The sequence below is a fragment of the Pan paniscus genome, chromosome 17 (assembly GCF_029289425.2).
Source record: "Pan paniscus chromosome 17, NHGRI_mPanPan1-v2.0_pri, whole genome shotgun sequence".
Lineage (NCBI taxonomy): Eukaryota > Metazoa > Chordata > Mammalia > Primates > Hominidae > Pan > Pan paniscus.
In genome coordinates this window covers 52,959,114-53,247,471 of record NC_073266.2, presented here as the reverse complement: position 1 = coordinate 53,247,471, position 288,358 = coordinate 52,959,114, and the positions used below count along the sequence as shown (strand labels likewise).

The 288,358-nt window shown below is 40.5% G+C and overlaps 1 protein-coding gene, 1 long non-coding RNA gene and 1 pseudogene across 7 annotated transcripts; 1 reads left to right on the top strand and 2 right to left on the bottom strand.

Annotated features, from left to right (window-relative positions):
- Positions 1-16,611: 16,611 nt before the first annotated feature.
- LOC100984875 (nuclear receptor-binding factor 2-like) lies at positions 16,612-17,618 on the bottom strand (annotated as a pseudogene).
- A 109,992-nt stretch (positions 17,619-127,610) lies between these two features.
- On the top strand, positions 127,611-169,826 carry LOC103783602 (uncharacterized). Of its 3 annotated transcripts, XR_008621981.2 has the most exons (5): positions 127,611-128,501; positions 139,433-139,586; positions 162,080-162,214; positions 162,864-162,987; positions 167,942-169,826. It is a non-coding gene; the product is annotated as an uncharacterized LOC103783602 (long non-coding RNA). The 3 variants fall into 3 exon arrangements; XR_609167.4 differs by lacking the exon at positions 139,433-139,586; XR_010110111.1 differs by lacking the exons at positions 127,611-128,501; positions 139,433-139,586 and having other exon boundaries at positions 156,312-162,214.
- On the bottom strand, positions 147,559-278,448 carry GALNT1 (polypeptide N-acetylgalactosaminyltransferase 1). 4 transcript variants are annotated; one of them, XM_063597243.1, is made up of 12 exons: positions 278,065-278,448; positions 204,345-204,586; positions 195,338-195,512; positions 181,376-181,542; positions 175,545-175,752; positions 171,951-172,121; positions 169,878-169,995; positions 167,996-168,176; positions 166,866-167,005; positions 156,203-156,301; positions 155,556-155,690; positions 147,559-149,558 (listed from the first exon to the last, which is right to left on the bottom strand). In XM_063597243.1, exons 2-12 carry the CDS (start codon positions 204,481-204,483, stop codon positions 149,412-149,414), a joined length of 1,680 nt encoding a protein of 559 aa, XP_063453313.1. In that variant the 5' UTR covers positions 204,484-204,586; positions 278,065-278,448; the 3' UTR covers positions 147,559-149,411. The 4 variants fall into 4 exon arrangements, with proteins under 4 accessions (XP_063453313.1, XP_054958772.1, XP_057156366.1 ...); XM_055102797.2 differs by lacking the exon at positions 278,065-278,448 and adding an exon at positions 277,509-277,640; XM_057300383.2 differs by lacking the exon at positions 278,065-278,448 and adding an exon at positions 237,656-237,671.
- Positions 278,449-288,358: the final 9,910 nt, after the last annotated feature.

Here is a 288,358-nt window from a genome sequence, read left to right as displayed (position 1 = left end):
TCTGAGCTGCCCCGGTTTGGCGGGCAGCAGCCGTATCTGAGCTGCCCGGTTGGGCGGGCAGCAGCTGTCTCTGATCTGAGCTGCCCCGGTTTGGCGGGCAGCATCTGTCTCTGATCTGAGCTGCCCCGGTTTGGCGGGCAGCAGCTGTCTCTGATCTGAGCTGCCCCGGTTTGGCGGGCAGCAGCCGTATCTGAGCTGCCCGGTTGGGCGGGCAGCAGCTGTCTCTGATCTGAGCTGCCCCGGTTTGGTGGGCAGCAGCTGTCTCTGATCTGAGCTGCCCCGGTTTGGCGGGCAGCAGCCGTATCTGAGCTGCCCGGTTGGGCGGGCAGCAGCTGTCTCTGATCTGAGCTGCCCCGGTTTGGCGGGCAGCATCTGTCTCTGATCTGAGCTGCCCTGGTTTGGCCTGATCTGAGCTGCCCCGGTTTGGTGGGCAGCAGCTGCCTCTGACCAGGGCTGCCAAAGTGCGCCTGCGATTAGATATCATTAATAAGTCAGATCAGATTTCCTTTACAGGGATTCAAACCCACATTCCTTTACAGGAAGAGACTACAAATTATTACAGGATGGGTAATACCCAGAGCACTCCTCTATCTCTCCTTACGAGTAATTTCAAAGAAGTTAGAGCAAGGGGCCATGATCTTGGTATAGAAATCAGGAAAGGAAAGCTAATTACTCTGTGTCGCTCTGAATGGCCTGCCTTTGATGTGGGGTGGCCGCCCGAAGGGACCTTCCAACTTGCTGTCATCACTAGGGTAAAGTCCAAGATTTTCCTACCTGGGCGTGCGGGCCACTTAGATCATATCCCATATATCCTCATATGGCAGGACCTTGTTAAGAACCCGCCTCCTTGGCTGTCCCCTTTCCAATTGGCCTCTGAACCCTGTAAGGCACTAGTTGCTCGACCACTAAAATCCAAGCAACCAACTGCCCCCACCCATCCTGTTTTACCTGACAGTGGGGACCCACTGTTCACAGAACCCCCTCCGTACCCCTCCGGGCCCCAGGCCCCAGCCCCCCTGGCTGAGCTGCGGGAGGGAGCAGGCGGACGGGAGGCGGCCGGCACACACGGGCCTGCTGAAAGGGAAAGTAACTTTGAAGGGCCGGCGGGGAGGACGCGAGGGCGCACTTCACGGACTAGCCCCCCTCAGCCGCCTGACTCCATGGTGGCTTTACCCCTTCGGGAAATAGGACCCCCAGATGACACAGGAATCCCCAGGCTCCAGTACTGACCATTCTCCACCAGTGATCTGTATAACTGGAAAACTCAGAGTGCTCGGTTTTCAGACAACCCCAAAGATTTACTGGCTTTACTAGATAGTGTCATGTTCACCCACCAGCCCACTTGGGATGATTGTCAGCAGCTCCTCCGAATTTTGTTCACCACGGAAGAGCGAGAGAGAATACAGATAGAAGCTAGAAAGCTGGTCCCGGGGGACGGCGGTCAACCGACTGCCAACCCCGACCTCATAAACGCAACCTTTCCTCTGACCAGGCCGGCGTGGGACTACAACACGGCAGAAGGTAGGGGACGGCTACACCTTTATCGCCAGACTCTAATGGCAGGTCTCCGGGCAGCTGCTCGCAAGCCCACTAATTTGGCTAAAGTATATTCTATTCTGCAGGGAAAGACAGAGAGCCCAGCTACCTACTTAGAAAGATTAATGGAAGCTTTTAGACAGTACACCCCCATAGATCCAGAGGCTCCAGGAAGTCAGGCAGCTATTGTAATGTCTTTCGTAAATCAGGCAGCCCCAGATATTAAGAGAAAACTCCAGAAATTAGAAGACTTGGAGGGAAAGTGGATTCAGGACCTCCTTCAGATAGCCCAGAGGGTTTACAATAACAGAGATACTCCAGAGGAAAAGCAATTTAAGGCCACTAAAAAAAAATGACCAAGGTCCTGGCAGCAGTGGTACAGAAAGAGCATCTACAGCCAGAGGTAACATATCTAGGGTACCTGCTTAAGGGAGGGCAGTGCTGGCTAACAGACGCCCGGAAACAAACTGTTCTGCAGATCCCCAGGCCACAATCCACCCGACACCTTGTATCAGGCAACACGGGGGCAACAGCCATTTAATTGGACAGACGAAGCCGAGTTGGCCTTCCAACAGATTAAAACCACCCTACTCTCCGCGCCTGCACCAGGACTACCTGATGTTACCAAGCCCTTCCACTTATACGTGGATGAGAATAAGGGTGTCGCCAAGGCGGTAATAACTCAGAACTTAGGCCCCTGGCGGAGGCCAGTTGCCTACCTGTCAAAGAAGTTAGACCCAGTGGCTGCCGGGTGTCCCCCTTGTCTCCGAATGATTGCGGCCACGGCTCTGATGGTGCAAGATGCTCATAAACTTGTCATGGGGCAAGAATTGCGGGTTGTTACTCCACATGCCATCAAAGGTGTACTCAAACAGCCACCTAATCGATGGATGAGTAACGCCCGGCTCACCCACTACAAAGGACTACTACTAAATCCTCTCAGGATAATTTTCCTGCCCCCAATGACCTTAAACCCTGCCTCGCTGCTGCCCAACCCGGACCTGGACGCCCCACTCCATGACTGCACCAAGATACTAGCTCAGGTGCACGGAGTTCGAGAAGACCTGCAGGACCGCCCACTTCCTGACGCCGACCTCGTCTGGTTCACTGATGGGAGCAGCTTCATGCATCAAGGCCAGAGGTACGCTGGAGCGGCAGTAACTTCAGAGACTGAGGTAATCTGGGCGGAACCCCTGCCCCCGGGGACATCGGCCCAGAAGGCCGAACTGATAGCGCTCACCCAAGCTCTTACCTTAGGGGCAGGGAAAAAGCTGACAGTATATACAGACAGCCGATATGCTTTTGCAACGGCGCATATACATGGGGCCATTTACAGGGAACGAGGGTTACTGACGGCTGAAGGAAAAGAGATAAAAAACAAGCAAGAGATCCTAGCCCTGCTAACAGCCCTATGGAGGCCAGAAAAATTAGCCATTGTACATTGCCCAGGGCATCAGAAACTAACTACTCCAACTGCTCAAGGCAACTTTCTGGCAGACCAAACTGCAAGGAATGTGGCAAAGGCTCCCAGCCAACTCCTTGCACTCCAGCTCCCTGACCCGGGCCCCCGGGACTTGCCATATTTCCCTGAATATTCAGAACAAGATCTCCAGTGGATTGACAAACTTCCCCTGAAACAAATCCAGAATGGGTGGTGGACTGATACTAATGACCAAACCATCCTACCAGAAAAATTAGGACAACAGGTGTTAGAACACATCCACCGAACCACCCACCTGGGGGCCCGGCGGATGATAGACCTGATCAGACGCTCCAAGCTCAAAATCAGACATATAGCTGAGACGGCCAGCAGTATCGTGACAAGTTGCAAAGTCTGCCAGCTTAACAACGCATACCCCCAATCTCAAGCTGCAACAGGAACAAGGCTCAGGGGAACCAGGCCCGGTATCTACTGGGAAGTAGATTTTACTGAAATAAAGCCAGGAAAGTACGGGTACCGGTACTTACTTGTCTTTGTAGATACTTTTTCAGGGTGGACTGAAGCATTCCCAACCAAAAGAGAAACTGCTCAGGTCGTAGCAAAGAAAATTCTGGAAGATATCCTTCCCAGGTATGGCTTCCCCATCCAGATAGGGTCAGATAATGGGCCCGCTTTCGTCGCTAAGGTAAGTCAGGACTTGGCTTCCATCCTTGGGGCAAATTGGAAACTACATTGCGCTTATAGGCCCCAGAGTTCAGGACAGGTAGAAAGGATGAATCGGACCTTAAAAGAGACCTTAACTAAATTGACTATAGAGACTGGTGCTAATTGGGTAGTCCTTCTCCCCTATGCTCTGTTCCGGGCCCGTAATACCCCTTACAAACTGGGCCTTACCCCTTATGAAATCATGTATGGCAGACCTCCACCCCTGGTTCCTAGCTTAAAAGATGACCTGCTTAAGTCTGAAACAGAAAATGTCTCTGAATTCTTATTTTCCTTACAAGCCTTACAGAAAATTCACCAAGAAATCTGGCCCAAGCTGAAACAGCTATATGAGACCAGTCCCCCACCGACACCCCATCCGTACCAGCCGGGAGACTGGGTCCTGGTTAAGCAACACCGACAAGAGACCCTAGAGCCCAGGTGGAAAGGACCACTCCAAGTACTCCTGACCACACCCACCGCCCTGAAGGTAGAAGGCATTGCGTCGTGGATCCACTACACCCACGTCAAGCCAGTGGACCCAACCTCCGACCTTCTGGGGCCAATCATGGCGGCGGCTGAAGCACCGGACACGTGGACTGTGGACAGAGCTAAGAACAACCCCTTAAAACTCACCCTGCGCTGACAGCATAGCTCACTGCAAACATGCAGTTAGGTAGTCTAACTCTAACATTGGTCGCCCTAGTGGCCGCTGGGGAAAACATAAAGCCAGCTCCTAATCCCTTTGTCTGGAGATTCTGGCTTTATGAAAACCAAACCCACCCTGGGCAACCTCATAAGCCCGGGAAACTAGTGGCCAGTGCAGATTGCCCCTCCTCAGGGTGCAATAGCCCAATTTTACTAAATTTTACCAATTTCCCAGTAGCCAAACCAGTGGCACCAATAATATGCTTCGAGTATGATCAGACTGAATACAATTGTAAGCACTATTGGTGGCACCAAAGTGCCGGCTGCCCTTATAACTATTGTAACATCCATAAATACCAATGGTGGGGTGGAAAAGAACAGATAGATTCCAGATGGCCCTTCCATCGCAGACGAGATAGAGACCTTTCATATACATGGATAGTTAGAGACCCCTGGAACTCCCGCTGGACCACGCCTCAACACGGGGCTGTATACTACTCCTCCGCCTCCACATGGCCTAGCAGTCACCTCTATCTGTGGCGGGGTCTAGTGCAGGTACGGCCCCTGGTCCATGGAAATATCCAGCGACAAGAAAACCGCCTGACACAAGATTTACATCCTTTTTCCTGGTTAAAATTATTGCAAGAAGGATTAGAACTTGCCAACCTTACAGGACTTCACAGCCTGTCTGGCCGCTTTCTGTGTGCCACTCTAGGGTGTCCACCGCTAACCGCTGTCCCCCTGCCATGGGGATCCTCCACCTCTGCCCAAGCTAACAACCACCAAAACCTCTCATATGCCCCTATCCCTAACGTGCCACTATACCTAAACCCCAGTCAAGAGAAGTTTCCCTACTGTTTCTCAGGAACTAATTCCAGCCTCTGCAACATCACTGCAACGCCCCCTAACATCACCTTAAGGGCTCCGTCAGGCATATTCTTCTGGTGTAATGGAACATTATCTAAAAACCTATCAAGCCCCTCTGTTACCAACCTACTGTGTCTTCCTGTCACATTAGTTCCCCGGTTAACTCTACTTACTGCCGGCGAGTTCCTAGGGTATACCGGTAACTGGACTAGTGCTGTTATTCGCCCAGACCCTAGACCGAGACCTGCACGAGCCATATTTCTCCCCCTCATTGCAGGAATCTCCCTCACCGCATCCTTCATGGCGGCCGGACTGGCTGGGGGAGCCCTAGGTCACACCCTTATAGAAAGTAACAAGCTGTACCAACAATTTGCCGTTGCTATGGAGGAGTCAGCTGAGTCCCTTGCCTCCCTCCAGCGGCAGCTCACGTCCCTAGCACAGGTAACCTTGCAGAACCGGAGGGCCTTAGACCTACTCACTGCTGAAAAAGGGGGAATGTGTATGTTTCTAAAGGAAGACTGTTGTTTCTACATAAATGAATCAGGACTCGTCGAAGACCGAGTCCAACAGTTACGCAAGTTAAGCACAGAAGTAAGAACACGGCAGTTTGCTTCAGCTGCAGACCAATGGTGGAACTCATCTATGTTTTCTCTGTTAGCCCCCTTCCTTGGACCCCTGCTGAGTCTACTATTTCTGCTTACCGTAGGACCTTGTGTTGTTAACAGAATTTTGCGGTTCGTTAAAGAAAGGTTTAACACTGTACAACTCATGGTCCTCAGAGCCCAATACCAACCTGTAAACGCTGAAACAGAATCAGACTTATAAGACCCAAGATTGGCTCTAAAAAATACCTGAAAAAGAAAGGGGGGGAATGAAAAGAGCCGGACACATTCCTCAGCCCTGGGCTCAAAACAAACAAGCCCAGTACAAACACATCCCATCCTCCCATCCCACCACATATCACCATTTATCTCTTAAACTTCCCCCGGGCTCAAAACAAACAAGCCCAGTACAAACACCATCAGGAAAGTCTCCGATAAGGGGACAGATGAGGGGACAGCCGTTCAAAGTTTTACTGAAAGAGCGGGAACCAAAAAAATTCCTTTGTTCCCCTGTAACTTTCAGGCTATAAAAAAGCAAACACTCGCATTGTTCGGGGCCCTCTTGTATGCGGTGAAATGGAGGGGCCAGGTTCGAACTTGTAGTAAAGATCCTTGTCGCTTGGCTTTGACTCTGGACTCTGGTGGTCTTCTTTGGGGAACAAACGGTCTGGGCATAACAGTACCAAGCAGAGACAGCCAAATATGCACACCAAAGCAGTCACATTGTGGCAGGCCGGGTCTCCATTAGCAACCAGGGCAATCAGCCTTCACCAGCACCTTACTGTAGCTCTGGTAAATGTACAAATTAAACATAAGTTAACTTAATTAATTAAGTTTAACGTAAGTTAAACTTAGTACAATGGCTAGAATGTAAAAACAAGTTCATTAAGAAACCACCTGGGCTTTCTCAGATCTTAGAGTTTAATTAAAATAATGGAGATGTTCTTGCATACCTTGTACCCGGATACACTTTAGATTAAGTCATCTTTCTAAGGCTCTGAAGTAATTGTCTAGATCCTGGACCCTAGTTAAAGATTAGACAGAGTGGAACACCTTGGCTTTCGGCTTGTAGATGCACTGAATGTATATAAGCACTAGAAAAACCTTGTAACTTTGAGTTGGTCTGATGAGTTACTCTCACCTTCTCCCTGTAACTGGTTGCAGAAATAACACAGCTCAATAAGAAACTCCCTTCTTTCCCAGTCTGTCTGCATCTCATTATTGGACCACAAGAACAAGCAGCTGGACCTCGTTCTTCCTGGCAACAATATGGAAGTCCTCACTTCTAGTCAGCCCACCTCCACTTTCCTACACCAACAGCCTTCAGTCAGAGCCCACCTGAAGCCTCCCATTTTCCACTATGAAGCGTCCCCACTCCCTGCCTGCCTTGGAGTCTCTGCCCAAGACCATGATGGTGGCTGTGGCTGACTCCCTCTGACTGCTCTCATCCAGGTGATTTTTGTTTATTTCCACACTGGGTAAGTCACATTAGCTTTTCAACTTCCTGCCATCTCCTACCCTCAACTGCTCAAACGGAAAATATCCTCAGTAATGAGAAGGGAGTGATTTTGTGCTGATGGGCTCTATTTTCTTTAGAAGAGTACAATCAAATGACAGCAGGCAACAGAAAGCCATCTTTTTTTTCTTAGTGTTTGGAGCAGTCTCTGCATTACCCACAGGGATGTTAAAGGCAAGTGGCCAACCCTGGCGCTGAGGATCCACTGTGAATAAAAAATTCAAGAGGTTCTGTAGAAAACCAGGCTTTAAGGATTCCAAAATCTGATGATGAAGTGTCTTCTCATATTTATTGCTGAAGCCCCACCCCACCCCTCATCTCACCTCCCACATTCCCTTTTTGGATACCTTTCTCTTGCACGAGATTTGCACCCAGATAGCTCCTTTGCTGCCTTTAGAACCCCCCATTAGCAGCAATTAAAAAAAGGTCTTCCAGCAACTTGACACTTTTTGAAATGCTAATTGATGCTAAGCAGAGCCATCAGGCTGTCATTCACACTTACTCAGTCCCTGCCCCAGGTTTTTTGCATATTTAAATCAATAAGTTTCTAAACCTGGGAAGTGTGAGTTATGCAAATAGCTGTTCCTACCGCCCTTGCTGAGATTAGTACCTGTGGGGCTTTAGAAAATCCTCAGGTGTCTGACAGTGTTTTAAGTCTTCTGCAGGTGGAATGCTCAGATCATCTTGGGAGTGACCAGTATTAGAGCTTAGTTTGAGTATTTGCATAAACTGGTTGAAAAACACTGCCTAAGTCTGTTGCCTCAGCAATAAAATGATTTTCAATGAAATCCACATATACTGCCACAAGTGAAAGAAATAATTCAGTGATGAGATTGCTAAATTTGGTACAGAACTAGTTAATGCCCACAGGGTAAGAATTCATAACCAATAGACAGAAATCATTTACAACTTATCAATCATCTGTAAGTCAATATCTAGCATCACAGTCTGATCAGTCAATAGTATGTCCATAGGAGCCAATTGTGAAAGGTGTCAGAATTAAAATAGAGTCACTTGTGTTAAAAATAAAAATAAAAATAACAAAACCCTGATGAATAGAGTCAGGGAAAGCCATGAAGAGAGGGTTCTCATACTTGAAGGCCTATTACCAACTATCACAAAGGACTATGCGAAAACCACAACCTTGCACAAAGGCCATCACAACTTTACACAAAATATATTTTCTGCAAGGACGTCCGTCTAGCAACTGCTTGCCCAATCTCAGACTGGTGCCCCCACCCCTTGTTATTGATCCTTGTAGCCAAGGATAATTATCTCAAAACAATTGTGTTATTCTGTAACTGAGCTCAGGTTCAGCTGCTCACCACTCAAAAAGCCAGATATGTGAGAAGTGAGGATTGGCAAAAGGAAAGCAGGTTTATTCAAGTGCTCGTGGCTTGGGAGATGGCCAGACTCAAGTCTCTAAAACCATCTCAAAAAAAAAAAAAAAAAAAAAAATCTCAAGCTGGGGCCAGGTGTGGTGGCTCATGCCTGTAATCCCAGCACTTTGGGAGGACGAGGCAGGCAGATCACCTGAGGTCAGTTTCACTCACGTCCGTGTGAAGAGATCACCAAACAGGCTTCGTGTGAGCAATAAGGCTGTTTATTTCACCTGGGTGCAGGTGGGCTGAGTCCGAAAAGAGAGTCAGCGAAGGGAGATGGGGTGGGGCCATTTTATAAGATTTCGGTCGGTAAAGGAAGAAGGGGGGTTATTCTCCGGTGGGCAGCGGTGGGGGTCACAAGGTGCTCAGTGGGGGAGCTTTTTGAGCCAGGATGAGCCAGGAGAAGGAATTTCACAAGGTAATGTCATCAGTTAAGGCAAGGACCAGCCATTTTCACTTCTTTTGTGGTGGAATATCATCAGTTAAGGCAGGAACAGGTCATTTAAATTTCACTTCTTTTGTGATTCTACAGTTACTTCAGGCTATCTGGATGTATGTGTGCAGGCCACAGGGGATATGATGGCTTAGCTTGGGCTCAGAGGCCTGACATTCCTATCTTCTTGTATTAATAAGAAAAATAAAACAAAGTAGTGTTAAAGTGTTGGGGCGGCAAAAATTTTTGAGGGTGGTATGGAGAGATAATGGGTGATGTTTCTCAGGGTTGCTTTGAGTGGGATTAGGGGCAGTGTGGGAACACAGAGTGGGAGAGATTAAGCTGAAGGAAGATTTTTTGGTAAGGGGTGATATTGTGGGGTTGTTAGAAGGAGCATTTGTCGTATAGAATTATTGGTGATGGCCTGGATATGGTTTTGTATGAATTGAAAAAATAATGGAATAAGACAAGGAGAAAAATAGGTATTAAAGGACTAAAAATTGGCAGGACCCAAGACATCCAATTAGAGAATGCCTAAGGAGGTTCAGCATAGCCCTGCCAGCAAACGTTATTTACTTTAAGAGGGAGTTAAGGGTGATGGTTTGGGGATAGCACTAGGAGATATCAGCTGTGACGGCTTGTAGAAACAGTGTAAATCGGCAGTGTAAACAACTGCAGGGCATTTATGAATAGTTGAGAATGGTGAATAGGAGTATGACTAGACAGAAGATAGTAGGGATAACAAGTTTTTTGGGGTGCAGTCCAAGTTGGTCTGGTGTCTGGAAAGACTGGGGCTTAATAAAAAGGAGCGTCTATACAGGAGCTTAAATGGGCTGTACCCTGTAGCATTCTGAGGACAGGCCTGAATTCTGAGAAGGCAAGTGGTGAAAGTATTGTCCAGTCCTTTTTAAGTTGGTGGCTGAGCTTGGTGAGGTGTGTTTTTAAAAGACCATTAGTCCATTTTACCTTTCCTGAAGATTGAGGACTGTAAGGGGTATGAAGGTTTCACTGAATACTAAGAGCCTGAGAAACTGTTTGGGTGATTTGACTAATAAAGGCCTGTCTGCTATTGGACTGTATAGAGGTGGGAAGGCTGAAAACTGAGGAATTACGTCTGACAAAAGGGAAGAAATTACTGTGGTGGCCTTCTCAGACCCTGTAGGAAAGGCCTCTACCTATCCAGTGAAATTGTCTACCCAGACTAAGAGGTATTTTAGTTTCCTGACTCGAGGCATGTGGGTAAAGTCAATTCGCCAGTCCTGGGCGGGGGCAAGTCCTCGAGCTTGATGTATAGGAAAGGGAGGGGGCCTGAGCAATCCCTGAGGGGTAGTAGAATAGCAGATGGAACACTGAGAAGTGATTTCCTTGAGGTTAGATTTCCACGATGGAAAGGAAATGAGAGGTTCTAAGAGACGGGTTAGCAGCTTGTAACCTACATGGAAGAGGTTATGAAATGATGACAGTGTAGAATGGACCTGTGAGGCTGGAAGGAGATATTTTCCTTGGTCTAAGAACCATTTTGCCTTGTGTGGGAAGAGATTGATAGGTGGAAGTTTCAGTGGGGGACTAGGTGGGAGTGACCGATGTGAAGGAGAAAAACTGGCCGTGAGGGACAGAAGTTGGAATGCTAGCTGCTTCTCTAGCCACCTTATCAGCATAAGCATTGCCTAGAGCAATGGGATCTGATGCCTTTTGATGGCCTTTGCAGTGAATGACTCCAGCTTCCTTTGGAAGTAACGCGGCCTTGAGCAGAGTTTTTATTAAAGAGGCATTAATGATGGAGGACGCTTGCAGAGTGAGGAAACCTCTTTCAGCCCATGTAACAGCATGGTGGTGCAGAATATAGAAGGCATGTTTAGAGTCAGTATAAATATTGACACATAGTCCTTTTGCAAGAGTGAGGGCCTGAGTTAAGGCAACTAGTTCGGCTTGCTGAAAGGTAGTGGAGGGGGGCAGAGTGGTAGCCTCAATGATAGGTGTGGAAGATACTATAGCATAGCCTGCCTTTGCTGGTGAGTGGTGATTAAGCCTGGTGGAACTGCCATCAATAAACCAGGTGTGTTCAGGGTGAGGAACAGGAAAGAATATTGGGAAATGGAGTGAATGTCAGCTGGGTCAGAGAGATATAGTCAAGGGGGTCAGGTGTGGTATCAGGAATAATGTGGGAGGCCGGATTGAAGTCCGGGCCAGGAAAAATGGTAATTGTGGGAGACTCAACAAAGAGTGAGTATAGTTGAAAGAGCCAGGGAGCAGAAAGTATATGTGTCAGGTGTGAGGAAGAAAATAGATTTTGGAAGTTATGAGAACCGTAGAGATTGAGTTGAGCATAGTTTGTGATTTTAAGGGCCTCTAAAAGTTTTAGGGTAGCAGTGGCCGCCACACGCAGACTTGAGGGCTAGGCTAAAACAGTAAGGTCAAGTTGTTTGGATAAAATGGCTACAAGGGGCAGTCCCAGTTCTTGTGTAGGAATTCTGACTGCACAGCCCTGCACTTCAGCTCTATGTAATGAAAAGGGTTGGGATGAGTCAGGGAGAGCTAGGATGGGGGCAGTCTCTAAAGCTGTCTTCAAGGAATGGAAAGAGGAGTGGGGAAAGGATTTAGGATCTATGGGGTCAGCTAGGTTTCTTTTATGTGAGTTTATATAATGGTTTTGTTAGGATAGCAAAACCAGGTATCTAAAGTCAAAAGTACGCAACCATGCCTAGGAAGGAAAGGAGTTGTTTTGTAGAAGGTGTTGGGGTTTGAGAGATCAGTCAGACATGATCAGCAGGGAGCACGCATGTGTTTTTATGAGAATTATGGCGAGATAGGTAACAGATGAGGAAGAAATTTGGGCTTGACTGAAGTAATGGGGGCTGTCTGTGAAGACTTGTGGCAGTACAGACTTGTGGTTATTTGCTGAGCCTGATGGGTGTCAGGGTCAGTCCAAGTGAAAGCGAAGAGAGGCTGGGATGAAGGGTGCAAAGGAATAGTAAAGAAAGCATGTTTGAGATCCAGAACAGAATAATGGGTTGTGGAGGGAGGTATTGAGGATAGGAGAGTATGGGTTTGGCACCACAGGGTGGATAGGTAAAACAATTTGGTTGATAAAGTGCAGATCCTGAACTAACCTGTAAGCCTTGTCTGGTTTTAGGACAGGTAAATGGGGGAATTATAAGGGGAGTTTATAGGCTTTAAAAGGCCATGCTGTAGCAGGCAATGATAACAGACTTTAATCCTTTTAAAGCCTGCTGTGGGATGGGATATTGGCATTGAGTGGGGTAAGGGTGGTTAGGTTTTAATGGGATGGTAAAGGGTGCATGATCAATCACCAAGGAGGGAGTAGAGGTGTCTTATACTTGTGGGTTAAGGTGGGGAGATACAAGGGGAGGATGTGAAGGAGGCTTTGAACTGGGGGAAAAGGTGGCAATGAGATGTGGCTGTAGCCCAGGAATAGTCAGGGAAGCAGATAATTTAGTTAAAGTGTCTCGGCCTAATAAGTGAACTGGGCAGGTGGGGATAACTAAAAAGGAGTGCTTAAAAGAGTATTGTCTAAGTTGGCACCAGAGTTGGGGAGTTTTAAGAGGTTTAGAAGCCTGGCCGTCAATACCCACAACAGTTATGGAGGCAAAGGAAATAGGCCTTTGGAAAGAAGGTAATGTGGATTGGGTAGCCTCTGTATTAATTAAGGGGATGGACTTATCCTCCACTGTAAGAGTTACTGAAATCATCTGTGATGGTCCTGTAGGCTTCCGAAGCGATTGAGCAGCATCAGTCTTCATCTGCTAAGCCGAGAAGATCTGGGAAGGAGTCAGTCAGGGAGCCTTGGGGCTCTGGAAGTGGCTGCCAGGTGAGTTGAACAGTCCAATTTTCAGTGGGGTCCCACACAGATGGGACATGGCTTAGGAGGAATCCTGGGCTGTGGGCATTCCTTGGCCTAGCAGCCAGATTTCCAGCACTTGTAGCAAGCTCCTGGGGGAGGCGGTTCTGGAGGAACCCCTGGCAGCTATGGTTCAGGCGTTTGGAGTTCTTGTGTGCTGGAGATGTGGCTGGGGTTTGTCTCACGGTGGAGGCAAGGAATTGCAACTCAGGAATACATTGCTACTTGGCTGCCTCTGATGTATTATTGTATACCTTGAAGGCAAGTTTAAGTCCTGTTATGGGGTTTGAGGGCTGGAATTTAATTTTTGGAGTATTATTAAATGTCAGGAGCAGATTGGGTAATAAAATGTATATTGAGAATAAGATGGCCTTTTGACCTTTTAGGGTCTAGGGCTGTAAGGTGTCTCAGGGTTGCTGCTGAATGAGCCATGAACTGGGCTGGGTTTTTCATATTTGATGAAAAAGAGTCTAAACACTAACTGATTTTGAGAGAGGTCAGATAAAAAAAAAAAAAAAAAAGAGCATTAACCTTGACTGTGACTTTAGCTCCAGCCACCTTTTTAAGAGGAAATTGCTGGGCAGGTAGGGGAGGGCTAGTCACGGAACCAAACTGTAAGCCAGACTGGGTGTGAGGAGGGGAGGTGATAAAAGGATTATAGGGTGAGGAAGAATTGGGACCTGGCTCCTCCTGGTGAGGAGCAGCCTGGGGAGGAGGGGAGAGGTCAGATGGGTCTGTAGAAAAGGAAGATTAGAAAGACTCAGTGACGCTTGGTGTTGGGACTGAGAGGACAGGTGGGAGGGAAAGAAGGAGGATTTGGGATGAGTCGCATTGGGAACAGACTAGGGAGGGAACAATGTGTAAAAGAATGCCTGGACGTCAGGCATCTCAGACCGTTTGCCCATTTTACGATAAGAATTATCTAGATCTTGTAGGATGGGAAAATTGAAAGTGCCATTTTCTGGCTATTTGGAACCACTCTCGAGTTTGTACTGGGGTCAAGCAGCATTGCAGAAGAAAATAAGGTGTTTAGGTTTTAGGTCAGGTGTGAGTTGAAGAGGTATTAAGTCTTCAGAACTTAAGAGAACACAGGCTAAGGGAGAAGGAGGAATGGAGGGTGGAAGGTTGCCTATAGTGAAGGAGGCAAGTCCAGAGAAAAAAGAGGGTAGAGACAGGGGTAGGGTAAAGACAGGAGAGTAGGGGTAGGGGATGCTTGCCCCCCAGGAAAGCAGAGAAGGGGTAGAGACATGGAGAGAAGGGGTCAGGGGGTTCTTGCCCCCCAGAAAAATGGTAGTTGCTGCTAAGGGCGAAGGACCAAGGCAGGCATCCCCACGTGGTCAGACGCCTCTGAAACGTGGATGAATAATCAGGCAGGCATCCCCGCATGATTAAACACCAAGGGAAGACTGCCTTCCTGAGTCTGTGACCAGTGCCAGAGTTTTGGGTCCACGGATAAAATGCATCTGCTTTGTCTCTACCAGAAAAGGAAAGGAACTGAAATTAAGAGAAGGGAGAGATTGAAGTGTGGTGCCAAGATTGAAAGGAGAAAGAGGTTGAGGGATAGAGAGGTTGGAGAAGAGAGTAAAAAGAGGCCACTTACCTCATTTAAAATTGATGAGATGTTCCTTGGGCTGGTTGGTCTGAGGACCCGAGGTCATAGGTGAATCTTTCTCATGGAGCAAAGAGCAGGAGGACAGGGGATTGATCTCCCAAGGGAGGTCCCCTGATGTGAGTCATGGCACCAAAATTTCCCTTGCCTCCGTGTGAAGAGATCACCAAACAGGCTTTGTGTGAGCAACAAGGCTGTTTATTTCACCTGGGTGCAGGCGGGCTGAGTCCAAAAAGAGTCAGCTAAGGGAGAAAATAGTGGGGCCATTTTATAAGATTTGGGTAGGTAAAAGAAAAAGGGGGGTTGTTCTCTGGTGAGCAGGGGTGGGGGTCACAAGGTGCTCAGTGGGGGAGCTTTTTGAGCCAGGATGAGCCAGGAGAAGGAATTTCACAAGGTAATGTCATCAGTTAAGGCAAGGGCCAGCCATTTTTACTTCTTTTGTGGTGGAATGTCATCAGTTAAAGCAGGAACAGGCCATTTAAATTTCACTTCTTTTGTGATTCTTCAGTTATTTCAGGCCATCTGGATGTATATGTGCAGGTCACAGGGGATATGATAGCTTAGCTTGGGCTCAGAGGCCTGACAGTCAGGAGTTCAAGACTAGCCTGACCAACATGGTGAAACCCCATTTCTATTGAAAATGCAAAAAAAAAAAAAAAAAAAAAAAAAAAAATCAGCCGGGCATGATGGCACATGCCTGTAGTCCCAGCTACTTGGGAGGCTGAGGCAGGAGAATTGCTTGAACCGTGGAGGCAGAGGTTGCAGTAAGCTGAGATTGCACCAATGCCCTCCAGCCTGGGCAACAGAGCAAGACTCTGTCTCCAAAAAAAAAAAAAAAAAAAAAAAAAAACCACAAAAAACAAACAAACCTCAAGCTGGCTAAAGGGTTTTTTTGTTTTTGTTTTTTGGAGATGGAGTTTCACTCTTGTTGCCCAGGCTGGAGTGCAATGGCGTGATTCCAGCTAACTGCAACCTCCACCTCCCAGATTCAACCAATTCTCCTGCCTCAGCCTCCTGAGTAGCTGAGATTACAAGCATGCACCCCCATGCCCAGCTAATTTTGTATTTTTAGTAGAGATGGGGTTTTTCCATGTTGGTCAGGCTGGTCTCGAACTCCTGACCTCAGGTGATCTGCCTGCCTTGGCCTCCCAAACTACTGGGATTTACAGGCATGAGCCACTGCACCCAACCTTTTTTTTTTTTTTTTTAAACACAATTTCTTTATTGATTTCTTACAATCAAATACTGCCAACTAGCATTACTTCCACTCTCGCATCATTAAAACCAAAAGGTATTTCCTCCTTGGTATTTGCAAATGATGCATTATACATTAAACAAAGTTAGAACTTAAAATGCACCCTGATTAATTATGTAAACTGGTAATTTGTTTAAAAAAGCATAATAATTTGGTTCCTTTCTTCATAAAGTAGAAATTTAAATATTTCTCCTGATAGTCTTAAAGTTATAATTATGCGTAGTTCAAAGTGTGGCACATATAGTTTCATCTAGAAGGGAGTGTCTCTTAACACACCTTATTTAAACAATATATGCATTAACAAGATGCATACAGTCAATGAATGATAGAAAGGCTGTTTCAAATATAAGGTAGTCCCTCAGGCCACCATATTATTTAGGTTTTGCATTATCATTTATGGCATTATAGATTAATTATGCATAACATACTTTTATACATTTTAACCCTGAAGATAAGAAAAAATGTTGCTTGAAAAAAAAATTGTTCCAGGAAGCCATTTGGTTTGTATCAGGAAAACCTGAACCTCCATGAGTTCAGTGTCGCCAAGTTGGAATCATTAGCTCAAGTCAGTGAATCAGATATGCGACATATTTCACAGTGACACTGTTTCCCAAGTCCTGGCAATGCATCTTCTCCCACAGTCCGCCAGATGAAGCATTTCCGGGATGACCCTTCTATGTGGTTTTCCCTTTTCATTTCTTTTTCTGCATTAACTATTACTATATTATTTCCTCTTCTTCCCTCTTCTGTGGCCTTCCATTTTAATTATTCATAAATCCTCTCAGAATATCCTCAGAGAGCTCCATAAAGGGAAGTTCTGGAGATGAAAAATCCAAGGGAGGAAGATTGGGAATTGAATGTCCTTGGCTTTCCCGGTATTTTCTGCAAACTTCTGCCAGGTTGAGGAGGCTGTAGCAGTTTCTGAATGTGGTGGCAAGTTCCATAACTCTGACATTTCTACAAAATCAGCATCTACATCCAGCTCATTTTCTACTGGACCTTTTAGAAGTCTGGCCTTTTCAACCTTTAGCTGTTTCTTTCCTTAATCTTTCATTCTCAGCCAGAAGGAATTCCACATGCCTCTTCAAATCTGCAGTTTTGGATGCCTGCTCCTCTATAATTGTTTTGTCATCTTTTGGGGCTTTGCTTCCAATACATGGCTCTGCTGGCTCACTCTTTTTCTGAAGTAAATATAGTAGTGTGTTTGGGTACCTGTCAAAGATCCCCTGAATCTAAGGCAGGCGTTTCTCTCTGGAAGGGCTGTACTTCTGAGAAAAGGGGCTCTGGCACTCTGCATCCTCTGCAGAGGGTTTGTGAGATGCCTGAAGATGGGCGGTTACATCCTTTGTGTTCTGCTGGGCTTTCAATCTTTCTTCATGCTGGGGCCTTTTCCATCTCTCTTGGATGAGGAGGAGCTGTTTCATGTGGCTATCCCTTTGCAATTCCAGTAAAAGCTCAGCTTTTACTGTTCAGATTGTGTCAGCTTCATGGCTTCATAAAGATAGGCTGCAGCCTTTTTGTGACAAGAAATAGCCTCTTCGTATTTGTCTGCTGCTAATAAACGGTCTGCTCATCTGCTCTGTTGATGAGCCAGGTTGAGGGGTCTTTCCATTACTTCCATAGACCTTGGGGTAAGCGGCGGCCTTAGGAACAGGAGTGGTGGTGCCAGGGAACATGGAGAGGACTGCAGGAGAGCATGAGGCAGCCGTGGAGACTGCAGCCCCTCTCTGTGCCCCAAGAGCCAGCGGTGGGCACAGAGCAGGCAACAACCTCACCACTTCCTCCTCTGGCACCATGCCACTAAAGGGGTCTTAAGGGGAAAGGTTGCATGGAAACCATGCACAGAAGTGGTCTGGGATGCAGCACTGCTTGTCATTTTCTGATGGCTAGTTTGAGTAATGGACCATCCAGAGGCCTGGTTTGACTCATCTTGGCAGGGATTGGGTTATGGGTTAACCAAGCACTGGTTTCTTCTCAAAAAGGGGAAAATTGCAACTGCCATCTCAGCTTCTTGCCTGGATTGTTTAAACGTTAGCATTTGGAATTTTCAAGCAAATAGGTAGCTATAAATGTAGCAAGAAACAAAGTGAGGGAGGGGTTACTTTTGTAAGTATTCAATGGGTTCACCTTGCCCACTGCCTAGACAGAGCTGATTTATCAAGACAGAGGAATTGCAATGGAGGAAGAGTAATTCATGCAGAGCCAGCTGTGTGGAGACAGTAGTTTTATTATTACTCAAATCAGTCTTCCCGAGCATTGGGGGGATCAGAGTTTTTAAAGATAATTTGGTGGGTAGGGGCTTGGGGAGCAGGGAGGGCTGACTGGTCAGGTTGGAGATGGAATCATAGGGGAGTCAAAATGAGTTTTTCTTGCTGTCTTCTTCTCTTGGGTGGGATGGCAGAACTGGTTGAGCCAGATTACCAATCTGGGTGGTGTCAGCTGATCCATGGAGTGCAGGGTCTGCAAAATATCTCAAACGTTGATCTTAGGTTTTACAATAGTGATGTTATCCCCAGGAGCAATTTGGAGAGGTTTGAACTCTTGCAGCCTGAGGCTGCATGACTTCTAAACTGTAATTTCTAATCTTGTAGCTAATTTGTTAGTCCTACAGAGGCTGACTGGTCCCCAGGCAAGAAGGGGATCATTTCGGAAAAGGACTATTATCAATTTTGTTTCAGAGTCAAACCGTGAACTGATTTCCTTCCCAAAGTTAGTTCAGCCTACACCCAGGAATGAACAAGGACAGCTTAAAGGTTAGAAGCAAGGTGGAGTTGGTGGCCCCCATAAAATCTCATCAGATGGGTTTTATTTAATCCTATATAATGTGGCTTACTTTCCAACCTGATGCTGGCATAACATTATGTTAGAAACAAATTTTCAGTGCTGCAAGGTGAAACCAGCACTCAGGCAAAAGTTTTCTCAGTAAGGCAATTTACTTTTATAGAAGGGTGCTTTTTGCATGCAAGGCAGAGGCAAGGGAGAGTATGCAAAACAAAGGAGAGCAGGAGTTTTTTTTTATCCCTAACATAGATCCTGTTCCTGTGTCCTCCCCCTGAGGGCTGGGGTTGGACCTCACAATCTAGGCTAATTCCAATTGGCTACTGTTGACATCATCAAAGGAGGCAAGGGTGGGCCTTTGATGGGAAGGACAGGTATGGTACATCTTGGGATGTTTGGGCACAACAGAGTTAGGGAGGGCTGATAGACGAATGGGTACAATTACCTTTTAGAATAGAACAAAGAATCAGGAACAAAAACCCTTTTGAAGAGGAACTATTTGTTTTTAACAACAATTTCCCCCTCTTGAATTTATACTTTTTTTTCAAACTTATCTAACCTGACTTGGCTTTATTGTTCTTCCAGGAGAAATAATTTATTTGTATAGGATTGGGAAGAACTAGGAAATGTTCTGGTAACAGTTGTTTTTATAAGTCTTTGGACTAGTCTACAAATGTAGGGTATGATGTAGCATCCAACGGGAATAAACACGCTATTGCAATTGTAAGAGAAGTAACAATAGAGGTCATGAGTCTTTTCCATTTACCAAACCATTTCCCTAACCATCTTGTGAAAGGGTCGTTTATCCCAGAATTTGTGGCTAATTGATTGGATAGGGAGGTAAGACCTTGTAAAGCTTTTGTAATTGTTCCATCAGGGGCTGTATTATTGGGAATGAAGGTGCAGCATTGGGTTTCTATCATAACACAAACTTCACCTTTTCCTGTTAATGTCATATCTGGGCCATTCTCTTTTTTCAAGCCATCTGGCTAGTAGGCCCTAATTGTTCAGCTATTCCTTTGACAGTATCCCTAATGGAATTAATCAATCATTGTTGGTTATAATAGATGTAATTTATCCAATCTACATTTTTATTAATAGTTACTCATGGAAATAATGATTCAAGTTCTGCAGCTATTTGGTCTCAGGCTTTGAATCTATCAGGTACCCTCTGTGGGACTCCAATTGCATCTATATAGACATGACAGTCGAAAGATCCATGAGGGGCCTCTCTCATTTTATGGTGCTGTGGTTTCCCTTTTTCTGGTTGATGAAATGCCAGGGTGAAAGGGATGGCCAATTGAGTTAGAGTGCAAGTGCCACTCCAGTTACTTGGCAGAGTGTCCAGTACGGGTTCGCCACAATACTACCATACATCAGCTCAGGGATGAACAAGAATAGACTGATTGGTAAGCTCTTGGAAAGCTTTAAGCTTACTGTATCCCTTTAGGTCTCTAAAAAATGCCAAATTTTCTCCCTGTCATGAGAGACATGAAGTAAAATTGGCATCTGGAGATGGAGGCTGGATGGCCCTTTGGGGCTGACCCACAGGGTGTTGAACTTCAGGGAATAGCAGAGAGAGAATTCGACAGAATTCATTACCCCAGGCTGTGGGGTCTTGGAAAAGAGCCACCATACAGCTCATGTCCAGTTGGTCAGAAGACCATCTAAGTGGAAAGGGGAAAACTTGGGCCTCTGGCTTCAGTGTGCACAAGCATAACAGTTGTTTTTGTTTAGAGTGTGAACAGAATATTCAATCCATTCCATCCAGGCATTTGTATCTTGGTATCTTGTTTCAATTGCCAGTGTTTTTTTTAAATTTTTAACCTCTACAATAGCTACTTTGGTCTTGTCATTAGGTGAAGAGAGAGTGGTCTGGTCAGCAGGTTTAGAAGAGGATAGAGGTAGAGATGTGAGGGATGAGGATGTAATGATGTGTAACTCGAAAAATCCTATGGGGTCTTTTTTTTGTTACATCTGTTCTCATACCATAAAAATGGTCTAGGGTTGGGGAGGAATCTTGAAGAGTTGGGATGGTGATGGAAATTTGTACTGGGTTACATTGGTTATGTTGAGAATTAGGAGTGGCACTTTCTTTAGTAAAATGGATATAGGGCTTTAGAACTGATAGTGGGAAATCATCTGAGGGGACCCAGTCTTGACATTGAGTGGTTCAAACGACATATTCTCAAGTATGACAAAATAAGTACCTAAACAATTTTAGAAGCATCTGCTATGGAGGAGCAGAGAGATTTTTTTGCTGCTGCAAGCTGTGTCTGGCTTTGGAGATCCCCACAAGATACAACTAAACAAGCATCAAAGGTTATGGTCTGGGGTGAGTCTGATCTAGTTACATTAATAACGAGATGGCTAGCAACAGAACAAGGAAAGAAGGAGTAGTAGAATAGATGAAATAGAGTTAAACTTTCCTTAGCTTTAGTTTGGTAGGATTTTCCCCTCGAACTATGGCCCATGACCCTGAAGGGGGCAGCACTTTTTTGACTTGGGTGTGATGGGTCCATTCTTTCTCGGCGGTTTGGACTGCAGTTTTAGTTGAGGAACACTAGATATGATACCTCCCAGGACAGTTTAAGTTTTTCTTCTTCCTAGCTCTTAATGAGGATGTAGTTTCTGGGCTGGTGCTGATGGACTGGAAACTCAAGAGGTGAGGTTTGCGCTAAGAGACTTTTAGTCCTAAGGGAAGATAAGGTAGAAGATAGACCAAGCATATAATTCCTAAGGAATTGATCTTTGGTCTCAAAAGTTGGAATATCACTAGTGGAACTTAAACATTGTAACCCGTAGAGCATTTCATAAGGGGATAGACCAACATCTTTTCGAGGGGCAGTTTGGATCCTGAGTAGAGTGATGGGGAGACACTTAGTCCAGGGTAATCGAGTTTCTAAAATTAACTTAGATGATTCTTGAAAGCCTGATTCATCTTTTTTATATTTTCTGACGAGGATGGATGTCGGGGGTATGATACTTCCATTTAATTTCTAAAGCTTAAGTAAGCCCTTTAATGATATTTGCAGTAAAATGAGTTCTATTGCCAGAGTCAATGTTTTCTACTAGCCCGAACCAAGGTATTATGTTTTCTAGTAATATTTCAACCACATTGTTAGCTGTTGCGCTGGAGAGGGGAATGGCTTCAATCCAATGAGTGAAGTGGTCTACTATTACTATTAGGTATTTAAAGCGACCTAGTGGGGGCATTTCAGTATAGTCAGCTTGAATACTTTGAAATGGCCTTAGTCCTGGGCTTCTTCCCCAAAAGGTTGTTTCCTTAGGGCCTGTTTATTAGTTTTTTTTTGTTTTTGTTTTGCATGTTAGGCCATTGTCCACAACTTGTTTTGCTAAGGTATAGATTCCTATACTTCCATAGACTCTGAGAACTGCATCACACCCAGCTTGAGGTCCCCCGTGAGTCCCTTGATGTGGTTGGGACATGATTTTTCTCATAAATGGTTTGGAAAGCATTTTCCTTTGATCTGGTAACACCTACTTCCCCTTCTGAGTTTTCTTTAGCTCCTAGTTTCTCTAACTTTTCCTTTTCATGGGAGAGAAGATAGGGATTGTAACTGGGGGTGAGATACAGGGAGTCAGGTGGAAGATAGGTGCTTTTTGAGAGATGGTAGCTTGTTTTCTAATTTGATTAGCAAGGTTATTCCCTCAGCTTTCAAAGTTAGAACTTTTCTGGTGCCCTGGGACATGTATAACAGCTATTTCTTTTGGTAATTGTAAGCTCTTTAAAACTTGAGTGATTAATTCTTTGTGGACAAGGTCCTGATCTTTGCTATTAGGCTCCACTCAGTCTAAATTTTTCTGAAGGTGTGCACTACCCCAAAGGCATACTTAGAGTCAGTATAGGTGGCACCTTCTTGCTTTTGTAAATATTTTAGAGCCTGATTTAACATGAACAATTCACAAGTTTGAGCAGACCAATTCTTCGGCAATCTTCCAGATTCTATTTCAGCAAGAACTTTTCCATCTATAACAGAGTATCCTCTGTGTCTTTTTCCTTCAACCACCTGGGAGGAGCCATCTGTAAAAAGATGACGTCCTGTTTTAAAAGCGGGTTTTCTTAAATCAGGTCTAACCTTAGTATGGTAGTCAATGAGATCTAACCAGTCATGTTCAGGATCTTTGGGGTTTGGATTCCCAGTTAGGAAAGCAGCTGGGTTAAGGGCACTGTCACTGGGGAGAGTGAAGTCATCTTGTTCTAATAAAATGGCTTCATATTTTAGAATTCTTGAGCTTGTAAGCCATCTGCCTGCCTTTTGGTTTAATATTGTTCTAACTTGGTGAGGTGTGTCAACAATTAATTTTCCCCCAAGGGTAGCTTTTTACTTTCCTCAATCAACAAAGCAGTGGCTGCTATAGATTGAATGTATTTGGGCCATCCACAGGTTACTGGGTCTAGAATTTTTGATAAAAAGGCCACAGGCTGCCAGTGGCCCTCATGTTCTTGGGTAAGCACCTCTAAACTTTATCCCTTATTTACATTGACAAAGAGGTGAAATGGTTGTTTGAGGGAAGGCAGAGCTAAAACAGGGGCAGTTATGAGTAAGTGTTTCAATTCCTTAAAATCATTGACTTCCTCTGGGGCCCAAAGGAGGGGGTAAGGTTTTTCTTGGGTAAGCTTGGGGGGTACAGAGACTTGACTTGACTTTTAGAGCACATGAATCAATCCACAAGCAGCAATATCCAACTAGCCCTAAAATTTTCTAAGCTCTTGTTTTGTACTAGGCAGGGGTAAGGACACAATTTCTTTGACTCTTTCAGGTCCTATTCTTCACTTGCCTGCACTTATCACATGCCCTAAATACTTGCCTTCAGGTTCTAAAAATTGGAGCTTCCCCTTTGATACGCATAATCTGTCCCCTTGCAGGTGATTGAGAAGACTGATGGAGAAATCAGATACTTGTTCTATGACTTTCCCAGATACAAGTATGTCATCTACATATTGGAGCATGCATATAGACTCTGGGACAGATATCTTCCCTAAAACTTGTTCAAGAATTTGGCCAAACAGGTTGGAAGAGTCTGTAGATCCTTGGGGCAGGACCGTCTAGTGGTATTGTTGCTTCGGCTCTGAATGAGGATCTTCCTATTCAAAAGCAAATATGTCTCAGCTGTCTTCAGCTAAGGGACATGCCCAAAAGGCATCATTTAAGTCTATTACTGTAAACCACTGATAGTCATATGGAATCTTGCTGAGGATAATATATAGAATGGGGACAACAGGGTGAGTGGTTTGGACTATTTGGTTAATGTCCTGGAGCTCTTGTATTAGTTGATATGACCCATCTGATTTCTTTACAGGTATTATAGGGGTATTATATGGAGACATACAGGGTTCAAGTAACTTATCCTGAATAACACCTTGAATCACAGTTTTCAAGCCTATTCTGCCTTCTAGAGGAATTAGATATTGCCTTCTCCTTACTATTTTTCCAGGGATTTTCAACTTTATATGAATGGGGGGATTCATATTTTCCCTCGGTTCCCTTCTTTTGATGACTCATTGGGATGAATGTAACTTTTTTCTGTGGTGGTGAGAAGGTTAAATGAAGTGAAAAATTCTTCAGGGCAGGCATGCAGGCCTATGTGCAGTTTTAACATCAGGCCCCTTCCTAACAGGTTTGTTCTTGCTTCAGAGATTAGTAGGAGTTTAATACTAGTTGATCGATTTTTGTATTTAACTTTTGTTTCTTCTAAAACTTTGGCTTTAAATCCTTCTCCTTTCACCCTGAGACAAAAAGTTCCTCTAATGAGTAGTTTATATTAGACGACCAACAGTAAACAGAGGAGCGAGCATCCCCTGGATCTATTAAAAAGGTTATAAGCTCATGTTTGGGTCCCACCTCTAAATTTATCAAGGGTTTTTGGTGGGACTGGAGATAGAAAAGACAGAGCCCCTGATCTCCCTATTCCTCCTTGAATGCCATGAACAGGACAATTTCTTTTTTCTTCCCCTACTTGGGGCATTCTCTTTTGAAGTGGCCTGTTCTTCCACACTTGAGACACCTATCCTGTCCTTCCTCTCTCTCAGTTCTGGGATTATTTGACCTTGTTCCCCCATACTCTGTAGAGGGCCTGGTAGCTGAGGGTCCGGGTCCCCTAGTTGGAGGCTTGGGTCCTCCAAACAGGGGTTTAGACCCTTTATAATTCCTGGCCCCCTGGAGTCTCTGTTTAGAAGTGTGTGGGCTTGAAGCCATCTGTTGGAATGTGGATAGCATAAGTTTCATTTTTTGTTTTTGCTTTTCTTCATCTTTCCTCACATATACTTTTTGGGCTTCTCCTAGGAGTTCCTCTATGGACTGGTTTTTTCAATTTTTTAGTTTCTGCAACTTCTTTGTTATGTCTGACCAGCTATTTGTGACAAAATGTAGCTTTAACATTTCTTGCCTGAAAGGGTCTTCTGGATCTAAATCTGTATATTTCCTTATTTGTTCCCTTAGTCTTTCTAGAAATTTCATGGGGTCTTCATCTTTTTCCTATTGTATGTCAAAAGCTGGAAAAGATTCTGAGCATGGGGCACTGACTCCCAAATTCCTTTGATTATCATTTTCCTAAGATCTTTAATGTTTTCCCAGTGGACTGTGTTGTTGTTATCCCATTGAGGATCTTGGGCCGGGAATTTTTGGTCTGCTGCAGGAATGTTTTGGCCAGGAGGGTGTTCACATTCCCAAATTGTCACAACAGCCCTGTGAATCATCCCCCTTTCTTCCCTTAAGAAAAGGATACCCAGGATGGACATCAATTCAGCCCAGGTATATAACTGGGGACCTAGGAATTGATCAGTTTGCTCTGTTACACCATATGGGTTATGTAGCAGTGGCTTCAGTTCTTTCTTTAAACCTCAAACCTCTGAGCTAGTCAAAGGAGCATTTACAAAGTCAATAGCTCCTCCTCCCTAGGGTAAGGGAAGGAAGAGTGTTGGAGTTGATTCTTTAGAGGTAGAGGGGAAAGGAAGATTTTGAATATCTTTTTTACATTGCTCTATTTCATGTTGTAGTTCCTTCAGGGAAGGATACTTAGGCTGACAAGGAGCCAGACTCATGGGGTGGCAGTAATTCCCAAGAGTCAGGGTTATAAGGGGGAGGAATAATAGGCATAGGAGAAGGATCTGGGACTGGGTCCAGGGTGGCAGCAGCTGTCTGGGGAGGGGGCAGGTCAAGTGGTGTGGAATTAAACAGGGGAAAGTGGTTTAGAGGGTCCCAGGCATGGGCATCTCTCTGCCTAGGGGTTGTGAAATTTGGGGAGTGTGAAATCTGACCCTTCCCTTGCATTCTTTAGGGGAAAGAGGAGAACATGTCCTTTTCTCCAGCAGACAGCATAGTATATTTCTTCCTGCGAGATCGGACTTTTGTCATTTACATACTAAATTAAAAGTTGACAGACCCAATCCTCATTTGATCCATATTTTGGCCAGAAGGTGGCAGGTTTGAGGATGGCTTCCTTGGCCCAAGTGAAACAAAAATATTTTATCATCTGTTGCTTCTTCTTGTGTCTAGTCCTCTCATTCTCTTTTCAATATTTTAGCCTGAGACCTAAAGGGCTATTGGAGGGGATCTGAGTATCCCTGTCTTTACCTTTCCCTGTTGTACTAGAAGCGTTTCCCATCTTGGAGGTTTTGGAATGTCCCTTGAGTGTGTATGTGGCCCAACCTCTCTTACTGGAGATTTCTTGTCTTCCCTTTTCTCTAGAGACTCAACCCCCCTTATTGGAGATTTCTTGCACTCCTTTCCATTAGCTTCATCCTATCTGGCCACTTCTCTTGTGGGAAATTAGGTCCCTCTTAGCATTGGCATGCTGGTATAAGCCCCATGGCAGGATCCACCCTAAGCCATATGAGGTGACCACGGAATCGCAGATAGGACCCACTTACTCTGCACAGCAGTAGTGCTTATCATTCACACACACTTTCAACCTCCAAGATATCCAACCACCAAGGAAGTACTTCATTGCCCCCCCCACCCCAACAGCTTTTCTTACCTTGGTCTGTGTACAAAGTTACCTGCTTGCTGCAGTGTTTGTAGGCAAGCCTTTTCTACCCATGTTGCTGAGAGTCCGGGTTTATTCATCACAGCAGGTGGGGTCTCAATCTCTAGCCCCTGAGGCCACTGCAATGAGGCAGTGTGACATGTCTCCCCCTGGGAGATGATCAGAGACCCCTTCCCTGGAGGAGAGTGGGAATCCCGGATGAGCCCCCAAATTGTTAGAAGCAAATTTTCAGTGCCACAAGGTAAAACCAGCACTCAGGCAAAAGTTTTCTCAGTAAGAGAATTTAGTTTTATAGAAGGGTGCTGTCTTCATGCAAGACAGAGGCAAGGGAGAGCATGCAAAACGAAGGAGAGCAGGAGTTTTTTTTATCCCTAACACAGACCCTGCTCCTGTGTCCTCTTCCTGTGGGCTGGGATCAGACCACACAATCTATACTAATTCTGATTGGCTACTGTTGACATCATCAAAGGAGGCAAGGATGGGTGTTCGATGGGAAGGATGGGTACGGTACATCTTGGGGTGTTTGGGCACAACAGAGTTAGAGAGGGCTGATAGATGAATGGGTATGAATACCTTTTAGAATAGAACAATTAACCAGGAACTGAAACCCTTTGAAGAGGAACTATTTGTTCTTAACAACAATTACATGACAGATAAAAAAGGAAATAAAAATATTTTATCCCAAAATATGTTTATCTGTCATATTTTGAAATGGCCCTGAAAAGCTATCTTTTGTAGGGGGAAACTTGCATCTGTAAAGAATCTATATTAACATAACTAGATCTTTCCTCTTCTAGGCTCTCCCAGTCCTGAAGAGATTAACTGAGCATCTAGCACCTTTTAAAGGTCTGAATAGGAAATACTTGCCATCTATTATCTCTAAGGCACTCCCTTAGAGACATCTATGAGACACCCATGAAACTTTATCTACATAATAAGAACCTTGGTCTCTGCAACTCCTTATCTTAACCCAGACACCCCTTTCCATTGATTCTAAGTCTTTAGATAATAACTTAATTCTCTTCAGCAATTGCTAATGAGAAAATCCTTGAATCCACCTATGACCTGAAAGCCCCCTGCTTCAAGTTGTCCCACCTTTCTGCACAAAATCAATATATACTTCACATGTACTGACTGATGTCTTATGTCTTCCTAAAATGTATAAAGCCAAACTAAAACCCAGCCACCTTAGGCACATGTTCTTCTAACCACACAATGGATTCACCTTGCCTGCTGCCTGGACAGAGCCAACTTATCAAGATGGGAATTTCAATGGAGAAAGAGTAATTCATGCAGAGCTGGCTGTGCAGGAGACCAAAGTTATATTACTACTCAAATCAGTCTCCCCAAGCATTTGAGCATTGCAGTTTTTAAAGATAATTTGGTGGGAAGCAGCTTGGGAAGTAGGGAGTGCTGATTGGGTAGGTTGGAGATGGAATCATAGGGGGGTCTAAGTGACATTTTCTTTCTGTCTTCTGTTCCTGGGTGGGATCACAGAACTGACTGATTCAGATTACTGGTCTGGGTGGTGTCAGCTAATCCATCAAATTCAGGGTCTGCAGATCAAACACTGATCTTAGGTTTTGCAATAGTAATATTATCCCCAGGAGCAATTTGGGGAGCTTCAGACTCTTGCAGCAAGAGGCTGCATAACCCCTAAACTGTAATTTCCTTCCTTCCTTCCTTCCTTCTTTTGTTCTCTTTCTCTTTCTCTCTTTCTCTTTTTTTCTCTCTCTCTCTCTCTCTCCCTTTCTCCCTTTCTCTCTCTCCTTCTTTCTCTCTTTCTCTCTCTCTGTCTCCCTTTCTCCCTTTCTCTTTCTCTCTTTCTTTCCTTTCTTTTTCTTTTTTGAGACTGAGTCTTGCTCTGTCACCCAGGCTGGAATGCAGTGGTGCAATCTTGGCTCTCTGTACCCTCTGCCTCCCAGGTTCAAGCAATTCTCCTGCCTCAGCCTCCCGATAGCTGGGGACTACAGGTGCATACCACCATGTCCAGCTAACTTTTTTTTTTTTGGTAGAGTCAGGGTTTCACCATGTTGGCCAGGCTGATCTCAAACTCCTGACCTGAAGTGATCCTCCCACCTCAGCCTCACAAAGTGCTGGGATTACAGGCATGAGCCACTGCGCCTGGCAGTACTTTCTAATCTTGTAGCTAATTTGCTAGTCCTGCAAAGGCAGACTGGTCCCCAGGCAAGAAGGGGGTCTTTTCAGGAAAGGGCTATTAACAATTTTCTTTTTTTTTCAGAGTCAAACCATAAACTAAATTCTTTCCCAAGCTTAGTTTGGCCTATGCCCAGGAATAAACAAGGACAGCTTAAAAGTTAGAAGCAAGATGGAGTTGGTTAGGTCTGATGTCTTTCATTGTCATGATTTCCTCAGTTACAGTTTTTGCAAGGGTGGTTTCAATCTCAGGACCTCTTGAGACTGTGTCTTGGGCCTTAGGCACTCATACTTGGCTCAGAATAAACCTCTTTAAACATTTTACAAAGTTTGACTCTTTCTGTCAACACCAGTTACACTTCTCATTTTCCATTAAAAAACCTTTGTCTTCCTTTACTTACCTGAATACACAGTTTACTATGGCACATATAGTTGCATTGCAATGCTATATTCCTGAATAAGTATCATTTGCTTTTAGAGAGTCTCTCTCTGTTATTTAGGTTAACACAATAATATGTCAAACCAGGTTTCTCTAGACAACAACTGCCCCCTAGCCATGTTAAGCAATGCTCCCCTGTGAGTTTAAAGGGGCACACAGTAATCTTTCGCTTTAGTTTTGGGACCTCACACTTTTGGAATGAAACTGTCATTGCAAAATTATAACTGAGAAAATTATTACAGTGAAAAAGATCTGACCTAATCAACTCCATCTTGCTTCTAAACTCTAAGCTGTCCTTGTTCATTCCTGGGCACAGGCTGAACTAACTTTGGGAGAATCAGTTTATAGTTTAACTTTGAAACAAAGATGATAATAGCCCTTTGACAAAACAGACCCCTTCCTGCCTGGGGACTAGACTGCCTTTGTAGGACTAACAAATTAGCCACAAGATTAGAAATTACGATTTAGGAGTCATGCAGCTGGAGGCTATGATATTCTGACCCACCCCAAATTGCTTCTGAGGATAATATCACTCTTATAAAACCTAAGATCAGTCCTTGAGATATTTTGCAGCCCCTGCACTGGATGAATCAGCTGGCACCATCCAGACCAATAAACTGGTTCATCTGGTCTTGTGGCCCCCACCCAGGAACTGACTCGGTGCAAGAGGACAGCTTCTACTCCCTATGATTTCATCTCTGACCCAACCAATCAGCACTCCCAACTCAACGGCCTCCCACCTACCAAATTATGCTTAAAAACTCTGATCCCTGAATGCTTAGGGAGACTGATTTGGGTAATAATAAAACTCCAGTCTCTCATACAGCCCACTCTGTGTGAATTACTCTTTCTTCACTGCAATTTCCATCTTGATAAATTGGCTCTGGGTAAGAAGTGGGCAAGACAAACCCATTGGGTGATTACAGGAAGTTGTTCCCATAGCCCAAGAGCAGCTTCATGACTTCCCTATGGGTGTCCCCATTCTGCATTAGCACTCAGGAGCATATGCTTGCATTTGATTTTGCCCTCCAACAGTAGAGACCAAAGCCCCTCTATCCTGGATCTTCCTGCCTTCAAGCCCCAGGTTAGGTAATTTTTCTGACAAATTTTCCTTCATCAAACTTTAGTCAGGTTCCTTGGAGCTCTCTTCTTGACTTGGCCTCAGCCTTAGCCTTCTGTGCCTGTCTTGTCCTTCCCAGGCCTGCAGAGCCCAGTCTTAGCAAGAATCCTGCTAAGTCAATTTAGAGAGAATCCTCCGCTCTTCATATCTGATCAAGTTCCTTACCCTCCATCTTTGATGTCTAAGTCCTTGGTTTGCCTTTGGCAAGAATCCTATTCAGTCAGTGTAGCAAGAATCTCCCTGTCTTTAATGTCTCCTCTTAGTAATTTTCCATCCACTGACCCTCCTTGCTTTGCTCCTTGGCTATACTGGTGGGGAGGAAAAATAATTTTCTCTCTACCCTTTCTGAGTTCTTAGCTAGGGCTTCCTGTAACAAATGACAGATTTACAAGAGAAAAACATACAGGGTTTAATAGCATGTATACCTAATGTATGCACAGGAGATACCTGTTACCGAACCAGGCCTGTTTTGTCTGCCATGCAATATGCCAATCACTGAGACAATGAGTTTTGCAGCAGAGAAAGGGTTTATTCACATGGCAGCCAAGCAAGAAGACAAGAGAATAGATTTCAAATCGCCTCCCCAAAGATGGGGTTTAGGGTTATTTATGGGTTAGAGGAGCAGAGTGGTCTGAGGCATGGGGAAAAGTGACTGGGGATAAGGAAAAGTGAGATAATCGGTGTTCTGTATAAGCGTAGTCAAGCTTCATGGCTCTTCATAGGATGCATGTTTGAAAAATGGTAGTGTTAGCATGATCTGAGTTTGGAGCTCTCAGGTCTCTGATGTCAAAAGGTCACCCACTGGACATTTACACAGGCCCAGTTGATGGGTTGGTGGTTTCAACCAGTTTGAACTGGACAAGAGCTGACTTTAAGTTCCTGAAAAACAACTTAGGCAATCATTACCTTTGTGACCCATAGTCAGATAAGTTATCTATAGTGAGGCTGAAAGAGTCTTTAAACAAAACAAAACAAACCCAAAACAAACAAAAAAACAGCTAAAAGCAAGAAAAGCAGGTAAAAGTCTGAAGAGCCTAGTCAGGTTTGCCCTTGGCTTCATGCCCAGTGAAATGAATAAATCTCTGAGAGCTGCCTGTAAATTCAGGCTTCAATACCATTATCTGCTGAAACAAAGCAAGAAGAGTGTGGGGGAGGTGGATTATGGGAAGGTGACTAGAAAAAGCTCGGTCAACAAGGATAAGGTTTTTTATGCAAATTTAAGTCAGTGCTTTCTCCATCAGTAAGAGTCTCTAGTGGCTTAGTCATCCTTCTTTCCTGGTACAGAGAGGGAGGCACCATTACAAATGGAGATTTCTTTTACAGATGTAAATTTCCCTTACAAAAGGGTAACTCCCACTCTGTTTTCAGTGCTTCTCCTGTGACTGCAGTTTGTTAAAATTATTCTTATGACAAAAAGGCCTATCTTGGGGTGACATATTCTGGTTCTCTGCAGTCATATTTGGAGATGTCATATTCTGGTCTCCTACAGCTATCAATACCTGCTGGTCCTTGCTGTATTCAAAGTTGAGCCCAATCTCTCATCTCTTGAAATAATCTTATTGTAATAGTCTTGAATAAATTCTTCCTTATTTTAATAAATGTAGAACAATTTTTTCTTTAATACTTCCACAGGGTATCACTCTGCCTGCCAGTATTTGGTATTGCTGAGGGACTGGGGTTTATGGAAACATGTCCAGCAGGCACACTAGGGTGGTGAATGATGGGGCTATTGCCTTGGTCAGCATAGTTTCCCCTTCATCCCCTTTTTGTAGTACCAGCCCCTTCTCATTGGCCATGGGACAGGCACAGGATTCAGATCTGGGCTATTTCCTGGATTTAAGCTGGTCTACATGCTCTTGGCCAGATGATATGCAGACCATGGAAGAAATAAGGTTACTTCTGTTGTGGGTGCCAAGATGGGAAGATGTTAAATTGAAGCTTTGCCCCCACTCCCCAGTGGAGGAATCCCTCCTGATGTTGGCCAAAATGGAACTAAATGCAGAGGGCATCAGGGCAAAAGAAGGAAGGGTCCTGAAGTTATCCTGGAGATTCCAGCTGGATTGGGGCCCTCCCAAAGCAGGGATATTCCCTATGGGCCTGAGCCAGTCTCAGTTGAGATGTCTGCCACTAGCAGCTGAGAGTCCTGAGTGCTGCACAGTATGGTGCAGTTACCCGCTTGTACATTCCTGGAGCAACCCTCCCACACCTACCCCACAGCCCCCTGGAGTGAATGTCACCAGTGCTGGTTCCCAGTTCCTCTCTCTGGGGCAGCAGTACACAGCATGTCTGAGTTGGGGCCTGGCTTTCCTTTTCTCATTACTGCTGCTCTCCAAAGTCTGTACAGTACAATACATTAAGGCAGTGTTTTTCAACTTTGAGCAAGGGTACAGACCCCCTTCAGACTCCCTGTGTGAATTTAAATTATTTTTTATAGCAAGTGCCAACATAAAACACATGCTCATGGCTATAGAGAACCAAAATAAAATTTCAGCCATAAAATCAACAAAACTCAAAGACAATAATTTAATGACAGATTATGTTTTGCTAACACCACTGGTGACAGTGAGTTTATTATTAGAAAATATTCTCTAATTGGTTCTGAATTTTCATAGGGAATAAATGATGGGAGGAAACCTTGAGCTGATTTCTGTTTTCCTGCCTCCTAACATTTCCATTTCATTAAGACTGTTCAAAGGGAGGCAAGTACTTCTGGTTCTGAGAGGGGAGGTGACTCTTCAGCTTTCCCCTTGAGGTTCTGAGAGATTTGTTTGGAAACCCTAGACTGTGGGATATTTGGGTGCTCTTAGGTCCCTGTTTAGGTCTCTTGTCTTCAGCTGTCTGGAAGAGACGTCACATGACCCTAGACTCTTTTTTTTTTTCTTTTTGAGACTGAGTCTTGCTCTGTCACCCAGGCTGGAGTGCAGTGGCGTGATCTCGGCTCACTGAAACCTCTGCTTCCTGGACTCAAGCAATTCTCATGGCTCAGCCTCCCAAGTAGCTGGGACCACAGGCACGTACCACTGAGCCGGGCTAATTTTTGTATTTTTAGTAGAGACAGGGTTTTGCCATGTTGGCCAGGCTGGTCTAGAACTCCTGGCCTCAAGTGATTCACCCACCTCAGCCTCCCAAAGTGCTGGGATTACAGGCGTAAGCCACCGCACCTGGCCACTCTAGACTCTTAAAATATAATGCCTGTGTCTCTGGGTTTTGGTCCTAGGCAGGTGTAAATATCCTAGGCAGCAGAGGCGGAGCTGTTTTAAATCACAGTTGGGCAGCTTGGGCAACATAGCAAGACCCTGTCACTACCAAAATAAATAAATAAATAAAAAGAATAGCCAGGCATGGTGTCTCACACCTATAATCCCAGCCACTTGGGAGGCTGAGGTGGGAGGATTGCTTGAACCCAGGAGGTCGATGCTGCAGTGAGCCGTGATCGTGCCACTGCACTTCAGCCTGGGTGACAGAGTGAGACCTTATCTCAAAAAATAAATAAATAAAAATAAATAAAAATGTCACATTTGGGGAGGAACAGGGCTCTTGTAAGAGTCAAAAGCCCTCAGCATTTGAAAAGGATAATGGAGGAATATGAACACATTGAAAAAATAATGTGAAAAATGGCAAAAAAGAACAATGTCTTCTTTCAGGACCATTTGAGAAATGGTATGTTGAAAAGAAATGGAGGCTGGGGGTAAGAAAGCTGGGTGTAGAGAAGGGATATGTCAGGATCCCAAATCCCCAGCTTGGGTTCCTCTGTCCCCAGCCACCGATCCCTAGACTCCTCAGCTCCCAGACCCTGGTCTCTAGCTCCTAGCATCAGTCTCCAGCACCCCTATTCCATTCTATTTTCCTGAGTATTTTATCCTATTATAAAATGCTTAAGCTTTATTCATCGCCCAATGTACTTCTTTGTCATACAGAATATGTATAATAATTGAAGTGAACACTTTAACCATTTTCCTGTGACATAATGCCTGCATCAATTCTTTGAAAGCTAATTATTGAAAGTAACATTTTGGAAGTGCCTTTCTTAACTTTTCTATGTTTAATAACCGCTGTAAAAAGTCATAATACATAAAATGACATATCATTTTAATAAAATACATAATATGAATAATTATAATTTTAATTCAATTGAGAAGAAATATTTTAATACTTGGCATATTACAGACAAGGGAAATTTTTTAAAGTTCTACATTTCAATTATTTGATGATATATTTCTTTGTGATTTTTGGCATAAAATTGGAAGGAGTTCAAAGAATTGAATGAATAGCTATAACAAATCTCCTCCCATTCCCATCTACTTATTTATGTGACTAAGGATACTCCATACTTACATTGATGAAAATGAAAAAGAGGAACAGAATTTTCACTGAACTCTATCTCATTTTAGTAATAAGTATTATCCATGCATGACTACATGAATGGATTTTTAAAACACCAGCAAAGATGGAGGGCTGGATGGGGCTGACTCAGGTGAGCCCTCTTGGCAGGGTAAGATCAGACTTGCCCTGGAGCCTGAGGCACATTTCCCAGATGCAGCTACAAGGGGGGTCCCCTAAGTGGTCCCTGAGAGATGGTGCAGAACTGATTACCACAGGGCAGGCTGACCTATGTCTCTGTGGGCCACGGGAGCCAAACGGGGAAGGTGTAGTGTTCTTACCTTCTGAAGAAAAGGGGTAAAGTTGATTCATGTATCAAGCAAACTTACATTAACTGTCTCTGTGTGCTGGGAACAATGGTGGCAGGCAAGGAGTTCTCTTCATCAAGAATACTCCAAGAATAGCAGTGACAACAGCAATTACAGTGCTGCATGGTGAGGATTTCCCCTCTCTCCACTGTGGCTCTACTAAGTCTCAATATTCTGTCCTCTTCAAGAGTGTTTCAGCTATTCTTGATCCTTTGCTCTTCCATAGGAATTTTCAGATTGGCTTGTTGGGTTCCACAATAAACCCCATGGGAATTTTGATTACCATCATATTAAAATTATTTACTTATTTGTTGAGTCTTCCTTCCCTGAGCATGGTGTATCTCATTGTTTCTTTAAGTTTTCTATTAAATCCTTTGGTTAAGCTTTATACTTTTCTCTATGGAGATTTTGGACATATTTTGTTAGATTTGTTCCTAGGTACTTTAGGGCTTTTGTTGTCATTTTAATTGTAGGTGTGTATGTATATATGCATGTATGTAGGTAGGTATTTGGAGACAGGGTCTCCCTCGGTCGCCCAGGTTGGAGTGCAATGGTGTAATCATGGCTAACTACAGTCTCAACCTCCTGGGCTCAAGCAGTCCTCCTGCCTCAGCCTCCCGTAGGACCACAGGGGTGTGCTACCACACCCAGCTAATTTTTTTATTTTTGTAGAGATGGAGTTTCACTGTTTTTGTCTAGGCTGGTCTCAAACTTTTGGACTCAAGCAATCCTCCTGTCATGGCCTCCCAAAGCACTAAGATAACAAGTGTGAGCCACTGCACCTAGCCTGTTGTCATTTTAAATATTATATGTGTATTTAAATTTTTAAATATAAAGAATATAACCATATACATGCATAATTTGTTGTTAATATGTAGACATTTTTTATGTTGGTCTTGTGTTTAACAAAATTGCTCAATTCTTTTATTATTTCTAAGAGTTTGTTTGTCAATTCTCTTGGAGATTCTCCACAAATATAATCATATTACTTGGGAATAATGATAACCTTGTTTTTTTTTGCCTTTTATGATTTTTACTTATTAATATTTTCATGGTCTTTTTGTTGACTAGAATAGCTAGGACAATGTTGGTTGGAACTATTAATTTTGGGTATCCTCTGGTTTAAAGGGTTGGCTTAAACACTGTACCATGAAGAATGATGTTTGGTTTAGGTTTTTGGCTAAAGAAGATCTTCTAATTCTGATTTAATAAGAGTATTTCTTTTGAATGGGTGTTGAATATTATCAAATGCTTTTCCTAAATTTATTAAAATGATCTTACAGTCATTTTTTCATTTATTTATAAATGTGAACTACATTAGTAGATTTTCTAATATTAAACCATCATAAAATATCCTTGTTAGCACTGCTGAGATTAATCTTGTTTGATCATGTTGTAAATTTATTAACACACCATGGTAGGCAGGATAATGGCTCCCCAAAGAGGATTACACCCTAGTTCCTGGAACCCCTGAATATGTTGCCTTACATGTCAAAAGGAACTTTCTGAATGAAATTAAAGTTGCAGACCTTAATACAGGGAGCTTAATATGGAGTGGGTTCCCTATAACCATGAGTCCTTGAAAGTGGAAGAGGAAGCCAGAAGAGTGAGTTAGAGAGAGGCTTTGGGAGGAGGCCTCTTTGCTGGCTTTAAAGATATAGGCAGAAGGCTAGGAGCCAGGGAATTCCCGTGGCCTCTAGAAGCAGAGAACGGCCCTCAAACTGACAGCCTCAAGGAACTGAACTCTGCCAACAACTTGAATAAGCAGGAAATGGATGTTGCCGTAGATCCTCCAGAAAGGAATGCATGGCTGTGGGCACCTTGATTTCCACCAGGAGAGACCATACTGGATCTCTGACCTATAGAAATGTGAGATAATAAATTTGGGCTGTTGTAAGTCACTAAGTTGTGATAATTTGTTACGACATCAATAGAAAATGAGTCCACACACTTATGCATGTTGCTCGACTCAGTTGGCTAATACTTTATTTAGCTATTTTGCATATTTGTTCATCAGTGAGTTTGACCGATCATTTCTTCTTCTACTGTTTTTGTCTAGATAGATTGATGTTACAGTTATACCAGCCTCATAGACTGAACGGTGGGGATTCCTTCTTTTTCTACTCTCTGGAACCATGTGTGTAAGAATATTCCTTGAGTATTTGTCAGAACTTACTTGGAAAACTCTGCCTATATTCAGTCTGGTATACTTTTTTAAGTTACATTTTCATTTTCCTCAGTGTATGTAATATATGTGCATATTTAAAAGTCAGATGGTATCACCAAGCTTATAATAAAAATCATATCAAATCCCATCCAACCCTGGAGTCATCCTTATTCAATATTTTAGCTGCTGCTTCTGATTTTTACCTTCAAATTTTTAAATAATATGCTGTATTGGTTTTCTGTGGCCGCTGTAACAAATTGCTACAAATGTAGTGGCTTCCAACAACACATTTATTCTGTTACTGTTCTGGAGATGGAAAATCCAAAATGAGTCTTTTATTTATTTATTTATTTATTTATTTATTTTGAGACAGAGTTTTGCTCTGTGACCCAGGCTGGAGTGCAGTGGCATGATCTCTGCTCACTGCAACATCTGCCTCCCAGGTTCAAGTAATCCTCCTGCCTCAGCCTCCTGAGTAGCTGGAACTACAGCCACGCCCCACTACACCTGGCTAATTTTTTTTTTTTTTTCTTTTTGTAGAGATGGGGTTTTGCCACTTTGCCCAGGCTGGTCTCGAACCCCTGGGCTCAAGTGATCCATCTGCCTCAGCCTCCCAAAGTGCTGGGATTACAGGTGTGAGCCACTGCACCCATCTCAAAATGAGTCTTAAGGAGCTAAAATTGAGGTATCAACAGGGCTGGTTCTTTCTGGAGGCTCTAGGGGAGAATCTGTTCCTTGCCTCTTCCATATCCAGAGGCTGCCAGCATCCTTTGGCTCCTGGTTCCATCACTCCAATCTCTGCTTTTGTGGTCACATCATCTTCCCCTCTACTGCAGTAAAATTTCCGTCTGCCTCCCTCTTATAAAAACACCTGTGATATATTTAGGGTTCAACTAGATAATCTGGGAAAATCCTGTTTTAAGATTTTAAACTTAAGCATATCTGCAAAGTCCCTTTTGCCATATTACATAAAATTCACAGGTTTCAGGGCTGAGCACCTGGATATCTGTTGGGAGCATTACTCAGCTCACCACATATGCCTTTTCTAATGCTTTTTTTTTTTCCTCCAGACAAGAGTTTCTCTCTTGTTGCCCAGGCTGGAGTGCAATGGGGCGATATTGGCTCACTGCAACCTCCGCCTCCTGGGTTCAAGTGATTCTCCTGCCTCAGCCTCCCAAGTAGCTGGGATTACAGGCATGTGCCACTACGCCCAGCTAATTTTGTATCTTTAGTAGAGACGGGGTTTTACCATGTTGGTCAGGCTGGTCTTGAACTCCTGACCTCAGATAATCCACCTGCCTCGGCCTCCCAAAGTGCTGAGATTACAGGCATGAGACACCATGCCCGACCTCTAATACTTCTTGATTTTTTAGGTGTAGGTGTTACTGATTGATGTCCTATTCCAGAAGATGTTTTGGCTAACAAGATATTTGGCTTGTTAGCTGTATCGCTTCCAACATGCTCATGCACACACACATGCATACACAGACAAACCTACACAATTATCTCCTCCCATCCTTGTGATAAATTTGTATTGCCCTTTTAGGTTAAATCAGTATTCACTGTTTATATTATGATTAGGTAAATATAATTCATGGCTGAACCAGCAGTGGACTATGCTTATATTTACTTTCTTATACAATGATTTTTGTTTTAACATTTCTTTGTTTTCTATATGGCTATCACCAAGTCAGTCCAAAATTCTGCCCTAGAATTGAAAATCTGCTCTCAAAATAATCAAACACATCAGGTATAAGATCAATTTCAGTTTTTTTCTTGGAGACATTCTCCTTAGGTCTCTTCCCACTCTCCTGCTCCCATCCGGACTTTGCTCCCAGCATCTGCTCCACAGCTGTCATCTGGAAACACCCCCACATTATCCTGGAAGCCTCCCTGACTCTCTTAAGCTGGATTGCAGGTCTTTGATCTACTCTTTCATTTTAGTGGAACACATCCCCATTAGCTTCCTGAGAAAGGGTGCCAGGGAAATCCTTGTTCTCATCTAGGTCCAAATACCAATTCACAAGAAATAGACAAGACAAAGGAGAACATTGATACCATGGAAACACAGTCAGCAAAATAATCCAAAACCTGGAGAATGTGACAAGTCGCATAATGCAGTTTCTTCAACACATAAATGTCAATGGGGAGAAAAAGCTTTTGCAAGAAAATAATTTTCAAGGAAAATAGAGGAGGAAACTATAGCTTAAAAGATTTCAAAAGCAAACTACAGACCTTATATGGGTCCTGATTCAAACAAACAATATTTTTAAAGTGTGACATGTATGAGATGATTAGAAATTTGAACACTAAATATCTGAAGCTATTGTTTATTTTAGGTGTAATAATATTATTCCTATATTTGTAAGCCCTTATCTTTTAGAGAGACACACTGATAGGATATGTGGGGGACATAATTAGGATGTAGATACAGCAAGATTAGCCATAATCTGATTATTGCTGAACCTGTGTGTTAGGTACATGGAAATTAATTATATGATTGTCTCTACTTTTAAATGTTTGAACTTTTCAACAAAATAATTTCCTCTTTTTGAGACAGGGTCTCACTTTGTTGCCCAGGCTGGAGTGCAGTGGCGTGATCTTGGCTCACTGCAACCTCCACTTCCCAGATTCAAGCAATTCTCCTGCCTCAGCCTCCCAAGTAGCTGGGACTACAGGTGTCCACCATCACGCCTGGCTAATTTTTGTATTTTTAGTAGAGACTAGGTTTCACCATGTTGGCCAGGCTTTTTTTTGTTTTTGTTTTGTTTTTTATGAGTAAAAACAACAACAAAAAGTCACTCTTCTACCCCCATACTTCAGTGATACCTCAGCTGGATATAAACTGTAAGAAATGATTTTTCCTTGGAATTTTAAAGGGGTTTCTCCATTGATGTCCTCTAACTCAGAGGGTTTGTTTCTGAGAGGTCCAGTGCTTTTCTGAGCTCTTATCCTCAGCTTTATGTAATGTTTTTCTCCCTTCCTGTAAGTTTTTAAGAGCTTCCTTTTTATTACTTTTGTTTTACAATTTCTTAGGCATATCCTTTGGCATGGGTCTTTTTTCCTCTTCTTTTATAGTACTGAGAATCTAAAAGTCACTTTCAATCTTGAATATTTTTGCTCAAGAAGTTGTATTTTTCTTTGATTTTTTTTTTTCACTACCATTTTCTTTGGTCTTTCCTCCTGAAATTCCTATTATTTGGATGTTGAACTGATGGTATTTTTATTGGGGTAACATTAAATTTGTAGATAAAATTAGAGGGTATTGTTACCTTTTTATGGTAGATATTCCTATCTCAAATAGGGTATGTTTCCATTTATACGTTTGTCTCTTCAGTTTTATCAAGAATTTAACATTTTTCTTCATACTGTACATTTAAATTATCTTAGCCATTTTTACTTTGTTTTTGTGTCATCTTGAAGTAGAATCTTGCATTCTGTTATGTTGGCTAGCTAGTTATTACTGCATGTAGGAAAGCTATTGATTTTGATGGCAGTGGCTGCTCCAGACGGCCTGCCGCGGCCATTACGCCGGCTGCAGCAGCGAAGCCAGCTGGGGCTGCACGCTCCGTGGAGCTGGTGGGAGCCCTGCCCCTCCAAGTTGAGGCGGGAGCTCCCCGGGTGCCGCTGCAGCCATCCAAACCCCAGCTGTAGACCCGGGCCTCCTATTCCATTGAAGCAGGATAGAAGCAGGCAGGATCCCTGCCCTCCTGGGTGCAACTGCAGCCATTCAGTATATGGCTGCAGACCTGGGCCTCCTGCAACACGGAGTAGGCAGGAGCCAGGGTAAGTGGGAGCCCCGCCCGTTCCGAGTTGGCCCTGGGGGAGCTCCCTGGGTGCAGCTGCAGCCTCCCTTCCAGGCACAGGACCAGGGCATTTTTGCAGCATGTACCTTCTGGCCAGGAAGGTGCCCCCGCCACCACCCTACCCCCGTCCCCTTGGGGGTGTCTGCTTCCACTGCCTGGCACCCACTCCAATCTTGGAGCAGAATGGGGGTAGGAGCCTGGCCTGTGATGAGGGACTGTCACAGCCCAGTGGGGTGTGCACACGCTCAGGGCAGCACTGACACGCCAGTGCCCTGCCACCTCCAGAATCTGGGGGGGAAGCTGAGGGTGGCCGGGCTAAGGGTGGCTGGGCACGGGGCTGAGGGTGGCTGGGTGCTGGCCTGCAGATGCCCCTCGGTGCCAGCAGCCTAGGTGCCATGGACAGTCACGGGAGGCAGACAGGCTCCTGTGTGGAAGGGGCAGGTCCTGGGTAAGGCCCCACCTTCAGGGAGGTAGGGTCTGAAGACTGGGGGCTGGGCTTCCAGACCTGCGGACTTGAGTGGGGACTTGTGGTGACTTTTCTGTGCCCATGGACTGATCTGTAGGCAATTCCTCCCCTCTGAGGTCCATAAAAGCCAGGGACTCAGCCTGAGCAGGGCAGAGGATGGAGAGAGGGGACAACCAGCTGCAGAGAGGAGCGACCCTCTCTGCTGAGAGCTGCAGAGATGACAGGATGACCTGTGGGCAGAGAGGAGCCACCCTTTCCAGGGCCTCCTCTCTGCTGAGAGCTGAACACTCCATGGGGAAGACTGCCTACAGAGAGGAGCTACCCACTGCGGGTCTCCTCTGAGCTGGTAACACTCAACAAAGCTCCTCTTCATTTTGTTCACCTTCCACTTGTCTGCATTCCTGGAGGCAGGACAAGAAATCGGGCAAAGGTGCCACTGGCCACAGAGGTTTCTGGTCAGAAAAGTGACATCCCAAAGATCCCGCAACAATCGTGGTTATTAATTTTTAAAACTACTTTGCTAAATTATCTGATTTCTAATAACTTTCAGTTGATTATCTTGGTTTTTCCAGGTATATGTCTATACAATTCCAAATAAAAGTAAATCTTGCCTTTTTCTTTATAATTTTTAACCTCTTCTATTTTAAACATATATGATGATGGATTATTATTAGTAGCATTATTTGAGATGGAATCTTGCTCTATCAGCCAGGGTGGAGTGCAGTGGTGTGTTCATATCTCACTGCAGCCTCAACCTCTAGGGCTCAAGCAATCCTCCTACCTCAGCCTCCGAGTAGCTGAGACTACTGCCATGTGCCACCATGCCTGGCTAATTTTATTTTTTGTAGAGACAAGGTCTCACTGTGTTTCCCAGGCTGGTCTCAAACTCCTGAGCTCAAGCAATCCTCCCAGCTTGGCCTGCCAAAAGTGCTGGGAATTTTTAAGTGTATTGCTCCATTCTCTTTGCTAGTTTTTTATTTTTTAGTTTTCTTTCACTACTGATAGGTGGTATTGGCTTCTGTTGCTTAAACATTTATGGTGCAGATGAACATGCTCCTGTCTTATTTCCTGCAAATTGACAGCTGGAGCCAGAGACTGGACCAGACTCAAGTTTAATTCTGTTGACGAGACTATAGGAGGTACATCTTAACTGATTGTCTCTTTTTTTGCAGTCATAAAAGTTGTCGATACTTCATGGCTATCTGAATTCATTTGGTGGTTGCAAAATAGTGACATTCTGTCATTTCTCTTAATATTTAAATAAACTTTTGTTTTAGAACAGTTTTATATTTATAAAAAATTTGAAAAGATACTACAGAGAATTCAGTAGACTCCACATCCAGTTTTCCCTATTTGTTAATATCTTACACTGCTATGATCCAATCGTTACAACTAATGGATCTACATTGATTCCTTATTATTGACTAAAGTCCATACTTTATGCAGATTTCCTTAGTTTTTACTGGCTGTATCTGTCTGCTCCAGGATCCCACATTATATTTAGTTATCATGCCTCATTCATTGCTGTTGGAAATACAAAATGATACAGCCACTTCGGACGACAGTCCAGCAGTTCCTTACATAGCTAAATTTAGACATATCATATGATTCAGCAATTGCACTCTTAGGTATTTATCCAAATGAGTTGAAAACTTACGCCCAGATAAAAACCTGTATACAAGTGTTTATACAAGCTTTATTTGTAATTGCCAAAAATTGGAAGTAACCAAAATGTCCCTCAATAAGTGAGTGGATAAACAAACTTGTATATCCAGACAATGGAACGTTATTCAGTAGTAAAAAGAAATGAATTAGCAAGGCTCAAGAAGACATTAAGGAGCCTTAAATGAATATTACAAAGTGAATGAAGCCAATCTGAAAAGGCCATATAGTATATGATTCCTGCTATGCAACATTCTTGAAAAGGCAAAACTGCAGAGAAAGTTAGAAACTTAGTGGTGGCCAGGGATGGTGGCTCACTCCTGTAACCCCAGCACATTAGGAAGCCAAGGAGGAGGATTGCTTGAGGCCATGAGTTAGAGACCAGCGTGAGCAACATGGTAAGACTCCATCTCTAGAAAAAGAAACTTAAAATAATTTTTAAAAAATAGCCTGGTGTGGTCACATGCTTATAGTCTTAGCTACTCAGGAGGCTGAAGTGGAAGTATCCCTTGAACCCAGGAGAGCACAGGAGTTTTTTTTTTGTTTTTGTTTTTTTTAATACTTTAAGTTCTAGGGTAAATGTGTACAACGTGCAGGTTTGATACATAGGTATACATGTGCCATGTTGGTTTGCTGCACCCATCAACTCATCATTTACATTAGGTATTTCTCCTAATGCTACCCCTCCCCCAACCCCCCCACCCCCTGACAGGCCCCAGTGTGTGATGTTCCCCACCCTGTGTCCAAATGATCACATTGTTCAATTCCCACCTAAGAGTGAGAACCTGCAGTTTGGTTTTCTGTCCTTGTGATAGTTTGCTGAGAATGATGGTTTCCACCTTCATCCATGTCCCCGCAAAGGACATGAACTCATCCTTTTTTATGGCTGCATAGTATTCCAATCTGTATATGTGCCACATTTTCTTAATCCAGTCTATCATTGATGGACATTTGGGTTGGTTCCAAGTCTTTGCTATTGTGAATAGTGCCGCAATAAACATACGTGTGCATGTGTCTTTATAGCAGCATGATTTATAATCCTTTGGGTATATACCCAGTAATGGGATGGCTGGGTCAAATGGTAATTCTAGTTCTAGATCCTTGAGGAATCACCACACTGTCTTCCACAATGGTTGAACCAATTTACACTCCCCCCAACAGTGTAAAAGTGTTCCTATTTCTCCACATCTTCTCCAGCATCTGTTGTTTCCTGGCTTTTTAATGATCGCCGTTCTAACTGGTGTGAAATGGTATCTCATTGTGCTTTTGATTTGCATTTCTCTGATGACCAGTGATGATGAGCATTTTTTCATGTGTCTGTTGGCTGCATAGATGTCTTCTTTTGAGAAGTGTCTGTTCATATCCTTTGCTCAATTTTTGATGGGGTTTTTTTTTTCCTTGTAAATTTGTTTGAGTTCTTTGTAGATTTTGGATATTAGCCCTTTGTCAGATGGGTAGATTGCAAAAATATTCTCCCATTCTGTAGATTGCCTGTTCACTCTGATAGTAGTTTGTTTTGCTGTGCAGAAGCTCTTTAGTTTAACTAGATCCCATTTGTCAATTTTGGCTTTTGTTGCCATTGCTTTTGGTGTTTTAGACATGAAATCCTTGCCCATGCCTATGTCCTGAATGGTATTGCCTAGGTTTTCTTCTAGAGTTTTTATGGTTTTAGGTCTAACATGTAAGTCTTTAATCCATCATTTTTGAATAAGGTGTAAGAAAGGGATCCAGTTTCAGCTTTCTACATATGGCTAGCCAGTTTTCCCAGCACCATTTATTAAATCGAGAATCCTTTCCCCATTTCTTCTTTTTGTTAGGTTTGTCGAAGATCAGATGGTTGTTGATGTGTGGCATTATTTCTGAGGCCTCTGTTCTGTCCCATTGGTCTATATATCTGTTTTGTTACCAGTACCATGCTGTTTTGGTTACTGTAGGCTTCTAGTATGGTTTGAAGTCAGGTAACGTGATGCCTCCAGCTTTGTTCTTTTTGCTTAGGATTGTCTTGGCAATGTGGGCTCTTTTTTGGTTCCATATGAACTTTAAAGTAGTTTTTTCCAATTCTGTGAAGAAAGTCATTGGTAGCTTGATGGGGATGGCATTGAATCTATAAATTACTTTGGGCAGTATGGCTATTTTCACCATATTGATTCTTCCTATCCATGAGCATGGAATATTCTTCCATTTGTTTGTGTCCTCTTTTATTTCGTTGAGCAGTGGTTTGTAGTTCTCTGTGAAGAGGTCCTTCACATCCCTTGTAAATTGGATTCCTAGGTATTTTATTCTCTTTGAAGCAATTGTGAATGGGAGTTCATGCATGATTTGGCTCTCTGTTTGTCTGTTATTGGTGTATAAGAATGCTTGTGATTTTTGCACATTGATTTTGTATGCTGAGACTGCTGAAGTTGCTTATCAGCTTAAGGAGATTTTGGGCTGAGACAATGGGGTTTTCTAGATATACAATCATGTCATCTGCAAACAGGGACAATTTGACTTCCTCTTTTCCTAATTAAATACCCTTTATTTCTTCCTCTTGCCTGATTGCCCTGGCCAGAACTTCCAACACTATGTTGAATAGGAGTGGTGAGAGAGGGCATCCTTGTCTTGTGCCGGTTTTCAAAGGAAATGCTTCCAGTTTTTGCCCATTCAGTATGATATTGGCTGTGGGTTTGTCATAAATAGCTCTTATCATTTTGAGATACGTTCCATCAATACCTAGTTTGTTGAGAGTTTTTAACATGAACGGCTGTTGAATTTTGTCAGAGGCCTTTTCTGCGTCTATTGAGATAATCATGTGGTTTCTGTCATTGGTTCTGTTTATGTGATGGATTACGTTTATTGATTTGCGTATGTTGAACCAGCCTTGCATCTCAGGGATGAAACCCACTTGATCATGGTGGATAAGCTTTTTGATGTGCTGCTTGATTCGGTTTGCCAGTATTTTACTGAGGATTTTTGCATGGATGCTCATCAGGGATATTGGTCTAAAATTCTCTTTTTTTGTTGTGTCTCTGCCAGGCTTTGGTATCAGGATGATGCTGGCCTCGTAAAATGAGTTAGGGAGGAGTCCCTCTTTTTCTATTGATTGATATAATTTCAGAAGGAATGGTACCAGCTCCTCTTTGTACCTCTGTTAGAATTCGGCTGTGAATCCATCTGGTCCTGGACTTTTTTTGGTTGGTAGGCTATTAATTGTTGCCTCAATTTCAGATCCTGTTATTGGTCTATTCAGAGATTCAACTTCTTCCTGGTTTAGTCTTGGGAGGGTGTATGTGTCAAGGAATTTATCCATTTCTTCTAGATTTTCTAGTTTATTTGCACAGAGATGTTTATAGCATTCTCTGGCGTTAGTTTGAATTTCTGTGGGATCAGTGGTGATATCCCCTTTATCATTTTTTATTGCAGCTATTTGATTCTTCTCTCTTTTCTTCTTTTGGTCTTACTAGCGGTCTATCAATTTTGTTGATCATTTCAAACAACCAGCTCCTGGATTCATTGATTTTTTGAAGGGATTTTGTGTCTCTGTCTCCTTCAGTTGTGCTCTGATCTTAGTTAATCTTGCCTTCTGCTAGCTTTTGAATGTGTTTGCTCTTGCTTCTCTAGTTCTTTTAATTGTGGTGTTAGGGTATCGATTTTAGATCTTTCCTGTTTTCTCTTGTGGGCATTTAGTGCTATAAACTTCCCTCTACACACTGCTTTAAATGTGTCCCAGAGATTCTGGAACGTTGTATCTTTTTTCTCATTGGTTTCAAAGAACATCTTTATGTCTGTCTTCATTTTGTTATTTACCCAGTGGTCATTTAGGAGCAAGTTTTTCAGTTCCCACGTAGTGTGCGGTTTTGAGTGAGTTTCTTAATCCTGAGTTCTAGTTTGATTGCACTGTGGTCTGATAGACAGTTTGTTGTGATTTCTGTTCTTCTACATTTGCTGAGGAGGTGCACAGGAAATTTTTAGGGCACTGAAACTATTCTGTATTATAATGGTGGATGTGTCATTATACATTTGTGAAAACCTGTGAAATGTTTGACTCAGAGTCCTAATGTAAACTCTGAACTTTTGTTAAAAATAATGTGTCAATATTGCCTCATCAACTGTAACAAATGTGCAAGATAGGAAATAGGGGAAACAGTCGGGGGTGAGGAAGGCAATACAGGAATGTGTACTTCCCCCTCAATTTTCCTGTAAACCTCAAATTGCTCTAACAATAAAGTCTATTTTTTAAAAATCCCATTTCTCACCATTCCTCCATTTTAGTTAATTAAATAATTACTTTATATCTGTTTGGAATCCTAGATCTTTATTTCACTCCATGGGTAAAATAAATAAATCCATTAGTACTGAGAAAGAAAAAGGTAGTCCCTGAAACCTGGGAACCGGTCTGACACTTGCAACAGGACTCAGTGTTTTTAGAAGCTGGCCTGGTGCTTCTAGATGTCTGTTGGACATAAACCGTCTCACACAACATCAATGTCAGAGAAGGTCACTCTGAGACCGTGGTAAATTAAGACAAAACAGGGCCACTTCATAAATTTGTCTAGGTATGGACAAAACTAAGATGCAATCCACACAATCCCATCCCTGTCTCCTGGCTAATAAGAGACCACTGCTTCTTGACCATTCCAGCATTATCTGCTCTAGCTTGTTTTTCCTGTATAGAAGGTTTATTGAGGTGTCCAGTCATAGCATCGTCCCTACTTTCTGACAGTGTGCAATCCACAGTGAAGCCAACTTCCTGGACTCTCCCAAAACCCTCCCAAACCAATGCCTAATCCTATAATAGGTTTTTTTTCTGAAATCTTCTTACTGAGATCCCTTCCACCATGGTCCCCATGGTGTGCATTCTTCCTCGCTGTAAGGGGTAATGAACCCAAATGGTTCAACTACAGGCATTGACATTTATTTTGATGCTCAAATTGTCCTAGATTTGGCCTGTAGGCTGCAGTCCTTTTGACAGATCCTTATTATTGTTGTTTGAGCATTTTCCTGCTTTCTAGCACAACAAGATGCTCCAGGTTCACCTTGTATATTCTCTGTTCCAACCCTGGAACCAGTAACTTCTCCAAGAAGCCCTGGGTTCTTTTAGCAGGAAATGGTACTTAAAAGTGAATGTCTGGATCTAAGTGTGCTCATTGCTTTTGGGGTGTCACTGCTCCCTGGGGTGGGAAGAGCTACGAAATATATATATGTATTCTTATACACACACACACACACATAAACATTTGTATCTATATTTCTCTCTCTTTACACACACACACACACACACACACACACACTGATACTCCCAAATTCAGCACCATAGGTTCATTCTAGTTGTCTCCTTCCTTATTTGTAGCTCTCTTTTTCTGGCAGTGAGGAACCTGGCATCATCCTTAATACATCCACTTGTTTGGGTAATCCACCAGTAGTTAGCCAATCTCCCTTCTCAGGCCCACCCCTCCCCCTGCTGATGCCTGGACTCAGAGACCCTGTGCTGGGCTGTCCCCTCATCGGGATGCCCTCTGTATCCTGCTTGGAGTTTAAATGTTTAAAAACACTTAAATTTTACTTACATGTTTGTTAAAGCATTTGTTTATATTTTACTTTAATGTAATCTGTGACCAGCAGCATCCTCGACGGTGGGAACAGCACAGCAGAGCTGTCTCTGTGAGGCTCTTTCTTTCTTTTTTCCCACATAATAATACACATCATACCACGAGGCTTTCATGGGCATCTGAATGCTGTAAATTTTGCCAGCAAAGGTACATTCTTCTCATCTCCTTTTGCTTCTGGGACTGTCTTGACAGGCTGTGATTTGTGGGTCTGTGTTTGTGGTGTGTGTGTGTGTGTGTGTGTGTGTGTGTGTGACTAAGGAGCCACAGGCTGGGAAGGTATTTGCCAACCTCAGTCTGCTCTGGGCTCCTACATTCACCCTGCTGTGGGCAAGAAAACTGTTCCTCACTGCATGTTCTCATTGGCTCAGCTGGAGGCCCCCAGGGGTCCTTGGTGATGGGTGGTCTGCTGGAGGCTGTGAGAGAATTCTCTCTCCTGCAGACCAGACCTGTGTTAGGTGAGCACTTTCTGGGAGCCAGGCTCTGGGCTGAGTGCTTCATGGCTAAATCCATTTGTCTCATGTAATCCTTACAACAGCTCTGTGAGGAAGGTGTTAGCAACCCCATCTTCTGAAAGAGGAAATGGAAAGGTTAGATCATGTTTATGGGGCTGTCACAGCAGCTGCGGCCAGCCTGGACTCATAACCATGAAGCTGTCTCAACCCACAACAGCACACCCTTCCCCCTGTCCCCACCAACTTTATGAAAGGCAAGGGCAATTTCATTATAGTGTAAAGCCTTAGCAGTTCAAGGAACATATAAGATTGTCCAATGCAAGCATATGTTATGGTTACAAAATCACCTTTATATAGCTGGAAGCCCCAGTCTGACTTCTCTCTCTCTGCTTTATCATGGACCACCTCTACCCCAGGTCTCCTAATGGAATTTGAGGATTTTGATTTCTGTTGCTGTTCAAGACAACCTCATCCCTTAGACTCCAGACCCCAAACATACTTAGGAGCCCAGCAAACTCATTGTGGTTCTCTCAGCCCTTGAGACTCCCCAGTTCTTTCTGGGACCTTCTTTCATCCCTGTATCTCACCACACTCTTTCTTCTTCTCCAAGGGTGTGATGGTGCCAGCAGGGCTAAGCTGGAGTTTTTCATGGCATGATCATCTAATCTCCTGGTCTTAGCCTTCTGGATCTACAAACTGGGGCATAAAAAAAGACTGGGCACCCGGTGTGCCTCAGATCCATGCCAGCCTTTCCTCTGTGCTTCTTTTTGATCACAGGGAACTGCATTTCCCAGGCTCCTTTACTCCATGGCTTCTAGTAGGCATGGCCCATGGGAAGCCTGGTGGAAAACTAGAGGGAGGAAGGAAAGGAACTGCCTGGTGCTTTTTGCCCTTTTGCTTGGCTTCCTGCATCTCAGCAGTGGTGGCTGTGTTTCCTTCATGGCTCCAGTTTCTTCCAGACAGCCCTTCCCTTAGGGTCCCAGCTCCCATAAAGCGATCCCACCAGTTTCAGCATCTGCTGGTTTTGGCCTCTAGTAACGACTTCTGCTTCCCTTTTTCATGGCCTTGATGTATTATTGGCTTCCTTCTGTGGCTAATCCCTGCCTTTCCCCTCTCCCCTATTTAAATAATAAATTCTTCTGTCAGCTGATGAACCAATTCCCTGTATTAAATTCCTCCATCCAGGCCAGGGACGGTGGCTGACACCTGTAATACCAGTGCTTTGGGAGGCTGAGGCAGGAGAATTGCTTGAGCCCAGGAGTTCAAGACCAGCCTGGGCAATACAGCAAGACCCCACCTCTGTAAAAAATAAAAATAATTAGCCAGGCAAAATGGCAGTGCACACCTTTAGTCCTAGCTTCTTGGGAGGCTAAGGTGGGAGGATCCCCTGGGCCTAGGAACTCAAGGCTGCAGTGAGCTATGATTTTGCCGCTACACTCCAGCCCAGGCCACAGAGCAAGACCCCGTGTCTGTCTGTCTGTGTCTGTCTGTCTGTCTGTCTGTCTGTCTGTCTGTCTCTCTCTCTCTCTCTCTCTCTCTCTCTCACACACACACACACACACACACACACACTTTGTAAAAAATAAAGTTCTTCATCCAAAGACCAATTCTTACCAAGTAGTTTGAGAACCATTGAAGGGAGAGGCTTTTATTCTTTTACTTCTCCCTGCCCATCTCAGATGTGATGAGACCAGAACTCATTTTTTTTTCTTTTTAACAACTCTATTTGTTATGATTATAGAACTTATCTGTTAGTGAGGAGAGCCCTGAGCAGCAGTGGTAATGAGACCCTCCAATCAGACTGAGAGGACTGTCCTGTTCCCACAGATTGTCAGTGCCTGTGCAAGGAGGTCAGATGAACAGGAACAGCTAGTGCCATTCACACCCCCAGACAACTGCCACCATCTGCTGGGAGGCAGGCTACGAGTCCTTCCTGGTGAGACTCATGGCTCAATGCTTCAGTTCCCCAGGCACAAGCCATGCCCTGGAAACACACAGATGCACAGACCCAGGCCTGGTGGATAGGGGCTGGGAGCTTGAGGGGAATCTTTCATGGGAACTTGCAAAAGCATTTGCTGTGCTGGGACCTCCAGGGAGCATGGGAGGGAATGGGGTGATGGGAAAAAGAGCAGTTAATGATGATATAAATCAACCCTGGAACACTGGAGACCCATGCAGTTGGTGCATTCAGCAAACACTGAAGCCTTCTTTTGTCTATGTTATGTTTATTTCTTCTAACGTGTTACTATTTGACACTATAGTTATTATACCTTGTCAGAAAAAAAAATACTGTATTACATACGAAGAAGAAAATTCAGCCAGTTCCCTAATGGTAGGGGTATGGAGAATAATGTTGGCAGAAGAAAATCTCCACTTACAATTTGGCAGGTGCTATTGGAGGTGGCTGCCCTGATATTACTGCAATGTTTCTTTTCTGTTACTCTGATGCAGGGAATTGAGATATTCCAATTCTTTCATGCTTTGTGTCAGAGGAATGGGAGATAATTATAAAATATCATTCAATATATTCTGTTGAAGAATGACAGTCACTATGTTTTTCCCTTCTCAAAATGAGAGGCAACATACATTTCATTGCCTGGTCCTGGCTGTATGACAGTCTTTCTTACAGTGCACATTCGGGATGCTAACTGTTATATTTCTTATAGCAACTTTCCTTTGATAAAACTTCCCAAGTAGTTTATGCATTCTTTGCTTTTTAAGAAACCGTGACATGCTGCACAAAGAGATATAATTGGGGCTAGCAGAGTCCCCTTCTTGCCCTCTAACCTGGAGAATACATTCTCAGGGGTAGCCCTTCTGCTTATGAATCTTTGAAGATTAAGAGGGGTGAGGGGGGTGCACCTTCCCAAGAACTCCAATCTGGCCCAATGAAAAGAATTCATATTTCAAGGTCCTGACCCAAAGCTTGTTAACTAAAGTTCTGAGCTGTTTGATAAGGGGTGGGAAAGAGCTCCTTCCTTTGTACCCTGGGCATGGTCTGGAAATAGGAGGATGGACAAAGGGCTCAGCTAGTGCCCAACACTTTTTGCTTCTGAAAATTATTTAATAGTTGGAAAGTGTGTGTGTTGGAGGTGGACATTACTGCCCAAGGCTGTTGTAGGGAACTGAGGGGAAATGGAGCAGGGGGCTCCACTCCTGCCAAAGCTGTGCAGTGGTGGTACCAGTGCAGGTGGAGAGCAGTGGTCCCAGAATTCCAAGTGATGGTCAGCAGTGGAGGAGCCAAAGGCCATGGGTTGCTCAGAGCCACATAATGAGGTGCCAGCAGTGTGGCTGGAGCAAGGCTGCTATGAGACCAACACCTCTTCTCCACAGACACGACAGAAAATGAACTCATACGCAACTGTCACAGGTTCTTCTGTGGTTGAATCAAAGACTGTTGTATTAGTCTGTTCTCACGCTGCTAATAAAGACATACCCAAGACTGGGTAATTTATAAAGGAAAGAGGTTTAATTGATTCACAGTTCCACATGGCTGGGGAGGTCTCACAATCATGGCAGAAGACGAAAGAGGAGCAAAGTCACCTCTTACATGGCAGCAGGCAAGAGAGTTTTTGCAGGGGGACTCCCATTTATAAAACCATCAGATCTCATGAGACTTATTCACTACCATTAGAACAGTATGGGGGAAACTGCCTCCATGATTCAGTTATCTCCACCTGGCCCTGCCCTTGACATGTGATTATTACAATTCAAGATGAGACTTGGGGGTGGGGACACAGCCAAACAATATCAACTGTTCTAGATGCATCCATTGATCACGATACTCAGAGCAGGCATTTTCTCTCACATAAATCCCCCAAACCCATACTATTAAGAAAGTGAGTGAATATAATAAAGAATTACTTAAGAAAATAATCCCAACCTACATGTAGAAATCATTATTTGGAAAATTTGGAGCGTGGTAAAAAAAGAAACTCAACAACACATTAAAGCCTTAAAGGACCTCAGATTACAATGTAATATCTTGAAGAAGTTTTACCCTATGAACTAGGAAATACTGACAACACATTTAAAACTCATGGGATTTATTAAGAAAATTGCCTACAGCCGATAGCCTAAAACTAGCTCAGTAATGAAATGGTCATCCATCCAAGCAACAGGGATATTCAAAATATCTCACAGTTGGGTGGTGCACGGGCATCTACCAAGAAGAGGAAGCTGTCGATCTACCATTTAGATGGCCTGCCAACATAGATTGCTGTGCAGACAGCAATCCTTTAGTTGCTGAACTGAAGAAGAGGACTATGGCTTTTTAGGAGAATAAAGATCCAAGGAGGCCAACAGGGGGCATTTGAGGAACTCAGGGAAATAGATATTTACCCACTAATGTAGAAGCATTTTAATATTTTGACAGCCTGAATACCCATCCTGATGCATACTATCTTGGCCCTGCATCCATCCATCCATCCATCCATCCATCCATCCATCCATCCATCTACCCACCCACCCATCTGCCCATCCATTTGTCCATGCATCCATTAATCCATCCACTCAGCATTCCATTTTCTCTCTATTTAACAAACATATCCTGGGAACCTTTCCTTGGAGATAGACAGTGGTTATACAGTGGGTTGGAAATGGCTCTTATCCTCAAGAAGCTCACAAGTTATTCTTGTTACTTCTGGGAAAGATGGTTTTAAGTTGTTGCCATTTATCTTACTGTGATAGAATTATGGTAAGATTTCATGAAATAAGAAATTAAATAAATTTATAAAGTCTCAGACTATGCTTATTATTTTATATTTTTCAAAGAAATTTTGCATTTTCTCACTTGTTCCTCATAGCAATCCTATACTTTCTACAAACAAGGGAATTGAAATGCAAAACTCTTATGAGATAGCCAGTGGGGTACAGAGCCAGGAATCTGGCCAGAGGATTTCTTAAACCAAGGGTAGAAACACTTTTCTGAGTGACTGTGTCTTCGAAGTATGGATTTCATTTCTATTTTAACATTGACATTGTCTGACAAACTATAAAGTCAGGAGTGGAAGATCCAGTTTATTGTGATTGAGTTGATACATCTGACTGCAATTATCCAGTGTTGCCTCTCTGCTGCTCTCATAGAGCAAGAAGGAAGGATCCACTGAGATTCAAAAGTCCCCTGTGATTAGTAATAATAATAATTTCTCATATAAAATGTAATTCAACACTCTCAATGGAAGGGAATGCTTCCTATTTTCTTGCAAGAAGTTATTGAACTGAGACACATGTCCCAGTGTTCCCACTGGGATTTACTTGCTTCGTTTTCGTGAAGCCAGTATGAGTTGTTGCTTTTCAGTGATTTGGATCTCTCTGTACCTGACTTTGACAGATTCTGATAAAGTAACTGTCTTTGGCTTTGAGAATGAATGGAAAAACACATTTTTGTGGTTGAGTAAAATAATACTTCTTAGAAGTTGGTTAGGTTTGAGTCCATTTTAAAACTGTCAGTAGGAGACACCCTACGGAGTATTTACAAGAGGAAAATAAGATTTATCGCCCTTTCCCCCCACAACCCTCTGAACTTCACTGGTTTTTGCTAGAGAAGAGGTAACTGCAAGAAGCATGGCCTGTGCTCAGGAGATTTATGACCAAGGTCTGACCAATGGTGATTTAGGATAAGGCCACCTGCTTGAAAAGAAGAAGAGTTCACACTTGGGTTATTGGCCATTCAAGGGGTAAAACAATAATCAAGAATTATTACTCCTCAGCTATGCCTCCTTGAAATGAGTCAGCACCTTCTGCATGCAGAGCAACAGCAGGTATATCCTTCTACCAAAAATCAGAGAGGCTTCACTGTGGTTTATGATGGTCGAATCCACAGAAGTCTTTGTGAACAGAATAGATTGTTCATGCAGAGATGATCATAGACTGCTCTATGCCTGTCAGATATGTTAACCAAGAAGAGGTCCCAGGGTCCTGCTTTTGGTCTTGATGCCTCTCAAACCAGGAGTGAATGCTGGATGGAGTGGGGCTGAGATGGTAGACAGAGCATCAAGGTCTGGTCCTGGAAAGCTGCATCTGAATGAGATGGAGCGAGGCTCAGGGAGGAGGTGGTTAAACAGGCCCTGCCTGCTGCCAGGTTTGTGGCCCCCTCAGGCCTCTGAGGCCCTTTCTAGTCCCTAGATCTTGGCAGGTCCTGATTGACTATCCACATTCTGCCCACCTCCTCCACTCAAAATCCCCTAGAGTTGGAACTTTCTGTGTGTATAACCATGGAAGGAACTAGGAAGGCTGCACAGCACTTTAGGCATTACACAGTGCTCATATTACTCATCTGTTGCTGAATTTAAGCCCCAAAACTTAGCAGTTTAAGACAACCATTGTATTTGCTCATGACTATGTATAAAAAAGTAAAAGTTATCTCCAACAGCCAGCAGCCAGCAGCTGACAGCTGTAGTGTTTCTGAATGTATACAAACAATTTTCATAACATATAATCAATACTCAGACAAGGCCATTTTTTGACCACGGAGAAAAAACAATTTTGTGATTATGCCTGAAAGAATGTAGGGACAGACATTCCACAATTCAGAAATAACTAAACATTCCCCTCCCTCCAGCTAATATGAGTTATCACTGACAACTGTAGTCCCACTGTAATCTTCCTGCCTTATAGATAAAAATTACCAAGAGATCCAGTCACCAGGTTGCCTTCACTTCCTGACAGCACTCAATCAAAACCAGTCCCTTTAGGCCAGGCATGGTGGCTCACACCTGTAATTCCAGCACTTTGGGAGGCTGAGGTGGGTGAATTTCTTGAGGCCAAGAGTTCCAGACCAGCCTGGCCAACATGGCAAAACCCCGTCTCTGCTTAAAAAAAAAAAAAAAAAAAATTAGCCAGGCATAGTGGTGCTTGCCTGTAGTCCCAGCTACTCGGTAGGCTGAGACAGGAGAATTGCTTGAACCCAGGAGGCAGAGGTCGCAGTGAGCCGAGATCACGCCATTGCACTCCAGCCAGGGGACAGAGTGAGACCCTGTCTCAAAACCAAACCAAACCAAAAAAACCCCACCCTATACCATTATAGAATCACCCAGCAGACACTCAAATCCTACAACATTGCCCTCCCTACTCTCCCTTCCTGGTTCCTCTGGAGTAACTCTCCCTTAATGCAGCAAGTTAAACACACTTGTTTGACTACAAGTGTGTTTCTAGTAGTCTTTAATATATGGGTCAGCAATTTTGGCTGAGCTCAGCTAGATGGTCCTTCTGCACCTGGAGTCACTTACATGGCTGCAGTTTTCTGGCAGCTCAACTGGGATAAGATGGTCTAAGATGGCTTCATTCACATGGCTAGTGGTCAGGCTGGCTGACAGCTGAGCCACATGTCTCCAGCAGGCTAGCCCAGGCATCTTCATATGGTAGACTTAGGTGGTATAAGGCAAACCCCAATGCACAGTATGTTTTAAGCTTCTGCTTGCATCGTGCTTGTTAATGTGCCACTGGTCAAAGTAAGTCACATGACTAATCACAGACTCAATGTGGAGGGGACTACCAAGAGTGTAGAAATAGGAAGAAGTGATCAGGGGCCAATTTATGTAACAAACTACTATAGCACTGAAACACACAGTCTCATTCAATCCTCACAAATGAAGACAGTGTTTTCCTAAGTTTGCTGATGAGAAGATTAATGTTCAGAGAAATCTGAGTTTTGATTAAGGCCATAAAGCTAGTAAATAGAAGGTCCAAAGTCGAGGATCAGATTGTTGAGCCATCCTTCTTCTCTTTCTGGGAAGGAGTTTCTTTTCCCAGAGCCCTCACTGAAGATTTGCCATTTGGGTACAGATGTACTGTGGCTTTGGTCCAGCAGGGCCCTTCAAGTGCCTTCTGTGACTGAATTGTTTCATTTAGCATAATGTTTTTAGGCTCACTCATTTCTTCTTATGGTCGATTCACATTGCATTGTGTGGATATACCACATTTTGGTTTATCTGTTCCTCAGGTTATAGACATTTGGATGAAACTTCCAGAGAAAGGGTCATAGAGTTAAATTATGAACTTTATATAACAAGGTCATGCCAACCTATTTATGTAGTTAACTGGAGCAATTGGATAGTGATGCTTAAACATCTCAATCTAAACACTGCCTTCTCTCCTGTAGATTAGGAAGGGTAGAGATCCCCCAGGAGGAAAGGACAGCAGTGTGGGGAGGAATGAAAGACTCCATGAAACTAGACCTCTCCCTTGTTGAGGTAATCCCTGTAGGACTCCATTTGGGGCCATAGTTCTCACTTGGAGAAAACAATTTTATTGCCAGAACATCTAGACATGGCACATTTTATCAATCAGGGGTTTATTCTGCCACCACATCACCAAGTACAGTCCTAACACAGCTAGACAAAGATCCCCTGAAAATACAGATTTTACCAATTTCTGATTTCTTTAGTTAAACAGAAAAAACCTAGGGTGGAAATGGAGAAGAAGAAAAGGAAATAATCTCTTTCCCTAAAGCAACTCCACAGTAGACAGGAGTGTCAGTTGTCTGTGTGAACTAGCAGGGCTGCAAAAACTAAGATTGATTGGAAATGGCAGAAACTAGAGTTGGTTCTAAAAAAAAAAACCTGCACAAAACAAAATAATATTGTACGTAGAGAACACATCTTGCTATAATTAACTGTAAAAGGCAGCAGTGAAAATGACTGTTGGATATGCTCTGAGACCTTCTCACTGGACTGTGATCCAGCTTCACATGGGTCCCTGAAGTCCAGTCATCCCCATAGGGTTCCCCAGGGGCATCCAAGGGGGCCCAGAAGTCCACACTTTTAATGGGGCCCTGAGTGGTTCTGGCTGTTGATCTGAGCACCCCAGTTTTGGAAACAAGACAGTCTTAGAAGCTACTTTGATTCCTCCTTCTGATTACAATGTTCATTCTGAAGGTAAAACTCACAGGAGAAAGGAGAAAGCTTTGGAGTCTTTGAGGAAGAAATGGATTCGTCCTCACTTAACCGGAAAATTAAATTGAACAGCACATTCTACATAATACCCTGGCCACCTTAGGTCAATGAAATAAATATTTTAATATTGGTTCAGTTTGTCTAATTGGGTTGAGAAGCCCTCTGTGGAGGCAGAAACACACCATTTCTACTGGAAACTGATGGGTATTCACAGGTTGATTATGTATGTTTTCTTGGGATTTTCCAGAGAAACAGAACTAATTGTGTGTGTGTGTGTGTGTGTGTGTGTGTGTGTGTGTGTGTGTAGAAAGACAGAGTGAAAGACAGAGAATGAGAGCAAGTAGTCCCCTCTTATCTATGGGGGATACATTCCAAGACTGCTGGTGGATGCCCAAAACCTCAGATAGTATGAAACCTATATACACTATGTCAGTTGATCTGGTAACTGAGATGGCTACTAAGTGGCTAATGTGTAGGTGGGGTATACAGTGTGGACACACCAGAAAAAGGGATGAAAAAGGATTATTCACATCCTGGGCAGGATGGCAAGTTTTCATCACTCTATTCAGAACAGCATGCAATTAAAAACTCTGAATTCTTTTTTTCTCTTTCTTTTATGTTTTTCTTTAAAAAAGCTATGAATTTTGTATTTCAGCAGTTTCTCATATAATATTTTCATTTTGTGATTGATGGCAGGTAACTGAAACTGTGGAAAGCAAAACTGCAGATAAGGGGGTACTACTGTGACTACTGTGTGAGTGTGTGACTGTGTGTGTGTGTGTGTACACATAGTATATATATGCTACTGTATACAGAAGTCTCTGACTTATGATGGTTTGACTTAAATTTTTTCAGTTTTAGGATGGTGTGAAAGTGACAGGCATTTAGTAGAAATCCTACTTTGAGCACTCATACCACCATTCTGTTTTTCACTTTCAGCATATTATTCAATAAATTACATGAGATATTCAACACTTTATTATAAAATACGTGATTTTGCCCACCTGTAGGCTAATGTAAGTGTTTTGAGTATGTTTAAGGCAGTCTAAGCTAAGCTATGATGTTCAGTAAGTTAGGTGTATTAAATGCATTTTTGACTTACAATATTTTTAATTTTGGATGGGCTTATTGGGAATAACCCCTTTGGAAGTTGAAGAGAGACACAGATTTATTATAAGGAACTGGTCCACACAATTATAGAAGTTGAGAAGTCCCAAGATCTGTAGTTGCCAAGCTGGAGACCCAGGAGAGCCAATGGAATAAGTTTCAGTTCAAGTCCAATTCCTAAGGCAGGAGAAGACAGAAGTCTCACCTCGAAAACAGTCAGGCAGAGAGAGAGAGCAAATTCTCCCTTACTCCACCTTTTTGTTCTATTCAGGATTTAATTGGATTGGATGATGCCCACCTGCACTGGAGAGGGCAATCCACTGTACCCAGCCTACCAAAATACAAGGTTATTTTGCATTTTAAAATAAAAAGAGACCTAAATGCATTACGTTACTCTTAATTTTATTAAATCTAGTGAAGGGCTGCTAAGTCAAGGGGCCTCTGAAAATACATATCAATACTATATTTTCCCTTGGACTGGCTGGCTGGTGCCCCTCTGCTCTCCCACCATTATTCCCCTGAATTGTAACATAATGGCCTCTTCACATGTGTGTCTCCACCATCAGGCTGTGGGTTCCTGAAGCCAGGAGCCTGCTTTATATTCTTTACCCACTATTGCCAGCCCTCAATTAACTTTTTTTAACAATTGGATTTGATGTTTGACCTATGATACTGGTCTGTTGTGTTGGCTTCCCCACCCCCAACCAAATCTCTAGCAGAACAGGTTTATGGCATTGTATAAGCTTGCTTTAACAAATTAATATAAAATATTAACAGAAATAATTGATGTTTTTATGATAGAGAAAGTGTTAGGATGAAATGAGACTATAAAATAAAATTGTGACAAATTACTAATAAAGAAAGGGCTCAAGTTAAGAAACAATCTTTCTAGAATTTGCTTGATTCTGGTGAATTGTGGCAGCAGTGTCTGATTTACAACAGGCTGCTTCTGACCAAATCTAGCTCAGCTTGTGATAAAGAAGTACAACTGCACATTAGGTACAAAACAAGAGTTCATTAGTTTTGCACCAAATGTCACTGAGGCAGTCAGAAAAATGTTTAAAACTCTTACATGGAGGATTCTTTTTTCTCCTGTAAAGTTTAATCACACCAAATATGCAATAAGCAAAATGCAGTTATTTCCTCAATAATTAAATTTACTAAAATTCACAAGTTCATCACATTACTATTAAACTAGCAGTCACCCAGTTGTAAATTAGAAATACCTGTCATTCTTTGAAACTTCAGAAGGTGACTTTTATTAGTTCATATGTTTAAGCATATACTAGCTATGATTTATGTTAAACTGTTTCAGATTTGTTAATTTTGCAACAAATCATTTGTTAGAAAAACAGAAAACTGAAGTAAAATGTGACCTTTAACTGAAGTCCACCTTTGTCCCTGATGCAGAATGTTTTCAGTCAAATGCCAGCTATATTCCTAGAAATAAAAGCTAGTTACCAACTCCAAAGTCATAGATAACCTTGAACTTTCGGAGACAAAAGTATGTTTACTTTAATCCATTTCAGCTTTGATCTAAATGATTTCAGGACATAATGGCACAAAAACTCAATATTCCCGAAGACTGATTATATTTCACTCTAAAGACCTAATGATAATACAACATAAACATGTGAGGCGTACAATGTCTTTGAAATACATTATCTGCAGGGTGGATAAAGAGAAAAGAAATAGGATTTCTTTTTTTAAATGGGATTTTTAAAATGTAAATCTGGTTTTTAAATGTTTGGTTCAATCATTCCCTTATCTTTCTCTCAAATCCCATATGAAGTTAGTTTTCATAAACTCAGATTTGGAAGCTCTTGGGTTTAATTCTCTACTTGGCACCAGAGGCCCCTTTGTGCTGCTCTAAGCTCATGCAGCTTCTCAAAGCAGCACTTCCTCTGCTTAAAGGGCTGATTGTTGGAAGCATCTTCTTTATATTGTTAGAGCCTTAAACCGTATCCCTGTTGTATCCTTCAATCAGTAGCCTTTGTTCTGCCGTATTTCTGTAATAAAGAAAATCCCCCTCCCAGCCCTAGCAATGACCCAAACCTACAGGTGTGGCTCATATTATACATTTTCCAGACCTCTCCACCTTCCAGATGCCATATCCTGGGTTGACCCACACTTGTCAATACCAGTCTTAAAATGTAAATCTGAAATTCAGTTCTACAATATTTACTGAATACTGTGTCCCAGGTAAGTGGTAGGAATGAGGCATTACAAATAGATATTGCTTTTTTTTTTTTTTTTTGAAACAGAGCCTTGCTCTGTTGCCCAGGTTGGAGTGCAGTGGTATGATCTCAGCTCACTGCATCCTCTGCCTCCTGGGTTCAAGCAATTCTCCTGCCTCAGCCTCCCAAGTAGCTGGGACTACAGGCGCCCGCCACCACGCCCGGCTAATTTTTGTATTTTTAGTAGAGATGGGGTTTCACCGTATTGGCCAGGCTGGTCTCAAACTCCTGACCTTGTGATCCGCCTGCCTCGGCCTGCCAAAGTGCTGGTGTTGCAGGTGTAAACCACTGTGCCCAGCCACAAATAGATAATTTATAAATGTATAAAATAATTTCCCTGTCCTCCAAGAGTTTCCAGTTGGAAAAAGAGCATTTCCAAACCTTCTCTCCATGCTTCTCTTTCAGCCCCAACACAGTCTCCCTCTAAGGGGTAAGTTGCTCCTATGGTTGGTCAGATCTCAGGACAGTTAATGGCCACATTTCACTAGAGGACCGAGTGGCTGGGCCTTAAAAGATCACCACCTTGCCGGGCGCGTTGGCTCACGGCTGTAATCCCAGCACTTTAGGAGGCCGAGGTGGGTGGATCACGAGGTCAGGAGATGAGGACCATCCTGACCAACATGGTGAAACCCTGTCTCTACTAAAAATACAAAACTTAGCTGTCCATGGCAGCGCGTGCCTGTAATCCCAGCTACTTGGGAGGCTGAGGCAGGAGAATCACTTGAACCCGGGAGGATGAGATTGCAGTGAGCTGAGCTTGTGCTCCAGTCTGGCGACAGAGCTAGATTACGTCTCAAAAAAAAAAGATCATCACCACCCTTTGTGGTGCCTTCTCCCACTTTCAATAGAATAAAGGCTAAAGCCACATAATCTCAATAGAAAGAGAAAAAGCATTTGACAAAAATTCAGCAATCTTTCATGATAAAAGCAATCAACAAACTAGGAATAGAAGGAAACTTCCTTACCATGATAAAGGGCATCTGAAAAACCGCAGCTAACATTATACTTTTTTGTGTGTGTGTGTGATATCCCCTTTGTCATTTTTTATTGCATCTATTTGATTCTTCTCTCTTTTCTTTTTTTTTTATTATACTTTAAGTTCTAGGGTACATGTGCACAATGTGCAGGTTTGTTACATATGTATACATGTGCCATGCTGGTGTGCTGCACCCATAGACTCGTCATTTACATTAGGTATTTCTCCTAATGCTATCCCTCCCCACTCCCCCGACCCCATGACAGGCCCTGGTGTGTGATGTTCCCCTTCCTGTGTCCAAGTGTTCTCATTGTTCAATTCCCACCTATGAGAGAACATGCAGTGTTTGGTTTTTTGTCCTTGTGATAGTTTGCTCAGAATGATGGTTTCCAGCTTCATCCATGTCCCTACAAAGGACATGAACTCATCCTTTTTTATGGCTGCATAGTATTCCATGATGTATATGTGCCACATTTTCTTAATCCAGTCTATCATTGATGGACATTTGGGTTGGTTCCAAGTCTTTGCTATTGTGAATAGTGCTGAAATAAACACACGTGTGCATGTGTCTTTATAGCAGCATGATTTATAATCCTTTGGGTATATACCCAGTAATGGAATGGCTGGGTCAAATGGTATTTCTAGTTCTAGATTCTTAAGGAATCGCCGCACTGTCTTCCACAGTGGTTGAACTAGTTTACAGTCCCACCAACAGTGTAAAAGTGTTCCTATTTCTCCACAACCTCTCCAGCACTTGTTGTTTCCTGACTTTTTAATGATTGCCATTCTAACTGGTGTGAGATAGTATCTCACTGTGGTTTTGATTTGCATTTCTCTGATGGCCAGTGATGATGAGCACTTTTTCTTTTGTCTTTTGGCTGCATAAATGTCTTCTTTTGAGAAGTGTCTGTTCATATCCTTCACCCACTTTTTGATGGGGTTGTTTGTTTGTTTTCTTGTAAATTTGTTTGAGTTCTTTGTAGATTCTGGATATTAGCCCTTTGTCAGATGAGTAGACTGCAAAAATGTTCTCCCATTCTGAAGTTGCCTGTTCAGTCTGATGGCAGTTTCTTTTGCTGTGCAGAAGCTCTTTAGTTTAATTAGATCCCATTTGTCAATTTTGGCTTTTGTTGCCATTGCTTTTGGTGTTTTCGACATGAAGTCCTTGCCCATGCCTATGTCCTGAATGGTATTGCCTAGGTTTTCTTCTAGAGTTTTTATGATTTTAGGTGTAACATTTATGTCTTCAATCCATCTTGAATTAATTTTTGTATAAGGTGTAAGGAAGGGATCCAGTTTCAGCTTTCTACATATGGCTAGCCAGTTTTCCCAGCACCATTTATTAAATAGAGAATCATTTCCCCATTTCTTGTTTTTGCCAGGTTTGTCGAAGATCAGATAGTTGTAGATGTGTGGTGTTATTTCTGAGGGCTCTGTTGTGTTCCATTGGTCTATATCTCTGTTTTGGTACCAGTACCATGCTGTTTTGGTTACTTATAGCCTTGTAGTATAGTTTGAAGTCAGGTAACGTGATGCCTCTAGCTTTGTTCTTTTGGCTTAGGATTGACTTGGCAATGTGGGCTCTTTTTTGGTTCCATATGAACTTGAAAGTAGTTTTTTCCAATTCTGTGAAGAAAGTCATTGGTAGCTTGATGGGGATGGCATTGAATCTATAAATTACCTTGTGCAGTATGGCCATTTTCACAATATTGATTCTTCCTATCCATGAGCATGGAATGTTCTTCCATTTGTTTGTATCCTCTTTTATTTCATTGAGCAGTGGTTTGTAGTTCTCCTTGAAGAGGTCCTTCACATCCCTTGTAAATTGGATTCCTAGGTATTTTATTCTCTTTGAAGCAATTGTGAATGGGAGTTCACTCCTGATTTGGCTCTCTGTTTGTCTGTTATTGGTGTATAAGAATGCTTGTAATTTTTGCACATTGATTTTGTATCCTGAGACTTTGCTGAAGTTGCTTATCAGCTTAAGGAGATTTTGGGCTGAGATGATGGGGGTTTCTAGATATACAATCATGTCATCTGCAAACAGGAACAATTTGACTTCCTGTTTTCCTAATTGAATACCCTTTATTTCTTTCTGCTGCCTGATTGCCCTGGCCAGAACTTCCAACACTATGTTGAATAGGAGTGGTGAGAGAGGGCATCCCTGTCTTGTGCCAGTTTTCAAAGGGAATGCTTCCAGTTTTTGTCCATTCAGTATGACATTGGCTGTGGGTTTGTCATAAATAGCTCTCATTATTTTGAGATACATCCCATCAATACCTAATTTATTGAGAGTTTTTAGCAAGAAGCCTTGTTGAATTTTGTCAAAGGCCTTTTCTGCATCTATTGAGATAATCATGTGGTTTTTGTCTTTGGTTCTGTTTATATGCTGGATTACATTTATTGATTTGCATATGTTGAACCAGCCTTGCATCCCAGGGATGAAGCCCACTTGATCATGGTGGATAAGCTTTTTGATGTGCTGCTGGATTTTGTCTGCCAGTATTTTATTGAGGATTTTCGCATCGATGCTCTTCAGGGATATTGGTCTAAAATTCTCTTTTTTTGTTGTGTCTCTGCCTGGCTTTGGTATCAGGATGATGCTGGCCTCATGAAATGAGTTAGGGAGGATTCCCTCTTTTCCTATTGATCGGAATAGTTTCAGAAGGAATGGTACCAGCTGCTTCTTGTACCTCTGGTAGAATTCAGCTGTGAATCCATCTGATCCTGGACTTTTTTTGGGTGGTAAGCTATTAATTATTGCCTCAGTTTCAGAGCCTGTTATTGATCTATTAAGAGATTCAAATTCTTCCTGGTTTAGTCTTTGGAGGGTGTATGTGTCAAGGAATTTATCCAATTCTTCTAGATTTTCTAGTTTATTTGCGTAGAGGTGTTTATAGTATTCTCTGATGGTAGTTTGTATTTCTGTGGGATCAGTGGTGATATTCCCTGTATCATTTTTTATTGCATCTATTTGATTCTTCTCTCTTTTCTTCTTTATTAGTCTTGCTAGTGGTCTATCAATTTTGTTAATCTTTTCAAAAAATCAGCTCCTGGATTCATTGGTTTTTTGAAGGGTTTTTTGTGTCTCTATTTCCTTCAGTTCTGCTCTGATCTTAGTTATTTCTTGCCTTCTGCTAGCTTTTGAATGTGTTTGCTCTTGCTTTTCTATTTCTTTTAATTGTGATGTTAGGGTGTCAATTTTGGATCTTTCCTGCTTTCTCTTGTGGGCATTTACTGCTATAAATTTCCCTCTACACAGGGCTTTGAATGTGTCCCAGAGATTCTGGTATGTTGTGTCTTTGTTCTCATTGGTTTCAAAGAACATCTTTATTTCTGCCTTCATTTCGTTATGTACCCAGTAGTCATTCAGGGGCAGGTTGTTCAGTTTCCATGTAGTTGAGCAGTTTTGAGTAAGTTTCTTAATCCTGAGTTCTAGTTTGATTGCACTGTGGTCTGAGAAACAGTTTGTTATAATTTCTGTTCTTTTAATTTGCTGAGGAGTGCTTTACTTCCAACTGTGTGGTCAATTTTGGAATAGGTGCTCTGTGGTGCTGAGAAGAATGTATATTCTGTTGTTATGGGGTGGAGAGTTCTGTAGATGTCCATTAGGTCCGCTTGGTGCAGAGCTGAGTTCAGTTCCTGGATATCCTTGTTACCTTTCTGTCTCATTGATCTGTCCAGTGCTGACAGTGGGGTGTTAAAGTCTCCCATTATTATCGTGTGGGAGTCTAAGTCTCTTTGTAGGTCTCTAAGGACTTGCTTTATGAATCTGGGTGCTCCTGTATTGGGTGCATATATATTTAGGATAGTTAGCTCTTCTTGTTGAATTGATCCTTTTACCATTATGTAATGGCCTTCTTTGTCTCTTTTGATCTTTGTTGGTTTAAAGTCTGTTTTATCAGAGACTAGGATTGCAACCCCTGCCTTTTTTTGTTTTCCATTTGCTTGATAGATCTTCCTCCATCCCTTTATTTTTGAGCCTATGTGTGTCTCTGCATGTGAGATGGGTTTCCTGAATACAGCACACTGATGGGTCTTGACTCTTTATCCAATTTGCCAGTCTGTGTCTTTTAATTGGAGCATTTAGCCCATTTACATTTAAGGTTAATATTGTTATGTGTGAATTTGATCCTGTCATTATGATGTTAACTGGTTATTTTGCTCGTTAGTTGATGCAATTTCTTCCTAGCCTCGATGGTCTTTACAATTTGACATGTTTTTGCAGTGGCTGGTACAGTTGTTCCTTTCCATGTTTAGTGCTTCCTTCAGGAGCTCTTTTAGGGCAGGCCTGGTGGTGACAAAATCTCTCAGCATTTGCTTGTCTGTAAAGGATTTTACTTCTCCTTCACTTATGAAGCTTAGTTTGGCTGGATATGAAATTCTGGGTTGAAGATTCTTTAAGAATGTTGAATATTGGCTCCCTCTCTCTTCTGGCTTGTAGAGTTTCTGCCGAGAGATCAGCTGTTAGTCTGATGGGCTTCCCTTTGTGGGTAACCTGACCTTTCTCTCTGGCTGCCCTTAACATTTTTTCCTTCATTTCAACTTTGGTGAATCTGACAATTATGTGTCTTGGAGTTGCTCTTCTCGAGGAGTATCTTTGTGGCATTCTCTGTATTTCCTGAATTTGAATGTTGGCCTGCCTTGCTAGGTTGGGGAATTTCTCCTGGGTAATATCCTGCAGAGTGTTTTCCAGCTTGGTTCTGTTCTCCCCATCACTTTCAGGTACACCAATCAGACGTAGATTTGGTCTTTTCACATATTCCTATATTTCTTGGAGGCTTTGTTTGTTTCTTGTTATTGTTTTTTCTCTAAACTTCTCTTCTGGCTTCATTTCATTCATTTGATGTTCCATCACTGATACTCTTTCTTCCAGTTGATCAAATCAGCTACTGAAGGTTGTGCATTCGTCACGTAGTTCTCATGCCATGGTTTTCAGCTCCATCAGGTCCTTTAAGGACTTCTCTGCATTGGTTATTCTAGTTAGCAATTCCTCTAATCTTATTTCAAGGTTTTTAACTTCTTTATGATGGGTTCGAACTTCCTCCTTTAACTCAGAGAAGTTTGATGGTCTGTAGCCTTCTTCTCTCAACTCGTCAAAGTCATTCTCTGTCCAGCTGTGTTCCATTGCTGGTGTGGAGCTGCATTCCTTTGGAGGAGGAGAGAAGCTCTGATTTTTAGAATTTTCAGTTTTTCTGTTCTGTTATTTCCCCATCTTTGTGGTTTTATCTACCTTTGGCCTTTGATGATGGTGACATACAGATGGGGTTTTGGTGTGGATGTCCTTTCTGTTTGTTAGTTTTCCTTCTAACAGTCAGGACCCTCAGCTCCAGGTCTTTTGGAGTTTGCTGGAGGTCCACTCCAGACCCTGTTTGCCTGGGTGTCAGCAGCAGAGGCTGCAGAACAGTGGATATTGGTGAATAGTAAATGTTGATCGTTCCTCTGGAGGTTTTGTCTCAGAGGAGTACCCGGCCATGTGAGGTGTCAGTCTGCCCCTACTGGGGGGTGCCTCCCCGTTAGGCTACTCGGGGGTCAGGGACCCACTTGAGGAGGCAGTCTCTCCATTCTCAGATCTCAAACTCCGTGCTGGGAGAACCACTACTCTCTTCCAAGCTGTCAGACAGGGACATTTAAGTGTGCAGAGGTTTCTGCTGCCTTCTGTTCAGCTATGCCCTGCCCCCAGAGGTGGAGTCTACAGAGACAGGCAGGCCTCCTTGAGCTGTGGTGGGCTCCACACAGTTCGAGCTTCCCAGCCACTTTGTTTACCTACTCAAGCATCAGCAATGGCGGGCGCCCCTCCCTCAGCCTTGCTGCCACCTTGCGGTTCGATCTCAGACTGCTGTGCTGGCAATGAGCAAGGCTCTGTGGGCGTGGGACCCTCTGAGCCAGGCACGGGACATGATCTCCTGGTGTGCCATTTGCTAAGACTGTTGGAAAAACGCAGTATTATGGTGGGAATGACCCGATTTTCCAGGTGCTGTCTGTCACAGCTTCCCTTGGCTAGGAAAGGGAATTGCCTGACCCCTTGCACTTCCTGGGTGAGGCGATGCCTCGCCCTGCTTCGGCTCACGCTCGGTGGGCTGTACCCACTGTCCTACACCCACTCTCTGACAAGCCCCAGTGAGATGAACCCGGTACCTAAGTTGGAAATGCAGAAATCACCCATCTTCTGCGTCACTCACGCTGGGAGCTGTAGACTGGAGCTGTTCCTATTCGGCCATCTTGGACACTATATGTTTTTTTTGAGACACAGTCTCATTCTGTCTCCCTGGCTGGAGTGCAGTGGTGTCATCTTGGCTCACTGTAAGCTCCAACTCCCAGGTTCAAGTGATTCTTGTGCCTCAGCCTCTAGAGTAGCTGGGACTACAGGTGCGAGCCACCACAACCAGCTTCTAAGAGAGTCCCATGATGTCTCCATGTGGTGGTGTCCATGATTAGGTTTCATTAGGTGGTAAAGGTGAAGTAATTTTGAAGATATAGTTAAGTAGTTAAGATGTCTAATCAATTGGCTTTAAATTAACTGAAAGAGTGATTTACCTGGCCAGGTGTGACCTAATCAAGTGGGCTCTTTAAAAGAGACTCTGTCTTCTACTGGTCCCAGTGAAGCAAACAGCTGTCTTATAAACCGCTGGAGGGGAGCAGCAGCCCTCAGGAGCTGAGGACCTCAGTCCTACCACTGTGAGAAGCTGAAGTTCTCCAAACCTGAGGGAGCTTGAAGTGCATTCTTTTCAAGTTGCATTCTTCAGATGGGAATGCAGCCCACTGACACCTTGACTGCAGCTTTGTGAAACCATGAGCAAAGGACCTAGCTAGGCCCACCTGGACTCCTAACCCATGAAAGCTGTGAGATAAGTGTGTGTGGGTTTAAGATGTTAATTTTGTGATAGTTTGTTATGCAGTATTAAAAAACATATACACTCAAAAGCACAGAGAATAGTACAATGCCATGCTACTCAAACTGTGCTCCATGAACTCATGCTGTCCACAATCTGTTCCTGATCCCTGAGAAAATCAGTACGGAAACTAGAGCAAGCACTGAGTAACTTCTACAGCAGTCGGACACTGCCATGACACCCAAGTGTGTGACCACTAGACTCATCTCCAGGGCAGGACCAGTTTGCATTTGTGAAACTCACATGACAAATTGTGCATGGTATAGTCTGTGTACTAGATACATGTTACAACATGTATGGTTTCAGTTTTAGTGTGATGATTGAAATCCAAAATTATCAAAATCTGAGAAATGTAAGCATTTACTTATTTTCTAACTTCTTATTTTCAATTTTTATTCAAGTTTGTTTGGTTTAGGTTTAGCAAATTATTAAATTAGAGAAATAAAAGTCCAATTATTTATTTTTAAACCTGTGTTATTTTAACCACATGTTTCAACAACATAGCTTGATGTACTCAAGAACTGCCCAGTGATACAGAAAACCAACCCTTAGAACAGATAAAACTGGTGAATTTTTCACTGTAGTTCAAAGAATGTGTGGGTTTGCTAATGTTACAGTTCTAGTATGTGTGCAATTTGAACACGATGCCGATATGAAGAATTTAGCTCCATTACCAATCAACACAACTAGCTATGAACTACATAAAACTATGAAAGAGGCTGAGCATGGTGGCTCATATCTGTAATCCCAACACTTTGGGAGGCTGACGCAGGAAGATCCCTTGAGCCTGGAAGTTTGGGACTAGCCTGGACAGCATAGTGGGACGCTGTCTCTTCAAAAACTAAAAAAATTAACAGGGTGGTGGTGCACACCTGTGGTCCTAGCTACTTGGGAGGCTGAAGTGGAAGGCTCATTTGAACCTGGGAGGCCAAGGCAGCAGTGAACCGTGATTGCGTCACTGTACTCCAGCCCGGGCAACAGAGTGAAGACCACCCTATCTCAAACAACAAAAACAAAAACCTATGAAAGAATACATTGTCCACAAATGTGACTTTGAGTTTAAAGTGCGTGGAGAGAGTATTCTTGTGTTCTGACAGCTGCAATAACAGGAGAATATTCTGAAGCAGAGAGAGCAGTCATCCAGATTAAGGAGTTTGTGGCAGAATGTAAGTCAAATGCATGGTTTCATTCAGTGAGAAAGCCTTGCTACCAAAAACACTAAAAAAATCCTAAAAGACCCCCAGTGAACTGAATAGTATATCCAGTAATGAATCAAGAATTTGTGAATTACATGAAGACAAATGCACTAAAGATTTTCCTTCTTTTATGTGATAATATGTGAGTGGAACACAATAATCTCTTACTGCATGTTGAGATACAATCGTTTTGGCAGAAGAAGTCTGTCAGGAACAAAATGCAGAACAAAGTCATCACACTTCCGCAAGATAAGGAATCCATTTGACCCAGCGTTTAAAGAGTAAACTGAACATCCAGACTTACTGATTTTTCTGATATCTCAAGTCTCTTAAATTTATTTTTTAATTAATTAATTTTTAAATAGACACACTTGTAATTGCACATATTATGAGGTACAATTCGATGTTTTGATACATATGTGTTGTATAATGATCAAATCTGTGTATTTAGCATGTTTACTACCTCATGTACTTATTTCTTTATGGTAAGAACATTCAAAAACCTCTCCTGTAGCTATTTTGTGATATACAATACCTTACTGTTCACCGTGGTCACCCTACTGTGCCATAGATGCTAGGACTTATCTTGCCTATTGTACCTTTGTACCCATTGACCAACCTTTCCACATTCTCCTCTTCTCTCTCCCCTCCCCACTCTCTGGTAACCACTGTTCTACTCTCTGCTTCTACTTTATTTTAGATTCTAGATATGAGTGAGATCATATGGTATTTGTTAGGTATTTTTAATGATCTTTAAATTTCCATGTAAGGAAGGAATGCAAGAAAACATCAAAAGGCAAAACCAAAAATTAGAATTTCTACAGATTTTTATGACATGTTTTGTCTCATCAACAATAATCAAAAATGTAGTGGATGGCCTATTACTGTATACCTGCATACTTGTGAAATTTGAATTTTATTTGTATCAGATACAATGCTCACATAAGAAAAGTATGGTTCTGGAATCTATTTCTTTCATCAATAGATGTGGATAATTTAAATGAAACTGTGACTTTACAGAATAAATTGAAACTGTCTACTGACCAAGGACTGAAGACAAATTTTGAAAATATAACATTATTTGCTTTATTTTTGGATAACAGTTTTAAATGAATATTCTGAGCTTGCTGAAATTGCTTTAAAATCTCTTCTGCCTTGGCCAGGTGAGGTGGCTCATGTCTGTAGTCCCAGCTTCTCAGGAGGCTGAGGCAGGAGAGTTGCCTGAGTCCAGGAGTTGGAGGCTGCAGTAAACTATGATAGCACTACTGTACTCCAGCCTGGGCAACAGAGTGAGACTCTGCCTCCAAAAAAAAAAAAAAAAAAAAAGTTTTGTCTTTACTCTTTTTACATGATATGTTTGTTTTGATTATATTTATTGAAATATAATTTTATGTCTGTTGAATACAATGAAAAATTTTGACTTACATCTTGTATGTCTGGTTTTTTATATCATTTAATTTTTTTGGTAATTCACTTTTATTGTATTTTATAAAAGTATTAGTCTATGATAAATTGGAAGTTTTTTTTTAAAAAAAGCAAATCTGCCCTTCTTCCCATGAGGAGGAGAAGGCACATGGTTGTAAAACCACAGAGACCACACCTGCTTCCACAAAGACCCACTTTTCAACACTCTTGTCTCAGCTGTTCTCCCACTTCTATTTTTTGCTGGAGTATTTTAAAGCAAATCCTAGACATCATATACTTGTATGAGCAACTACTTCGTATATAGTTTTAAAAATAATGCCTTAAAAACTCTAATCACAATATCATCACATTCAACAAAATAAGTATTATAATTCCTAATAGTATCTAATACTTGGCTTATCTTCACTTCCCTGATTATCTTGAAAACAACTTTGAGGTTGGTTTGTTCAAGTCAGGATGCAAACAAGGGCCACATACTGCATTTGGCTGCTCTGTCTCAAGTCTCCTTTGATCTAACACTTCCCTCTTCTATTTCTTTAAAACCATAAGGCTGTTGAAGAAAGAGAGTCATTTGTCCTGCAGAATTTTTCACATATCTGAATTTGGCTTACTGCTTCCAGGGACGGTCTGTTAATCTCTTCCTCTATCCCCAATAGTTCTATCTCCTGTGAGTTAGTCAAAGGCTTTATTAGATTAATGCTTGTGTGTGTGTGTGTATGTGCGTGCATGCATGCAAGATTACTTCCTAGGTGGTGCCATGTATTTCCGATTGCATCAGCCCGAGAGACACCTAAGTCTGGTTGCCACCCTCAGTGACTATGACATTGATCAGTGGGTTTAGTTTTTCACCCTGATCCACCCATTATCATATCCTCCATTGACTTTTACTTAATGGTTAGCAACCATTAATTATTGCTACCTAGATCCATTATTTCACTGGGGATTTGAAAAATGGTGATTTTCTAAACATCTCTTTCCCTCTTCATTTATTAGCTTGAATGGATTTCTACAGAGGGAACATTATCTCTTCTCTTTATTTGGTTATCTTGAAATACAGACTGTAGAAAAGAACAGGAACAATGCTCAATTTTTTCCCTTCCTTTTATAAATTTCCAGAATAATAAATTTGCACCTTATCAATTTCCCAAGATAACTGATTAATTTTGTTTTATTTTGGATTTTTTAAATAGTATCTATACGAACTCATAGATTTTATATATTTGGTATGTTTCAAAACACTGCCATCATTATTCAAATGGCCCTGTCTTTGGGCAATGGGCACCTCTTCAGGCTGGTTCTGGGGTCTATTTTGACATCAATCTAGTAGACATTAAGAGCTCTTTGTTTTCAGGCATAACAAGGTGTCCCAGGCTCATCTTGTATGCTTTCAGCCCCAGGCATGAAATCAGCCATTTTTCTACTCTGGTTCCTTTTAGTGGAAGTTGAAACTTATGAGCCACAGTCTAGGTTCTATAGCTCTAAGTCCTTTACACCCTCTTCCCATGGACTGGAAGAGCTCATTAAAGATTAAATATGTGGAAGTTTCAGGCCAAGACCATTGCTTTGATTTGAGAGTCTAGTGTACACATCACCTTCAAGGAGCCCATGAGGAGACAGACTTGGGTCTCCCAACCCAATACCAGAAAATAACACTTGTACCACCCCTTAAAACCTCTAACTGGTTTGAAATGACTTCATTCATTTACTCATTTGTCCATTCAATAAATACTTTGAGCACCTATTATATCTATTGTGTCAAGCCCCAGGCATATATATATATATATCAATGAACAAAACAGACCTAGTCTCTGCTCTCAGGCACATGATGTTCTAGTGAGGGGAGGACAATGAACAGGTAAACACGTTCGTGACAGAGTGTGGGGCATGCTTTCTATATAGCATGGTCTGGTGAAGATCTGGAGCAAATACCTGAGGAAATGAGGAAGGATGGCAGGCAGAAATCTAGGGAAAAGTGTCAGGACAGAGGGAACAGTCAGTGCAAGGGCCCTGAGCCAGAAGTGCACTCATCGTGATTTCTAACCCTAGAGATACTGACAAATTCTTTACTCTCCAACATGTCCTATCAATTTCAAAATATTTTCTCACAGTAACATTTTATAAGTTCACAGCTTGCCTCTCAGCAGTGACCTTTTTATATGGTAACTTTTATGCCATCACTTCACAATGTCTTGAAAGATATAACATCTTCCCCCATACCCCAACACTTATATTCTTAAAAATAACTTTTCTAATTCCAGAAGTTTGGGGTGTTTATTGCAGAACACATGGAAAACACACACACACACACAAAACACATAACAAAATTAAATGAAAACAAAACAGAAGCTATCTGTTTCTCCCCCCACCGCCCCTGCTACTCAGAATTCACCTCTGTTGACACTGAAATTTGTGTCCTTCCATTTTATTTACAAAAATGTAGTGAGTCCAGGACCTTGCCTTCTCATTTGTGGACATGGCTTTCAGTACCTGTAGAGACTGCTGGCTTGTAACTGCCCAATAGTAATTTCTCAAAGCAGTAGCTTCTTCCTGAGTTATGGCTTGCACGTGCTAAATTGTCCTTTTATACCTAGAGGGCACTTCCGGTGTATCACAAACCCTGTTCTTCCCTCTCTCCAGAGGTCATGCCACTGAGTTCCACTGTTTCCAAATTATCAGGCGGTCCTCGCTTCTCAGATAGATTTCTCTGATAGATGTGACAAAAAGAATCTGTCCCCACTCTCACCCTTTCCCCTTCCTGCCAAGAGAGACCCTTTAGGGTGGGTGGGATAGTGAGGCAGGCAATATTTGAAATGTAATATTGCAATGGTGGAGACAGAATTTAATGAATTTTATTTTAGTGTAAAATAGAATTTTAATTTACCTAGTTTGCTTTCATCACCCGACGCTGTGCATGGTATTGTCACCGAAGTCCTGTTTATTTGGTAAGTTTCATCACCAATTATCTGAACACTTGTACACACAGAATATTCTTAACAAACTTAGGTGAAAACAACAAAGACCATCCAGATGAGAGCAAGCAGAAGCCATTCGTTCAGAGCTATAGCAAGGGAGTCAGCCACAGCCAGCACCATGGTGTTGGGCAGAGGCTCCAAGGCAGGCAGGGAGTGGGGATGCTTCCTAGTGGAAAAGGGTAGGCTTCAGGTGTGCTCTGACTGGAGGCTGTTAGCGTGGGGGAGCTGGAGGCAGACTAACTAGAAGTGGGGCATCCTATGTGATTGTTCTGGAGCACATATTGGGCTTTATCTGGTTTGTCCCGTGTTGGGGAGGGGATGAGGATAAAACACAGGGAAGCTGCAGTTGCTGCCGGGTGCTGATCCTTCCGGGCTGGTCACCACAGTGGTTGTGGTTTGGCTTCCCAGTTTTGTGGCTATACAGATTGCAAGTCAGAATCTCATCATCATATGTAGTCAGTCATTGTTCATTCAATCTCTCACATATGTTTCAAAATGTCACGTTGACGATTTGAGTGTCATGATGGAAAGATATTTTCCTTTAGAACTGAGGTCCATGGGGTATGGTGGTGTGAGAGAAATGCTCAGACATCACAATGAATGTTTGAATTCCAGCAGGTGACCCTAGACAGGCCATTTCCTCATTAGTAAAATAGAAAAATATTAAACCCACCTCATATGGTTGTTGAAAGCGTAAGAAACGTGTTTATGCAAGGCCTAGTATAAAGAAGACTTGGTTAGGGCTGTGTGTTGGAGAGAAGCAGCTGATGCTCTCTTCTAGGGGTCACTTAGGGGCCTTGGCAGAGCTGTGACTTTGGACACCAACTTTGGTTTAGAAAAAGACTCAATAAATGCAACTTTCCTTCAGCCACTTGGCAGTGGGAGTGGAAGGTCCTTGCTATGTAGAACCCTGTGGTCTCTGGGTCCCTCCTGCTCTGTCCAGTGGCATTTGCTATCATTCGGGAAGTTTGCAAGGCCATCCCTGACAGGCCGATCATTTCCCCAATTACTGGTCTGCGTTTGTGTTGAAGTCTATAGTATAGCAGAAAAACAGACTAAAGCTCCCAACAGTACATGTTCTCATCATTCATGCAGACAGCCCTGCCATCTTCAGCAAGTGCAAACTAGAACTACATGTTAAGCAATAAAACCACATGCCATGCTGTCCAGACAGGGCCTACTGACTTCTTACAGCTTAGCTGGGGTTGAATTTTCTATACAAGCTCTCACACTCTCCTCCAAGGATGACCGGATCTAGCAAGTATCTGCTCCACCCAATGTTTCTGTTTTCCATCCCACATGCTGAGTCTGGAACTTACTCTGCACAGGCTCTGTGGGTGATCGACACCCCAGGACTTGAATTGGAGACCTTGTACATTTAACTTAGGACCTAGGTGTCAATATGTGTCACTCTGTTCTTCCCTTTGTCCACCAGACCGATGACTGTGATTCAGAGAGGATGTGAGCTCCAACCTGAATTCCATCAGCCTACAAACAACCTCATTCCTCAAAGGTTCCTATTCAGACAGGCTTTATCTGTAGTTATTAATAAAATATGTTAGCAACCGAGTCAGCTTTGGCTGGCAATCATACATAAGCCTACCTAACTAACCATACACCACATTGTAGAAAGAAGTTCATACTCTGAAAGAGCAAGTTTCTATGGAAATATACATCTAACTACATTTAGACTATATGTTTATACATCTATACATCTATATACATTTATATTAGGCTCCTAGGCCTACTGTAACAAAGAATCCCAAATTTGGTGGCTTAAAACACAAGAACTGTGTGCCGTCATACTTCTGCATGCTAGAAGCCTAGAATCAAGGGGCAGGCAGGGCCATGCCCTCCCTGAAGCCTCTAGCAGGGATCCTTCTTTGCCTCTTCCAGGCCTTTGTCTGCTGCTGGCACTCTTTGCATACCTTGGCTTGTAGATACATTATTCGAATCTCTGGTGTCACATGGTGTTCTCTCTGTGTGTCTGTCCAAATCTCCCCCTTGTTTTAAGGGCACCAGTTATTGTATTAGCACCCACCTTAATCCAGTACGAGCTCATCTTAGTTTGATTATATTTTGCAAAGACCCTATTTCCAAATAAGGTCACATTCACAGCCATGGGGTTGGGGGGTAGGACTTCAAAAGATCTTTTGGAGAGACACAGTTCTACCCCCAACAGGTACCTCTACACTAATAAGAGGAGTACTTTTGAGAGACAGCATAGCCCAGTTGTTAGGAGAGGGATTCTCACCAGATTCAACTCCTGGCTTTGCTGCTTCTTAGCTGTGTGATCTTGGGAAATATAGGTAGGCAATCTGTGCCTTAGTTTCTTTACCTGTAAAATGGGAGGTGCTAATCAAAATGCCAGCCTCAGAGGAGCATAACAGGCTCCTATGAGTCAGCCCCCATAAAGTACAGGGCACAGAGCTGGCACATGGCAGGTGTCAGTCCACAGGGGCCCTGCTGATTGACCAGGTACTCTTCTGAGCTCTTCATAGTATTAACCTACTTAATCCTCAAAACAACGAAATTGGTACTATTATCACCCCCATTTTATAGAAGGTTAACTGAGGCACAGATAGGTTAATAATTAGCCCAAGGTCCCACGTCAGAAAGTGGCACAGCTGGGACCTAAACCCAGGCAGTCCCGCTCAGAGCCTGTCCTCCACTGTAACATCGGATATCATTACCCACTGCATAATCTACCCAGTGTTCTCCATCACACCCAAAGAAGCTGTTTCTTTTGAATGTCTTCTCTTCCTCATGTCTTAGACTCAAATAGGATATAGTTCTAAGTTTAAAATATAAGGCTTTTTCTGCCTTCTCAGTCCTTTGGGGCTATGGCCTTCATCATGTGCTGTCTTTACTCTCCTAGCTGCACAGACTTTGGCCTTTGTCACAAACTCCCCAGTCTATTCCTGCCTTTGCTTACTGCAGGGAGCTGCCCACAAGAGATCAGCTGCAAAATGCGTGTCTATATGGAGGGCTGCCTTGCAGTTGGACTGGCCATTTCTCATCCTTTGCTCCTTCTTCTTTGTTTATTAGTCTTGCTCCTTTTGTAGAAACACCTCAGCCCCAGTGCTGGTGACTTCATGTTTTGCTTGTATTATAAGGAATGGCCCTTTTTAGAGTTCTCATCCCAGATCCCCATGAGTGTAAGCCAGAGACAGACAGGTGGCAACACCTGAGCACAGACGAGGGAGGGGCGCAGCTTGGCATTAGGTGAGTTTGGGAGGAAGTTATCCAGAGGATACCTTGAGTCAGGACTGGAAATAAGTGAGGAAGTTCTCAGCCTGCTCTTGTGGTCTAGCAAGCAGGGAAGACACATAGCAGTTCCTGGGGTGCGAGGCAAGTGCCAAAATGGAGGGCCTGCCGAGGTCAAGGAAGGATTCCTGGAGGAGGGGACCTTGAGCTGAGTTAGACCTGGGTTTGAAGGGAGGTTTCATCACTCCCTAACTGTAACATGTTATCAGCCTTTCTGGCCTTTTGTCCTCACTGGCAAACTTGGGCTGTTGTGAAACAAAATATGCCCCATCTATGGCACACAGAGTTGCCGTATAAATCACAGTAGGTAGTGCTATTATATTGTTATTATTGTACCTCCTAGTAATAAGAATGGTTGCTTAATAATAACATACCCTCCTCTTTCAGAGAGTAAATTCATTTCCAATAACAAACCTCAGCCTACGTGCAAATACAGCTCTTCAAAAATATGATTTTATATATATATATATATATATATGAACAAGATTTTTGAAAGGTATCACAAGTGGATTTCATTCCAGGCCGCTCCATGCAGCTCCCGCACCTGCAGTTTCCCACTCCTGAAGAGTCTGCCACAAACAAGTGAACAACTGGGGATCTTCAGAACTGGAATCAGTCTTCCCATCCCCAGGACTGACTTCCTTCTTGAGGGATATCAACAATGATATTTTCTCCACGTTTGATGCATTACGAGGGATGTGTAATTACGATGATGATGGAAGAGTCTTGGCTCCCTGCGAAGGCATCTTAGTGATGATTATTTTATAATATTGTCATTATGTCTCCACAGAGTACAACTGAGTGAAGCCAAGTTGCTGAGACAGATGGTATGAGCATGTCATTGCATTAAATGGACATTTTCCCCTTGTAGCCTTTAGTAATTTATATCTTTAAAAAGGAGACAAGGATCTGTCCGCCTAGTTAATTAAAAATACCAAATCTCACAGATGAGAAGTATGGTTCTTATTAAAGTGTCCATTTGCTACCTTTACAGTTTGTAAGAAGCAAATATTTCTCCTGCTCCATGCATAAAGGAACTAAGTTACTCAGCCAAGGGAAATCCACTTTGGAAAACAAACGAATCCATGAGATTCCCGATGATGCCATAGCGTCAGTGTGGGGTCAGATGATAAAGTGAAATGCCTGCGGAAAAATACAGTTCTCATTAAATAAGGGAATTGGAACTTTCTTCATCCCAATATTGGCCTATAGTCCACACAGATTCTCCCTGTTTTATCAAGGAGGAGATTTATTGAGCAGAAGTATTAGACATTTCCCCACAAAGGACAGAAAGACCTCACTGAGGAGAGTAGTTTTCTGAGAAGTTGGGCTGAGCTGAAAGCATGATAGAATTCCAGTAAAATATGCGGTGGGGATGCTGTCACCTACCACTGCCTCTCCCCAACGTCCTCTAAAATGACAGTGAAGAAACGAACAGACAAACAAAAAGACACAAGCCCAATAAGATAAAGAGACAGGCAAAGAGACCATAGAAGAGGGGAAGGCAACAAAAATGTGGAAACCAGATGTCTGAGTGGCCGCTGACCTCACAAACCAGAGGAAGCTCGGGGCTGAGAACTGAGAGTTGGCAGGGAAGAGAGCTGGTCAGCCAGCCATGTGAGCTATGAGCAGGGAGGACTCAGCACCAGAGGTGTCAGGGGACTGAGCACACAGATGCAGTTCAGACCAGAGAGAGGAAAGAGCAGCCCCTGGAAGCTAGCTGGCACAGATAGCTAGCTAGCCCTTGACAGTCTCCTGCCAAACAAAAACAGTTTCACAGAACATACATCAGACAAGGCCACTCTGTGACTGTGATGGATAAGGATAAAAACAAAACCACTCCATAACCATGCCTGGGCATCCATAAAAACAGCAACCCTGTCCAAACCCGAAAAATGACCAAGGCACCTCTCTTTCTGGCAAATACAAGTGGCTGTGGCTTCTTCATTGATTACAGCTTTTGCCCTGCTTCACTCCTCCCAACTCCCAGACAAGATTCATGATGTCATCACAGGATTACTCCGCATTTGCCAGCACCCAATCCAGAGAACTCAAATCCAATTCCAAGTCTTTCCTAATTCTCTCTTCCAGAGACACCCGTAGTTCTCCATGATGGCAGTTTCCCTCATTAATAAGTCAATAAACCCCAAATGTGTCTGACTATAGGTGTGCTCTTGATGATCTTTGACTGAGGAACATCAACAGGCCCCAGACTCCCATTCCCCATGTGCCATTCTTCAGGAGGTAACTCTGGAGAGACTGAGCCTGGGAAACGGAGACCCAGGGAGCAGCTGAGACTGCTGAAGAAGGGGTGTATCTCCAGAACAGGGGATTAAATTAATGATGACATAATAGCCAGACCCCAAATCCCCTCCCCCACCTTGCCCAAAAAAATCTGGTAGGCAGACGTACATCCCCTTTGGCAGAGACTAAACAGTCCCCAGCTGTGGAAACGAACAGCCCAAGAGAAAGACTTCCCATCCTCCCTCTAAATGAAATGAGTGGGCAGCCAAGCCCCACCAGATATTTGAAGAAAGACAGAGTCAGAGCAAGAAAAAAACAAGAATGTCAGAGGAGGCAGAAGCAATGACAAAAAAATGAAGAGAATGTCTAAAGGTGAAGCATATTCTCCAACAAATACATTATAAGGGGGAAAAAAGAGTTGGAAGGGTAACTCCAACTGAAAGAGACTTGTGAACTATAACAACCCATTGCAAAGTGTAGACCTTACTTGGATCCTGATTTTTAAAAAGCATAAAAATAAAACCATTTATGAAACAGTGAGGGAAAGGTAAATATTGACTGCATATTTGGTGATATGAGAGAATTATTATCAAAGTTTTTAGATGTGATAATTGTACTATGGTTATGTTTACATAAAAGATTCCTTATCTTTTGGAGATTCATATGGGAATATTTATATGCTATGAATTCTGGAATTTTCTTCAAAATAATTAACTGGGCAGGTGGGGTGGCAGGAAAAGATGAACCAAGATTGGCGCAAATTGAACTGTCAAAGCTGTCTGGGGGATACATAGAGGTTTATCATTCTATTAGCTTTACTGTTGCACATGTTTGCAATTTTCTATAATAGAAAATGAACCAAACAAAAGCAAAGCAAACCAAAAACTCTGGAAGTATAACTTTCTTTAACCTTGAGGACTATGCAAAAATGCATCAGCTTATCCAGACCAGTCCCAGACCTGGAAGCCACTATGTCAAGGCAGTACATACTCAAAGCCTGCAGACATGGAGGAAAGCTTTAGAAACTCTTTGAAAATGTTATAAACCTTGTCAAGGATCATAAAGGGAGGTAACAGGACAGCCTCAAGCACTATTGTAAATTGCTCTCCCCTCCTTCCTGCTTCTTTTTCCTGACCCTTTGGTAACTCTGTAGTATCTGTGGGTGACTTTCCCTCTATACCCCAGGAATCCTCTCACAGGGCAACTTGGTTGGGGTATTCTGGGGGGCAAAACACAGGTGGGGGTTGTTGGGTCAGATTTGGCTCTCAGAAGGGGAAAAGAGGTGACTTGACCTGACTCAGCATAGGGTTCCAAGCTGCTCCCACCCACCGTGCTCCCTGCCCCTACCTTGGAAGCTGGGATGTGGAATGAGGTGGCCAGAAGGGCGGTGGGTGGACAGATGAGTCCACAAAAGAAAGAGCACCATGGGGAAAGTCCCAGGAGGGCCACACAGGGCAGTGGACAATCAGGAGAGGAAGTGACAGCCACTTGCCCTCCTGGAAGACTCCCTGGGGCACAGTCTGGAGCAGATTCCTGGGCAGAGTGCCGGCTAGGTAAGGGACTAGGTGAGGTGGCACCACTGGCCGCAAGGGGGTACAGGGTATGGCCAGAACTGGCCTTGGATTTGACAAGAGGGGACATAAATGGAGGCTGGCTCCATAAGGGACATGGGAATTGGCAGAATGGGGAATGGGGAGTGGAGAAGATTTCACTCTTTGATTCAAGGAGATGGAGCTCAGGTTTTTTCCTAAGGGATGCTGCTCAAGGGACTGTGACTTCTAAAAATTCCTCTTCAATGTTAATCTTGGGAGAAGAAATCCTTCATCTCAGACTGAGTAAAGTTCACTGTGAGACTCAGCAGCAGCTTGAAACTGAGAATGTCCTTTTTTTATTTTTTTGCCTTAACAAGAAATTTCCAAGGGCTCTTCTGCTTTTGAGCAACATATCTTGCTTTTCATATTTTTAAAAGACTTGTTGCTTTCAGCCTCTTTGAAATACAGTGAAAAGATATTTTTCCATCTCAGTATTAGAAAGCACTGTTATGCTTTATATATAAGAGTTTTCACTGAGTGCATGGACCTGGTGATTCATTTACTGATGGCTAGATGGAAGTTTGTAGCTAATAAAGAGCTGTTTTCTAAAAATAGACAATTACCAGTGTACTTGACTCACCAGGAAAGGGCACCATCAAAACAGTATTGAAAAAATGCACAAGCCAGAGCCATGTCTCCTGACCTTTTCAGAGTAATGGGAATCTGAGAGTCTAATGGAAGATATGAACACCTCAAAGAAGTGTCGAAAATGTGTGCGTGTGCACATTTTGCATATCATTTCAGAAGGTTCATGAACCCAGGAAAAAGCTCCAGAGCAAGAACAAAGAGTTGAGAGGAAGCAACAGATCATTTCCATTACAAAAGGATTCGTTGCTCTAAAAAATGATTTGCTATGGGCTCCAAAATGCCTTCTGGTATATTCCAGTTGGTTTATTGGATTTGCAACTATCCCATGTCTATGAGACTTTACAGCTAAGACACTGTTTTCATCAGTTCAAGCCTATTCCCTACACAAACCCATTAATGAAACAACAAATTCTTTTAACAAATATTTGTTGCACCCCCTTTCTGTGCTAGGCCTGTAGGCCACAGAACAAGCACAGGGGAGCTGACAGTCAGCTGGGTAAGAGATGAGGTCTGTGTGGTTCTTGCTGTGTCTCCAGAACCTTGGACAGCTCTCCATGCTATCTATGGGATCAATGCGTGAATTAACAATAAGGAAGCTAAATACGAAGTGCTATAAAGAAAATCAAGTGCTATAATTGTAACTGCCCATTGGGGTTCTTCTTGCCTCCTTCCCAGATGTCAAGACAGGCAAATTGCAATAGAGAAAGAGTTTAATGCACTACAGCAAGCCAAACAGGAGACCAGAGTTTTATTATTACTTAAAGCAGCCTCCCCCAAAATTGGGAGGCTAGGGTTTTTTTTGTTTTTTGTTTTGTTTTGTTTTTGTTTTTTGAGACAGAGTATTGCTCCGTCACCCAGGCTGGAGTGCAATGGCATGATCTTGTTTCACTGCAACCCCCACCTCCTGGGTTCAAGTGATTCTCCTGCCTCAACCTCCCGAGTAGCTGGGATTACAGGTGCCTGCCACTATGCCCAGCAAATTTTTGTATTTTTAGTAAAGACAGGGTTTCACCATGTTGTTCAGGTTGGTCTCAAACTCCTGACCTGAGGTGATCCGCCTGCCTTGGCCTGTAAAGTGCTGGGATTACAGGAGTGATCGTGCCTGGTCAAGGCTAGGGTCTTTTAAAGATAGCTTGGCCAGCAGGGAGCTAGGGAATGGATGCTGCTGATTGGTTGGTGATGGAATCATAAGAGTTTGGAAAATGGAAAATGATCCTTGTGCACTGAGTCGTGATGGAGGGAAGCCACAGGGATGTTGAGTCATGAATCTTGGGTCCAGGTGGAGCCACCTGGTTGTTAGAAATGCAAAAGTCTGAAAGGACATCTCAAAAGGCTAATCTTAGGTTCCACAATAGTGATGTTATTTATAGGAGTAATTGGGAAGTGGCAAATCTTGTGACCTCCAGAATAATGGATGGTAAAAGTTTATGCCTACATCTTAGCAGATTCAGGCCCCTCTCATCTTCCTAACCTTATGGTTTTTCATGAGTTTTACAAAGGCGGTTTAGTTTTAGGAAGGGCTATTACATCATTTAAACTATACAGGAAATGTCTCCCAAATTTAGCTTGGCCCACGTCCGGTAATGACCAAGAACAGTTTGGAGATTAAAGACAAGATGGAATTGGTTAGATCGGATCTCCTTCACTGTTATAATTTTCTCACTGTTATAATTTTTGCAAAGGTGGTTTCATGATGGTGACTAAGGGATGGGAAGGAGGGAAAAATCTCTGTGGAAGCAGAGAGTTGGGGAGAGGTGTTAGGGAAGGTGTCCGCAGGGAGCAGAAATTTAGGCTGAGCTCTGAAAGAGGAGTCCCGGGGGAAGAGCATTTCAGATGGAAAGACCAGCGTGTGTAGAAACCCCTTGGTCAGGAGAGGTATGCCCTGGTGGGGACAGGGGAGGTCAGAGTCACTGGGGTTCCTGGGGAGTGTAGGAAGTGCGGAGGACACAATGACCTGTGGTGTGGGAAGGAAGCAGATGATACAGGGCCTTCTAGGCCATGGTGAAGGGCCACTGCTTTAAATCTGGATGCTGTGGGAAGCAACTGGAGGGCTTAAGCCATGGAGTGATATGATTTGATATGTGTTTTCAAGAAAACCACTTCGGCTGCTGTGTAAAGAATAAATCATTGGGAGTAGAGGACGCAGGGGACAGCTGGAGGCCAGGCAGCTGGACAAGAAGTGATGCTGGCTGTTTGTATGTGGGCGTGGGTTGGGAGTGGCAAGAAATGACTGGATTTAAGTGACCATCAGAGAGAGAGTTGACCAGGTGTAGTGATAGATTGGATGTGGACAGATGAGGCCCAAGTCAGCTCTCTGACTTCTGGCTGGGAGGATGGTGATGTTACTCACAGAGCTGAGGAAAATGGAGAAACAGGTTTTGAGGGAGCAATGACAAGTTCAGAGTGGGATATGTTGGGACTGAGAAGTTGATTGGGCATCCAAGGGGAGATGTAAAGGAGAAGTGCTGTAGGAGGAGGAGTACAGGTGTTGGAGTGTGAATCAGAAGCTGCTGCAGCAGAGGGGGCATGAAAACCTGGAAAGGTAAGGCGACACAGAGACATGGAAGAGGACTTGGAGATCTCATGCCAGGCACCAGAATCGAGAGGAAGCTGGTACAGGAGATGGAGAGGGAGGGAGAGTGGTTAGGGAAGCGAGGCTCTCACCTGACCCCAACTGCCTTCTCCAAGGCCCTCACAATTTCTCACAAGACCTCTCTGCACTTCAGCCAGGCTGCTGGGGCCCCTGAGGCTGGAAGGCACCATCTCAACAGCAGCCTTTGTGCTGTTCTTGCCTAGAATGCCCTCCTTGATCTTCTAGACTCTTCTTAATTCCCCTGCCCTGCCTGTATGAGAAGCCATGGGCCAGGCAGCCCCTTGCCCTGCATGTTTTCCAGACAGACATCACACGCCGTCCATGCCACCACCAAACCACAGAGAACATGAATCCAGGTCTTCACGTGTCCTGCTGAAGCCCCTCTCTGTACCAAAGGTGAAGGGGAAACCCCCACATCCCAACTCAGTCCATTATGCCCTGGATGAGGGTTACAGGTGGAAAAGTCACAGAATTTCCAACAAGTCCTCCTTTGTAGGCTCACACTTCCCTGGAACATGGCAGCTTGTGCAATTTGCTGTCTGCCCAAACTGCCTTTCATATGTCCCATTACATGTGTAGGTCTGGCCCTTTGTTCCTAAAAGGACAAAGGATTAGAGGCAGTGATGGCCTTCATGTGGACACCAAAGCAGGGACAGGCTTTAGAAAGGAAGCAAGGAGGCCAGAGAGCAAGCACAGGAGCAGAGACCCTGCAGGGCAACAGGGGCTGGGGACACCTGGAGGATGGAGGCCAAGGGCAGAAACCTCAGGTACTTGGCACCTGGGCCATTTCAATGATTCTCTTTGGCCAAAAGGATGCTGGACCTAGGCCATGATAGAATGAGGCTGGCTCACCAACATAAACTAACTCCCTCCCAAAGCCTCATTCTAAAGAGTAACTGGACTGCAGGGCTGGGGGTCACTGAGACCCAGAGTGGGGAGTTAGTGCTGGATGTGGCAGCTGTAGGGAGGCAGTGTAGATCCTAGAGGAGGGAAGAGACATCAAGAGCCTTGTGAGGTGAAGCCAGATGCAGCCTGGGGGTGCTGAGAAATCAGTGGGAGGCTGCTCCCATCATCCAGGCACAAGGCAGGAACCTTGGACGTCCTGAGGATGAGAAAACCTGTGGGGCCTCAGGCATTGGATGTCTTCCAGGAGAGGTGGGTCCAGGACTGAAGGAGAGGATGGGGGACAGGTCCCTCTGGGGATTACCTAAGAGCCAAGAGGGAGGGGTGCGCAGTCCAGCAGACCCTCTAGTGGTGCTTTTCATGCAGCTGCTTTCACTTGCTACTTTGTGCTGCATCCACAGAGGAACTCTGCAGGCCTTTGGCCCTGGCCAAACATCTGCAATGCCCAAAGCTGCCCTTCTAGGCATCCGCTAGATGCTGTTGAAGTTCAGAACATGTCACCCCAAAATGTATCACTTTGTTGTCTTCATTATTTTGAGCTAAAAGAAATGGACGACCAGCCAGTGTAGGAAAAGCTCTTTACCTTCCCCTCAACAGCCTAAAATAAGGTATAAATTTTACATTTTGTAAAGAAAATTTACATTTATAAAAGAAATTGTTATTAGTAAAAGTGTCTGTACCAGGAAGGGCACTACTCTGAGACAACTTTTATCACCTGAGAGACTTTTAACTGCATAACAAGCTGACCTTTATTCACAAGACATTTCCTCCACTTCCTGTCCCGTAACTTGCCTTCACCACCTCCAGAAGCCCCAAACCCCTATTCCTTTCTGTACCTCAGAATGCTTAAAAGCCTCAGCCAGGCGCGGTGGCTCACGCCTGTATTCCCAGCACTTTGGGAGGCCAAGGCGGGTGAATCACATGAGGCCAGGAGTTCAAGACCAGCCTGGCCAACTTGGTGAAACTCCACCTCTACTAAAAATACAAAAATTAGCCAGGTGTGGTGGTGTGTGCCTGTAGTCCCAGCTACTTGGGAAGCTGAGGCCTGGGAGGTGGAGGTTACAGTGAGCCAAGCTCGCACCACTGCCCTCCAGCTTGGGCGATAGAGTGAGACTTTGTCTCAAAACAAAAACAAAAACAAAAGAATGCTTAAAAGCCTCCATCATCTGGCCTTTCTTTGAGTCTCATGTTTTTGTGGGACTCCCGTGCCTATGTACATAGTTAAAATGTTTTTTCTCCTATTAATTTTTCTTACATCAACTTAATTCATAGACCAGCCAAAGAACTGGAAGGATAGAGGGAAGCAACTTTCCTTCCCTACACTGTCCTGCCCAGGGCTGACAGATAACCCCCCAAGAGGTTGGTGGGCACCTGGTGAGGGCACCCCCAGAGGGGCGTAGGGTGAATGGAGGCCCATAGCACCTCTGGGTCATGCCAGTTGTTACCAGTGGTTACGTGCTGGTTAACAATCAGTTTATTGAAATAAAATGTGGGGTGCTGATTTGACCTCAATGGCATACATTGCAGGCACGTAATGAAACAATGAGTTTCAAGTATCTATTACCTGGATTTTAAATGTAATTTACTCATAGGTTTACATCATTTAATTTTTAATAATGACTGTTGAAGAAGCAGCATGTAAAATTCCTGAAAATTTAATAATCAACCCTTGAGAGGTGGCACAAGCCAGCCCCAGCACAGCACTTGCTGAGCCCAGGACAGGACCTGACAGGGTTCCGGGAGCCCCTACCCACAGAGCTCTCCCATGAGGCACTGGGCTCCCCCGCTGTTGGAAAGCCTTGTTCCCACTGAGAGAAATGACTTCCAAGAAGAGCTCGGAACCCGGGCCAGCTGGGCCAGCTGTGAGAGGAGCACCTTCCATGTCTGCAGGCCTAAGGGCTGTCTGTTTTAACCAAAAAGAACAAAAAACTAATTTAAACCTTGTCTTTGCAAGTGTCATTTGGACTGGAATGGCTACGATAAGACGATGTATCAGTGTTAAGATCAAAGTGAAAATTAAGCACATGCTGCCCTATTAGTCAGCACTTCTAAGGCTATATTACTGTGAAGTTCAGCAAAAGAGTTAACGAATCTATTTAAATGCAAATATGCCATAAAACCAACTAAGAGCAATGCATCTCCAAAATGCTGCCAGCCCTTCTTTCAGCAGGCTCTGCTCACAATGGTGTTGCTATTTTTTCAATGCGGAGAATAATGTATCTGAGTAATCCTGTGTTATTATCTGGGATGGGAGTCTGAGGCTCCTTCTGGGGCTGAGTTGGCACATGTGTCCCAGTGTCCTCTGGGACTGGCCAGGGCTTAGCATTACCCAGCAGCCTTCGGCTTGGAGGGCTCTGCCTGGAGGCTTCCTAACTCCCCATATTACCTCTCTAGTTACAATGCTCCAGAGGAGCCCAATCATTTCCATAAGCTCCAGTGAGCAGGAGGGTATGGCTCCCTGACTCAAGGGCTGAATGAGACACTCCTTAAAAGGAGCCATGCACAGCACTTGACTCAGAGGAAGTGACCTGCTAGCACTAACCACTGAACCTCCCATCCCTGTAGGAAGGAGGAAACAGATGCTCTCAGAGCCTGTGCTATGTGTCAGGTGACAACCTTACCCTCACAATGATCACACAGAGGAGGCATTATTGCTCTGTCTTGACAGAGGGGCTGGGAAGATGCAGCATGGGGCAGTGAGAGATCACGGACATTAGGGTTCTGTCAGAAGTGGACTGGCCCATCCCCTGGCCTACCTGTGGAGGAAGTGGGACACCAGGAATCTGGGGCAGAGCTTGGTGGTGAGCCTGGCCTGAGGCTGGGTGAAATCATCTGTTTTCAGAGGCAGCAGGACTTCTGTTCCCACCAAGGCCTGTGCCCATGCTGGGAGCAGTCAGAGGATACCCTTGGGCTTGTGCCCTGGACTAAGAGGAGACTGTGTACTTCAAAGCCCCCAGAATCCACAGAACAATCTAAGAACCACCTGATTCAAGGTGGACTCTGTCAAGGAGTGAGTAAGGCCTGCCCAGCACAGCTCAGCCCCATCTCAGTCACTGAACTGGGGGCAGGATCTGGCCCATGAGGGCGAGAAATAAAAATGTGTTGAGCTTTTAGAAACTGTGATACAGGTATGTAATAACTGTAGGAGCAGAATTTCCAGATATTAAATTTTTAGTGTACAATTAGCATGTATGCAGCTCGTTTTACTCCTGTTTATTTGGAGTCATTCAGAATGTGGCTCGAATGGTGCTGTGCTAGTGCTGGCTGTTCTCCCCTGTCTCCTCTTCAAAGAGCCTCCTGCCCCCGGGATGCACAGTGGTGGCCTCACCTTGGGAAAAAGAAATGCTGGATTGTGAAAACCTCCACTTCCCTCTTTCTTTCTCTGTACTAGGGCACTCCATGTAGAAAGGGTGCATTTCAGGCCTGGGATTCCTTTCTGCCTGGGAGAAGGGGCTGAAGCCATGGGCAATGATAGGGCTGAGGGACATGTTCAGAGTAAACCTGTTTAGGCAGAGGGAGCATCCAGGCAGCTCATCTCTTAGGATCCCACTCAATATGGAAGGCAGATAGAGGATTGACTCTGCAGAGAAGGGGAGCCCCCACTCCAGGGACATGAAAGGAGGTAGCAACCAATGAGGATGTCATCTAGTCATCTAGTGAAAGCTCCCATGTGCTAGACACATGCACTATCTCATGTGATCTTCCCTTAAACTATCTGTTTGCAGATAACCTGATCTTGAATATAGAAAATCCTAAAAAATACACTAAAAATTGATAAAACTTCAAGTTCAGCAAGCCTGCAGAATACAAGATCAATATACAAAAATCGATTGTTTCCATATATTTGCAATGGACATTCAAAAATGTAATTAAAACAATTCCATTTATGATAGCATCAAAAAATAAAATAGTGGGTTGAGTGCAGTGGCTCATGCCTATAATCCCAGCACTTTGGGAAGCCGAGGCGGGTGGATCACTAGAGGTCAGGAGTTCAAGACCAGCCTGGCCAACATGGTGAAACCCCATCTCTACTAAAAATACAAAAATTGGCTGGGTGTGGTGGTGCGTGCCTGTAATCCCAGCTACTGGGGAGGCTGAGGCAGGAGAATCTCTTGAACTCAGGAGGCAGAGGTTGCAATGAGCCGAGATCATGCCACTGCACTCCAGCTTGGGCAAAACAGCAAGACTTCATCTCTAAAATAAAATAAAAAAGGAATAAATTTAACTAAAGAAGTAAAATTAAGCTTCTTTAAATAATAAAGACTTGAACACTGAAAACTACAAAACATTTATTAAAAAAATTAAAGACCAAAATAAATGAACACAGCCCATGTTCCTGGATTGGAGGTCTTGATATTAAGATGGCAACACTTCCTAACCAAGGTTCACATCCAATTCAATCCCTACAAAATTCCAGGTGCCTTTTTTTGCTGAAATTGACAAGCTAATTTTACAATTCATATGGAAATGCAAGGGACCTAGAATAGCCAAAATGATCTTGAAAAAGAAGAGTCAAGTTGGAGGACTCACACTTGCCCATTTCAAAGTTAAAGCTACAGTATCAAGAAAGTGTGGTACTAGCATAAAGATAGACATATAGACTAATGAAATAGAACTAAGAGTCCAGAAATAAACCCTCATATTTATGGTCAATTGAGTTTTTGACAATGGTGCCAAGAAAATTCAATGGGGGAAAGAATAATATTTTCAACAAATGGTACTTGGGACAACTAGATACTCACATGTGAAAAACTCCTTTCCCACACCATACATAAAAATGAACTCAAATGGATTCTAGACCTAAATGTTAGAAATAAAACTGCAATACTCTTAGGAAAAAAATATAGAAGTAAAGTTTCATGACCTTAGATTAGAATAAACATAAATAGATATGACAGCAAAAGCACAAGCAACAAAAGAAATAAAGATAAAATGGACTTCATCAAAATTTAAAAAACTTTTGTTCTAAGAATATGACCAAGAAAGTGAAAAGACAATTTAGAGAATAGGAGAAAATATTAGCAAATTATGTATCTGATAATTGTATCTAAATATATAAATATATCTAAATTGTATCTAATATATCTGATAACTTGTATTTAAAATATATAAACACAATTCAATAATAAAAAGGCAAAGAATCAGAATAGACATTTCTCCAAAGAAGACATACAAATGGCCAATAAGCAAATGAAGAGACACTCAACATTGTTAGTCCTCAAGGAAATGCAAATCAAAGCCATAGTGCGACGCTACTGCACAGTCACTAGGATGGCTAGAATTAAAAAAAAAAAAAAGAGATAATAAGTGCTATACGGATGTGGAGGAATTAGAGACTTCATACACTGTTGGTGAGAATGTAAGCAGTACAGCTACTCTGGAAAAGTCTGGCAGTTTCTCAGAAAGATAAATATATAGTTACAATATGACCCAGCAATTCTACTTCAAGCTGTATACCCAAGAGAAATGAAAAAACAACTCCACATAAAAACTTGGAAACAAATATTTATAGCTATGTTATTAATAATAGCCAAAAAGTAGAAACCACCCTGACATCCATCAACTTTTGAATGGATCAATCAAATGTAGTATACCCATACAATAGACTATTATTTGACCATAGAAATGAAGTACAGATAAATGCTATATAACACAGATTTACCTTGAAAATATTACGGTAAGTGAAAGGAAACTAGTCACAAAGACTACATATGGTATTATTCCATTTATATGAAATGTCTGGAATAAGTAAATCCATACAGAAAGAAAGATTAGTGGTCCTTTAGGGCTGGAGGGTTGGGGGAAAATAGGGAGTGATGATTGCTAGAGGATACAGGATTTCCCTTTGCTGAGATAAAATGTTTTAAACAAATTGTGGTGATGGTTTCACAACTCTGTGAATATACCAAAAACTATTAAATTGCCCACTTTAAGTGGGTGAATTGTGTGGTATGTGAGCAATCCTCCAGTAGAGCTGTTGTATTAAGAAAAGAAGTATGTTGGTGAAAACATTAGGAGTTGGAGATTTTTTTAATGCCGTTTTAAACCACAAATTCAATTTTTAGAATTGTTAAAGGACTGTTTGAGTTGTCTACTTCATTTTGAGTGAGACTGATTGCTTGTGATTTCTGAGGATTTAGTCCCTTTCATGTAATTTGTCAATTTTACTTGCATAGAGATGCTATTATATTTTTAATATCTGTGAAGTCTGTAGTTATATTCCCTTTTTCATTCCTGATGTGGTCATTTCCTTCTTTTTCTTCTCTTTTCTTTTTCTTTATTTTTGAAATGAGGTCTCGCTCTGTCACCCAGGCTGGAGTGCAGTGGTGAGATCTCAGCTCACTGCAACCTCCGCCTCCCAGGTTCAAGTGATTCTCCTACCTCAGCCTCCCAAGTAGCTGAGATTACAGGCATGAACCATCACACCTGGCTAAGTTTTGTATTTTTAGTAGAGATGGGCTTTTGCCATGTTGGCTAGGCTGGTCTCAAACTCCTGACTTCAGGTGATCTGCCTGCCTTGGCCTCCCAAAATGCTGGGATTACAGGCGTGAGCAACCATGCCCAGCCCTGATTTGGTGATTTCTGTCTTCTCTCTTTTTAAGTTTGTCAGTCTGAGTAGTGATATATCAATTTTATTGATCCTCAAAAGAACCATCTCTTGGTTTCATTGATTCTATTGTTTTTCTATTTTCAATTTCCTTTTTTCTTTCTCTTTTTTTTAATTATTATTATACTTTAAGTTTTAGGCTACATATGCACAATGTGCAGGTTAGTTACATATGTATACATGTGCCATGCTGGTGCGCTGCACCCACTAACTTGTCATCTAGCATTAGGTATATCTCCCAATGCTATCCCTCCCCCCTCCCCCCACCCCACAACCGTCCCCAGAGTGTGATGTTCCCCTTCCTGTGTCCATGTGTTCTCATTGTTCAATTCCCACCTATGAGTGAGAATATACGGTGTTTGGTTTTTTGTTCTTGAGATAGTTTACTGAGAATGATGATTTCCAATTTCATCCATGTCCCTACAAAGGACATGAACTCATCATTTTTATGGCTGCATAGTATTCCATGGTGTATATGTGCCACATTTTCTTAATCCAGTCTATCATTGTGGGACATTTGGGTTGGTTCCAAGTCTTGCTATTGTGAATAGTGCCGCAATGAACATACATGTGCATGTGTCTCTATAGCAGCATGATTTATAGTCCTTTGGGTATATACCCAGTAATGGGATGGCTGGGTCAAATGGTATTTCTAGTTCTAGATCCCTGAGGAATCGCCACACTGACTTCCACAATGGTTAAACTAGTTTACAGTCCCACCAACAGTATAAAAGTGTTCCTTTTTCTCCACATCCTCTCCAGCACCTGTTGTTTCCTGACTTTTTAATGATTGCCATTCTAACTGGTGTGAGATGATATCTTACTGTCGTTTTGATTTGCATTTCTCTGATGGCCAGTGATGGTGAGCATTTTTTCATGTGTTTTTTGGCTGCATAAATGTCTTCTTTTGAGAAGTGTCTGTTCATGTCCTTCGCCCACTTTGTGATGGGGTTGTTTGTTTTTTTCTTGTAAATTTGTTTGTGTTCATTGTAGATTCTTGATATTAGCCCTTTGTCAGATGAGTAGGTTGTGAAAATTTTCTCCCATTTTGTGGGTTGCCTGTTCACTCTGATGGTAGTTTCTTTTGCTGTGCAGAAGCTCTTTAGTTTAATTAGATCCCATTTGTCAATTTTGGCTTTTGTTGCCATTGCTTTTGGTGGTTTAGACATGAAGTCCTTGCCCATGCCTATGTCCTGAATGGTAATGCCTAGGTTTTCTTCTAGGGTTTTTATGGCTTTAGGTCTAACGTTTAAGTCTTTAATCCATCTTGAATTGATTTTTGTATAAGGTGTAAGGAAGGGATCCAGTTTCAGCTTTCTACATATGGCTAGCCAGTTTTCCCAGCACCATTTATTAAATAGGAAATCCTTTCCCCATTGCTTGTTTTTCTCAGGTTTGTCAAAGACCAGATAGTTGTAGACATGCGGCATTATTTCTGAGGGCTCTGTTCTGTTCCATTGATCTGTATCTCTGTTTTGGTACCAGTACCAGCTGTTTTCGTTACTGTAGCCTTCTAGTATAGTTTGAAGTCAGGTAGTGTGATGCCTCCAGCTTTGTTCTTTTGGCTTAGGATTGACTTGGCGATGCAGGCTCTTTTTTGGTTCCATATGAACTTTAAAGTAGTTTTTTCCAATTCTGTGAAGAAAGTCATTGGTAGCTTGATGGGGATGGCATTGAATCTATAAATTACCTTGGGCAGTATGGCCATTTTCACAATATTGATTCTTCCTACCCATGAGCATGGAATGTTCTTCCATTTGTTTGTATCCTCTTTTATTTCATTGAGCAGTGGTTTGTAGTTCTCCTGGAAGAGGTCCTTCACGTCCCTTGTAAGTTGGATTCCTAGGTATTTTATTCTCTTTGAAGCAATTGTGAATGGGAGTTCACTCATGATTTGGCTCTCTGTTTGTCTGTTATTGGTGTATAAGAATGCTTGTGATTTTTGTACATTGATTTTGTATCCTGAGACTTTGCTGAAGATGCTTATCAGCTTAAGGAGATTTTGGGCTGAGATGATGGGGGTTTCTAGATATACAATCATGTCATCTGCAAACAGGAACAATTTGACTTCCTCTTTTCCTAATTGAATACCCTTTATTTCCTTCTCCTGCCTAATTACCCTGGCCAGAACTTCCAACACTATTTTGAATAGGAGTGGTGAGAGAGGGCATCCCTGTCTTGTGCCAGTTTTCAGAGGGAATGCTTCCAGTTTTTGCCCATTCAGTATGATATTGGCTGTGGGTTTGTCATAGATAGCTCTTATTATTTTGAGATACGTCCCATCAATACCTAATTTATTGAGAGTTTTTAGCATGAAGCGTTGTTGAATTTTGTGGAAGGCCTTTTCTGCATCTATTGAGATAATCATGTGGTTTTTGTCTTTGGTTCTGTTTATATGCTGGATTACATTTATTGATTTGCGTATATTGAACCAGCCTTGCATCCCAGGGATGAAGCCCACTTGATCATGGTGGATAAGCTTTTTAATGTGCTGCTGGATTCGGTTTGCCAGTATTTTACTGAGGATTTTTGCATCAATGTTCATCAAGGTTACTGGTCTAAAATTCTCTTCTTTGGTTGTGTCTCTGCCAGGCTTTGGTGTCAGGATAATGCTGGCCTCATAAAATGAGTTAGGGAGCATCCCCTCTTTTTCTATTGATTGGAATAGTTTCAGAAGGAATGTTACCAGCTCCTCCTTGTACCTCTGGTAGAATTCGGCTGTGAATCCATCTGGTCCTGGACTTTTTTTTGTTGGTAAGCTATTGATTATTGCCTCAATTTCAGAGCCTGTTATTGATCTATTCAGAGATTCAACTTTTTCCTGGTTTAGTCTTGGGAGGGTGTATGTGTTGAGGAATTTATCCATTTCTTCTAGATGTTCTAGTTTATTTGTGTAGAGGTGTTTGTAATATTCTCTGATGGTAGTTTGTATTTCTGTGGGATCGGTGGTGATATCCCCTTTATCATTTTTTATTGTGTCTATTTGATTCTTCTCTCTTTTTTTCTTTATTAGTCTTGCTAGCAGTCTATCAATTTTGTTGATCCTTTCGAAAAACCAGCTCCTGGATTCATTAATTTTTTGAAGGGGTTTTTTGGTCTCTATTTCCTTCAGTTCTGCTCTGATTTTAGTTATTTCTTGCCTTCTGCTAGCTTTTGAAGGTATTTGCTCTTGCTTTTCTAGTTCTCTTAATTGTGATGTTAGGGTGTCAATTTTGGATCTTTCCTGCTTTCTCTTGTGGGCATTTAGTGCTATAAATTTCCCTCTACACACTGCTTTGAATGTGTCCCAGAGATTCTGGTATGTTGTGTCTTTGTTCTCATTGGTTTCAAAGAACATCTTTATTTCTGCCTTCATTTTGTTATGTACCCAGTAGTCATTCAGGAGCAGGTTGTTCAGTTTCCATGTAGTTGAGCAGTTTTGAGTAAGTTTCTTAATCCTGAGTTCTAGTTTGATTGCACTGTGGTCTGAGAGAGAGTTTGTTATAATTTCTGTTCTTTTACATTTGCTGAGGAGAGCTTTACTTCCAACTATGTGGTCAATTTTGGAATAGGTGTGGTGTGGTGCTGAAAAAAATGTATATTCTGTTGTTATGGGGTGGAGAGTTCTGTAGATGTCTATTAGGTCCACTTGGTGCAGAGCTGAGTTCAATTCCTGTGTATCCTTGTTAACTTTCTGTCTCGTTGATCTGTCTAATGTTGACAGTGGGGTGTTAAAGTCTCCCATTATTAATGTGTGGGAGTCTAAGTCTCTTTGTAGGTCACTCAGGACTTGCTTTATGAATCTGGGTGCTCCTGTATTGGGTGCATATATATTTAGGATAGTTAGCTCTTCTTTTTGAATTGATCCCTTTACCATTATGTAATGGCCTCCTTTGTCTCTTTTGATCTCTGTTGGTTTAAAGTCTGTTTTATCAGAGACTAGGATTGCAACCCCTGCCTTTTTTTGTTTTCCATTTGCTTGGTAGATCTTCCTCCATCCTTTTATTTTGAGCCTATGTGTGTCTCTGCATGTGAGATGGGTTTCCTGAATACAGCACACTGATGGGTCTTGACTCTTTATCCAATTTGCCAGTCTGTGTCTTTTAATTGGAGCATTTAGTCCATTTACATTTAAGGTTAATATTGTTATGTGTGAATTTGATCCTGTCATTATGATGTGAGCTGGTTATTTTGCTAATTAGTTGATGCAGTTTCTTCCTAGTCTCGATGGTCTTTACATTTTGGCATGATTTTGCAGTGGCTGGTACTGGTTGTTCCTTTCCATGTTTAGTGCTTCCTTCAGGAGCTCTTTTAGGGCAGGCCTGGTGGTGACAAAATCTCTCAGCATTTGCTTGTCTGTAAAGGATTTTATTTCTCCTTCACTTATGAAGCTTAGTTTGGCTGGATATGAAATTCTGGCTTGAAAATTCTTTAAGAATGTTGAATATTGGCCCCCACTCTCTTCTGGGTTGTAGAGTTTCTGCCGAGAGATCAGCTGTTAGTCTGATGGGCTTCCCTTTGTGGGTAACCTGACCTTTCTCTCTGGCTGCCCTTAACATTTTTTCCTTCATTTCAACTTTGGTGAATCTGACAATTATGTGTCTTGGAGTTGCTCTTCTCGAGGAGTATCTTTGTGGCATTCTCTGTATTTCCTGAATCTGAATGTTGGCCTGCCTTGCTAGATTGGGGAAGTTCTCCTGGATAATATCCTGCAGAGTGTTTTCCAACTTGGTTCCATTATCCCCATCACTTTCAGGTACACGAATCAGACGTAGATTTGGTCTTTTCACATAGTCCCATATTTCTTGGAGGCTTTGTTCATTTCTTTTTATTCTTTTTTCTCTAAACTTCCCTTCTCGCTTCATTTCATTCATTTGATCTTCCATCACTGATACCCTTTCTTCCAGTTGATTGCATCAGTTCCTGAGGCTTCTGCATTCTTCACGTAGTACTCGAGCCTTGGCTTTCAGCTCCATCAGCTCCTTTAAGCACTTCTCTGTATTGGTTATTCTAGTTATACATTCGTCTAAATTTTTTTCAAAGTTTTCAACTTCTTTGCCTTTGGTTTGAACTTCCTCCTGTAGCTTGTAGTTTGATTGTCTGAAGCCTTCTTCTCTCAACTCGTCAAAGTCATTCTTCGTCCAGCTTTGTTCCATTGCTGGTGAGGAACTGCATTCCTTTGGAGGAGGAGAGGTGCTCTGCTTTTTAGAGTTTCCAGTTTTTCTGCTCTATTTTTTCCCCATCTTTGTGGTTTTATCTACTTTTGGTCTTTGATGATGGTGATGTACAGATGGGTTTTTGGTGTGGATGTCCTTTCTGTTTGTTAGTTTTCCTTGTAACAGACAGGACCCTCAGCTGCAGGTCTGTTGGAGTTTGCTAGAGGTCCACTCCAGACCCTGTTTGCCTGGGTATCAGGCAACCACGAATGCTGCTGTCTGATTGTTCCTCTGGAAGTTTTGTCTCAGAGGAGTACCCGGCCGTGTGAAGTGTCAGTCTGCCCCTACTGGGGGTGCCTCCCAGTTAGGCTGCTTGGGGGTCAGGGGCCAGGGACCCACTTGAGGAGGCAGTCTGCCTGTTCTCAGATCTCCAGCTGCGTGCTGGAAGAACCACTGCTGTCTTCAAAGCTGTCAGACAGGGACATTTAAGTCTGCAGAGGTTACCGCTGTCTTTTTGTTTGTCTGTGCCCTGCCCCCAGAGGTGGAGCCTACAGAGGCAGGCAGGCCTCCTTGAGCTGTGGTGGGCTCCACCCAGTTCGAGCTTCCCCACTGCTTTGTTTACCTAAGCAAGCCTGGGCAATGGCGGGTGCCCCTCCCCCAGCCTCGCTGCCGCCTTGCAGTTTGATCTCAGACTGCTATGCTAGCAATCAGTGAGACTCCGTGGGCGTAGGTCCCTCCGAGCCAGGTGTGGGATATAATCTCCTGGTGCACCGTTATTTAAGCCCGTTGGAAAAGCGCAGTATTTGGGTGGAAGTGACCCGATTTTCCAGGTGCTGTCTGTCACCCCTTTCTTTGACTAGGAAAGGGAACTCCCTGACCCCTTGCGCTTCCGGAGTGAGGCAGTGCCTCGCCCTGCTTCGGCTCGTGCACGGTGCGCTGCACCCACTGACCTGCGCCCACTGTCTGGCACTCCCTAGTGAGATGAACCCAGTACCTCAGATGGAAATGCAGAAATCACCCATCTTCTGCGTTGCTCACGCTGGGAGCTGTAGACCGGAGCTGTTCCTATTCGGCCATCTTGGCTCCTCCCCCCCTTCAATTTCCTTAATACACTGCTGTTTATTATTTCCTTCCTCCTGTTCACTTTGGGTTTATTTTGCTCTTTTCCTCCCTAGTCTCTTATGGCAGAAGCTTAAATTGTTGTTTTGACACATTTCTTGTTTTGTAATACAATCATTTAATGCAGCAAATTCCCTTCCCACTTTAGCTACATCCCACAAATTTTGATATGTTACATAGTTATTTTCTTTCATTTCAATATATTTTCTGATTTCCCTTTTTTAAGTGTGTGGTTTGCTTTCTTATTGTTTAGAAATTTTCCTGTTATCCTTCTCTTATTGATTTCTAGTTTAATTCCATTATAGTCAGAAAACATACTTTGTATGATTTCAATGCTTTTAAATTTAAGGTTTGATATGTTATTCACAATATGGCCTATCTTGGTAAATGTTCCATGTGCATTTGAAAAGAATGTGTAGTCTGCTGTTGTAGTGTGTAGTGTTCTATAAATATGACTTAATTCAAGTTAGTTGATAGTGTTCCATTCTATCCTTGCCACTATTTCTATATATTACATAGAAAGGAGTATTGCAATCTCCAAGTATTATTGTCAGCATGTCTACTCCTTTTATATTCTGACAATTTTTGTTTTCTGTATTTTGAAGCTCTATTCTCCAGTGCTCATACATTTAGAATTGTTATGCTTTCCTGGTGATGAATTGATTTTTCTTTTTTTTTTTTTTAAAAGTGTATTGAGGTAAAATATACATGTATAATTCACCATCTTTACCATTTTAAGTGTAAAATTCTGTGGTGATAAATAATTTACATTATTTTTCCCCTTCATTCCCCCTTCCCCTCTCCCCTCCCCGCTCCCCAGCCTCTGGTAACCACCCATGTACTCTTCATCTCTATGAGATCTCTTCTTTAGCTCCCACAAGTGAGGACATGCAGTGTTTGTCTTTCTATGCTTTGCTTATTTCACTTAACATAATGGCCTCCAGTTCCATCCATGTTGTTGCAAATGGCAAGATTTCACTCTTTTTATGGATGAATAATATTCCATTGTGTATAGGTACATATTCTTTATCCATTCATCCATTAGTGGGCACTTAGGTTGATTCTGTATTCTGGATATTGTAAATAGTGCTGCAATAAACATTAGAAGGCAGACATCTCTTTGATACATTGACCTCCTTTCTTTTGGATATATACCCTATAGTGGAATTGCTGAATCATGTGATAGTTCTATTTTTGGTTTTTTGAGGAAACTCTATACTGATCTCCATAGTGGCTGTGCTACTTTACATTCCCACCAACAGTGTACAAGGGTTCCCCTTTCTCCACATCCTTGTCAACATCTGTTATTGCCTGCCTTTTTGGTACAAGCTATTTTAACCAAGGTGAGATAATACCTCGTTGTGGTTTTGATTTGCACTTTCCTGATAATTAGTGATGTTGAACATTTTTTCATATACTTGTTGGCCATTTGTATATCTTCTTTTGAGAAATGTCAGTTCAGATCTTTTGCCGATTTTTATTTATTTTTAAATTTTTAATACTTTTTACTCTTTTAAAATATTTTTTTAACTGACATGGGGTCTTGTTCTTTTTTCACCCAGGCTGGAGTGCGGTGGCATCATCACTACTCACTGCAGCCTCAACCTTCTGGGCTCAAATGATCCACTACAGCTTCCCAAGTAGCTGGGAATACAGGTGCATGATGCCACTGCACCCAGCTACTTTTTTTTTTTTTTTTTTTTAAGAGGTAGGGTCTTACTATGTTGCCCAGGCTGATCTTAAACTCCTGGGCTCAAGCTATCCTCTTGCCTTGGCCTCCCAAAATGCTAGGATTATAGGTGTAAGCCACAGTGCCCAGACACCCATTTTAAAATCAGATTATTTGTTTTATGCTGTTGAGTTGTTTGAGCTCTTTATATATTCTGGTTATTACTCTCTTGGCAGAGGGACAGTTTGCAAATATTTTTTTCCCATTTTGTAGGTTGCCTGTTCACCTTGTTTCATTTGCTGTGCAGAAGCTTTTTAACTTGATGTAATCTCCGTTGTCTATTTTTGCTTTGATTGCCTGGAGGTTTTCCTCAATGTTTTCTTCTAGTAGTTTCATAGTTTCAGGTTTTAGTCCTTTTAAATCTTTAATCCTTTTTGATTTGATTTTTGTGTATAGTGAGAGATAGGGATCTGGTTTCATTCTTCTGCATTTAGTTGTTCAGTTTTCTCAGCACCATTTATTGAAAAGACTGTCCTTTCCCTATTGCATATTCTGGGATCTTTTGTCAAAGATGAGTTGGTTATAAATGTGTGGATTTATATTTGGGTTCTCTATTATGTTCTATTGTTCTATGTGTCTGTTGTTATGCCAATACCAGTGAATTAACTTTTCTACCAATATGTAATATCCCTTTTTAACCCTGGTAGTTTTCTTTGTTCTGAAGTCTACTTTGATATTAACATAGTAGTTTTGTTTCAGTTGGGGTCTTCAATGTGCAGGTTTTTTTTGGTTTTTTTCCATAGTTTTTCTTTTTAACCTACCTATACTATAATATTTGAAGAGAGTTTCTTATAGAGAGGATGTACTTGAGTCATTTTTATAAAATTCATTCTGTCAATCTCTATCTTTTAATTGGTGTGTTTATGTCATTTACATGTAATGTAATTATTGATATGTTTGGATTCAGGTCTTCTAATTATTATTTATTTTCTGCTTTTTTCTGTATTTTTAGTTCCCCCTTTTTTTTCTTTCCTTTGTTTGGTTTACTTAAACTTCTTTTTTAGTATTCTAGTTTAAGTTATCTAGTGTGTGTGTTATTGGGTTTTTTTTTCTTCTTCTTTTTTTGAGATGGAGTCTCTCTCTGTCACCCAGGCTGGAGTGCAGTGGTGCAATCTAGGCTCACTGCAACCCCTGCCTCCCAGGTTCAAGCAATTCTCCCACTTCAGCCTCCCAAGTAGCTGGGACTACAGGCATGCACCACCATGCCCAGCTAATTTTTGTATTTTTAGTAGAAACAGGGTTTCACCATGTTGGCCAGGGTGGTCTCAAACTCTTGACCTCAAGTGATCCACCTTCCTCAGCCTCCCAAAGTGTTGAGATTACAGGTGTGAGCCACCACTCCCGGCCTCTAGTGGGTTTTTGGCATTGACTCTTGGTGTAATTTTTCAGTGTTCTAAGGATTACAATATACATATTTGACTTTTTGTAGTCTATTTAGAATCAATATTTCACCATTTCAAGTGGAATATCAGAATCTTACCACCATATGGATCTCCTTACCTTCCTCCTCTTTTTGTTGTAATTGTCTCATGTATTACAGCTACATACTTTGAAACTTTTTTAAATGGTGTTAAAATTTTTTGCTTTTAATTGTCTTACATATTTTAAAGAACTCAACAAGAGAATAACCTATTATACTTATCCAGATATTTGCCATTTCTGTTCTTGTTCATTTCTAATGTTCCACATTTCCTTCTGGTATCATTTTTTTCTTCCCCTCTTACCTACCTAAACAATACCTGGTGGCCCAGCAGAGACAAAGAATCACAGCAGGAGAAAGAGAAATCAATTTAATTAAAGATTTAACGGCTGCAGAACTACTCAGAGGCAGTTCCTAGTATAACAGCGCCACCTGCTGGAAGAGAAGCCAAATAAACTTTTTTTTTGTTCCAAGGCAGCTGTGACCAAGCTCTTGCTGGAACTGAATGCCTGACGCGAGGATGCTTTGTGACTCTTTGGCCTGCCATCCCCATTTTGGGGTGTATCAACTCACTCAATGACTAAAAAAGTGAGAAGAGCCTAAGAGATCTCTCCGTTTAAAAGGAAATGGAGTATTCAAGAGCCAGTTGGCCTCTCCTTAGCAGCATCTTGGCAGCAATCCCTTTAGCGGAAACATTATCACCAACCATGCCCCCTAAAGCAAAGCTGCTGTAGGTGTTCAGCCTCAGCACCATCTCCATAAAACAATAAGTGAACATGATCACTCTGCTCAGTGGGCAGAACTCACTGCAGTCCTAATGCCCCCGCCAGTGCTCCCCGCAAAGAAATTTGCTACATGTTAACTAACTCTTACCTGGCACCAATGGCCGGGCCGTCTGCTCTGCTGCTGGGAAGACTCTAGACTGGAAGGTTACAGACATCCCTCTTTGGAGCAGCAAACTGGAAACAAATCGAGGCCGCTGATGGGCAGCTGGTGTCACAGATGTGGATGCCCTTGGTAAGGATTCTCTGACGAGACTGACTGGAATCAAACTGCTTCATAGATCCCTACCCGAATCCACATCCACGTTTTGGGGTGCCTTGAGCCCAGGCAGGGGAATCTCAGAGGAACAAGAGTGGTAAACTCACTGCTGGTGCTGAGATACTTCAGGCTTTGGTTTTCTTCCAAATGCATCTGCTGCTATTTACTTTTCCGAGTCTTCAGATGGCTGCTCCATGCGTGCCGCCCAGGGTTACAGCTGCCTTCGGTGGGATAGACAGGTCAGGATATGCTTGTTCCATCTCATCCAGAACTGGAACCAAGGGGAGGATTTTAGCAGGTGGAGAGGAGGCAAAAGGGCATTTCCAGGAGAACAGCAGCACTAGGCAAAGCACAAAGCTGAGAACATAGGACAGGCTCTGGGGGCAAGAATAGTTCATCTGGCTGGGTCCTGAGTGCGCAAGGAGAGCAGCAGGTGAGAAATCTGACAGAAGGGCTTGGCCTTAGCATGGGGCCTCAGGAAAGGAGAGTGGGCTTTGCTGGACAGCGTCCCCGGGAGTCACGGAGAGGATCCAAGCTGAGAAGTAGCTATGGCAGAGCTGTACTACGGGGCCTACACGTTGTCCCTCCACCTGGAACTCTTTGTTCTGCTCTTCCCCCAGCCAACTCTTTCTCATCCTTCAGGTTTCAGTGTATCTTTCCTCAGGGAAGCCTACCTGACCACTCACCACCTGCTCAGCTCAGACCGTGGCTCCCATAGAATACTAGATTTTTCCTTCGTGGTCCTTATCATGTTGTCAATTGTTTACTTAGTCATTTGCAATGATTTGTTTCACATCCATTTTCCCTGCCAGCCTATGAGCATATTTCTTGTTTATTGCTAAGGGCATTTGATCAGCAAACTTGCAGGAAGAATGTGCTCTCTGCCCACCAGGGCATTAGGTACCAACATTCCCAAGGACGAAGTATGTGACCTTTCCCCATGTTGTTAGCTTGTTGCCTGCACAGACCCTACATCCCAGTGTTCCTGGTCTAGCTGACAGGGGTTGTGTGTGGAGTGGAGGGAGAAGGGGCAGGTGGCAGAAAGACTGGGTCAGAATCCACTATAATAGGCAAAGGAGTTGCCGGCCATGCTGTAACCAGGGCCTGAGGGGTGAGGCTACACTCAAGAGTGAAGCAAACACCACCCAGACTTTTTTGAGATCCTGGATATTGGGGAGCCCCAAAACAGGACCTTCTGACATTTGCCCACCTCCTGCAGGCTGCAGCGAGCCAGGCTGCCCAGTGTTCCTCTGGTAACTCAGAGGTACCATCACACTGGTGGGAGGAAGGGAACTGAGTGCCTCTTGAGCCAGGACAGAGCTGGGGCTTCAAGTTACTATTTCCAACGCTATTAGCACATGTGATGAGGGCCTAGGGGGTGCAAGGCTCACTCTGGGGGACTCCAGGGACAGGGACTCCAGGTCTGTCTGCTTTGAAGCCCCGCTGAACTCCAGCAGGCCCCATGCCCCTCAGGAACCACCTTGGGGAGGGGGATCTGAATTCAGGGGCCACCTCAGCCAGCTCCTTCATCATCCTCTGTCTTCCACACCTGGAGCTCGTTTATGCCAGGGCCTTGGAAGAAGATAATGCAGGATGAGGACACAGCGTGCAAACCACCCGGCTGTGTCCCACACAGCCTCCTCCTGCCTCTTCACCTGTCTTGCATCCGCCTACAAGTCTAGTCGGTTCTGTTTGGTTTTTGCCTGATAGACCTTCAGTGTCTGGCAATGTCTGTCAGTAATTACAGCCCACAATTCCCTAGCAAATTTATTTAGGAATGAATTATTTCACAGACTTCAATAACAGTAAATTGCTTATTCCTAGTGGGTTCTGAGGCATTCAGAGATGGGCTATACAAAGCCATGCTGATCCTCACTGTGGGAACCCTAGGTTCTTTCCAAGCGTCCCCCATCCTCTCCCACTCATCAGGAGCTATGGGCCTCCGTCAGGGTGTGGCCCCCAGCTGGCCAGGCCACAGACTGACCAAATCCTGTTGGATCATTTCAGCTGGAGATTCTTGAGGGGAAAATGTGTGATTTAATGGAAAACTATGAATTGTTTAGATCACACCCTGTAGGGGTATCTCACTGTGTGCTGTTTTACAAATCTATAAGTTGTAAATGACTGACAGCAAACAAAATAAGTCTTGCCTATGGACATGCAAATAAATTCTCTCTGGTGAAGGGATGACCCTGCCAATGTGGAGAAACCAGTTTGGGATCCACTTGTAAGTTCATTTTAATATTCCTGATATATAAATGTGTCTATTCTTTGGATTCTCCCTTGAACATGTTGAAACATCCTATAGGTTTCTGCCAGGCAAGTTGTCAGAGCCCTGGCAGTGGAGAGTGATTGGCTCACATATGGGAAAAGAATGTACCGACAGCAGAATAGGTTTGAAGAGGAAGGTTTTATTAAACAGAAAGAACACTGCAGCAGAGTATAGCAGGGCGCTTCAGCTAGACAAGACTGAGCGTGCCAAGGTGGATTTTCCTTAGGGGTATTTATGGACCTTAAAGTGGGAGCTTAAGGGTAATTTGGACCATATTAGCCATGTAGGTAATTTGGTGCCTTGATGTCGGCAAGTGTTGCACAATGAGTTTCAACATACATGCATTCCAGAGATGCATTAGAAATCCTAGTTACTTATACATGTTTTAGAAAGAAGCCTGGTGTCAGATTATGGCTTTAGAAAATAGGAAAGTCTAATTACTTCTGAGTTCCTTAAATAAAGAGTTTTGCCTCCAGATGGTCTGCTTGATGGACACCAGGTGACTTTGCTATCCTCACTTTCCTCACTAATAACGAGTTGAATAAAGTCTTTAACAATATTGATTTTATAACTGCCTTAGAATCATAATTTTACTTTTTGTTGAAAAGTATCCTTTAACACAAACTTAAGCAACCCCAGAGTTTCTGATGCATTGAGTCTGGGGTGGAGCCCAAGAACATGATGTCTAACAAGCCCATGGCTCAGGCTTTGAGGACTCTGTGTCATCTGAGGGTGTTCTTGAGGGTGGCAAGGGCTCTGCTGTGACAGGACATTGTCCTGGGTTAATGGGGTGTCTAACCCCCGGGACCCACAGAGTGTCTCCCAGATGCTGAAAGAAACTCTGTTCTGCAGCCAATGGAGGGGGTGGAGATGGGAGAATTGGGATCACAGAGCCAATGTCCCTTCCCCAATGCCCAGTGTGCAAGTTGGCCCAGGCTGTGTGCTTTCAACCCATGCAACTATTGCTGATGACCTTAAGGCTGGGCCTTTCTGAGGTGGACATGAAGCCCAGGAAGGGTAGGTGAGCTGGGGCTGCAGCCTCATCACTTTCCCTGGACACTCTTGCTCTTTAACTCAGCACAGTGTGCAGCTCCAAGCAGCCCTCCCTTGAGCAAAGGGACATGTCATGTCACAGACTGGTTTTCGTGACTCTGCAGGACCTGGGACCCTCTGCAAGTGACAGAGAGGTGTCGCTGGGGGACTCTAATCCTGAAATTGCCTTTGCAAAAATTTTAACAGTGAGAAAACTATGACAGTGAAGGAGATGTGATCTAACCAACTTCTATCTTGCCTTTAACCTTCAAAGAGCCCTGAGTCATTTCTAGGCATAGGCCAAGCTAACTTTGGGAGACATTTATAGTTTAAATGATAATAGCCCTTCCCCAAAACTAAACCTAAAGCTAATGAAAGGCCACCAGATTAGGAGGATGTGAGGATCCTGAATTCTTCTAAGGTGTAGACATTAGCCATTGCAGCCATTATTCCGGAGGTCACAAGATTCGCAACTTCCGCAATTACTCCCGCAGATAACATCACTATTGTAGAACGTAAGATTGGCTTTTTGATATGTCTTTTCAGGTTTTTGCATCTCTGACCCCCACTGACTCCCACCAAGCTGGTCCTGTGGCCCTAACCAGAAATAGTCTTCCTGGCCCACCAAACTATTTTTTAAAAACCCTAGCCTTGGAGTTTTCAAGGAGATCTATTTGATTAATAACTCTGTGTCCCATGTGGTGTGGACAACCTCGTGTCTATTAAACTCTTTATTGCAATGCTGTGGTCTCAGTGAATGGGTTTTTTCTGTGCAGTGGGCAGGAAGAACCCATTGGATGGTTACAATTCCACCAGCAGCCTTCACCACCACCACCCTCCTTCCACAGCTCCGGACCCAGAGGCCAGGGTGGCCCTAGCAATGCCCTGTCTTAGGTAGGGCTAAACCAGCCCTCGCATGCTGCCAGAAGGCCGGGGTCTTTTTGATTTTTCATGGCCAGACCGTTTGTTATCTTGGGCCCCCTCTGAGGGAAACTCCTAGGCCCATGAACTGAGATTTTGATACAGGAGCTAGAAAGAAATTATTTAGGCCGATAGTAAGGGCAACAGAGTCCTCAGCAAGGCTTCCCTTTTAACAAAAAGCAGCCCTAAAATAATTTATTTTCTTTTTTCTTTTTTTGAGATGAGTCTTATTCTGTTGCCCAGGCTGGAGTGCAATGGTACAACCTTGGCTCACTGCAACCTCCACCTCTGCCTCCCAGGTTCAAGTGATTCTCAGGCCTCAGCCTCCCGAGTAGCTGGGATTACAGGCGTGCACCACCATGCCTGGCTGATTTTTGTATTTTTAGTAGAGACGGGGTTTTGCCACGTTGGCCAGTCTGGTTTCGAACTGCTGACCTCAAGCCATCCACCCGCCTCAGCTTCCCAAAATGCTGGGATTACAGACGTGAGCCACCACACCTGGCCAATAATTTATTTTCTAGCAAAAAGCAGCCAGAAAAATTGAGCTGCAGACATAGATAACCATGCAGGAGTGAATGCTGCAGTTGTGCCAATAGAAAAGGGCTACCTGGAAGCCAGGTATGTTCAACAGAGAGGCTCCATTTTCCCTTTTGTTTGTCACCACATGTACAGTAAGGAAGCAGGCAACATGGCACCAGATGCAGAAAACCCACCTGCATAACAAAAGATTCGGGGGGGTGGCCAGATTTTTGCATGCTATGCAAATAGAACACCTGGTCTGACCAATCTTTCATGCCCTATGTAAATCAGACACCACCTCCTCAAGCTCATCTATAAAACTTGCTGCATTCCACCATGGAACCAGCAACTCATTTCTCCAGGACCCCTCTCTCTGCAGCAGAGAGAGCTCTTCTCTTTCTTTCACCTGTTACAATTCCACTCCGAACCTCACTCTGTGTGTCTGCTTCACACTGCCCCTTTGTCTTTATTTCTGCTGGGATTGTAGGGGCAGAAACCTTATGTGACCCCATCATAATGTTACAGTAGGTAGACAGGCATGAGTGGGGCAGGAGAGGGCTCTTCCCCCACCCACTAGGAATGTCAGGTGATAATTAAGCAATTATCACATTGCCTCTCTAAAAGTGATAAATTGGCGGCTGGTGCCAGGGAGGGGCCATTTCCTGATGGTCCACACCTGTTGCACTAAAATGTTCATTGAATGCAGATGTTGGGGAGAAGCAACTTCCTGGGCATGTGCATTAAGAGACAAAATGGCAGAGTATGACCTTCCAGGGGCACTCCACCAGAAAAGGGAAGACAGCCTCAGATAGGCACGTGTACAACTTCCCAAACACGCTGTGCGTGCTCATCTCCCAAGCATAAGGGGGACACTGCACATGCAGGCAACCCACCCTAAGGGAAGAATCATGGGAAAGGGGCCAGCCTATAAAGTCCTAGGAGCAAGGTTAAACACCACACTTGTTCTTTAAGTCGCCAGCTTGGGACTCTTCCAAGCATACCCTCTTTCTTTTCTGCTGTAAAGCTTTTTAATAAACTTCCACTCCTGCTCTGAAACTCACCTCTGTCTTTCTGCCTTATGCCCGTCAGTCAAATTCTTTCTTCTGGGGAGGCAAGAATTGAAGTTGCTGCAGACGTGTGTGGATTCACTGCCAGTAACTCAGATACCTACCACCACTAACAATACGGGTCACTGCCAACCCTCCTATAGCAAAAGACAGGTTAACAAGAAAAAAACAACAAATCTATGTAATCAAATTCTTATATGACATGGGAGCTTTCGGAAATGAAGACGCAAACACCCAGTGCAAACTGTCTGTCTCTATGCTTAGATTTGAGGAAGAATGGACAATTGTATGAAATGTGGTTGGACAAAGGGTATGATCTAATGGTAATGTCAGAGGTGTTGCAACCAGAGTGACTCCATCTTGAATAGGGGCCAGGTAAAATAAGGGTGAGACCTGCTGGGCCGCATTCCCAGAAGGTCAGGCATTCTTAATCACAGGATGAGAATAACCCACCCCTTGTTTAGCATATAATCAAGAAATAACTATAAAAATATTCAGTCAAGCAGCCTGTGCCGCTGCTCTGCCTATGGAGTAGCCATTCTTTTGCTTTTATACTTCTCTAAAAAGCTTGCTTTCACTTTAGGGATTTGCCCCAAACTCTCTTGCCTGAGATCCAAGGACCTTCTTTTGGGGTCTGGATTGGGACCCCTTTCTGGTAACAATAATAGGCAGAGTGGGGAACCCCATAGGCCTGTGTGTTCAGATTCTTAGCCTCTCTGTGCAGCCTTTTTTTGAGAAATAAAAATAAAATTCTAAGCCCCCAAATGACTGAACGGGCCCTCTCTTGGCCAAGGGGACTCGAAAGAATCCTTGAAAGCTGATTTCATGACGATGACAGGATGGGAAGTCAGACATGCCTTATTATGGGATGGGAGGTCAGACTCGCCTCAATTTTTTATCCCCTTCCTTGCTAACTATCATTAAGCTTTCTTTTCTAAGGAGTGAACAGAAACCAGCCCTTTCAAAAGCCTCCACATTGATAATGTTGATTACTTGCTTATCTTCCCAGGTACAGAACAAAGATAAAATGAGATTGATCATCCCTTCACCCCTCCCTGAGACATATGCTTCCTCTATTCCCATTTTCCTCCAATATTCACTTTATCTTACATAAAATGTAGATTTACTGGGCACATACACGAGTATGTAATCATTCAGCTCACTGCCATCCACCCCATACTTTTTAAGGAAAATGTATAAATACAAAACCTCCTGAGAACGTCTTTGGAAGAAAGAGCCACAGATGCATCTGTGACTCGTGTTTTTCCCAGGTGCATCCCCCAAGCTGGCTCCATAAACTTCAGTGATCTGAGACTTACGCTTCAATCACTCATTTTGGCTCCTAGGTATAGGGCAGGACTATTTTGGAATGAGGGAGGCAGGAGAAGGGAGAGAATGACCTTTCTAGGTTTTATGGCTTGCTTTGGGGGAGAGGGATTGTAGTTTCTAGGATGCATCCTGGGGAAACTGAATTATGGTTCCTATGACTTGCTTCAGGGAAGAAAGAGGAAAAGGAGATGGGAGGGCAGGAGAAGATCAGAAAGAACTTGCATCTGTGACCTTCCAGTTTCCTTCATTTCAAAGTTCTCAGCATGCCAAAGCCCCATGCTTCAGGGTATTGTTTTCTGAGCCCCAACAGGGTCAAATGCATCTTCCTGGCCCATCCATTCTGTTATCTGTGGTCAGCTTGGCTTTGGCCATCTGAAACTGGATTCCATCATCCTGCAGGTCTTCCTGGATCTGCCCATATCCTGCTGACTGCTGGGGCTGGGTGGGCAAAGCCAGGCTGCCCCCAGCCACAGGAGCCCTGCCCAGGCTGGCACTTCCCCCCCTGGGGGTGGTGGTAAGCCTCAGTGCTGGGCTGGCTTTTAAAATTTGTGGTCAGTGTGAGCACTGGCTTGTTTCACCTCTGTGCATGTCAGACTCTGAGGAAATCACAGCCTAACATGCTGCACACACCCCTGCACCTGGAGTCTCCTCGGTATAAGCAGAGATAGAAAGCCCAGCTGCACCCTGCTGCCTGGCACACAGTAGGTGCTTGGTAAATATTTGCTGAACAAATGAATGAGGAAGTCCCCAACCTGCCATCTGACAGAGGCCACCCAGAGCCCTCTGCCTGTCAGGGCAGGGGACTGCCTTCGAGATCTTTTATGGCCACATCCTTTATTTAACTGAGGAGCAGACTGAAGCCTGGGCGGCAGGTGATTGACAGAAGGTGTCACAGCACGTTGTGGGCAGTGCCTGGCCAGATGGGGCCTCTGATCCCCTCTACTGATACAAGTGAGGCCCCCAAAGGCCGAGGCTCATTCTTTACCCCAGGCTTGAGCTGGGCCTGGGGACTGGGGGGCCGTGGATGGTCACCCCACCTTGTCCTCCATCATTTTCCTGTCCCCTGCTCCCTCCCCTCATTTATTTCCTGCTTCATTCTCCACCTCAAACCTACCCAAGCACTGCACCCCCACCCCCACCCCTGCCTCCACCCCATGGGCCTTCCCTGTTTACCACAGAGGGAAGGGCTGGCCCACCCACCAGCCATAACAACCTGTGGGCACAGTTTTGCAGGGCCCCACTCCGTTCTCCCAAAGCCTAAGTTTTAGCAAAATGTTGTTTATAACCCCCGAGGCTCAGATTCTAGCTCTGCCTCCACATGTGAGCTGTGTGACCTTGGCCAAGTCCCTCTGCGAATCTGTTATCTCCATCCCTGCATTAGGGCTGGGGAGGCCCGGGGGAGACTCATGTACGGAGGCTGGGGGAACCCCAGGTTCTTTATGAGTTATTGTAAGGATCGTTAGCAACAGCAGAAGCACATGGAGATCCCTGTGCCTCCACAGCGGCAGACTGGACTTCTGAGAGGCACCTTGTGACTTGCAGCCTTTTTGGTTCCCCCAGGAGAGCCAGGCTGGGGATCTCCCAGTGCATTTCTCAGCCCATTTTTCCCTATTGGAGCTGGAGCTAGGGGTGAGACTTTGGGGGCCTGGACTCCCAAGGGAGGGGTGTTATACTCTGGTGCAGATGGTAAGGGAGCCCTGTGCTGGCCCTTCTCACCTTATGGAGTCTGCTGCATACTTCACAGATGCTTTGGGTCAGGGGCTACCCAGTCCACCAGCCCTGCTGACACAGGGTCCTGGAGTTTAGGGCACATTCTCCCTCCAGGGCAGGGCAAGGCCGGGCAGGGTAAGGCAGGTATGGACCTGATAGCCAAGGAGCCAGGACACTGGCGCAGACATGGGACATGTCCCTGCCTGTGTCTTCTCCACATACAGTTTCCTAGGCCCTGGCATGTCCTCTCCTGAACAGAGGAGGAGGAGGAAACTGGAGCAAGGCAAGTTCAAATAATTTGCCCAGACCACGGTGCAGTGAGCAGGGAGATGAGGATTTGAACCAGGCCTGTTGCTCCAAGGACTGGGCCTTTTCTGGTACAGAAGGGGCTACCTTTACACAGGTAGCTCCTCTGGCTGGAAGGATGTCTGTTTTAGACATCTAGTCCTGTTGCCCCAACCCTGCTCTGGGACACCTCATAGCAACAGTCTTGTGACTTGGGACAAAATACTCAATCTTCTGGGACCTCAATTTTCCTTGCAAAGGAAGGTGATGGAAATAATAACTGCTTCTTGGAGTTTTTATGATAATAATTCCTTGTTATTCTTATTAGTAGCAGTAGTATTGACGTCAAAGCTGACATCCACCAAGTGTGTTTACTTATATTAAAGCAGGCAATGTGGGGGGCAGAATAATGACCTCTCAAAGACATCCACATCGTAACCTATGAATATGAATATGTTAGGTTACATAGCAAAGGGATTACATTTGTTGCAGGTGAAAGTGAGGTTACTCATCAGCTGGCATTACGAAGGGGAGATTATCTTGTATCATCCAGCTGGGGCCATTATACTTACAAGGGTCCTTAAAGTAGAAGAGAGAGGCAGAAGAGGAGATCAGAGTGATACAATATGAGACCTCAACCCGCTCTTGCTGGCTTTGAAGACAGATGAAGGAGGTCATCAGTCAAAGCATGCAGGCAACCTCCAGAAGCTGGAAAGGGAAAGGACAGGTTTTCCCCTTGAATCTACAGAGAGGAACAGAGCCCTCTTACTTTTAGCCCATGTCGGACTCCTAGCCTCAAGAACTGCAGGATAATACGTTTGTGTTGTTTTAAGCCACGAAGCTTTTGGTAACCTGTTATAGCAGCCATAGAAAACCAACATGGAAGGTAATGGTGAAGTCCCTTTGTAAACAATCATGGTGATAAGGTGTGCTACAGAGCTCATAAAAGGAGACTCCGCATTATATGTACACAGCAACTCTAAGATATGTCCCAACCTTGGGAACATTAAAATACTTAACAATGTTAAGTAAAAAGGGAGAGTCATGGTTCCAGACAAGATGGAATAAGCACACCTCTCCCTGTTTGTCCTGGTAAGTACAGCTAAAAACTATGGGCATTATATATGAAACAAAATTAAAAGATGTTAAAAGGTGGTAAGAAGAAGGCAGACCAGGGAGGGACTCAGGACCTTAGGAGAAACAGGATTGTGAATTCCCTCTGTGTGTGTGTGTGTGTGTGTGTGTGTGTGTGTGTTTTGTTTTGTTTTGTTTTGTCTTATGTACCTGGAGTGGATGCTAGAGAAGCCTGCAGCCTGGAGACACCAGTGAATACAGGCAAAAGAAGCTCCAAGAGTGGCTCACTCCCTGTATTAGTTCATTCTCATTCTGCTATGAGGACATACTCGAGACTGAGTAATTTATAAAAGAAAGAGGTTTAGTTGACTTACAGTTCTGCAGGGCTGGGGAGGCATCAGGAAACTTGCAATCATGGCAGAAGGGAAAGCAAACATGTCCTTCTTCACATGGTGGCAGGAAGGAGAAGAATGAGAGCTGAGCGAAGGGGGAGACCCCTTATAAAACCATCACATCTCGTGAGAACTTACTCATCATCCTGCGAATAGCATGGGGGAAACCACGCTCATGATTCAATTATCTCCCACTGGGTCCCTCCCCCAACATGTGGGGATTATGGGAACTACAAATCAAGATGAGATTTGGGTGGAGACACAGCCAAACCATATCACTCCCTCTAGCTTAAGGACCAGGAAGGAGGCAGCCTAGAACTTATCAAACCAATAACCAGTAAAATCTTAACTTAAATAAAAAAAGATAGGTAACAGATACTGATACTGATACAACACACATTTTAGAATTATCTGACAGGAATTTTAGAGGAGCCATCATAAAAATACTTCAGTTAGCAATTATGAACATACTTAGAACACAAGTAAAAATAAGTCTCAGCAAATAAATAGAAATTTCCAGCAAAGAAACTGAAGATATAAATAAGGATAAAATGGAAATTTTAGAACTGAAAACTTATAACTGAAATAGAAATCTCACCAAATAGGCTCAATGGAATAATGGAGAGGGGAGGGGAAAATATTGAATTTCAAATAGATCAATAGCAATTACCCAACTTGAACAATAAAGACTAAAAACAGGCTTATAAAAGAAAGAAAAAGAACATTGCCTCAGGGACCTGCAGAACTATAACAAAAGAGCAAACATTTGTGTCACTGGAGTTGCAGAAGGAGATGAGGAAAAGCATGGGGCTGAGAAAGTTTTCAATGAAATAATGGCTAGAAATATCCCAAGTTTAGCCAAAGATATAAATCTACAGATTCAAGAAGCTGAGCATTTGAGGTCAGGAGTTCAAGACCAGCCTGGCCAACATGGTGAACCCCATCTCTACACAAACAGAAAAATTAGCTGGATGTGGTGGCATGTGCCTGTAATCCCAGCTACTTGAGAGACTGAGGTAGGAGAATCACTTGAACGTGGGAGGTGGAGGTTGCAGTGAGCCAAGATCATGCCACTGTGCTCAAGCCTGGGGGACAGAATGCGATTGCGTCTCAAAAAAAAAAAAAAAAAAAAAAAAAAAAAAAAAAAGCTGAGCAAACCTCAAACAGCATAAGCCCAAAGAAAGCTACATCAAGAACATCATAATCAAGATTTTGAACATGAAAGACAAATTTTAAAAATCATGGTATCAGTGAGAAAATAATGACACCTTGCCTATAAAGGAAAAACAATTCAAATGACAGGGAATTTCTTACTGAGAACCACAGAGGCCAGAGAAAGTGGCAAAACATTTTTCAAATGCTAAAAGTAAAGAACTGTCAACCCAGAATTCTGTGAACATATCCTTAAGGAATGCTGGGTAAGTCAATACATTCTCAGATGCAGAAAAACTAAGATAATTTGTTGCCTTCAGAAGTATCCTAAAAGAATGGCTAAAAGAAGTTCTTGAAACCAAAAGGAAAGATATAAGAAGGAATCTTGACCCCTACCTTATTTCAAGTACAAAAATTAACTCAAACAGGATCAAAGACCTACATTTAAGAGGTAAAACTATAAAACTCTTTTTAAAAACAGTATCAACTTTTATTTTCTTTTGATTCAGCAGGTACATGTGCAGGTTTGTTACATGGGTATATTGCATGATGCTGAGGTTTGGGGTATGATTGATCCCATCAGCCAGGTAGTGAGCACAGTACCCAATAACTAGTTTTTCAACCCTTGCCCCCCTCCCTTCCTCTGCCTTATAGTAGTCTCCAGTGTCTATTGTTGCCATCTCTATGTCCATGAATACCCAGTTTTTAGCTCCCACTTATAAGTGAGAACATGTGGTGTTTGATTTTCTGTTCCTATGTTAATTCGCTTAGGAAAATGGCCACTAGCTGCATCCATGTTTCTGCAAAGGACATGATTTCATTCTTTGATGACTGCACAGTATTCCATAGTGTATATGTACCACATTTTCTTGATCCAATCCATCACTGATGGGCACTAGGTTGATTCCATGTCCTTGCTGTTGTGAATAGTGGTGTGATGAACAAGAATACATGAATCTTTTTGATAGAACAATTTATTATTTTTTTGAGTATATACCAGTAATGGGATTACTGGGTCAAATGGTAGTTATGTTTTAAGTTCTTTGAGAAATCAAACTGTTTTCCTTAGTGGCTGAACAAATTTACATTCCCACCAACAGTATATAAGTGTTCTCTTTTCTCTGCAGCCTGCCAGCATCTATTGTTTTTTGAATTTTAATAATAGCCATTCTAACTGGTATGAGATGGTATCTATTTGTGGTTTTGATTTGCATTTCTCTGATGCTTTGTGATGTTGAGCATTTTTCAACATGTTTTTTGGCCACTTACACATCTTCTTTTAACAAGTATCATTCATGTCTTTTGTCCACTTTTTAATGGGGTTATAATTATTATTATTTGCTTGTTGAATTGAGTTCCTTATAGATTCTGGTGGTTAGACTTTTGTCAGATGCATACTTTTTGAATATTTTCTTCCATTCTGTAGTTTGCCTGTTTACTCTGTTGCTAGTTTCTTTTGCTGTACAGAAGCTCCTTACTTTAATTTGGTCTCACTTGTCAATTTTTTTGTTTTTGTTGCAACTGCTTTTGAAGAGTTAGTCATAATTTTTTCCCCAAGGCTGATGTCCAGAATTGTGTATTCTTGGTTTTCTTCTAGGATTCTTATAGTTTAAGGTCTTAAGTTTAAATCTTTAATCCATCTTGAGTTAATTTTTATACATGGTGAAAGGTGGAGGTCTAGTTTCATTCTTCTGCATATGGCTAGCCAGCTATCCCAGCACCATTTATTATTAAATAGGGAATCCTTTCTCAGTTGCTTATTTTTGTTGACTAAAACTCTTATAAAAAAACACAGATAAGTAAATCCTTGTGATCTTGGGTTTGGCAATGGTCTCTTAAATACGACACCAAAAGCACAGCAACCAAAGAAAAAAATAGATAAATTGTATTTCATCAAAATATAAAACTTTTGGACTTCAAAGGATACCATGAAGAAAGTGAAAACATTAGCCCACATAAGGGGAAAAATATTTTCAAATCATATATTTGATAAGGGACTTGTATTGATAATATATAAAAAAACTCTTACAATACAATCATATTTTTTAATGGGCAAATGATCTGAATACACATTTCTCCAAAGAACTTATGCAAATAAACAGATGAAAAGAGGCTCAACATTATTAGCCATTAGGGAAATGCAATTCAAAATGGCAATGAGATACTGTTCCACACCCACAAGGATGGCTATTATGGAAATAGACAGATAGTAACAAGTGTTGGCAAGGATGTGAAGCAATTAGAATCCTTATACAGTGGTGGTGGGAATGTAAAATGATATAGCTGCTTCAAAAAACTGTTTAACAGTTCTTTAAAATGTTAAACATAGACCTGCGATGTGACCCAACAATTTCACTCGTATGTACTCAAAAAAAATGAAAATATATGTCTACACAAAATTTGTACATGAATGTTCATAGTAGCATTATTCATAATAGCCTAAAAGTAGAAACAACCTAAATGTCCATCAACTGATGCATAAATTAAATATGGCATAGCCACACAATGGAATATGGATGAATTTTGAAAATATTATGTTAAATGAAAGAAGCTAGTAACAAAACACCACATATTGCTGTGTTCCATTTATATAAAATGTTCAGAATAGGCAACCCTACAGAGAAAGTAGACTAATGGTTACCTAGGATTGGGGGGTGATAGCTAAAGGGCGTGGAGTTTCTTTTTGCAGTGATTAAAATGTTCTAAAATGGATTGTGAGGATGGTTTTAAAACTCTGTGACTATACTAAAAAAAAACCCACTGAATTGTACACTGTGGGCAAATTGTATGTTATATGAATTATAAAGCTGTCACAAAAAAAAAAAACAAGGAATCTTGGAACATCAAAAAGGAAGAAAGAGGCCAGGTATGGTGGCTCACGCCTATAATCCTAGCATTTTGGGAGGCTGAGGCAGGTGGATAACTTGAGCCTAGGAGTTTGAGACCAGCCTAGGCAACATGGTGAAACCCTGTTTCTACAAAAAATACAAAAATACAAAAATTAGCTGGGCACGGTGGTGCATACCTGTAGTCCCAACTACTCGGGAGGCTGAGCTGGGAGTATCACCTGAGCCTGGGAGGTCAAGTCTGCAGCGAGCTGTGATTGCATCACTGCACTCCATCCTAGGCAACAGAGTGAGACTTTGTCTCAAAAAAAAAAAAAAAAAAAGGAAGAAAAAACCCAGAAAGGGTAAAAAGTTCAAGTAAATACAGTAGATTTTCCTTTTGCTCTTGAGTTTTCTAGGTTATGTTTGAAGGTTGAAGCAAAAGTTGCTCTTTTCTGATGTGTTTCTCAGTGTATGTAGAAGAAATAGTGAAGACAATTATATTACATATGGAAGAAGAGTAAAGAGACTTAAAGGGAGGCAAAGTTTTGTGGGAAAAGAAATCACGCCTGGATTCTCAGCATTCCTGTAAAAACCTCAAACACCAGGGACTCAGAAATTAATACTCAACAAAGATAGAAAATGTTTTTACTTCTCCTAGAAACATGTTACTTTCCACATATCATTAGGATTAAGTCTGCAGTCATTTGTTGCCCTAATGACGGAGCTAATAGCTTCCATCCAACAGGCCTTCTCTTATCTCCCCAAGACTCAAACAGTTACCATCCAGGATAGGCACCTAGATAATGTTATAATATTATTTTCCTAGGCATTGAAATTTCAAAAGGGATGAAACCCAGGACACAGAGACATTTGTAAACTGGACTAACACATTGAGCTTATTTAACTTCTAGAGATATGTATTTAATCCAAAGTGTTAGAGTAAGACATTTCTAAGAAGAATCTTTCAGAAGGGGAGAGGGAGGTGGTTGTTTCTTTCTGTTGAACATAAATGGCTAAAATGGACTTTTCGCTGTCCTTCACTTACAATACAGATTTTGTATGTATAGGACATTTGACCTGGATCTCATCACATTGTCCTGGGGACACAGAAGTATATGCTCATTATTTTCTATAATATAAATAATAAGAAAACTGATTCCAATCCAAAAACCTTATGTGTATACTCACAACACAATTTTTTAAAATGAACGTTAAAAACCTAATAGGGCACTTGAACTGAACGTAGACTGTGGTGTTATGTATTAATACTAAAACACCTTGAGCAACTGCTTAAAAAAGATGATACAAAAGATACATTCAAAAATGCCATAAGAAAATAAAAATCTCTAGAAGGTAAATAAAAATGCAAGCCTTGCACAAAGGCAAGAACAAAAAACAAACCAGGAAATTAAAAGCAGAGGAAACAACCAGAAAACAAAAAAATAAAGTGGCAGACTTAAGGCTAACATATCACTAATTACATTAAAAGTGAATGATCTAAATATACCAATTAAAAGATGAAGACTGGCAGGCTGAATTTTTTAAATGTTCCAACTATATCCAGGTACAAGAAATTCACTTTTAATATGATAACATATGTATATTGAAAGTAAAAGAATGGGAAAAGTTGTACCATGCAAACATTAATTGAAATGAAGTAGCTGCAGCTCTATTATCAGATAAGGTAGACTTCAGGGCAAAGAACATTGCTGGAGACAGAGGATCATTACACTTGATCTTAGTCAAAAGGCCAAGAAGTGATGGCAGATGATTACAAATGATTAAAGAGTCAATGAACCAAGAACACGTAAAAATCTTATATGTGTATGGACCAATACAGCAAAAACTGATAGAGCTGAAAGGAGAGGCCAGGTATGATGGCTCATGCCTATAATCCCAGCATGTTGGGAGACCAAGATTCGTGGATTGCTTGAGCCCAAGAATTCAAGACCAGCCTGGGCAACATGGTGAAACCCCGTCTCTACAAAAAATAGAAAAATTAGCCGGGTGTGCTAGCACTTGCCCGTAGTCCCAGCTACTTCGGAGGCTGAGGCAGGAGGATCATTTGAGCTGGGAGGTGAAGGATGCAGTGAGCTGAGATTGTGCGATTGCACTCCAGCCTGGGTGACAGACTGAGACTCTGTCAAAAAACAAAACAAGACAAAAAAAAAAAAAAAACCTCAAAGGAGAAATAGACAAATCTACAAATATATTTAGAGAATTTACAATTCATAGAAGAATTAGACAGAAAATTAGCAAGGATATAGGAGAATTCAACCTCATCATCAACCAACAGAATCTAATTGACATTTATAGAACAGTTTACCCAACAACAGTAGATTACACACTCTTTTCAAGTGCCCATGGAATATTTATCAAGATAGATATATCCTGGGCCATAAAACAAACCTTAACACATTTATTTCCTTTTCTTTTTTCTTTTTTAACTTTTATTCTAAGTTCAGGGGTACATGTGCAGGTTTGTTACATAGGCAAACTTGTGTCAGATTATTTCATCACCCAAGTATTAAGCCTAGTACCCATTAGTTATTTTTCCTGATCCTCTCCCTCCTCCCACCCTTCACGTTCAGATAGGTCCCAGTTTCTATTGTTCCCCTCTACATATCTATGTGTTCTCATAATTTAGCTCCCACTTATAAGTGAGAATGTGCGGTATTTAGTTTTCTTTCCCTGTGTTAATTTGCTAAGGATAATGGCCTCCAGCTCCATCCATGTTCCTGCAAAGGACATTGTCTCATCCTTTTTTCTGGCTGCATAGTTTTCCATGGTGTATACGTATATGTAAATGTACAACATTTTCTTTATTCAGTCAACCATTGATTGGCATTTAGGTGGATTGTTGATTCCATGTCTTTGTTATTGTGAATAGTGTTGCATATGCATGTATGTGTCTTCGTGATAGAACTATTTATATTCCTCTGGGTATGTATAGAGTAATGGCATTGCCAAGTCAACTGGTATTTCTGTTTTTAGGTCTTTGAGGAATTGCCACACTTTTTTCCACAATGAACTAATTTACACTCCCACCAGCAGTGTATAAGCATTCCTTTTTCTCCACAACCTTGCCAGCATCTGCTATTTTTTGACTTTTTATTAATATCCATTCTAAGTGGTGTGAGATGATATCTCATTGTGGTTTTGATTTGCATTTCTCTAATAATCAATGCTGAGCTTTTTTTCATATGTTTGTTGGCCACATGTATGTCTTCTTTTGAAAAGTGTCTGTTCATGTATTTTGTCCACTTTTTAATGGGCTTGTTTATTTTTTCCTTTTAAATTTAAGTTCCTTATAGATGCTAGATATTGGGCCTTTGTCAGATGCACAGTTGCAAAAATTTTCTTCCATTCTGTAAGTTGTCTGTTTACTTTGCTGATAATTTCTTTTACTGTGCAGAAGCTCTTTAGTTTAATTAGATCCCATTTGCCAATTTTTGCTTTTGTTGCAATTGCTTTTGGCATCTTTGTCATGAAATTTTTGCTCATTCCTATGTTCAGAATGGTATTGCCTAGTTTGTGTTCCAGGTTTTTATAGTTTTGGGTTTTACCTTTAAGTCTTTAATCCACCTTGAGTTAATTTTTGTATATGTTGTGAGGAAGGGGACAAGTTTCAGTCTTCTGCATATGGCTAGCCAGTTATCCTGGCACCATTTATTGATTAGGGAGTCCTTTTCCCATTGCTTGTTTTGTCAGCTTCGTCAAAGATCATATCGTTGTAGGTGAGTGGTCTTATTTCTGGGCTCTCTATTCTGTTTCATTGGTCTATGTGTCTGTTTTTATACCAGTAACACCCTGTTTTGGTTACTGTAGCCCTGAAGTATAGTTTCAAGTCTGGTGGCATGATGTCTCCAGCTTTTTTCTTTTTGCTTAAGATTGTTCAACTATTTGGGCTATTTTTTGGTTCCATATGAATTTTAAAATAGTTTTCCCTAGTTCTATGAAGAATGTTATTGGTAGTTTATTAGGAATAGCATTGAATCTATAAATTTCTTTGTGCAGAATGGCTATTTTAACAGTATCGATTCTTCCTATCCATGAGCATGGAATGTTTTTCCATTTGTTTGTGTCATCTCTGATTTCTTTTAGCAGTGTTTTGTAGTTCTCATTGTGACATCTTTCACCTCCCTGGTTAGCTGTATTCTTAGGCGTTTTATTCTTTTTATGACAATTGTGAATGAGATTGAGTTCCTGATTTGGCTCTTGGCTTGACTGCTGTTGGTGTATAGGAACACTTAGTGATTTTTGTACATTGATTTTGTATCGTAAGACTTTGTTAAAGTTGTTTATCAGCTTTAGGAGCTTTTCGGATGAGACCATGGGGTTTTCTAGGTATAGGATCATGTTGTCTGCAAACAGGGATAGCTTGACTTCCTCTCTTCCTATCTGAATGCCTTTATTTCTTTCTCTTGCCTGATTGCTCTGGCCAGGACTTCCAATACTATGTCGAATATGAATGGTGAGAGAAGCCATCCTTATCTTGTGTTGATTTTCAAGGGGAATGCTTCCAGCTTTTGTCCGTTCAGTATGATGTTGGCTGTGGGTTTGTTCCAGATGGCTCTTATTATTTTGAAAACCACCACACATTTAAAAGAACTGAAACAAAATAGGTTGTGTTCCTTCACCATAATAGGTTTAAATTGTGAATCAGTAACAGAAAAAAATAGGAAAATCACGAAGTACTTGGAAACTAAACAACATACTTCTAAATAATCCATGGGCTAAAGAAGAAACCTCAAGGGCAATTAAAGAAATTGAACTGAGTAGCATTGAAAATACAACATATCAAAATGTGAGGCACAACCAAAGTAGTGCTGAGAAGGAAATTTATGGCACTAAACATGTACAAAAGAAGGGAGGAACATCTCAAATCAATAATGTAAGCTCTTACCTTGAGAACCTAGACTGAAATAAGCTCAAAGCAAGGAAAAGGAAGGGAATAATAAAAGTAAGGGTAGACATAAATGGAATTGAAAACAAAAAATAATAGAAAAGAATCAATGAAACCAAAATGGATTTGTTGAAAAGGTCAATAATATTGACAAACTTCTAGTAAGACTGACAAATAAAGAAAAGAAATAAGATAAATCGGCAGTATCAGGAGTGAAACAGGGGATATCATTACAGACATTGAAGACATCAAAAGGATAATAAGGGAGTAATACACACAACTTTATACACAAAAATTCAACAACTTAGATGAAGTGGACCAATTCCTTTAAAAGTACAAACTAACCAAACTCACTAAATCTGAAATAGATCACTTAAAGTGTCCTGTAACAATTTAGAGAAATTTTTAGTTTAAAAATACGTAAAAGAAATGTCCACCTCCAGATGGTTTAACTGGATAATTCTACCAAACACTTGAAGAATTCTATACTAAGTTTATACATTTTTCCAGAAAATAGAAGAGAAGGGAACACTTCTCAACCCATTTTATGAAGTCAACATTAAACTGCTACCAAACCACATAATGATAGTACAAAAAAGTAAACTACAGACCAATATTGCTCACGAATATAGATGCAAAAATTCTTAACAAAATATTAGCAAACACAATTCAATGTATAAAAGAACTAAATACCATGACTAAGTGAGGTTTACTCCAGGGATGCAAGCATAGTTCAATATTTTAAAATCAATCAGTGTAATCCAACATTGTATTGTAGCTGGATGAGCTGCAGACAAAACTCCTCAGACACCGAGTTAAAGAAGGAAGGGGTTTATTCGGCTGGGGGCATTGGCAAGACTCCTGTCTCAAGAGCTGAGCTCCCCGAGTGAGCAATTCCTGTCCCTTTAAAGGGCTCACAACTCTAAGGGGGTGCGCGTGAGAGGGTTGTGATCGATTGAGCAAGCAGGGGGTACGTGACTGGGGGGTGCATGCACCAGTAATTAGATTGGAACAAAACAGAATAGGGATTTTCACAGTGCTTTTCTATACAATGTCTGTAATCTATAGATAACATAACCGATTAGGTCAGGGGTTGATCCTTAACTACCAGGCCCAGGGTGTGGCGCTGGGCTGTCTGCTTGTGGATTTCATTTCTGCCTTTCAGTTTTTACATTTTCTTTCTTTGGAGGCAGAAATTGGGCATAAGACAATATGAGGGGTGGTCTCCTCCCTTAGTATTAGTTTCCTAATGCTGCTGTAACAAAGTAGTACAAACTAGTGGCTTAAAGACAAAAGCCTATTATCTTACAATTCTGGAGGTCAGAAGTTCAAATTGGGTTTTACTAGGCTAAAATCAAGGTGTCAGTGTAGCTGTTTTCCTTTCTGGAAGTTTAAGAGGATAATCTGTTTTCTCGACTTTTCCAGCTTCTAAGCTGCTTACTTCCTTTGGCTGGTGGTCTCTTTCCATCTTCAAAGCCAGCAAAGGCCAGTGGAGTCTTTCTTACATCACAACTCTCTGACACTGACAGAGAGATGTTGCCTCCCTCCTTCACATTTAAGGGCATTGGGATTACGTTGGAACCAAGGGATAATCCTGGGATAATCCAGGATAATATTCCCATCTGAAGGTCAGGTGATTAGCCACCGAATTTCCATCTGTAACCTTAATTCGCCTGTGCTAACATACTGTTTCCAAGGATTGGAAACTGGCCATCTTTGGAAATCATTATTCTACCTACAATAATTTGCCCTCTGACTCCTGAAGATTTGCAACTATCCCACATACAAAATACATTCATCCCATCCCAAGGTTCCTCAAGGTCTCATCAAGTTGAAAAATCTCATCTAAGTCTCATCATCTCAAAATTCTCAAATTTCAACATGTAAATCAGATATGGGTACGGCTCTGTGTATGATCCATCCTGGAGCACAATTAACTACGTTCTGATTACTCAAAACATTTTATTTTAACATCATGTGCCATTTGGCATGATAAGGTGCACAGACCTCCTGACCTTACGGCCTCCTCCACCATGGTTCTCTGACTGCAATGATCACTACCTGTTCCTCAGGCCAAAAGGTGAAACATTGTCCTTGACTCCTTTGTTTCTCTCACATCCTACATCCCATGCATCCTCAAGTCTGTTGGTTTTATATTCAAAATCCACAACCCCATGCTGTTACTATCTCCCAATTCTTGTCACTCACTGGGTTCTTAAAACATACTCCTTACTGGACCCCAGTTGCCACTCTTAGTCCTAATAGAAAATTATCCACACCACAGCCAGAGTGACTTTTTTGAGATTTTTGTCAGCTCATTCTGCTCCTCTGCTCAAAACCAGCCTTTCTGACCCACTCACATTGAAATACAAGTCCTCGTAATGGCCTGTAAGGCCCATGTGATGTGGCTCCTGCGTGCTGCTCAGCCCTGCCTCAGGCCCTTCCTTTCCCCTCACGATGCCTGGCCACACTGCCTTGTTAGTCGTCCTGCATGATGATCTGCTGGTCTCAGGGCTTTGACCCTCACTGTTCTCCCACCTGGAACACTGCCTCTACTTGCTCCATGGCTTGCTCTTTTGTGCCTTTAGGTCAAACATCCCCTCTTCATGTAGGCTGTCCACCTGCTCTAGAATGGCCCTGTCTGCTCTGTCACTCTGTCAGTTGGTTTATTTTTCTTCATGGCACATTCTTCATTGTTAACTTGCTTTTTATTTATTTTCTTCCCCCTGCCATGTTAGATCCACAAGGGCAGGGAGTTTGGCATTCTGAGTCCTTGAGCGGTGTGAGACATAGAGGTGGCTCAAGGGTATATTTGGTGGTTTAATGAACAAATAAATGACCATCATCTGCAAATAATGAGAACAAATTGTTGATCTTGATGATATTTTCTGCCTCTCCTTTCTGTTTCGTGTCCTAATGCATTGCCAGGAGTGCACTACTGCTTAACTTCCTGAACACTGTCAAGCAGTAATGGTGATAGCAGGCATCCTTGTTTTGTTCTTGATTTAAATAGCAAAGTCTCTAGGGTTTTGTCGTTAAACATAGTTTTAGCTGTTCGTTTGAAGTAAAATTATAGCGCAATAATTTTTTAAGATGTATGTTAAACATATGCTTTTGCAACAAGTTACTAATGTTTTATCCCACATCCGTTGGTTCAGTACATTCATAGATTTTCTATTGAACCTTAGCTACATTTTGAGATAATCCCAACCTGAAGTAAATTGTTCTTTTAATAAAATGTTGAATTCTATCTGGTAATATCATATCTAGAAGTTTTGAGTCTGCAATCATGAAACTGGCTGAGACTTTTCTCCTGCAGGACAGTGTGGCCAGTCATGATGAAGGGACAGAAAGGGCCTGAGGCAGGGCTGAGCAGCATGCAGGAGCCACGTCATGTGGGCCTTATAGGCCATGGCGAGGACTTGCATTTCAATGTGAGTGGGCCAGAAAGGCTGGTTTTGAGCAGAGGAGCAGCATGAGCTGACAAAAGTTTGAAAAAAGTTACTCTGGCTGTGGTATGGAGAATTTTCTGTCCCACGCCAGCTTTTTATTCCTGTGGCTGCCTGTGGTATGTGAGTCTGTCTTCCTTGGAAGGCACACTCAGGGTGTAGTGTGAAGCCAAGTGGCCTGGGCTTAGTAACAATGGAATTGCTGAAGAGTAAATACTATCTTGTTTCTTTTCACTTTTTGCAGCTTCAAACATCTCTTTGCTAGAGTTAAGCTGAGTCATGTATCGGTTAAGTGGAATCAGATTTACATGCTTCTGCACTGGATCCACTTCCAGCTGCCCAGCTGCAGAGGGTCCTTGGTCTGGTCTGGCACACAGCTAGGGACAGTTGCTCCCCTGCCCCTGACACCAGCCCCAGCAGAAGGAAATGATGAGAACAGCAGAAGGGAAAAATCATTTGTTAATGCTATCTCTATCAAGATGTTGTAATTCCCCAAGGAGGCAGGCATTTTAGAGAGGACAAGACTGAGGCCTAGATTTTTGGATTTGAACCTGTGGCTATCTGACTTCAAAGCCTGTATTCTTTCCACAATGCCAGTCTCCTCTCACAACTGACCCCTTAACTTTGGTCATTTAAATGGCATAATTATGAATTGAGACCATGTCCCACTCCCTCCCTTTACCCCTGTATAGGAGCTACAGTGCAATGTTGGCCTGCTGTTCTGAAATCTGGCAAAAGCTGAAACTGAGGACAGAAAGTGAAAAGTTCTTTACAGCCTATGAGGCAGGAGCTCAGGCTCCTGGGACTGCTCTGTCTGCACAGCCTTATTTTTTAGAGACTGTGTCATGCTCTGTTGCTGAGGCTGATATGCAGTAGCACAATCATAGCTCACTGCAGTCTTAAACCCCTGGGCTCAAGCAATCCACCCACCTCAACCTCTCAAGTAGCTGGGCTACAGGTACGCACCACCACACCCAGCTATTAAAAAAAGAAAAATTTGTAGAGATGGGGGTCTTGCTATGTTGCCCAGGCTGGTCTCAAATTCCTGGCCTCAAGTGATCTTTCCATCTCATCCTCCCAAAGTGTCAGCATTACAGGTATGAACCACCATGGCTGGCCTTGGATCCAAGTTTATTCTTACGAAATACATAATTAACCAATAGTTTGTTCCACTGTGTAAGTCATCTTTTCACTTTCTTGATTGCATCCTTAAAAGCACAAAACTTTTAAGTTTTGGAGAAGTCCAGCTTATTTGTTTCCTACTTTTGCTGGTGCTTTTGGTTTCATGTCTATGAAGTCATTGTCTAATCCAAGGTCATGAAGATCATGCATGTTTCCTTCTAAGAGTTTTATGGTTTTAGCTCTTATATTTATGTCTTTGATTCATTTTGAGTTACTTTTTACATATGGTGTGATGTAGGGGTCCACCTTCCTTTTGCAGGCAGATACCCAGTTGTCCCACCACCATTTGTTGAAAAGACCATTATTCCATTGTATTTTCTTTGTACTCTTGTTGAAAATCAATTGACCTAAATATAAAGGTTATTTCTAGACTCTGAATTCTGTTCAGTTGATCTATATGACTATCCTCACACCATGTCCCACTCCCTCCCTTCACCCCTCTATAGGAACTACAGTGCAATGTTGGCTTTCTCTATTATTGTAGCTTTGTAGTAAGACCGTAAATCTTAGGGTGTGAGTACTCCAATGTTGTTCTTTTTTTTCAAAATTGTTTTGACTCTTCTGTGTACATTGATTTTCCGTATAGATTTTAGAATCAGCTTGTCAAGTTACGCAAAAAAAAAAAAAAAAAAAAAAAAGACACTTGAGATTTTGATAGGGATTGTACTAAATTTTCAGATCTGGGGAGTGTAAAGAACATGGCTGTGCTTTGGTCATGGATAGGCTGAGGTAAACATCTAGAGTGACTCAGTGAGTTTACAGCACAGGCATATAACTCCACTTGTTATCTTAGCCATGTAGCCATAACATAAGAAGGCTCATCATTTGGCTCTAAGCCACTATTGTCTGTAAAAGGTATTACTGACCTGCTGACACTGTACAGATGCGCTTGTGCCCAGAGAAGGAGAGAGAGAGCCAGAGCTGTCCGTCTTTGCAGATGGACAGGAGGGAGCCAGAGCACAGCTCTGCTCACTTGTACCCACAGAGAGAGAGAAAGAGTTAAGCTGCTGACCCTGAAGGGAGAGCCAGCCATGCAGCTGTGTGTGGGAGCCGCCGGGCTAAGCAGCCAAGACAAGGCGAACAGTGTGAGAGAGCTAGTGTGAGTGAGCTGCTGCTAAGAGAGTTACTGAATAAAACAACCTTTCACCTGCCTACGGCCCCCGCAGTGTTCTTTCAGCTATCTGCTCGTCCATCCACTCCCTTCGGACCTCAGCATGAGCTGGAACCTGACTCCCAACAGGACAGAGAGTAGTACCATTGTTGTGAGTTCTATTATTATGTTTTGTTTTATTTTTTCTAATTTGGTCTTGGGGTCTCTTTCTTGACAGTGGCTATAAGCTAAGAGAGCCCTGACTGGGGGGATAATTAGGTTCAAGTGTGTCTGTCAGGTGAGACACAATGAGAAAGTGAAACCAAAGTTTGTGAAACAGAAGAAATTTATTACTCACAGGTCCCAGAGAGGTTAGGGGTGCCTATGAGGTGTTGGGACATCTGGAGCCAACAAGAGGTGTAGTGCAGAAGGGGGCAGGCGGGGAGGGTGAGAGAGGAGAAAGTGGGAAGGGGGACTCGTGGTACTATACCTTCATTAAGTTCCATAGGCATTAACCTTTAGGCTTTCTCTCAGGAGTTGTAGACTGATTAGTTAACAAAAACCTGCTGAATGGGGAACTTATTTTTGTGACTCTGGTGTTGACCATTAGGATTTATTGTAGCCAGCAGCTGTGAGCTGTGTTGGGTTTTTGAGTCAGTAGGATGAGGAATAAGCAGGCTGTACTGGAAACGACCACAAAGGGAGGAGAAATTTTAAAAGCCAAAGGTGATAGAGTACAACTGGGTTTCAAATAACTTACATCAGACCTAAAAATGGATGCTGAGATGACAAGTATATTAAACAAACTTATAACAAACATCTTAATATTAGGCTTTTTGATTCATCAATGTGTGTTTATTTAGATCTTTAATTTCTTTCAGTGATGTTTTTGTTCTCAGCATGTAAGTCTTACACTTTTTTTGGGTTTTTTTTTCTTCAACTTTTATTACAGGTTCAGGGGTACATATGCAATTTTGTTACAAACGTATATTGTGTGATGCTGAGGTTTGGAGTGAATGAATCTATCTCTGAGGGGGTGAGCATAGTACCCAACAGATAGTTTTTCAGCCCTTGCCTCCCTCCCTCTCACCTCTTGTATTTCCCAATATCTATTGCTCTCATCTTTCTGTCCATGTGTACTTGTTGTGTATTCCCACTTATAAGTGAGAACACGTAGATTTGGTTTTCTGTTTCTGCAGTAGTTTGCTTAGGATAGTGGCCTCCACCTTCATCCAGTGTTGCTACAAAGGACTTGATTTTGCTCCTTTTTATGGCTGCATAGTATTCCATGGTGTATATGTACCATATTTTCTTTACTCAATCCAGAGTTGATAGGCACCTGGGTTGAATCCATGTCTTTGCTTTTGTGAACCATGCTGCAATGAACATACAGGTACACTTATTTTTTTGGTAGAACAGCTTACTTTCTTTTGGCTGTATACCCAGTAATGGAATTGCTAAATCAAATGGTAGTTCAACTCTTGGTTCTTAAGAAATCTCCAAATTGTTCTCCACAGTGGCTGGACTAATTTACTTTATTAGTCTGTTTTCACACTGCTGATAAAGACATACCCGAGACTGGGCAATTTACAAAAGAAAGAGGTTCAATTGGATACACAGTTACACATGGCTGGGGAGGCCTCACAATCATGGCAGAAGACAAGGAGGATCAAGTCATATCTTACGTGGATGGTGATAGGCAAAGAGAGCTTGTGCAGGGAAACTCCCTTATGATACCATCAGATCTCGTGAGACTTATTTGCTATCACAAGAACAGCATGGGAAAGACCCGCCCCCATAATTCAGTCATCTCCCACCGGGCCCCTCCCACAACATGTGGAAATTATGGTAACTACAAGATGAAATTTGGGTGGGGACACAGAGCCAAACCATGTCATTAACATTCCCACTGGAAGTGTGTGTTTCCTTTTCCCCACATCCTCACTGGCATTTGTTGTTTTAGACTTTTAAACAGAGGCCATTGTTATTGGTGTGAGATGGTATCTCATTGTGGTTTTGGTTTGCATTTCTCTGATTAGTGATTAGTAGTGATGTTAAGCTTTTTTTTTCATGTTTCTTGGCCACTTGTATGTCTTCTTTTGAGAAGTGTCTGTTCATGTCCTTTGGCCACTTTTTAATGTGGTTATTTGTTCTTTGCTTGCTGAATTGTTTAAGTTCCTTATAGATTCTGGATATCAGGCCTCTCTGTTGGATGCATAGTTTGTGAATATTTTCTCCCATTCTGTAGGTTTTCTATTTATTCTGCTGATAGTTTCTCTTGCTGTGCTGAAGCTCTTTAGTTAGGTCCCACTTGTCAATTTTTGTTTTTGTTGCACTTGCTTTTGAGAACTTAGCCATAAATCTTTTGCCAAAGCCAATATCAAGAAAGGTATTTCCTAGGTTTTCTTCTAGGGTTTTAATAGTTTGAGGTCTAACATTTAAGTTTTTAATCCATCTTGAGTTAATTTCTGTATATGGTAATAGGTAGGGATCCAGTTTCATTCTTCTCCATATGGCTAGCCAGTTATCTATCACAACACCATTTATTGAATGGGAAGTCTTTTCCCCATTGCTTATTTTTGTCAACATTATTGAAGATCAGATGGTTGTAGCTGTGTGCCTTTATTTCTGGGTCCTCTATTCTGTTCTGTTGGTCTATGCGTCCGTTTTTGTGCCAGCACCAGGCTGTTTAGGTTACAGTAGGCTTGTAGTATAGTTTGAAGTCAGATAATGTGATGCTTCCAGCTGTGTTATTTTTGCTTAGGATTGCTTTGGCTATTCGGGCTCTTTTCTGGTTCCATATGAATTTTAGAATAGATTTTCTAAATTTGTGAAAAATGTTATTGGTAGTCTGACAGGAATAGCATTGAATCTGTAGATTTCTTTGAGCAGTATGGCCATTTTAATGACATTGATTCTTCCTATCCATGAGCATGAAATGTTTTTCTGTTTGTGTCATCTCTGATTTCTTTCAGCAGTGTTTTGTAATTCTCACTGTACAGATCTTTCATCTCCTTAGTTACTGTATTTCTAGGTATTTTATTCTTTTTGTTGCTATTATAAATGGGATTGTGTTCTTGATTTGGCTCTCAGCTTGAACATTATTGGTATATAGAAATGCTACTGATTTTTGTACATTGATTTGTATCCTGAAACTTTACTAAAGTCATTTATCAGTTCCAGGAGCCTTCTGGTGGAGTCTTTAGGGTTTTCTAGGCGTACAATCATATTATCAGTGAAGAGATAGTTTGACTTCTTCTTTTCCTATTTGGATGCCTTTTATTTCTTTCTCTTGCCTGATTGCTCTGCTAGGACTTCCAGTACTATATTAAATAGGAGTGGTGAAAGTGAGCATCCTTGTCTTGTTCCAGTTCTCAAGAGGAATGCTTCCAGCTTTTGCCCATTTAGTATGATGTTGGCTGTGGATTTGTCATAGATGGCTCTTATTATTTTGAGGTATGTTTCTTCAACGCCTATTTTGTTCAGGGTTTTTAACCTGAAGGGATGTTGAATTTTATCAAAATCGTTTTCTGTGTCTATTGAGATGATCGTATTGTTTTTGTTTCCAATTCTGTTTATGTGGTGAATCACATTTATTGATTGCATATGTCAAAACAAACTTGCATCCCAGGAATGAAGCCTACTTGATTGTGGTGAATTAACTTTTTGATGTGCTGCTGAATTCGTTTAGCTAGTATTTTGTTGAGGATTTTTTGTGTCTATATTTATCAGGGACATTGGCCAGAAGTTTTTTTTCTTCATCATCTCTCTGGCAGGTTTTGGTATCAGAATGATGCTTGCTTCATAGAATAAGTTAGGGAGGAGTCCCTCTTCTTTGATTTTTTTGGAATAGTTTCAGTAGGAAAGGTACCAGCTCTTCTTTGTGCATCTGGTAGAGTTAGGCTGTGAATCCATCTGGTCCAGGGCTTTTTTTTTTTTTTTTTTGGTTGGCAAGGCTTATTATTATTATTATTATTATTATTATTATTATTATTACTGATTCAATTTTGGAACTCATTATTGGTCTGTTCAGGGTTTCAATTTCTTCCTGGTTCAATCTTGGGAGGTTATGTGTTTCCAGGACATTATCCGTTTCATCTAGATTTTTCTAGTTGTGTACATAGAAATGTTCATAATAATCTCTGAGGAGTTTTTCTTATTTCTGTGGGGTCAGTTGTAATGTCACCTTTGTCATTTCCAATTGTGCTTATTTGGATCTTCTTTTTTCTTTGCTAATCTAGCTAGTGGTCTATCTTGTTTATTCTTTCAGAAAAACAACTTTTGGTTTGCTTGATCTTTTGTATGGATTTTTGCATCTAAATTTCTTTCAGTTCTGCTCTGATTTTAGTTATTTCTTTTCTTCTGCTAGTTTTGGTGTTGGTTTTGTCTTGTTTATCTAGTTCCTCTAGGTGTGGTGTTTGGTTGTTAATTTGAGATCTTTCCAACTTTTTGTTGTAGGCATTTGGCACTATAAACGTTCCTTTTACCGCTGCTTTAGGTGTATCCCAAAGATTCTACTATGTTGCATCTCTATTTCCATTAGTTTTAAATGATTTTTTTGATTTCTGCCTTAGTTTCATTCTTTACCCAAAAGTTATTCAGGAGCAAGTTGTTTAATTTCCATGTAATTGTGTCGTTTTGAGAGATCTTGGTATTGACTTCTATTTTTATTGCACTGTGGTCTGAGTGTGTGGTTGGTATGATTTCGATTTTTTTGAATTTAGTGATACTTGCTTTATGGTATGTAGTCAGTCTTGGAGTATGTTCCATGTGCAGATGAGGAGAATGTATATTCTGTAGTTGTTGGATGGAGTATTCTCCAGATGTCTATTAGGTCCAACTGGTCAAGTATTGAGTTTAATTCCAGAATATCTTTATTAGTTTTCTGCCTCAATGATCTGTCTAATGCTGTCAGTGAGGTTTTGGGTTTCCCACTATTATTATGTGGCTAAGTCTCTTCATAGGTCTATAAGAACTTGTTATGAATCTAGGTGCTCCAATGTTGTGTGTGTATATATTTATGATAGTTAAGTACTGCTGAATTGAACCCTTTATCACTATGTAATGCCCTTCTTTGTCCTTTTTTTTATCATTGCTGGCTTCGAGTCTGTTTTTCTGATGTAATAATAGAAACTCCTGCTCTTTTTTGGTTTCTGTTTGCATGATAGATCTTTCTCCATTCTTTTAATTTGAGCCTATGGCTGTTGTTACATGTGAGATGGGTCTCTTAAAGACAGCAGACACTTGGGTCTTTTTCTTTTATCCAACTTGCCACTCTATGCCTTTTAACTGGGGCATTTAGTCTGTTTACATTAAAGGTTAATATAGATATGTGAAGATTTGATCCTGTTGTTGTTAGCTGGTTGTTATATAGGCTTGCTTGTGTAGTTGCTTTATAGTGTCTGTGGACTATGTACTTAAGTGTGTTTTTGTGGTGGCAGGTATTGTTCTTTCATTTTCATGTTTAGCTATTCCTAAGGACCTCTTGTAAGACAGGTCTAGCGATAATGAATTCCCTTAGCACTTGTGTGTCTGAAAATGGTTTTATTTCTCCTTCACTTAGGAAGCTTAGTTTGGTAAGATATGAAATTCTTGGTTGGAATTTCTTTTCTTTAAGGATGCTGGAAAGCAGGTCCCAACTCTTCTGGCTTGTAAGGTTTCTGCTGGAATGTCCACTGTTCACCTGAAGGGGTTCCCTTTGTAAGTGACCTGTTCCTTCTCTATAGCTGCCTGTAAGATTTTTTCTGAGGTGTTGACCTTGGAGAATCTGGTAACTATGTATCTCAGGGATGGTCATCTTATATAGTATCTCGCAGGGGTTCTCTAAATTTATCGAAGTTGCATGTTGACTTCTCTAGCAAGCTTAGGGAAGTTTTCATGGGCAATATCCTCAAACATGTGTTCCAAGTTGATTATTCTTTTTTCTCTTTCAGGAGTGCCAATTAGTCGTAAGTTTGGTCCCTTTTTATAATCCCATATTTCTCAGAGGTTTTGTTCATTTTTAAAGGTTCATTTTTTCTTTATTTTTGTCTACCTGAGTTTATTTGAAGGAGGAGTCTTTGAGCTGTGAGATTCTTTCCTCAGCTTCATCTATTCTGTTGTTAATGTTTCCAAATGTATTCTGAAATTCCTGTAGTCAATTTTTCAGTTCCAGGAGTTCAGTTTTGGTTCTTTCTTAAAAAGGTTATACCATCTTTCAACTCTTGTATTATTTTACTGTTCTCCTTGGATTGGGTTTCAACTTTCTGCTGTTTTTTTTCTTTTTTCTTTCTTTTTTTTTTTTAGCTTCAACTTTCTCTCTCTTTTTTTTTTTTTTTTAGCTTCCTTGCTATCTAGATTCTGAATTCTATGTCTGTCATTTCAGCCATTTCAGTCTGGTTAACAGCCACTGCTGGGGAGCTTGTGCAATTGTTTGGAGGTAAGAAAACACTCTGGCTTTTAGAATTGCTGGAGTCCTTGTGCTAGTTCCCTCTCATCTGTGAGGGCTGGTGTTCCTTTATCTTTTGAAGTTGCTGTGATTTGGATGGGGCTTTTTATGGTCTTTATTTACCTTGAGGGTTTGACTGTAGTGTAAGTTGAGTATAGTTGATTGGCTTTGTTTCTGGATGCTTTAAGAGGGCCAAGGCTCTTTACAGGATTTTTATTTGTTGCTAAAACACTGCACTGGGTTTCACAGGCAATGAAAGCAGGAAGTATTTTTTGGTGGTGTAATTCAGGCTGCAATCAGTAGATTATGCTTAAGAGTAAGGGCTTGTACATCCCCAGGAAGCTACCAATGACTTTCTTCACAGAATTGGAAAAAAAACTACTTTAAAGTTCATATGGAACCAAAAAAAGGCCACATTGCCAAGACAATCCTAAGCAAAAAGAACAAAGCTGGAGGCATCACGTTACCTGACTTCAAACTGTACTACAAGGCTACAGTAACTAAAACAGCATGGTACTGGTACCAAAACAGAGATATAGACCAATGGAACAGAACGGAGCCCTCAGAAATAATACCATACATCTACAACCATCTGATCTTTGACAAACCTGACAAAAACAAGAAATGGGGAAATGATCCCCTATTTAATAAATGGTGCTGGGAAAACTGGCTAGCCATATGTAGAGAGCTGAAACTGGATCCCTTCCTTATACCTTATACAAAAGTTAATTCAAGAAGGATTAAATACTTAAATGTTAGACCTAAAACCATAAAAACCCTAGAAGAAAACCTAGGCATTACCATTCAGGACATAGGCATGGGCAAGGACTTCATGTCTAAAACACCAAAAGCAATGGTAACAAAAGCCAAAATAGACAAATGGGATCTAATTAAACTAAAGAGCTTCTGCACAGCAAAAGAAACTACCATCAGAGTGAACAGGCAACCTACAGAATGGGAGAAAATTTTTGCAATCTACCCATCTGACAAAGGGCTAATATCCAGAATCTACAAAGAATTTATACAAATTTACAAGAAAAAATCAACCCCATCAAAAAGTGGGTGAAGTATATGAACAGACACTTCTCAAAAGAAGACGTTTATGCAGCCAACAGACACACACAAAAAAGTTCATCATCACTGGCCATCACAGAAATGCAAATCAAAACCACAATGAGATACCATCTCACACCAGTTAGAATGGTGATCATTAAAAGTCAGGAAACAATAGGTGCTGGGGAGGATGTGGAGAAATAGGAAGACTTTTACACTGTTGGTGGGACTGTAAACTAGTTCTATCATTGTGGAAGACAGTGTAGCGATTCCTCAAGGATCTAGAACTAGAAATACCATTTGACCCAGCGATCCCATTACTGGGTATATACCTAAAGGATCATAAATCATGCTGCTATAAAGACACATGCACACGTATGTTTATTGTGGCACTATTCACAATAGCAAAGACTTGGAACCCACCCAAATGTCCATCAATGATAGACTGGATTAAGAAAACGTGGCATATATACACCATGGAATAATATGCAGCCATAAAAAAGGATGAGTTCATGTCCTTTGTAGGGACATGGATGAAGCTAGAAACCATCATTCTGAGCAAACTATCGCAAGGACAGAAAATCAAACACTGAGTGTTCTCATTCATAGGTGGGAATTGAACAATGAGAACACTTGAACCCAGGGTGGGGAACATCACACACCGGGGCCTGTTGTGGGGTGGGGGGAAGAGGGGATAGCATTAGGAGAAATGCCTAATGTAAATGACGAGTTGATGGGTGCAGCACACCAACATGGCACGTGTATACATATGTAACAAACCTGCACGTTGTGCACATGTACCCTAGAACTTAAAAGGTATAATAATAATAAGAACAAAAACAAAAACAGTAAGGGCTTGTAGACAGACTCTAGCTGAGCCATGTGCCTCTCAATGTATTTCAATGCATTGGCAGCAGTGCTCTGTCGTGGGGCAGACAGGGTTGGGAGAGAGATGATCCCCTCACCAAGTCCATTCCTGGGTCTTAAAGGAGCCCCCTCCAATCACTGGTGCCGTGCCTGCCTTTCCTTAGCCTCAAAGGCGGCTCTGGTGAGCTGTGCTCCTCCCTCCCTTTGAGGTGGTCCAAGCCAAAGATTAGGTCACCAGGAGACCCACAGCTCTCTGGAGGCCCACCAAGGTCCTCTGTGCTTGGCAGAGTCAGAGCAGGTTGTGGGGTATATCTGTAGGTGGTCTGTTGATGCAGTAGGTCAAGGGCGGGGCATCTGTGGGCAGGGCAGTGTTGTTGTGGGTATGCAGCTGGTGGGGTGCCCATGCCTCGGGTTTTTTGCCAGCAGTCAGCTGTGGGACCTGCCCAGCTCCACCCTCAATAGGGTCTCCTGATGAGCGTCCCAGAATTTGGCCTGACCAGCTTTTGTCCCAAGCCTTCTGCACCCAGATTGCTGGGCTGTTAGGCATTCAGGGCCATGAGGCCCCCCGGGGAGAGGCTGTGGCTGCCAGACAGTCTACATCCCTCCCAGACTGGCCCAGCAGAAGCAGGTACACCCAGCTCCTGTGTCAGCCCACGAACACATGCCTCACTCTTCCCAGCACTTTGAGAGTGAGGGTTCTTCCTTCACTTAAGTTCCAGCCACAGATCTCAGCTCAGTACTCCTGGGCTGCATGCTCTAACCCTGGGAGGTTAGGACTGGGTCCATGGCTTTGTCCTCTGGCCCCTCAAGGTTGAGCACCAGCCATGCGGGGGCTGGGGGTGCTCAAGGTCCTCCCAGGATGCCAACAAAAATGCTCTAGCGGTAGTTGCTAGCAAAAGCACTCTGTTGGGGCAGTGTAGGCTGTGCTTTGTGCCCGCTCCTATGGGAGTGGCCAAAAAGGGATTCTGGGATCGGTCAGTGGACAGGTGGGTGCACAGGTCAGCTATGCCCTGGTCATGCAGGAAAGACAGCCCTGCTCTCTCCAGGTTCAGTAGTCAACAAAGGTTACAGCCTCATAGAGAAATATGTAGAGCCCGGGATGAGCACCTATGGTCGTGTTTTGTTACAGCTGTCCCCATGCAACCCCCGCTGGGTTCCACAGAGGCTCAAACTCTATCTCTGCTGACTCTCCAGGTAGTTCTCCCTGCCAACTCATATGTCCATGGGGTTATAGGGTCTCCTGCAGCTAGGATCTTGGAGATCTGTAATGAGAATGGGCTGGTCTGCAGTTACTTCATCCATCCCTTTCTTAGGAGTTGTTCAGGGCCAGGAATAAGTTTCAGAGCTTGGCAACCCCATGCAGGGTTCCCAGCTTCCTCTCTCTTCAGCCCTGGTATCTGCATCATCTCTCCATTGACTCTCAGTGCTTTCTCCCCAAAGATCTGTTCAAAGTATGATGGTTTACTCTATATTTTGGTCTCTCTTGGTGGAAGATGCTGTTCCTGGCTGCATCTAGTTGGCCATTTGTCCCTCTCTTGCACTTTTTAATTACATTTATTCCTAAATATTTTATTTTGACACTATTTTAAATGGAATTTAAAAAATTTTCAGTTTTGAACTGTTCATTGATGGTGTATGTAAATACAACTGAGTTTTGTATTTGATCTTTTATCCTGCAACCTTGCTGAACTCATTTATTAGTTCTCATAGTTTTTTAGTGGGTTCCCTGAAATTTTCTAGACACAAAATGATGTCATCTGCAAAAGCAGTTTTATTTCTTCCTCTTCAATCTGGGTGCGTTTTCTTGACTAGTTGTTCTGGCTAGAACTTTCAGTACAATGTTGAATAGATGTGGCAAGAATAGACATCCTTGTCATGTTCCTGATCTTAGGGGAAAAGCATCCAGTCTTTCACCATTAAATATGATGATAGCTGTGGACTTTTCATTGGGGCCCTTTATCAAATCGAGGACATTCCCTTTTAGTCCTGGTTTTGTTTGTTTTAACCGTAAAAGGGTATTGGATTTCCTGTTCTTTATTAAGATGATCATGTGGCTTTTGCTCTTTATTCTATTAACATGGTGTATCATATGGATTGATTTTCAAATGTTAAAACAACTTTGCATCCATAGGATAAATGCCACTTCATCATGGTGTATAATCCTTTTAATATGCTGCTGCATTTGGTTTACTAGTATCCTGTAGAGGCTATTTGCATCTACAGGCACACCTCAGAGATATTGCAGGTTCAGTTCCAGACAACGGCAGTAAAGTGAATATTGCATTAATAAAGTGAGTCACACAATTTTTTGTTTCCCAGTGCATATAAGTTATGTTTACTCTATACTGTAGCCTACTAAGTGTGCAATACCATTATGTCTAAAAACAAAACAATGTATATTCTTAATTAAAAATACTGCTAAAAATGCTAATGTTCACCTGAGTCTTTAGTGAGTCCCAATCTTTTTGCTAGTGGAGAGTCTTGCCTCAATGTTGATGGCTGTTGACTGTTCAAGGTGGTGGTTGCTGAAGGTTGGGTGGTTGTAGAAATTTCTTAAAATAAGACAATGAAATTTGCTACATTGATTGAGCCTTCCTTTCACAGAAGATTTTTCCTGATGCTATATGATAAAATCTTACCCACAGCAGAAGTTCTTTCAAAATTGGGGTTGATTTTCTTAAACCCTCCCTCTGCTTTATCAACTAACTTTATGGAATATTACAAATCTTTTGTTGTCATTTCTACTATGTTCACAGCATTTTCACCACGAGGATTTCATCTCAAGAAAACATTTTCTTTGCTCATCCATAAGAAGCAACTCTTCATCAATTCAAGTTTTATGATGAGATTGCAGTATTCAGACACATCTTCAGGATAATTGTAGTTCTCTTGCTATTTCTACATCTGCAGGTATTTCCTCTACTGAAGTTTTGGATCCCTCAAAGTCACCCATGAAGGTTGGAATCAACTTCTTCCAAACTCCTGTTCATGTTGGTATTTGACCCCCTCTCATGAATTATGAATGTTCTTAATGGAATTTAGAATGGTGGATCCTTTTCAGAAGGTTTTCAATTTACTTTGCCCAGGTCTATCAGAGAAATCACTATCCATGACAGCTATAGCCTTATGAAATCTTATTTCTTAAATAATAAGACTTGAAAGTCTGAATTAATCCTTGGTCATGGGCTGCAGAATGAATGTTGTGTTAGCAGGCATGAAAATATTAATCTTGTTTTACATCTCCATCAGAGCTCTTGGGTAACTAGGTGCACTGTCAATAAGCAGTAATGTTTTGAAAGGAATCTTTTTTTCTGAGCAGTAGGTCTCAACAGTGGGCTTAAAATATTTAGTAAACCATGCTATAAACAGATATGCTGTCATCCAGGCTTTGTTGTTCTACTTGTAGAACACAGTCAGAGTAGATTTAGCATAACTCTTAAGGGCACAAGGATTTCTGGAATGGTGAATGAGCATTGGCTTCAACTTAGTGTCACCAGCTGCAACAGCCCCTAACAAAAGAGTCAGTCTTTACTTTGAAGACAGGTATCAACTTCTCCTCTCTACCCATTAAAGTCCTAGATGCCATCTTCTTCCATTTTAGGCTAGATGCCTAAAATCAACAGAAGGCTCTTTTGTCTATATTGAAAATCTGTTTAGTGTAGCCACCTTCTTCAATGATCTTAGATTTTCTGGATAACTTGCTGCAGCTTCTGTATTCGCACTTGATGTTTCACCTTACACTTTTATGTTATGGAGATGTCTTCTTTCCTTATACCTCATGAACAACCTCTTATTTTCAAACTTGTTACTTCCGCAGCTTCCTCTCTGCTCTGTCTTTATAGAATTGGAGACAGCTATGGCTATGTTCTGAATTAGGATTTTGCTTAAGGAAATGTTGCAGTTGGTTTGATCTTCTATCCAGACCATTAAAACTTTCTCCATATCAGCAATAAGGCTATTTTGCTTTCCTATCGTTTGTGTATTCACTGGAGCAGCATTTTAAATATCCTCCAGGCACTTTTCTTTTGCATTCACAACTTGGCTAACTGGTGCAAGAGGCCTAGTTTTTGGATTATCTCAGCTTTCAACATGGCTTCCTCACTAAGCTTAATCATTTCTAGCTTTCAATTTAAAATGAGAGATATGTGAATCTTCTTTTCACTCTAACACGTAAGAGACCAATGTAGGATTATTAATTGGCCTTATTTAAAAATTGTTGTGTCCCAGGGAATAAAGAGGGCTGAGGAGAGGGAGAGAGACAGCAGAAGGACCAATGAGGGTAACAGTCCACATGCAAGCACACATGCATGCACACACACACAATTTATCATTTAAGTTCATCCTCTCATACGGGTGTAGTCTGTGATGCCCCCAAACAATTACAATAGTATCATCAAATACCACTGAACCCTGTAACAGATATTCTAATAATAAAAAAGTTTGAAATATTGCAAGAATTACCAAAATGTGACACAGAGACATGAAATTAGCACACACTGTTGGAAAAATGGCACTGTGAGACTTGCTTGATGCTGGGTTGCCACAAACCTTCAATTTATTAAAAAAACACAGTATCTGCAAAGTACAATAAGATGAGGGTATACCTGTATATTCATCAGAAATACTGGTCTTTAGCTTGTTTTGTTTTCCCTTGTTATGTCTGTCTGGCTTTGGTATCAGGGTAATGCTGGCTTCATAGAATAAATTGAGAACTGTTCCCTCTTCTTTTTGTAAGAGTTTGTGAATGATTGTTGTTAATTCTTCTTTAAACGTTTAGTAGATGTATTAGGTTGAATAGTGTATCCGAATTTCATCTATTCAGAATATCAGCATGAGACTCAATTTAGAAATATGATTTATATTAATTTCCTGGGGCTGTTGTAACAAAGTACTATAAATTGAGTGGTTTAAACCACAATAATTTTTGACTGTTTTGGAGGTTAGGTGCCTAAAATCAAGGTGTTGGCAGGGTTGGTTCTTTCTGAGGATTGTGAGGGGTTATCTGCTTCATGCCTCTCCTAGGTTGTGGTAGATTCAGACACCCTTTGGTTTGTGGATGGTGTTTCTCTGTATCTGCACATCATCTTCCTTCTCTATGTGTCTGTGTCATTTCCCCTTTTAATAAGGCCATCAGTCATACTGGGCTAGGGTTCACTGTAATGATCTCATTTTAATTTGCTTACCTCTGTAAAGACCCGACTTCCAAATAATGTCACATTCTGACATATTAGTGGGTAGGACTAAACATGTCTTTCTTACCAGTGGACACAATTCGACTCATTGCAGAGTCTATGCAGATCCAGTTAAGACAAGGTCATAATGGATTAAAGTGGGCTATAAATTCAATGTAACTAGTGTCCTTATAAGAGGAGGCAGAGAAGAAAGACACAAAAACATGCAGAGAGTAATGCCAAGTGAAGACAATGGCAGAGATTGGAGTGAGGCATCTGACAAGCCAAGAATTACCAGCAACCACAGAATGGAGAAAATAAGAGTCTCCTTCAGGGCCTCCACTCTCTATCTTCTCTCCTTCCAGGTCAATGCATGTATTTGATCATCAAGGCTGTTTTTTTTTTTTTTTATCCCTTTATCTTTTTTCTCTGTGGTTCAGTTTGGACATTTTTTATTGACCTATGCTCAAGTTCACTGATCCTTTCTTGTGTGTGTCCAATTTGCTGTAAATCCCAATGAATTTTTGATTTTAGATACTTTTTTGGTTTTAGGATTTTTTTCCCCGTTTTCAGACCTCTTCTGAAACTTCCCATTATTGTACTTATTATATCCACATTTCTCTGTATACATTTTTAAAACACTGATACTTATTTTGAATAATTTGTCTGCCAATTCCAACATCTAGGTTACTAGTGGGTCTGCTTTTTATTGACTATTTTCAAAAATAATTAATAAAATAGCCACTTTATTAGATGTGGTCGGTTTCCATTTTGTAGTTGGCTCTAGAAACAGCCCTAAGGTCTTAGAAATGGTCTTAATTTCTACACATGCCCTTCTTGGATTTCACCATAAAGTTAACAGTGTTTACCAAGCCCCTCCAAATTTGAACTTCGACCTCTGTTTGTGGTGCTGGGCAACTGCTGAGACTGCTGCTCAGATCTTTCTGCCTTCCGGTGGTTGTTTTTCTCTGACCTTCTTGGAGTTTCATCCTGTGCACACTATTTAATCAGCCAACCATCTGAGGGAAGTTTGTATGTAGATTTGGGGACTTCTTTTTCTGACTCCTTGCAGTCTAGGATTTCCTTCCTCAATTTCCAGCCTGTTTGCTCTCAAATAAGATCTGACTCCTCAGCCTAATATTATTCGTCACCATCTGCATGAACTCTACCTTCAGTGTGCTGAGTGCATGGTGGATGCTCTCTGGGGAAAAGCTGAGATCTTATCCAGTGAACACCTTTTTAACAGGGGTCAAATGCCCTACAGTTTCTGTTCACTCACATGGGGCATCACTCTTTAAATAATATTTTGTTCCAAATTATTAAGTTACTAAGCTTTAGTCTGATACAAGCTAGTCTCACACTGCCAGAAGCTACAATTAATTTTTGTTTATATTCACACATGATGGCTTACTTACTCTTTTTGATAGTAATTTCGTATCTGAATTTAGTTAGTGGGAGTATGGGGGTGGGGTTGACAGGTTTTTTTTTTTTTTTCCCCCAAAGGACTTTATTCTCTTTTTTTTTTAGAGAGTCTTGCTCTTTTGTTCAGGCTGGAGTGCAGTGTCGTGACCCCGGCTCACTGCAACCTCCACCTCCCAGATTCAAGTAATTCTCATGCCTCAGCCCCCCAAGTAGATAGGACTACAGGTGGGCGCCACCACACTGGATAATTTTTGTATTTTAGTAGAGATGGGATTTCGCCATGTTAGCCAGGCTGGTCTCAAACCCTGGCCACAAGTGATCCACTCACCTTGGCCTCCCAAAGTGCTGGGATTAAAGGTGTGAGCCATGTGCCCTGCCAAAACTTGTTTTATTCTGATGGTTTTCAGGAAGTGGTATAAATCTAAGATTCACTTTATTTTCTTGATCTGCAGACTTCATGAATGTGGCATTAAATCCCTGATCTCTGTGAAAGGAGGCCTATGATTACAGAGGCAGCACCATCATCTCATTTACTACCTGGAAAAGGGGCAAAGTCAGTCAGATTACCCTTTGGTTTCCTTTTCAAGAGGCTGACTTCCCTATCCACCCTTCACTTGTAGGTGTTAACACCTGTTAATATTCCAACTGAAGATGCAGGGATTTTTGGTTGTTTGTTTTTGTTGAGACAGAGTCTCACTCTGTTGCCCAGGTTGGAGTGTAGTGGTGTGGTCTCGACTCACTGCAACCTCTGCCTCCAACCTCTGCCTCCCGGGTTCAAGCGATTCTCCTGTCTCAGCCTCCTGAGTAGCTGGGATTATGGGCGTGTGCCACCACGCCCAGCTAATTTTTGCATTTTTAGTAGAAATGGGGTTTCACCATGTTGGCCACGTGAAATTCGAACTCCTGACCTCGGGTGATCTACACACCTCGGCCTCCCAAACTGCTGGAATTACAAGCGTGAGCCACCATACCCAGCTGTTATCTTTGGTTTAATTCCCCAACTTTGTTCAGGCCCAAGGCCTAAGCTCCCGTTCCCCAAACTCTAGGCATTATACTTCGTTCTTAGAAGAGGAAGGGCTTTCATATATAAGAGTTACAATTATCACCCAAGTTCATGTTTATCATTTTTCAAATTTGGCATTTAGGAATTTTCCATATTTTCTGCTGAGTTCAGCATTCCACTTTAAAGTACATTTGCAGTAACTTATTCAGCCTTTGGGTGTTTTGTAGCAGTGCAGGACTTTTCAGAAAACCTTGATGCCAGCAGGGTGAATACCTTCATCACTTTCCCCAGCACTTTATTGAGGCATAATTTAAATACAGTAAAATGCATATATCCCAAGTATACAGCTCACTATATTTTAAAATATATACACACACACATATATATATGTGTGTATGTTACCAGTACTGCAATCGAGATATAGAACATTCCATCATTCCAGAAAGTTCTATGCTCTTCTTCAGTCTATACTCACCCCCAAAGATAACCATTCCATATTTGTTTTTGAGCTTTATAAATGGAATTTGTCTAGCTTTTTTTGTTCAACGTTTTTAAGATTTATCTACATTGTTTTGCCAGTATATCATTATTATTTTTAGAGACAAGGTCTCAATCTGTCACTTAGGCTGGAGAGCAGTGGCATGATCACAACTCACTGCAGCCTTGAACTCTTGGGCTCAAGGGATCCTCCCACTTCAGCCTGCTGAGTAGGTGGGACTATAGGCGTGTACCACCATGCCCAGCTGATTTTTAAATTTTTCTGTCGAGATGGTGCCTTGCCATCTTGCCCAGGATGGTCTTGAACTCCTGGGCTCAAGTGATCCTGCCTTGGCCTCCCAAATTGTTAGGATCACAGGTGTTAGCTATTAAGCCCAGCCCATTCTTTCAATTGCAGACTAGTATCCAATGTATAAACATACCATTACTTGATTATCTATTAGCTTGTTGGTGGATATTTGGGTAGTTTTCAGATTGGGAATATTATAAATAAAATTGCTATTCTTGTACAAGTCTTATTGTAAAAACATACCCTCATTTATCTTGGGTAGATCTTTAGAAGTGGAATCACTAAGTCACAGGGTAGGCATTATGTTTATCTTTGTAAAGCAACCGGCAAACTGTTTCCTGAGGTGATTAAACCATCTTAGATTTCTATCAGTTGTTCCACATTCTCACCATTTGGTGGGTATGCAGTGGTATTTCCTTGTGGTTTCATTCTACATTCCCTGATGGCTGATGTTTGAGTGCCATTTCCTATGCTACTCCTGCATCTGGAGAGCTTCGGTGAAGTATGTATTCAACTCACTCATTGTTAAACTGGGTTGCTGTTACAATGGTTTTAAAATGTTCTTTGCTTTCCTTTGTTAGTTCTGTGTATTGTGAATATTTTCTCTTAGGCCGTGGCTTGCCTTTTCACTTTAAAAGTATCTTTTTGATGAGAAGTATCTAATTTTGATGAAATCTGTCAGTTTTTTTGTTTAACCTTCCTGAGATGTCTTCGCCTAAGATATCCTTGTCTACCCCAATGTCATGAAGATAGTCTGTTTCCTTTTACAAGATTTATTGTTTTGCCATTCACATTTAGTTCTATAATCCATTTTGAATAAACTGTGCACGGTATGAAGAAGGCATTAACATTGCTTTTTCCCAGACATCCAGTTACTTCAACTCCAACTGAAAAATCTTCCCTTTTTCTATTGAATAGCTTGTTTTTGTTGAAAAGCCAATAACCATATACATGTGGGTCTATTTCTGGACATGTCTATTTCTATTTGTTGTTTATCCTAACTCTAGTACCATACTCTCTTAACTGTTGTAGCTTTAGAGCAAGTCTTGACATTGGGTAGTACAAGTGCTCCAATTTTATTTTTCTTCTTCAAAATTATCTTGGCTACTTAGAATCTGTTGCATTTTCATATATGTATTTGCCAATTTCTACAAGATGGCCTTGTGGGATTTTGATCTCATTAATCTAGATAACAATTTGTGGGGAACTGACATCTTACCATTATGCAGTCTTTCAATCCATGAGCATAGAATAGCTATTTATTTTGGTGCTCTATAATTCTTCCCAGCACTGTTTTGTAGTTTTCAGAGTAGAGGTCTTGTTGTTAACTTTCTTCCTACTTAGAAGTTTGACTTATTTGATGCTATTACAAATGGCATATTTTAACGTTATATTTTCAAGTGTTTGTTGCTAGGGTATAGATACACAACGGAATTTCATATATTTGCCTCATATTCCGCAAAATTATCAGTCCTGGTACATTATCAAGCAAATGCTTGGCAATCTTCAAGAGATCAGAGAATGGAGAAAATGTCATCTAATTAGAAACAGATCTAATTTTCCAAATGGCTTAAAAAGTGACTCATTCTTTGTATACAACCCCTCACAGTTATGACCTCAGAAACACTACCTTCTAAGTTTCTTTTTCCTTTGAAGAACAGGTAACTACAGAGTTAAATTTGCTCTTGGTATACTTCTTGGAAGATGAGAAGAGCATCAAATCCTTACAAAGAGGAACCTCTGTTTCCCAGCTAAATGTAGAATGGGAGCAATGAGGACATGGCCTGCACGATGTCCTCCATCTGCAGAATGGATGAATATTCCCAATGTTCAATGGCAGCACTATTTCTCAAGAATGCCAATTAAGATAGATATATTAAAATAGACCTTGACTGGGGTGGGGTGAATAGATTTGTGAGATTCAAATTATCCTTAATTGTCACATTTATGAATTCTTCACTGGTTAAATAATAATCCCACTTTTTCATCCTTCATTTTTTCTTTTTTTTTAAGATACATGGTTTCTTCTCTGTTGCCCAGGCTGGAGTGCAGTGGCACCATCATAGCTCACTGCAACCTCAAACTCCTGCCCTCAAGTGGTCCTATCGTCTCACCTTCCCAAAATGCTAAAATTACAGGTATGAGCCAGTACCCAGCCATTGTTTTCTTTTTCATTCTTTTCTTCCCAATTTGATTTATAATAGAGTGATAAGCATCTGCCTAATTACAAGTAATTATGATAAACAGGGATCCACTCTAACTTCAAATAAAACCAATGTAAGGCACAACTATTCAGGAATATTTTGTATTTTCAAAGTATTTAGGAATTCTTTAATTAGAAAAATAAAGGCAATGGGATTATCTATCAGGTTCTAAAAGTACCCATGAATTAAATCACTTACATCTCCCATTTAAAACAAAACCTTAAATCACATTGCTGTTAAGCTTTCATACAGTAAGAAATAAGACCAAACTATGCTGGAGTACAAAAACCTGAAATTCTGAGCATGAAAATAATTTATTGATTAGACATCTTGCTTATTCAAGCATTAGGCCTACTGGAGATAGAATTAACACAGCTCATGGAAAAGGAAAAAAATTCCATTCAGCACCTGCTTCCTTTCAAATTTCCTGGGGACATGGTTTATGCATTTTGTACTATAGACTCACCCTAAAGCATCCCCATGTGCTTGATGTTGATTAACTTGAACAGGATATGAGAAACTTTGTGTACACTCAACTTGGCAAATATCATTAGCGATGCGACTTTTGGAAACATTCTTAGGCACAAGAAATAGCACTGCCTGCAGTGAAAGTCCTTGATAATCAAAGAAAAGAATTCCATTAAATATAATTTTACAAATATGAAAGAAAATATATGCATTTTTGCCAACAGACTGCTCTACATATCAGGAAAAATGTCTTAATGAGATTCCTCCTATGAGATTAAAAGGTTACCTTTTAATTGACAACTTTCAATTGACACTCAGGTGATTCTGTGGTATTAAAAAAAATCAGAGAAAAATAAAACTGATTTAGCCTAAATAAGATTTAGGAAAAGAAATGCACGCCTATTAATATGGAATAATAGCTGCACTTCTTTGGCTAAGTCATTAAAAAATGCCAATTAAACATTTTCAGTCAAATTTTATTTAAAAAAAGCAGCAGATAAACATTACAATTCAATAATCTAATCTAAATATGCACTTGACAATGAAGCATATCTGAGTATGGAGTGAAAAAGGTTTTCCAAAAAACCATCAAATGTATTATCTCCAAATACCCAAATAATAAATCACTTCTGCAGGCCTTTTGTTAAGTGGAATCATAAACAAAGAACTGAAGATTTATTGCTGTGAAAACAAATCTGTGGTACAGTAGCATGAATCTTGGGTATTTCGCATAATCAGTTAGGTCAAGTGAAGAAGTCGAAAATGTGATAAGAAATTTGTGTGTGTGTGCACGTGTAAATCTGTAAGCCAGTTGACCCAAGAACAACTGAAACATCTAATTTGTTCAGCTGAGATCAGACATTGTTAAATTTCCATTTTTTAGAAGGCAATTAAAAATTACAATTCCAACAGCCCACAAACCAAACAAAAAAAAACTGTAGAGAGAAATTAAAACTATATTCAAAGAGCCTTTTTTTTTCAGCTCAATTTCAGCACCCCAAGGAAAATAAAAGCATCCATGACTATCACAGATGAAAACAAAATGAATGTCATTGGAATCAGTTATTTTTCCCCACTGAGGTATAAAATCTATATAGAAATTTGATACTATACTATAACAAATTGTACTTCTCATAGTTCTGTTTTAATTTCCTTTAAACCCTGTTTAATATAGTTTTTTTGTTGTTGTAAAAATGTTGTTTTCATGATTCTGAATCTGGTTCCAGTTCTTTTATTTTTATATCAATATTTAATATACTGGCTACCAGTTCTAATCAGGAAAAAAAATCTTGGAAATCTCTTCATTATGACAGCACGTTCAGCAGAAATTACTGATGTGCAAGCAAACCATAAAAGGTACAGTTCTCCAGAAAGCATTTTGTTGATTTTTTTTCATTGTCTCAGTATTCTTTACCATGATTTTCAGAGAAAGACTCTTTCAATCTTGTAAACATCAGTGTGCACAGTCTCATTACTATGCAGTTTCACGTCCATGGACAGGAAGGCTGGTTCACAGCTAGTGAAAAGCTAGAGAAGTCTAAGTTTTAATGGCTGATAAACCTTACATCCTGCAGAGGAGGAAAGCACTTTTCCTTTTTTGCTACTTAAGAATGTGGCAGAAATGTATGCTGAGGTAGCCCAGTCAATCCTTATTTTTTTCGTTTTTTTGTAAATTTGGTCTCAGAATATTTCTGGCAGGGTGACGTTTCGAAGAAGCCACTGCTGGGACCGACTTCCATTGCAGTCTCTAATGCTGGGCACCTGGCTATCCTCTTCTGTGGCTTTATCCAGGCACTGATTACTGTTCACATGCTGCAGGGTTAATTTCTGAAATAGAAAAAATCTTAACATGAGAGTGGAAGAAAACAAAACACCTCAAGCATCAGTTTTGGTGATTAAGTTCCTCTGCAGAAAAGGTGTTTTTTTTGGTAATATACATTATTTAAAAGACAACGGAGAAAAGGTAGGTAGGTGGATGGATGGATGGATGGATGGAGAAACAGAGAGAGAGAGAGAGAGAAGTAGGTAGATATGTAGGTCGATAAAGAGGTATGAGGGAGGGAGAAAGGCACTGGGGTCCAGTGGGGTACACTTGACTTGCTGCAAGATGACCTAAATTCTAAGTCCTAATTCTGGCATAAGCTCTGTAACACTATGAGAAGCTTCTCTTTTTTGTGCTTCAGTTTCCTAAACAACAAAAAAAGACCAGATTAGTGGTTCCTAATTTAGGATCCTCAACCTATTTTCAAACAGCTATTTCAAAATTGTTTCATTTCTCTATGATAAGGCTGTTCAAGTTAATTCTGTGATTCCAAAGCTCAAGTTTTTAGAAACTCAGGTCTTTCTGATAACTCAAAATCATAAGAATGTTGGGACAGCTGATATTTAGTAAAATCAATCTTATGCCTATGTCCATAGCAAACCCAGAGGCTATCCTGGTGGTTAAAGGAGATGGTGTGGTACAGAAAGGAAAGCACAGGAATGTGGAGTTGAGTTCACAGCCTGGGTAACTTGAGGTTTCTCATTTTAAAAATTAGGATCACATTACATATTTTGAGCAGATTTTGGGAAACTACATAGATAATGAAGATAAAGTACATAGTGCCTCACCTACAAAAGAGATTCTTAATAAATGGTTAACAGACATAGCTATATATTTTATCTACTTATTTAAGTTCTAGATTTGATGCAGCAACATGTTATGAGGATAATTTTGAAAGGGCAGGGCAGGTAAGAATTAACAGATAGATAGTTAACAATGATCCACACCAATGATTGTGATAATATGCTCTGGTCATGTTAAGGACTTCAAAGTAGTTGTATACAGGAATGTGCATTAAGCATTACTCTACAAATGTAAATTAACTCGAAGGAAATGTAAAATGTTTAACACATAGTTATCTGATTCTTTTACTCATGGCTCTATTTTAATGTAGTTCTTTTATCTGAAACATTTCATTTTCATGAGGCCTTTTTTGCACCTATTAGAACTTAAAACAAAATCTAATAATTGTATACAACTACTTAGGCTTCCAGTCATTTATTATTCTTCCGTGTTGTGGTCAAAGTAGGATCTGGCAGATGACAGTCTATCTTTGCAGATGTCACTACTGATACTGTCTTTAGGTTCAGGATTCTATCTTTAATGCTTCCAAATATAAGACTAGAACCTAGAGGAGAGTCAGCATGGCTGTGGGAATTTTCTTTTTCTTTTTTTAATGCAGACTTTGTGTAGTTTATTGAGAGGAGGGGCTTTGCAGTCAGACATTCCTGGGGTGATTTCCAGATTTGTCACACACCAACTATATGCTTCTGAGCAAAATCCTAAACTCTTTGAGACCCAGTTTCCTCATCTATAAAATGGGGACAAAAATACCTCACCGGGTTTTTATGAGGAAACACTGAGATAATGTACATAAAGTGCTGCCTATCCCAGAGTAAATGCTTGATAAATGGTACAATGACATTTACATACAATGGTAATTTGCATTTATAGAGTAATGCTTATTATTGGAAAACACAACATCCTGGCAACGTCCTGAGCAGTCATGGACACAATCCAGCAGCCAGAGCGCTGCGGCTCAGCGTGCACATTGCTGCCAATGGCTTCAGTCTCAGGAAAGACCAGAACAAGAGAACCTCTCAAACATTCCGGGAGTTCCCGCAAAGCTTATCCCAGTGGCCTCCCTCATCAGGCCCATGGTCACTATTACTAAAAACAAAAAACCCCCAACTAAGCACAACAAAAAATTTAGTTGGGAGAGTTGGTCTCTCTCAACCTAGTTTCTAAAAATGTGCATTTCACTCATCTAGATTCATTAAAATAAACCCATCACAAACACATAGGTTATTGCTCTGTGCTGAGTATTTAACTGTTCGACATCAGGACAGAATCCCCATAACTTGGAAGGTGAGCAGCACCCCCAGGAAGCCTAGACTCTGGTGGAGAACCCTGTTCCAGATACAACTCTGGCTGCTGACAGCAGGCACAGAGCCTTGTGGCTTGGAACCTTGTGGGTAGGATGCTGTCATCACAGCACTCCTCAGAGGACTCAGGCAACACCAACTAGTCTCCATTCAGAGAGAGCTGGACTAAGGCATCAGGACAAGCAAGTGACAAGCATCTAACTGTAACCTTTGAAGGAGAAGATAAAAGCTATAATTAATCATTTAGTAAAGTCTACCTGCATCCTAGAAAAAATAATTTGCCAAGCTCCTACTCCTAACTTCTAGATGTAACTAGGTCTAAAATCTGCATTTTATTCCAGAAAGGACAGATACAAGTAGTCAAAGCAAAAGAGCCCAGTGCCTTATTGTAAATTTCATGTAATATGTAATACAAGCAAGACTCAAAACTATTAATCAAAAATAGCGTGGTACTGTGCAAAGAAACCTGGATCGAGAATCAAGAATTCCAGATTTGAGATCTAGTCATACTATCTGGCTGCTCAGAGACCTTGGGCAATTAATTTCCTTGGGAAATTAATTCTGAGTTTCAATTTCTACTTGTATAAAAAGTATCCTGGGTTTAATTTCTAGGGTTGCTTTGAAATCTAAGAATTCATGATTTTAGATTACAGATAATGGACATAAGTATTCTGTTATTTTTCTAGACTGTTAAGTTTTCAATGGATGGAGGCAGGACGATTCTGATGGGCTGTTCCCCTCCAGGGCTTTCCCTGTAGTCTGCTCAGGCTGTTGGACCTGCATTGCAACTCAACTTCTCCCTCTGCCCAGGGAGAGGGAGGTATTCCTTTTACAGATATTGGCCCAGAAAGTGCTCCCTAACAAACATCCTGAATGCTCAACTTTATCTTCGAGTCTGCTTCTGGGAGAAATCAATCCCCAGCATTAATGTTTTATCTCAGCAGGAAAAAACCTTGCAAAGTGATCTAGAAGTTTTAAAACTTCACACTCATAACTGGCTCTTTTTTTTTAAATTTAATTTTATTTTTTGAGATGGAGTCTCACTCTGTCGCCCAGGCTGGAGTGCAGTGGCGCGATATCGGCTCACTGCAAACTCCGCCTCCTGGGTTCACGCCATTCTCCTGCCTCAGCCTCCTGAGTATCTGGGACTACAGGTGCCTGCCACCATGCCTGTATGGTGTATTTTTTGTATTTTTAGTAGAGACGAGGTTTCACTGTGGTCTCGATCTCCTGACCTCGTCATCCGCCCACCTTAGCCTCCCAAAGTGCTGGGATTACAGGCTTGAGCCACCGCGCCCGGCCGGCTCTTTCTAAATACTCTATCTCCAGCTTCTTACCTGTTTCATCAAACATTTACTTTTGGAATACTGTTGTGGTAGACTGTGTAGGTTGGCTAGCCAACAGTCTTTCCCAATCCCTGTATCTCTTGGCCATCTCACACTCTAACGACTAGAAAACCAAAGACTTGCTTTCCCAGCTTCCTTTGCAGCTGGGGGTCACCATGGGATGTTCTGGTCCATAAGACATAAGCAGAGCCTGCTAAGGGGGTTCCAGAAAAACCTTTTACTTTGCTAATAAAGAGCAACACGTGTGGTAGTATACCATTCCTCTTTCCCTTTTCTTTCTGCCTGGAGTTGGGATGCGATAGAGCTGCAGCAACCACCTTGTGGCCACAAGGAAAAGCTAAGAATATTACAACAACGTTATCCCTGACATCACTATGCCACTGAATTTACTTACCTCTAGACTTATGTAAGAAAAATAAATCCCTATTTGTTTTAGTTATAATAAATAGGTTTCTAAAAATACTGCCTAATTAATATACTGTCATTTTCCAATAAACTTAAGAGGTTTTTCATTTTTAAAATTTTGTGGTTGTCACAATGGCTATGGGGTGCCACTAGCACTTACTATCTGGAGCCTGAGATGCTACACACCCTGCAATGCATGGGGCAGTCACACCCAAAATGGCAGTGGCACATACCATGGGAAACCCTAGAACAGAGCATTCAGGCCATTTCCAATGGCCATATTAACTGAGCTATTATTATAGGTAATATCATTTTTTCTATAGCCTGACATTGTGAAAGGAGACCCAGGATTTATAAAAGATGATCTCTGTCCTCTAGGATCTAACAATCTAATAGTGGAGAAAAGATTGCTAGATAAATAACTACAAACAAGTACAGCTTTATAGAGGTCAGAGATGACTGTAATTAAGATTGACAGAGTTAATTTCAGGTTAGGATTCATGGAAGTGATGTCAAAGCTGGATTCTTAAGAATGGGTAAGGTGTGTCAGGCAGAGGGAAGCATATTATCTTAGATGTGAACTAGGAAAGTATAAGGTATGTTCAGAGAACAGCATATTGATGATTAAAGTAGACCATGGTTGGTGTATGACACAGTAAAGGGAGGAAAGATGGCCAAAGTCAGTAACTTTGGACAACATTTCCATTTAAGGAGTAGGACGAAGAAGGAGAGAGAGCCAGGCCAACAAAAGGAACAGAGAGCAAACTAAGAGAAGAACCTAAACAGTAGTGCATCTTATGGCCAAGGCATAAGAGGATATGAAAATATCAGGCCAGGCTGGGTGCAGTGGCTCATGCCTGTAATCCCAGCACTTTGGGAGGCCGAGGTGGGCAGATCACCTGAGGTCAGGAGTTCAAGACCAGCCTGGCCAACATGGTGAAACCCTGTCTCTACTAAAAGTACAAAAATTAGCCGGGCATGGTGGCGGGCGCCTGTAATCCCAGCTACTCAGGAGGCTGAGGCAGGAGAATAGCTTGAACCAGGGAGGTGGAGGTTGCATGAGCCGAGATTGCACCACTGCACTCCAGCCTGGGCGATAAGAGCGAGACTCCATCTCAAAAAAATAAATAAATAAAATAAAAAATGAAAAAAATAAATTAGAAAATATCAGGCCAGATATGATGGCTCATGCCTGTAATCCCAGCACTTTGAGAGGCTGAGGCGGGTGGATCGCTTGAGCCTAAGTGCTCAAGAAAGACCAGCCTGGACAACATGGTGAAACTCCGTCTCCACAAAATCACAAAAATTAGCCAGGCATGATGGCGTGTGCCTGTGGTCCCAGCTCCTCTAGAGGCTGAGGTGGGAGGATAGCTTGAGCCTGGGAGGTGGAGGTTGTGTGAGCTGTGACTGTACCACTGCACTCTAGCCTGGGTGACAGAGCAAGACCCTGCCTCAAAAAAAAAAAAAAAAAAAAAAAAGTCATCTGTTCAGTGGCACTAAATGCCTTACAGAAGTTAAGCCAAATTAAAAAGAACCAGAGAAAGAAATATTGAAGATGTTGGTGCTGGTTCCAGAACCTGGCAAAAGCACAAGTTGAAAAATTAGGCAAATAGGTGGAAAGAGGTTTACCACGGATGCTTTAATTGAACTAATACCTTTTAAGTACTTCCATGTGAGCCCATTTGATGGTGGTGGAGAGAAAGGTTCCAGACAAAAGGAAAGATAAATATGAAAGGTTCTGTTATATATGTCACTGGGAAATCATCACAAGCCAGAGAACTTTATTAATTAAAACTTATCTTTCACTGAAGTGTTTAATTAAGTAATTTTAAAAGCCTACTTTCTGCCTCATTTCTCCCAAACTAGACTATAGAACTTGAAGACATACAGAAGGAACAGTGGCTACTCAGTAAACAAGGACCCAGGGATTGGAGGCAACTGTGATTTTATAAGACTAAAATTTAATTATTAGGGAGATTAAAACACATTTATTTTACTTATTTTTCCCACCTGTCAATATTTAGTGTATAAGACAAGTTTGATCCATATTCAAGGTCCACAAGAACTCATTCCTTTAGATATAAAGTATATAAATATACCCAGTGACACACATAATTTTATTACTATAGGCAACTGCATAACTTACCACTGGGTCATACTCCCAGAGTTGGTTGCCTTTTAGGTGGTGGCATTTGAGCATTGTAACTGGGCCATTAAGTTTGGAAACATCCAAGCAAAGGTCATCTGTTCTAATTTCTTTGTTGGCAGTATAAGAGAAAACCTGGAAATAAAAATGCACACACATAAACAGAAAAAATAAATTAGTCAGCATTTTAAATGCCCAATTAGCTGTCAGGGAAAATACAAGTATTTCAAGGTACATGATTTATGTACTTTATTAAAGTAATGAAGAATAAAGTGACTCAGAAAAGCTACCACTAATTTACATTGATGTTATGTTACTCATTTTCTTGCTTACAAGGTGAAGCAAAAATGACCTTGAGCTCTCTGTATACACTGAATGTATTGTCAAGGGTTGTCATCTGTTTGAATAAAAAGGGCAAAATAAATTTTGTGCTCAGCAATGTAAACATAGTTCTCACAATGGGCCTTTCACAAATGTTTCATTAAAAAAAAAAATCACTGGATTGAAAGCTTCCTTCACCTGAAAGTCTTTATTATTTTCTCTTTAAAGGAAGGAAAATATTTCCTGAATGATGTCATGGTATAAAAAAGGCAAAGTAAAAACAAATCTGAAAATTATCCCTTTTAAGAGTTTTCTAAGATACTCACCTGATTACCCCCCATACCATGGCAATTAAAAATTCCAACTTTTTCATTCTCTTTTCTAGCCATGTTATCTAGACACTGATTCGTTTCCACATTTCGTATCTATGGGACAATAAATAATGAAAATATCAGGAGTTGGAGAAGTTAATTAGACAGACAGACACACACACATATACACTAAATATCAACCTAAACTTTCCCTGGCCCTACTCTGAAATGGCCTATTGGCCTATCACTGTCTGAGTATCTAAAATTCATTGGTCTAGAAAGGTCTTACAACTGTTTATGTAATTTTCTGTGTTTATGGGGGAAAATCCTTACAATTTCTTTTTTCATTTTTTTCAAGTTATTCCTTTCAAATTTGTATTGAGTTCAACAAACTCTACTTTGGTTAATGATTTAAAAAATTAACTCCCTGATGACACTATTATCAATCAAGACAAGAACATTAATTCTGATAACTACTCTGATGACTTAGGAGAGACTAAGATGACTCTAGTCAAAGAGCTTGGAACTTGTCTTACCTGGAAGCTTAAGCATAGTGTGGTACAAACTCTACTCTTTCACTAGACATTTGTGGATTACATAAAAGGAATTTAAGTCAGTCATCAGAATTAGGAGGAATATTTTAGGTAATGCCCCTTGATATTTTGTTTCCTCTAAACTGTTGCAGTTTTAAAAGCATATGGTAAATTAACAGACGTTTGAAAGTCTTAAATCTATTCCTATGTACGGTACTGTCAGCAGGTTAAGCCAGAAGAGAAACTACATCTGTCATGTCATGTAGACTTTTTTAAAAAGGTAACTAATTTTGTGTGATAGATAAAGTAGGGGTAAAGTTAAAACCACAAAAAAGCCAGTTACTTCTATAAACACATATACAGTCTGCATATTATTCCAATATTCCCAAGCAGCCAGGAATAAAAACCAGGGTTCTGACATAAAAGACTCAGGTTTAAATAAAAATTACCTAAACCTTTTGAGATCAGGAACTGGGGGGGTAATGTCAGTTCTATGCTAATGTCAGTTCTGTGCTGATGCTATGTAAGACAATGTATCCAGGCACCTAATTCAGAGTCCAGCATGAACAGGCTCAGAGACAGTAATAATCTGCACTGTCACTTTACCACTAGTCACATCCATCTTGCTATTCCACCAAAATCTCAAACTCGGTTCGTTCAAAACAGAATTTCTCAATTTTCTAATATGAACACTTAATCATCTTCACATTTTAATACGTCCCCACCCCATCCCCTCTTGAGAAGTGCTACCTAAAACAAACCTCATTATCATTCCTCCAAAATTTCCCGTTTTCCTGATATCCCTATTTTTATTAATATTCCCACAACTTGTCCAATTATTCAAGCTAGAAATTTCAAAATGTTTTTTTCTCAGGGTCCAATACATTATATGTTTCCAAGAGTTCTTTTACCACATAATTTACATCATCATTATTTTTTATCCATTAATTGTGAAACCTATTCCCTCATAAATAGGTTGTATTAGGTTGTATAAAAGATTTTATGGTAAAATACCAATTTGCATAAAGCACACCTTCCTTCATCCTGGTAGGTGATCAATTAATACCAGACGATGATGGCTATCTCACTTGAAAAAGAATTTCGCTCAGATTGGGCCAATCACAGTGACCCACGTCTATAACCCGAGCACTTTAAGAGGCCAAGACAGTAGGACCACCTGAGCCTAGGAGTTCAAGACTTGCAACATAGCAAGACCTTGTCTCTACAAAAAATAAAAATAAAAATCTTAGGCATGGTGGCTCACGCCTGTAGTCCCAGTTATTCGGGAGGCTGAGGTGGGAGGATCACTTGAGCCCAAGAGTTCAAGGCTGCAGTAAGCTATAATTGTGCCACTGCACTTCAACTTAAGTGACAGAGCAAGGCCCTGTCTCTTAAAAAAAAAAAAAAGTTCATATTGTGATAAAGATGAGTCTTTATCTCATATATTCACAAAAAAATAATTATTTCCTTATACTTTTGATATAAATTATAAATTCTCCAATCCTGTTTTCCTCTATTTCTTCCCCCAAATGCAGATGTAAATAAAGGTGGCTAAAGAAAGATGATAATGCCACAGGAATTATTAGATTAACACCAGTGTTATCTTCAGCTTCTCTCGCTCTCATATGGAATGGCCATTTGCTTAAATAATTGCCTATCTTTTACCAAAATTCAAAACAAATTTAAAAATGCAATTCTTGGCGGGGCGTGGTGGCTCATGCATGTAGAATCCTAGCACTTTGGGAGGCCGAGGCAGGAGGATCCCTTGAGCTCAAGAGTTTGGGACCTACCGGCCAACATGATGAGACCCTGCCTCTATTTTGTAAGAGATTTGTACATAACAGCTTATACCATCCTTACAAGATTCTTATAACTAATTCCCGACATGCAAGATCTGGGCCTCTATCCCTTGGGGTTACTACTGACCATTAGATGTTGAAAGTGGAGTTTCTCCAAGGACTGGAAACCACTGCTTCCCATTAGCTGTTAGAGTGAGGAGTAACCAAACTGCATCAACAACATATGGTCAGTGAGGCCCAGGTGAGGTGGGTGGCATGGTCAGAGACCCAGATTCAGGCTCCTGGTGGGGCCTGGAGGCACTCCTCTGATGTAAAGGGGAGAAACTGGAGATTACACTTCTGAAAGAGCACAGCTATGATGTTAGAGTCCCTACGTGAATTTCACATTAGAGGACAGAGGATTCTGTTTGGCTCAACAAATATGTGGCTTCTTTGTAGCTGAAGGGACATCTGCTCTCCAGGTGGGTCCCTCTATATACCGCCTGGCTAGAGAATATAGAGTTTTCAGAGAACATTCTTTTCTGTGTAGTGATACATGTGGACTACCTCATCTATGGGGTGTGTAAGATGTTTTCCTCAAGGACATGGAAAATTAGGTTGACTATGGGGTAAGTTTTGTCCTCTAGGATTCTAGGAGGGAGAGGACCACCTAATAGGTTTGTTTGCTGGGAGTTAAGTTTGAAGAGCCTTTGGAGAAAGGGAAAATGAGGAACAAACATTTTCTAGGGATGCTGAATCAAATGTTCAAAATTGTAATTCCATATAGCTTTAAGACTACATAACCAATTACCAGCTTTCTAATGAGATGTGGAGGGTAGAAAGGGTGACAACACATACTTGTTTCAAGTTTATACTGGGATGAAAATAGGTATTTGGGTTGGTTATTCAAAATCTGACATTTGAAAAAGGAATTTTAAAACAGCAGAATTTGGAAAATATAGAAAGAAGAGAAAATACATTCAAGAATTGAGGACTAGCTCTTAAGGATGTTCTAGGCAAATGTCTTATTTGTTGGACTTCTAAAAAGAGTGAGAACCTTCTGATAAGGGGTATTTTGAAGTTTAAGGAACAAATGGGCTAGATTCTTTCTGGAGTCTCCCACTCTTCAGAGGATTTTATCCCATTTCTTGGTGTACACACAGTCTACAGCTAACTGCTCAGTGGTCTTATTACACTACCAATTCCTTTAGTTCACTCCTTTCAAGTCACCTCTTGACTATCCTGGAAAGAGAAAAGCAAGAAGTGAGCCTTGTTTGGTAACATATTCAGTAGTCATCAGGACATCTAACAGCAACTGAGATTCTAAATTATCAGGAACCCTTAAATAAAAGGCAGATTTGATATGGGAAAAGAAGGGAGCTTTTCTTGGTTGAAGTAGATACTCCTGAATATCAATATGGTCCTGATATTCTCCTTAACCAAGTAGGAAGGTATCTACTGACAGGATGGGCTTGGGAATTTGATATGATACATCCCTATGAATTATGTTATGATAATTCCAAATTATTTCAGAGTAGAGAGAATTAGAGGGGGCATACATTAATTATAAGATTTGAAAACAATAGATTTGACAAGGCAAATATGACCACTTCAACTTAGGACCTGGGAAGGAGAAATGAGTGAAATGACAGGGTAGCAGTACATGATACAGAGACAGATGGGTAACCTCCTGTGTTGGCTTATTTTATTTTATTTATTTTATTTTTGAGACAGAGTCTCACTCTGTCGCCCAGGCTGCAGTGCAATGGTGCGACATCGGCTCACTGCAACCTCTGCCTCCCGGGTCCAAGCAATTCTCTGCCTCAGCCTCCCAAGTAGCTGGGATTACAGGCGCCTGCCACCACGCCCGGCTAATTTATTTTTTATTTTTTTTTGTAGAGACAGGATTTCACCATCTTGGCCAGGCTGGTCTTGAAATCCTGACGTCATGATCCACCCACCTCGGCCTCCCAAAGTGCTGGGATTACAGGCGTGAGCCACCGGCGCCTGGCCGTGTTGGCTGTTTTAAAACAGCAGTTGTTAATGTCTCCAGCACCATCCAGTAGAACTTTCTGAGATGATGGAAATGTCTATATTTGTGCTAATATGGTAGCAGCCACTAGTCATGTGTGGCTATTGAGCACTTCAAATGTGGCTATTGTGACTGAAGAACCGGGCTTTAAATTCTATTTACTTTTAATGAAATTTATTTTCATTTATTTTATTTTATTTTATATTTTCAGACAGTCTCTTGCTCTGTCACCCAGGCTGGAATGCAGTGGCACAATCTTGGCTCACTGCAACCTCTACCCGCAAGGTTCAAGCAATTCTCGCGCCTCAGCCTCCCGAGTAGCTGGGACTACAGATGCGGGCCACCACGCCCAGCTAATTTTTCATATTTTTAGTAGAGATGGGGTTTCGGCATGTTGGCCAGGCTGGTCTCGAACTCCTGATCTCAAGTGATCCACCCACCTCGGCTTCCCAAAGTGCTGGCATTACAGGTGTGAGCCACCAGGCGTGGCCTAATTTTAATTAAATTCAGTGTAGCCGACACATCAGATGTGCAGGTCTAGATGCTGACACATAGGAGAAAATCTTTCACCATCTGTGAGGAGCTACTTGTCAATGATGGGAAAAGTTGCACAACATGCTAATAAACCCAAGTTCTCACACCATTGGCCACTCTATGAAAGTCACGTGGAAAGTGCCCAAGTTTGGTTTGTACTTTCTGAAACAGTGTAAATCCTAGGAGATGTAAGTTATTTCAAGGGGAAAGATCAGTGGGTTAATGGTCCTCTTCATAGGAATTGTTTATGGCTGATTAACACATCTTTCCTTACGTGGCCAGGCACGCCACTGAATCAAGCCAAAACAATCTAGAAACGATGTACAAACTGAGAGTATCATAAAGGGTGAGGAGCTGTTAGAAACAAACTTTTCTACTTGAATCACAGCAATGTCTGACTTACAGTGTGTGAATATCCACACTTTCAAAGTGTCTGTAGGGGTGAGAGTTTAGATTGTGGGGACATGCAGATGGTGCTTCATTCCTGACTAGCCATGAGACCTTGGGCAGGTTATTTACTCTAAGACTGTGATTCCAAAAACCACAATCTGAAGAACAGCATCTTGCAAGGTGCCCCAATAAAAAAGGTGTTTTATGATCAGATATGTTTGGGAAATACTAGTTAAATAAATTTAAATAGGTTTCTTTGTTGAAGGACTTCTCAAAGCCTTTTAATATATCATGACTATTGGTAGGACCGGGGAATGGTGGTACAGATGGATGTAAGATGTAAAATAGTATTGCCCAAACATATTTGACCTCAAAATCTACCTTCTTCTCCCCAGCACTTCGCCTTTCTAATTGAGCACCTTGGGGACATCAGATATCAATATTATTTACAACACAGAATTAAAAACACTGTTACAAGAACCCTTTCTCGTTGGTAAAGCAGGGATAAATCTCTCTCTCAGGTTTGTTAAGTGCTCTAAATGAGATAATACATACAGAGGCTCTAGCAGGGACAGATACATAGCAGGCACACAGTAACCGTTGGTTTTCTTTCCTTTATCCACAGACCCAGCAACTCTTCAACCCCCCTTTGGAAGTAGCAACTTAGCTGTACCTGACTGCCACTTTAAAACTACTATTTTTGACATTAGGAATTGAAAATAATTGTGAATGCACCCATTCTTGGAAAACCAGGCAAGAGGTTAGAGCTTAAGTTTCTTTGTTTCTACTATTAGACTCCTCCAGAATCAGTATCTCCATTAGGGTGGACAATGTAAGAGCTTTGTTAAACCATTTTTATAATCTAGCATTAGTGAATCTGGATTCACTTTTCTACTCTCTGCTGCAAGGGAAATACTGGTTAGATTTGAGAAAGAATACGGACATTAGGGGTTAACAGCACAGGCTCTCAAACCAGATGGTTGTGAGTTTAGCCGTGTTTTTTAAACCATTTATTTGTGTCTCAGTTTACTTATCTGTGAAGTGGAAATAACAGCACAATCCTATAGTGTTGTGCTTTAATATTCATAAAGCATTCAGATTTGTGCTTGACATAAAGTACATGCTCAGTAAATGTTAGGATTATTAGATCTGCCTGGAAAAGCAATTGGTCAGCCCCTAAAACTGACTAAACCAGTAAAGGTCTAGATTGTTTACTTTTTGTTGTTTAGAATACTCAGCTCCTGAGTTAACAACTATCAGATACCACAATGAAACACATTTGTTCAGGTCCTACAGGAACTACGAACGTCAGCGTTAGCTGAAGCCAGATGCTCTAAATTATATCTATTACCCTAGTCATATTTACATTTTCTGATTTCCCTTTCTGCTGAAAAATCCTATGATTTCAGGTTTCCCTGGACCCTTGAAGCATGAGAAGAGATCTATGAAAGGCTAAATTACTGTTGCTAGCAAAGGAAGGCTCACATGGGTGAAGCTGTGATCAGAAGCATAAGATCCCTGGGCTGCACTATGGTGGGTACTCTTAAGAATGACCTCCAATCTAGAAATGACACTTTTAACCTGTAGGATGTGGCCTGGTATTAAGGGCGTACAAGGCTTAAGGCCAGCTGCTAAGTTAATAAGGCGATAACAAGCAGGCCACAGAGGGTAAACGCTGCGACTTGCCCAGAAGCCAGCTGGCAAGAGGCAGGTAAGACGCAAGCTTGCCTTGGCAGTCATCTACCATGGAGCAGACAAGTGTTTCTTTGTCACACGCCCGAACTCTGGCCCAGCTAACAATGCCTAGGCATTGTCCAAAATTGGGTCAGCTCAAAAAAAACAAAACAAAAACAAAAAACTCCTCATTTTTGGTTCTAAAGACAAGCTGCAGAGTGACTGCTATAAATCTTTCCCTGGCGCACCACTCACCCTGGGCCTTCTTTGACCAGTACGAGGTCACAGCAAAGGAAAACACATTCCCATTAATGAGGCATCAGTGAGAATGAAAGGCTCAAGAAACTCAATGTAGCCCTCACTTGTTTGAAAACAAATTCCTTAAATCACAACAAAGTTCAGAGGTAGGGAGCTCAAGTCAATCCTGAAGTAGCCTTAGTAACTGTTAGGATAAATGCGTAAGTCTGTGCCTGCCCTGGCACTGAAAAAAACACCAGGCCAGATGGCTTCACCAACTCTCCACCATCTGGCTTCCTTCGGTGATCTACTTGCTTTCCCTTATCTTACATTTCTATTTTACATCCTTTTCTCTTTCCCCAATTCCCCCTCACCAACACCTTCTTCACTCTCAGCCCATAATCTTGTGTTCAACTGAGGAAACAAGCCACCAGAAGAGAAGGTCCTCACACTTCCACCACAAACTGCCAGTTTCCACCTCCAAACCTACAGCTGCCCTGCACTTGTTCCCATTCCTCTACCTTCCTCCCCATGACAAGAGATGACCTCTCTTCTTCCCACCCCCACCCAACACCCTCTACTTGTGTACAGATTTCACCTCCTATCCACCCAAATACATGACACCCATAACAACAGATCCCTTCTTTCTTTTTTTTCTGGTGCAGAAACACATAACATAAAATTTACCATCTAAACTGTTTTCAAGTGTACAGTTGAGTAGTGTTAAGTATATTCAGGCTGTTGTGAAACAAATCTCCAGAACTTTTTCATCTTGCAAATGTGGAACTCTATACCCATGAAGTAACTCTTCTTTACGCCCTTCCCTCAGCCCTGGTAACCACCATTCTACTTTCTGTTTCTATGAGTTTGACTATTCTAGCTGCCTTATATAAGGGGAATCATACAGCATTTCTCTTTTGGTGACTGTCTTATTATGCTTAACATAATGTCCTCAAGGTTCATCCATGTTGTAGCATGTATCAGAATTTCCTTCCTTTTTAAGACTGAATAATATTCCATTGTACGTTGTATCACGATTTATAGCAGTCACTCTGTAGCTTGTCTTTAGAACCAAGAAGGAGGAGTTTTTTACTTTGAACTGACCCAATTTTGGACAATGCCTAAGCATTGCTAGCTGGACCAGAATGAACGGACATGTGGAGTGCTTCCACTTCTTGGCTATTGTGAATAGTGCTGTTATAAACATGTAAGTAAAAATAACTCTTCAGACCCTGCGTTCATTTCCTTTGGATACATACCCTGAGGTGGAACTGCTGGATAATATCGTAGTTCTCTTTTTTGAGCATTTTTTGAGAAACCTCCATACTATTTTTAAATAGCAGTTGTACCATTTTACATTCACACCAACAATGCACAAGGGTTCCAATTTTTCAGTATCCTTGCCAACATGTGTCATTCTCTGTTTTTTTGATAGTGGCCATTCTAATGGGTGTTAAGTTGGCTCTTTCTTTTGCATCTTTAAATTTTCTCTTTTGGGTTGCTCATATCAGCACAGTTTTATCTTAATAAAGAAATAAAAACCCCTTTAAGCCCATATTCTCCTCCAGCTACCACCTATTTATCTTCTCTCTTTTACAAGAAAATTCCTTGCAAGACTTGTACACATTCATCTATGTTGCTTCTTCCATTCTCTCTTCAAAACAGAGTTTTTAACAACGTCCATGGGGAACTCTCTCAACACTGTGAGATAGGCTACTGATAACATGTCCCTAGCCAAATGCAATAACCAATTCTAAGTACTCATCTTCCTCAATTTCTCTGCAGTATTCGATACAGCTGATCACTTCCTCTTTCCTGAAACACGTCTTTCCCTTAGTCTTGGCAACACCACTCTCTAGGTTCTCCTATTTCACTGCCTACTCCTTTTCAATCTTTTTTGCTGATTCCTTCTCATCTCCATGATTTCTAAACTGTGGCATTCCCTCTGGCATTGTCCTCGGTCTTCTCTCTCATACTTAACATTTTCTCCTCCTCGGGTGACCTCATACAGTTTTGTGGCTTTAAAAACCATCCTATATGCTGACAACCTAAGTTAACATCTCTATCACAACCTCTCCCCCAAAGTGAATATTCTTAAATGTAAAGACCTATTCATATCTTCGCTTGGATCTCAAATTTGATGTGTCCCAAACTACTGTTGATTCCCTTGAGCATCTGCTCTTCCTGTAGGTTTTCCCATCTCAGTAATGGCAACTCTACAGTCAGTGTCTCAAGCTTGATAGAAACCTGACATAATCCTTTACTCTCTTCAACAATACACCAGCTCTACTCCTGTTTCCATATAGTTTTTCTCCACATAGCATACAATGTGATCCTTTTCTAGTGGAAGTTTGCTGGTATCTTTCGATAGCTTCCATTTGATTCAGAATAAAATGCAAAATGCAAAGTTCTCACTATAACCTAAAAGCTTTATATGATTTGACCCTCACTTTGTCTTTGACCTTATCTTCTACTACTCTCCACCTTGTTCACTCTATTCCAGACAACTGGTCTCCCTGCTGTTTCTGGAACGCGCTAAGTACATTGTCATCTTAGAAACCTTTATACTTGTTCTTCCCTGTGCCCAGAATACTCTTTCCCTAAAAATTCGTATGACCTGCTCATTCACTTTCTTCAGATCTCTGCTCAAAATCACCTTGACAGGACTCTTTCAACTTCCTTACATAAAACAGTACTACTACCCACGCTCACTTGTCAGTCATTCTCTATCCCTTCTGCCCTTACCACCACCTGACATGCTGTGTGCCTTTCATAATCTGTCTTACTCATGGACTGTAAGATCAACAAGAGCAGGATCTCTGCTTTACTTATTGCTGTATTCCTGGTACTTAAAACAGTACTTGTCATATACTAGAGGTACTCAAATATTTGTTGAATGAATGAAAGGACTGAAGAAGTGACAACCTTCTTCAGAGTGGGAGGCCACTTTTCCTGAGATTTAATCCTGGGGTAGGCCTGCCTGTGGCCCTGTCTACACATATCATCATTTGCTGCTGTGACTTATAAAAGGAAATATTGTCCTTCTATTGATTTCTATCACAAAAAGGTTGGATTTCTTTCCCTACTTGGCTTCATATTTTTTTCTAAAAGCCATCTTATAATTACAAGTTCACAAAGACCTGCAAAGAAGTCTTTTTTTTTTTAAATATATATACAGATTTTACAGATCCACAATTGCAGATGGTGCAGTCTGTTTAGGAAACACATCACTATAGACAGAATAGGGAAAAACAGACCCCACAGTACACAGCTTATCTCCAGGTGCATCAACTCAGTGGAAATCAACTTTCAGGGAGGAGGAATGGGAAAAAAAGAATATAGTTTAGACTTACGTGGTAAGAAGGAGGAAGGAAGCAAGAGAAGTTAAATGTTAACATGAAAGTACTTTCCTTATTGGAAGTTTAACTAACTCCTATTTTTTTTTTAATAAAAAAGTAAGAACATAATAACCACATAGAATATATATATATATTTCTTACCTCTCCCAATGAGAAATAGTGACGTGGAATTTGAGAATCAGGATATATATTCTCTAGGTACCAGGAAAAAGGTTTGCATTGTAGTTTGTGTCTTAGACCAACTCTTGACGATATATCTCCATAATCTACCTTTGTAACACCTGTTGAAAGAAATAATTGACTCTGAATTATTAGTGTTGTTTTAGGTAACACATGTTTATATATTGAATCTAATAAGCCAGATGAATCAGAACAGTGGTATCAGCTGGGTGATATGTGACTATACAAGTGGAGACACCATGAATCCACCAAAAGTATAAAGCAAGGAAAATACATTAAAATGTGTTTTAATTTTTCAGAGAAAAATGACATTTATGTGAGAATGAAATATAAGTGATATGGGATCAGTAAACTTCAATATATGTTAAGGCACAAACAAAAAAAAATCAAGGTCTATTTTGCTCAAATATTAAACAGAGCAATTGTTTGCAGTCAGGCTTCTCTCACACAACTCACTGAACTGTGCACCCTGCCACTTGACAGTCTTGCAGTAAGTAAAAAATAAGGATGGACTAGTAACAATGTCAGGCCGACTTACAGCTGATGGAACAACTGTTCCTACAAAACTCTGAATAGCAAAGTTTCCGGAAAGAAGGCCCTGTGGCACGTTTTGGGCTCTCAGTGGCCTTGTGATACTTGACGAAAGCCTCCTATGACAGCATTGAGGGCCTGCTTATAGAGAACGTTCATGACCCACTGCAAAAACAGTGGTTTTGTTATGTTGAATGAAAACTCCAAGAATCAAGAAAAAGTCATATAAGCTAGAAAAATGGCTGAAAATTTAACAAGATGAAACTTCACAGGAATAAATACTAAATGTTGCAGTTAGGTTTTAAAAAAAATAGAACATCTGTAAAACCTGGGCTAGCAACACTGACCTGGATAATTTATTACTGTTAATTATATATTATTCTAGGCATTCTGCCAAGCACTTTCTATACTGTGTGTGATTTTATTCATTCCTTACAATGACCTTATGAGGTAGGTGTTCACCTCTGCTCAAAGCTTCACTTCTAACCTTCTTACTTCTCCTCCAGGATCAGGGTCAACAAAGGTACAGCCTTGTATTTCTAATGCAAAACAACGCTAACCTGGAGAAATTATATAGAAGAAATTCTTGAATTCATCCATCCACACTTCTGCAAGTCGTCTGTTATTTTTATTGATAATCTGCCCTGTGCCTCCTGGAAACGTGTAAGGTGTAGCTTTCCGAAACACATGTCCAACATGTGAGCATGTAACAATTTCCAAAGTTCCTCCACACTGCCAAATCTGAAAACAGCAGAGATGACCATGTAACATGTAGCTGAGTAATCAGGAAATGTTCACCTTAGTTTTCCCATAGTATTTTTCTTTTCAATTAAATAGGGGTTTGGCTTTTGTTTAAACTTAAATGGAACATATTGTAGTTACTGGTAAAAAGCTTCCAAAGTACCTCCATACTACCAAATCTGAAAATAACAGCAAAGACCATATATGACATTGATAGTTTTTAAAAAAGTATTGACATCTATTGGGTTCCACAGTTGGAATTTCACAAAATCAGGGGCACATGATGGGCTCCGGCTGTACGGTTAGGTTACAAAGCCAGTGCTTCCTCAAGAGAAACATTTCTCTAATTTGGGTTCTGATCAAACCAAAAGTTGAAGATTAAAATAAAGAAAACATAGGTTAAAGGCTAAATACAGAAAAGATATGGGATCTAGAGCAGTATTTTTCTAACTGCAGGCCATTATACCTAAGAGAATCATAAATTCAAATTGATGACTTGTAACCTGTACTTGTTAACAAGGACATACTGTTTCATAAAATGTTTGTTTAAATTTTATGTTTTGTGTGTGCAGAATGTATAATGTATTTATTAATGTGGCTCATGGTTAAAAACAACCACCAAACAAAACCTGACCATGGAGTAACCAGCCAGATGCTCATCTGTTCACCCCTCTCCAAACCTGCGTCACGGCTTGTACATGAAACAGAATCTAGGAATCTCAACTAGATCCATTGTAAGTTCTTCAGTGAGACAGTAAAAGCATGTTTTGTTGTCTTTGTTAGAACAATAAAAACAAAGGGGCAAAAGAAAGATGATCAAGTATGGGCTTACATCCTTAATTTAATGAAATCCTTCTGTTTCTTTCAAAATACATTCCCCCCACCAAGTTAAAAATCTCATAACTCTTTATAATTAAAATAACATTTTGGAAAGTTCTGATTTTGTTAAATATTCAATGTTCCTACCTTCAAGTTTTCCCAGGATTATAAGTGTTAGAGCTGGATAGGATCTCCAAGGTGATATTGAGTCCAACCCTCTCTTTGACAAGAAGGCAAAGCGATTCACTGGGAACAAAGTGAGCTCGCTGGTTCAGATTACAGTACATGTCAGTGTGATTTCCACTATAATAAGCTATGTGTCTAAAGTTGGTTATTTGCAAAAATATGCAATGCCATTTAAATGATATGTTGATTCTAGTGAACATGAAATGCAAAGACTTTATATGTAGACTGGGTTAAATTAATTTAGAGTCATTTTAGAATTCTTTCGCATTTTTATTGAAAAATATAAAGCTGGTAAAGTGACTAGGTTTTATATAAAAAAATTTTCACACTAAAATAAAAAGCATATTACAAAATGTGAAATTTATGTTTTTGAGAGTAAAGCAGCAAAGTAGCATATCCAAACTATATATTAGCTTTTAGAGCTTAAATTACTTCCTTGAAAATAATAAAAATTAAAAACAACTAGGGAATCTTGTGTAAGTTTTATAGCTGAACTTCAAAGGTAACTAAATTATTTGCTTCAATAGTTTATAATGAACCCTTACTATCAGTCCTTTTAATGGACTGAAGGCTCTGAAGTTACATTAAACTTGTATTAAATTAAATTTTTATTTTTTATGTAGAGATACATGAATAATCAATGCACATCTATACTTGAAGTTAAATAAAAGATTAATTTTTTTGAAGGGAACTTACCCTAAAGGAAATTTCTAGGTTTTCTCCTCCCCAAATATCCATTCCAGCATCATATGTTCCAATTTCCTGAAAGTAATCTCTGTCTATTGAAAAAAGGCCTCCTGCCATGGTAGGTGTCCTGAAATTCAATAATGCTATACCATTAGCAATTTAAAATTTACAATCAGTTTTTGTTTTTAAAAGCTGTTTCATAACTATTTATAACTACTGAGTAAGTACTTATTCTCACACTCTTCATAAACTTTCATACGCCCCAGGGGCTTTCTGTGTTTTATGCTGTGTTATTTGGTCTTCACACATGACCTGCACCATGGTCATGCTGACTGCTAGACTTGCTGTGTCATGCTTCTGCCCAGACATCCCTCTCTGTCACAGTCCTAAGAGTACTTTCTATCTTTCTTGGCCCTCAGGTCCTAACTGAGTTTAGATCTCAAACTCCTTAAATTAAAGCTGTTCCTCACAATCCTCTCCATCTGACTGTGCACCCACTCCACGGATCCTAGCAACTTCAAGGCAGTTGACTATATTAACCAAGTAGATTGAGGTTAGAGTTACCATGCCATGTTCTAAAGGGTGGCAAATAGTATAAATACATAAGATAAACTGGATGGAAACAGTGAGGCCTTTTCCTAATACCCACTAGAAATCTTTAAGGAGAGGAGACAAAATATAGAATAAAATCAATATGTTCCTTCCTGACTGTGTGGTATATTGTCTGCAAAAGAGGAGTCTAATTCATCAAAATAGGGCTCAGGTATGCAAAGGGAGGGGGAACATGTGAAATTAAGCAGAGAAATTATTAAGAAATGAAGGAAGATTTAAATAAATGAATATCAGCCCATTTGATTTTTATAAAGAACAAGTATGGAGAAAAAGTAAACTCCAACCAGGAGAAAAAAATAAGTTACAGGGACCAAAGATACCACGAAGATTATATTTTAAGATGAACCCTAAAATGTACTCATTGCCTTTCCAGAGGAAACAGTTGTTTCCAAAAAAGGTTTGGACTTATTTTGATTTTCGAAGAAAAAAAGAATGAGAAAAGGATTTAAAAGAAACAGCCCAAAATTCAGAATTATCATTTAATACAGGGTTTTCTTGACCTGAGTTTTTTGTGTACTAAATCTTCTGCATGTACATGTGCATTTTTCTCCATTAGAGAAGACCCATAGCTTTCACCAGATTTTCAAAAAATTTTGTCTTTTTTGAAACGTTTAGGAACCCCTGATTTAGATAGTGAATTGCACTACTACTACTAAGAACTCAGGCTAAGGAAAACAGCACACAGTCAGTGGAAAATCTCTTCAGTGTTGCCAGAACTGAACTTGAATTCAAGGGAAGGCAGACGCAGGAGGCCCAAAAACAGAAAAGCTAAAGCCTGGTTCTGAAGGAACTCTTAATACAGAAGTAGCAGGTCGATACAATGGGGCTAAATTCTAGGATGGCTCAGAAGAGCTCAAAGGTCTCAATTTCATGTTCTAAAAAGAGCATGAAGATTTTTATTCCATCCTGAAAAAAAAATCTATATATGACCAAGTAGAGAAAAAAAATCAGAGAATAAATGGATTAATGAATTTTTTTATATTTTGTGTCAATTCTAGCTATTTTTATGTTTGACACAAGCTTTTCTAACTTTACCAGTCAATAACTGTCATCCAGATGGTACAAGTCTGAACTTAAAATTGTACATTTTAATGCAAGGACCCAGATTTAGGTAATATCTTCACATACTGACACAATTAATTAAGCTAAGTATTATTATCCTTAATAACTGAATTAAAGTACAGATCTGACTTATGCATTTGCAAAATGTTCATAAAGGAATGAAAAAACACGCATGTCATCATTTCTCATGTGCACTAGATTTATAGAATAAGCAAAAATTTCTAATTTTATTAGAGGAGAAATCCTTCTTTAAAACACTCACATATGTGAAAGATGGCTGTTAACTACCATAAGGTATACGAATGCTTCACGTTTCTCAAAATACACTTATCCATTTGATATGATTCCCAAAGCTCCACAACCTTCTGCCAATAACACTTTAGGCAAAATGTCTGACAAATTAATTACCTGACAGGAAGAGTCCGATCACCTTTCCTTCTGTCCATTTCTCTTTGGGGAACAGGATACCAGCGAAAATTGAGCTTCCAGTTGAACCCACCATAGGTCATATCAGAGCCTGCCATGTACTCAAAAGTATCATCACTGATCACATCGATGATAGGACACACCACTGTTCTCCTGATGTCATAAAAGCAAGTTAAGAAATCTTTCAAAACATTCCTGTTCAATGCCAACTACAGAACAATTGTATAGTAAGTGTTTTTATTTTTTATTTTTTCCCTTGAAACAGGGTATCACTCTGTCACCACCCAGGCTGGAATGCAGTAGTGCAATCAGGGGCCACTGCAGCCTTGACCTCCTCAAGTGATCTTGCCACCTCAGCTTCCTGAGTAGCTGGGACCACGGCTGGGATCACATAACACCACACTCAACTAATTAAAAAAATTTTTTTTTTGTTTTTTATATTTAAGACTTTAATCTTCAAGGGACTGATTTTAACTATGATATACAGTAAGTATCCAACTTCATTTATTTCTTCTATGGATAACCAATTGTTCCACCACTATTTATGTAATGGTCCCTTTTTCTTCTGCTGTAACTATGAGTGACTGCTCTGTCATAAATCAAGATTACATACAAAAATGAGCTGGTTTCTAGACCCTACCCTGTTTCACTAGTCTATTTGTGAATTCCTGCATCAATATACCACTGCCATAATTAACACAGCTTTAAAATAAGTCTTGACGCCTAGTAAGCACCCTTAGATCTGATTCTTCTTCAGAAGCATCCCAACTATTTTTTTTCTTTTTACAGTTCCGTATCAATGCTAGAATCGGCCTGTACAGTCTCTCAAAGAAAATTCTGTGGAGATTTCAATTGGAAATGCACTGAATTTATATATGAATTTGGGTAGAATTGATACTCTTATGATATTGACTTTCCTATCCATCTCTCTCTCAAGATTTTTTCGTGAATTTCAGTAAATCTTTTGATAAACATATTCCTATGTGTAGTCTATGACTGCCATTGCTATTACGAATGGTATCTTTTCTTTTTACATTATATTTTCTAAGTATTCCTTGTTGGTGTGAAATAAACTTTACATTCTTTTGTTTGGAGATGGAGTCTCACTCCTGTTGCCCAGGCTAGAGGGCAATGGTGCACTCTTGGCTCACTGCAGCCTTGACTTCCTGAGTTCAAGCGATCCTCCCGACTCAGCCTCCCAAGTAGTTGCGACTATAGGCATGCACCACCAGGACTGCCTAATTTTTTGTATTTTTAGTAGAGCTGGGGTTTCGCCATGTTGGCCAGACTGGTCTCGAACTCCTGGGTTCAAGTGATCTGCCCACCTCGGTCTCCCAAAGAGCTGGGATTACAGGCGTGAGCCACTGCTCTAGCCTGAACTTTTCTATAGTAATCTCGTGTTTGGCAACATTGCTAAATTCTTATTGTTTCTATTATTTTATGTATAGATTCGTTTTCTTCACAAACACATACACAATTGACAACAATGCTTTTCCTTTTTCCAATAAATAAATGTTCTTTATTTACTGTAGTACTGCAAAACCTAAGAAAGACTTCTAATAATACTAACTGGTGATTGAGGGCATTAACATCTTCTTCCACATCTTTTTAAAAAATGCTTCCAACATTTCTCCATTAACATGATTTCTGCTTGCAAAGGCTTTTTTTTTTTTTAAGCTGTCCTTTCTTGGATTAGTAAACTTCCACTGTATAATAGTTTGCTAAGTATTTTCTAACAATAAATTCATGTTAAATTTCAGTGAACCCTTTTTCAGTATCTATGGGAGTGATCAGAGGTGTTTAATAAGTTTGTAATCACAGTTTTAAAAATACATTAATGGGATGTATTAAACGAATTAGTTTTTGTAATATTACGCTAAACCAAGCAGTCATGATATCATGATATGTTTTTTACACGCACATGTGCGCGCGTGTGTGTGTGTGTGTATTGCTGGTTTAGTTTGCTGGTATTGTGAGATTTTTGTACTAGCATTCATGAAAAGATTTGCACTGTAATTTTCCTTGTAGTACTTCTCTGGTTTTCATATCACAGTTATACCAGCCTCATAAAAAGAGTTTGGTTTGTTTCCTCTTTTTCTATATTGTTTACAAATTCTTAGGGGAGATTTGTTTCCCCTCTGCCACTGCATACCAAGGTTGAGACAGGCAAGTTTTCTCTGATGTGGTGGGATTAATTTTTCATTCTTGCTTTATACTAAGATACAGATTTCAAGAGCCCAGCTTTATACAGGTGTTTGCTATTAACCTTCTCACCTGAGGCAGGACCTAGGTTTTTGTCTCCTATCCTTCCATCTTATTTGTCTCTCAAGGCAGAAGCTTAGTGACCCCAAAGTTCAGCAGAAACCCTACCAGCGAAAGCTGGCTTTAGTGTTTGGACTGCACATTTGCTCTCACTTCTTTTCGAGATTTGCAAATTTCTTCCTTTTGTGCCAACTCAATGATGCATTTAAAATTTGTTTTGCCTTTTATCCAGCTTTTTCAGTTGGAAAAGTTATTCAGAATATCGAATCCACCACGCAGCCCAAACTGGAAGTCACTGTGGTTGCTATTTCAGCTGACTCCCTTCCATATTTCTGTCATCACCTCACCTTGCTTTCTCTCTATGGGTTGTGTGTTATCTTCAGGCGAGCAAATATTCCCTAAAACATCATCTATTATTTAAAGAAAATAATTTAGATATCCTATTCTTTTGATTCTTCAGGGCAATGTTCTTTTTTCTAAAGCTGCTCTACTTTCCCATTGATTGGCCCAATGCTGAGTTTTCCTATTTATTCATCTTTGAAAGGGAAAAAATATAGATCCAGCATTTGCTATCAAACAGAATAGATGCTGTGGCTTTAGCTCCCACCGTGTTCCACTTGACTAGTAAAAGTTCACTCCGCTAAAATCTAAACTTGAATGTTAACATGGACAGTCTCCACCTCAAATTACAATGACAAGCAGAAATTCAACCAACATAGGTCTAGCAGACTGAAGTCAGGTTCTCTCCTGATGCACAAGAACTAAGCCAGAAATAGCGAGTTCTTTGAAAAATGTGTAACATGAGAAACTATAACCATAGGTTTTCATTACACCACTGTTCTTCCTGTATTATCTAAGATTATGGTGCTTTCCATATAAAATTAAGCATTTCAGGACACAATGTGCTTCTCTCCATTCTCTTCTACTTCTTGCTGCACTACAAGCTGAGAGGATCTGCCTGCTCCAGCATTAGCTTTAGAGTGCAAGGACAAGTGAAGGGTTTTATGCTGTCTTCCCTGAGAGTTCACCATCTATCTGTTCTGCTCCAGCTTGGTGAACACAGCATATAGTATACATTCCAATGACATGCTTCCTAATCACTCCTCATTAGTACAACAGTTTGCAAACATTCCTGCCAGGCTTCAGAATGTGGTCTTCTGGATATTTGCTTTAGACTCCTCTTCACGGATATTTTAAAGCAAACTTGGGAGGAAATTACTTTTATATTTATTTAAAAAATATAGAATTTGGCAACTCACCATATAGTTTAGGACAAATGTACTAAAAACAAACTTACAGACACCAGAAAATTACCTGTCATGTTTGATCCTGGCCAAGAGAGGCTCCAGCCATCCCACTGTGCACTCACAATGGGCATCCAGGAAGGTGATCACTTGGCCTTTAGACACAGCAGCTCCTTTTAATCTAGCTCTGATCAATCCAGAACGTTGTTCCATTCGAATTACATGAACTGGTACTTTTAGTTTTTTCACATAACTCTCTAAAGGCCTTTTCAAAAAGTCTGGAAAATGAACAAAAGAAAACATGCAAATCAGTGTGGCCTAGCACTATTCAGATTAAAGTAATTTTGATTTGGAAAATTTATTCAACATACCCTTACTGAACACTCTCAGTGAGGCTCCCTGACTCATAAACCCATTCTGCTAAAGGAAGCCTTTATATTCCCCAAGAGAATGGACTAGAGCTGCCTCTATTTTATTATATGCAGAATTAGGAGAATGCCTTTGTGCTCAGACTTAACCAAGGATAGGAATGCTCCTATGTTTCGCTAAGTAACCCTGTTAGACTCAATTCTTCCTCTAATCATGCTTAAGGATCAGCAATACAAAGAAAGCATTAAATCCAGACCTCAACAGAGAGAAGACACAGAATATGTAATAGCTGTAGAGTTTAGAAAATTGTGAAATTTCCTCAGAAGCACAAACAAATTGTCTTGTTGATTACCATGGTCTTTGACTATACTTTTTTTTTTTTTTTTTTTTTTTTTTTTTAATCAGGAGGCAGAAAGTGAGGTCACACTTGGAAAAGAAATGCTGGACTGTTAACTGCAAGGCCAAATAGAGATCCTTAAACTGACAATTAGGTGTAAGAAAAAAAGTTTAAAAAGGAAAGGGCAATTGAAGAAGAAAAGAGAAAAAGTGGGCAAAAGGGGAAAGGGAGAGTATGTGGGTGTATGAAATCAATAGCTATCCTGGAGAGTTCAGGTAAGAGGTTATGCTCCTCAGGACACAGGCAAGCATATAGGATAAGATAAACCTTACCTCCAAAGTTCACAACTGACTTTAAAAAGCAGAAAAGGTGCAACTTCCTCAAAGCAAAGAGAAAACATTTTTCCGACCAGGTTGGTTTACAGAATTTATACTAGAGAAGCTATTGGTGGTAATATGGCCAAATGCCTTTCCAACTAGTCACCATACAATAAGTATGAGGATAATCTCTCTAGGGAAGAAAATATTTGAGATGGAACTACTGGAACCCCTAGAGAGATTATCCTCATATCTATTAATTAAATACTAAAAGTAGAGATCCAAAAGGCTTCCTACATAGTGAGGTGGAAAAGACAAATGGGAGTAAAACGATTCTTGCCTATTTGACTCAACAAGACAAAATGACTCAATAATGAAATAATCAGGGATATAAAAGCTGTAAAAGAAAAAGGCCTATGTGTCCCACTACACCAAAACACTGATCTTTCCCATTTCTGCTAATATATTTTCTAATATTTGAGCTAAAAAGTTATCTGAAAGATATCACGGTGATTTTATGAACCAAGTCTTAGGGTCAGAAGGATCTAAATTGATTCTGAGTAAAAAGGTAAGGGTAGTGCCAATCCCAGAGAAGAGCAACATTTTGTAGTAACTGTTAACATTTTGTGTCTGTTTAGCATAATGCTAACATATGTAATGCTAGTCTCATTATATATTTTATCTCATTTAATGCTCACAACGACCCTATGAAGTTATTATGCATAATTTAGAAATGAAAATCTAAGGCTCAGCATATTACATGAATTTGATTAAGGTGATACAGCTTAAGGGATGGATCCAAGATTCAAACCCAGGTCTGCCTGACTTTAAAGCCCATCTTTTTATCTACAACAAGAGAATCCTAGAAGGGAACTCGATAGAGAGAACAATTCAGGTCTGTGGAAGCACCTGATCAAGCACAAATTTAAAATACTTTGTATCCAGAATTTGATAGAATTTCATGCAGTAGGGTATAAGATATATTTTAGTACCTTAGATCAATCAAGACTGGATGTGTCATAAACAATGCGTCTCCCAACAAGTTTTTCCAAAAATATTAGTTTAAAATGTTTCTTCAGAACTAAAGCAATCTAATCCCCAAGTCCCATATGTCTTTGAAAGCTATACTGTCTTGTTTATGAACAAAATTTTTTTTAAAAATGCATGATTCTGTGGTCTGGTAACTCACAAAATTTGCTCTTCCACAAATTTTCTTGGCATCTTTGTTTGACATCTTTGTTGCTTTCACACAATAACATTAGGATACAGGTGTCTTCTTTTCAGTCGATACAGAATTATGGACTCAGGGATGGGTGGGGGATTAGGAATTATCCAAGTCTCATTTTACAAAAATGAAGCCATGAGTTAAGAGATTATAGTTAGAAGCTACTATTACATCTAAAAACAAGGGAGAATCTTCTTAGGACACCTTTATAACTATTGGCCTATAAATGGATCCCTATGCATTTCTCAGAGTGTGAGGTTGTCAGAGAGTGAACATTAGGAAAAAATTTCACTATTCACAGCAATGTCTGAGAAATATTAGCCAAAACTCTAAAGAGTAGTAGGGAAGAATAAAGAATTCAGAATCTAATAAATCTAACTCCTAACCTCTACTAAATATAAACCTCTGCTTTTTGTATAAAATGAAAAAATAATAGTCTTCTCAGATTAGAAACATTACATAAATTCTAAGTCTTAAGATAACTTTCTGAGATGAAAATTACATAACTTCTGACATAAACTAGGGATTCGTCCAAATTCTGACTTTATTACAGATCCTGTAACAGTAAAGTTGCACCAGAAGCAATCAGAAGTGAGTGAGGTACACAGCAATTAAGAGGTCAGGCTCTGGATTTATACAGGGTTTGGATACTCCTCTACCATGCTAAGCCTCATTTTCCTCATCAATAAAACAGGAATAATTATAGCACCTACTTCATACTTCTTTAATAAATAGAGTTACTCAGCAGGTTAACTTGAAATCAAGTATTCAGAGGCCATGGGCACACTATCTATGCTACACAACCCAATTAGGAAGTTTGCACAGAGAAGAAGTAAATGTGAAGATTAAATATACCAGTGTACATTATTCTTTCACCCATTCATTATATAATTCTAGACTGTTGTTATATAACAGGCACTGTGGGAACTGAGGAGATAATGGTGAGCAAATAGACCTGACAAAGTATACAGTCTACTGGGGGAAGGTATCTATTAAACAGACAAATAATTCAAACCCTGGTTAGAGCTGCAGAGGAGTAGAGTGTTATGAGATGTTTTCAGAGGGACGTGACAGGTCTGGAGAGGTCAAGAAAGGCCTCTCTAAATACATCACATCTGAGCTGAACTCTGATGGATGATTCAATGTTAACAATGCTGGGGAGATGGTGGAGATAAATGTTCCCTAGAGAACAATGTTCCAGGGAGAGGGAACAAAATTAGTACAATTGAAGGCCCTGAGATAGGAAGAAGGATGATATTCTTTAACAAACTGAAAGAAGAAAATTGGACAGAGGGAAGAAGTATGGGAATGGTTCAAGATGTGACTGGAGATGCCAGGTGGGGCCAGGTCATACAGGCCTTAGTGGAGGGGTTTTAAGCATGGAAGCGAAATGATCAAATTTGCATGCTTTAAAAAAGCTCACTCTGGAGGCACCATGGTGAACAGATGGGAGGGGGTAAGAGTATGTGGGGACATTAGTTTGACTAGTTAGTCTATTTCCATATCCAGGTGAGAAATCATGGTGCCTTAGATGTGTCTCATGAATAGGAAAAAAAGCAGATGTAAAGAGTTACATAAAAGCAAACAGCTTGCTCTGGTTTCTGGGTCTAACAATTACGACTTAAACAATGGAGCCAAAGAAAAATACATTAGATGATTCTCAACCTGGAAAGCAAGACTGCAAATTATAACCACAAAAACAAAGATCTACTGTCTCCCAGATACCGGAAATGGTAACCCGGATATTTGAGGCTTCCAAGGCAGGTCTGATAAGGGAGAATCAGACCCCTGAGCAGGGACTCTGGAGCGGCACTCCAGGACCCTGCCTAGAGACTAAGCCTCAGGTGGAGCAGTGAGGTAGACATCTGCTCACACCAGTTTCCTCTCACAGATGTACACAGATTGGGGTGTTAGGTGAGGGCTGCATGAGGGAAAGGAAAGAGAGAACTGCTATAGGTGAGTTTCTCTGTCACTTGCTGTGGGACCCTGCACCTTTTAAATTAGGCCATATTCTACAAAAACTTATTATTCTACACAGCCTTCTTGGGCATTCACAGAACGAGAGAGAAAAACAAAGGAGGAAATGAAAAAATAATTCATTTTATCTCAGGTTAAGTATCTCTTCTGGAAGAATATATTTAATCTAGCAAATATTGACACATAAGTAAACCAAGCACAAGTCATTTGCAGGATAAATGTTTGTATATATTCCTCCTTATATTAACTTAGGTTAATTTTCTTACAGAAGGATTAAGTCCTAGCAAATAGATTATCCACATGAGGTTTATACTTCTGTTGTCAACAATTATTTCTTTACGTGTGGTATTCTTAACTGCTCTCATTCCTTTTGACATGTAATTATATAATGTACTATACTATTTAAATGTCTTGTGTGATTATAAAGTATCTCTTTAATTTGATTAAAAAGGTAAGATATAAATTACTTTAAAAGGTAGGATCCTATTCTTCATTTGCAACTGTATAAACTGGCAAAGCAATAAGATTTAAATTGTTTTTATTGCATTAATTACTCCAAATAATTCATATTTGACGTGAATAAACTTAATTTCGGTTAAATGCATGTATTCAGTGTGGACACAGGAAGGAGAAAGTATGATACTTAACTAAATCATAGCAGATGCAATGGGAGAATAGGCAAGAAAGTTGAAGATACTAGCAAAAGAGGTTAAGATGGTAGATCATTTAAGGCTGATGAAGGAAGAAAAGAAGTAGGAAATTATTTTCTGTAGCTCTAAATTTTTCTCATGTGAACACAGGAACATTGGTGGAACACATGACACCAATGATTCCTAAACAGATGAGCTATGAATAAGAAAATTAGGAAATACTGGGTATCTAAGTTAAGCAAGTTTCTTTACTGAAGGACTAAGCAGAGCCTTTTCTATATGGTACTCTGTAGTGTGAAATCTCTAGTAAGGATTCAGAATAAATAATATTGACCAAGCCATCATTAATTAATATGTCCTTTCCCAAAGAGTATTTCATGAAATAGTTTGGGAGATTTTAGCCTTGTGAAAAATTCTGAGACTCCTAGAAGGACATGTGGGCAAGAGTCTGTAGAGATTGACTATGAGAGTCATATTACATCCTACCTTTTCATCATCCTTCCTAATCCTTTTATGCACATAGCTATAGATCATTCCTGAAACTTAGAAATGGAGAAAATAGGGAAACCTAAGAAAAATCTGGAGAACAAAGGTTCACCCAGCTAAAGCTCCATTTTGCTGTCAGAGGTATTTCCTACTAAACATGGAACTACATTTCTCCATTCATGGATGTAAGCAGAATCCAGTCTCTCTCTACTGACTCAGTCCTGCAGCTTCCCACAGAGAAAATCCTAATAAAATGATGAGAGTTTTTTCACTGTCCTGCATAATAGTTTATGTTATAGAGCATTATTTCTTTTTGAAACAAGATTAAGATGCAACACACAAATTAATTACTAATTAAAGTAATATTTTAAGTCTCACAAGGGTGTACTTTTTTACATATGTGAATGAATCCAAATGCCATATTTTTGGGATAAATTAGAATTTTGTTTAAAATTATTAGGTTAAAAATTATAGCAACTAGTTTTAACCGTTAGTGACAAAAGGTGTAGCAAATTATTGGCATTAAAATTTAAAATTTACCTCTTTCACTGGCATCATCTACTAGAACAATTTCTTCTATCATGTGTCTTGGTGAGCGATTAATGACACTATGGACAGTTCGCAGAAGTGTGCTCCAAGCCTCATTGTGGAAAACAATCACCACACTTGTTGTAGGAAGATTATCTGGATACACCTTTGTTTTACACCTAGAGACAAAGCAAATGCCTTTATAAAAAGTGACTGTTAAGATTGCATAATAAAGGAATCTGGACTAGAAGGGTGATAGAACAATAAAAGCAGTTTGCTCTAGTGGTGGGATCCTTGGTACCTTTTCATTTAAGTCTTGGTTAATGTTACGTGTTTAATAAATAGCACCTATTTAAAGTGATATATTTAGATTAAAATTATTTCAAAGATGTCATTTATATTCTTAAAATTAGGTACTTCCTCCTGATGAATGTTTTCAGGTGATTCATTTTAATGGAGAATGAAATAAAGCTATATTATCTGCCCAAAACTGAATGTATTTCAAAGACCCTATTAGACAAAGAATTAGAACCACTGGAGTTTACGTAGTTTAATAATCTAAACAAAAATATACCTTCCACAAAAGAAGAGAAATATTTAGTGAGCACCTATCATGTACCAGGCTCTTACTCTTCCTAGTCATTCTATAAGACGGATGCTTGGAGCCACATTTCACAGATAAGAAACAGGGCAGGGATAGCGAGGAGGCAGCAGAACCTGACTGAAGACTCCACAGCCCATGCCCTGCTGTTCCAACTCTTGATGGGGTCACCGCCATAATTAAATATCAACATGTATCTCGTTCACTAAAGACTATTTATGCCTGAGCATGCAATAATCAGAAATACCAAACACACTCAAAAGATACGCAACAAAATCCACATAATAATTGTATGTTTCCAGCACTTTGTTAGGCAACATGGTCTCTTCTTTCAACCTTGTTAGCTAGATGAAATTACTAGATAACAGCCTATCAGAGAACAGTAACAGCAGTAGGTAACCTGAGATCAAGGGATATGCTTTAGAACATAAGCCCCCCTAAACAGTGCATATATAATTATCTCCCAGGTATCCCCAATTCTAACAGTTGCTCCACCCTCCTCTTTCTTCCTTTATTCCCTGCTCTCTCTCAAGCTCCTCAAACCTTCCACTCCCCAGTCTCAACTGTAATCGCCTGTCAGTGGGAGTGGAAAAAGGGAAGGATGGGGAGGAAATGAAGAAAACACAAACAAGACTCCTCTTCTGAAGCTGCTGAAATAACTTCTTATTGAACACTCTACCCTAGGGCTGCCAGTTGGCAGTTGGAAGAAAAGGAAAAGCGAAGGGTAAAAAGATGACAAGGTAAAAGGGTTGAAAGAAGTCATCGTAGGGGCCCCATCAGCCCTTGTCCTTTCTTTCTGCCAGGAGACAAGGAGAAACAAGTAGCTGTCCCTGTCCTTCGATATATTCCACTGCAGCCCCTCTCTCCCTCTTCACCATTCCCAAGACCCCTTTCACAGGATGGTCTCCGTCTCCTACTAACAGTAACCTTCCCTCTACCCACTGATCCAGAAAACCCACAGCCTCATTTCCACTTCACTGCCTGCTCCCTACGTTCACTCTAACCACCACAAGAAGGCCCACACAGCCTGCCACCCTGTCTGCAGCTCCCTCCTTCTAAGTCTAGGCTAAAGAGGTGTGGCCCAAAAGACTAGCCTAGAGGGGGAAAAGATGTGTCCTCAGCAGTCCTAATAATACTTCTGAAAATAGTTTCCCATCAAAACTCTGTTATAAATGGTGGCTAGAATATTTATGTATGTAATTAGTACTAGTTTCAGGTACATCATAGCTGAGCAAGCTGTATCTTGAATGCCTGATGCACAGACTCCTGGAATAAGACTCTGAAGTCAGGAATGGCCTATGTATGGGTAAAAGGGGGTCAGAAAAAGAGTTTCTTACATTACTTAGCTGAATCTTATTATGCCACATATACAATCTCTTTTCCCAAGTGAATCCTACTTATTATTATTGTAGAATTAGGAAGCAGGAAACAGCCAAGGTGGCTATATAGCTGCTACCTTACCAAAATAAAATAAAATAATAAAATCAAGTGATGCATGAAAGATGTACAGATACAAATGGTACTGTTAGCCATGTCTATGGCTAGGAAACAGAAAGGAAGACAGAAAAATGTGGAGACAGCAGGTTCTGCAGAAGAGAAGTGATAACCCAAATTTACTACTTGTATAATATGTTAAAGAATAAAATTCTAAAACTGTATGGAAAGGAAGTAAGATTATAAGATTATAAGAACAATAGAAAGAAACTGGATGGAAGAATCAGAGAGAGAAGCAATATTAGGATCCAGAAGAACAGATGATAAAAAGGAAATAATTTTTTAAATCAAATGGTTAATCAGAGACCATAACAAATTCATAAATTAATATTCTCTCAAAGCAAATGAGGAAACATAGAGAAAATATTAAACAACCATAATTAACCTCAGAACAGGTACAAACACACACAAACACACACCCCTAACCTGGAAGAGCCACAAGGCACTTGAGAAGAACCAAAGAGCCCTTTAGCATTCTAGCTAAGCCTTTCCAATCAAGAAACCACCTGTCCTTTTGTGTTTTGGGGTTTGAAGTGGGTAGGGGGATGGGTTCATAGAACACAGAGCTGAGGATGAGCAGAAAGGCCACAGGCCATGTTCAGGAAGCAGCTTTCTTCCACACTTGCCCAAGTGAGACTTTTATCCTCAGTTATGAAAACGAGTTTTTTTTTTTTTTTTGAGACGGAGTCTCGCTCTGTCACTCAGGCTGGAGTGCAGTGGCGCAATCTCAGCTCACTGCAAGCTCCACCTCCCGGGTTCACGCCATTCTCCTGCCTCAGCCTCCCCAGTAGCTGGTCCTACAGGTGCCCGCCACCACGCCCGACTAATTTTTTGTATTTTTACTAGAGACGGGGTTTCACCGTGTTAGCCAGGACGGTCTCAATCTTCTGACCTCGTGATCTGCCCACCTCGGCCTCCCAAAGTGCTGGGATTACAGGCGTGAGCCACTGCACTCCGCCAGTTTATGCTAATTTCTAAAAGTTACATACAGGTTTAACAGCAAGGTATAGGTTAGGAACAAAGGGAAGAGTCTTAACTTTCTATTGAAATATATACATACATTTCAAATATATACATACAAACTGGCCCCTATAAGCTTTTCTCCTTTGCAGTATGCATGAGGCATGCATAAGCTCTGTAGGTAGAAGGTGCTGCAGGGACAATGCAGGAGGAAGAAACTTCCCTCCCCGGTTCCAGTGTGCTTCCATTTGTTTTCCTCTCCCTCATACTGTGCGGTTGCCAGTGGAATGTGGTGGATACCCAGGGCATTCACCCCGCTGAGCTTCAATAGCACCCCCACAACAACAGACCACATATATGATAGTAGTCCCATATCATTATAATGGAACTGAAAAATACCTATGGCCTAGTGTCACTGTAGCCACCATCAACATACTAGCGTAATTACTTAATCTGCAAAATACATTTAGAAGAGCCTAAGTGTACAGTGTTGATAAAGTCTACAGTAGTGTATACAGTAATGTCTTAGGCCTTCACATTCACTCAGCACTCACTTACTCACCCAGAGCAAGTTCCACTTCTGCAAGCTCCATTCATGGTAAGTGCCCTATACAGGTGTACAATTTTTCATCTTTTATACCATATTTATACTGTATCTTTTCTATGTTTAGATACACAAACACTATTGTACTACAATTGCCTACAGTATTCAGTAGAGAAATACACTATGCAGGTTAATAGACTGGGAGTAATAGGCTATACCATATAGCCTAGGTGTGTAGTAGGCTGTACCATCTAGGTTTGTATAAGTGCACTCTATAATGTTTACACAATGACAAAATTGTCTAATGACCTATTTCTCAGAACATACCTCAGTCATTAAATAACACATGGCTGTACCTAACAATTCAGAAATACAGAACGACAGAAGTCGCTTGGTATTTACTATTACTAATATTTTTCAATTGTTATAGTCCTACTCTGGCTGTACGCAGGGGCTCATGTCTGCAATCCAGCACTTTGCAAGGCTGTGGCAAGAGGATCACTTGAGCCCAAGAGTTTGAGACCAGCCTGGGCAACAAAGTGAGACCCCATCTCTAAAAAAGTCCTACTCTATTTATCCTATCTCAGGGCACTGGCCTGAAAGGGTCCTCCTGACTTTTTATTAAATTCCTGAAACTGCATTAAGAGGTTTAAATGTATTATCCCATGTATGCTTATAACAACCCTAAGACAGAGGAATTACTCTCCAAATTTTACAGATGAGGAAACTGAGGCTTAAAGTAATAAAGTAGATTGCTCATGATAGCAGCTAGTAAGTAACAGAACTACAAGTTAAATCCGCAAATTATGATAAAACTTATACTGCTCATCAATCATCCATATATATATGTCAAGAACTACAGTATGAAAGAAGAGCCAAGAAGAATTTTCAAGAAATTTCCACATCAAGGTGACTATGCATGTATAATCCAATGCTCTCCTCCATGTCCCTTCAAGCTATGATTTTCAATGTATTCTTTTTCTCCCATTAAATTTCATCTGTCACTAGCATTTATCAATGACAACTCAATATTTCATAAGATGTGTGGCTACCTGCCAGGCAGTGTTTGGCAATGTTACAAAATTTCTCCTCTGTACACTCTCATTCAGAGAAGATCAACTAAGATCTAACCATAAAACTAAGGGCAAAGCATAGTGATTCAGAGCACATACTTTGTCCCTGAGACCTAGGTTCAAATTTCACTTGCGTCACTTACTAACTATACTTTGGACAAATCATTTAATTTCCCTAAGTCCAAGTTTCCCCATTTGTAAACTGAGCACATTACTACTACTTTGCCCAACTGTTTGAATATGACAATGTGTATAACACTGGTATATAATAAAGCATTCAATAAATGCTATTAAAATTACTTTTTAAATATCTAAGACTATATAGGATGGATTTGGCTTACTAGAGGATTTGGAATCTGTCTTACACTTCCTTCCCTAAGATCACACATTAGAAAAGTTATTCAGGGACTGTTACTTCCATTTAACTCTTCTGAACAGTGTAATAATGTCATTCTTCCCTCCAGTTTCCTTCAGGAAACATGCCCTTAGAGACTGTACAAGGCAGTAGAAGTTATTGGCAGACAGGATGATCTGGGCACAGCCAGCTACACACCAGTTAAGCCCATGTCTTAGAACATAAGCAAGGTTTCTCTGGGTTCCAAAAGGTGGTGAAAAAGCTGCACTCCAAGGGCCATCCCACACCATTCTTCCTTCCACCTCAGGGAGCAGGAATGGAAAGCAGCTAACTACCTCTGTCCAGCACAGCTGAGGCTGAAGAAAATACTATCTAATATTTACCACTTGGCATTTCATTGTGAATCTGCTTTGGAAGTCAGGAAATGAGTAGAAAAATAAAGAAAAAAAAGTAGAGATGGAAAAGTCCCCTTGGAGTCAGCTTCTCCTGAGAATCAAACAGGGACCTGGAGCTCACTCCTTGAACAGAGGCCTTCTCTGTATCCTAGATTCCAGGAAGTGTGCAAAGCACTTTACAAATCCTCACAACCACCCTTGTAATTCTCTTTATCTTAGAGATAAGGACCTGAGGTATAGAAAAGTCAGGCAACTTGTCCTAAACCACATAGCCAGTAAATGGCAGAGCCAGACTTGGACTTTGCCACTATCAAGATATTAATGAGAAATTTACCTAGAGACAATTTGAAAAGGAACAAACAGAGAAAAAATAAGAGTATAGATTGAGAAGCTCTAGTATATGCATATAAGTAGCTCCAAAAGAACAGACTGGAGGAAATAGTGAAGCAGCAGTATTTGAGATTACAGCTAGGAATGTCCCACAATTGAAGAATAATATCAGTGCTCACATCAAAAGTACACTATGTGCACTGAACATGTAGATACATAAAGATAAATCTACACCTTGACAATTACAATATACCTACGTCTTATTAATAAAGGAAAAGTGTACGGCTTCCAAACCAAGAGACAGAAAAACATGAATACTAAAACTTTACCAGTTGAAACTGTATCAATTAGAAAAGCAGGAAAGGAGGAAAAAAATGAAAAAGATACTAAACAGAAAGCAAGATTTATTAAGTCAAACTTTATGAAATTGTCATTTTCGTAGGTCAAAAGTGGTTGAATATCAATTTCATATGGTTCAACCTAAAAGAAGTTCAAATATATCAAGTCATAATACATGTAGATCAAGTCATAATATACACAAAAGTCATCTATTAAAAACCAAAGATTAAATTTAAAATACAAAGTCCCAGCCTGGGCAACGTGGCGTGAGACCCCCATCTCTACAAAACGTTTAAAAAATTAGCCAAGTGTAGCGGTGTGTACCTGTAGTCCTTGTTACTCGGGAGGCTGAGGTCAGATGATTGTTTGAGCCCAGGAGGTTGAGGCTGCAGTCAGCTGTGACTGTGCCACTGCACTCCAGTCTGGGCAACAGAGCAAGACCCTGTCTCTCAAAAATATATATGTGTGTATATACAGAGTGAGAGTCCATTCAATGGTAGGCTGCCTATGAATATGAGCACGAGAGAAGCAAAAAATAAAATAAATAAATGGTAGGCTGTCATTTAAAAGAAAAAAAAGTCCAGCCATCTAGTACAAATACACCTAAAACAAAGTCCTTTCCTACTCCAAGATCATAAAGATATTTTCTCCTATGTGATCTTTTAGGGCTTTGCTGGTTTGCCTTCACATTTATTTCAGGTAATACATATAAAATTGATTTTACTGTATGATGTGAGGTAAAGATGCAGTTTCAGTTTTGTCTTGAATTATATCAAGTTGACCCAGCATCATTCATTTGTTCATTTTTTAGAAGATCATCCTTCTCCTACTGCCACATAGTGCCACTGTTGTCCTAAACCAAGTGTTCAAGTACGTACGGAACTGGTCATGAACTCGCTACTGTGTTCCACTGATCTGCTTGTCTATCCTTGCAACGATACCACATTATCTTAATTATTACAGTTTTCTAAGAAATCTTAATAATTCTATAAGAATGTCTAGCTCTTCCAGGTCTTTGCATTTCCAGTCACATTTGAGAATCAACTTGTCAAATTACACATGTATACGTGGTTATGATTGGGACTGCATCAAACCTACTAATGAATGTAGAAAGAACCAACATCTTTATAATATTAAGGAGTCTGACCCCATGAATGTGGGATAGTTCTCCATTTATTTAGGTATTTGATTTTTCTTTGCTTTAGAATTTACTCTGAAGAGCCTTTCTTGGATATTTGATATTTTCAGACTGCATTATAAGTAATATTTAAAATTGTTTTATTTTCTAGCTTTTGTAAGAAAACAACATAAAGAAATGTAATGTATTTTTCTTTTTAATATAGACCTTAAAACCTTCAACCTTGCTGAATATTTTTTTTCTTTTTTTTTGAGACAGAGTCTCACACTGTCACCGAGGCTGGAGTGCAGTGTGGTGTAATCATGGCTCACTGCAATCTCGAACTCCTGAGCTCAAGTTATCCTTCTGCCTCAGCCTCCTGAGCAGCTGGGACTACAGGCATGCACCACTGTGTCCAGCTAATTATTTAATTTTTTTGTAGAGATGGGGTCTCGTCAATGTTGCTCAGGCTGGTCTTGAATTCCTGGACTCAAGCAATCTTCCTGCTTCAGGTGCCCAAAGTGCTAGGGTTACAGGTGTGAGTCACCGTGACCGGTCTCTAAACACTTTTTTATTCTAATCCTCTAATTCTTTTGGATTTTTGTTATACACAATCATGTCAACTGCAAATAATAGAATTTTAATGAACTTCTTAAAGTAATAAATTTTAATAAATTTTAATTCCTCTCTTCCAGTTCTTATAACAGTGAGTTCTTTTGCTTGCCTCCTTACACTGGCTAAGACCTCCAGTAAGACACTGAACAGAAGTGGTGTTAACAGGCATCTGCGTCATGTTCCAGATCTCAAAGGGAAAGCTTACAACATTATTATTAAATATAGATATTTGCTGGGAGGGTTTTGTTTTTCTAGAAATCTTTTGTCAGATGAAAGAAGTTCCCTTCTATTCTAGTTTGCTAAGGGGTTTTATCATGACAGTGACAAATTTTATCAAATGTTTTTCCTGTATCTAATGAAATGATCACATAACTTATCGCCTGTTTTCCTATAAATGTGGTGAATCTAAATGATCTTCAAATCCTAAACCAACTTCACATGTCTGGAATAAACCAATTTATTTTTAATGTATTATTTATTCTATATATTGCTGGATTTCACTTATAAATCTGCATCTGTATCGAGATTACTGGTCTGTAATATTTCTTTGTTGTAATAACCTTGTCAGACTTTCATATCAAGATCATGCTGATTTCATGAAATAAGTTTGATATGTTGCTTCATTTTCATTGGCAAAGCCATCTATGCCTGGAAGTCTGTGTTTATGTCTAACTGTGTGAATGTCTGTGTGTAAAGATTTTTTTTTTTTCTTCGAGATGGAGTCTCTCTCTGTTGCTCAGGCTGGAGTGTAGTGGTGTGATCTGGGCTCACTACAAGCTCCGCCTCCCTGGCTCATGCCATTCTTCTGCCTCAGCCTCCTGAGTAGCTGGGACTACAGGCGCGTGCCACCACACCTGGCTAATTTTTTGTAGTTTTAGTAGAGACAAGGTTTCACCATGTTAGCTAGGATGGTCTTGATCTCCTGACCTCATGATCCGCCCGCCTCGGCCTCCCAAAGTGCTGGGATTACAGGCGTGAGTCAGTGCGCCCGGCTGTGTGTAATGCTTTTAAATAATTAATTCTACTTAATAGCTACAGAACTTATATTTTCTTTTCTCTGATGTCAATTTTATTAAGTTATATTTTTCTAGGAACTACTAATTTCATCTAAATTTTAAAAAATTGGGATTTTATAATATTCACTTATAATCTTATCTTTACGTCATTGTGGTAAGAACACTTACCATGAGATCTACCTTTTTAATAGGTTTTTAAGGGTACAATGCAGCATTGTTATCTACAGGCACAATACTGTATAGCAGGTATCTAGTCCTTATTCATCTTGCATAACTGAAACTTTATGCCCACTAATCAGCATCTCCTCATTTCTCCCCTGCCACCGGACCCTGGCAACTACTATTCTACACCCTGCCTCTACGAGTTTGACTATTTTAAAAAACCTCATATAATCTACGTATAATCTTTCAAACGTCTGCAAGATGTGTAGGGATGCTGTCTTTTTCATACCATTATCTGCTATTTAGGAGAGCGTTTTTTGATTTTGTTGATTTTTTTCCAAAGAACTTCCAGCTTTCTTGAGCCTCTATACTCGATGTTTGTATTCTACTTTATAATTTCTCATCTTTGTGATATATTATCTTTTAAGGTCTGGATCTGTAATGACGCCACCTTTTATGGATTTGTGACTCTCTTATTTTCTTGATTAGTCAATTTTATCATTTTTTATCATTTTTTCCCCATGAACTTTTGACTTTGCTGTTCCTCTACTGTACGTTTTTATTTCCTAAGTTTCCAAGCTTTAAGTTTCCACTCTTCCTTCTACTTATTCTCTTTAATGTGTTCCTTTTCTAATTTCTTAAGATGGTTAGTTCAGTAACTTTCCATCTTCTTTTTAAAAAAGTCATATGCATTTAAAGGTATATATTATCACCTAAGCATGGAATTAGCTACATTTCACAAGTTTTGATATGCAGCATTCACATTATCAACTTTGATAACATATTTTCTTCCTCAGTGCACTTAATGCCTAGCTAACAGGAGCTACAAAAAGGGAAAATAGACAAATGAAACATGTAATGAACCTGTCCAATAACAATGCATATTATGGGCCAGATCTCACACCTTTAATACCACAACCACACAATTTACTTGACTTTAAGGATATTGGTACGATATGCCTTTAGGTCTAACTACCAATTCACAGGACAGGGAACTGAAGAACATGTTCAAATGACACCACAGTGATGCAGTCAGCAAAATGTAGGCTGAGAAAAGATGTAAGGCATTCTACCTGGATTCTTCAAATAATAAACTGTAAGGAAAAAAAACAGAGAAGGAACCTACAGACTAAAAGAGACTTAAGAGAATATCCACCAGCTGCAATTTTGATCCTGACACCTACACTATAAAAAAAGAAATATATATGTCATACCTAGGGAAGTTTGAATATTAACTGGGTATTTTATGATATGAAGGGATCATTGTTTATGTTATTTTTAGGGGTGAAAATGGTATGATTTTTATTTTTCTTTTCTATGAGTCCTTATCTTTCAGAGCTACATATTGAAATATTTAGAAATGTTTTGTCTTTGCTTGGGGCTGGAGAATATGCTTCTAATCTTACTTCTTTGGTTGTTCATAAAAAGCCATAAACCACATGGGTGTCGACATAGGGCTGCACCTATTGTGTCCAGGGGCTTATCCCAGAGCAAATGATCACAGCAAGAGTAAAAGACCAACATGAAAGCCACAGCATATTTGATAACATAATATTGAAGGAGATACTCCATTTTACTTGCACCATGTTCTATTGCTCACACAGACCAATCTTAGTGCAAGATGGAGACTACAAAGAGGTGTCAATACCAGGAGGCAAAGATTGTTGACGGACATCTCAGAGGGTATAAGAATTCATAAGACAAAACTGTTAGGAATTGTTGAAGCTGGGTGGTAAATACAAGAGGGTTCATTACATTATTATCTCTATTTTTGTATACATTTGAAATTTTCCATAATAAAAAGTCTTCTAAAACTTTTTTTTTTTTTAAAAAAGGTTATCAGTCCAGAGATGGAGTGAAGATATAAAAAGGCTACTCAGTGGTAGTAGTGACTCTGCGCTACCTCCTAGGCAGCCCAGTCCCACAGAGACCCAGCAGTTGGCCAGAAGGACTGTGTATTGGCAGCTTTCACAAAAGTGGACTTCGTCAAGTCTGAAGAGTCTTCAAGTGTGAAACTTGGTGCACAAGCATTTGTGTCACACCATTTCAACACTATTCCTAATATCATAAAGCTGTTCAATGTCCAAAAACTGGTGACTTACAATGCACTTAAAAGGCACTCATTAATAAAAGTATCTTCAAAAACCACATAAAGACAAAAAGACATAAATATTTAATAAAATGTGTTGAGAGTGGTGATATACTTAGGGGGGTTATTAAAATGACAAAAACAATTCTACCAGAAACAATAATAGTTGATTGAGGCTCTTGAAGTAAATGTAAGGTTGTTTATAATACAGGCATCATTTTAACTGTAGACTGTGGAGTCTATAGTTTTCTTCAACAATGTTTAAATTTTCAGGAAAGCAAACGGTTTGTGAAAAATCTTTACAAATTAAGCTTCTCTTGACTGATCTCCACTTAATCAACTTGCCAGATAAAGAGATACTCTTCATCTCCTTGGTTTAATTTTTACATGCACAATATTCAACAGTTACCTTATTATGACTTATTCATGGCTAAGCCATGTAGTAGTAAACTATGATTACTTTTGTTTTCTCTGAACAATTTTTTTAAAGTTTTCCCTGAAGGTAACGCTCATTTAATTTTTTTCTTACTATGGTTTTCTATGTATTTCAATCCCAAACTTCCTATCAATTGTCTAAATCTACTCTAGACATTCAGCCATATCAGGTGTAACTTCAATGGCATCTTCTTGAAGTCTCTTCTGGAATTTTCTCACTGGCTCCATCTGGGCTGGTCGCCTCTGCCTGTGCAACTCTCACTCAGGCTCTCCCTTCATCACCTTCTGGTCATTCTCACCATTTCTTACACAAGCTGAATCTCCTGTTTTTTACATTCTATGTCTCTCTTGTCCTTGGTTTATTTAAAACCAAGGTTTTAAATGGTAGCGTCCTATCTCTAGTAACTTCCTGAGAATGGATGCTTGGGAGTTCAATGTTTTGAGATCTTGCATGTCCAAAAATATCCTTATTTAACCTGTGCACTTTATTGCAAGTTTGGCTGAATATAACATTTTAGATTGGAAATTATTTTCCTTTAGAATTTTGCTCCTTTGTTTCTAGAGTTGCTGAGAAGTCTGAAGGCATTCTGATTAATAACCTTTTGGTTGTGACCTGCTTTCGCCTCTTAAGAAACCCGTAAAAGGTCTTTTTTCCCCCCCGGGGGTTGAAATCCTCAATGTTCTGAAAGTCACAATGTCTTGGAGTACAGTCTATTTTCATCTATTGTCCCAAAAAGTTGGTGGGCTCTTTCAATTTGAAAATTTGTGCAGTTCAGTTATGGAAAATTTTGTGGATAAATTTTCTCTTCCCTATTTTTAAAATTCTTTTTGAGACTCCTATTATTAAAATATTGGATTTCTTGATTGTTATTTCAATGTTCATATAATTTTACTGTTGTCCATCTCTTTGGTGCATTTTTCTTTTTTTTATTTTCAAAAGCTCTTTCTGGTTCTCTCAGTGTATCTTTTGAATAGTATCCTATTCTCATTTTATGGTTGTAATATATTCTCTATTTTGTTGAGGTTATTAATTATTTCTCTTTATGTGTTCTACCTTAACAGTTTTTGTTTCCTCAAAGTTGCTTTTCTCTGTTTGTTGAGGGTTTCCTGAGATGTCTAGTATTCCTTGCTTACCTATTTGTTATTAAGAATGGAAGACCAAGAGGCTGAATATGAGGCCTAAACACATGAGTAGGACTCACTGACTATGAGTTTCCATAAGGATGATCAGGCTGTGCCATTAAGTTGGAAACTTTCCCAAGTCAATCAGCACTAAAGTGCAATTTGTTGGAAATTCAGCACATACTTTTCATTCATATACTATCAGGACCACACTAGGTACTTACCCTTCTCTCTAGGCCTATCCAATTCTGATGAGAAAGATCTTCCAGTCTCTTCTCTGGAGGAGGCAAGCTTGGCTGCCAGCATCAATGGGAGCAAGGAGTTTAGGGGGCCTCAGCACAGAATGTACATGTTCACTTACTCTACCTATTTTCTGTACAGTTTGCTTGCTTTTAACTGGGCCTATGGTACTCTAGTACCTTGTATTACCTTCTTCTTATGGAACAACTAGACATCTAACTAATATATTGCTGATAGAAGTGTAAATTGGTATAAACATTTTGGGAAAATATTTGGTAGCACATGCTAATGCTATATAAATGCATAACCTATTCCTTTCTCTAGTACATAGCGTACAGTAATGGGCACTTAAGTCCTCCAAAAGACATGAACAAGAATGTCACAATAGCTTTATTTATAGGGGTCAAAAAGTAGAAATAATCCAAAGGTCTATCAATGTATAAATAAACAATGGCATATTCATATTACAAATCACTATTTGCAGTAGAAAAGAATAAAATTCTGATACATGCAACAATATGAATCTTAAAGGCACAAAAAATGGTGTGGATCCATCATAAAAAGTTCAAAAAGAGACAAAACTAATCTATGTTTAGAGAGGTCAATATAACGGCTGCCTCTGGGGATGTAAGTAATGACTACAAAAAACATAAGGAGACTTTCAGGGGTGATGGGATCATTCTATGTCTTGATTTGGCTGATGGTTACACAGGTGTACACATAGCAAAAAATTCAGTGAGCTGTATACTTACGACTGTGTATTTCACTGTTTCAAGTTACATACAACTTAAATCTTTTTGTAAAAAGTTGAGTATGTGAGTATTTTGGTAATAATAAAGTTTAAAATCCCCTTCTAATCCATTAAGATAAATAATTATCTTCCAATGCCTGAAATACATAGTGCTAATAATCAGTAGAAGCTTGAGATATTATTTCTATCAGCATTTAATTATTTTCTAAGTGGGGTAAGTAGTAACATAGTGATATAACATTTGCCTTAAGAACAATCAGCACTCAAGTGCAATTTACTGAAAATTCAGAATATACTTTTCATTCACATACTATCAGGACCACAATAAGTACTTACCCTTCTAACCTAACATCTGGTAAAGATCTGTTGAGTGCAATCATCTCACTTGCCATTAAATTGAACTGATTGATTTTAAACATCTCTTTCATCTTTTCTTGATCCTCTTTAGGAATGACGACTGGTTTCCCCATTTCTCCAGGACCTTCATGAGGCTTTTGTACTGGCTCTAGAACTAAGAATAGGAGGAAACTTAACTAACATTAATTTCATAGCAATTGATTGATTCACAATTCTATTTAATAACATTTGTGTTTGAACTGTGCCCTCAACAACCAGAACCCTTTCTGAGCCCACCTTCTCCTAGGCTGTTAACCCTTTCAAGGGGCTGTCTTGTCCTCCACCTCCACACCAGTGTCCTGACTCAAGACTTCGTCACCTTGCCCCACTCACCTGAGTCACTGCATGGTGTTGGCTCCCAACTCAAAAACTACTGCCACACTGACCTCCTTAAAGTGCAGCCTTCATTGTTATTCTTACGGCCTCCTAGAGTCCAACCTCTGTAATGTGGAATTGAACCTAATTTTCCAAAACTATCACCTGCTAGACCTTTTCCTCCCATCCCACAGTACTTCATCTTGCAGTCAAACAGCCACCCACTGCCTTCCTTCCAACGTGCCTCACATTCTCCTGCTTCCATGCCTTTGCTCACATCCCCTCACGGCTTCCATCACTGCAACACCAAATCCCTATTTGCCTTCCCATGCCCAACGAAAATGGCTTCTCTTCCCTGTAGCTTTTCTGAATCTCTCTATAGTGGTTATTTACTAGTCTTGACTATCACATTATTTCATTCAGGGTTCTTATGTCTCTAACCAATTGCTATCTCTCATTATAATGATTGTCAAACCTGTCTTATGTACCCCTCCCATTAGAACAAGAATTCTCATCAAAAGTAATGTTATCTCTTGATACAGACATAAAAAGAGCAATGTGCCTGATCAGCACTTCCCAAACTTTCTTCCTTATGTTTTTGAGACGTTAATAAATGTCCAAGAAAAACAGGTTCTGGGATATATTAAATTTGGAAGGTGCTATGTTAAACTTCTCATCTATAAGGGATGGCTAAAGAATGAGGTGAGGTCAAAAATGGGAGGAAAATATATTTTATGCATTACTTATTTTAAAATCTAAAGTTTTATTCTCTTGTAGATTGTTTTTTAGGCATCCTCAAAACATTTCTAAACAAAAATAGTGGCATCAAGGCAGCAGAAAAGCCATCTCTCTTCAGTCAGGCTTCATCTGTACAAGAACAGGACGAGCTGGTAAAGCTGACTTTAGGGTGATTGTTTCAGCCAGTGGTACAAAGCCACCTACCAATACCAGAGCTGCAGGATATGAAACTATTCACTGTGTCCTCAACCACGTCCAGAACTTAAAAATAGATTTCAGAAAATGATGATGAAAAAAGTGTGCATCAGTTTTCCCCTGTTCTCAGGATAAATTGGGATTTTATGTGGAACATTAAAATAGTAGAAAATTACTTTAAAAATTATAGGAAACTCAAGTAACATAGTTTTTAAAAACAAGTCCTGCCTAATGTTTGCCCAGTAAGTAAGCTCCTTAAATATGAGAGTTGGTAGAATTTTTAAAAATTCTCAATGACAAAAATCATCAACAAGTGTAGTAAAAACTATAAGTACAGAAGTGTAATACTCCATATAAAATCAGCCTTTAAAGCTTTAAAAATCAAAAATTGTTAAACTCGTATAGTCATTTCTACTTGCCAGTCTCTGAAAGTAAAGAACAACCAACAGATTTTGAGATTGGTACATCAGTGGTCAAAAGGAACTGGCAGAGTTCTGAAGGTGACAAAGATCTTTTGTGGATGGCACAGATAACATAAAGAGTAGGTGGGAGACATCTAGTGGCCCTGATTATAAATATCCTTCTGTTACCCATGCTCTATTTTAGTATAAAATGCTTTATAGAAAAATCAAAATAGAAACGTTTTCATGCTGCTCAGTTTTTAAATGAAGAGTATTAACATATACATATACCATCTGTGTTTTTACTAGGGGGAAAAAGATCCTCAACCTGATCAAGCCTCTAGACCTAATTTACAGGAAATATACGGGACAAAGGGACATGGCATGCACCATTAAAGGGATGCAAATCCAGACTGCAGGAAACTGGAAAAGAGAAATACCTCAACTTCTTCTTCAACAACAAACAAAACAGGTCTGACGGAGACAAAGAGAAAGAGGTATCCATGCCACAAAACTAGCCATGAGTTGACAACTCTTGAAGCCAGATGATGGATACATGAGAGTTTAATTTTTTTTTTGTTTTGATTTTTTTTTTTAAGACAGAGTCTCGCTCTGTCACCCAAACTAGAGTGCAGTGGTGCAATCTTCGCTCACTGCAACCTTTGTCTCCCAGATTCAAGCGAATTGTCCTGTCTCAGCCTCTCCAGTAGCTGGTATTACAGACGCGCGCCACCATATCTGGCTAATTTTTGTATTTTCAGTAGAAATGGGGTTTCACCATGTTGGCCAGGCTGGTCTTGAACTTCTAACCTCAGGTGATCTGCCCACCTCGGCCTCCCAAAGTGCTGGGATTACAGGTGTGAGCCACCGCTCCCAGCCATAATTTTCTATTCTCTCTACTTTTGTTTCTGTTTGAGAATTTCCATGGTGGAGGGGGGCATTAAGGAGGACTGGAGAAATTATTACTATAAATACTACAAAATATAAACTTAATTGCTTATTACATATGAAATTATATAACCAGAAACTTAAAGTTGGTCTTGAGATCTTAAAGAATCAGGCAAAAATGTACAGCATATACAATCCTGCTGATGCACTATTTTGCACATTTCATCACCTGATATTTATTAATCTGAAAATCTAACATAGTGCCTGCATTATGTACTCTAACCTACTGTTACATATGAAATCTCAGAGCCACATTTAAAATTATCATTAATCAAAAGTTACATGTCTACTGAATGATTTAGAGAATGCACCACAATACTCTAATTATTAATAAGAAAATACAATATCCTACAGAATTAAATGGACTATTAAACTAATTTTCTTGGCAAACGAGTTTGGATGAAATGCATGTGGTTAGTGAATATATGTTACTATTAATGCATTTATAGCATTAGAAAGCAACTAAAAAGATGGTAAGTATAAACTTTCCATGTTCTCTACTGCCAGTCTTCTATGTGTATTAAAAGTAGGTTCTGTGAAAATTTTATTAGAAAGAAACTGAAATGAGTTTGGATGTCATTTCATGAACTAAAGAAAATATCTGCATAAAATTCTACATGCAGCTCATTTCTAAGAATCAAATCACTTTGACAAGGGAGGGACAAAGGTGTTATTCCAAAGTATTATGTGAGAACAAACATATTTTATTATATACTTCAGTTAAGTTTCATTTACATGACACTGTAGATAAGTATCATGTTTTAGAAAAGGTAATTACCAAGAAAACTACAGGTTCACTCTGAAAGCCCCCAAATAAGGTTAACATACACAAACCACTGGCATGCCTTTGAACACACTTTAAGGATATTTTTCAAATTTCTTATGTGTGTTTCTCTCAGGAAAGTAGAATAAAGAGGTATAAAGTTATATGACTTCTTTTTGGGGTAAATATACTAATAAAAGGCTAAAATCATTTCTCCCAAACTATTTTCTGATCTTACTACACAATTAACATTTTTACTGTCCTTATGCACTATATTTCACTATTTCAAAATGTTTCCTACTATATTTTAACATTTCTGAAATTGGAATGTGGCTCACAATGGTAACTGGAATGTTATCACTTTTACGGTGGTATACAGAATATTCTATAAACAAAGGTATGTAAGATGCAATAAAATGCAGTACACTATCTGATTTTTTAAACATCAAAATATCATCTATAACTTAACTCACTAGTAACTTTCTGCTACTTCAACATCCTTGTCAATTTCCAATTTCATGTTCAATTTACCTGTGCTGCATATATAAAAATCAACACTTAAAAATTTGTTATAAAGTTATTATAGCCTTTACTAGTAATATTTTAAAGTTTTTTATCATTGTAAGTTTTTTCCATAAACCATGTTCTCCAAGGCTTCCTAATGTTCAACAGTTGAAATAATTCCAGCATAAGTACATGAAAAGTTAAATCATTAATATTTTAATGATCTGAAAATGCAGTACTGACATGAAGAATCAATTACTACTTGAAACTGCATCTTTAAAAATACTGAACACTCTATATAACACCCAAATCCATAAAGTGGATAAATGGGCTAATTCTGGAAAGCAGAAGAGTGTAAAAACATTCCTAGGCCATAACCCCCACTACCCATATTCTTTCAAGGGAGCCCAATCTAACTCTAGCAGCAGAAGAACTCTGCTATTTTCAGATAGCCTCAGGTATAAAATATAAGTATAGACTTAAGAGAACTACTCAGAAAAAACAAACCCCTCTGGAGTCACCAAAGACTCACTATTCCTTGAAGCAGGCAAGTAACAAGTAAATAGAAGAATCTTAGAAAACTCTTAAGTACAGCATATCAACAACAATGTTACAGGAAGTCTTCAGCATTATCACAATGACATCAATCCATTCTATTCAAACCTAGGAAAACTTTTTTCACAGCAGAGACAGTAAAATTTGCTAAATTTCATCGAAATCAGAGCTGTAAAGCAGAACGTTCAGAAATTAGGTACTTCCAATATGAAAAAGTCACTCTGGAGTGTAATACTGCTCAATGCTTTTTGTTGTTTTGTTTTGATTGTTTGTTTTAAAACAAAGATCCAGGAGGCCCTATGTGTTCTATTAAGAGAGACTTTGATGCCAGGCACAGCAGCTCACGCCTGTAATCCCAGCACTTTGGGAGGCTGAAACAGGCAGATCACCTGAGGTCAGGAGTTAGAGACCAGCCTGGTCAACATGGTGAAACTCCGTCTCTACTAAAAATACAAAAATTAGCTGGGCATGGTGGCGGGTGCCTGTAATCCCAGCAACTCGGGAGGCTGGGACAGGAGAATCGCTTGAACCCAGGAGACAGAGGTTGCAGTGAGCTGAGATCACGCCATTGCACTCCAGCCTGGGTGACAGAGTAAGACTCTGTCTTAAAAAAAAAAAAAAAAAAAAGAGAAACTTTGAGGTCACGTAATGTACATGCTAATTCCACTAGAAAGTTGGCATCCCTGGTGCCATTACCCATTCCCTCTCCCTGATCCTCTTCAGTAAACATCTCTTCAAATGCACCACAGCAATTTGTCACTAGCAGAACCTTAACAACCTCTGGGCTCTGAAAAGACTTAAGACCTCTCAGCACCTACTGCACTGAAACTTCATATCAAAGCAGATTTTTCAAACTGTTGCTTATTAGCATCAACTGTGCTCTTCCCCTAATCATTTCTTCCTTTAAGACTACCAGGGACCTCAAAGATTATCTCCCCTTAGCTATGTACTTCCCCTCCAGCCTACGGCTCAGCCCTTCCCTCACGCTTGGAGGTCCTTCTCAGTCTGTCCCCTGAACACCTTGACACCCCCAGGCTGTTGTAAAGCCTCTCCACTGTCTGGTCTCCACAATACACAGGCTCCATCTACAGACTTAATGAAGTCTAGCTCTCCTCCAGAGTCCATTTAACCTCACAACTGTTTCTGGGAGAATGATTCGTTCTCCTTTCCTCCAGAGGCAAGGAGGCCATCTCATACCTCCGTTACTTTCAGACTTTTGCTCCTTCAGCTTGTACTTTTGTACAAAACCCAGTCTTTTTCTTTGAAACTTATGCCACTAGTGGTTGTCAAAACTATAATAACCTGTGGATGCTCTTTGAGGAGAATCCTTTTCATGTTTCTGATACCCCACTGTCTCATCTGCTGAGAATTTGTTCTTTCAAGTATTCCTCCTTTCCCCTATAGTTTAAACCTCTTCCTGAACATACATAAATAATAATAAATACATAGAAAACCAACTTCGGCTCCATTTCTCTCTTGTAACTACCGTATACTACATGCTTCCCTTCATGCTGAAGCTTCCTAAAGAACAGCCACATCCCTACTGTTTCTCCAGTATATTGAATCCAGAATCCACTGACTTCCTCAGTTACCATTCCCTGAAATGACACTTGCCAGGGTCACAAGAAGCCCCATATCAAACTATCAGAAACACTTTATTTTAGGTAAAACCTCTGAGCAAACACCACCCTTGGCTGGGCTTCTATGACCTACTCCTTGGGGCTTTTCATTCCACTCTGACTTCCTGGGAAGCCTTCTCTTCCTTCAGTGACCCTCCAGGAGGGGCTCTCCAACAGGGAGTCTGTGTCTTCCAACTCTACACATACCACGCACAGCCTCATGTACAGAAAAGACTTAAACTACCATCTATTTTCTCCATCTCGACCATTCTCTACTGCAGAACATCGCTACCAGTTCCTCAAAGTTAAATATTCCAAACTCAGGTTGGGTGCAGTTGTTCACACCTGTAATCCCAGCCCTTTGGGAGGCCGAGGCAGGTGGATCACCTGAGGTCAGGAGTTCGAGAACAACCTGGCAACATGGTGAAACCCCATCTCTGCTAAAATACAAAAATTAACTGGGTGTGGTGGCGTGCGCCTGTAACTGCAGGTACTCAAGAGGCTGAGGCAGGAGAATTGCTTGAATTCAGGAGGCAGAGGCAGCAGTGAGCCGAGATTGTGCCACTGCACTCCAGCCTTAGTGACAGAGCGACATTCCATCTCATTCATAAATAAATAAATAAGAAAAATGAAAAAAAAAATTCCAAACTCAACTTCATGCATCCACCTTTTCATCAAAGCTGCTCCTCTTCTAAGGAGCATCAATTCGTCCAACCATGGAGACATGAAAGCCACCTTAGACTTTTCTCTTTCTCTTATTCCCTACATTCGATGGCTCCCCAGGTTATGTAAATTCCACTACTTAAATACTTTTCATACATATTTATTTCCTCTCCATCACCAGTGTCATTTTAGTGTCTGTTCCAAGCTCTTTTCCAAACTCTCACAACAGTCTCAGACTGGTATCTGCTACCTGCCTCGTCCTCTTCCAGTCCACCAGTTACATGACCACCAAAGCATTCTTCCAGAAGTCCAGGTCCAAGTAGGCCTTACTCCCTTGTTTAAAGTGCTTCAGCGCCATGCCGCTGTCTACAGATGAAGTCCAAAACCCCTAGCATGCCATAATAGGCCTTGTGTGACATGGCCTCTGCCACCTTCTGTGCTCTTGTTCTCCTATCAACTCATTCTCACTTGCTAATCTTGCACATCCTTCTTTCCTTTGCTTGGAAGGTCTTCTCCTCTCCTAACAAACACCTGCTCAAGCTGATACTAAGCTGGAACATACTTCCTTATTGCAGCTTCTCAGACACCCCAAGGCATTCCTCCCTTTCTACTCTTGTGCACATTCCTAAAGTGATATTTATTATACTGATATTTACTATTGTTATTTCTATTCCATTAGACTGTGAGTTCCCTGAAGGGAGAAATTTTGTCTTATTTTTTTGTTCAGCTGTGTATCAACAGCACCTAGTACCTTGCCCAGCACATATAAAAGTCAAAAAAAATTCAAGTGAATCTACACATGCTATAGAGCCTACTCTTTCTCACTGTCAAGTCTTTACATTTAAGATAGAACACCATGAGCTTATTATAAATGGCAATGAATTAAAGTAGGGTGAGGGGAAATTTATTCCATTCTATTTGGGAAAAGAATACTCAAGTTTCTGACTGATGAATGGTAATACCTGTTCTTTGACTTAAACATAGTATGAATACAGTTCTAGCAACAGTTAAGGTGGCAACATTTTGTCACCCAACAAAGATACTAAACAGCAGAGCTATAAAGTAAATATTATGCAAACTAATAGGCTGACTTTGGATGAAAAATGTATTAAAACATTTGGAAAAAGTGAAAATTTAAGTTAGGAATTAGCCTAGGCATTACTGGAATTCAGTGCTAGCAACTAAGCCTAATTTTAGGCAGATTTCCCAAGAAGATATAAATAGAACCAGTTATGTAAGCCCACATATAACAATTACAGTTAAGTTGGTACAGTTAACAATACAAATCAATATTTTTTTTCTATTGTAAATTTTGGGGGACCAAAGGCCCTTCTCATCATAAAAGTATCAAAAATTTAAATGTGGCTATATGCTTAAAGAAAACATGTTTAAAGAGTAATTATTTGTATATAATTTCTAAAAATAGTAGAACTGCTGTATAGCCATGTATTCTATAACTAATCACAGAGTTCAGAGCCCAGAACAACTGGATTACTGACTCTTGCAATGCAGTCATTTTCATTATGGTTAAAAACGAAAAAAAAAAAAGAATTTTTTAAAAAACGGCAACATTCGTTTGTTGAATAAAAGGAGTTTAAAACTGAATTTTCCAATGTCCTCTGCCAAAAATATCAGTACTATCTATTACCTCCCTCCTTTATATTTGTATATTTATTTCCTTTCCATACTAGATATTGCAATGATCTCACTGCAGCCTCTATTCTATCACCCAATCTTTCCAAAAAAGTTCTCCCTAAAAGTGCTAACTGCAGCTATCTACAACATTAACAACAACAACGAAAACTTCTACAGATCACATCTATCTATAAAAATTTCTTCCCCTTAGGACTGAGATGGGAGGGGAGGAGTAATCTCTTTTGATACCTTATAATGCAATTTTAATGCTCCACTCAGCATTTTGGCATTAGACTAATCTTCTGTACAATTTTGATATCCCAACTATGAGATACCCACATTATTTAGTAACATAAAGTAACTTACAGGAAATTAACTACACTAAATATTGAACACAAAAGTCGAATTCAGCAATTCTATATATGATACTTTCATGCTTTTAACTGCTGGATGAACCCATTGGAGAACTATCAATATGATCCTCATATCTCCTACAGGAAGTCACGGACTACAGTTAATCTAAAAAAGTTAAAATTTTATATTATCCAAATTAGTTAGTAAAAACCAGTGATATAGTAGTTAAAACAGCTGTATTATAAAATGTCACTCACCATCCCCAGCAGGAAGTCCTCTCTCCTTTTTTTCATCACATTTGTTGCATTCACTGAAGTAAAGCAGCAGGAACATATCCAAGAGTACCCAAATCAAGGAGGTGGCTAGGACCACCTTGCAGTATGCAAATTTTCTCATGGCACTTTAAGTCAAATGCAAAATTTAAAAATATATATATATAAATATACAAAGATCATGAAAATTATTCCAATCCAGTTTCATCAGAAATCACGTTCATACCCTATAGAGAAAGAAAGGAAAAAAGATTAACTTAAAAATTCAGAACATCAAAAGTGAATTATAAAATTAATTTAATATTATAAACATTAAGTAATATGAATTATTAATTTCATTAAGAATAAGAAATTTCACTATGAAGACTATGTTTGAAAATCAGACTTGGAAAAATGCTTATAAAATATATAAAGAGTATCAGGACTATATAAATAATTCCTACAAATCAATATACAACAATCCAATAGGAAAATAGGTAAAGGACATAAACAGGTACTTTGTAGAATGGAAACCTAAATAGCCAATAAACATGTAGAAAAGTGCTCAATTCCCTACAATTAGGAAATGCAAATTAAAACAACAGTGAGCTACTATTTCACACTCATCAAACACCTGGGTCTTAACTACCTTCCTACTCAACTGCTGTATTATATGTTAAGGTAAAAGTCAAGCTATTAATTACCATAGGGGGTTAGGCAACTAGTGATTCCCAGTGCATTTCAACTGTCCACATTCAGTACCCAGGCTCAAGAATTAATAGAGTTCTCCTTGTAGCCTGCACTACAGCAGCTTCCTAAGCTAACTCTCGTTCCTCTTTCACACTGAATCCCATTCTAAAACTGCAACAGTCACCAATCATTCAGGAAACAGATTCGTGGAAAGTATAATGGAAAAGAAAAGTATATGTCATAAGATCTGACATTTAGTCCTGGCTCTGACAATAATTTTATACACTTCCCTGATTTTTAGTTTCCATTTCCCACCCTACTACCTCCCTTTATTATGTTATACCATGATAAGAAAATGACTAGAGGAATGGTTACCAATTTTGAAAAGTCATTTGGGATAGTTTGAGCATAGGTGTCTTAAGCGTAAGGAATTCATCTTGGAGCGTGATGAAGCAGCCTGAGAGACCTCAGAGGGGTAGAGAATCTCCTGCTCAGCAGCTGACTCTAAGGCTCAAAGCCTGTGTCACTGAAGACCAGGAGAAATATAAACCAAGTGCGTTCCTATGAAATGGAGTGAGGAAACAGAGTCTGCACTGTGTCTATGCTGAAAGCTACAAATGCAGATGCCCTGGAAGGACCAGAATGTGGGCAAGATAACAGCTTCTTACAAGGGCAATTTTATGCAACAAGTTCCATGGTGGCCAACAGAGATGCACTTACCTGAACAATTCAGGGCAGGCCTGTAGTTTATCCATGAAATATATACAGCAGTTCTTGCCTACTTCACAAGGTTGCTAGAGAGCAACCTGAGAAAACACTAAGTGATACTTATAAATGTAAAGTTATTATTTATGCTCATCTCTCTAGGGGCTTTGATCTCTTGCCTATATTCCTCCTTTCATCAAACCAATACTCCCTGACTGCAAGATGAAAACAAGGATGCTACTGTCATGTTCTTACCTCAAAATCATGCTTACTCAATACTTGATACTGGGTCACCTGTAGTGAGCAACTTACTGATAACTATGGTAACTGAGGTGAGGGGAGAACCTAAAGCATTAGAGTGCACAATGTCATGGAACAAAAGTTCTCACCAGATAAACTATATACATATTTATATTTTGTGTTATTTCATATGAAAAGCTGCCTCTTTTGATCACTGGCAAAGCAGTCTGATTGCTGGTGCAACATCTGAATTTCAAATGTGGTTTTACGGTCTCTAAAATCCTATTTGAAAAAAATGCCTGCAGAATAGTTAAATGTAAATATAACTTTTCATCTACTTCTACTTAAGTTTTGCAAGGGTGCACAATTAGCTTTTAAGATTGAAGGTGAAGTGCAGTGAAGGGGGAGTGTTTGGGAGAAGAGGGGTGTGTGGCACACCCTACATGGAGTATGGGGAGAAAGGAAGATAAAGGAGAGGCAAAAAATGATTCCCAGATTTAAGGCCAAGGTAACTAGCTAGACAGAGGATGGTAATGCAACAATGAAAGGAAATACGGACTAAATCATGAGTTCAGTTAGTTCACACTGAATGTGAGGGGCCTCATGTCGAGGTGTCAATAGGCAGTCAGGGGAGTAACTGGGTCTGATGTGAAAAGGCAGGTTTGTTAGGCATACATACACAAGCAGCAGCTGGGGTTGGCAGAGGGGACGAGGTGGCCGATGAAAAAGGCAGAGAGAAAAAAGGGGGCTGAAACTCCAGGACACCCATCACCTTCCACATACTGCAGAAAACAGACCCCTCTGAGAGAGGCATGAGAAGTCAGAGGAAGGAAGGAGTATGGATAAACAATGTTAGACCCTCTGTGAGGCTGAGATAACAAAGAAAGAATGTCCACAGAGTTTGGCTCTTAGGATGAGGCCACTGGTAATTTGGGGTTTCTATTACTGTTCCCCGCAAGGGAATGAGGTCACAGAAGGCTTGCTCATCTCTGTAAGCTTCTAAGAGAAAACTCTTAGAAAATGTCTTCTTTGAGATGTTTCTTTGAGATCATAACCGTACCAGGAAGAAATCTGGTGAAGAGCAAATAACATGTAAGGAACTTGATTTTTTTTACTTTGTTGTTTATGTTCAATAAAAAAAATAAGGCTACTTATGTCTTTAGAAAATTGAAGATAAAGTTCCAAGTATGTTGCCACCAATGTTTGCAATTGTCATCAAAGATATAAGATGTAAAAGAATGAAAAAACATTTATTTAAATATGGCAGATAATTTTTCTTTCTAAAGAGTTGTTTAAAAGATTGTTAATTTGCACGACCCATTGCAGGTAAGATTCTAGTTTTCATATGTAATTAAATAATTATTATTTCAATTTGTTTAATGAAAGCTAGTACAATGTATTTAATGAAAGAATTGCTACCTTTATTGCCATCATTATTGTAAAGTTATTCCTTATTCTCCACTTACTAAGAAACTTTTGTGTGTCCTTCGCTGTCCTTAAAATGAAGGATAGAAAGAAAACCAAGTCCTTGTTCCAAAAGGCACACAAAGCTCAGTCAAAGAACAAATCAGCAGGTGGGGAAAAGAGTCAGAGCTGAAGAGAACTGTCCAACAACAAATTTCAGTCCTTTAAGAGACTACAGGACATCAAACCCCAAAGTAATATAGTAACAATGTCTTCAGACTTCATTATTTGATCCAAGAAACTCAAGGCCAATTTTATATTTTTGATATAATATTTTTCATTACTAGAAAAAATTAATGTATTACAAAATCAGACTTTTAAAATTACATTTTGAAGTTTTTTTCCTCAAGGTAAAGGGGTGGTGGCAGTTTCTTTATAAAAATAGTTATGGTGCAAAATTATGAATGCATTGTTGAGTCATAAATCATATTTTTAGGTTCATGATAGCCATTAATAAGTAATATTAACATGATCTCCTCATTCAGAAAGATTAGCCATAATCTAGGAAGCCTTGAAAAGGAATTTCACATTTGGCCCAGAGACCTTTAATAAGGTTCAGGAAACAAAAGAAGGTTTGTTGTGGGAAGTCAGGGACCCCGAACGGAGGGACCGGCTGAAGCCATGGCAGAAGAACATAAATTGTGAAGATTTCATGGACATTTATTAGTTCCCCAAATTAATACTTTTATAATTTCTTATGCCTGTCTTTACTGCAATCTCTGAACAAATTGTGAAGATTTCATGGACACTTATCACTTCCCCAATCAATATTCTTCTGATTTCCTATGCCTGTCTTTGCTTTAATCTCTTCTCATCATCTTCGTAAGCTGAGAATGAATGTCACCTCAGGACCCTGTGATGATTGTGTTAACTGCACAAATTGTTTAAACAATATGAAATCTGGGCACCTTGAAAAAAGAACAGAGTAACAGTGATGTTCAGGGAACAAGGAAGATACCTTAAAGTCTGGCTGCCTGTGGGCCGGGCGGAACAGAGCCATATTTCTCTTCTTTCAAAAGCAAATAGGAGAAATATTGCTGAATTCTTTCTCTCAGCAAGGACCATCCCTGAGAAAGAGAATGCTTTCCCAAGGGGTCTCTGAAATGGCCACTTTGGGAACGTCTGTCTTTTACGGTTGTAGATAAGGGATGAAATAAGCCCCGGTCTCCCGTAGCACTCCCAGGCTTATTAGGACGAGGAAATTCCTGCCTAGTAAATTTTGATCAGACCGGTTGTCTGCTCTCAAACCCTGTCTCCTGATAAGATGTTATCAATGACAATGTGTGCCCAAAACTTCATTAGCAATTTTAATTTCGCCACGGTCCTGTGATCTCGCCCTGCCTCCATTTGCCTTGTGATATTTTAATACCTTGTGAAGCATGTGATCTCTGTGACCCACACCCTATTCGTACACTCCCTCCCCTTTTGAAAAATCACTAATAAAAACTTGCTGGTTTTACGGCTCAGGGGGCATCACGGAACCTGCCGACGTGATGTCTCCCCCAGACTCCCAGCTTTAAAATTTCTCTTTTGTACTCTTTCCGTTTATTTCTCAGACCGGAGGACACTTAGGGAAAATAGAAAAGGGCCCACATGAATATCAGGGCTGTGTTCCTCTGATAAAGTTTAAAGAACAAACATCCCACATTTTCCAGAGGCTGCTGGTGTTGCCTTCCCCTGAGCAACTGCCCACTCTTCTAAGAGGAGAAGACTAACAACATCATCTGGGAATCTTTGGCACAGCAAAGGCACTGTCTGTCACAACAGACAACATTATTGGTGACAACAGTGCACCAGTGAGTGCTAACCTTAGCACTAAGCCAAGCCCTGCTCTCTACAACAGATCCACACATATACAGTCCATTGTTATGGAGAAATAACAGTTTTTTCAACAGTCCCAGAACAATTAGATATCCATATACAATAAAAACACAAATATTGGCCCATATCCTATACCACATACAAATATTAACTCAAATTTTTGAACTAGATCTGGAATAAAACAGAATAAAATCTTTTGAGACCCTGAGACCTTAGGCAAAGATTCCCTAGATAGAACAAAAAAGCACAAACCATTAAAAAAAATAAACTGGACTTCCTAATTAATCTTCAAAAGACACCATTAAGAAAGTATCTGTTTATACTCAGGTGATACACCTTTATTGATTAAGCTAAAACTTCCAATTTTTCTTTGAAAGAAAATAAAGAGCAAGTCACAAATTTGGGAGAAAATATTTATAAGTCACATATCTGATAGACGACTTGTATCCGGAATATATAAAAAACTTTCAAAACACAGTAAGAAAACAAACAATCCAATAAAATGGGCAGAAGGTCTGAATTGTCACTTTACCAAAAAAGCCAAACACTTTTTTCAGATGGCAAATGAGCACATGAAAAGAAGTTCAACATTAAATTATAACCACAATGAAACACCACTATGAACTGATTAAAACAGCTAAAAGAAAAAAGAAAAACAACAAGTGCTGGAAAGGAATTGGAGCAACTGGAACTCTAATACGGTGCCAGTGGGAATGCAAAATGGTACAGCCTCTCTGGAAAACAGGTGAGTTTCTCCCCACAAGAATCTGTAATCCCGTTCCTATTTATTCAGGAGAAAGGAAAACATATCTGCACACAGCCCTGTATGCACATCTTTATAACAGCCTACTTATAATCATCAGTATCTGGAAACAATCCAAATGTCAATCATCTGATGAATGGATAAACAAATTGCACTATATTTATACAACGAAACACCACCCAGCAACCAGCAATAAATCATATCAGCGGCTGCCAAGGGCTGAAAAAGGAACAGGGGATTGCCCATAAATGAATCTGTGGCAATGAAAACATTCCATAACTTTCTTGGGGTGGGGGTCATACAACTGTGTCCACTGTACAAACTTATAAAACTGAACCTAAAATGATGAATTTTACTGTATATAAATTCAATCTCAATCAACTTAAAAATAAACAAACATGGGGGAGAGGATACCTCAAAGAAACAATGCCAGTTTTACAAAGAGAGAAACTGTTTTATGTTTTCTCAAAAGACACATACCAGAATTCATTTTGGAAGTAACTAAAAGTTGCTTATTTTGTCCCAACCACATAAGTTAAAACCTTCCATTTGAAATGCATTTAACTACTTATTTTTAAAGTTATAAAATTAGAGTTAATATCAAAGTATAGTGATTAATTACAGATGCTTCTCGACTTATGATGGGGTAATGTACCAATAAACCCATCATAAGTTGAAAACATCTTAAGTCGAAAGTCGAAAATGCCTTTAATACAACTAACCAACAGAACATTATAGCTTAGCCTAGCCTACCTTAAATGTGCTCAGAACACTTGCATTAGCATACAGTTGTGCAAAATCATCTAACACAAAGCTTATTTTACAATAAAGTGTTGAATATCTTACGCAATTTACTGAATACCATACTTACACATAAATTGTGATGGTTTTACACTCTCACAAAGTCAAAAAATCTTAAGTCAGGGCCCATTTGCATATCAGTAAACTTCTGATCCAATCCTCTCTCCCTCCCTCCCTCTCTTCCTTCCTTCCCTCCCTCTTTCCTTCCCTCCTTCCCTCCCTCCCTTCCACCCTTCCTCACTTCCTCCCTTCCTCACTTCCTCCCTTCCTTTTTCTTCTTCTTCTTCTTCTCTGTTTTTGACAGGTCCTCACTTTGTACCCAGGCTGGTCTTGAATTCCTGGTCTCAAGTGATCCACCCACCTCGGCCTCCCAAACTGCTGGGATTACAGGCATGCACCACCACACCTAACCCTGATCCTATTCTTAATATCATATGCCAAATTTTCCCAAAGATTAATCAGTATTTTCTACGGCCAAATGATTTTCTCCTACCCCTCATATTTCTAACCAAAGCTCTCCAGAAAGTTTGAGAGAATCTCAGCTGGATAGTAACTTTCTGAGAAAACAAAGCTTCATTCTCTTGGATCCTAGCTTTACTCCTCTCTCCTGAGAACACAGCAGTCTCCCAGCCACCCAGAGCCAGGATCACTAGTTTTACATGATACTAACCAGACAGAGGTATTACATATGAGACCCTTCAACAAATCTATTTATTTAATTAACAGGTAGAGTTTCTGCCAAGAAAACTAAAAGACTTAAAAAAGACAAGTGTTAACCTCTAATACAATAGAGAGCCTAGATTATTTTATTAATTTTATATTCTATTTGCTCTATTTCTCAAACAGAACTATAATCAAACAATGTATTAATTCACTTATTAACTCATTCAGTCACCCAAACAGTAAATGTAGGGAATGTATCAAATGCAGGGAATACGAGGGTGAACAAAATGCGCACACTCCCTGACTTTATGAAGTTCAGAGTTGGCTCCAGGGAAGCAGACATTAATAATCATATAAATGTGAAATTCAAATTGTGATAACTGCTTTGAAAGAAGGTACACAGCTCTACACACATCTATAATAGATTTGACTTTGTCAAAAAGGCTTCCCTAAGAAAGACATGGTTTGAGGGAAAATAAGCATTACAGGCAGTGAATAGTAAAGGCTCTACAGCAGAAAGGAGCCCAACACTGAAAAGCCAGCGAACTGAAGAAAAAGAAAAGGAAACTGTGATGTGAGATGAAGCTGGAGATGATAAAAGTGGGAAGATACAAGAGATACGATGGGACAAACTCAATCCTAGCTTGTACAGCTGGACAGAGAAAGGTGTCAATCATGGAAATGGTGACCAGTGAAAAAGTACCAATTTTTGGAGGGGAGGAGAAGATGGGAAGAAACGTTAAGTGTGATTTGGGACATGTTGAGTATGAGGTGCCTTTGAACCTTCAATGAGAGATGCTACCATGGCTGCTTGGATATACACAGGGCTCAAAGGAGAGGCCTGAGGTAAAGATATCCAGACAGAAGCCCTTGACTTATGCTACTCTGTAGGGCAGACAGACTAAAAGAAACACACAAAATACTTTTTGTATCATTTAACTTCCTCCTAGAGTGCGGGCTGGACTTAGTGACTTGCTTCTAACCAACAGAATATGATGGAAGTGAAGACTGAGTCATTAAACACTCTATGGCCTCCCCCAGCACTCTCTCTGATCACACTCTGGGGAAGGCCAGTGCCATGTCAGAAGGATGCTTAAGCATTCCTATGCAGAGGTCCACATAGTAAGAAACTGAAGCCTCCTGCTTACAACCAACAATATGCTGCCGGGCATGAAAGTGAGACCCCCTTGAAAGCAGCCCCAGGCAAGCCTTCAGATGACGGCAGCTCCAGCTGACATCTTGAGTACAACCTCATGAAAGATCCTGAGCCAATATCCTGCTAAGATGCTTGATATAGTTTGGCTCGGTGTCCCCACCCAAATCTCATGTTGAATTGTAATCCCCAGTATTGGGGAAGGGACCTGGTGGGAGGTAACAGGATCACGGGGGCAGATTTCCCCCTTGCTGTTCTCAGGATAGTGAGTGAGTTCTTAGGAGATCTGATGGTTTACAAATGTGTGGGACTTCTCCCACCTCTTTCTCTCTCCTGCTCCTCCATGGTAAGACATGCTTGCTTCCCCTTCACCTTCTGCCATGATTGTAAGTTTCCTGAGGCCTCCTAGTCATGCTTCCTGGTAAGCCCGTGGAACTGTGAGTCAATTAAACCCCTTTTCTTCACAAATTATCGAGTCTCAGGTAGTTCTTCATAGCAGTGTAAAAATGAACTAATACACTGCTCTTCCATTCCTGACCCAAAGAAAATATGAGATAATAACTTCATTGCTTAAAGCCATAAAATTTTTAGGTAATTCATTACTCAGCAACCGAAAACTTCAACAGCAAACTAGAACTAGAAAGGGAATTCTTTAATCTACAATAAACATCATATTTAATGATGGAGCTTCAGTTAAAACAAGGCAAGTTATGTATCCTCACTTCAGTCTGACACTGTACTGAAGGTCCAAGCAACAGATAAGAAAATGAATTAAGGATTAGGGGAAAAAAAACAAAATTATCATCTGCAGATGGTATGATTTCTACATAGAAATTATTTAAGAATCAAATGATAAACCATTAGAGCTAATTATTGATTTCATAAGGCGGATGACTACAGATGAACATATAACATCAGTCGTGCTCCTATATGGTAGTAATAACTATTTAGAATATATAAAATAAACCGGCCAGACGCGGCGGCTCACGCCTATAATCCCAGCACTTTGGGAGGCCACGGGCGGATCAGGAGGTCAGGAGATCGAGACCATCCCTGGCTAACACGGTGAAACCCCGTCTCTACTAAAAATACAAAAAATTAGCCGGGCATGGTGGCGGGCGCCTGTAGTCTTAGCTACTTGGGAAGGAGGCTGAGGCAGGAGAATGGTGTGACCCGGGAGGCGGAACTTGCAGTGAGCTGAGATTGAGCCACTGCACTCCAGCCTGGGCGACAGAGCAAGACTCCATCTCACAGGAAAAAAAAAAACAAACAAACAAAAAAAAAAAACATTCAAAATAGCTACGAAAACCCAACAGGTGCAAGAGGTGAAGAAAACTGTGGAGCTTTATTGAAGGATACAAAAGAACAACTAACTAATGAATAGATGAGAAAATGAATACAAGGTTATTCCCAAAATTAATCTATAAATTCAATATAATTCTTATCAAAACCCAAATGAGGCTTTGGGGAATGGATTTATTTATTTATTCATTTACTTATTTATTTATTTTGAGACAGAGTCTTGCTCTGTCACCCAGGCCGGAGTGCAGTGGTGTGATCCTGGCTCACTGCAACCTTTGCCACCTGGGTTCGAGCAATTATCCTGCCTTAGCCTCCCAAGTAGCTGGGTCTACAGGTGCGTGCCACCATGCCCAGCTAATTTTTGTATTTTTAGTAGAGAAGAGGTTTCATCATGTTGACCAAGCTGGTCTCAAACGCGTCACCTGAAGTGATACGCCCGCCTCAGCCTCCTAAAGTGCTGGGATTACTGGTGTGAGTCACCACGCCTGGCCTGGAATGAATTATAAAGCAGACGTACTTAAAACCATATGGTACCCCAAAACAAATCCATACAAGTGTGAAAAACTAAAAAGATGCTACTACAAAGAAAATTGGTGCAGGGACAAGTGGCTTTCCATATAATTAAAAAATAAACTTGGATCCTACCTTATAGCAATATAAAAGTGAATATGTAGAAAGATAACTGAAGCCAAAATTGTCAAAACCAAGTAGCAGCTATTCTGGCTTACCCCTAGTAGCCAAAGTGAGTACGGCTCCAGTCTCGTAGGCTTCAATTTATATTCCCAGCTTCCTATAAAGTGTTCAGGCCAATACTTCTGCCACAGTTTTTGAGCTGTCAAGTGGTTACTGATGGAAATTTAGCACTGAGAAGCCTTATTCGATAGCCAAAGAAAAAGGAGAACCAATTTTCAGGTCTTGAAATCTTCTTATTCAACGTAAGTATTTAACAAAAAATTAGCAAATAATCAATCCAAAATTCCTGCCCAGATTGATGTCCACATTCCATTAAAACCTGGATATTCTCTTTCTGTAGTTATTTCCCAGGTGTTATCTCAAGTTTAGAGGTCAGAAGAACAAGCTTATCATTTGGGGTAGTCATGATGTAAATAAACTCCTATAAAATTTATTGGCTCGAATGTTTCAAATTAGAGAATACAGTGTTTAGTGTCTTGAGTGGAATGTCAGTTTCTAAGACGACAAACTGACTTCCACCAATACCTTTAAAAGTTTATATTTTTCCTGTTTGTAAAGTAATGTATGTTCAAAACAAAGAACCTGGCAAACAGAAAAGCAAAAGATACAAACTCCCTACAAATTTGCATCCCAATGAAACACCAATGGGTTAAATGACCTTCCAGTCATTCAGAATAGTAGATATGTGTGTTTTTTTTTCTTTCTTTTTTTTTTTTGAGTCGGAGTCTCACTCTGTTGCCCAGGCTGGAGTGTAGTGGCACGATCTCGGCTCACTGCAAGCTCCACCTCCCCGGTTCACGCCATTCTCCTGCCTCAGCCTCCCGAGTAGCTGGGACTACAGGTGCCTGCCACCACGCCCGGCTAATTTTTTGTATTTGTAGAGATGGGGTTTCACTGTGGTAGCCAGGATGGTCTTGATCTCCTGACCTCGTGATCTGACCGCCTCGGCCTCCCAAAGTGTTGGGATTACAGGCGTGAGCCACCGTGCCCAGCCAGATATGTGTTATGTTTTAAACCAAGTTTGTAACATCTATTTAGACTCAAGTACTTAATGCCTTAAATGTCCTTATGGGAAGAAGGGAAGGAGATGGGTGTGACTATAAAGTGGTAGGAGAGCTGATCATGCTGTATTTTTATTTTTAACAGGTAATAATATGCTCAACAGACATTTCTAACCCCTCTTCCCACCTCAGCCATGTCTCAGTGCCATGTCTTAGGCAACATCTTAGTGTTAACATCAAAACAGCCCTGATATCCACACAAAGGTGTGACAAAATGCCACACATATTGCTTTACAATTAATACATACGTAACCGTTACAAACAGAAGTGGCTGCCTGGCTCATCATTCTGACCCTTAACCTCTCCTCCCCTCCTCAAAAGGTTTCTTCTGGTAACAGATCCAGTTGCCTGGCCACAGTATGACCTAGCCAGGCTAACCACAGGACCTGACTCCTTGGCCTGAGTCACAGACCTGGAAGGCTGTGCTCTAGGACTGCACTCAGTCACACTGCCCCCGACATGGAGAAGGCCACTTGCAGCCGAAAAGAATGTGGCCAAGCAGAGACATACAGATGAGTGGCAGAGCACCCTGACAGTGACCAAGTCCCTGACTCTTCCTTGGCTTCAGTGACCCAACGAGGAATCCTATTAGTCCCCTTTTCTGCTTAAGAAAATCTGAATTGGGTTCCTGACACAACCAGAATGCTTGGGGAACCAGGGAAGAGGGGGCAATAGGTAAAAAGCAGCTTCTAGTCTGCTGATGAGCTTCCCCTCTGTGGGTCATAACTATATATTATGAGACAGACTATACTATTTGAAAAGATACTTTTTAATGCCCCAGATCACAAAAACTTATAAAATATCAAAAGAGTACGTATAAAACATGTCACGGAAATAAATGATCACAACACAACACACATCTCCACCACCTGGTTTAACAATAAGAACATGATTCTTAAAGTTCCCTCTCAAATCCCATCTCTTCCCCAACTCTTCAAAGGCAATCCCTATTCTTACGGTCCTTCCTTGTCCTGATAATTTAACCTCACAAGTATCTTTAACAATGCCTTGTTTATACTTGACTGTTTCTGAAGTGCTTATAAGTGGAAAAACCTGACTTGCTTTTTTCTAACACTGTTTCTGAGATTCATCCATATGCTAAGAGATTCATCCATATGCTTGGATCCATCCATGCATCCAATTCCATTTCACTACAGAATAGTATTCCGCTGGCTTAGCAAACCTATTTCTCTACTCTTAATGGACATCTGGGTTCTTTCTAGGTTTCTGTTATTACAAGCAATACTGCTATGACCATTCCTGAACATGTTTACTAGTACGCATGTGCAACAGTATTTATTTAGAGAAGAGGTCAGTAAATATTTTCTGCAAAGGGCCAGATGATAAAGATTTCAGGCTTTTTGAGTCATGCAATGTCTGTTGCAACAACTTAACTCTAGTGTTGTACCATGAAAGCATCTGTAAGAGGTACATAAATGAATGTGACAATATTCCAAGCTTATTTTTGGACACCAAAATTTGAATTTCATATAATTTTCACATTATAAATTACAAAATATTATTTTTTTCAACCACTTAAAAATGTTAAAAACCATTCTTAACTCATGAGTCATCACACCGACCCCTGATCTAAAGTATATACGTATGGTTGTTAGGTGGCACAGTATGCATATTTTCAATATGATCAGATATCACCAATTTGTTTTCCCAGGTGGCTGAAACCACCCACCAGATGTGAACTGTTATATCACTGCATGTGGTGGATGTGTTATATCGTTGACAACACTTATTACTGTCAGACATTTTTATTTTTGACAATCTGATGTAATTGGTATCTTAATATAGTTTTAATTTGCATTTCCCCACCATCTCTGGCATTACTGATCATTCCATTTCCTCTTCTCTAATATGCCAACTGAAGTTCTGCTCTACTAGATGTGTTGTTTTGTGTTTTTCTTGTTAGTCTGTGAAGATCCTAATGTAGCCTTGTGTGAGTTAAATGTACTGCAGTATCTTTTCCCAGGGTTTTGGAGACAGGGTCTCCCTCTGTTGCCCAGGTTGGAATGCAGTGGCACAATCATGGCTCACTGAAGCCTCAACCTCCTGGGCTCAATGAATCCTTCCTACTTCAGCCTCCCGAGCTAGGACTACAGGCACACGCCATCATGCCCACCTAATTTTTGTATTTTTTTTTGCAAAGAGAGGGTTTCACCATATTGGCCAGGCTGGTCTCATACTCCTGGGCTCAGGCAATCCTCCCACCTCAGCCTCCCAAAGTGCTGGGATTACAGGTATGAGCCACCATCCCAAGCCCTTTTCCCAATGTTCTTAATAAAAAAGAAGTATCTTTGTCTGGGTATGGTGGCTAATGCCTATAGTCCCAATACTTTGGGAAGCCAAGGTGGGAGGATTGCTTGAGGCCAGAAGTTCAAGACCAACTTAGGCAACATAGCAAGACCCCCATCTCTAAAACAAAAAAAGTAGCATCTTTTACGGTTCATATTTTCTATGTTTTAAGAAAATCTTCTCTATCTAGAAATCATTATAATGTTTTAATATCTAAAAATGTTAAAGGTTTGCTTTTCCCATTTAAGCAGGGATTCAATGTCATTCCCTCCTATGTGGATAACCAGCTGTCCAAGAACTATTTATGGAAAGCTCTCTCTAAAGGAGTGTAATACCAACTTTGTCACAAGCCAAGTTTCTGGGTTTCCATATTCTCTTCTATTGATCTATCTCTCCCTATACCATACTGTTGTCTTAACTTTTACAGCTTTATACTAATTCTTCATATACGGTAAAACAAGTCTTCTCACCTATCACAACTTCTTTAGAGGAGTGTCTTGGCTACTCCTGACCTGTTAAGTCTTCCTCAAAAATTTTAGAATCAACTTTTTAACCCAAAAAGAAAAGTTGTCATGATTCTGACTAGATTGAAATAAATCTATAAATAACTGGAGAGATCTGCTATCTTTCCAAAAGCATCTTTAAATCTATAAAAATATTCTCTCTCCATTTATTTAGACCTTTCTTAACATCTTCCAATAAAATTTTATAATTTTCTTTTAAAGGTTTAACACAATTTTGTTAGAAAATACTTGTTAGATACTTTATATTTTTTCCTACCTGAAATGGTATCATTTTATTGCTGATTTACAAAAATGCACCTGTATTTTTATTTGTTGATTTTAAATTCAGCTACCTTGCGAAGATTTCTAGTATTAATAACATATTGAAAAAGGAAGGTAACAACAGGCATCCTTGTTTTATTCCTGATCTTAAAGGGTAGGTTTTAATAAGGCAAAAAAAGAATGTAGTAGCTATGATTGATCATTTAATTACTTAAAATAATATTCCAAATACTGCAAAAGAAATCTAGTAGTTAAGGCTGGACATGGTGGCTCACACCTGTAATCCTAGCACTTTGGGAGGCCGAGGTGGGGGGATCACCTGAGGTCAGGAGTTTTGAGACCAGCCTGGCCAACATGGTGAAACCCTGTCACTACTTAAAATACAAAAATTAGCCGGCTGTGGTGGCAGGCACCTGTAATCCCAGCTACTCGGGAGGCTGAGGCAGGAGAATTGCTTGAACCCGGGAGGTGGAGGCTGCAGTGAGCTGAGATCGCGCCACTGCACTCCACCCTGGGGGACAAAAGCGAGACTTCGTCTGACAAAAAAAAAAAGAAATCTAGTAGTTAAAAGTATTTAAATATTTATGGTGGAACAATTCTACAAATCAAACAAGCATAAAGATCACAAAAAATAAGTTAATGTTGATGGGAAAAAAAGCCAAACTCAAGAGAAGTCTAAAATAAAATTCCAAAAATGTTTCTCAAAATGATATCATTACTAAAATAAATGCATAGCACCTAACTTTTATGTCTACTATATTGTTGTTCCTTAAAAAAATGAAGTTTCGCTACAGGCATACCTCAGAGATACTGCAGGTTTGGTTCCTGACTACCAAAATAAAGCAAATATTCAATAAAATGAGTCATAAATATTTTGGATTCCCAGTACAAATAAAAGTTATGTTGATACTATACAGCAGTGTGTACGCAACAGCATTGTCTTTAAAAGTAATGTATACACCTTAATTTAAAAATTTTACTGCTAAAAAATACTACCAATCATCTTTGCCTTCAGTGAATCGTAACTTTTTTGCTGGTGGAGGGTCTTGCCTCAGTGTTGATGGCTGCTGATTGTTCAGGGTGGTGGCTGCTGGAGTGGCTGTCGCAATTTCTTAAAATAAGACAAAAATGAAGTTTGCCACATCAACTCTTCCTTTCATGAAAGATTTCTCTACAGCATGCAATGCTGTTTGATGGCATCTTACCCAGAGTAGAACTTTTTTCGAAATTGAAGTCAATCCTCTCAAACCCCTTGCCACTGCTTTATCAACTAGGTTTATGGATTATTCTAAATCTTTTGTTGTCATTTCAACTGTGTTCATAGCATCCTCACAAGGAGCAGAGTCTGTCTCAAGAAACTATTTTCTTTCCCCATCCATAAGAAGTAACTACTCATCCATTCAAGTTTTATCTTAAGATTGCAGCAATTCAGCCATATCTTCAGGCTCCACTTCTAATTCTAGTTCTCTTGCTATTGCTACCACATCTGCAGTTGAACTCAGCTTCTTCCAAACTCCTGTCAATGTTTTGACCTCCTCCCATGAATCAGAAATGTTCTTAATGGCACCTAGAATGGTGAAACTCTTTTCTGTTACTTTGCTCAGATCCACCAAAGGAATCACTGTCTATGGGAGCTATGTGTAGGAGATTGGTCACTGTGGTGGGAAAAATTGTAGAAAGATGCAAACCTTCTTGGAAGGCCGGGAGATTTTACAAAAGCTTCAGAAAAGGATTTGGCTGAAGGCAGCCAGATTCTCTCACCCTGTGCCTGAACGCTTAGGTTAGATAACAAGGAGATGTAAAGAAACTGATCTAGATAACTTAGTTTACTTAGTAGAACCTGGCCTTTAATCACCTAAGTGCAGGACTGCTGCGGCTGTGTGTGTGGGGGGGGGGGGGGTGGGGAAGGGGGGAAGCACCACGTTAATTATCCACAAGTGTGTTGACTCAAGGCCTTTGTCATTAAATCTGTATAAATAAATGCCTGCAGCACCAGCTTGTCAGGGCCACAGCTGCTACAACTCTTTACAACACCCTCCTTGGGGTCCATGAGCAGCTGAGTCTCCTAGCCCACTCTCACTGGATACCTGTGTCTGAGTGCATCCATTCATCCATCGCTTGGTCAGGGTCTGTGGGTCAGACCCAGCAACTATGGCCTTATGAAATGTATTTCTTAAATAAGACTTGACAGTCAAAATTACTCTTTGATTCATGGGCTGCAGAATAAATGTTGCATTTGCAGGCATGAAAACATTAATCTCATCACACACCTCCATCACAGCTCTTGGGTAACTAGGTGCATTCTCAATGAAAAGTAATATTTTGAAAGGAATCTTTTTTATTAAGCAGCAAGTCTCAACAGTGGAATTAAATTATTCAATAAACCATGTTGTAAACAGATATGCTGTCATCCAGCCTTTGTTGTTCCATGTATAGAGCAGAGGCAGAATAGATTTAGTGTAATTCTTAAGGGTCCTAGAATTTTCAGAATGGTAACTGAACACTGCCTTCAACTTAAAGTTACTAGCTGCACTATCACCTACTAACAAAGTCAGTCTGTTCTTTGACGCTTTAAAGTCAGGCACTGACTTCTCTCTACCTATGAAAGTCTTAGATGGCATCTTCTTCCAATAGAAGGCTGTTTTGTCTGCATTGAAAATCTTTTTAGTGTAGCCACCTTCATCAACGGTCTTAGCTAGATCTTCTGGATAACTTGCTGCAGCTTCTACAACAGCACTTGTTTTTACGTTGTGGAGATGGCTTGTTTCCTTAAACCTCCTGAACCAATCTCTGCTAGCTTCAAACTTTTCTTCTGCAGCTTCCTCACCTCTCTCAGCCTTCACAGCATTGACGAGTTAGGGCCTTGCTCTTGATTAGGCTGGACTTAAGGGAACGTTGTGGTGGGTTTGATCTATGCAGACTACTAAAACTGTCTTATCAGCAATAAAGCTGTTCTGCTTTCTTATCATTTGTGTGTTCACTGGAGTAGCTTCCTTCAAGAACTCTTCCTTGCCATTCAGAACTTTTCAAATTATATGGCGCAAGAAGCCCAGCTTTTGGCCCATCTCTGCTTTCGACATGCCTTCCTCACTAAGCGTTATCTTTTCTAGCTTTTGATTTAAGTGAGAGACACATGACTCTTCCTTTCACTTGAATGCTTAGAGGCCACTGTAGGGTTATTAATTTGCATCCTTTCAATACTGTTGCTTAGCAGAGTATGGTGGTGTATGTGTTGTATCTTGGGGAACAGGGATACCCGAGGAGAGGGAGAGAGACAGGCAAACGGCTGGTCGGTGGAGCAGTCAGAAAAGACATTTATTGATTAAACTTGCCGTCTTGTATGGGCACAAGTTTGTGGTACCTCAAAATGATTACAATAATAACAACAAAGACCACTAATCAAAAATCACCACAACAGATATAATAATGAAAACCTCTGAAATACTCTGAGAATTACCAAAATGTGACATAAAGACACAAAGTGAGCAGATGCTGTTGGAAAAATGGTGCCTATGAACTTTTTCAGTGTAGGGTTGCCACAAACTTTCCATTTGTTGGAAAAAAAAAAAAAAAACAAAGTAGTATCTGTGAAGTACAATAAAACAAAGTACAATAACATGGACATGCCTGTATTTTTGAGTCACAACTCATTTCATGCTCTCTGGATATTTATTTTGTCCAATGATGTTCTTGATACTGTGTCAGGTACTATAGGTGGTACAAGCATGAAGGTAATGACCCACATCTAATCACACTGTTAAACACCAACCTAAGAGACATGCCATTCACATTCCAAAGAGAAATATCAATTAAGGAAACCTGACAGGCAAAGAAACATCAAGATAGGGAAGTTTCTGAACAGGTTTTATGAGAAAGCAGCATATGATACAAAGTTTTGTTTGTTTAAAGTAAGTTTTTTCTACAGTTGTTTTGTTTCTGTCTCTCTTTGACCTAAAACCCTCTAATGGCCTTTCCCTGTCCTTAAGACCGTCTTTCCCTCTGGTCCATTTTGTTCTAAAGAACACTGTTATTGCAGGACCAATAACTGAGACAGTCTTCACTAAAGAGATTCCAGAGTCAAGTAAGTCGAGGAAACAGTCTATACTCTATTTGTCCTGGTAGATTCACATTGCATATTATCCTACTAAAGGGTCTGTAAAGTTCTGCAATAAGGAAAAATATGGGAATCTATTTAACTATGTTAACTCAGAATGTCCCATTTTTAAGCATGGGACTGTCACCATCCACTTTGTTGTTTCTGTAGAACATAAAGCAGGTTTCAACTAGCAATAAATAAAGCGGCAAAGATTGATTCCATATCCTGGAATCAGACATTCTTTTTTAAAAAAAACTATGGCTGATGTGCTTTCTGCAAAACTGATATTTCCACAATTCTGCAAATTCTGTAAAAAAGGATCCCATTGTGTTATAAAGCCAATCACAAGGAAGACCTTCACAAAGTGAAGGTTAATTTTGAAATAACTGTCTTTAAGTTAATATTTTTGTATTACTCTTTAACATAACACATATCATTATATAATACAAATAGCTGTGGACAAAAATAGGAAATCCAAAAGTCACCCTAAAAGAAAAGAATCTATAAATCCCTAATTTAAAAAAAAATCTACAAACTTCTCAGAGAAACAAAATTGGTCAGCTATTTTACCATCAATTATTGTTTCTACGTTTAGAATATCATACTCTAAAGACTATATCTAGCATTAAATATTGCATTCAACAAATCCAACAGTATTTCAACTGTATGAATCGAGTTAACACAGCAGGTCCATTTTACTTAGGTTGTGCTAATCTCTAGGGGATTCCTGGAGTCACGGCAATGACCCTAGCCAAACTCTGAGAACTATGTTCCTGGATTGTTAACAGTCACTTGTTAATGATCTTTTTGTGTATGCTCCAGGCAGTGAGTCAGGATGTACCAGGCTGTCAGCATTGTTTTAAAGTAATCATTAAGATTTATTATGTGTACCTGGTGTCTGGTGTGGGGTCCCCAGTTTCAGTTACCAGAGCTGTCATATGGTAGGAATGTGCTTATGTGACTAGCTCCCTGTAAGAACTCTGGACTGTAACACTTGTGTGCTTCTCTGGCTAGAGACATCTTGCATGTGTCTCTATCACTCACTGCTGGAGAGAAAAGCGTGTCCCTGTGATTCTCACTGAGATAGGACCTGGAAGCCTATGCCTACCCACTCTACCATTTACCTTCTTCCTGCATTGTATCCTTTGCTGTAATAAACTTGAGCCATGAGTACAGCTTTATGTTGTGTGCATCCTTCCAGAAAATCAGTGGCAACTGGGACCTCTCCACCCTCCACAAAACAGATTCCATTAAATAATTTAGTTTGCCATAATATCTACTTTTCTCATTACTTGTCAAAAGCTGAATGATAATAATCACAACTGCTTCAAATGAATAAATCAGTGTACAGGAAAAAAGTTAACAGGCCTAAGATTGCTATCCTTAGAAGGACTTGGTTGTTGAGATTGGCCCTTGGCTGGCATGTGGAAACTTAAATGGTGAACAGTTCCCTACATTGATATAAAACTTTTCCTAAATGCTAAGTGTGATTCACTGTGCCTAAACTTTACAAACAACATTGTATTGTTTGTATAAACATCTGCTTTCCTTCTGGGAATCTGGAATTTTGGTATGTGTTAGGCAGGAGATGCCTACATGACCAGACTCAATAAAAATCTCAGGCACTGACTCTCTAATGAGGTTCCCTAGTAGACAACATTTCACACATGTTGTCACGATTCATTGCTGGAAGAATTATGTACATCCTGTGTGACTCCATAGGGAGAGGACTCTTGGAAGCTTGTGTCTGTTTGCCTCTGAACTTCACCCCGTGCACCTTTTTCCTGTGCTGTAATAAATCCTAGCTATTAGTACAACTGTATGCTGGATCATGTGAGTTCTTCTAGCCAATCACTGAACCTACGGGTGGGTCTTGGGAACCCCCACACAATCAGCATATTAAGACAGAAATTGGTGTCTATTAAGCCAAATGCTGAAATTCAAATGAGTTCAAATTTCAGTTGCAACACTTATGAGTTATGTGACCCCTAGCAATGTTACTGTATTTGCAAAAACCTGAGCCTCTTTGTTCCTTTAAATGAGAAAAACATATCTTCCTTATAGCCCCATTGCAATAAACTAAATGAGAAAATGAACAACACACTCATACATGACAGTAAACACTTGGTAAATTTTAAATGGTATTATTTCTAGAGGCACCTTCTCAGATTAAATAAACAATGGAGAGCCTTTCTCATGTATACTTACACAACAAGAACTCAAATGGTCATTTGGAACACTGCAAAGCAAAGCTCACAGACAAACTTTCACCCTGTATCTTCAGCAATGGCTCTGGGAATGATTTCTAGATCACATGACAGGATTACTGGGTTAAGTTCAAGCAGGTTAAATCCTATATAACAAGTATCTTTCAATTTCTGAAACTGGTCCTTATTTAGCCTTCAGACTGACCTCCCTAATCAGAAGTGAGTGTACTAATTAATTAGTATGGGGACTATGCTTTATTGTTACATTTCTCAAATTACTAAACTGGGATTTTAGTACAAGCCATTCTCTTGCTTGTATATGAGGCATAAAGTCCAATCAACATAATTTTTTCTTATTATAATACTTTTAGGTTCTAGGGTACATGTGCACAATGTGCAGGTTTGTTACATATGTATACACATGCCATGTTGGTGTGCTGCACATATTAACTCATCACTTGTATTAGGTGTATCTCCTAATTGCTATCCCTCCCCCCTCCCCCATCCCACAACAGACCCCAGTGTGTGATGTCCCCCTTCCTGTGTCCAAGTGTTCTCATTGTTCAGTTCCCACCTATGAAAGAGAACATGGGGTGTTTGGTTTTTTGTCCTTGTGATAGTTTGCTGAGAATGATGGTTTCCAGCTTCATCCATGTCCCTACAAAGGACATGAACTCATCCTTTTTTACGGTTGCATACTATTCCATGGTGTATATGTGCCACATTTTCTTAATCCAGTCTATCATTGTTGGACATTTGGGTTGGTTCCAGGTCTTTGCTATTGTGAATAGTGCCACAATAAACATATGTGTGCATGTGTCTTTATAGTAGCATGATTGATAATCCTTTGGGTATATAACAAGTAATGGGATGGCTGGGTCAAATGGTATTTCTAGTTCTAGATCCCTGAGGAATTGCCACACTGTCTTCCACAATGGTTGAACCAGTTTACAGTCCCACCAGCAGTGTAAAAGTGTTCTATTTCTCCACATCCTTTCTAGCACCTGTTGTTTCCTGACTTTTTAATGATCACCATTCTAACTGGTGTGAGATGGTATCTCATTGTGGTTTTGATTTGCATTTCTCTGATGGCCAGTGATGATGAGCATTTTTTCATATGTCTTTTGGCTGCATAAATGTCTTCTTTTGAGAAGTGTCTGTTCATGTCCTTCGCCCACTTGTTGATGGGGTTGTTTTTTTCTTGTAAATTTGTTTGAGTTCTTTGTAGATTCTGGATATTAGCCCTTTGTCAGATGACTAGATTGCAAAAATTTTCTCCCGTTCTGTAGGTTGCCTGTTCACTCTGATGGTAGTATCTATTGCTGTGCAGAAGCTCTTTAGTTTAATTAGATCCCATTTGTCAATTCTGGCTTTTGTTGCCATTGCTTTTGGTGTTTTAGACATGAAGTCCTTGCCCATGCCTATGTCCTGAATGGTAATGCCTAGGTTTTCTTCTAGGGTTTTTATGGTTTTAGGTATAACATGTAAGTCTTTAATCCATCTTGAATTAATTTTTGTGTAAGGTGTAAGGAAGGGATCCAGTTTCAGCTTTCTACATATTGCTAGCCAGTTTTCCCAGCACCATTGGTTAAATAGGGAATCCTTTCCCCATTTCTTGTTTTTGTCAGGTTTGTCAAAGATCAGATAGTTGTAGATGTGTGGTATTATTTCTGAGGGCTCTGTTCTGTTCCGTTGGTCTAAATCTCTGTTTTGGTACCAGTACCATGCTGTTTTGGTTACTGTAGCCTTGTAGTATAGTTTGAAGTCAGGTAGCATGATGCCTCCAGCTTTGTTCTTTTGGCTTAGGATTGACTTGACAATGTGGGCTCTTTTTTGGTTCCATATGAACTTTAAAGTAGTTTTTTCCAATTCTGTGAAGAAAGGCATTGGTAGCTTGATGGGGATGGCATTGAATCTCTAAATTACTTCGGGCAGTATGGCCATTTTCACAATATTGCTTCTTCCTATCCATGAGCATGGAATGTTCTTCCATTTCTTTGTATCCTCTTTTATTTCATTGAGCACTGGTTTGTAGATCTCCTTGAAGAGGTCCTTCACGTCCCTTGTAAGTTGGATTCCTAGGTATTTTATTCTCTTTGAAGCAATTGTGAATGGGAGTTCACTCATGATTTGGCTCTCTGTTTGTCTGTTATTGGTGTATAAGAATGCTTGTGATTTTTGTACATTGATTTTGTATACTGAGACTTTGCTGAAGTTGCTTATCAGCTTAAGGAGATTTTGGGCTGAGACGATGGGGTTTTCTAGATATACAATCATGTCATCTGCAAACAGGGACAATTTGACTTCCTCTTTTCCTAACTGAATACCCTTTCTTTCTTTCTCCTGCCTGATTGCCCTGGCCAGAACTTCCAACACTATGTTGAAAAGGAGTGGTGAGAGAGGGCATCCCTGTCTTGTGCCAGTTTTCAAAGGGAATGCTTCCAGTTTTTGCCCATTCAGTATGATATTGGCTGTGGGTTTGTCATAGATAGCTCTTATTATTTTGAGATATGTCCCATGAATACCTAATTTATTCAGAGTTTTTAGCATGAAAGGCTGTTGAATTTTGTCGAAGGCCTTTTCTGCATCTGTTGAGATAATCGTGGCTTTTGTTGTTGGTTCTGTTTATATGCTGGATTACATTTATTGATTTGCATATGTTGAACCAGCCTTGCATCCCAGGGATGAAGCCCACTTGATCATGGTGGATAAGCTTTTTGATGTGCTGCTGCATTCGGTTTGCCAGTATTTTATTGAGGATTTTTGCATCAGTGTTCATCAGGGATATTGGTCTAAAATTCTCTTTTTTTAAAGTTGTGTCTCTGCCAGGCTTTGGTATCAGGATGATGCTGGCCTCATAAAATGAGTTAGGGAGGATTCCCTCTTTTTCTATTGATTGGAATAGTTTCATAAGGAATGGTACCAGCTCCTCCTTGTACCTCTGGTAGAATGTGGCTGTGAATCTGTCTGGTTCTGGACTTTTTTTGGGTGGTAAGCTATTAATTACTGCCTCAATTTCAGAGCCTGTTATTGGTCTATTCAGAGATTCAACTTCTTCTTGGTTTAGTCTTGGGAGAGTGTATGTGTCGAGGAATTTATCCATTTCTTCTAGATTTTCTAGTTTATTTGTGTAGAGGTGTTTATAGTATTCTCTGATGGTAGTTTGTATTTCTGTGGGATCAGTGGTGATATCCCCTTTATCATTTTTTATTGCATCTATTTGATTATTCTCTCTTTTCTTCTTTATTAGTCTTGCTAGCAGTCTATCAATTTTGTTGATCTTTTCAAAAAACCAGCTCCTGGATTCATTGATTTTTTTGAAGGGTTTTTTGTGTCTCTATCTCCTTTAGTTCTGCTCTGATCTTAGTTATTTCTTGACTTCTGCTAGCTTTTGAATGTGTTTGCTCTTGCTTCTCTAGTTCTTTTAATTGTGATGTTAGGGTGTCAATTTGGATCTTTCCTGCCTTCTCTTGTGGGCATTTAGTGCTATAAATTTCCCTCTACACACTGCTTTAAATGTGTCCCAGAGATTCTGGTATGTCGTGTCTTTGTTCTCATTGGTTTCAAAGAACATCTTTATTTCTGCCTTCATTTCATTATGTACCCAGTAGTCAATCAGAAGCAGGTTGTTCAGTTTCCATGTAGTTGGGTGATTTTGAGTGAGTTTCTTAATCCTGAGTTCTAGTTTGGTTGCACTGTGGTCTGAGAGACAGTTTGTTGTAATTTCTGTTCTTTTACATTTGCTGAGGAGTGCTTTACTTCCAACTATGTGATCAGTTTTGGAGTAATTGCGGTGTGGTGCTGAGAAGAATGTATATTCTGTTGATTTGAGGTGGAGAGTTTTGTAGATGTCTATTAGGTCCACTTGGTGCAGAGCTGAGTTCAATTCCTGGATATCCTTGTTAACTTTCTGTCTCATTGACCTGTCTAATGTTGACAGTGGGGTGTTAAAGTCTCCCATTATTATTTTGTGGGAGTCTAAGTCTCTTTGTAGGTCTCTAAGGACTTGCTTTATGAATCTGGGTGCTCCTGTATTGGGTGCCTATATATTTAAGATAGCTCTTCTTGTTGAATTGATCCCTTTACCATTATGTAATGGCCTTCTTTGTCTCTTTTGATCTTTGTTGGTTTAAAGTCTGACTTATCAGAAACTAGGATTGCAACCCCTGCCTTTTTTTGTTTTCCATTTGCTTGGTGGATCTTCCTCCATCCCTGTATTTTGAGCCCATGTGTGTCTCTGCACGAGATGGGTTTCCTGAATACAACACACTGATGGGTCTTGACTCTTTATCCAATTTGCCAGTCTGTGTCTTTTAATTTAGCCCATTTACATTTAAGGTTAATATTGTTATGTGTGAATTTGATCCTGTCATTATGATGTCAGCTGGTATTTTGCTAGTTAGTTGATGCAGTTTCTTCCTAGCATTGATGGTCTTTACAATTTGGCATGTTTTTGCAGTGGCTGGTACCAGTTCTTCCTTTCCATGTTTAGTGTTTCCTTTAGGAGCTCTTGTAGGGCAGGCCTGGTGGTGACAAAATCTCTCAGCATTTGCTTGTCTGTAAAGGATTTTATTTCTCCTTCACTGTGAAGCTTAGTTTGGCTGGATATGAAATTCTGGGTTGAAAATTCTTTTCTTTAAGAATGTTGAATATTGGCCCCCACTCTCTTCTGGCTTGTAGAGTTTCTGCTGAGAGATCAGCTGTTAGTCTGATGGGATTCCCTTTGTGGGTAACCCGACCTTTCTCTCTGGCTGCCCTTAATATTTTTTCCTTCATTTTGACTTTGGTGAATCTGACAATTATGTGTCTTGGAATTGCTCTTCTCGAGGAGTATCTTTGTGGCGTTCTCTGTATTTCCTGAATCTGAATGTTGGCCTGCCTTGCTTGGTTGGGGAAGTTCTCCTGGATAATATCCTGCAGAGTGTTTTCCAACTTGGTTCCATTCTCCCCGTCACTTTCAGGTACACCAATCAGATGTAGATTTTGTCTTTTCACATAGTCCCATATTTCTTGGAGGCTTTGTTCATTTCTTTTTATTCTTTTTTCTCCAAACTTCTCTTCTCACTTCATTTCATTCATTTGATCTTCCATCACTGATACCCTTTCTTCCAGTTGATCCAATCGGCTACTGAAGCTTGTGCATTCGTCATGTAGTTCTCGTGCTGTGGTTTTCAGCTCCACCAGGTCCTTTAAGGACTTCTCTGCATTGGTTATTCTACTTAGCCATTTGTCTAATCTTTTTTCAAGGTTTTTAACTTCTTTGCGTTGGGTTCAAACTTCCTCCTTTAGCTCGGAAAAGTTTGATCGTCTGCAGCCTTCTTCTCTCAACTCGTCAAAGTCATTCTCTGTCCAGCTTTGCTCCGTTGCTGGTGAGGAGCTGCGTTCCCTTGGAGGAGGAGAGGTGCTCTGATTTTGAGAATTTTCAGTTTTTCTGCTCTGTTTTTTCCCAATATTTGTGGTTTTATCTACCTTTGGTCTTTGATGATGGTGATGTACAGATGGGGTTCTGGTGTGGTTGTCCTTTCTGTTTGTTAGTTTTCCTTCTAACAGTCAGGACCCTCAGCTGCAGGTCTCTTGGAGTTTGCTGGAGGTCCACTCCAGACCGTTTGCCTGGGTATCAGTAGCGGAGGCTGCAGAACAGCGAATACTGGTCAACAGCAAATGTTGCTGCCTGATCGTTCCTCTGGAAGTTTCAGCTCAGAGGGGTACCCGGCCGTGTGAAGTGTCAGTCTGCCCCTACTGGGGAGTGCCTCCCAGTTAGGCTACTTGGGGGTCAGGGACCCACTTGAGGAGGCAGTCTGTCCATTCTCAGATCTCAAACTCCATGCTGGGAGAACCACTACTCTCTTCCAAGCTGTCAGACAGGGACATTTAAGTCCGCAGAGGTTTCTGCTGCCTTTTGTTCGGCTATGCCCTGCCCCCAGAGGTGGAGACTACAGAGGCAGCAGGCCTCCTTGAGCTGCAGTGGGTTCCACCCAGTTCGAGCTTCCCGGCCACTTTGTTTACCTACTCAAGCCTCAGCAATGGCGGGTGCCCCTCCCCCAGCCTCACTGCCACATTGCAGTTCAATCTCAGACTGCTATGCTAGCAATGAGCGAGGCTCCGTGGGCGTAGGACCCTCCGAGCCATGCACGGGATATAATCTCCTGGTGTGCCGTTTGCTAAGACCGTCAGAAAAGCGCAGTATTAGGGTGGGAGTGACCCGATGTTCCAGGTGCCGTTTGTCCCTCCTTCCCTTGGCTAGGAAAGGGAATTCCCTGACCCCTTGTGCTTCCCGAGTGAGGTGATGCCTCGCCCTGCTTCAGCTCATGCTCGGTGTGCTGCACCCACTGTCCTGCACCCACTGTCCGACAATCCCCAGTGAGATGAACCCAGTACCTCAGTTGGAAATGCAAAAATCACCCGTCTTCTGTGTCGCTCACGCTGGGAGCTGTAGACTGGAGCTGTTCCTATTCGGCCATCTTGGAACCGCCCCCCCAATCAACATAATTTTTAAAACCTAAGAAGCTAGCTGTAAGATCAAACCCCAATGTAAGAGAAGTAGAGCCCTAAAGTCATTCACTCCCAACTATCAACTTACCCCAAAGTGGTTTTTCAAATGAATTCATATCCCAAATCCACATGTCCCACATCTCCTGTTGAAAAATGAATGTCCTAAAATCAGTTTATTTTAGAATAACTCTATTCTCCCCACTTAGTCAGCCACCCTCTTCCACTTAACTGTAGGCAGCTACCTACCACCTGAGTGCCAGGATCATGCCTTATTCAGCTTCTTCCCCAATACTGAGCACAGTACGTGGCACAAAATGTGTTCCGTTAATGTCTATTACATGAATTAGTGAGTTAATAAACTATTACTGAGATCCAATGCCAAGCTCAGTGGAAATACAAAATTATCTCTCTCCCTCTTAGGAAACTGTGAGGATCTTAACTTTCCAGGTGGGAAGGCCAAAGACACCTACACAGCACTGTGGGAGACACTGTTTGTTCCTTATCGCACCTTGACATTTTTCATTGCATTTGACCTCCAACTGAATTCAAGTGACCATTCTCTGCTAGGCCACCTATTCCTGATTGGTCCAAGCCAACCACGGTCATTCTATTCCTCTAGCTAATACAAGTGACCAAATCCTGACTAATGGTACCGAAAGGGAGGTCTGCTGGGAAGCATTCAGAAAGAGTTATATCCCTCATAGAGATGTTGAAGGAGAAACTACACTTTTCCATCTTTGGCTATTGTTGGAGAGTACAGAAGTAGTGTATGCTTAGAAGTAATGTAACCACCTTGAGGCCATGGGGGAAGCCATCATCAACATGCCATCAATGACATGCTGAGGATAACAAATTGAAAACATGGAGAGCACGCAGGACCCTCATGATTTCATGGAGCCAGACCAACCCTAAGACCAGACCTCCCAATGTCTGAACTTCTTGTTATGCAAGATGATAAAGCCCTCACTGATTTAACTGGGTATTCTGCTACTACAGTGAAAAGCATCCTGATACACCAATCTGCAACCTATAATTATTGATTTATATAGGTATATATCCTGTCAAGAAAAAAATGAAGATACAAAATCAGTGGAGGATCTAAATTAAGGACTCTACTTTTACAGGAGACTGCAAAAAAAGCAGAACTTCAATATAAATTTTAAGAGCTACAAACTAGAACCTAGTATATGACCTGCTCATCTTAGACACGGCGTTATTAGTCTATCACAGAATCACATATCCCTAATTCACTCAAACTTTCTCAAATGTGTGCAAAACACTACACTAAGCAGTCTGATGCACACAAACGTGAAAAATGTTCACTCCCTATCCTCAACGAGCTTGCAGTATAGAAGGAGAGACAACAAAGTGAGTTTGCATGTCATTTCACAATTTAAGTCTTTGCAAAAGATGCTGAGAGTTGTGACGGGCTATAGCGCACAAAAAAGAGAAACTGGTGGGGAGAATGACTAGAGAATTGGTATGAGTTAGGAAAAGGCAAAACAATATCTCAAGTGGACAAAACAGTGTGAGTTAAAATAGGGAGTCAAGAAATTGCAGGGAATGTCTGGGGAACAGCAAACAGAAGAATTAATTGGGAGATAGGAGTAAAGGGGTGTGTTCAGAACAGAGGAAATCTTAACTATCATGCTAAAGAGCCTGAAAAGCAAAGGCCAGGTAAGTTACTAATTTCTTCTCATACTTTAATTTTTAATCACACGAAGATGAATGCCAGATCATTACAACAGAACACTGTGTTGGAGTTTCAGCAAAATACGCATCTTTCTGCCCACTATGAACTCAGACACAGGAAAATACATCGCCTACCAGGGGAGCAGTTTCTGGGAAGTAAAGGATCCAGCAGGAACTTCCTCCAGGCCAGGGGCCCATGTTATTTTCTGGTCATGGAATCCCCCAAATCTCTAAGATTTTCTACATGTTTTTGCTACAACACCAACCTCTCCAATTACCATTCTATTTGTTCTTCCTTTACCATCTTCTGCACAAGAAGTCTTTTTCTCTATCCCTAAGGCAAGTCTTCACTTCAATGAAACCATCTGTTAATCAAGTAACTGTAATGTCCTACCTAGCAACACAAGTCTCTTTCTCAGCTTCATTCTACTTGATATCTTAGCCATCTTAAATTATTTTTAGAATAGGCAGGCTATAAATAAAGCCTCTTCTCTTGGCTCTCAGGGTCATTTCTTGTTCTCCTACTTTTCTGACCATGCTTTGAAGTCTTCTTTATTGGTTCCCTACTCTTCTCCGGATCTGTTCTCAAGACCCCTGACACTATACACATCCTCCCTGGGAATTTCATCAGTGGCACAGCTTCACCCACCGTGTGCCAGTGGCTTCCATATATGTATCTTTTCCCCGGGACTCTTTGGTTAGATTGTAAACATCCCCAGCATGGGAATTATGTTTTTCATACTTGAGCCCTGAAGATGTTATGAAATGTCTGAAGAGAGCAGAAACTAATCTACAAGACAGCATCTCCACCCCTGATGTTATTCTTTATCTTTTCCTAATGCATTACTTTCCACTGTAGCACCAAGTACTAATTTACATCATAATGTATCTTAATTAATTTATTAATTATCTTGTAAGCTCCAAAATGACAGGAACTTTATGTGGCTTAATGTTATTACTACATCATCTGGAACAGTACTTGGCACAAGGTAGAAGAGTTCAATAATTATTTAGTAAATAAATAAAAATGCCAGAAAACGTATCATGTGAGAAGGAAGAAAGACAATTGAAATTAAAGCATTTTAAGGTCATTGTGTTTAGGGATAGGGTAGAAAGATTAATTTTAGCTTTTTAAAGAGCAAATATGTTGAGAATTAAAAGGTAACAACTAATTAAATAAAAACAGAATGTGTAAGTTAAAAATCAAAGTTGAAAAAGGAGGAAATAGAAAATCAATCACTTTAAAATAAAATGAGAAAGGAATTTAAAATAATAGAGAAACCACACCTATAGACAGCACAAAATGGTAGAAATAAATCCCAAATACATCAGTTATTAAAATTAAGACAAAATGACTAAATATATCTAAATTGTCAAACTGGATTTTTTTTAAAAAGTAAAAGCTAAATGCTATTTACGAGACATACACCAAAAACATAAGGATTCAGAAAAGCTGAAAGTGAAAGCATGAGACACTCACACACAGAAAAGTAGAGGAGCTTATTCTAGACTAATCTACTCACAAATAACAGCAGTTACCAGCCTACACTGTGCAGAGTTACTGAAACTCAAGAAGGAAGTCACAATCATATTGGCTTGAAGCATCAAAGGATGAGATTTGGAACTAGCAGGCAACTGGAAAGTGAGGCAGGAAATACTAGAAAAGTGAGAACCCTAAAATATCTATGTAAACTTCACCACCATCTTTAGTTGAACCTTGAATCATATAACACAGGGCAGACTCCAAAGGCTCCAAAGAAAAGGAACATTTAGATAGCTGAAAGAACTGAACAGAGATATCAATGATGTTGCCCAATGCCAGGGAGGCAGAATTTGGAGTTTAAATCTAGCCAGCAAGGAATCAATATTCGTTATGAGAAGAGAGAATTGAGGGTCAAAAAACCATATTATCCACAATATCCAGCATACAATAAAAAATTATGAGACATGAAAATAAACAGAAAAGTTGAGTCAAGAAAATAACCAGTCAATGGATACTGAACAGAAGATGACCCAGACGTGGAAATCAGTTGGCAAGGACTATAACGTACCTACTATAAATATGTTCAAGAAATTAATAATAACTGAACAGAGGAAACTCTTATCAAACAAATTAAAACTATAAAAAAGAACCACACAGAATCATGTAAAACACAAAAATATAAAGTCTGAAATGGGAAATTCACTTGATGGGATTACAGCAGATTATAGACAACAGAATACAGGGTTAGTCAATTTAAAGGGAGATCAAAAGAAATTATCCCATCTGAAAAGGAAAGAAAAATCTTTAATGAACAGAGCCTCAGTGAGCTGTGGTACAGCATAAAATTTAACATATGTGAAATCAGAGTTGCAAAAGGAGAGAACAGAGGAAACAGGATAAAAAAAAAAACATGAAAAAAACCCCTGAAAATGGCCACATTTGGGGAAGAACAAAATTGCAAATTTAAGTCCAGTGAAACCTAAGCAGATAAATACAAAGAAAACCACAACCACAGCACATCTTGTTTAAAACTGTTGAAAACCAAAGATAAAGAGAAAATATTGAAAGCATCCACAGGGAAAAAAAAAATATATGTACAGGGGAAAAAAAAAAGGATGACTTCTCATTACATGTAACAAAGACATTTTCAAGTAAAGAAATGTCAAAACAAATTAAGAAATGCTAAAGGAAGTTCTTCAGGTAAAAGGGAAATGACACCAGATGGAAACTCAGATCTGTCAGAAGGAATGAAGAACACCAGAAATGGTAAATATATGAATAAATATAAAAGCCTGATTTCTTCCCTCTTAACTTCTTAAAAGATGTATAACCAATTAAAACAAAAGTTATAACTCTGTGTTGTACAACTTATTAATATGAAGATGTGATAGATGACAAGATTAGAACAAAGAATGGAGGTGTGGGTAAGAGGAAACAACTTATATATTATATAAAATAGTAAAACTCAGCACTCCTTTACGACACTTAAAACAAAGAACTCATGGAAAACTAGAAATAAGAATTTGGTTAACCTGACAAAAGATATCTGCCCTAAATCTACAGTTAAAAAAACAACTCACTTACTGTTAAAGTTGGGAAAAAGACAAAGATAAATGTCTTCTATTACTTCTTCCTGTCAACAATGTACTAGAGAACCTATCTAGCACAGTACAAGAAGAAGGAAAAAAAAAAAGAGATTTAGAATCAGAAGAAAATGAACAAAAAATAATAGAAAATCCAAGGAAATAAAGACAATTAGAACAAGAACTTTCAGCAGGGTTGCTGGATACAAGATGAACATACAAAATTCAGTTGACGTCTTCTGTACCAATAACAACCAGAAAATTGCTAAGCCAGGTGCTTTGGCTCATGCCTGTAATCCTAACACTTTGGAGGCTGAGGCAAGAGTACTGTTTGAATCCAGGAGTTTGAGACCAGCCTGAGCAACATAGGGAGACCCTGTCTCTACAAAAAATACAAAAGTTAGCCAGTCATGGTGGCATGTGCTTATAGTCCCAGCTACTTGGGAGGTTGAGGTGAGAAAATTGCTTGAGCCTGGGAAGTCGAAGCTGCAGTGAGCTGTGACTATGCCACTGCACTCCAGCCTCTGTGACAGAGTGAGACCCTGTCTCTTAATGAAAAATAATAATAATATTATTTAAAAAAGAAAAAGAAAACTGCTTAGAAAGATCTACAAAAAAATTAAGGAATACTATCTTTATGTGTGGAAGGATTTCTATAGTAAAGAAAAAAATTATCTTTATATTAATCTGTGTACTTACTATAGTTCCAATCAAAATCTCAATATAGTTTTTAAATAGAACTTTAAAAGTAGATCCTAAAATTACATGGAAGAGCAAAGCTAAGAAAGCCATTACAATTTTAAACAACAAGGTCAGAGAACTCTGTTTGCCATATATCAAGATATGGTAACTAATTCAGTGTCATACACAGGCAGACACACATGAAAAGACCAATGAAACAGAAGACAGCCCAGAATCAGACCCACATGAATATGCAAACTTCATATATGACAGAGATGGCACTATAAATCTGTGTGAAAGGGATGGGCTATTCAATAAATGTTCATTCATAAGTAAAAATAAAATTCCTACCTCATACCATACAAAAAAACATTAAAGGCTTAAAGGCATAAATCTCTAACACTCTAAACTATAGGCAACTATTGTCACGTCATTAGATCAGGAAGAATTTCTTAAGCAATATTCAAAAAGCACAAACCACAAAAGAATGAATAATTTCTACTACATAAAAATTAAAATTTTTGATATAACCAAAGACATCATAAGATATGCAAAAGCCCGGGAAGAAATATTCAGATACATACAGATAATGAACAAAAGATTAGTATCAGAATGTATTAAAAACTTCTACAAACCAAAACAAACAACAGACGAATTGCGGTGATTCATGTCTATAATCCCAGCATTGTAGGAGGCCAAGGCAGGAGGATCACTTGAACCCAGAAGTTCAAGACCAGCCTGGGCAACACAGGAAGACCGCATCTCTACAAAAAGCAAAAAGTAAAAAAAAAAAAAAAATTAGCCAGGTGTGTTGACACGCATCTGTAGTCCCAGCTACGTGGGAGGCTGAGGTGGGGGGATCACTTGGGCCTGGAAGCCTGAGGTTGCAGTGAGCTACCTCCAGCCTGGGCAACTACTGCACTCCAGCCTGGGCAACAGAACGAGACCTTGTCTCTAAAAAATAAATAAATAAAACAAACAAACAACAAAAACACACACAATTGAAAAATGGCCAAAGATATGAATGGGCAAATCATAGACAATCATAAACATGGAACATATAAGACAACATAAAAATATGATCAATCTCCGTAGTACTCAGGAAAATGAATCTGACCTCATCAAACTGGCAAAAACACAACTAGTAAGAAATAAGGAAATGGGACACTCACACACTGTTGTTCCAAGTGTAATTTGGCACGGCCACTTTGGAGAGCAATCTGGCAATAAGTATCTCATAAAGCTGAAGAAAGCACTACCCTATCACTCACTAATTTCACTTCTAGGTACAGTCCCTGGAGAAACTCTTACACATGAGTATAAAGAGACATGATTGCAGGATTGTTTATAATGGCAAAAAAAAAAAAGTAACAACCTAAATGTATACATGAACTATACAATAGACTACTATATAGCAGGAAAAACGAATAAACTAGAATTATATGCATCATTATCAGTAAACAATGATGAATGAGACAAAAGTGATTTACAGAATATGTACAATATGTTCCATTAATATACAGCTTTAAAACATATTAAAATAAAACAGACTGCTTATGGACACAAACACTGTAGAGAATAATATGCATGAGGATAATACACCAAATTCTTACTAGTGGTTGTTTCTGAGGAGGGAGGAAGGGAAGGGCTTCAACTATATCAGAAATTATTTTATATAAAAGATCTAAATTATGGCAGACTGCTGGTTGTTCCTTCAATAGTTTCCTCTTCTTTTTTTACAAATCAAACTGCTGTATTACTAAAAGTGGCAATTTACAACTTCTGGCCTGCCTTGAAGATTAGGTTGGCCAATATCAGAAATCAGTGGGTGGGAATATGGGAAAGATTTTTAAAGGGACCAACTTCACAGAGAGAAGGGCCATATTGCCCTCACCCCTCCTTGATTCTGCTGCCTGAAAAACAAACACAATGGATGGAGCTGCAAGGACCTTCTTTGCAACCAGGAGATAACCCTGAGAAGGAAAGTCGTAAGCTAAAGACTGCAACACAGAAAGATAGGAGCTGGGTCTTTGCTGACCACATAGCTGCCATATCCTGAGAGGAAAAAACCTCTATCTTGTTTAAAGCACCTTTTTGTGGGGGAAGAGGGAATACAGGGACCTTTGCGATGCTGCCAAACCTAATGCTAACAAACACAGAAGGAAATCGGTCAAAATAGAAAAATAACACAAGACACAGGGGAGAGGTGGTTTCATGGCTTGTTCTTTATCTTCTGCTAACTGTACTTTTGTATAGGCTTTACATTTTTTATTTAAAAAAAACCTTTTACTTCCTAGACTTTAAACAGAGATTCTCAAATGTTACTCACAAACAACTGTTGGTCCATAGATCAAGTTAAAACGCAAAGACAACATGTATACTCTATGAGGTGGCCCACCAGAGTGGATAAAGAATTCACTAGAAGCTTGCCAACGACACTACTGAGCGCAGACAGTTACTACACTGTTGTCATCAGTACTGCCACTGCCAGTTTGGATAACAAACAAGACTGTATGATCCCACAGTCTCTTGGCGCTGGACTATGGATGAGAAAGACCAAAAACAATTTGCAGACTAAATGGAAATCTCTGTTGTCACTCCCTTTTCCCAATTTTTTTTTTCCATGCATTCCCCAGAGCTCAGTGCCATACTTTTCCTCCTGTATAACTGGATCATCTGTGAGGAGAAAAAGAAGAAAAAAAATCTCAAAGGACAGTAGTACCCTTAGATGAAATTCTTTTTTATATATTTGTAAGCATGAAGGTTCTTTTGAGAATTGCTTTCCTTAATACACTGTCTGATGTTACTAGGTTACTAACTTAAGCGACCTTTTGAGATCTAAAAAGTTTTCAGATTTGCTCAACAGAACAAATAAAAACCAGAACTTGAGTTAGGGGTAGATTTTAGATTTTTGGCCCTAATAATAGCCTGAAATATTTAGTTACCATTGAAAAAACAAAACAAAAAACGTTTTCATATATTAGCATGTTACAGAAAGACAGTGTTCCGGTTAGTCACAAATTCTACCTTACAGATTTATCGCAGGTACCACACACTGCAAAACAACCATATCCTTCCTTTTTTCCTTAACTAATCAGTAATTTGGCATATCGGTTTTTAAGTTGCGTTTTTTCTAACTTGGTTTCTCTCTTACTAGTCTCTCCCTAATGTCATTTAACGTCTCTTAGTTTATAGCGTTAGTGATTGTTTTGCATTCTTGCCTGCTGATTTTCCTGTGAAAAGCTATTCTCTGCCTCCCTCCCTCAATTCGGTCTGCCTGTAGTCTCAGGCTGCTTCTGCATTGCTATCAGTTAAGATTCATTCTAGGGAATGACCTCAAGTGCCTTTTCTTGATACTTGTTTCAGCTCTTTGGAGGGCTGATTATAGGATTTGCTTCCTGCTCTCAGAACAAACAAACAAACAAAAACAGTGCAGTACAATTAAGTTGACATTTTACTTAACAATGTAATAGGAAAGTTAAGTAAATTGTTGGAAAAAAAAACTCTGAAATAAACCTGCTATTTAATTCACATCAATAACTCATACATTTCTTCTGTATTATTTTTTAAAATTCTAATTCTCAAAACTATTCTACTAAACCCTCTGATCACTTGGGTTATCTCTCCTTTTCTTTTAAATACACTAAACAGTTACACATGTTTGTCTTTATTACCCATAATGCAACTAAAAGATAAATTTTTTGCAGATGTCATTTCTCCACTTGAGCTTCAGAGAATTTAAGAATTAAATTCATCCATGAGTAGTCTTTTTCAAACACACATTACAGTCTAGTCTCAAGCTTCCTTCTTGAGACCCTAACCATAAATTCAAGAGGAATAACTAAAATTTTTTAAAGATGTATTTAAACTATTTAAACATACCAAAGAACATATACTTTTTAATGAATACAAGATTATTTTACAGGTTTAGACTACATTTAATGTAAATAATGTTAATTATGAATGAAAATGATGTAAAATTATTTTCCTAATGGTACTGCACATAATGCTATCTCATTGCACAAGAAAAAACAGAGCAGTTAACAGTTTTGCATTTTGCTGTGCTGTTAACTGCAGTAGTGCTCTCTATACATGTTAAGTGCTTGGCTATCAAAAAAAAAAAAAAGAACAGCAAAGCAGTCTTAAAAGATGAAACCTTTATCTGCTAGAGCAAAGTTTATGGTTTCATTATAAAGAACCCTAATCTGAAGAGTTATCAAAAAGAAAAGAAGAAGAGAAAGGGAGAGAAATAATTTTTAAAATAGGTATTGTTTAATTTCTTTTTAAGGAAAGCTTTTTTAAAAAAACTAAATGTGCTATGTTGATCTTGTTTTGAGTATTGAATCTACAAATCAACTTAAAAAGACACTTTAGGGACCACTGAGGAAATATGATTATGAACTGGGTTACAGATGCTACTAAGAAATCACTGTTAATTAGGAATGATAACAGCATTGTGGTCATATTCAAAATGTTCTCATTTTAAAGGATCTATACTGAAGAATGTTAGAGGTAAAATGACATGATGTCTTCCATTGCTTTAAAATACTTGGGCTTAAGAGCAGGGGAGTGAGGTTAGATTGAGACGTGGAACACAAGTGGGAAAGTGTGTTTGCTGAATCTGGAGGATGGATACAGGTTTAAGAGGGCTCGCTTCACTGTTCTTTCTACTTTTATATACGTCAGAATTTCTCGAAATATGATGTTAAAACAAAGAAGTAACTTTTAAACGTGTTTCAGATAGCTAAATGCTAAATTAGGATTTAACATCTTACTTTGGATTTAACATCTTACTTTTTGGCAGGCCAAATACTGCATACACTGGTGTTCTATGAACAAAAGCAAGGCATATAGTAGACATTTGTTCACTTAACAAATTTGTTAACTGCCCTACTATATGCCAAGCATTTTACCAGACCATATGAGAACAAAGATGAGTTAGACAACATCACTGTCCTTAGGGAGGAAATGGTCAATATAAATACCTGTAATAAATGATTCTTGGTGGTGTGAGAGAAGAGTCTAGAGAACAGTAGCCACAGACAGGAAATGGAGGGGGGAGCTGTCTGAATGCCTGCAATGTGCCGCTTGCATTACATTCACCCGTCACTGCTGCTCAAATGGGGAAGGAACTACTCATAAAGTTTTGTTTGTTTTCATACCACACCTCATTCTGGTATAAATGAGTCAGGATCTATGGTTACAGGGTTCCTCAGTGGCTTAGGCATTAGAGAGAGAATTTTATCCTAATAACAACCCTTTCAAGTGGGTTTTATCTTCATTTTCAGCTGAGGAAGCCGAAGAGTCAGAAGTTTGAGGGGTGGACCATCCTAGAGGACTGGAAGGTCTGAGAAGTCACAGAATTTGAAGAGTGGCGCCAATATAAAGGAGGAGAGAGCTCTGAGAAAGGAGTCCGAGACGATGCTAACTGCCACAGAGAAAGATTATGTGACACTGGAGGCTGTTTCTGCCAAGTATTCAGCAAGCTACCACGAATGTGGAGATTAAAACACAACACTAAAACACTAGAAGGTTTTACAACCTGTGCTAAGCAAAAGGAATCAAACATTACTCAAGACTTCAGGTGAGGATATGCAAGCCTTAGTACTTCTCATTAGCCATATGCAATGCAGGTCAGATAAAAAAAATACCCAGTGTCCAAAGCAATAACAGCTATATTTCTTTTAATAGAGATATAAATTAAACAGGAGAATAAAAGCATAACAATTACCAAGCACTTACTGTGTGCTGAGCACTTTGATGGGCACTGTGTAACAATCCTCCCAACAACCCAGTAAACCAGGTACTATTATGCACACCATCTTACAGATAGGAAAACTGACACTTTAAAAAGTTAGGTAATTTGGCCAGCGTCACATAGACTATAAATGTCAAGGCCAGAATTCAAAATTAGTCAGGTCCCAGCAACTATGATGAAACCCACAAACCTGTATCCTTTACCTTGTCTACCTCTGCAATTTACATAAATTAAATCATATTATAATGTATTCTTCTGTTACCTTTTAAATCCAACATTACGTTTTTAAGACTCATCCATATTGATGTAGTTCACTAACTTTGATGTCATAGAGCAAGGGGTGGCAAACTAGTATTTTTGTAAATAAAATTTTATGGGAATGCAGCCACTCTCATTCATTTATGTATGGTTTACAGCTGCTTTTGCACTACAACATCAAAGTTGTTGGCCTTTACAGAGACTGTATGGCCTGCAAAGGCTAAAATACTTACTATCTGGCCCTTTACAGAAAAGTTTGCCAACCTCTGTCATGGAGTAGTGCAGTGGTATACTTGACAATGTCCAACTTTTACAATTTTGTCAATGTAGCTTTAATTTGTATTTCCCTGAAAACAACTGTTTACTGGCTATTCATTTTTCTCCTAAGAAACAGCTCTTGCTTTCTTCTGCCATTAACTGTTTTCACACTTACGTATGTATGCGTACTGACATATGGGTGTGTGCATTACTGATTCTAAAAATCCTTATCCTTTGTATGCAAAATATATTCTACTTGTGTATTTGTGACTAGTCTTTACACTCTCCTTTCCATGTACAAAAAACCCAAGAGATATTAATTTTAGTACAGCCAAATTAATAAATCTTTTCCTTCAACAATTGTGCTTTTGGCTTCCAAAGCCTGAGGTCTAAAATACTCTCTAATATTTTATTCTGGAGGCTTAAGTTTTGCCTTTCACAATCTAGTCTTTAATCCATCTGAAATTGTTTTTTTTAATACAGTGTTAGGTAAAAACCATTTTTTAAAATGTGGCTAAGAATCCCAACCATTTAAAAAGTATTCCATTTCCTTGATTTGTAACATTAGCTCTGTCATGTATTAGCTTTCCACGTACTTAGAGTTCTGGTTTTTGCCTTAACTTCCTTCCATTATCTATTTGTCTATGCTTGTCCAAATATTATGCCATCTCAATGATTAAAGTTTTACACTATCTTAAAATCTTGTAAGACAAGTACTTGCTTCAGGAATGTCTTAGCCATTCTTGACCCTTTGTATTTCCAAATAAATTTTAGAATTAACTGGTCAAATTCCACAAAAACAAACAAAACCATACCCTGCTGGGTGTTTTTTTTAATGGCAATAAATTCATATATTAAAGACAGATTAATTGATATGTTTATAGGAAACCATCTTTCTATGAACATGGTATGTCGTCACATTTATTTAGGTCTTCTTAATGTCCTTCGATATATTTCTATACCTTTCTATTTAAAGATCTTGCCCTCTCTTTTTCTATTTATTCCTAGGTGGCTTTTTATTTTTTTTACTATTGAGAAATATTTTTATTACATTTATTATTGTATGCTGCTAGTTTAGAGTAATAGAACTGACTTTACCATAATGATCTTCTTGTTAATTGGCATTCCTTGCAGATTCTGGATGTTAGTCCTTAAATTTTACTATATCAATCATATATTCGCAACTTAATAAACTCCTGAATTTTCTATGAAGGTACTTATATTCACTCTAAGGAATGACCATTCTGTTCATTCCTCATAGCCCTGTAGCTCTTTGTTGCTTTACTGCACTAACTCATATCTCCAGTGCAATCGTGAAGAGGCAGGGTAACAGTGGGCATCTTTATATCGCTGCTGTTTTTCAAAGGAATACCATTAATGCTTCTCTATCAAATACTATGTTTGCTGTAGGTTTTTCACAGATGCCCTTTGTCAGGTTACAGAATTTCCCTACTGTTCTTAGTTTGTTATGAGTTTTTACCATAAAAGAGAGATGAATTTTAATAAATTATTTTTCTGTATATTTTAGGATGATATGGTTTTTTTAACTTTAAACTGCTTGTGTCGATAATTACATTAATAGTCCTTCTAATGCAGAACCAAGCTCGCCTTCCTGGAATAAACCCTTTGTTCAATATCCAGTATTTCCTTTATACATTGCTGAATTCAACTTGCCTAATTATTTTTGATAGTCTTTTGCTCTTTAGCCGTATTTTTTTTTTTTTGAGACGGAGTCTCGCTCTGTCGCCCAGGCTGGAGTGCAGTGGCGCGATCTCGGCTCACTGCAAGCTCCGCCTCCCGGGTTCACGCCATTCTCCTGCCTCAGCCTCCCGAGTAGCTGGGACTACAGGCGCCCGCTACCACGCCCTTTAGCCGTATTTTTATACTCTCTAAACATATTAAGCATTTATCTTATATTCCATATCTGACAACTACAATATCTGCAATGTTTGAATGCCTGATTACATGGTCTTCTTGCTCTGCTGATTAACTCATGGTTTATATAAAGTGTTTTTGGTTTTTTAAATTGTGAATGCATTTCTAGGAAGAAACTTTACCTGTGTCAATTCTCTGAGCCCTGTGTTCCTGTATTTCTCCAGTGAGGATTTCATTTGATTCTCAGTCCTGAGACCTGAGACTACTTTTCACTAAATTCTTGGCTTGGTTGTTTTTTTTTTTTTTTCCCCACCATTAAGGTAGTATGAACTTCAACCCCAAATCCAGTTAGAGTGGAACTGCAGTTATAATTTTTCGGGGAAGGTTATTTTACCCTTCCAGTGAAAAGCTGAAACAGGCAACTTTGTTCCTATTCTCCCTACCCTATACTTTTCCAACCACTGAGGGATAGGTTTTTTGCTTTTTCCTAGTTTACCCACTGACAGCTTTCAGGGAGCTTCAGCTTTACACAAAAGTCTCTGGATCTTACTTAGCAACTGCTTGATCCCTAGACACCGTCTGGTACCCTATGGCCACCCTGCAAAAGCCAAAGTTCTGGGTTTTGAAGGACTTACAAATACCAGAACCCTCAGCACGGGAGCCAGTATCACTACTAACTTACCTCCCTGGATTCAAGATTTCTTGTTCTGGGCCTCTGGAAAGTTTCCTTACTTCTTGTCAGCTCAACGATGCATTTAAAAGATATTTTGAATATTAAGTCCAGTATTTTTAACATTTCATAATGTGGGACCTTTTTTTTAACCTCTACTCTGCCACGCTGCCAGAAACAGAAGCCTCTTAAAGTTTTGAATAGTCTGCTATTTTTCCCCAAAAGAAATGTACATCCACTTCTAGAAGCCAAAGGAAAAACAATTCATTGAATTAACAAATATATTCTAGGCACTCAGTACGTATCAGTAAACTAAACAAAGATCAATGCATTCAAAGCACTTCTGTAGGAGCAGAGTAGGAGACAGGAAATAATAAACATAAGTAAACTAGATTATAGCACAGAAGGTATTGCAATGGGAAGAAAGAAAAATTGAGTACTCAGGTAGGGAGGACCATGAGTGCCTGGTAGAGAGGAGCTGCGATCTTAAACAAGGTAGCTATTACTAAAACATTTCTTACTTCCCTATAACATACCACTGATTAATTTTTTTTAAACATAAAATTTTAAGAAACTATGGGTACTTTCCTCCTCTCCTGGTGTGAGGTACGATGGAGAGCTGCCTACAGATTTTTTTTTTTTGAGACAGAGTTTCATTCTTGTTGCCCAGGCTGGAGTGCAATGGTGCGATATCAGCTTACTGCAACCTCCACCTCCTGGGTTCAAGCAATTCTCCTGCCTCAGCCTCTCGAGGAACTGGGATTACAGGCACCTGCCACCACGCCCAGCTAATTTTTTGTATTTTTAGCAAAGACAGAGTTTCATCACGTTGGCCAGGCTGGTCTTTAATGCCTGACATCTGGTGATCCATGCCTTGGCCTCCCAAAGTGCTGGGATTACAGGCGTGAGCACCATGCCCAGCCTAGATAGATAGGTTAATACTACATGACTCCATCTACTTCAAAGAAATTGGGGCACACTTTAATATTAATTGGAAATGCTAAAAAATTTATGATGCTATTTGTTCAAAAAATTAAACAAATATAAAAATAAACACGATAGGCTTAGAGTGAAGCCTTTACTGAAAAAATGGTTAAATTAGCAGAATTATCTTTCACATTTCTAAAGATAATTAGAATTTAATTACTATCACTATTAGGCAGTTCTTTTGAATTTTAAACCTAATCCAGAAGGCAAATTGTCCAATTATATCTCCTTCTATCTTTCATGGAGATGTACCCTATTTTTAACTCATTAAAACAGGTTTTTTCTCTTTTCATAAGAATCATGTGTGAAGTTATTAAATCACATCTTAAAAATATTTAAATCCAAACCTAAGACAGTATTTTGCAGCCTTATAATTATTTTCATTACTTTTCTCTTTATCTCTCAATTTTTCCTTCTCTTAAAATGTAGACAACAAAGCTAGAGCTCATATTTTATATAAACACTGTGATATAATTACATACAATAAATGATGTCTTTTTTAATGATACAGGTAATAAATAATGATGGTAATGAGGACACTTTATATTGCCTGTCAGATAAAACTCCCAAAGGGCAAGGCGTACAAATTTAGAGACAGGATTTTTGTGTAAAAACAGAAGCTTTGTGGGAAACTTTTGTCAGGATCCTTTTTTCAAGACAAAAAAGATTAGAAACAGTTTCACACAGAAACAAAACAGACTGAGTTGAGAATGTTTCCCAAGGCAGTCAAACACTGCATTTATCACAGCAACGTATTACCATTAGCTGGTGGTGGTGCTGCCTAACACAGGGTCCAAGCTCTAGGCAGCCTCTGGCCAGCTGCCATTCCCTCCACTCTCAAGACCATGAGAATTCCTCCTGCATTTGGCACATACAATTAGATTACCAATTCCCAATATTAAACTTCCTCCACATCCTTACTTTTGTCTGATTACGTATTGGACCTTGATTGAATTTTATTTTACATACTCTCAGATGTATAAAGACAGCAAATTGTCTTTTAAAAACCTGAGTTAGATAATATTCGATTACATAAATATTTCTCTAAGGTTGCTGCAAATTATAGCAAATTTTCTTACTGACTTATATAAAATATTAAAAAGCTATTAAATAAAATACCTGAAAGTTAAACTATGGCACAGGGTGGAAAGTCTCTGCAGTATGTTCAACTGCCTCACTTTCTCTCACACAGTATTCCTGCCTTAGAGGTATCAATCCCTTGGCCAATTTAGTAGCTCAGCCAAAAAATGAGAAAAAAAGGGAAAGCATGGCTCCAGGGACCTTCCCCTGCTCCCGAATCCGTATTCCCACCACATATGCACTTTAACCAAAACAGCTCCACCTTTATCTTTTCTATGCATTGGAACTTGTTAGGAGATATTTGAAAATATACTCCTGCTACTAAAAAGTTTGAAAATCATCCACCTACAGCAGCAGTTCTGAAAATGTAGTACAAAGACCCCACCCTATCCAACTCAAGGGGTCATCAAGACCCTTTCAAGGGGTCTGCAAGGTCAAGACTATTTTTATACTATGCCAAGTCACCATTTGCCTGTTTACTGTCATTCCCTCCTAAGCATGTGGCTGAGGTCCAGAGGCTACATGATATGCAATATCAATAGACTGAATGGAAAAAAGAGGGTATGAGAATCCAGCTATGAGAAGCCAGACATTAATGGGATTTACACAAATGTCAGATAATGCCACACTTCTCACTTTTTTTGTTTTGGAAAAGTTATTTTTCATAAAAATGTTTATATTAACATATCACAAGTCTATTATTTTAAATAAATTATTTTTAAATGTCTAGGTTATCTTTAATTTGGTAAATATCAATACATATGAACCCACAAAACAAACTCTTCGGGGTCTTCAGTAATTTCTAAAAGTGTAAAAGGGTTTAGAGAACTACTGGATTGAGAACAATTAACTCACAGAAGAAAATTCAAAATCCATAATAAAAAAAATCCACTTATATTCCCATCACAAACATTTATTAAATGCCAGTTTTATGCTGGGCTCTAGATCTACAGCAATAAACAGGACAGACAAGGTCCCTGCTCTCATGGAACTATAGTAAAGCACTAGGACACAGACAATAAACAAAAAGTGACAGCCAGTAAGGAAACATAAACAAAAAGAGGAGTTGGCTTGTTAGCAAGTGACTGGGTGGCTACTTTATCCTAGGTGATCAGGAACGGCTTCTCTGAGGCAGGGCAATGAGAAGCAGCCTGGAAGAGCAGGGAGCCAGACACAGGAAGATCCTGCAGAAGGGCCTTCTAGGCAGAGGCCTCTGGAACTCTGCCCGTCACAGCTGCGACCACACCCTGGTTCCACTCTGCACCTCTTTCCCATGCCCTGCTCTTCATTCACATCCAACCACTCCCAGCTGCCCAATTATGTCATGCTTTCTCTGGCTTCCATGTCTGCACAGGTGTTGCTTTCTCTGTCTAAAATGGCCTCACAAATTATATAGCTGTTCTATTCCTTGAAATTTGAACACTCTGTGATCCATAAAAGTGTATCTTCATGGTTCCACGCATAATAAAAATTAAAAAATTGAAATGATCTGTGTTCCATTCATTTCAAAAAATGACTTTCAGAACTATTTTCCACCTCGATCTAAAAGGATCAAATGTATACTGAAGAACAACCAAATCCTAGGGATTAACTTCATTTTTAAATAGTAAAAACATTAATTATTATTTGGGATGTCAGTGTTAAAACCTATGTCTTCAATGTAAAGAATCTAAGGGTATTAATACTAAGCAAAGAGTAGGCAGTTGATTACAATCAATATTTTTTAAAAATCCACTCTGTCTCCTGGTCACTGTTTTCTCCCAAATGCTTCTGATGAAATGTTGTGCCCATCCTCCATTAAAAAATAATTATCTTATAGGAAAACTTCCTTTTCTTGGACTGTCCAACATCTATGATGCCAAGACAGTGAAGAATTAAAACACAAAATTTAGAGCTACAATTAATCTAAGTAAACTATCATGCATAGCAGTGCTTTCAATTCCTACATTTAACACATACTATGACAGCACACACAGAAGAGGCTCAAGGGCAGCAAGGCGCTCCAGGCAAAATTATCCAAGAGCAAACACCATCTCAAACAAGAGGTCTGAAAAGCCAAGCTATTTCCATATCCCAAGAGATGGGCTGCAGGAACAATGCTCTATTAATCATGTTATTCCATATATTCTGCATAAAATGACAGAGATTTAACTCACCTGAATTTTTTTTGTATTAAAATTCCATTTCAATCAAAGCTTAGCATAGCTATCCTCTAAAGTACCACTAATATCAATCAAAGACCAACTTTCTAAAGACAAAGGCAGAAAAAAAGTAAAGAGGGATAAGATTTAAAGTAAAACACACCACCAGTGGCAAGCTAGGTCAATAAACACAGACTGCTATTTAAAAAATGCCAAAAGAAATCTTAGTCTGACAAAACTGGGTAACTGGACTTCTGGAAAACTGGGTTTGTAATGAGAAGAGTTTTCTATAACATAAAGCATTATACATATGTGATTGCTCTTTACTGTGGTAGGTTTAGGGATTTGTTTAGAGAAAGCTTTTACTCTGTTCACTAATAAGGAAGAACTGGAAAACTCTTGTAAGAAAGAACACCTGCATTTGGACTTACAGTGCCCCTATGATGGCTAGTGCTTAGTTATTTCCTGTGTCTTGAAGAAATAAGAGAGCTGGAAGATGCAGAAAACTAGTCCTTCTTTTCTGTCATTCTAGTAGTATATGTATACTTTATACCTTGAATGTTGATCTTTATTACTACATTTATCATACTATATTATTTTTACTTATTCAGTTGCCTCTGCCAAACTGTGAGCTCCTTGAGGGAAAAGATCACATATTTCATTTTCGTGTCTTTCTTTTGTGTCTACAATGCCTAGTACCACACCTAGAGTACATAATAGACACTAAGGTTTATTAAATGAAGAAACAAAGTGAATCTTTGTTTAGTTTGGCTGAAACAATCAGTACAGCAGAAACCCAGGTACAAATTAGGCATTAAATCAAACAAGAAGATTCTGAGTGGTGTTTTACACTCTTTTCACACCAAGGCACAGAGGTGGCCTCAAGCAACAGGGAGTTTACTTTTAAGATACAGGAAGCATGGGAGAAATAAAACTACCTCTATTTATAAATTACATGGTTATTTATTGGCAAAATTCTTAGAAATCTAAAAAAACATTAAATTTAATAAGCATGCAAAGTAAAAGATCAACATAATCTAATCAATTGCATTTCTACAGATTAGCAGCAAACAATTAGAAATGTAAGTTAAAACATCCTTTTATAATAGCAGAAACCCCACAAAATTTTAGGAATAAACTTAGCAGTAAGACAACTTCATTGAAAAACAAAAAATATTACTGAGAAAAATTTTAAAATATCTAACTAACTAGAGAGGGATCTAAGAAATAGCTATTAGATGATTTGATATTGTTAAAATATAAAAATTGCTGTATAGATTCAAGGTAATTCCCCCAAATCCCTATTTTTAAAATAAAAATTGGCAGTTACCCTAAATTTATATCAAAAAAATTTTAAAACATATATGAAGCACACTGCAAGACATCCCCCAATATTCATGTCCCTTTCAGCAGTTACAGAACCCCCAGTTTTTGCTAGGTACATGGACCACTAGAATAAAGATATATTTCCAAGTTACCCTTGGAGTGACTAGTTGCAGGTTCTAGTTGATATATGAGAGGAAGCCTTGAGTGTAACTTCACACAGGTGTCTAAAAAGGACTGTAGCATGACCGTTCTTTCACCCTTCCTCCATCCTACTGCGTGGAATGCGAATATGATAGTTGAAGTTTCATTTGAGACCATGAGGATGAAGACCAGCCCCTGAGTCAGCAAATACGAAAGTTAGAACAACTAAGATCCCAGAAAACCATGGAGCCACCATACCAGCCCCCAGCCTCATACATGAGCTGTATAAGTCCAGATTTAGACATGAGAGAGAAGTACCTCTTCCTTGCTTCAGTTACTCTTACACTAAGCCTCTGTATGTAACTAGTACCAACACTCAATCCTATGCTACAGCATGCATGCAAGGAACCCAGGAATCCCAAGCCAAACAGGGCAGAAACAACCATAAAGTAAGGCATCACAGAAGGAAGCAGAAACACAACGGCTCTGGCAGAACATAAGGCCCCACCAAGGACCCCAGCAGAAGGATTAGTGTCTCTCAAGGACTCCGTGAGGACAACACTCCAAGAGCCTCTTCTCTTTTCATCCCCAATCAACTCTGCTCTCTCTTTTTTCTCCACCCTCACTTCCTCTGATTGCCTCAAACTGCCTACGAATGATAATGGCTTTTTTACTCTCCCATGGCACTGTGTTAGACTCAGGGCCTCTGTCTTAGACTGGGAAGTTAAATTCTCAGGAAGAGGGCAGAGTGGCCAGCCTACTTATCTTTTCAAGCCAGGTCATATCACAGCAGGTGCTACTGACCTGGCTGCCTTGAGTCTGGTGCTCACTTCTGAGGGGTACAAAATATGACCAACTAAGAGCACCTTTGAGCAGGAAATGTGGGGGTCAGGCAGTTTCCTCTGGAATGTGATATAAATATGGCCAGTGCTATGACTATGTCTCTCACAGTGGATGGTCACAATCTATAAATCCCAGCCTCCAAAAAAAAAAAACCACACACACACACACAAAACATCAACAAAGAGATCTGATCTGGAATCCCAAACCCCACTTGAAACATCCAAGAGTCTGACCTGGTATTTTACCCATGTCACAACTGAAATCAAAATCCTACTTTAAAAAGGAAGAGGAACAGTGAAGGGCAAGGTCTTCCTATGAGAAGTAAAGAAGCCACAACTATTCTGCCCCTTCTCTGGTATGCTGACTGTATCACCTTAGAGAAGGGAAAAGTCTGTACCTCCTAGAAAGAATTTGGGATCCAATCTAGAAATTGGTATTCCTTCTCTGAGGACTTTTAATTAACTAGTCTAAAAGTGGCTTTAAAATAACAGCTAAGAAAATAATGAGGGTAACTTTAATACTATTACCTACACTTGTCGCATGAGGGTAAACAATTCTTGAAGCCTTAGCTGTCATACATCAAGTTGAAAGACGGGTGAAATTTTGTATTTCTCACAATACTGTGATAGTCATTAGTGTTGCCTACCAAACATTTCTGGTTCTTTTCACCAATACATGATAAGTTTGCACTTTTCCATCCCCTAGAAATATAGGTTAGTCACGTGACTTGTTTTGGCCAAGTGTGAGCAGAAGTGCCATGACTCACTTCCAGGCTGAAGCTTTATGAGACTGCACACAATTTGCCCTGCTCTCTTTCCTTCCACAATGGTGCTGGCAACAATCAAGACAGAAACTGCTCTTTCAGCTTGGTTCCAGAGGGAGGGTGAGGCAGAACAGAGGCCCCAGTCAATCAGTCACAAGACCAACAAGTTTTGTTGTTTTAAGCCACTGAGGTTTTGGGATAGACTGTTAGCACAGTATAACTTATCCTACCTTGATATGTACAAATATGAATGCCTAAATATTCATAATTGTTTGGCCAAAACTGCTAATATAAAGACTAGTTTTCACAGTGCTATACATTCTTATGATGCTAAAAAGAACAGTACCTTAAACAAACATGCAGGCAACTGAAACACTGAAGCAAGAGATGCCTAGCTTAGGTCTAGAGTTCAGCTGGAAAAAAGTCTCTATTTAGGAGAGTCAAATGCAAGCACTTTAAAGCTACTGATTTTAAGGCTATCAAAATGTTGATAATTACTGAGATTAGATGATGAGTATATGAGGGTTCATTATACTATTCTCTATACTTCTATACATATTAGAAATTTTCCACAATTAAAAAAAGGAAGAAAAAGGGAGGGAGGAAGATCTGAGAGTGTTAAAAAAGGAAGAAAAAGGGAGGAAGGGAGATCTAAGAGTTTTAAAAAATAAAAATACTGCTCGTTTTAAGCACCTGAGAGAAAAAAATTTTTCTTTTTCTTTTTTTTTTTGAGACAGAGTCTGGGCCCAGGCTGGAGTACAGTGGCACAATCTTGGCTCACTGCAACCTCCGCCTCCTCAGTTCAAGCAATTTTCCTGCCTCAGCCTCCTGAATAGCTGAGATTTCAGATGCCCATCATCACACCCAGCTAATTTTTGTATTTTTAGTAGAGACGGGGTTTCACCATGTTGGCCAGGCTGGTCTTGAATTCCAATCCACCTGTCTCGGCCTCCCAAGGTGCTGGGATTACAGGCGTGAGCCACCGTGCCGGGTCAGAAAAAAAGTTTCTAAAACACTGTTAAAAGACTTTGCCAGTGCCATTTACAGAGAAGTTATAGAAACAGAACATCTTGGGGCTACTAGACTATGAAACCATAATAAATACAGTAAAGATCTGAGACGCCTGTTCTGCAAAATCCTCACCTTCTTAACTCCTAATTAAATTTAACCAGATATTTTGCATGGGTTCCAAAATTAAAGAATATCTGAGATGAAAAGTAAATTATAGCTTATTCAGGGCAACATCCTTGTTTTTACTGTTCAGGAAATTTAGGTCTAGTGATATAGGTAGGGAGTGGCAAAGTAGAAACTAAAACCAGGTGGTCCTCTGAGTCCTAATTTACGCAGTTTCTAACATGCCAGATTGAGGGACTAGCCTATTTAGCAATATCTTGGTGTTCAACTTATAAATACCAACATAAAAATCTTGTTATCAAATCAGCAAGCAAAAAACAAACAATCCTATTAAAAGATGGACAAAGGAACATGAACAGACACTTCTCAAAAGAAGACATACACACGGCCAATAAGCATATGAAAAAATGTTCAACATCTCTAATCATTAGAGAAATGCAAATCAAAATCACAGTGAGATATCATCTCACACCAGTCAGAATGACTATTATTAAAAAGTCAAAAAATAACATGCTGGTGCAGCTGCAGGGAAAAGGAAATGCTTATATGCTGGTGGTTGAAATGTAAATGACGTCAGTCACTGTGGAAAGCAGTTTGGAGATCTCTCAAAAAACTTAGAACTACTACTTGACCCAGCAATCCCATTACTGGGTATGTATTCAAAGGAATATAAATCATTCTACCATAAAAAAAACACATGCACGTGTGTGTTTATCACAGCACTACTCACAATAGCAAAGACATGAAATCAATCTAGATGCCCATCATCAGCAGTTGACTGGATAAAGAAAATGTGGTACATATACACCATGGAGTACCATGCAGCCATTTAAAAGAACAAAATCATGTCCTTTGCAACAACATGAATGCAAATAGAGGCCATTTTCCTAAGTGAATTAAAATAGGAACCAAAATACCACATGTTCTCATAAGTGGGAGCGAAACATTGAGTACACATGGACACAAAGAAGGGTAAAAATAGATACTGGGGCCTAGTTGAGGGTGAAGGGTGGGAGGAGGGTGAGGATCGAAAAACTATCTATCAAGTACTATGCTCACTACATGGGTGATGAAAGAATCTGCACACCAAACCCCAATGGCATGCAATATACCCATGTAACAAACCTGCACATGTACCCCCGAACCTAAAAGTTGGAAAGAAAAAAATAAAGAAAAACCCTCTTATTTCCTTACATTCTAATTCTGCATTACTACATCAGTTGGGATCCCTTTAGCTTTAAGAGATCAGAAATTCCACCTCAAACTGCTTAAACACGAGGAAATTTACTGGCTCACATAACTGTTAGTTCCAGGGGAGGGCAAAGTTTAGAGCTGGCTTAATTGTAGAGGGATGGAGCTCCAGGGTCCACCAATGATTGCCACACAGTGGGGAAGAAGAGAAGTCATGATTGGGAGATAATCACATGCCACTACGAGGACAGCCAGGGTTTCCTAATCTATATATAGTCCACAAGTCTTGGGAAGGTAAGGAATTGCCTCATTAACACTTTCAAAACAAATTAATAAATTAACGTGTGTGTGTCACAGATACATGATGCTACCATTTAAAATATGTACAGAGGAAGTGATGTTACCAAAATTGCAGCAATCTGGCTTTACCCTCCTCTGCAGAAAACCAAAAACAAATATTCAGTCCCAAGAATATCACCAGCAATATCCCAGAACTTGAATCTGAGGCTGGTAAGATCTCCAGGGCCACAGAGAAGCGGAAAAACTCCAAGCAGACAGTAAGAGAAACAGACTTCTCTCTCCACGATACCCCTCCCCCAATCTGCTAGGCACTGCACATGGAAAATTCCTCCCTGTCTCACAATTTCCACACTGGAAAAAGTGAGATCAAGGTGAAAGGCCAGCTTCCCCACCAGCTTGGGTTCCCGGTTCTTGCCTCAACCCACAAGAAGCTTGTAAGGAGAAAAACCCTCCCACTCTCCCACCTCCATCTGGGACAGGCAGTGCTCTGAGTATTAGCAAGAGCCAAGGAAAACCTAGACTTAAGGCACCATGCAGTGCCAAAAAGGAGGCAGTGATCTAGGATAAATGAAAATTACAGTCAACTGCAAAGAACTTCTAAGCAAACATACTCTAGAAAGACAAGACATATAGAGAAGACTGGAATAAAAAACCAACCCTTTAATGTGAAGTCATAGACATACATCCACAAGAAACAGCAAACAGGGAATTATGGCTTCCCCAGAAGGACAAAGCGAGAAGCCAGAGACCAACCCTAGGTAGACAGCAATGTGTGAGCTCTCAGATCAAGAATTCAAAATAACAATTCTATGGAAAATCAGCAAGCTCCAAGATAACACAGAAAAACAATTCAGAAATTTATCAGAAAAATTTACCAAAGATTGAAATGTTTTTTAAAACATGAAATAGAAATCCTGGAACTGAGAAATACATTTGCTAAACTGAAAAGTGTATTAGAGGGTCCCAACAGGAGAATGGATCAAGCCGAACAATATGAGCTCGAAGACAGGATACTGGAAAATACAGTCAGAAGAGGGAAAAAAAGAATAAAAACGAACAACACCTACAAGATATACAGAATAACTTCAAACAGAAGATCTAAGAATCACTGGTGTTCAACTGGGAGTTGAGAAAGAGGGAGATAGAAAGCTTATTCAAATAAATAACAGAAAATTTTCCAAACCTAGAGAAAGATATAAATACACAGATACAGGAAGGTCAGAAATCACCAAACAATTCAACCCAAATAACACTACCCCAAGATATAATGATCAAACTCTCAAAGGTCAAGGACAAAAAGAGGATCCTAAAAGCAGCAAGAAAAAAGAAGCAAATGACATGATGCAAAGGAGCTCTAATTCATCTGGCAAGAAACTTCACTGGAAACTACGCAAGCCAAAAGGGAGTGTGACAACATATTCCAAGTGCTAAAGAAAAAAAATTACCAACCCAGACGACCCAGCAAAGATTTCCTCCAGACATGGAGAGATCAAGTATTTCCCAGACAAACAAAACTAACGGTATTTACCACTGCTAGACCTGACTCATAACAAATGCTAAAGGGAGTTCTTCAATCTGAAAGAAAAGGATGCTGATGTGCAAAAACAAAACATTTGAAGGTATAAAGCTCACTGGTAAAAGTAAACAGACAAATTCAGAATACTCAATATTGTAATTGCAATGTGTAATCCATTCACATCACTAGAATGACGACTAAAAGACAAATCTATCAAAAACAGAAACTACGGCAACCTGTTAAGTCATAAGACAATATAAATTACACTAGACCAAAGGGACCTAACTCACATTTACTGAACATGTAACTGCTGCAGAATACATATTCTTTTCATCAGCACATGGAACATTCTCCAGGACAGACCATCTGGCAGGCCACAAAACAAGTCTCAACAAATTCAAATCTGTCAAAATTATATCAAGTATCTTTTCTGACCATGATGAAGTAAAACCAGAAATCAATAATGAGGATACACAACGTATCAAAATCTATGGGATATTTATAGTAATAAACATCTACATCAAAACAGTAGAAAGATTTCAAATAGACAACCTAACAATACTCCTCAAGTAACTAGAAAAACAAGAACAAAAATTCCAAATTAATAGAAGGAAAAAATAATAAAGAACAGGAAAAAAGTGAATTGAGACCAAAAAATATAAAAGATCTACACAACAAAAAGTTGTTTTTTGAAAAGATTAATAAAATCAACAAACCCTTAGGTAGACTAAGAAAATAAGCAAAAAAGGGAGAGGACCTACATAAATAAAATCAAAACTGAAAAACGAGACATTAACAAATGATACCATAGAAATACAGAGGATCATTGGAGACTATTAAGAACTATACACCAAAAAATTGGAAAACCTAGAAGAAAGGGATAAATTCCTGAACACATAAGACCCATCAAAATTAAAACATAAATAGAAAACCTGAACAGACCAATCAAAAGTAACAAGATTAAATCTGTAAATAAAAAGTCTCCCATCAAAGAAAAGCCCAGAACCTGATGGCTTCACTGCTGAATTCTACCAAACACTTAATACCAATTCTACTCAAACTATTCCAAAAAAGTAAAGAGAAGGAAGGAAATACTTCCAAACTCATTCTGTTAGGTTACCATTACTCATATACCAAAAACAGACAAGGACACAACAAAAAAAGAAAACTACAGACCAATATCCCTGATGAACGTAATATGCAAAAATCCTCAAGAAAATGCTAGCAAACCAACTTGAACAACATATTAAAAAAATCATTCACCATGATCAAGTGAGATTCTTCCCAGTGATGCAAGAATAGCTCAAAATATGCAAGTCAATAAACTTGATACATCCCATTAATAGAATGTTAATGGTATAGAAGGATCATACCCCTCCCCCCAAAAATAAAGGCCATATGTGACAAACCCACAGCTAACATTGTACTGAATGGGAAAAAACTGAAGCCTTTCCTCTAAGATCTGGAACAAGACAAGGATGCTCATCTTCACCATTTCTCTTCAAAACAGTACTCGAAGTCCTAGCCAGAGCAATTCAAAAAGAAAAAGACATAAAGGGCCTCCAAATTGGAAAGAAAGTAGTCAAATTATCCTTGTTTGCAACAACATGGTATTATATTTAGAAAACCCTAAGACTCCATCAGCAAACTACTAGGACCAATAATCAAATCCAGTAAAGTTGCAGAATACACAATCAACAACAAAAATCACTAACATTAATACACACCAACATCAAACAAAACGAAAAAGAAATTAAGAAAGCAATCCTACAATAGCTATTAAATACAAAAAATATAAAATACCTAGGAATAAAGTTAAACAAAGAAAGGAATGATCTCTACAAGGAAAACTATAAAACACTGATGAAAGAAATTAAAGAGGACATTTCAAAAATGGGAAAATATTCCATGCTCATGAATTGGAATAACTAATATTGTGAAAATGTCCATCCTACCTAATGTGATCTACAGATTCAGGGCATCCCTATCAAAATACCAAGGACATTCTTCACAGAAATAGAAAAGACGATCCTAAATTGGAACCACAAAAGACCCCAAATAGCCATAGCAATCCCAGGCAAAAAGAATAAAGCTGTAGGCATCACACTACCTGACTTCAAAATGTATTAGAAAGCCATAGTAACCAAAACAGCATGATACTAACATAAAAACAGACACAAAGATCAATGGAACAGAATACAGAACCCAGATAGAAATCCACGCATTTACAGCCAACTCATTTTTGACAAAGGCAAGAAGAATAATCACTGGGGAAAGGACAGTCTCTTCAATAAATCCAGCTGGGAAAACTATATGACCATACACAGAAGAATAAAGCTAGATCCCTATTTCTCATCATATACAGAAATCAACTCAAAATGGATTTAAAAACTTAAATCTGGCTAGGCGTAATGGCTCACACCTGTAATCCCAGCACTTTGGGAGACCAAGGCAGGCAGACTGCTTGAGCTCAGGAGTTTGGAACCAGCCTGGTGAAACCAGGTCTTTATCCAAAATACAGAAAATTAGCCGGATGTGGCAGTGCATGTTTGTGGTCCCAGCTACTTAGGAGGCTGAGGTGGGAGGATCACTTGAGCCCCGGAGTTCGAGGCTGCAGTGAGCTGTGATTGTGCCATAATTCACTGCAGCTTGAACGACAGAGTGAGACCTTGTCTAAAAAAAAAAAAAAAAAAAAAAAAAAAGATGTAAATCTCATACCTGAAACTATTAAACTACTAGAAGAAAACACTGCGAAAATGCCTCAGGACATTGGTCTGGGCAAAAACTTTTTGGGTTGGACCTCAAAAACACAGGCAACAAAGGTAAATGTAGGCAAATGGGAGCACATCAAGCTAAAAAGTTTCTGCAGAGCAAAGGAAACAACAAAGTGAAGAGATAACCTGTATAATAGGAGAAAACACCTGTAAACTATCCATCCAATGAAGGATTAATAACCAGAATTACAAGGAACTCAAAAGCAAAACAACAAATAATCCAATTGTAAAATGGGCTAAAGATTTCAATAGATATTTCTTAAAAGAAGACATACAAATAGCCAACACGTACATGAAAAAAAAACAAAACGCCTGGATACATCACCTGGAAAATGCAAATGAAAATCACAATGAGATATCATCTCACCCTAGTTAAAATAGCTTTTTACTACAAGAACAAGAAAATAACAGATGCTGGCAAGGATGCAGAGACAGGGGAGCCCTTATATGCTGTTGGTGGGAATGTAAATTAGTACAGCCATTATGGAAAACAGCATGGAGGTTCCTAAAAAACTAAAAACAGAAGTACCATATGATCCAGCAACCCCAATGCTGGGTATATATCCAAAAGAAAGGAAATCAGTATATTGAAGAGATATAGACACTCCCATGTTTATTGCAGTACTATTTACAATAGCCAAAATAATGGAATCAACCTAAGCATCCGTCAACAGATGAATGGATAAAGAAAATGTGGTACATAGATAGAATGGAATATTATTCAGCCATAAAAAATGAAATCCTATCATTTTCAACAACATGGATGGAACTGGAGGTCATTACGTTAAGTGAAATAAGCCAGGCACAAAAAGACAAATACCTCGTGTTCTCACTCGTATGTGAGAACTAAGAAAGTGGATCTCACAGAGGTAGAGAGTGAAATGATGGTTACCAGAGGCTGGGAAGGGTAGGGAGGAGAAGGGGAGATGAGAGACTGGCTACTGGGTACAAAAATACAGTTAGATTTTCCAGGCACAGTGGCTCACGCCTGTAATACCAATACTTTGGAAGGCCGAGGCAGGAAGATCATCTGAGGTCAGGAGTTCGAGACCAGCCTGGCCAACATGGTGAAACTTCATCTCTACTAAAAATACAAAAATTAGTGGGGGGTGGTGGTGGGCACTGTAATCCCAGCTACTTGGGAGGCTGAGGCAGGAGAATCGCTTGAATCCAGAGGCTGCAGTGAACTGAGGTTGCGCCACTGCACTCCACCCTGGGCAGCAGAGCAAGACTCTGTTGAAAGAGAAGAGAAGGGAGGGGAGGGGATGGGAGGGGAGGGGAGGGGAGTTAGATGAAAAGCTATTGCTCAATAGTATAGTCAGGTGACTATAGTTAACAATGATGTATTGTATAATTCAAAACAGCTACAAGTGAAGTCTTAGAATGTCCCCAGCATAAAGAATCACAGCATTTATAATGCCTAATTTCAAGGCATTTACATATATATGTTGAAAAGATGAACTTAAGTTGTGACTTAAAAGATGTAAACTGTTTTATTACATGAATTTGACTATTATTTTAAAAGTACACATATGCTAACGACTGATGAATCCAAATTCATTTAAAAGTATTAACTAATTCATGATAATGTTTTAAACCACATATAGGCAAGGTAGCCCAGATTGCTTGAGTTTGCACCCTGACTCCTGACACCTACTACCAGGTCAGTTCATACAAGCTGCCTGTATCACAAGACTGTTGAGATAATTAAAGGAGCAGCATGTAAAGGGCCAATATCAGACACAATATAAATTCTACTGAGAAAAGCACTAAATAAACTGTCATTATTTGTCTCATATAAGTAAACCACTAGAATGTAAAGAGTCATTAAGTTATTTAATGTTGACAAGGGGTCTGGAGGAGGTATTTCATTTTGGCTGCTCAGCATCCATCTCTCCCCACGTCCTAATTTCCTGTTGGAGAATTACCTGCCCTTGTATAATCCCAGTGAGAATGTAACTCCATATGACTACCCTCCCGCTAATGGATGCCAAAGGGATTCCTGGAGGTTCTTGCAAATACTATAAATCCCTACTGTCACCCCTGGTACATCCAGCATGACCTAGGTTTCACCAACTAGATGCTTTCTCCAGGACTCTTAAATCTTGGGCAAGTAACATTCAAGGATGAAAGAACAGACTGGGTTCAGTCATCCCAGTGGTAATCTGTTGATCAGGTCACTCCTGCAATTCTGCTTCCTAGCCCCCAAGAGTTGCCTTAGTTTCCACTAACCTGTTCCCAAGGCTGGTTCTCTAGAATTCCATCAGTTCTGTGAGCTTCTAATTCCTTTCCAATAAATTACCTCCTGCTAAGTTAGGCGGAGGTGGATTCTACTGCCTACAACTGAAGAATCCAATTGGGTAGTGAATGAAGAACAGTCAGTGGAGTACAGCATGAACATACTGTGCTGGGGCTCATGTTGGAACTGGAGGCTCTGCTGAGGATAAGAACAGCAAGTCTTGGAAAGATGTTCTAGTAAATACAGTGAGAAAGCCAGAGGCTAAGATGTGATGAGCAATGGAGTAAGGTATGGAGACTTCCCCTAGAGATGTGAGGAACTATGGTGTGGAGTTGAGTTGCATGGGAGGAAGTGGGCCCACCTATATCTGACCTGAAATTTCTGCCCGGTGAAATTCTAGGGTGTATTTTTATAAAGTCCCTTTCAAAGAGTTCTGTAAAGAAATAAATAAATTTAAAGAAAAAAACACTCACTCTCAGGTATCTACAAGTACACAAGGGTGGAGACCTTTCACGAAGAACCAAGTTTCTATGCCATTCCCCCTAACTCCAACCTCTCTAGCTCAACACACTTTTTTAGCATACATAAGGTTCAAGTTCATAATGAAACTCTATTATAGCTCAATAGCATTTAAAGGCAAAGAACATTCAGAAGTGAGAGAAGAATATAAAAGTTACCCAGCTGGCTTGCTTCAGGTTTAAAGCCTTCAACAATTTTTTCCAGGAATGATATTATTATTACCATAGCCTCCTAGAACCCTGTCTATTTTGACTTGTCTACCTATTTCCACCTTTTTGACCCAAACTGAATCAAGCTACAGTCAGAGCTCCCATTTGGGGTCTCTGGGGAAAAGAGTTTTTCTAGTTCAGGGCTCAGATAAACCCCCATTGACTGTGAAAGCCTCTTTGTGCTTTTTTCTTCTCCAACATAATCTACCCTAATCTCTATATTTAAAATCAGTATCCTAAATTCTCTCCAAACTCTTTGCTGTTTTCCTTAGTTTTCACAGCACCCTCTCTCTCTCAAATACACATTCCCTACCTCCTTCCATTTCTCAAAATGCACCCCAAATTTAACTTTTTAAAAATGCCTACCAGCATGTCACACCCAACTGGTAATTTCTTTCCCATCTAGCTTAGTTATCATATCTCTTCATAATATTCTAATTCAGAAAATAATTTTGAGGCAACTCTCATCTGGCCCAGAAATATTTATGACTTCCATTTACAACATTAAGAAAAACTTAGCTTAGTTATCATATCTCTTCATAATATTCTAATTCAGAAAATAATTTTGAGGCAACTCTCATCTGGCCCAGAAATATTTATAACTTCCATTTACAACATTAAGAAAAAATTACTAGAATAGAACAGTTAGTTTTCACTGTATACTTTTTGATACCGTCAGGATATTTTACTATGTAAACATGTTATTTTTTCTCTTAAGAAAAAAAAACTGCCACTATTTAATAATGTAAAAAAAATTATCTTATTGTCCCACTCTGCCAAGAGTATTTTTTATGCAAAAACATGTTAACATCAGGTGAGAGAAAAGAGCATCCCTAAATTCACAATGTTTTTGTTTAGTTTTGTTTGGAGGGCGGAGAGTGGACACGCAGCAGCTTGTTGCCACAGGTTTATGGTCTGGTTACTAAACAAATCAATGCTCTTCCACTGTTAAAAGTTTAAGGGAAATCTGAAGACTTTTTTCAAGTCAGTCATCCCTCAAAAAGTTGGTACTGCAAGTACTTTTAGGCTCCCAAGTGATGGTATGATTGGATCAGCCACTGTTACCTCCCACAAGTCTGGGAGTTGCTAGTAAATCAGAACAAATCAGGTCAGGGCCAGCATCTCTGTGTGTGTGTCCCAGGCAGACTCCACCTCTCTTTCCTCTAAGCAAAATCTTTTCATATATCATTTCATTATGTAAATTATCTTGTTATTAAATATTACATTACTTTTTTGTTATATATTGAGAGTATTTTACATGGGATATTTTCCATGCTATTAAAATATCATATTGTAACAGGAGAATCTGAATTGTGTATTTGTCAGAATCTGCCTCTTCATTTAGGCCCCATCCCAAAAAACTTATCCTCACACTGACACTGATCTTTAAGGCACCATCTAGCCTCCCCTAATGAGTTGATTTCAACACTAGATTTACCATCTTCCTCCCCATTTCCAAAGCTCACCTCAAACCTCTGTTAGCAGCAACATCCAAGCTTATAGTCCCCACTGGCCTCAATCCTGATTTGTCCTCTGTCTCGAGTCTCAACATCAACCTGCCTGTCTATACCTTAAACTACTCTTCAGCCAAAACCAAACCCAGGCATAAAATACACCGCCATCATGGTCTCCTGACCACTGGGGCTTAGGTTCCCTCACCCCTGCCAAACTTGTTCTTCTCCGTCTGCAGGAAGTTGCCTCCTAGTACACTTAACCAGCCTTCTAGTTTAATGTGCTCAGCTTCCAACACAGAAGTCATATTACCTTTGTAATAAGGTACTCTTTGACACACAAAAAATCCCTCACTTCATTGGACCTTTCAGCCTTACATACAATCTCTAACCCTCGATAAGTTCTACTCTTCACTTTTTCTGCTTCAACTTCTAGGATAGTGGCATTAGAAAGTTCTGAAACACTGGCAAGGTCCCCTGTAAACCTAACTAGCCAGAGCAAGCCTTACTATTCTTTACAGCTCCTCTCCTGGACCCCCTCTCTCACCGTCTACCTTCCCTTGTGCACATCCTCACAGACCAGCCAACATAATCCTTGCCTCTCTACAGAGAAATCCCACCTCATCAGACCGGAGTTACTTCCACCTCACTTTTACCTCACACTCCCTTGTTCCTCTGAGTTTTTTCTCCTTTTTAAGGATAATACTCTTTATTTGTACACTTAATTACATTCCTTTTCAAAGCCTTAGAAGCCTTGCTCCACAAATAACTCCTCTTCTCTTTCACATTCACCAACCAATGCCATCCGCCCTTTCTCCCAAGGTAACTTTCAGGCAAAGTTATGCCAGAGACAAGGGTTTTGTTCCCTACTCCTGCCCCCGCCCCCCCGCCAAAGAAAAGATTTAAAAACTGATTTAATTGCCAGAATCAGGACATTGCACTTGAAAAATCAAGATTTGTATTACAGGCTGGGCGCGGTGACTCACTCCTGTAATCCCAACACTTTGGGAGGCTGAGGTGGGTAGATCACCTGAGGTCAGGAGTTCGAGACCAGCCTGACCAACATGATGAAACCCCCGTCACTACTAAAAATACAAAACTTAGCCGGGTGTGATGGCACGTGCCTGTAGTCCCAGCTACTCAGGAGGCAGAGACAGGAGAATAGCTTGAACCCGAGAGGCGGAGGTTGCAGTGAGCCCAGATCGCGCCACTGCACCCCAGCCTGGGTGACAGAGCAAGATTCCATCTCAAAACAAAAAAGACTTGTATTCTAGCTTCTCTGGTTTAAAAAAAAAAAAAATTATCTGCCACCACTGACTGAGCATACCCAAAGAGCAAAATCCTAGTAGGTGATTAGCTGCCCTCTTGCAATGGGGTGCTTGCCATCTCCAGTCACCACAGTTGACCTTCCTTGTCCCCCGTCACCCCTCAGTGACTCTCATACACCTTACTACCCTGACTCAACATAACCTACGACCTACTAATAATAGGTTCTGCTCCTTCCTATCCTAAAAACCACTTGCCTCAACTACCCTGAATGCAAGCTACAATCTCCTCCTTTCTCCTCTCTCAAATACTTCCTCAGGGAATGGTCTACATTTGCTGTCACTCCTATCTCCTGGTAATAGATTTCTGCTCTTCCGCCTCTGCTAAAACTACAGAGAGCAGAGAAAGAATCTTTTCACCCTCCTGCCTGTTCAGCAGCACTGGACATCAGCAACTGTCTTCTTTATAAGGCCTCCTCTATTGGTTTCCTGACTCTGCCCTCTCTAATCCTCCTAATGAGGAAATCACATAGACCTCCCTATGGTTCAACACCTGAAAACACCTCCGTGTGCCACATAGATTTCTTCGGTGCTTCCTCCTCACAGGTCCCAGACATGCAGCATCCTCCTTCTCCCGTGGAACCCTGCCCACAGCCTCCCATGTCTTGCAACTCCTCTCAAGGAAAAACAACAACAACAGGAAAACAACCTCAGTATGAAGACAAGTACATTGATTTATTCAACATTTACTGATCACTTTTCAGGTGGTAGGCAGACCAGTAAGAGAAGGTCCTTATCCCTACATAAGGGATTCACAGTCTAAAAGGGGCAAGGATAAACAGAGAGGGGTAACATGATACATATGATGATAAAGAAAAACAAAGGTACTAAGGTGAAGGCCAGAAGAGCTTGCTGAGACAAATACCAGAGCCTGATCCCCAGCCTCAGACATATCCACTACCACCATTTAGTCCAGACCTCCTGCAAGAGCTTCCCAACTGATCTCCATGCCTCCCCTTTACCCATCCCACCCTCTCACCCAAATCCATCTCCACACTGCAGCAGGGGTGATCTGCTTAAAATCAGAAGCAGAGCTTTCTCCTACTCAAAACCTTTCAACAGCACTAAGAATGAGGTCTTGCATCAGCTATACCATGCCAATTTTCCTACCTTCATCTCACCCCACCCCCATCCCTTGCACCAATGGCCCTTCAGCCACACTGGTATTTCAGTTCCTTAAACAAAATGAGTCCTCTTTGCTACACAGTCTCTGTGCATAGCATTCTTTTTTACCAGAATCCTCTTGCCCATACTCTTTGTATTATTAAAATCTTTTTGACCTCTGGGTCTCAGCTGAAATGTCATTTCTCCCATTGTTTACTTAATTGTTTCTATTTTTATCTTCCTCATTAAATTGTATGATCAACAAAGACAGGATCTATGTCTGTTTAGTTCCCATTGTAGTCACGGTGCCTGGCACAAACAGATACTCAATAAATATGTGCCCAGTGAGGATGTAAAAGTCACTTTCCTCATCCGGGCCCGTAACTGTAAGTATCCCCTCAGGTTTATTCCTCAGCCCTTTCTACCACTCCCTGTTTTCATCATTTCAATGCTGATGATGCTCATCTGCACCTCCAGACCTGACCTCTCCCAACAAGATGCAGTGCTCCAACTATGAAGCCTACAGGACAGTTCCACCTGGAATCCTTCTCTGACACCTGCAACTGGATATGTACCAAGACACATTCATTAACTATTCTCAAACTCTGTTTTTTTCCATTGCTGTTAATGGTGACACCCCTTACAAATCAAGTGATTGACTTATTTTTCCTTCACCCATTGACGAGACCATCTGATTCCATTTCTAAAAATGCACCTGTATGCTCCTGCATACAAAGTCATGTGAAGTAGTGCATTAGCCTCATTTCCTACCTCTAGTCTTTTGAAATAGCAATCCCTCACCTACATGTATGTTAAAGCTTAATTCTGATTATGTCAATCAATGCCCTCGTCAAAATCCTTCAACAGCTCCCTCCCGCATTCCAAAGAACATCCATACTCTTTTTGTTGGTATTCAAAGCCCCTCTCAATCTTTCCCAAACTATCTGAGCAAGGTAGTCTAGTTAAACAGTTAAGACCATAATCTGTGGAGCCAGACTGACACATTAAATGCACAGCCATGGGGACAGGTTTACCTGTCCAGCTTTACCACTTATCTTCTCAGTGCCATTTAATTTTGTTATAAAGAGCAAATGAATTAATATAAGTACAGCACTTAGAACTGTGCTTGGTATATGGCCAGAGCTATTCTAAGTTGTGATTTATTTTGTTTTGCTTCCCCATCTCCAATTATCAATAGCCTACATTCACATCTGTCTGAACCAACTTACTATTACCACAGCATAGGGCAGGACCACAGCACAAGGATCAGCTGATAAGCTGCCAGTGTTGCATCCCCTTCTCAAAGAATTTCCAGTGAAAAGCTCCTGCCACAAAGGTCCTTTCTCTCCAGGAGTAAGTATACATCTCATGCAATGAAATGCCCCAGAGGTTGCTCATCAAAGGATTTCCAGCCCTGTTCAAAGACTCTCAGTCTAAATTAACCACCCTTTTCTTCCCTCTACTTTCTCAATCCCCTCACAGGTTTCAGATCAGAGACCATGTTACCCTTATTTCCTATCCCCAGTGGCAGAGCTGTTTTAGTCATCTTTTGCCCCCAGTCTAAGTAAAAGTTGAAACTCTCACGGCTACTCTCCCTATATCAGTTCTGTTACTTGAGATAGTGTTCCCTTTGCATGGAAACACTTAAAATAATTAAAATTTATTCTGCAGTCCTAATACGAACACAATATGGACTTCAATCTCCAAAGCATCAGGCCTCTCCACTATGACAGTGCTGCCTTCCTACCTTTTTTTACAGTCCCTGCCACGCATGGGGACTTGTAAATGTTAGTAAAGTGTTTACTGATAACTCACTAATTCTTAGGAATGGACAAATGAGAGTTTCAATAGTCCCAGAAATTTCCTCCTACCCTTTAACCTGAAAGAAAACAATAAATTATAAAACATAATGTGTAGATTCCAAAGGACAATCCAATAACTTAGTATGTGTCTCTACCAATGCAATGCAAATTCTACTCCTTTCTACAAATGAACTGATACTTTAAAAATATTCTTTTTTCAATGAGAAGTCATAACTTCCATGATGCTTAAACCTAAAGAACTGTCTTCAAATCACCTCCTGGTTCCCATAGAAGTTTGTCCTATACTCAAGGCTGTCAATCAAAAGATTAACATACTGGAAGCCAATACAGAATCAAAACCAATCATATGTTCTCTAACATTAGAAGTCATAAATTACAACGAAGGATTTAAAGGAGTCTCATAACAATTTATAAGAATTTATAATTTGTAAAAATTTGTAAGAATTCTAAACACTGAACAACAAATGGATCACCTGAAATCAGAGATGCACTCTCAACTCTCATCACCGCTGCTACGTCTGCCCTCAAAACAATCCCAAACATCCCTCCCCATTAAGGACTAAAATGGGCTTCACATTGAAGGTGTCCCTACAAAAATCCATGGAAAACAGCAGAGAAGTTCAACTGAATGGCTAATCACTAGTCTATCATTTTAAAAAGAATCAAGCAGTAACACTCCAGGCAGTGCTAGTCAAAGTCTAGTTCCTAGATGGCAAACTGGCACTCACCTAGTCCATGAGGAGTAAGGAGAGAGGGTGAGAGCAAGCATTTAGAAACTTTGATAGCAATTTGACAGATAAATGTTACATCTACTGAATCCAATAATTTTTGAAATGGAAATTATATATTGTGGTTTTTAATTTCATTTTTCTTGCAATTCATATTTTACACATATTAGGAAAACATCAGCCCATGAAAAGAAGAAATGTTACAAACTGATCCTTCGGGGATATTCAATTCCAGGAAGATGAAGCAGATGTATTTTCCCTATTCCTCCCACTAAGCACAACTGAAAACTCTGAACATTACATATAAAACAAACATGAGAAGATTCTTAACTGTGGAGAGAAGAAGGCAGACTGGCTAGGGACCTCAGGCTGCAAGGAACAATAAAATGGTGAGTTCCCTGAGACTTATTTTTGCCTTATATATCCCAGCTTTCTGGAGTTGAAAATGGCAGCAATCTGAAACCTGGAAACATTAACAGAAGCAGAAGGGAAAAAAAGTCAAAAGACCAAGAAAGGGACATCCTACTGAGACAGAAAACTGATAGGAAAAAAATCCCTCTGCTCCAGACAAACATCACAGAAAAAAACTGTAGCCTTACCCTGACCCATGCCAACAAAGGTCAGGTGGGTAGCCTAGACTTCACGTACTCACCGGGTTATAATAAGGCACCCACTTCCCACACACCAGGGTGGTGTTGAGAAGGCCAAGTAGGGAGCCCAAGCTTTCATTTACATCAGCTGGTAACAAGGCACCCTTCCACATATACCCTCTCCCCCGGATATCCTGGACCTCTACTCCCACCTGGTGGAAACAAGATACTGTACCTCTTGGGTCAAGAAAGGCCAAGTGGGGAGCCTGTACTTCTAATTTCCTCTAATGATCACTAGACAGTGCCACGTGCCCTCCCCACCAACCTTCCCCTGCCAGGGTGGTATCAAAACAAAGCGAGCTAAAACAGAAGGCTTAAGTAAGATCCAGAATCTCATAGTATAATATAAAAACACCCAGGTTTTCATTTAAAAATCACTCATCATACCAAGAGCCAGGATGAACTCAAACTGAATGAAAAAGACATCAGGAGGCAGCAATACCAAGAAGAGAGATGTTAGAATTATCTGACAACAATTTTAAAGCAGCTGTGATAGACATGCTTCAATAATTACAAGCATGCTTGAAACAAATTAAGAATAAACAAAAAGCCTCAACAAAGAAATACAAGGTATGAAGAAAAACCTAAAGCAAATTTTAGAGCTGAAAAATACCAAAATAAAAAGACTCAGCAGCAGAAAGGGAGGGAAGGACACAGGAAAGGAACTGGAAGACAAGAGCCCAATACAAATAAGAGAGAAATGGACTAAAGAAAAATTGACAAAGCCTCAAAAACATGTGGAATCATAACAAAAGACTGAACATTCCAGTCATCAGTCTTGAAAGAAGAGGAGAAAGAGGGCAGGCTGAAAAAGTACTCAAAAAAATAATGGTGAAAACTTCCTAAATTTGGCAAGTGACATAAACTTACAGATTTAGGAATCTGAGTGAACCCCAAGCAGTATAAACCCAAATGAATCCACACCGAAATGTATCATAATGAAACTTTCGAAAACTAAAGACGAAGACAAAATCCTGAGAACAGTGAGAGAAAAACGATTCCTTTCTACAGAGGAAAAATTATTAGAATGACAGTGGATTTCTCCTCAGAAACCATGGAAGCCAGAAGAAAGTGGTATAATTTTTTCAAGGGCTGAAAGAACTATCAACACAGAGTCCCATACCCAGAGAAAATAACTGGCCTTCTCTCTCCACAGTTGATAGAATGCCTTGACAAAAACAAGCCAAAGACACAGAATTCAACAGCATCATCAACCAACAGGATGTAAGAGCAGAAAACACATTTCATTCAGGGGCCCACAGACAGACCATATTCTGGGCTGTAAAACAAACCTCGATAAATTTAAAAGAACTGAAATCAGAGTGTGCCCTCCAACCAAAATGGAATCAAACTAGAAACCAAAAACAGAAGATGAAAGGAAAATTTCCTAATACTTGGAATCTAAACAGCCCTCTTTAACATACCATGGCTCAAAGTGGAAGTCCCAAGATAAAATAAAAACAGACATTGAATTGAATGGAAATAAAAATAAAACAAAGGTGTGGAACACAGAGAAAACAGTGCTGAGAGGGAAACATTGCTAAATGCCCCCATGAATCTAAGTGCAAAATTCCTTAACAAAATATTAGTAAATGGAATTCAGCAACATATGTACAAAAAGTGTTATACTGTGACCAAGTTTCATGCCATGGATGTAAGGCTGGCTCAATATTTAAAAAATAAATCAATACAATGCACCATATTGACAGGCGAAAGAAGAAAAATCACATGATCAGATCAACTGATGAACAAAAAACACAACAAAATTCAACACTCACTCATGATAAAAACTCTCAGGAAGATAGGAACAGAGAGGAACTTCCCTAACTTGATAAACAGCATCCATGAAAATCCTATAGTTAACATTATACCTCATAGTTAAGGACTGAAGGAATGCTTTCCCCCAAGATCAGAAAGACTGTCCTTTCTCACCCTTCTTATTCATCATAGTGCTGATATTTCAGCCAGTGCAACATGGCAAGAAAAAGTATGCAGATTAAAAAGTAAAATAATAAAATTGTTCCTCTTTGCAGGTAACATGGTAGTCTGCATAGAAAATCCCAAGGAATCTCCAGAAGAACTCCTAGAACTAATAAGTAGGTTCAGCAAGATTGTGGAATACAAAATCAACATATGAAAGTTAATTATATTTCTACATACTGGCAATGAGTACATGGACACCAAAATTAAAAATACTGTTACAATTACTAAAATATAAAAAGAAATATTTACATACAAATGTAACAAAACAAATCCAATAAAAACTAACAAAACATATGTACAGGACTTGCATGATAAAACTACACAATGCTGATGAAAGAAATCAAGGATCTAAATAAATGGAGAGACAACCTGTGTTCACAGATTGAAAAATGCAACATACATATTAAAGATGTCGATCTTCTCCATACTGATACAGGTCTACTGCAATTTGTATCAAAAGCCCAGAAAGACTTTTTTTGTAGATATAAACAAGATTATTCTACAATTTATACAGAAAAGCAAAGGAACTAGAACAGCTAAAATAACGGGGGGAAAAAAGTGTAGGAGGAATCAGTCTACCCCATGCCCATGCCCACCACTCCCAGCTCCAAATGCTTTTTTACAAAGATACAAAGGCAATTCAACGGAGGAATGACAGCCTTTTCAAGGAATGGTGCTGAAGTAACTGGACATCCATAGACACACGCATAAACACACACACAATTTTGACCTAAATCTCAGCTTCATAAACTGGATCATGTAAAACCACAAAACTATTAGGGAAAAAAAGCACAAGGGAAAAATCTTCAGGATCTAGGGCTAGGCAAAGAGTTCCCAGACTTGACACCAAAAAGAATGATCCATAAAAAAATAAACTGAGAAACTGGACTTCAACAAATTTAAAACTTTTGCTCTGCAAAAGACCTTATTAAGGGGATGAAAAGACAAGCTACAGACAAACAACATACCCAACAAAGGACCAGTATTTAGAATATATAAAGAATAAACAAGTCTCAAAAGTTAATAGTAAAAAGGACAAACAATCCCATTAGAAAATGAACAAAAGATAGTTCCCTGAAGAAATATACAGATGACAAATAAGCACATGAAAAGTGTTCAACATCATTAGCCTTTAAGGAAATGCACGTTAAAACCACAATGAGACATCCCTACACACCTATCAGAATGGCTAAATGGTGACAGGCCAGGCGTGGTGCCTCATGCCTGTAATCCCGGCACTTTGGGATGTTCCAGCCATGCTAGAACATTTTACAAAACAGCTCACCAGTTTTTTAAAAAACTAAACATGCAACTGCCACACAACCCAGTAACTGTACTCCTGGGCATATATCCCAGAGAAATAAAGACTCTGTTCACACAAAAACCTATACACAAAAGCTTACAGCAGCTTTATTCACAATAGCCAAAAACTAGAAACAATCAGATGTTCAACACGTAAATGGTTAAAAGATCCATAAAAGTACATTCATACTATGGAATATTACTTAGCAATGAAAAGGGAGTAATTACTGATACATGCAACAACCTGGATCAATCTCCAGAGAATTATGCTGAGTGAATAAAGCCAACTCCAAAAGACACTTATCCCATTTATAAAACATTCTTAAAATGGCAAAATTATAGAAATGAACAAATTAGTAATTGTCAGAGTTTAAGGAGGGGGTGGAGGTAGAAGGGTAGTAGGTGTGGCTACAAAAAAACATAAGGAAATCTTGTGGCCATGAAAATTTTCTCTATCTTGACTGTTTCAATGTGACTATTATGGGTCTGGAAATTGTACTATAGCTTTACAAAATGATACCATTGGAAGCAACCAGGTAACTGAGGACTAAATGAGGACACACAGATATAAATGTAAACTGTTATCCCTACCCTTAAACACCATACACTCAAGAGGCATAAATCAACAGTGAATAACTTCATCAAGGAGAAAGACCTTGAGCAAATCTATGAAAAACAGGTAGCACTTCCACAAGTGGAGGTGGAGAAGGGGACATCTTGGGAAAGAGAAGAAATCACATAAAAAGGTACAGAGCCAGAAATAAGCAAAGTGCCTATGAAGAAAGAGGCATGTGTCGCGGGTTGTGAAATAACATAAAAATGGGATAAGAAATGTGGAGGGTAACTCTGAAGGGTCCCCAAAAGTCAGGTGCAGGAGTTTAAATGTTACATACCCAGAGAAGCCCTCCTCCCCAACCCAGCCAACCTGAAGTTCCCCCACCTACAATCTCTCCAGCATCCTTTACTGCTAATGTGTAGCAATAATCACAAATTGTATTTATGTACTTATTTGCATGTTTATTTAATGCTGTCCACCCCCAGTTATCTTGAGACTACAGCACTGGGTGTGGCACACATTAATCGCTCCATACAGGGGTCCCCAACCCCCAAGCCATGAACCAGTACCAGTCTTTGGCCTGTTAGAAACCTGGCCACACAGCAGGAGGTGAGCAGTGGGCAAGCGAGCATTACTGCCTGAGCTCCACCTCCTTCCTGTCAGATCACCAGCGGCATTAAATTCTCATAGGGCAAACACTACTGTGAATTTTACATATGAGGGATCTAGGTTGCACAAGCCTTATGAGAATCTAATGCCTGATGATCTGAGGTGTAACGGTTTCATCCCGAAACCATTCCCCTGGCCCCCAACCTGGTCCACGGAAAAACTGTCTTCCACAAAACTGGTCCCTGGTGCCAGAGAGACTGGGACCGCTGAGTCAATAAATATTAATTGAATAAATGAACAAACAGTAAGTAGTCACTCCTAACTCTCTTCTACGAAGTTGCCGCACTCCTCTTCCTCCGTTATCTGTCACTCCCTTTGCCTTGGTCCCTCTTTGCCTAACTGCCTCTTTTAACTGATCTCTCCTCTTTCCTTCCTCCTCTACCTCAGCCCAGCTCTTAACCCATCAAAAAATAAAACTTGGTATATAACTGCAATGGTATAACACTCTTCTGCATCTCAACCAATTAGGAACTGTATCCAAGAAATCTGTTACTGAAAAAAAAGTACCAAAGTTGTATGTTACATAAGCATGACAGATGTATTACATAAATAAATAACTAAAAGCAGAAACAGGGTCAACCTGATTGTGACCTTTCATGAGTATGGAAAGCTGTCCATCAAAGAAAGCCAGGACAGTATTCCTCAAAACTACCAAAGTTATGGAAAACCAGACAAGACAGAAACTATCACAAACCAAATATTAAAGAAACATGATGTCAAAATACAATGTAGTACACTGGACTGGATTCTGGAACAGAAAGAAGATATTAACGGAAAAACTGGTGAAATCCAAATAATGTCTGGAATTTAGCTACCTAAAAAAATACAAAATTTAAAAAAAACTATATGAAGCACTAACGTGTGATTCAGATTCAAAATTATTATTATATTAGTTAAAAGAGGGATAGGGCATGCAAGTGAGCCAGGAGCAAAACTCCAGTCAGAGTAGCTGGAGCGTCCCACTGAAAGTTACAAACAGATCTATCTTCATTTTGACTCTGGTCCCATGCTCTCTTACCTGATGTCATGAGAATTACCTTGCCTGTAACTGCTTGGGATTAACAATCAGTTTTGTTGTTGTTGGGTTTTCAGTTTTTTGAGACAGGGTCTCGCTCTTTCACTCTGGAATAGCTAGGACTACAGACGCATGCCACCACACCCAGCTAACAACCACGCTTAAGTATCTTAGCACACTCATTCGTTTATCCAACAAGCATTTATACCAAGTGCTTATTGCTTACCAGGCACTGTAAAGTCTTCAGGGATACATGGCTGGAAAAGGAAGCCACAATCTCTGCTCTCATAAAGCTTAAACTCTATTGAGAAAGCCAGGCATTTAACAAGTATTTGCATAAATGGTGAGTGCTCCCAAGAGTTTTGCAGTCTGCTGCTTAAGAGGCACCAAACAAACCAGCAGAGTAGTCATTAAACGCAGTTATCACCAGCACGCTGAATAAAGGCTTCTCAGGTTTCAAAGTGCACACAAAACCTGAAATCCTGGTAAAGCAGATACTGATTCAGTTGATGTGCAGCGGGGCTTCACATTCTGCATTACTTGAGTCTGAGGTGACAGGGATGCTGCTGGTACACCATCCACACTTGGAATAGCAGGACTCGGAGTACCATGGAAACATCCTCAAAGGATCATGTAAAATGTCAATTCCAATAGGGCAAGGGCATTGTGTCTCCCTTATTCACCATGTACCCAGAACTTAAAACTGTGCCTCATAGACAGATCGCATTCAGTAAATATTTACTGACACAACAAATGTATGTATAATTTAGACCAGGGCTGTTCAATTGTAGCAAAGAACCACATTTAGCTATGGAACACTTGAAATGTGGCTAGTGTGACTGAGGAGCTGAATTTTTAAAATTTAATTTTAATAGTCACATGTGGTTAATGGCTCCCACGCTGGACAGTCCAGGTCTGGACACAGATGTGATGTAAAGAGGACTGGACTAACAAGGTCTAGGTTTGAATCCCAACTCTGCTGCTCAGATTGTGACCTGAAAAGTTGCAACTTCTTAGGGCCTTCACTACTTCATCTGTGAAATGACAAGACCTCCTAACTCTCAGCGTTCTTGACACGATTATAAAGCAATGTATTAAACATAAGATATGATCAAAGTGACATTCTCTGCCCTCCAAAAACAGTTCACAAAGACTACTTTGCCTATTGCCCACTTGACCAAAAAAATGCCAAGTGAGTTTGGTAGACGGGTTAGCTCAGTGGCTTTGAGAATGAGGACAAGGTCACAAATCTGGGGAGTAAGGGAACCTCATCTAGCAAGGCTGACCAGATAAGAGAAGCAATGACAATGCAAATCATCCCAATTCCTGGTAAATGCTTAAATGGGCAACGTATTGATTATGGATGAGTAAATGACATCTCATTCATTCATTCTTCCAGGAAAAGCTGCTACATTACCTAAAGCCCGCTACTTCCCAACCACAAACATTTGCTAATTCAGGGCCGGGTCCTCCTCGGGGGCAGCGGGCCGGGAAGCACCCTCCCCCGCTGCCGGCGTGTCTTCCCCTCCCCCGTGGCGCCGCGAGGGTCAGGCTGGCACCGCGGTTGCAAGTACCACACGGCCGAACCCAGAAGCCATATTTAGCTTTATTTTTGTCAATAAAACAAACTTCCGTCTTCTAAAGAAAAACGGTTCTAACTCAATGTCAAACTAGGACGGAAACTCGCTGCTCGCCAAAGCTGCCAACCAGAGACGCCGCGTGTCCAACGGCACCGGGGTCCCAGACCCGAACCCGCGCCGAGCGTGCCCGCGCCCCGGCCCCAGGCAGCGCCGGCCACAAAGGGACCGGGGACGCGGCCGCGGCGGGGCCTCTTTCTCCACCTCCGACCCGCGCGAGCCGCTGCGGCTCCGGGACTGCCCGGCCGCGGGCGAACACTCACCTCGCTAGGCGCGCGGCGGCGGCGGCGGCGGCAGGCGCTCCTCCGGGCCGGCCCGGGCGGTCGCGGCGCGGTCCCGCGGGCCGCAGCGCGGGCGCTACTCTCGGGCCGCCGTCCGCCGCGCCGCCTCCTCGGCCACTGCCGGCGGCTCCCCCGGCGGGCGGGCGGGTCCGGCCCGGGCCCCGCCTCCGCCGCGCCCGCCCCCGCCTCCGCGCCCGGCCTCGCGGGCTCGGCGCGCTACTCCGGGCCGCCCCGCATGCCGCCGCCGCCGCCGCTGCCGCTCACTTGGGGCTGCTCCGCGCGGCGGGCCCGGGCCGCAGGGGCGCCCCGCAGGCCGCTCGGGCGCGGTCCTCCCTGCGCTGCGTGCTCGGCGGCAGCGGCGGCGGCGGCCCGTGCGGCTGCGCGGGGGAGGCGGGGGCGCCGGCGCTCACCCGGATGCGCGCCCCCTCCGCTGCGGCGAGCCCACCGCGGGGCCGCGACGCTCCCCTCGGGCTCGGGACTCCGGGGTCGGGCGCGGCGCCCCTCCCGGACCGACCGCCCAGTCCCGGCCCCCGCTCACACGGCTACGGGCAGGGCCGGGCCAGGCCGAGAGGTGTCCCCGACCCTGGGTCGGGACAAAGAGGCTGCCGCAGCAAGTTAAAGACAACTCGGGCTGTTGCGCGTCGAGCAGGTCACGGGGTGGGAGGAGATGGAGGAGCCCTCACAGCGGATCGGTTCCCGGGCCGAGCGCGGGGCCGCCCCAACCCGGTCGGCTGCCCGAGGCGGCCGCGAGCGCGGGAGCTGGAGCGCTGTCAGCCGCGCTGAGCCTGCGCCTGGCGACCGCGATGCAGGAGGCCCGGGACTGAGGGAGGACGGCGAGAGCGGAGGCCCGCGACCCGCACCGCCGGGGCAGGCACCCGGGTCTCGGGGGCAGCAACGCCGGGGCCCTTGCAGAACGGGGACTGTTTGGGGAAGTGGCTCCCGCACAGTGCCCGGAGAGGGGCCCTCCCCCTGTGCCCCCTTGGGAAACACTGCTTGGTACAATTCCAATACCCAGCTGTACCCTGCCCTGAAGATAGAAGACAAAACCCTGGCTCTGTCACTCACGCGAGGCAGAACCAACCATTCTTTTAATAAATTAATTTTCTACTTAAATAATTCAGAGGTTTGTGTCTTATTGCTTGCCAACCAAGAGCTGCAATAAGAGATTACTTAATATTTAAGTGGTCCCACTTTTAAATTTATATTACCTCTCACATAACCAAAAGGCTGTCGGAAAAAAAAAAAAACCTGAAGATTATCTCTGGAATTTTAGTATCCTGTTTTTGCTTGTCTACATCTTCCAAGTATTCTAAAATAAAAGTTAAAACTTACTATTTTAAAAGAACTTATATAATATTTTGAAACAAAGTCAATCTGACTAGCCTGTTACTGTTCCACAAGGAAACTTCACTTTGGAATAAAGTTGTCATCGTTAAAAAATACTCTATCTTGGGAGAAAAGATTGGCAAATCATATATCTGTTAAAGGACTTGTAGCCAGAATGTATGAAGAACTCTTACAACTCAGTAATAAGACTAATAATCCAATTTTAAATGGGCAAAACAACTGAATAGACGTTTTACCAAAGATATTTAAATGATCAACAATTACATAAAAAGGTGTTCAACATCATTAGTTAATAGGGAAATGCAAATTAGAAGCACAACAAGGAAGTTCTTGACACCCACTACACTGGCTGTAGTACAAAAGACAGACAATAGCAGTGTTGGTGAAGAGATGGAGAAATTAGAACCCTCATACGTTGCCTATGGAAATGTAAAATGGTGCAGCCACTTTGGAAAACAGTTTTCCAGGTTTTTGAAAAAGTTACACATGAAGTAGATTCTATCACCCAACAATTCCACTCCTAGGCATATGCCTGAAAGAACTGAAGATAAATTCATACAGTAACTTGTACATGAATATTAATAACAGTGTTATTCATGATAGCCAAGAAGTAGAAACAATCCAAATGTCCAGAAACTGCTGCGTGGATAAAATGCAGTATATGCCATACAGTGGACTACTACTCAGTAAAAGGAATGAAGTACTCATAGAAGATACAACATAGAGGAACCTCAAAAACGATAAGCTAAGTGGAAGAAGCCAGATGTGTAAGAGCCTGTATTGTAGGATCTATTTACAGCCATGTCAATGATGGGTCACCTGTACAATGGTGGTCCCATAAGATTATATGCAGCTGAAAAGTTACTATCGCCAAGTGAGGTAGCCTTCATAATGTCGCTGGGCAATGCATTACCTTTTCTATGTTTAGATACACAAATACCATTGTGTTAACAATTGCCTGCGGTATTCAGTACAGTCCCATGCTGTACAGGTCTGTAGCCTAGGAGCAATAAGCTATACCATGTAGCCTAGGTGTGTAGTAGGCTATACCATCTAGGTTTGTGAGTATACTGTATGATATTCTCACAATGACAGAATTGCCTAACAATGCATTTCCCAAAACATACCCCTGTCATTAAGTGACACATTGACTATGTAAAATATCTAGAAAAGGCAAATCGATACAGATAATTAGTGGTCTAGAGCTGGGGGTAGGTATGGGGAATGACTGCAAAGGGGCACAAGAGATCTCTTTGCAGTGATATAAATGTTCTAAAATTGGATTGTGGTAATGGCTGTAGATTTACGAAAACTACCTGAACTGTGCACTTGAAATGTGGATTTTATGGTATGTGCAATTACCTCAATAAAGCAATTTAAAAAAAGATAACTGTGTACCATTAAATAGTGCAGGAAAATAGTACCTTTTTAATCTGCTTGCAACAAGTTCTTTGCAATGAAAACTACCTGTAAGACAAATGAAAAAATTGTGTGCTGTTTGCACATAATTCTACCATGTAATCAAATGCACTTTTCACAACTGTTTTTATAACCAAGCACATTTACCCTTCAACAATCCAAGTCTACTCCTATTCATTCCAAAATGTGTCTTCACTTGTACCTGCTAACAGAACAGAAAATGGGGTAGAAAAGGGTAAGCATATTTGAGAGCAGGAAAAAACTAGATGCTTTACAACAAAGTCAAGATTTGCCAAGAAGGAATAATTGAAAGGGCATAGACCAGGGAATCCAGAGTAAGAATGCTTTCTTTCCCAGTGTTAATCTTGTTTTTCTTTGGCTCTGCGCCAGGACTCATTGGTTGCCTCCAGTAATGCACGTGGTATGCCTGTGGGGTAAGGGACATTGCCTTTGGGCTGGATAATGGTAGGATTCAAGATTTGTTTCATGATTTTGTGGATTTGTAAGGATTTTTCATGATTTCTATGATCTTACCATAGAAGAAATTAACCCCTAGAAGAGTAAGTAATGGAGACACATTGAAATTGAACAATCCTACCTGAAATAGCCTATCTGCCCTGACATCCCCTCACCACAGCCCCCGACTCCTGGAAGCACACCAGGGGAGCTGCTCCTTGGAGTAGACTTATTAATTCAGGGCATTATTTCTATCAGGCCCCCTTTAAAATGGTTGTCATCTAAATGATGCTAATATTCTTTCAGTTTATGAATAAGGCCAAATTGTTTGTTCCTGACTACCTAGAAACCAAATGAATGGCACCTAGGGTGGATTTGGTTTAATGGAGAGATGTGGGGGGATTGCCTGAAGCAGGGTAAACTGTCCAGGAACAACTGACCCACATGGTAGGCAGGGAAGGGAGAAGAGTAGAGGTTGGTTATACAGAATTGTGTGTCAAGCACCCACTTGTGGGAAGGAACAGAAGAGGGTAATGGATGAGAGAGGGACAGACACAAACTAGCCCACACAGATGTCCAGTGATACGAAGTATGTGGAATCGTGCAGAATGCAAAGCACCATTATTTTATGACTTTTTACTCCTTGTTTTTGCTTTGCCATATGGAGGCCTGGCAGCTCTGTCTTGTGGCTGCAGCCTCAGGAACATGCATGCACTTCTTCGTCTCATAGCTTCCCTGCCCATAGACATCATCACTGTCATGACCACTCACTGTTGTGAGGCCCAGGAACAAGAGAAGGCAAATTGGATGCAGGCAGGAACCTTGGTGCATCCATCCATTTGGTGGTGATCATGTCATGTCAGCGAGGTGAAGGCAGCCCTGGGGAGATGGAGGTAGCATCCCAGTCAGGATGCCATCAAAGCCTTGTGGTGATCAGAGCAGTACATTTTAGGCATTTGTGGGAGGTGGGGCAGGTAACAGTGACTAATAGTTGCAGTTTCCCCCAATGATTACACCTTATATAACTGTAGTATAATATCAAAACCAGGAAATTGACATTGGTGCAATATGTGTGTGTAGCTCTATGCCATTTTACCACGAGTTGATTCCTGTAACTACCACCCGAATCAAGATACAGAGCTGTTATGTTAATTTCCTATGGCCTAGGTTTGCTAACTCTGACCAAAGCTGAGAGGTTTCACAATGACTCAGTAGCCAATTATATATGTTTGAATTCATGGTTTATTGTGAGGTCTTCACACACCATCAATTATGTAATTAATATTTAACACATAGGCAGTCATCAGAGGTGGGTAATGAACCACAGTGATGGGCTTGGGAGACCAACACACTGACAGACATGTCCAGCGGGTACAGAAGTCCTTCAGATGTTGGTCAGGTGTGGGGGTGGGGGTCACCACTTCTGCTTCTCTCAGGCAGAGCCCGCAGTGACCGTTGCCAAGTTGGGAGATGACCTCACAGTTCTCATGGGCAGAGCCTCTTAAGGCATCTAGGCTAAGACCAGGTGCTTGCTGCTTTCAGGATCCTCTCAGATATGTCCACTGTCATTAACTCAGCCACTTTTCAATTTCTGTCAGTTCATTTCAGGTCTCAGGTGGTACCAGGCAAGAGCAGGTGTTATCACCTCAAGCCATTACACACGAACGTTTAGCACTTTGAGGAGTAAACAACTTCACTGTGGCCTCAATACTACTTGATAGGAGTGACCCCATTTTGAGACATTAGGATCCCAAATCATCCTACTATATCAAGTAGTGTTTCATCACCACAAAGATCTCCTTTATAGCCACACCCTCTTCCCCACCCTCACTATCTCTAACCCCTGGCAACCACTTATCTGTTCCCTGTCTCTATAGTTGTGTAAATGGAATCATACAGTATGTGGCTATGGATGTCGTATAAATGGAATCATACAGTATGTGGCTGATATGGTTTGGCTCTGTGTCCCCACACAAATCTCATCTTGAATTGTACTCTCATAATTCTCATGTGTTGTAGGAGGGACCCGGTGGGAGATAATTTGAATCTTGGGGGCAGTTCCCCCTTACTGTTCTTGTGGTAGTGAATAAGTCTCACGAGATCTGATGGTTTTATCAGGGATTTCCGCTTTTGCATCTTCCTCTTTTTTTTCTCTTGCCGCCGCCATGTAAGAAGTGCCTTTCACCTCCTGCCATGATTCTGAGGCCTCCCCAGCCATGTGGAACTGTAAGTCCAATTAAACCTCTTTTTCTTCCCAGTCTCAGGTATGTCTTTATCAGCAGCATGAAAATGGACTAATATAGTGCCCTTTTGAGACTGGCTTTTTTACTCAACTTAATGCCCTTGCCTATTGTTGGGTCATGGTTTTTTGTTTATTTCGTGCTGTCCATTCTGTTGACTGGGCAGGGATTAAAGCCCTGGGTCTCCACTTGGCCACGTGATCTTCTCTGACTCCTTCTCAGCAGGGAGTGAGGTCATGAGGGGTGCATTGTTACAACAGAGTGAAGGTGGCAGTCTAGGCTCTCTATTCAAAGCCTTTATGGACAGGGAAGGGGTGAGGTCAAATATGTTTTCTTCAATGTTTGGTTGGAATAGGGCATTTATTTTCTAAAAGTTTTCTCTCTTGCTAGATTGCCCCTTTCCTGATCCTTTGGCTAGAGAGAACAGGCATTTATGGGTTTAAAAAAAAAATGCTCCTGTTATGTTCCCGGATGCCCACTCTCCAGCACTTGGTCCAGGATCTATGAGGCAAGAAGGAAACGGGGAACTTGGCAGGGTGCAGTGGCTCACGCCTGTAATCCTAGCACTTTGGGAGGTCGAGGCAGGCAGATCACTTGAGGTCGGGAGTTCGAAACCAGCCTGGCCAATATGGTGAAACCCCATCTCTACTAAAAACACAAAAAAATTAGCTGGGCATGGTGGTGGGCACCTGTAATTCCAGCTACTCCAGAGACTGAGGTAGGAGAATTGCTTGAACCAAGGAGATGGAGGTTTCAGTGAGCTGAGATCACGCCACTGCACTTCAGCCTGGGCAACAGAACAAGACTCCATCTCAAAAAAAAAAAAAAAAGAAAAGAAAAAAGAAAAAAAAAACCCTGAGGGAACTTGTTGCCCTGTCATTCCTTGGATCCCAAGATCAATGGTGGATGGGTCCCTGTAGATCCCTAGTCAATTGTCTTCTTCTCTCCACCTTTTAGACTCTTCTGTTTGTTTCATAAACGATGCTCAGGGCTTTTAGCTATTGTTAGTAGGCAGTGTACTTCACCCACTATTCTACCTTGTTCTGGAACCAGAAGTTGAGAATAAAATTTTGAAACAGAAATGAGATCAGATTGCAGATTATTCCTATAAAAACATCACCCCTGGACCAGGCGCAGTGGCTCACGCCTGTAATCCCAGCACTTTGGGAGGCTGAGGCGGGTGGATCACCTGAGGTCAGGAGTTCCAGACCAGCCTGACCAATATGGTGAAACCCCGTCTCTGCTAAAAATACAAAAATTAGCTAGGCGTGGTGGCAGGCACCTGTAATCTCAGCTACTCGGGAGGCTAAGACAGGAGAATTGTTTGAACCCAGGAGGCAGAGGTTGCAGTGAGCTGACATCACACCACTGTACTCCAGCCTGGGCGACAGAGCAAGACTCTGCCTCAAATGAAAAAAAAAAAAAAAAAAGTCACTCCCAATTTCTTGCATTCCAGTAGGCTTTCTTGAGTCAGAAAGCAAAGGGAAAATTTACTGCTAGACGATTAGGAATTCCACATATACACTTTGGACATTTAAATGGTCTATCATGTTTATTGTAGTGGAAAAAGTGCTATGAACTGCTAGATCAGAGACCCAGCTGAAGCCTGAAGTAAGCAAATATGGAGGAGTGGAAAAGTTGAGACATCAGTGAAAACAAGCCAGAGGCACTGCAAGTGGAACAGGGCCTGCATTGATAAGGCCCAAGACATACCATTTGGGCATAAGGTCAACAAGGGTGAAGACGACAGTAAGCAAAAATAAACCTAAGAAACTGAGGCTGGGCGCTGCGGCTCATGCCTGTAATCCTAGCACTTTGGGAGGCTGAGGCAGGGGGATCACTTGAGGTCAGGAGTTCGAGGTCAGCCTGGCCAACATGGTGAAACCACATCTCTACTAAAAATACAAAAATTAGCAGGGCATGGTGGCACATGTCTATAGTCCCAGCTACTTGGGAGGCTGAGACAGGAGAATTGCTTGAACCCGGGAGGCAGAGGTTGCAGTGAGCCAAGATTGTACCACTGCACTCCAGCCTGGGCGACAGAGCAAGACTCAGTCTCAAAAAAATAAAAATATATAAAAAACTGAAAATTTAAAAAGTCGCAAAGTCGTTAATATAAAATTTAAGGAAAGTAGAGTAGCCGTCATTTAAAAAGAAAATCAAATGACATAAACTTCAAATAAAGTGAAATGGAAGAGGCGATGGGTAATCGGTTCAAAAGAGGTACTACAGAGTAAGAATGCCAAAATTTTAACTATGAATGCATATGAATTTATGATATTGTTAGATAGCATTTAGAAAGCCTCAATGAAAATTCCCATGTCAAGTAGTACAGGGTAGGCAAGATAACTGCAGGTCTTTTTTAGTTAGGAGTGGCTTTCAAAGGTTTATAAGATACATTTTCCTGGCCTCTTCTTTCTTCAAGTTATATCTTTGCAGTCCTGCAGGGCAACCAAACAGTCTCTCTGAATAACAGCCTACATATTTCTAGCAAAAAAAAAAAATGAGGCACTGCTTTTTTGTCAATTTGGGCCTAGAGGATGTGGTAACAAAAGCCACATGAGTTAATAGCAATACCTTGACATCTGCCACACCACTTGCCTAAATGGCCCATAAGTTAGTTTCCACCAGCTCTGAGGATCGTGTTTTCACTATACAATATCCCCACCCCACACAGCCCTGCTATATTGACCTTCCCAAAACATCTAGTTCATGTCCACACACATCAGTCAAGCATTCCAGGCCCTTCACAAGTGGTCCCCCTCCCAACTACCTGAGACCTCTTGCCACAGCTCACCCATAAGAATTCTCTGTCTAGCCCTACCACTCACCGAGTCCTTCCCCATGCTCTACATGTTATGTGTTACACTGTTTCTTCCTTGCCTACTTTCGTCCACCTTTTCTCTACTCTAAGGTTTCCATCCCAGTGCAGTTTTCTCTACTGTCTACAACCTCTTGTCAGGTTGATCTTTTCTTTTATCTAAATTCCTACAATTTAATCATCTGCAGCACTTTTTTTCTGACACAAGCTAGATGTCTCATCACATTGTTGCTATAATGTTTTGTATTTTAAAGGCTTATATCACCTCCTGGATGGTATGCACTTTACTTTTTATATTTTAAAGGGAAATGTGCATATGACAAACATTGACAAAGGACAGGTTTCTATGAAATAAAACACTTAAACTCTCTTCCCCAAAACAATCTTTAGAAGTAACTAACCATTTTTGTTAGGTGGTTGCCACTCCTCCCTCTCCTGGTAGATTCCTCCTCTAACTCTAAATAATATAGTCCCCATTCTCGGTTCATCAACTTCAGATAGTATGTTTATCAATTTTTGCTGCCGCACAAACAATCCCCAAATTGTGGCTTACAACAACAAACACTTATTTCAAGCTCATGAGTCACTGTCTGCAGCTATGCTGGACTTAGTCAGGCTTGGCTCTATGCATCTTCTCATTTTGGGACTTAGGCTAAAGAAGTGGCCATTATTTAGGGCATGTTCTTCCCATGGCAGACGGCCACAGCTGAAGAGGAGCAACACAAACACATGATATTTTTGGAAGCCTCTGTTTACAACTGGCCACTGTCACTTCCACCCACATTCCATTGTTGAAAATAATTCACATGGCCAAAGTGAGAGTCAATGGAGTAGGGATGGCACTATATGTGCTCTACCAGGAAGCATGCGAAAAATCACACCACGAAGAGTGTGGATGTATAATTCTTCACAGGAGGGAGCAGAATTGGGATCAATAAGCCAAGCTATCATACACAAATATCTATTGAGTCCCACGTATCAAAGACAAGGAATAGAGCTCATTAACACCACTCCTGTCTCCCTCCTCTTCTCAAAGTGTCTTAGTAGTACTATACATAGTTCTTCTACTGACTTACTTTGTAACTTTAAATTGATAGGTAAAGTGTTTCCTTGATCATTCAACTTTTGATAGCATCTCTCAAGTCTTCATTATAAAAAATAATGAGGCTACATACACGCTTACATTTTCATACCTCCTTTTCCCTTTCTATCTCACAACTCTTACACCATGGTTTATGACATTTCCATTGTGTTTTAGAACTGTTATTATCTTCTATGCCTTGTATATAAGATGATTTAAAAAACTAGAATCCAATAAAGGGCACTTACAATACTGTAATTGCATACATATTATTTTCCATAGAACCAAAAACTTTAGTTGGACTTGTAGAAAAGGAAATGGAACACTTCTCCTAAATACGTGTTGCTACAAGATGACTACTTCAGAAACCAAGATCAAATGGTTTATCATTCATTACACCCCTGTTCAGAATTGTGCTACATTTAATTTGTTTTATATAGACTGATTTTGCTGTAGAGCTTTTTATTTTTCAAGGAATTTCTGTTTGTCTTATTTTATTATCTTGTTAACAGAAAAACAATTACCTTCATTCTATTAGTAAATTCATACGCCTTCTTAAATCATATTTAATTGCTGAAGTGAATTTATTTTCTTATTAAACACATTCATCTCCAAGTCTGACTATGTGCTTAATTCGAAACAATTGCCTTTACTAGTAATTCTTTTTATCGCTATTCTGATTTGTGGCCATTATTTCTTGGATTCCATGTATTCATCTTTTTTGATTTCCATTTTCATTTTCCTAGAGCATATGCTCAAGTGACTTTTTTTTTTTCCAGAAAAAGAATTAAATGTTGACTCCTTTCAGTCTGACTTGCAGATTGGTAAACTGGCTGGGCATAGAATTCTATGGCTTATGCCACTTTCTGTTAGCACTTTGAAGCTGTTGTTTCATTGTAGTCCATCTAAACCTGGAAAATCTGAAAGTTGATATGATTCTCATCTCACTGCAAATTAGTTGTTTTTGCTCTCAGAAAGCTTTTAAAAGTTTTCTCTTTAACTTGGTATACTAAAATTTCATAAGGATATGTGAGTTCACAATGAGTCCTTTTAAAAAAGCAGTTACTTAACCCACAGGCATTTTTAATGTCTCATTACATAGTCAGCAGTGTTGAAGACGTGGGTGACATATAAGAGAGCACAATTGTTTCTCAGAGCATTTCAGTCTATAGGAGGACATTTACAGTCCAGCTAAAAGATGATTAAATGGCTGTTATATAATAAATTTTAATAAGGCAAATTGAGTTCAGTTATTCACTTTGTGTCTCATAAGATTGTGTAGAGGCTATCTATTTTTGCACCTTCTGATGAAAATGTTAAATTCTGGAACTTTATGAAGAGGGAACAAAGTCAGCCACTTCTTTGTTTATTTTCTCTTTTTGCTAAAATCTAAAGTTAGTTTTTCTAGTAATTCTTCTCCAAATAAATATTTCAAATTATATTACAATAGGTCACTCATTTAATTAGT

What these genes read in the sequence shown, in the direction of transcription:
- GALNT1 (XM_063597243.1), bottom strand. Translation starts at nt 204,483, where the DNA reads ATGAGAAAATTTGCATACTGCAAGGTGGTCCTAGCCACCTCCTTGATT. An exon ending in CCAGATGTTAGGTTAGAAGG is followed by an intron (nt 181,543 to 195,337) that starts GTAAGTACTTAT and finishes CTTTGTCTCTAG; the next exon opens with GTGTAAAACAAAGGTGTATC. An exon ending in TCTGGGAGTATGACCCAGTG is followed by an intron (nt 149,559 to 155,555) that starts GTAAGTTATGCA and finishes TTTCTATTTCAG; the next exon opens with AAATTAACCCTGCAGCATGT.